The sequence below is a fragment of the Macaca mulatta genome, chromosome 5 (genome assembly GCF_049350105.2).
Source record: "Macaca mulatta isolate MMU2019108-1 chromosome 5, T2T-MMU8v2.0, whole genome shotgun sequence".
Taxonomy (NCBI): Eukaryota; Metazoa; Chordata; class Mammalia; order Primates; family Cercopithecidae; genus Macaca; species Macaca mulatta.
The window spans coordinates 14,256,617-14,514,953 of record NC_133410.1 but is presented as its reverse complement, the minus strand read 5'-3'; the positions used below and the strand labels follow the sequence as shown (position 1 = coordinate 14,514,953).

The 258,337-nt window shown below is 40.1% G+C and overlaps 1 protein-coding gene and 1 long non-coding RNA gene across 4 annotated transcripts; one reads left to right on the top strand and one right to left on the bottom strand.

The window, feature by feature from the left end:
* Window positions 1-22,676: 22,676 nt before the first annotated feature.
* Window positions 22,677-130,518, bottom strand: C1QTNF7 (C1q and TNF related 7). Of its 3 annotated transcripts, none has more exons than XM_028848359.2 (3): window positions 130,009-130,518; window positions 31,702-31,947; window positions 22,677-26,078 (listed from the first exon to the last, which is right to left on the bottom strand). In XM_028848359.2, the coding sequence occupies exons 1-3, from the start codon at window positions 130,019-130,021 to the stop codon at window positions 25,447-25,449; spliced, it is 891 nt and encodes a 296-aa protein (XP_028704192.1). In that variant the 5' UTR covers window positions 130,022-130,518; the 3' UTR covers window positions 22,677-25,446. The 3 variants fall into 3 exon arrangements, with proteins under 3 accessions (XP_028704192.1, XP_001099341.2, XP_001099442.2); XM_001099341.4 differs by lacking the exon at window positions 130,009-130,518 and adding an exon at window positions 94,289-94,754; XM_001099442.5 differs by lacking the exon at window positions 130,009-130,518 and adding an exon at window positions 39,852-40,421.
* On the top strand, window positions 40,013-231,022 carry LOC144341127 (uncharacterized). The gene is made up of 6 exons (XR_013417780.1): window positions 40,013-40,129; window positions 52,522-52,647; window positions 133,231-133,336; window positions 226,380-226,446; window positions 227,328-227,455; window positions 228,556-231,022. It is a non-coding gene; the product is annotated as an uncharacterized LOC144341127 (long non-coding RNA).
* Window positions 231,023-258,337: the final 27,315 nt, after the last annotated feature.

Genomic DNA, 258,337 nt, shown 5'->3' with positions numbered 1-258,337 from the left:
TGAATCGTGTTCTCTCTCACCCCCAAAGATGCTGAGGTCCTAACCTCAGTATTTCAGAATGGAACCTTATTTGGAGACAGGGTATTTACAGAGGTAATCACATTAAAATGAAGTAATTAGAGTGAGATCTAATCCAAGATGATTGTGTCCTTACAAAAGGGGAAATTTGGATTCAGAGATAGACACAATAGAAGAAAGGCAACGCGAAGACATGGGGAGAGCACCATCTCCAAGCCAGGGAACACTCAAGGCTATCAGCAGCCAGGAGAGAGGCCTGGAACAGACTGTCTCTTGAAGCTTCACAAAGAATCAACCCTGCAACACCCTGATTTCAAATTTCTAGTCTCCTGAATTGTGAGAAAATTTCTGCTGTTTAAGCCACTCAGTGTGTGCTACTTTGTTACAACAGCCCCAGGAAACTAATACAACCATAGACTAAGGAAGGTGGGGAGAGATATGGGGCTGAAAATGCAGGAAGATTTGAAAGTCTGTATATTAAAGGATTGATCCTCAGGATCCTTTTTCTTGGCAGCCTGAAAAATGCCCATTCCTCAGGCATAATTTCTGTCCTCCACATCTGCCTCATCTTCTGCTGCCCATAGGAGATTTTTTTTTCCCTCCTAGGGAAGTTAAACCAGAGACTCTCTGGTCTCAAGTTCACAGTTACTGCAGAAAGTGAGTGTGTCTCAGGACTGAAAACTGATATGAAATGGAGATGTTGCAGGGCCCTTTCTGAACTTTTCTCAAGAACTTAGACAACCAAGAACATACCATTGGCTCCCCCATCCTACCTCTACCTATACAGAACTGGAGAAAGTAGAAAATTATTTTCTGGAAAATCTGAATGATTATAAAGCACAGACCCTACATACCAACATTTCTGGATCCTCCAATAAAAAAGCTAGCATATTGCCCTTACAGAAAGGCATTACAAAAAACATTAAAGGATCTCAGGCTATGAAATTTAATGCTCATAGTTATAAAAAGAGAGAACCATGAAAATGGAAAAGTATAATTTACCAAAGGAGTAATACAAGAACAACAGTATGAAAGAATATATTTTCCAATTGAAGGGGACGATCTACTATCTAGTGCTGGTACAAGAAGACAATAAGAAAACTTGTCTGTATTGGCTTGTATTCTGCATGTGGTGAGAAAAACGTGAAGAATTTACAACCATTGGTTTGCACCATGCAGTTTGCTTTATTTATGCTCCTTATATCTTTTAGGAGGCCCCTAAGTGACAACTTTTGAAAAGTGGCCTTTGGCTACTGTATCCCTGTGGAGTGCCAGGCACAAGTTATTACAAAACTTTTCTGGAGGAACACACCTTCAAGTCCACAAATAAGTGTAGAGGAAGATGAGCTCACAACCCAAAATTAGAAAACACAAGAGAAACACTCAAGAGTCCACAGACAAACCAGAGGACACTATTAGATGCTCAAGAGTTTCTTGCAATACAATAATCAGATGAAGAATGGAAAAATAACAATGACCAGCTATTCAAGAAGATAAAAGGATGATTTGAAAATATGAAAGAAGAGTGAGACACTATCAAAAAGATCAGACAAACTAAAAAAGGAACCAGATAGAACTTTTAGAAATAAATAATACAGTCATGAATTTAGATAAAAGTCAAAGAATGTGCTAAACTGTAGATGAGAGAGCTGAAGAGATGCAAAAGATAGGTTTAAAAAATTGAAATGTGGCACAGAGAGATGGAAAACAGGAAGGAGTAGGTAAAAGATACAGGGAGAAATTGATGAGATCCATCATATCCAGTACAGTACCAGAAGGAGAGGAGAGAGAAAGAAGTTGAATGCTCTATCTTACAACTGAGGGATCTTGGTCAACTTCCTTAACCTTTCTAGGTTTCAGTTTCCTTCTCTGTAGGAAACTGAGGTTCAATAATAGTAACTATTCCAGAGGGTTGTTAGGAGATTTGTTAAGTTAATAATTGTAAAGTGCTTAGGACAGTCCTGGCACATAGTAAATGTTGTAAGGCTTATTAAGTGAAGAAAAATATGAATGTTTACTGTAAGAGATTATCTACTTGAAATGGTCAACTGCTATGAGAGGGAGGACTTATTCACCACTCTTATGCTAATTAACCGTATGATTATTACCTCTCTGATCGTTTTAAAAGTTTCATGCTCTGCCAGCTGAGCTAACTGGGCATGTCCTCTTTGATCTTTAATACTGAACTAATTCATAAGAATTATACAACTTCTTGTTAAGTTCCAAAAATATTAAAAAGTATCATTCCAAAACACCATTACTTGCAAAAGTTCTTATGTAAGCAAAATAAATGAATCTAGCAAATTTATTTTAAATCATAACGCAAAAATCTCATTCTTTTGGTTAAGTGTTCCTAGTTGGCTAAAGAGTTTTTAATCAAGGATAAATGTTAATCACATTATCACAAGCTTTTTTCTACATCTTTTGAGATAATTAAATATTATTTTTATTCTTTCATCTGTTAGTATAGAGAATTGCATTCTCAGGTTTTTTAATGTCAAATTCTGCTTGCATTCCTGGGATATACTCAATTTTGTCAAGATACTTCAAAAATTAATATTGGATTTAGTTACCACTTTCTAGAAATTTTTGATTTATGTTCTTAGCTGAGATCAGCCTTGTATTGTTCTTGTCTCATTTTAGGATAAAGGATAGTCTAACCTCAAAAAAAAAGCAGACTAATGTTTCTCTCTCGCTCATCTCTGTAACAGTTCAGCTAAAATTAGCTTTATCATTTCTGTGAACTCTATACAATTGTCTGGGTCTAATAACTTTTTAAAAATTATGGTAAAATGTATATAACATAAAATTTGCCAGTTTACCCATTTTAAAGTGTATAATTTAATAGTTTTTTTAGCACAGTTGCAATGTTGTGCAACTGTCACCACTATGCTTCCAAAACTTTTTCATCACTCCAAACAGAAACTCTACACCCATTAAATAATAACTCCCCATTCTCCCTTCCCTCATTACCCCTTGGTAACCTTTAAATGACTTTCTAGCTCTATACATTTGCCTATTCTAGATATTTCATATAAGTGGATTATTACAATATTGTCCTTTTGCGTCTTGTTTAGTTTACTTAGTATAATGTTTCCAAGGGTCATCTATGTTGTAGCATATATCAGTATGTCATTCCTTTTTAAGGCTGAACAATATTCCGTTGTATATATAGACCACATTTTGTTTATCCATTCATCTGCTGATGGACATTTGGGTTGTTTCCACCTTTTAGCTATTTTGAATAATACTGCAGTGAACATTTGTTTCAAAGTATTGGTTTGAGTATCTGTTTTCAATTCTTTTGGGTAAATACCTAGAAGTGGAATTGCTGGATTGTATGGCAATTCTGTTTAACTTTTGAGGAGCTGCTGAATTATTTTCCACAGTGGCTGCACCTTTTTACATTCCCAGTAGCCCTGTACAAGAGTTCCAATTTCTGCACATCCTTGCCAACACTTGTTGTTTTTATTTTTTTTTTATTATTTTATTTGAGACTGAGCCTCTCTCTGTTGTCTGGGCTGGAGTGCAGTGGCACGATCTTGGCTCACTGCAACTTCTGCCTCCCGGATTCAAGCTATTCCCCTGCCTCAACCTTCTGAGTAGCTGGGATTACAGGCACCTGCCACCATGCCTGGTTAATTTTTTTTTTTTTGTATTCTTAGTAGAGACGGAGTTTTGCCATCTTGGCCAGGCTGGTCTTGAACTCCTGACCTCAGGTGATCCACTCACCTTGGCCTCCCAAAGTACTGACATTACATGTGTGAGCCACTGCACCTGGCCATTTTTAGTTTTTTAAATTATGGCCATCATAGAAGGTATGAAGTGGTATCTCACTGTAGTTTTAATTTGCATTTACCTGATGAGTAGTGATGTAGACCATCATGCTCCATCGTATGGATTGGCCATTTGTATATCTTTCTTTGAGAATTGTTGTATGTGTGTGGGTGGTTGTAACTAGCATTCTGACCACAGACTCAATTTCTTTAGTCCCTACAAATGTATTCACGTTTTACATTTCTTCTTATTTCAGTTTTAGTATATTATATGTTTTTAGGAAATTGTCCTTTTTCTTTTTAAATTGATTAACATATGGTGTTTCAAAATATTCTTTATTATTTTAAAACTCTGATAGACTTTCAGTCATATTCCTTTTATTATTCCTAATAATAAACATCCTGTGCTCTATCTTGGTGTGCCTCTATGGTGGCTTTATAAACAAAACCCCAAATTCTTTGACACCCCTTTAATCAAGAAGTGGGGTCTATCTTTTCTCTATTTGTAACTGAGTGGATTAGTAACTGTATTGACCAAGAGAGTATAGCAGAAGTGATGCTGGCTTTCTGGCTGAATCGTGAGGCTAAGCCATAAAAGATGATGTGGTTTCTATGTTATTTGCCCAAACTTTTATACTTAGAACCCTGACCCACCATGTGACAAGTCTGACTACTTTGAGACCACCATGCTATGAGGGAGCCAGGCCACATGCGAAGGCCACACATACACACTCTGTTGGCAGTCCTAGCCTGAATCGTCCTAGCCAGGGCTCTAAACATGAGAGTGAACAAACATTCAGATGATTCGAGCCCCAAGTTGTTTAGTTGCCTCCTCAGGTTCAAGTTCTCTCAGCGAAGACTCCAGACATTGTGAAGCAGAGATTGGTGAACTAGGTGTGCTCTGTTCAAATTCCTGTCTCCCAGAATCCATGTGCGTTCTAAAATAATTATTTTAAACCACTACATTTTTGGGTCATTTGTTATGCAACAATGACAACTATAGGAGTTACATCTTTAAATAAATGAAACATATGAATGAATGAATGAATGAAATACATTCATGATTTTTTTACATGGAATTCTGAGGTACATACTTTTTACATGTTGCTATAGTTTAAATGTTTTTTTCCACAATTCATGTTGAAGTTTAATTGCTATCATAACAGTGTTGAGAGGTGGGACCTTTGAAAGGTGATTAGGTCATGGAGGCACCACCCTTATGAATGCATTAATGCTATCATTGAGGGAGTGAGTTAATGATCACAGGAGTAGTTTTCTGGTAAAAAGGATGAGTTCTGCCCCCATCCTCTCTCTGTCTCACAGTTTGCTCACCATGTGATCCTTTCAGTATGTTATGATGCAGCAAGAAGACCCTCACCAGATGCCACTCCTCAATCTTGGACTTCCCAGCCTCCAGCACTGTGAGCCAAATAAATCTGTTTTCTTTATAAATTACACAGTCTGTGGTATTATTTTATAGCAGCAGAAAATGGATTAAAGGACATGTTGTCTTAGTTGGCTTGGACTGCCATAACAAAATACCATAGACTGAGTAGCTAAAACAACAGACATTTATTTCCTGCAGTCCTAGATGATGGAAGTTTGAGAACAGAGAGCAACGTGGTCAGGTTCTGGTGAGGGTTCCCTTCCTGGCTTGTAGATGGTCACCTTCTATCTATGTCCTCACAGGCTAGAGATCAAGTGAGCCCTGCTCTCTCTTCTTATAAGGACACCAATCCTATCATGGAAGCCCCACCCTCAGGATCTCGTCTGAACCTAATCACCTTCCCAAGACCCCAATTTCAAATACCATCACATTTTGGGGTAGGTCTTCGACATATGAATTTTGCAGGGAACACAAACATTCAGTATGTGACACACGTATACCTAAAAAAATAAGCAAATGCATTCAATGCCTTCGAGGATAATGCCACTAAAGCATGATGCATTTGAAGCCTCTTTGGGAGACTAGGATACTGTACAACATTAAAAATTATAGAGCCCAATATGAGACTACTATGCTACATTCTCTTTGGGGTAAAGCTGCAATGGTGCATTATTTAGGTCAATAAATGGCTAAAGTATGCCTTTCACACCTGTACATGTGAAACACAATCGTAGCTTTGGATGAATGTGTCATTCTTACTGGTTCTTTGAATTTTATACTACTTTTGATTATAGTTGATTTATTCTCTCTGAAAGAAAAATTTATCACAAGGGAAAATCTTACTAAAATAAGGTTTAGGTTGGATGCTGAATAATGACTTTTGAATCATAAATTTTGTAAAACCATGCCTTTTGATTTTGGATTTATCTTTTCCAGTTTACTAAATTATATACCTCTCTCCCTCAAACATAACTTGAACTCCAGCAAATTGGAACCTCTTGTTTTATAGTAAATAGAGAGAAATACTTATTGACTCAGATACATTGACTGTGTAGCCCATTTTTATTTTATCGATACTAAAGCATTTAATTTTCTTCCTCTAGTGCTATGATTTTCAAACTGTTTTGAATTGCGCACTTTCTTCTTATTTGCTGCATTTCACAACATTCTCACTTTCTAAGAGAGCTGTTGGAGCTATGGAGAATAAAATGCTGTAAGACTCATTTTATTTAGAGAGTCATGCCATAATTTGAATTAACTAGAGATGCTCTTACATATCAGAGAAAACTGCTGTTCCAATATAAGTAGTGAATTTTTATTATTTTTGTTGAAAAGGATATATTTTTTACAATTTTTATATTCTCTTCTCTCCAGCTACTTCCCTTAAATGCATCTCACTGGCAGGACCTGCTTCACCAGCTTAGTGTACAAATATCATCACAACTCTTTCATTTTCTGTGTGGTTGCTTGAAAATGTTCTTTCCTTTTTTAGCAGGACATGTAATGTCTCCATCTTGAAGCTTCATTGCTATCTAGAATTGCTCATAAATATTGAGGGGCTCACTTGATTCAAAGGGTAACCCTTTGTACAAATGCCAATGGAGAGAGAAGTAGCTAGTCAATTACTGCTGGAAATGTTTCCCAGGAAGTCTAAGCAATTTTGCTGTCAGCTACACGTATACACCTGCTAGTCCATATACTCATACCAGCTGCCTCACATTTGAGATTCCAGGTTTACCCTCTTTCAGGTTATACTAGTGCTTTTCAACCAGTGTTGACCCTCTTGGACATTTGGCAAAGTTTGGGGATATTTTTGGTTGTCACAGCTTAGTAGGGGGAAAGGAGTGCTACTGACATCTCGTGGGTAGAAGCCAGGAATACTGCTAAACATCTTACAATGCATAGAACTGTCCCTGCACTGCCATTCCAACATAAAAAAAATTATCTGTCCATGTATGTCAAGGGTGCTGAGGTTGAGAAACCCTGTTTCTCCAATATAGTTTACACCCATATGATCGGCTTCTGCTTCCAGAATTTGGCAGGTTTTAAGACCTCAATCCCAGGTTACATTTAAACCAGGAATGGACCCTCCCGGAGCCCAACATTCTCTGAGTTCTAGTTTGAAACATGGTCACCAATCCACAGCCCACAAACCCCCTTTTCTCATGTTGCATTCCCCTCCATAGAGGCAAGTATCCTTTTTGGCTGATCGATTTCAGTTTTAACCAACCAAGTTTATCACTGAGTTTTTAATGCTATTGACATTCAGCAGAAAAGAAATTAGTATCAAAATTTACTTTTCCCCTACGAGGTTTCTTGGCTCCCTTTGCAGTTGTATTCAATGTATGTCAAAGAGCACAAGGGGCATTTGGAAAATTGGGGAGCATCAGTCATGCCACAGAAAATGATGTTATATTCCCATTTTCCAGGGCAGTGGGTGTCCACTTGCCTTACATCTGCATAATCAAGATGAGTTGCTCACAGGACTCTCCATTGAAACAAGATCTTGTCCAAGGAGACTTACTGAGCTTACTAGACAGAGGATTAGCTGATCATACCCTCCTGATTAAAAAGTAGATTTTGCTTTCCTGCACAGCCTGATCCATCTTTCATGTTCTTGTGCCCTGTGATGCCACAAATTGTACTGTATTTCCTTCCAATGCAGCAATTGCTAAAGATACTTGGGAAAAAGGCAGTGTGCTAGATTCAATATAAGAATGACCTCTCTGCTCTTCCAGCTCAAGAATTTTCAAGTCTTTGCTGTTTGTAGCCACAGCTCCTGGTTGAGACAACTTTGCTTTACCCTCTGATGCAGAAGCTTGGGGACCTGTGAGAGTTTGGGGGCTTATATTGGTACAGAGGATAGGTTGGTTTTAAAAAAGTACCCAGGAGCATCTATACTTGTTTCCTGAGTTCTGCTAAATTGAGAAGCTATGTTTCCAGCATCCTTAGATGGACTAGGGTATAAATAGAATTTTCGTGGACTTGCCTCTGATCTCAGTCACTGTTGATGTTTTTGGAAATGCATGGCAGATTCCAAAGAACTGACTAGCAAATAGATTTCTGGAGTAAACTCTATCCATAAATTGTTATCTGCTTGTGTTCTCACTATTTGAGAGATGGAATTTGGAGCAGAGGACAAAGGGTTGCCTGCCACTATGCACCATTCTGCTCTCTGGGGCTTGGACTCTGAGGGGATTTGCCATAGTAGAGGATTTTCCTGGCAGGAAAAGATGGACACTGCCATGTACTGTCCAACAGTAAGCAGTACAGGGACCCAGCCAGCTTCATGAGGGTGGACTAGATTTTGTGGATCACAAGTGCCGTCATATCTAGTTGCCAGCTTTTAGTAATTCTCTGTGTTATAATTTTTCCCTCTTATCTCTGACACATCTGTAAAATCTTATAATTGTTCCCTTAGAGACTCATCTATGCTGTGGGGGAATTACAGAAAGAATTTATATCCATGCTCAAAATGAGAGGGTAAAGTAAAGAAGAATAATTTCAGGAGCAAGAATGATGGGATCAGTGGAGATTGCTAAAATTCTCAAAAGGCAAGTAAATTTTAGGAATAATGATTGGGGATCAGTGTTGAGCGTAAGTTTGCACCTTCCTATATGGAGATTTTCTTTCTTCACTGCCAGCCTGGGATATTTTTCCAAGGGATCCTGAGAATCGCTCACATTTTCTCCATGATACTAATGTATGCTTGAGACCTTCAAGACACCCTCCTAATTCAAGTCTCTGCTAACACCGGAGAAGGATCCATCATCATTAACAAGGCTTTCTTCTTTTTTTATCCTTCCAGTGCTTACCACAAGCATAGCTGTTGACACATCATTTTGTCTTTCCTGCTGAGTTTCCATTGCTCAGGGAAGCTCCTGGTGCATAGTAGACACTCAGTAAATATCTTGTGTGAGTGAAGGAACAAACCAATACACAAAGCAAAGCCTTCACTGAGTCCTTATTTAAGGACAAAAACTTATGACTGAGAATCTAAAAAACATATGACTGAGAGTCTAAAAAACACAAACTTATGACTGAGAGTCTATAAAACACAACCTACTTTCGAATCAGCTGTGTGGATTCAAAGAGCCAGAAAGGCCGCATCTGTTAAATCTGGGAAAGTCATCACTAGTAGGAGGGGGTTCCTAGGGCCAGTGAGGGGGTCCTTTAGGAGTGGTAGCATTTAGTGTGAAACTGAACTGCTGGCCTCAAATCTTAAATCTGCCGTTTGCTAATTGAGTAGCAAGGCAGGTAGCTTTTGGTTTTAGTTGATGTTTAATTTCAAATTAAAATGTATCTTTCCATCAATTGATTCATCCATCTGACATTTATTTAGTGCCTGCCACATGGTAGATGTGGTGCAAAGTACTAGAGATTCAAAGACGATTAAGAAAAAAATCCTCACCCTCTAGCTGTTTACCATCCAGTGAGGTTGAAACCTCTTGATATGGTTTGGCTATGTCCCCACCCAAATTTAATCTTGAATTGTAGCTTCTATAATTCCCGTGTGTTGTGGGAGGGACCCAGTGGGAGATAATTGAATTATGGGAGTAGTTTCCCCCATACTGTTCTTATGATAGTGAGTAAGTCTCACGAGAGCTGATGGTTTTATAAGGGGAGATCCCTTCGCTTGGATCTCATTCTCTCTCTTGTCTACTGCCATGTAAGATGTGCCTTTTGCCTTCTGCCATGATTGTGAGGCATCCCCAGTCACATAGAACTGTGAGTCCGTTAAATCTTTTTTTCTTTATAAATTACCTAGTCTTGGGTATGTTTTTATCAGCAGCGTGAAAACGGACGAATATACGTCTATTCACACTTATCCAATCAAGCTTTGCAGGAAACCACAGAGGGATTATCAGATACCAAAATGTCATTTTTACTCTAATTGTTTATTAATTACAGTGTATATGGATAAGTAGCTTTAATAAATGTATACTAGGCAATGAGAGGGGATCCAAATGGAAGACAGAAGACCTTGACTCCAGTCCCATCTTAGTGACCACTGACAAGGCCCTCATCCTTTATGGATCTCTGTTTCCTCTTCTGGAATATGAGGTGGGCAGAGAAAGTTGATTTCTAAAGTTTCTCCTAGCCCACTCTTGGATTTTACATAATCTCTGGAAATTGTCTCTAATAGAGTAGTTGTTGTTGCTGGCCACTAGAGGTCAGTACCTTAAAAAGTAAACGGAATTCTCCTGTCATCAAAGTATGCCTTAAAGCAAAAGCAAAATTACTGTTTTCTTATCTTGGTTAGGAAGAAACATTCCCAAAGAAACAGTTTTCTCCTTGACATGTTAGAGCTTGTAAGATGACATTTCCAAACTCTGGCTGAGCATTCACTGCAGAGTTCACTAACAATTGTAGCATGAGAGATGGAAGGAGCAGAAGGTCCAGCCCTAGTTAGTGAAGAACGTATGGTTTCTGCACAGACCTGAATGCATGGATAGCTGTGTAATAGGAGGAAAGTGGAACTGAAAATGACTCTTCTTTAGAGCAAGCGCCTCGCTGTATCCAGTGGTGCTCTTGCCCCTATCTGGTCACTGAGAATTAAAAGGTAAACATGTTTTCAGATCAGCTCTTTTCTCATAGATGTGGTAGGGAAGGCACAATGTTTTTCCTTTCCCTGAGTTCCTGCCGCTCTGAAAGATAGGAACTTCCACTGCCTTAATAATGAGTGGCTTACCTCTCAATGACTCCTTCTGGTGGAGGGAGGAGGAGGGATTTCTCTGATTGGTGAGATGGCAAGAGTCTGGCACCCCCTGGGCTCTGTGTCACTGTTGGGAGTGGGCTGTGTGTAAAAAGTCACTTGCACATGTGGCCTCTCTTGGGTTCTATGAGCTTGATTTGCGGGGAGGCAGACCTCTGTTCTCTCTGAGGCTGAATGGAAAAGTTTCCGTTCTGGGATGCTCATCAGGTCTAGACCTGGAGGCAACTACTGGGAAGTTTGTTTCAGCCTCATATCCAAGTTGCTTTCTCTAATTTGGTGCTGCCAGTAGGAAGACCAGTATTTTGGTACATATGTGGCTTCTGTGTGCATTTCTCAATTGGCTTGGCACTCTCAGGACTGAGGAGTAGGATTAGATGGAAGCCCTTCTCAAATCCTATCAGTGGAGGTGGATTAATATTGTCCCCTCACAACTCTAATGACTGCAGCCTTGTTTGTGGTGTTGTTGGTGTAGGGTTTAGGTAAGAGTGGGGCTCAGGGTTGTCCTTGGGGACACAGGTCCAGGGAAAGGAGACAGATATAGCCCTTCTTCATTTATCAACACCTTATGCAGCTGAAACCAAACTGAAATGAATGTAAGGGGCAAATAGTAGGAAAAAAATCATTAAAATTCAACTTGAAGAGTGTGTAGGAGAGAGATGTTTTGTTCTGCTTTACCTGAGTCATGGTAGTTGTGCAAAAAGAGTTGGTCTTAAAACTCAGGCCTCTTTTGGTATGTGGTGGTTCTGTGTCCCCCTAGCTGCTCCCCTTTACCCTCTCCCATCCTGTTACCTCTTCATTCACAAGAGAAGCAAAACGAATTGAAAAGATCTCCAACAATTGTCCCAATAATTCATTCATTTATATAGACATTTCTTCATTCATTCATTCATGCATTCATTCATTCATCCTACCAATATTTACTGAGCTTTGATTATGCACCAGGCAGTTTCAGGTACAGGGAATTAAGCATACAATACCCCCTTCCCTTGTGGGGCCAACATTTATTTGAGGGTTGACCAAGTACTGTGGCAGGTGAAGCTGTTGCCTCTTCCATATCTCTTGCATTAACCAATTCAGGGTGCTTTGGTAGATTTTTAACTGTCTTATCTCCATTTCTGTGTCTGAAGCCCTTTTTCAGAACCCTGAAAAGCCACTTTACCTGAGCACCAAAGGCACCCCCAAAGTGCAGGAAAAATATTGTTCCTGAGAGTGGTCCTCAGCCAGTGACTCTTGGGAGCTGGTCTTTAAACACTCCAGCTTCCTCTCTTTTTGGATGAGTGTTATCCCGTTCTCCCGGCAGCTCCTTGGGATGAGCTTCAGTCAGCCACCGTGGCAGTTAGCTTAGAGACACACACTTATCGTTGCTCTGTTGCTTCCTCACTATTGGTGTTTCCTGCAACTCCCAGATAACCACTGATACTCAATTCCTTGTCTCAGAGTCTGCTTTTGGGGGAAACCTGCTAAAATTGTCATTTTTTACATGTATTACCACATTTGTTCTTGCAAAGACCCTATGATATTATGAACTGAACATCGCAATGCCTACCTGATGACACACTTTTGGAAAAAACAAAACAAAACTGCCTACATCTCCTGCCGATGGGCTTTGAGCAGGCAACTGTGCTTTAACCAGTATTCACTGTCCTAGCTGATGGGACCAAAGGAGGGTGTGGATAAGCTGCAGCCAGTCCCCAGGCTGGCTCTTTGGTAAACAGGGGCCTGCCAAGCATGAGATCCTCACTCTGGGGATTTGAACTGAGACATGAAGAAAGAGTCAGCAGGGATTGAGCAATTGGAGCTAAAGCAAAGAACATGTCATGAACTAGAGCTGGGCTGGGAGATGCCAGCAGAGATTGAAATGATGAGAAATCAGAACCCATGTACTAGAAAAGACAGAGACAGGGTGAGGAAACCTGTGAGTGGTATGAGAAGCCCATGGATGCAAAAGAAGCAGAGACGTGAAGCAGAGTGGAGTCAAGTTCTTCACTGGGGGACAGTGTCAGGATCTACCCTGGCCTCCACCAAGGTCCTGGAGGGCTGTTGAAGCCACTCAGCTTGAAGTAATGCCCTATTAGGCCTGGTGCAAGCAGAACTCCAGCACCCATTACTCCTGTTCTGATTTTGTAAAATATCGATCTCAGAAGGCAGTTGCCAAGTTTTGCTTTTAATTGGGAGTGCAAAACTAGGTATAGCCTTGCCTATTGAATTAGAATACAAGAAATTCCAAACTTTTGTTAGAACTGGAAGGGAAACCAAAGGCTCCTTTAATTCAGGGGAGGCAAGTCGATTTCATCTCAAGGGTGCATGCTTATTGATGGATGGACCTTTCTTGAGAATTCTGAGGCTGCCCTGGGGCACAGTGGGAAGAAATGCTGCTATCTATTAGCAAAGTCTGTCACGAGTTTGGAGAAAGACAGCAACTTACTTTCTACCACCCATCCAGTGTGGAATCAGAGGCTTAAAGATTTAGGTGATTTGTCTAAAAGTCACACAAAGCTGATTATTGGAATTCCTGGGGCTAGATCTTGTCTTCTGACTTCCTACCCAAAAGATTCTCTTATGGCTTTCTCATACAGCTAACTTTGGCTCTTTAAAACTGTTTTAGGAAGCTAAGAATCCTTTCTCATAAGATCAATTTCTTCTTGTTATATGAGAAATTATATGCACGGCCCTCCAAAAAGTTAGTTGGACTCACATTTATGTTTTTGTAGGCGAGTTTTAGTTCATAATTTAGAGTTGCCAAATTTAGCAAATAGGAACACAGGACACCCAGTTAAATATTTGAGACAGATTTCTGCTAAATGATTATGATGTGAAATTTATATTTGAATCTTCTGAATTTTATCTGGCAACCCTAAAGGGAAATCAGGTGGGCAACTCCTTGTGTGGACACACCTTGATATATTGATGGATATATGGCTTCTGGGCCCCGACTTTCTAGTTATTGTTTGTCAATATTCTGACCAACTGGGACATCTCAGAAGGCTGTGTTTTAATTTTAGTTCTGCATGTAGTAAGACCTGGATGTTTTCTGAAGAAAATCCTTGCAACTCTCTGTATTGTTTTGGAGTAAAAACAATAGTAGGACCTGAGTGTTTTCTGTTTCAGTAACAATGGGGATGCTCAGTGGTGCCAAATTTGTTATCTGAAATTGTGGTTGGAATAGATCACTGAGACTTTGTTTTTTCTTGTTTATTTCCGCCAAGGCAGCATCTCACAATCTTGTGAAAAATAGCACTTTTGTAATGAAAGAGCATCTATGCAACCCCTTAGAGTTCATGATTTTTCTCCTTCTAGTGCTAGCAGATCATTTTTTGGAACCCTGACTAGATTGGGCAAGTCTTTACCTCAATAAGTTCTGCCAGCTCCGTGATGGCACTGGAGTAAAGCCATGAATTCAGTCTTCTTCATATAGCTGCTTATAAATGCCTTTGCCATCTGACAAATGCATTGGCTCTGAATGACTTCATACTGTAGTAACCCATTGGGTTTATAGTTCTGGACTAAGAGAAACTCAATAAAATGATGTCAACTCAAGACTCATTTCCCTCCCTGTTCAAGTTAGGAAGAAACAATTTAAAAACATATAAAGTAGTATTATTTGGTTATATTCTTGCTTTAAAAAATCCTCTGGAATAGACATTCAGGTATGCCACCAGGAAACTTTAAGAATGATATTGTGTTTTACAATTCAACTCCTAAGAGTTTTATTTCTCTGTCCTTAGATATTTTCTCTGCAATTTTTGGAAACAAAATAATATGCAACTAGCCTGAGAGCTTACATAAAAATATTTTATGTAAAATGAGTAAAATGTTTATTCTAAAAATTAAAAATAAAGATTAAAAGAGTAGAGATTTAAAATACCCCATTAATATTTTAATTTAGACTTTTTCTATGCATATGGGCAAACAAACTCTAAAAATGAAATGAGTACTGAAAGTATTCTTTAGTCATCTACTTTGTTTAGTTAATATTTTGTGAATATCTTATGGTGTTAATACATTTCCATCCTCATTTTTTTAAAGATAGGATTTCCCTATGTTGCCCAGACTGGCCTCAACTCCTGAGCTCAAGCAGTCCTCCCCAGCAGCTGGAACTACAGGTGCAAGCTCTTGTGCCTGGTGGTGCATCCTTATCATTTTTTATGACTCTATTTCATTGGATGAGTGTATCCAGCTCATTTTACCCATATTCAGGCTATTTCTCAATTTTCCATATCGCACGCTTTGCTGCAGGGCTCTTCCTGCAATTAAACCTTTGCACACATTATTATTTTCTTGGAGTAAATTCTTAGAAATGGAAGACTTGGTGATTTTTGTGTCTTAGACAACATTTTAAAAAATCCTGGCTATAGTAAAAGAGAATTTGGATGAGGGAACAGTTTCTTGCTCTTCCTGTACACTTTCCAGGTTGGAGTCTCTTTAACTTGGGACTCTCACAAGGGAACAGATATCATACCTGAAATGAGGAGCAGCTATGGGGTCATTTCTGTAAATAAAGGTCAGTTTATTTACAGGTCAGTTGGAAAAAGTAGATTCTGGGGGCTGAGTAGACTCTCTCACCATGACAAGACTGTACAGATATGGTTCACAAGTGGTTCTCAATTTTGGCCCCCAGGAGACATTTGGCAATGATGGGAGATATTGTTGCTTGTGATGACTCACGTGGTTGGGTGGAGATGCTACTAGCATCTAGTGGGTAGAGGCCAGGGATGCTGCTAATGTCCTGTGATGCACAGGACAGCCCTTAAAGAAAGAAGGATCTGGCTCAAAGTTCAAGATTCCTACTGAATTTAGGAAACAGTGATGAGGAGCAGAAATAAAAAGTGATCAATGAGTCTCTTGAAAACCATGGAACAGCACTGCAAATTTTATGTTTTTTTTTTTTTTTTTAATTTTCTCTTTCAAAAGACTCTTCAGTTACCCAATGTATTTGGCATGTCTCAGGCTGATCTACAAACCACATTAGGGGACACACAAGGCTTGTGGAATGTGTGGTCCTACTTGCTCCTGGCTTCTGTTAGGATTAATCTTGATAAGAATGTGTAGTATGTATAGAGGAATTTAGACTGCCTGGATTTTTCTAAGCATAATAGTACAACGATGATGCTAAAAGATTGCCTGAGTTCCTTTTGTGGAACTAAACCAGATGCAAAGGGTCAGCATCCGTCCTTTGAGGCCAGTCTCTGTTCCTTGGGCAGAGCAAAGTAGGTTGTTATATTTGGGACTCCTTAGAGTTTGCTGAGCTGCATGTTCTGGCCGCACTGAATATTTTGATCATGAGTAAGCCAGTCATGATTGTGACAGGCTTAGCTCCCAGCTAAGGTCACAGGAAAAAGATGTTTACTAGGATCAAAGGAAGATAATTGAGGATATTGCATTTCCTCCATAATGCAATGATTTTACTGTGAAAACATGTCTTAAAGAAGAGGCCTTGAGAGACACGGGAGTGCAGGTGTGTGTGTGCTCATGACAGGGCATGGGCATTGGAGGGGGATGGGCAGAGCTAGAATATCCCATATTTATTAAGGCTTGTCATGGGCAAATTGCTCAATTGCTCTGAGCCTCAGTATTCTCACCTCTAAAGGGGTAAGAAGAGCATTTAACTCATGATGAGCTGGGAAGTTACTAGGTTAGAATCTTGAACTCCTAAATCTCCACCAGCTGCTTGTTGCTGTTGCAAGTTTAGGAGAGGGATTTAGAGAGGGACACTCTGGCAAAAACCCTCTGTTCATCAGTCCAAGGACTTCACTCCAAAATCCCATGCAATTTTTTTGTAAGTGGAGCTGGACCACTTCTGAGACTCAAGGGTTCCTTGTGCATAAATTACACACAGCTCTGGAAAAATGTCCCTTCTGCTGTATGCATTCAAGGAACCAGTAAAAACAGAGAGCCAGTTTTATTGCATAAGCTGTGTGGAGTTTTAGAGAGACCCTGGAGAAGGAGAGATCTGGGAGGGGAGCCCTGTGCTGGTTGATTGCCGTTGCTCCCACCGTCTCTCCTGGCTCCCATCCATTTTGTATCCCTGTCTGTTCTGCATTTTGCCCAAGAAGCTCATCTCTGTGCACTGCATCAGCAAGACTCTCTGGGCACCTGGAGTCATGGGGTTTGACCAGTGAGGGGTATAAACAGGGGACTGAAAGGTAGAAGAGGGTGGTCAGGGGATTCGCAGTCCTGGCTTCTTCCCTACTTCTGGCAGTGGCTGAGCTCTTCTGCAGATGTAGCTCCTGTAGGCTGGTCCCTCTCCCAAGTCTCTAGCTCTTCACTGCACTTTGTAACCACCACTGCCTCTCCTCCTTATGGAGTCTCACTCTGTCGCCCAGGCTGGAGTGCAGTGGCGCGATCTCAGCTCACACCATTCTCCTGCCTCAGCCTCCTGAGTAGCTGGAACTACAGGTGCCTGCCACCACACCTGGCTAATTGTTTTGTTTTGGGTTTTTTTTTTTGTATTTTTGGTAGAGACAGGGTTTCACCGTGTTAGCCAGGATAGTCTCGATCTGACCTCGTGATCTGCCCGCGTCGGCCTCCCAAAGTGCTGGTATCACAGGCTTTGGGATGGTGAAACATTCCTGCTGTTGCTAGCCCTGGGATACTTCAACATCCCTGCGTGGTTTTTTTCACCCCACCGACACCTTTAATACAGTTGTTTCATTCGACCTTCCATAGTGAAATCGTTTTGAAAGTGTTCTGCTGCCTTCTGCCTGAACACTGATAGGCACATCCTGGAGACAGAAGAACCCCTAGAGAACTTGATATGTAGCCTTGAGAGTCTTTGAACTTCTCCATTCTGATGCTGAAGCAGCATCCCAGAACTTGGGAAGCTTCCATCCCAATGTCCACATTCTTTTCAGTTTTTTTTTTTTTTTTTTAAGAAAGGAAGAAGGTGAGAGTGGTGCTGAATTCTCTCTAGAGGTTAGAATGCGCCACTGACAGGGGCTCTTCCTGAGGATAAAATAAAGTACCATGCTGAAAGGATCCAGTATGGTGCCATTTACTAGGCACACAGTAAATGGTAATTGCTGGTATCATGAGGCACTGACTAGTGGTCTCTCAAGGAAACAAGAAGGAAAACATGAAGTCAGCAATGCAGTTAACAACTGAGGGTAACTTTTCAATCTCGCCTTTCAGGGCTGTCATTATGTGTTGGCCGAGGAATGAATTGGATTTACAGGCTCCTTTTTTTTTTTTTTAAAACAACAACAACAACAACAACAACAACAACAACAAACTTTTATTTTAGGTTGGAGGGTCCATGTAAAGGTTCGTTACTCAGATAACCTCATGTCACGAGGGTCTGTTGTACAGATTATTTTATCACCTAGGTATTAAGCCCAGTACCCAATAATTATCTTTTCTGATCCTCTCCCTCCTCTCATCTTCCACCCTCGAGTAGACCCCAGTGTCTCTGTTGTTCCCTTCTTTGTGTTCATGAGTCCTCATCAATTAGCTCCCACTTATAAGTGACAACGTGTGGTATTTGGTTTTCTGTTCCATGTTAGTTTGCTGAGGATAATAGCCTCTGGCTCCATCCATGTTCCTGCAAAATACATGATCTCATTCTTTTTTATAACTGCATAGTATTCCACAGTGTATATGTACCATGGATTCTGTCATTGATGGGCAATGACAGGGTCATTGATTTAGATTGATTCCATTTCTTTGGTATTGTGAATAGTGCTGCAATGAACATTTGCATGCATGTGTCTTTATGGTAGAATAATTTATATTCCTCTGGGTATATACCCAGTAATGGGATTGCTGGGTGGAATGGTAGTTCTGTGTTTAGCTCTTTGGGGAATTACTGTACTGCTTTCCATAGTGGTTGAACTAATTTACACTCCCATCAAAGTGTATAAGTGTTCTCTTTTCTCTGCAATCTCAAACTGGCTCTTTTTGATACCATAGAGACTCATCTCCAAGGATGTTCTTCCTCTTCTTTTTATAATTATCTAAAATAGCTGCATATGTTATTGCCTATTCTAGGGTATTGATGTCAAAAATCAGAGAGTTTGAGGGGAAGAAGAAGTATTTCAGTTGAAAATAATTTATTCTTTCATTAAAAGTAGCCATTGGAGATCAGCATTATGACAGCCTGTAGAATGAGATCATCACAGATGCCAGGCTTTTATAGTATGAAATATTTAGTCAATTCTGGCCAAATGTTATCAAAAATTAGATTATTTCAGGGACAAACCATTCTAGCAAAACGTTTATTTTGCATCATGCAGACACAATAAATGTGGTTTTGATTTTATATGAAAACAGCTTAGGAAATCTCTAGTTAATTTTGTCTGCCAATTAATTAATCTCTCTTTTTCTTGACCTGGAATCTTCATTTTCCTTTGGAAAATAATCTCTTCCTCCTCCTACCACCTCTGTCCATGTGATTTAGATGAGATGGATTTTTCTTTGAGCTTTAGGGCTGGGTTGTGATGTAAACCTGGCCAATGGCAACATCACATTTCCTCGGCCAATTGTTGGTTGAGGGATAGGCTCATGATTCAAGCAGAACCAATCAGAATCAAAAGACTGTCATTTCCAGGTTATTTCACTGGAACTGTTGGGAGAGAGAATTTTTTTCCCCCGCTAGGACTGCAAAATACAAACCTGAGTTGCTGGAGGCCATCTTTGCAATAAATAAACGTAAGACCCTTCCTGAAAGTGAAGCCAGCAATGTGGGGAGCTGCTCTGTAGGAGGGACAGAGATAAGACCCTGGTGACATTGTTTGGGTACCTAGATCTGGCTCTGGGAATTTTTGTTATTTCAGTGAGTTTCCTTTTACTTGAACCATGTTGAATTGGAGCCTGGCAGTTATAATCTAAATAATATTAACATACCAGATGATTAGAGGATTTTCCTGTTGTGACAACTCCCCCGTTTTGACTCTGACCATATGTGTAGATTGTGACTGAAAAGAACTTGTCACTAATTAATCCATCGTAATTTTATTAAGCACATACTATAGCAGTCATCATGTAGAGTCCTGGGATATAAAAATCAATAGGGCAAACAAGCTCTCCATCAGATAGACAAATACAAAAAATACATGAGCAAGGTGCCAGCATGGTGGTTAAGAGAGTGGGCTTTGGAGCGTCACTGCCTAGGGCTACTGTGCCACTTACTATTTACTCCACATATTTTGTAACCTCTCTGCCTCTCAGTTTACCCATCTGCAAAATGAGGAGAATAATTGTTGTGAGGACTGTCTTAATCCATTTGAGCTACTATAACAAAATACCAAAAATTGCATAGATTATGACAGAAATTTATTTTACAGTTTTGGAGGCTGGAAAGTAAGATCGAGGTGCCAGCAGATTTGATGCCTGGTGAGGGCCTGCTTCCCCATTCATAGATGGCCATCTTCTCACTGTGTCTTCGTATGTTGAAAGGAGGTCTTTGGGTCCTTTTTTAAAAAAAATAAGGGCAGGAGTCCCATTTATGAGGGTAGGTCCTTCATGACTTAATTGCTTCCCAAAGGTCCCACCTTCTGACACCATCCCACTGGCGATTAGGTTTCAACATATGACTTTTGAGGCTACACAAACATGCAGACCATAGCAAGGACCAAGTGAGCTGATATATGTAAACCACTCAAAAAGTGCCCAGTGAAAAAGTGATTGCTATTGCTACCATGACTATGCACTGGTTCCCAGATGGCAAGGAAAACACACGTGGTCATCTGTAATTCTCCTTAGGCACAGGGGAAGGGAAAGATTAGAGAAAAGAAAGTAACTTTTGAGCTGAACCTGAAAAGGTGAGGCACCCTAGGGCAAAGTACCCTAGAATTGTAGTTATCTGCATATTCTTGGATAATAATTGCATGTGGGTGACTTTTGAAGATGTGACTGTAAAAGTTTGCAGAAGCTACATCCTCAAGAGCTCAATGCACCATGCTAAATGATGCTTTTATGAATGTTGGGTAGGATAATATCTTTTCCAAGAGATCAAATAATCAAAGGGCTTAAGTAAAAACAGCATTTAACAGTTACCGTAATTCAAAAGTCCAAGGGAAGAGCTGGCTATAGATATGTCTGGATCGGGGTTCAGATGATGATTCCAAGAGCCATTTTCTCTCTTTGTCTCTCTGCTTCATCTGTGCATGGGTCTATTCTTGCATGGTATTATGCTCTGTGTTGGTAATGTGGCTGGTGGAGATTCACAGGCTCAAGTCCAATGGAAAAGAAGGAGATTCTTTTCTATAGTTGTCCCAGCAAAGTTTCATTGACTCTCACAGAGTCATCTGAATCAATTATTTTGGTGAGTGGGATGCTATACTCTGATTAATTAGGCTAGAGATTTACATACTGGAAGTGTCAATTCCACTGAGAAGCTCATAGACTTAGCATGTTAAGGAAGGTCCTTCAGAAGGAATTTAGGTATGGATACCAGAAAACAATGTGAAATACACACCTGATGGCAAACCTATAGAAGTTCAAAACACCTTTTATAGTGGAGGGGTTGGGAGGGTCATTGCTGTTTTTTAAGCTGGGAAATGGCATGCACATTTTCATTTTAAAAGGATATACTCAGTCTAGTGTGGAGGATGGATTGGAGGGTTGTGGTTGGAGGCAAAGGGCCAGTTACAACGTTTTTCACTGATTGAGGGAAGTGATGATGAATGTATAAATGACACCTTTCGCACCGGGAATGGAAAGGTGCAGTGAATCAGATATGTGCATTTAGTGGCTGGAACCATAAGAATTTTATGCTGGGCAAAATTCAGTAGGGAAGGGAGGGAAGACATTTAGCTTGCACCTTAGGGTTTTGGCTTTGGTGCAAGGTGGGTAATGATGCTATTTACTTACTTAAAGTGGAGCTACACAGAGAGAGAGACAAAGAGAGAAACCTAATGATGTGGTTTGGATGTTTTTGTCCCTTCCAAATTTCATGTTGATATATGACTCCCAATGTTGGAGGTGGGCCTAGTGGGAGGAATTTGGGTCATGGGGGTGGATCCCTCATGAATGGCTTGGTGCTGTCCTCATGCTAATGAGTTTATGTGAGATCAGGTTGCTTAAAAGTGTGACACCTCCCCACTCCGCTCTCTTGATCCCTCTCTCACCATGTGATAGGATGGTGGCACCCTCTTCATCTTCCACCATGATTGGAAGCTTCCTGAGGCCGCACCAGAAGCAGATGCTGGCACCATGCTGCTTGTATGGCCTGCAGAACTGTGAGCCAAAATAAACCTCTTTTCTTTATAAATTACCCAGCCTCAGGTATTCCTTTATAGCAATGCAAATGGACTTACCCAGCTCATAACTAAAATTTATTTACCTTCATGATCTTTTACACAGAGTGGTAGAAAAAAAAGATATTTAGAGTTTATGGAATCTATTTTTTATCATAAGCAACATTATTCACAATGATAAATGACCTGGAAATACCTTTGTGCATTCAGGGGCACAAAGAAACATTTGTGACCTGAAAATATGTAACACAGGCACATGCATTTTCATGTACACACAGTATTATATTAGCCTCATTATTTTCTTTTTTCTTTGTTTTTCCTATTTCTTCTCATCTGCTTTTTACTGCTGTTTTCTTTTTATATCTTAATTTATCTTCATAAGTGACTTTAAACTCTTCTAGAACAAGGTAGTATAGAGTCAATAAATATTGCTTAATACGTACTCATTACAAGTCAGCCTTTACAAAGAACGATCAGAATGAGACTTGGAATTTTTTAAACCAAAATTGTTCTGCTACTTTCTTTATACAAATATTTACAAATGTGGATAAACTGTATCTTCTATTTTTAAATAAAAGACACCTACATTTGTTTAAGATTTGATTTATTTAATACCAAAACAACTCCTCCTTTCTCATGTCAGTTCTCTTTACCATCCCACCAGATATTTCAAAACGAAATTCATCTCAAGGCTTCGAACCAATTAAAGAAAATTCAGTTTTAAAAGCTACTCAAAATAGGCTTTGTAATAAAAGAAACATTTAAAAGATAAGCAAGCAATGTCCAAAAAATGAATGCATTTGTGGATTACGATCAGAAGAAAATTTTAATCACAGTAATCTGTGGTTCATGACTGTCTGCCATAACTTCTCCATTTCCACTTTATCCAGCAAATCCTGTAGTCTTCAAAGGGCCCATATGTTCATTTTTCCCAAATTAGTTACTTCTGTTGGCTATTTTTTATGCTTTACAACTTGGAATTCTATCTTTGGCTATTATTTGTAAGCAGGTGACTACCTCAAACCACCTTTGCTCTCTCCTTTTTTTCTAATATTCATTGTTCTTGGTCTCCTGTACACATGTCCTGACTCAGAAGGAGAGCAATAAGTGCACAAATATGGCAGGCAGATGAAGACAGTGAAAGCAAGATAGGGTTGAAAGACAGGAAAAGTTAGCCTTGCCCTTACACACAACTGCTAGATGATTGCAACTTTCATCTGTGTTAATGGCAGTATCCAGTTCTGAAATACACAGGGTCTCCACACTTTCTTATGAATAAACTCTCCAGTTCTCAGGCTGGCTTTCAAAGCTCTTACAAATATGGTCCATTGATTCTGCTTCTGGGTCTCTGTTCTCACTTCATCCCCATCATTACCTCTGTCTCAAGTGTGCTTTTTCCCAACTTGTGCCACTCCAAGTGTCACCCATCACATAAGGTCCAGTGAACAGAGAGGATTTCCCTATCCCTTCTCTGTCACATCCTAATTTGGAAGTAAACATTTCCTCTTCTTTCACAGTATTTCGCCCTTATTTCCAGCCTAGAACTTAGCATATTTTATCATTTTCTCTTCCAAAATTATAGGTATTTTGTGTGTGTGCATGCCATTTCCTTTCTTGTATCCTTGGCAATTTACTAGTCAGAGCTGGCTCCTGCACCATCTGGGAAGTGAGGAGCACCTCTGCCCAGCCGTCCCTCTGTCTGTGAAGTGAGAAGCACCTTTGCCTGGCTGCCATGCAACCCTCCAGGTGTGAAGTGGCAGCCTTGTGTGTGATGCTTCTGCCCTCCCGAAGTTTGCATTTTTGACAGTAAAATTTACTTTTAAATTACAAAATTTAAATTGGGGAAGATTAAAAAAAAGAAATTTACCAGTCAGGGCTATACTATTAATATATTAATCTTAATACTCTTCTGTCTTCACAGAATCTAGCATGGTGATTCAAACATAAGAGGTATGAAAACTATTTATAAGTCAATGAGCAGAGAAAGGAATACATAGAAGGAGGATTGGAAGTTACCAAAAGGGAGGGATGAAGGAAATACTATTACCATAAACCATGGGAACAGTAGATCAGACAGAAACATGGAAGAGAATAATTGAAGAATTGCAGTTCAGTGAAGAACAAGGTGCTGACATAAGCAAGAGTGGGACTAAGGGAGGTGTGAGACTTGGAAGGTATGTCTGTTTACTCAGACGTTTGGTCTCTCTCCCTCCTTCTCCTGTTCATTACTCTCATCAGCTTACTCATAAATCAGTGAACACATGCCTTGCTTTATTTGAGCTAAATACCTAGCAGATCCATGAGAAGCAATGTCTTACCACAATGTAAAGTGGTGCCCATATTTATGAGAAAGCTATTAGGACAAATATTTGTCTTGGGAAACCATCACACTAAAGGATTTACAAGAATCACCTACTGGCTATTTCTCTTCATTTCAATCTTCATTTTTATCACCTCTGCCAGGCCTCCTCTGTCTCTAGATTTTTCACCCCTTCGCTGTTGAGAATACCAATAAGCATTGAGGGTGCAAAGAGAATGCAATGCTGAATTCCTCATTCTCTTTGCATCCATCACACCCACTTAAACACATACACCTTGGCATGATTAGTGTTTTTCCATGTGTAAAAGCTTCTCTGGACCCCAGTCTCAGGAATAGCAGACACTGTGTGCTTTTAGCATCAAATCCATCTGTTTGCTATGCTGCTCATCACACTGAATTGTGATCGTTTGATCACCACACACTAGCCCGTAGGCAGGGGCTTTGTCTTAACTCATTATTAAATCTGATTCAGTGCCACAGTGTCTGGTCCTTACAGGCTCATTAAAGGGTTGTTGAGTGAATATATACAAACATGAAGGAATAAATAATAAAACAAAGACATTTCTCATTTCTCTGTAGCTTGCTTGAAAAATAGTTAGCATCTCTTACCTTTGGTTTTTGACTTACTATATAGCCTTTCGAGAATTGTCAAAGATTTTGGGATGTTATGTTATGTTTCTCTTAAATAATAGACTAAAATATATTTTTGAAGATTTAATGAGGCAATATTATTGCCAACTGGTTTTGTCACTCAGGGCATTTAATAGAAAATTTGTTAATATTGTCTTTAATTTGCTTAAATATTTATGAACATTGCTTTCAAAAGAATTTATATCTGGGGCTATTCTTTAATAGAATTCATTTTGTTGTGGTTTCAATTTTTCTGTGTTTCATCTTGTTTTGATAAATTCTGCTGGAATTGTCTTTAAAGGCTTTAGAATCTGAGTGGGAGTCTCTTTGGATCCCATTCCTACTTGTTCCACCTTCTGGAACCCCAGATTCAATCAGAGTGTCTACCACAGGGATCTTGGTCCTGATCACAATTCGTCATCTTCTGATATGGAATCTAGATAATCCGTGTCAACGTATAAGAGGAACCCGGAGAATAAGCTGTCCGCCCAACCTGGGTCTGAGAAGAGGCCATTCTGGTCTGTGAAGAAGATCTCCAGCCAGACTTCATCTTCTGGCTGCAGATAGATGACTGTAGACCCCGAAGCCACATCATGGTTTCCTGTGTTGGCATCGAAGGTCTTTATCCGGTACTGCCCATTGTGTACCAGTCCAATTGCCAGATGCTTATTAGCCAATGTGATATCATAAGAAAAGTAATAGATCCCTGGGAAAGCACAGATGAACTTCCCTGTGGCAGGGTTGTAGTGCTCTCCCTCATTGAAGAGGACCTTGTTAAATACAATAGGTAGTCTTTCTTCTGGGTAGCTTGTTGTGATGCCAACAGAAAAGGCGGATTTGAGCACAATGCTTCCACATCTGCAAACTCCAGGCAGCCCTGGGTCCCCTTGTTCTCCTCTGTCTCCCTTTGGTCCAGGAGGACCAACTGGACCTACTTCTCCTTTCTCTCCCTCTGGTCCCATGGGTCCTTTCTTCCCAGTCTCTCCTTGGTCCCCTTTCTCACCGGCAAGACCTAGTGGTCCAGTCTTACCTCTCAAACCTTCAAAAAGAGTATATAGTTTGATTAATAGTTCCTTGAAAGATATAATCACAAACAGTATACCTACGTGGTCCCAGCACATCCCAACTTTGTCTTTTCAGGCTACCTTTAACAGTGTATTACTAAATAATAATTTTTTTTTTTTTTTTTTTTGGATATGGAGTCTCACTGTCACCAGGGCTGGAGTGCAGTGGCGTGATCTCAGATCACTGCAACCTCCACCTCCCGGGTTCAAGCGATTCTCCTGCCTCAGCTTCCCAAGTAGCTGGGATTATAGGCACCTGCCACTACGCTCATCTAATTTTTTGTATTTTTAGTAGAGACTGGGTTTCACCATGTTGGCCAGGCTGGTCTCGAACTCCTGACCTCAGGTGATCCGCCTGCCTTGGTCTCCCAAAGTGCTGAGATTTGGGAGGCCTGGGCCACCATGCCCGGCCAGCAGGAGCCTAGCATTTGAAAGCGCATCTGGCACATAGTGAGGGCTCAACATGCTACAATAACCAAAAAACAATGACTGCCACCACCATGCAGTAGCTTCTTTTGTGAGGAGAAAACTGAGTCCCAGACAGGTAAAAAAAACTTGCTTCGGGGGTGGGTGCAGTGGCTCACGCCTGTAATCCCAGCACTTTGGGAGGCCAAGGCGGGCGGATGCCGAGGTCGGGAGATCAAGACCATCCTGGCTAACACGATGAAACTCCGTCTCTACTAAAAATACAAAAATTAGCCAGACGTGGTCGTGCACGCCTGTACTCCCAGATACTTAGGAGGCTGAGGGAGCAGAATCGCTTGAACCCGGGAAGTGGAGGTTGCAGCGAGCAGAGATTGCGCCACTGTACATCAGCTCGGGTGACAGTGCGAGTCTCAGTCTCAAAAAGAAAAAAAAAAAATTCCTCTGTATCTGGACTAGAATCCAAGCCTTCTTAGTTGAATGATGTTTCCTGTTCATCAAAATGCCTTTTACCTTTGGGGCTGGAGTCAAGAATCTTAAATAGTGTTTGGCTCTGTCACTAAACGGTTGTATCATTTTAGTTAAGTCCCTTAATTTTTCTGAGTCTTTTTATATACAGAAAAAACATAATTGCTATGAAAGAATTTTCACAAATTCCAAATCACCATACAGGAATATTTTCTGTGTGTCTAAATCTTTATATGTGCAGACCAACTATAGGCTAAATACAGAAAAATGGTGATCCTGGTTGAAGGAAATAAGCAAAATCAATTTAATTTATATAAATGGTTTAAAATTTAAATAGATTATGTATATAACACATTATATATACAATATTTTATATATATAAAATCTATATAAGACATTGATTTTGTATATGACATTGATGTTTTATATATAAAATAGATTATATATGAGACATTGATTCATATATGACATTGACATTTTACATATAAGGCATTGTATAGATATAAAAAAGCAATGATTTTATATATATAACATATTATATATAATATATTGAATATATTTTATATTTCATATTTCATATCTACCATAACCCTTTTAGCAATAATGATAATCAGCAATAAAATTAATGTTACAAATAAAAAAAATAAGATTCAAGACCAAAATGAGTTTCCTAACCTGAGATTATTTAAATACAATATACGCACATAAGGATACGTAACAGCTCAGAAAGAAAAGTGTAATAAATGTAATATTATATATAACATATATATTATATATAACATATATAATATATATAATATATAAGCCAATGTGATATCATAAGAAAAGTAATAGATCCCTGGGAAAGCACAGATAAACCTCCCTGTGGCAGGGTTGTAGTGCTCTCCCTCATTGAAGAGGACCTTGTTAAATATAATAGGTAGTCTTTCTTCTGGGTAGCTGGTTGTGATGCCATTATATAATACAATATAATATAATATAATATATATAATATGTGTTATATATAATATAACATATTGCTGATGAATTGTGTAGTTTTACTTTACCTATGTATTCATTCTTGAGAACTTTTATTAAGCCAAACCTAAATTTAAATTTTTGGCAAGTCATTTCTTCTCTGGGTTTTAAATGCTCCATTTGTAATAAGGGGAGATTGGATCTAAGTCCAATCCAAACTTACTGGGCAAAGCAGCAAACAGACCTGGGATAAAACCCCAGTTCAGCCATAGATCAGTTAGGTGAATTTTAAGAAAGGGCTTGATCTCTCTGGCTTTAGTTTCCCAGTCCTTGAAATGAAGGTGTTGGGCTAGATCGTTTGAGGTCTCACCCTCTTGAAAATTCCTTGATACCAAATCATACACTTTGGGATGCAGTTTTACAATGCTGTCCACAAAAACGCCTTCACAGCCTGAAAGTTTGGATTTTCTAGAATAACGTTTGTTTGAGATGCTGAATTGGGTGATACATAATCATGGACTAGCTGTAATAATGTATAGTTATTCTTCCTGTTTGTATGAAGAATTTGCTTGCGTGCTTAGGTTCCACACATTAAGAATGGAAAGAAAGGATGAGTCATTGTCCTTCTCCCTATTTAGTCAGATGTATGCTTGGGTAGAGTGGAGGATTATGGGGGTAAGGGTTAGTCTATGTTTAGGTATTGAAACTAGATCAGAAAGGGTTTCTTTATAGTTCTCCATGAAATGGGTCTACCTAGATTTCTTCTTCCTTACCATTTCTTCCTTCCATCCATCCATTCATTCATTCTATCCTTCCATCCATCTATCCATGGATCTATGCATATGTGCATGCATCCAAGTAAACCATCTAACATTAATTGACCATGTACTACATACCAGTCATGGACTAGGGGCTAAGTGAAACATGGGCATGAAAGACATCTGCCCGACCCTCAAATTAGCTGTTATTACTTATGACCTTGGATCTGCAAATATGGGCCATAGTTAAATTCACAAATACCTAAATCCATATGATAAACTGGAATGAATGATCTTTTTCATGAGGTTATTCTAGTGTTATCTGAAGATTTTTATATGGATAGGTACCCAGATTAAATTAAATGCTAATATTATGCTACAGTAATCATTGCAACAGACCAGTGAGGGAGACAGATACTTTAATAGAAAATTTATAACTGAGTGTAATAAACTCTGCATTTCTCATTTAGGATAGGGAAGTTGGACCAAAATTATGCCTGATTGGACATGGTTCGGTTGGATGTGGTGAGGGTATTCACCAAGAGTACGTGAATGAGAAGGCACTTGTAGTGTCATTAAAGGGGAAACAGGGAGCAGGCACTCCCAGCCAGGTTGTGGCCAGTTACAGCCATATTAAAAACACATCCCCAAATCTCCCAGTCTCTTCCTGTAGTTTATAAGTGAGGTACACCTCTCTTCATCAATCACATAGTCATTCTTACCTTTTCTTTCTGAGCTGTTATGTATCCTTATGTGTGTATATTGTATTTAAATAATCTCAGGTTAGGAAAGTCATTTTGTTTTTGAATCTTATTTTTTTCATTTGTAACATTAATTTTATTGCTGATTATCATTATTGCTAATAGGGTTATAGTAGATATTAAATATGAAATGTAAAGGTCCTAGTAAGTTCTTAGTAAATGGTTATTATGATGATGTATTTTAATTATGTCTGTATATATTGGCCTCCCCCACATGAATGTCTGCTTATCAACATAAGAACAATGTCTTATGCTTGCGTTCCCAGTGTCTAGAACAGTGTTCTCAACCAGGTGCAATTTTGCACTGTCCACCTTTCTACCCAGTGGATAGCTGGCTACATATAGACAAATTTTGATTGTCAGTTTGGAGAGGAGTGCCACTAGCATCTAGTGGAATGCTATTGAACATCCTACAATGCACAGAACAGTGACTCCACGGTAAATAATTATTCTACCCCAGTTCTCATTAGTGTAGAGGTTGAGAAATACTGGGAGAATAATATTGGATAGTAATAGGTGCACAGAAATATTATTGAATGAATAATGCCTGGATACATGGATGAATGAATGGATCTATGAATCTGGTGGTATCGCTGGCCTCATATATGGTTAAAACGGTAGCAGTTCTGAACATTTAATTTAATCTGAATGCATATCCACATATACGTCTTTAACATTAGAACTACCTCATGCAATGAATTACCAATGTCTAGTTAATTATATGGCTTTGGCTAGTCACAAATTTAGCTGTGACTCATATTTGCAGATCAAAATTTAATAAGTTATAACATTTCCTGAGTTTTTATCACATGGCAGTTATCCTGTGGAGGGTTTTGCATGTACTCTTGCCATTAAACTTAACAATCACCCTTATTACCACCAACTTACAAATGAGGAAACTGAGCCTCAAGGAGGATATGTGGCCAAGGATACTAGATTAGTCATTGAAAGAGCTAAGATCTGAGCCAAAGTCTTTCTGACTCCAATGTTTGTTTGCATAGCCACTACGTTATTGCTTCCAGACCCAAACAAAAAGCAATATATAACTATAATCCTGGTGTTATTATAGGATTTCAAGAATATTCATAATTATGACTCAATGTAACTTATATTCACAGGTGTTACCTTACACATGTCTTTGAAAACTTACATTTTAGCTCCAAATTAAAGCTTCTTATCTGATGTTGAAGTTTTCCCTAAAGGTTCTTTATCTATTATTGTGTAATGTTCATAGATTTGATAATTGATTTGCCAAATATTATCCACATGGCAAATTCACAAATGAATTATTATCCAATAATCTGAATATATATTACGATTTTGTTTTACAGAACTCAGTAAATCAAGAGTGGTGATTGGAGATACATAGAATTTTTTCCTTCCTATCTTTTGTCCCAACTTTTATGCTCAGCAACTTGTCTTGAAAGATTGATTCCAAATCCCTTCCTCTTTTAGAATTAACACAGCCTGTCTAGAATTTCAATTCTGTTTACTCTGAAGGACTGAAAAATCTGGCAAGCTTCCTGGACCTACTTATTTTGGGGGGAAACAAAGTAAAAATTACTGAAGGACTATTGGGCAATTATGTTGCTGTAAAGAGCTGTAAAAATCTACTTTTTAGCTGCTATGTGTCAGGTGGGAAAGTGATGAGCTAGGAAAGGTAGGCTTTACAGTGCTATTGTCACTTCATCTGTGAAAAATAAAATTTAGAAGCCCTTTATGTATCTTTGTTCAGGATATTCATGCTGAGCAGGATGGCATCCGTGCATCTGCCTCCTGGTTTTTGCCTCTGCTTAGTCTGTCCATTTCCCCTTCTGTCCATCTGTCTGTCCATCCATGTGCTTGCACATCCAGCCATTGCCTGCTGGCTGCAATAGCCCAGTACTTCTGGGCATCAGATGTTTGAGTCCAGCTCTGGCAGCTACTGGTAGTGCATGTCCACTCCGGTCCATTCTCAGTAATTCATTTAATCATGCTGTGGCTCAATTTTCTCATCTATAAGGTGGGATAGTGTTCAGCTGAAAGAGTTGACATTACAGTGAAATAAGAATGCAGGTACAGAGTTTAGGGAAGCATCTGAAGCCTAGTAAGGGCTCAGTAAATTGTTATGATTAATGAAAGTAGAGAAGGGGTTTCAGGAGCAATTCCCATTAGAAAAAGTAACAAAGAAAGGGGAACAGTTTTAAGGTGGGGGTGAAGGAGGGTGTTTTATGCAACCTCTCATTCATTACCTGCAGTTCCCTTTTCACCTTTCTCTCCTTTCCTGCCGTCTCTACCATCTCTTCCTGGAAGGCCGATGCGACCATGGGGACCAGGGGAACCATTTGCTCCAGGGGGCCCTGGAGGTCCAGGCAAGCCAGGAATGCTGCAGATATACCTGGGGGAGTAGTTCTCTCCTTTCAACTGATTACCCCGGGGTTGTCCACTGGCACAAATGGCAAAACTTGTGACATAGAGCAAGACAAACATCTTTGGCTCTGGAAGAGAAACATATGGACATAAATGAACTTTCTGTATGGGGAGGGGGGTGGTTTGGCATGATTAAATCAGTGTGAACTGATGTGCATTTGCAACAATTCACTCCAGTGTTCATCTTTCCACACATGTAAAATCCCGTTTACCTTCATAATTCCATTGAAAATTATTAACACATAATTGATATAGAATCCTCAGTGCCCTACACAGGAGTCGGTGCAGATGAAGAATTGGTTAAACACATTTCAAAAGAAATCACTGCATTTATTCTTCGGAAATCAATGATGGACTTAAAAATGGCATTTTCTTTTCGGAAAAGTAGTGCATTTTTTAAAGAATAAAATTTAGATCTGGAAATGAAACAGATAAACATCACCATTATTTTTACCACCTTGAGATTTGCATTTTAGTGTATATATCCTTCCAGTCTCTTTTGTCTATACTGTGGAGAAAGTGATACCATACCGTTTCTATACTTCTTTCACTTCTTTCACTTGACAGTGTATCACGAACGCCTTCTCATGTCAAAATTATGTGTAACATTAAAAAATAATTGCTTTTGTCTCTACTATCTTTTATGTACAGAACCCCCATTATAGATATTTAGGTTGTTTCCAAAGTTCTCCCAATATAAACATCATGCTAGATATCATTCTAGCTAATCTTTGCATGCACCCATGATTGTTTTCTTAGAATTTATGGACTATTGAAAGCTGGAGAAAAGAGGAGGCATTTTCAGGAAAACCATGTTTTTCACTTGGTAATCATGTGCAATGCCAATTAGTGTTAATTGGAGTACTGTGCATGTCCTGAGGGGGGTCTCAAACTTTAATTTAAAATCTGCAGGATGTAATGCCATGGTGTCCCATTAAGCTGTTAGCATTGGGGCTCAATTAAAGAGCTGTGTGAAATTAAGCCGCGCATGGCTCACATGCCCCAAGTGAAGCAGGCAGCAGGTCTCTTCAATTCTGATCTAATAGGACTTGGGCCCCAACCCTACTCCCCGACAAAGCCTAGAAGCTGAGAACGATGGGCCATTTATTAGTAGGCACTTTGGCATATAGGCTGAAGGTGAGATGGAGAGTGGTATAGATTGGGGATACCTGATTTTTTAGGCTAAATGCTCCTTAGGATTAACAGTGTTTTAAAGGGAAGAATATATACAGGTGGTTCTGGGGTCATGTAAATGAGTTGTGTTTGGATGATTGGACCTGTGCTTTAACAAGAAATCTATATAGTGCTTGACCTGGTGGATACTCTCCCAAAGGAAATAATCACAAAATGTGGGGAAAGCAATCAGATGAAATTTCTTTTGTTTTTTGACAGCCATGTAAGAAAATTGACCAGGCACACATCACCATTTTTGTGGTACCCAGGGGGAAATTGCAACATCTTGGAATTAGACCCAGAAATTTGCCAGAGCATAGGAATGACAAACTAAGAAAAACACAGTGTGCACATGTGATTTTGAAGTAAGCCTGATTCCTAGAAATCTTATTAGTGAAAAACCAAAGCAACTGATCCGAATTCAGGCTCTGTAACTTTGACTAAATCTCAGTGTTACTAGTTAAAAAAAAAGCAAGGAGAACATTTTTGCCATGCCCTGTGTGGTAGACTTGTCATACAGCACAAATCCAAAATTATTGATTCTATTGCTCAACTGGGATTAAGGCACTTTCTGACAAGCCCAGTGCATTCAATACAGGCCTTCCAAAGGAGCTGCAGATAAAAAAAATATATATATATGGAAAGAACATTCTGTTCACACCCTCTGCCATGGTCAGAACAATAGAACAAGATGCATCGATTAAATTAGCAGTTCCCTCTCCCTTGCGAAAGGCTGATTAGAGGAGGCTTTCAGAAGGAATGAGAAAGTGGCCCTGTCTGGGGCTTCATTTTTAAAATGTGGGGGAAGCAAGGCTAATCTCAGGAGCTCTAAAGCGCTTCCTCAGGGGGCCACCTTTCTGGAACTTGCCAAGCTCTTTGGGGCCTGGAATCACAGTGGGCTACCTGCCGAGGAGGCCTCCTGGAGATGCAGGCTGTCCTGTGATTACTGGTGATACATGTTCTCGCATATTTGTCTGCTACTTGTGTCTTGAAATTTAGAATCATTTCCCATAGAATTGTTGCAATTTGACAGGAAGAGACGATGGGCTAGAGTAAGCCCAATCTTAAGTTCTTGTCTTGTTACCATTTAAAATGGACATTTAATTTTTCAAATTGCTGTTGGTGCCTAATCACTTAAGTTATTACTTTATTCTGTTTTCTTTAAAGAATTTTAATATATATCCTGGGAGGGAACATGTTCAAGTACATCACGTTTTTGCTGTGGTGATACATGATGCAGGCCTGGAGCATGCAGGGCCCATTATGCTGTAGTGATGGAGCAGGACAGCAATAATATCACCTCCCTTCCCAGAAAAATAAATGCACTCCCCTCCCCAGAAAAAAAAAGCTGGGTATGGTGGCTCACATCTGTAATCCCAGTATTTTGGGAGGCTGAGGTGGAAGGATTACTTGAGCTCGGGAATTTGAGAGGAGCCTGGGCCACATAGCAAGACCCCATCTCTACCAAAAAAATAAAGGTTTATGGAAGATAGTCATAATGAGGCTTTTAACTAGACATGGGGTGCAAGGGTATAGGCTGAGGCCAGAGTTGCTTTCAGGAAGGACCTGAAAGCATCTGCAGAGAAGTTGATTTGGACAGTGACTTCTCAGACACGGTGATGCAGGTGTGAAAGCACAACTATGCAAATAGTCATAGGAACAGTCTGTGAAGAAGAGTGTGGTAAGGGTCTAGTTGATGGTGGACAAAGGAAGCAGAAATTTTAAAGATGTGATTGGAAAAAAGGATATTCAGTATTGCCAATAGCCAGGCAAAAAGTCACTCAAAGAAGGAATACATTAAAACAATGGAAACAGATTTATTCATTGAATAAATGGATCGCTTTCATGACAAATGCACTACAATACTACTGCCTGTACAGGAGTCTAAATGCTTCAAGCATTCCCAATTAAAACTTTTAAAAAGGCACTCAAAGTGATTATTACATAAAAATCCTTATCAGAATTGAGGAACAGACTGGGCGTGGTTGCTTACGCCTGTAATCCCAGCGCTTTGGGTGACCGAGGTGGGAGGATCACTCGAAGTCAAGAGTTCAAGATCAGCCTGGCCAATATGGTGAAACCTGTCTCTACTAAAAATACAAAAAGTAGCCCTGCATGGTGGTGTGCACTTGTAATTTCAGCTCCTCGAGAGGCTGAAGCAGGAGAATCACTTGAACTCTGGAGGTGGAAGTTGCAGTGAGCCGAGATTGTGCTGCTGCACTCCAGCCTGAGCAACAGAGCCAGACCCTGTCTCAAAAAACAAAGATAATTGAGGAACAATGTGTTTTGGTGCCTGATGCATGCTAGTGGCACGATGGTGACTGGTCAGTCAAATATTGGGATTCAGTTGATGCAAGGGGTGTGGATTATAAAGGAAAAATCACAGTGGCATCATGCTGTTTGGTTCTTCATTGCACTTAAGGGCCCAAAGCTTCATGTTACATGGTGCGATGGTCTACAAGGCCCTCCTTATTTCCCTGACTTCATCTTCATCTTCTATTCTCCTCACTTTGTCACCTCCAGTCACACTGGATTCCTTGGTGCTCCTCAAAGACACCAGTTATGCCCCGCCTTAGGGTCTCACGTGTCTCTTCACATTGTCTAAATCCCCCTTCACCAAGATGTCCATATAGCTTACTTCTTCATCTCCCTCTTCACGTTTTTACTTAAATGTTATCTTGTCATTAAGTTCAACCCTTATCACTGCAATCTGCCTTCTTCTGCCCATGACCTTCCTTTTATTTGCTCTACATTTTTCTATTCTCCATTGTACTTTTCACCTCTAACTCAGTAGCTAATTCCTATCTTTATTTTATATCTACATTTTCCCTGATAGAATGTAAGCTACATGAGGGCAGGGATCTTTGTTGAAATCATGGATGCGTCCAACCACCTACAGCAGGGCTTAACCCAAAAAACATGGCTGGAGAAAGAGGATAATTTTGTGGGGAGGTTTGAGCTTTGTGGGGGAAAAAAACTGGTGAGAAATTATGAAATATGAGAACATTACACAAGAAAGAGGGAAATGGGGTTTGAAGAAATCTCCCTGGAGTCTGTGTGTCCTTTTTGCAGTGTTTGAGAAATACAAATAAAAAACTTGAGTTGTTTTAACGTGACATAGTCTAGGGTGTTTAAAAATATTTTAATATTAATTTTTCTTGTATAGGGAATTCAAAAGAAAAAAGAGTATGCAATGAAAAGTCAATTTCTTCTCCTCCCTTTGAGTCTTCTGGATACCCAGGTTCCCTCCCTAAAGGTGATCACCTTTGCCAGTTTCTTGTGTGTCCTCCTTCCCCATGTTGGCATCCCATATGCAATGTTCTGTGCATTGCCTTTTCACTTAGTTTCCATATGAGTATTTATAGCTTCTGTATTGACACCTGTATGTGTAGAGCTGTCTTGTCCTTTTTAATTTAATGGCTAAAAATCCATCATATAGATGTGTTTGTAATATTTAACCAGTTTCCTACTGATGGGTATTTGGACTATTTTCTTTCTTTTGCTATTATAAGCAATGGTGCAATGAATCTATCTATCTATCTATCTATCTATCTATCTATCTATCTATCTATCTACAAATGGCTTATGACATGAGCAGCAAATAATTTCCCCCAGTTTGTCCTTTGTCTTTCCTCATGTATTTTAAAATATTTTTACCATGAAACTATTTTTTGAGATTCAATTTATTGTGTTTAGAAGGCCTTCACCACTTTAAGGTCCTGAAAAGAATCCTTGTGCTTTTCTTTCAATTTTTGTTTCATTTTTTTCACATTTAAAAATTTGTTCCATCAGAATTTTTCTGATAAAAAGTGTGAGGTAGGGATATAACTTTATATTTTCAACTCCTTGTATTGAATAATCCACTCTTTACCCACTCCCCCACTGCCTTGCAGTGAACTTGGTTATTTTGACTGGGAATAAACCATGTGGGTCACAATTTCATAAACATTATAATAATTTTTAACAGCTTTATAAAGATATAATTTGCACACCATAAAATTTACCAAAGTGTACAACTCAATGTACATCACAATCCAATTAAAGACTATTTTAAAACTCCAAAAAGAAACCTGTACCCCTTAGCTGTCACTCCACATACAACATGCTTTAAAACATTTAATTGAATTCATGAGTAGCTGGGACTACAGATGTGTGCCACCACACCTGGCTAACTTTTGTATTTTTTGGAGAGATGAGGTTTCGCCAAGTTACCCAGGCTGGTCTTGAACTCCTAAACTCAAGCGATCTGCCCACCTCAGTCTCCCAAAGTGCTGGGGTTTCAAGAGTGAACTGCCGTGCCCAGCCTGGAAATACTGTTAATCTTGAACACGTCTGTCCTGGATGCTAATTATAAATAATCCTCAGTCCTATTTTTCTGTAGGGATTACAAAGCAACAGGTTTTTGTTTTTAAAACACATTTAAAAAATTTAATTTGTGTTACTTTAGATTCGTGAGCCTCCATGTTAATGTGTTTATATTTGAGGCAGAAATGTTGTATATAGTATTTTGTGAATTTATTTAATCATGGAACCCTTTGTTCTTGCTAAACTAGCCACGGAAAATACTTGGAGAAATACTGATTAACTCAGTACAAAGACTGAACTCCCGGAAAACATGTTCATAGACTGAGATCCCTTTGTAAATAGCATATTATTTTTTCCCCAGTGTAAGTAGACTCCACGTATATTTTTTTCTTGTAAAAATAAAATATGTTGGTGGTGGGAATGTAAAATGGTGCAGCGCCTGTGGAAAACAATATAATGACTCCTCAAAAAAATTAAAGAGAATTACCATATGATATAGCAATTCCACTTTGGGGCATATGTCCAAAAGAAGTAAAATCAGGGACTCAAATATTTGCACATGCATGTTCATAGCAGCAGGGACTCAAACCAATATTTGCACAGCCATGTCTGCAATGTTATTCACAATAGCCAAAAGGTGGAAGCAACACAAGTGTCCATGGAAAGGTGAAGGAGTAAACAAAACCTGGTCTACACATACAATGGAATCTCCTTCAGCCTTAAAAAGAAAGGAGATGGGCCGGGCGCGGTGGCTCAAGCCTGTAATCCTAGCACTTTGGGAGGCCGAGACGGGCGGATCACGAGGTCAGGAGATCGAGACCATCCTGGCTAACACAGTGAAACCCCGTCTCTACTAAAAATACAAGAAAATTAGCCGGGCGAGGTAGCGGGCGCCTGTAGTCCCAGCTACTCGGGAGGCTGAGGCAGGAGAATGGCGTGAACCCGTGGGGGCGGAGCTTGCAGTGAGCCGAGATCGTGCCACTGCACTCCAGCCTGGGGCACAGAGCAAGACTCCGTCTCAAAAAAAAAAAAAAGAAAGGAGATACCGACACATGCTACAACATGGAGGAACCCTGAAGACATTATATTATGTGAAATAAGTCAGTCACAAAAGGTCAAATATTGTGTGATTCCTCTTAGACAAAGTTCCTAGAGTAGTCACATTCATTGAGACAGAAAGTAGAATACTTGTTGTTGGAAGAAGGGGAGAGGGGAATGGGAATTTATAATTTCTTGAGTACAGAGTTTCAGTTTGGGAAGATGAAGAAGTCCTGGAGAGATGGTGATGATATTGCACAACAATAAAGTATTTAATGCTGCAGAACCGTATACATAAGAATGGTTGAAGTGGTAAATTTTATGGTATGTGTATTTTACCATAATAAAAAAAAAACTGAATAAAAAAATGAATTGGAATGTAGGGACAGACCAGTATTCTTATTTCTGTGCCAGGTGTTTTAAGGACATCCTTTACTTTATCCTCACACCACTTGTTATGAAGTAAGTGCTATTATCTTCACTTTACAAGTAAGAACATTGATACTTGGTGGGCTCAAGTCCACACAGGCATGAAATGGTGCAGCCAGAATTTGAACTGAGTTCTTTTGTCTTCAAACACTTGAGTTTGTCCCTACATCATGTGAGGGAAACTATAACGTATTACTTCATGACAACGGGCTGGACTTGATAATTAATTCAAGTTGAAATGTGCTTTGCCTGGAAATCATTAAGAAGAGAATAGGTAACCAGGGAAAGCCAAAATGAGACATTTCCTTGGCCTGCAGAGGTGAAGATTTCACAACAGCAGGCTCTGTGCTTCTCTTGTTGCACCGGGAGTGGCACTGTGATTGGGATAGGATGGAGACCTGAGCTGCTCATGCCTCAGTTCCTTTTATGTTGTTGTTCACCAGCTCCTTGCCTTTGGGGGCTCCAATTTTCCTCTGCAAAACTGCTTTTCCTGTTTGCCATGAATTAACCTCCTTCTCCTCCTGGCACTACTCAAGTCCCTGCAAGGCCACACAATTGCACTGTGTTATGGCTATCTATTGACTTGCTTGTTTCCTCACTAAAATGTGAACTCTAGGACAGAGACTAGTCTACAGTAGAGACTCAATGAAGAAAAAACATTCATCAATATTTATTATTTTCAACAGTTCATTATTGATAAAGTTTTGGCTGCTTTATGGCACAATGATTTAAAAAACCCTGACATTTGCAAAACATTTTTTATCCTAGAGAGCAATGCTAAGCCCATATCATCCTCCCCAAAACCATCTTGTGGTAGGTTAGATGGGGATCCAAGGTCCAGAGAAGTCCCACAACTTGTCTATGGTTAGAAAGCTAGTGTCAGTCCAGAGATCTGAAGCTAGGTCTTTAGTTTTATGGAATCTTCCTACAGAATCATCTGTTTAACAAGCTAAAAAGCTCCCATCACGAGAACAGGCCATTCCATCTACATTTGCCAAAATTCTAAAAAAAAGAGTAAACACCATACCTTGCTCTTAGATGGTGGGCTGCTGCAGGATTCTAAATCCACAAGAGACTGAGGATCTTTCATGAGAGCTCAGTGAAAAACTTGCTTTGGTACCAGACAGAATAACAGATCCAAGTTCTCAAAGATTTCCAAATAGTTGTGCTAAAAATAATTTTCTCGTTTAGTCCCAAAGAGCCAAAGGCCCTGGAAGTCATTCATCGAGTGAGGCTCAACTCGGGGACCAGTTAAAATTACAGTTTTGTTTGGGATAAACTTTAAGTGCCTGCTTTCCTTCAGTGGTAAGTTTAGAGCTTCTCCATCTCTGTGTGTTGTGGCCTCTTTTTCAGATTTGTTTACTTAATTTTTTCCCTCTTCGTTTGTTTTCCACTGAGTGAATGTTTCAGGAAAAAAAATTACTCACTGACTGGAAATTAGTTGTTAACTTAGAGAAAAAAGCCATTTTGTATTTGAGAGTTTTGGAGGTAGAGCCTTTTAGATTCTGGACCTAGGATGGTGTCTTGTGGAATAATGAGCACTGTCCCTATTCTTGGTAAATATGGCAGGAAAACAGCCCCTCATTCTATGTGCTGTGAAAAGAAAGAGGGTTATGAGAATTGTACTGATTTTTTCTTTGTTCTTTGCTGAATGGATAAATGATTGGGTATTTTTAGAAAACTAATATGTCTTTGTGCCTCTAAAGAACTGATCATAACATCTCAAAAGGCAGAATGATTCTCCAAAGCATATGACTAGTCGTCTATGGTGCAATCAATTTCTTTGTTTCCCTCTGCTGTGTATTTCTTATATTTCCTTGGCAACAGCAATATATAATTTATGATGTCATTTATGGAAATTAGACAGCTGAAAAAAATCTTGTTTTTATCTTTATTTTCCTCTCATTCTTCTCAAGCAATGAGAACTCTTATTGAAAGGAATGTTTCCAGAGTTAGTGAAGTGGACGTTGACCACACACTTGACCAAGGAGACTGCTGGGCTCCCGATTCTGATCAACTTAATTTTGCCTTTGGGATCCACTCTCCACACTGGAGGAAATGGTCCTTTGAATTTGTTGGCTGTCCAAAATCTTAATGCCATCATAGTATGGTCAAAACAATATCTTGAGCATAGAAGCTAGTCATAACTTACTGCTGAATTAGAGTCAAATTTTAATCAGATAAAGTCTCTGGGTCTGTTTTCTCATTTTCAAAATAAAATGGTTGTCCTTGATCATTTCCAGGGTTTCTCATAGTTCTTAATATTCTCGAACCAAATGATGATGTCCAATGTCACCCATTTACAAGCTTAATTTCAGATGATACAGCCTTTTAATATGTTCATTTATTTGTTTATAAGCGATAACTTCTTAAGTGGGCTTTTTCCATTATCTCTTCTTTGGAGTAGCCCAGTCTCTGCCAGGGGGCTCAGAAGTGGGTGAATTTGTAGACCAATAAAAGAATAGATGCATTCTTATTTTTCTGCCTTACAGTGTTCATACAATTTGTGGATATTCATATTTTCTTTTCTGTGTCATTCATAACTTCTCTAACTTCTCTTTAATGTTGCTTACCACACAAAACAAGATTTTCTTTTTCTTTTTTCTATTATTATACTTTAAGTTCTAGGGTACATGTGCACAATGTGCAGCTTTGTTACATATGTATACATGTGCCATGTTGGTGTGCTGCACCCATTAACTCATCGTTTATATTAGGTATATCTCCTAATGCTATCCCTTCCCCCTCCTCCCACCCTACAACAGGCCCTGGTGTGTGATGTCCCCTTCCTGTGTCCAAGTGTTCTCATTGTTCAATTCCCACCTATGAGTGAGAACATGCAGTGTTTGGTTTTTTTGTCCTTGCGATAGTTTGCTGAGAATGGTGGTTTCCAGCTTCATCCATGTCCCTACAAAGGACGCAAACTCATCCTTTTTGATGGCTGCATAGTATTCCATGGTGTATATGTGCCACATTTTCTTAATCCAGTCTATCATTGATGGACATTTGGGTTGGTTCCAAGTCTTTGCTATTGTAAATAGTGCTGCAATAAACATATGTGTGCATGTGTCTTTATAGCAGCATGATTTATAATCCTTTGGGTATATACCCAGTAATGGGATGGCTGGGTCAAATGGTATTTCTAGTTCTAGATCCTTGAGGAATCACCACACTGTCTTCCACAATGGTTGAACTAGTTTACAGTCCCACCAACAGTGTAAAAGTGTTCATATTTCTCCACATCCTCTCCAGCACCTGTTGTTTCCTGACTTTTTAATGATCGCCATTTTAACTGGTGTGAGATGGTATCTCATTGTGGTTTTGATTTGCATTTCTCTGATGGCCAGTGATGATGAGCATTTTTTCATGTGTCTGTTGGCTGCATAAACGTCTTCTTTTGAGAAGTGTCTGTTCATATCCTTTGTCCACTTTTAGATGGGGTTGTTTGTTTTTTCCTTGTAAATTTGTTAGAGTTCTTTGTAGATTCTGCATATTAGCCCTTTGTCAGATGAGTAGATTGCAAAAATTTTCTCCCATTCTGTAGGTTGCCTTTTCACTCTGATGGTAGTTTCTTTTGCTGTGCAGAAGCTCTTTAGTTTAATTAGATCCCATTTGTCAATTTTGGATTTTGTTGCCATTGCTTTTGGTGTTTTAGACATGAAGTCCTTGCCCATGCCTATGTCCTGGATGGTACTGCCTAGGTTTTCTTCTAGGATTTTTATGGTTTTAGGTCTAACATTTAAGTCTTTAATCCATCTTGAATTAATTTTTGTATAAGGTGTAAGGAAGGGATCCAGTTTCAGCTTTCTACATATGGCTAGCCGGTTTTCCCAGCACCAACAAAATAAAGTTTTTTGTATCATTAAAGTATTACAGTATTTTCTCTGTTCTTCAACACAAGTTGGATTTTTTCTTTTTCTTTTTTATTATTTTTCATCTCAGATAATTTATTGTAATCTATGTCTTTCTGAACTCATTCTTTTTCCCAGAGAGAATGAACCTTCGAAAATGTCTCTGAGAGTTTTCAGAACCTCAGATGTTGATAAAGCTTGTCAGTGTCTATTTCACTCAGTTATTTTCACACTTATTTTAGAAGCAGTGGTGAAGTGATGGGTAGAAAAATATGCTGAAGGAAGTATTTACTCAGAATAAAAGTCAGATTCCATTTTTACCTGCCACTCACCCCAGTGATGGGGTCTTATTTTATCTTTCCTAGGCAGATAATCTTCCTTTCTCAACTTGTGTGCCTTTTTATCCCTATATCATTTATTTACTTTTCAACTGAATTCGGTCCATTCCATTCCAATCCCATCAATGTTCCCAGAGCAACTAACAGTTTGCCACTAACCTAGCTCTCAAAAAGAAGGTTCAGATTTGTAGCTTTTGTTAATTTTCTTTGAGTGAATACCCCCGACATGGTCAATTTCAAGCTAACAATCTGACCTTCACTGAATGCAGAGTTGGGAAGTTATAGAATGTAGAATTGTAGAATTGGCCTTTGCTGGCGGGTGTAAACTAGCTCTGTACACCACTACACACATACATACACACACACTCACACACCATTTTTCTAGGTAGTAGAATTATTTTAAAAAGAAGTTTCTAGCTGATGTGTAATGAACATGTACAATGTGCTAAGACATGACAAGCATCACTTTCTTTAATCCTCATCATAACCTCTTGAGGTGATGATAATCGCATTATCCTCCTTCTATAGCTGAGTAATTTAGACAGTCTGATCCACAATTGACACACCTAACTACTTAACATATTTACTTCCTAGGTTGTTGCTAACTTTAAAAGACCACATTTTTTGCATCCAAACAACTTGCAGTTGCATACCCCTTGTTTCTTCCTTCTCCTCTCCATGGGTGCCCTGGGTTTTGTTAAGAATCGAATCTTCTCTTTCTAACCTCAGTGCCTTGCTTATATCATTTGCAGTAGCTGCAAGCCATTACCAACCATGTCTCCCCTATGCCTCTTTCTCCATCTGTTCACATTTATCTTCTGTATGCATCACTTTCTACAGAAAGTCTCCCTGATATTCTCAACCAGGTACAACCCTGTCTTCTCCTGAACCCTTCTAGCACATAATTTGGATCTCTCATGCACTTTAGCTCACTGGTTCTTAACTAGATCTACTGAATGAGCACATCAGCAGATTAAGTTAGGCATTGATATTTTTTAAAAGCTCTATGGGTGATTCCGATGGGCAGCCAGGCTCTAGGAATCTTTGCCTTCTCTACTGTTGCTCAAATGATGCCTTATCTGCTTGTCCTTACAAACCAGGGAGTTGTAGTGATACAAATATGTTCTTCTTTGTGTCTCATCCTGTTCTTTTATTTATTACTTCATCACATATTTATTTAGCTGCTACTATATGTCAGATGCTGAATGCTTGGTCTGAGTGTTCAGTAAAGAGCAAACAAAGAGTCCTTGTAGAGACAAAATCTAGTGGGGAAGAGAGGTATTTATGAAATAATCACAGAACTATGCTTAACAGGATATGAATTGGGAATTCCCATCCACTTGGAATTTCAGCTGAAAACACAAAGCAGAGAATGATAGGCAACCAGTGCTCATACATGGACTTAGAACTTGTTAAAATCCAGCTGGATCTGGCAGTCACCATCAGCCATTTTCAGTCCACATAAGAGAAAACTAGAAACTCAGAAAGGATTAGTGTTTGAAGACAGGCATCAAGATAGAGTTGTGGAGAAGGGAAAGCAGTGCAGGGGCAGCTGTCAGAGAGGCAAGAATATATGCCCTCCCTAAGAGAGAGATGGTACTGAGGAAGGCAGCTGAGTTGGGCCATCTTGATGGGACTTCCTGGGCCAATGAGTCCTCCTAGTTGGGGGAGGCCACTGAGAAGTCACTGGGTGTATCACTGCGTACAGAAGCTGAGGCTGGCATGGAAGCACTGCAAGCTATCAACCAAGGAACACCTTCACCCCGAAACAGCCAGCATTTGGCTACCTGGAGTGCACAGCAGCAGACATTGGAGCCAGTAGAGGATCATACAAATAGCACTTATTAAATACAAATAATTCAGTCGCTTTTTTCCTGATTCTTCTACTCTCTGACCTGACTCAAGAGGAGCTGAAAGTGAAAGGAGGTGGCAGGAGATGGGGGAAGAGTGAAAGGGTATAGCATATCCTGAACTACAGTCATGGAGATGGACAAGTATTGGATATAAAATAGAAAATTTGATTTAGATTTGTCTTTTTAATATCTGAAAATGAGTCACAATTGACTAATAAAATTGTTGATGTAACTGGAAGTTACCAGAAAGCCAAGAAATTTGCCTGAGATGTCATGAAAGGGCAAGGAAGAAAGATCCAACAGAATTTGGCAAGAACAAATGATGGAAGAAAAATGAGATTATTTGTTATTCATATCATATGAAGGACAGTTAATACTATTTGATAAATTCAATAAGTTTTGGAGAATGCTCTGAAGGAAAAAATAACGGATATTGTGGAGTGTTTAGCTGGACAACCCAGTTGAATCTTGCCTAAAGAGAGAATTTGCCTAAAGGAATGACATCTGACCTAAAAGGGGGAAAAACAGTAGGCATGAACCTGGCAGAAGCGCAGAAAAATACATCCAGGCTGAGAGAATGCCATATACAAAGGCCCTGAGGTGGAAGAGGATGATGCTGAGTGGAGGCCAGTGGGAAAGAGCAACGGCAGGCATGAGCCTGCAGGGAGGATGTGCCTGGGCCAGGCGGGGCTCTGTTGGCTACGGGAGGTTCTGATCCTTATCCAGGGGTCAGTAGGTTCCCCAGAAGGGCTGTGAGTGGGATTTCATGAACGAGGCTGTTGACCAGGTAGAGGTGGTACCTGCTGCCGCTTTCCTGGCTTTTCAAGCTGACTTCAACCAGCTGAAATGACTCAGTTTGGTTTCTAAACTGAATCTGCTGTCATTGCAGGAAAAGAGGTGGGTTCTTATGAGAAAAGGAGTTTGCATATTTAAAAAAGGCAATTCACTGACTCATGGAATGAACAAATGTCATTGACCCCTGTGTGTGCCAGGCACTGTGCTGGGCCCTGAACATACAGCTTTGAAAGCAGAAGACAGGATCTCAACTCACAGTTCTTACATTGCACTGGGAATTTCACACTGTTAGAGAAGAAGGGATCTCAGAGGTTTTATCTGCTTGAGTTCCCATTTCACAGATAAAAAGCCAGATTCAGTAAGAAGTGAATTGCCCAAATAACCTATTTATGCTAAACCAGAACTGGAACTCAGGTCCCTGCAGGATGGCCAAAAGAGTCTTTGCTCTACAACCTTCACTGATACCTGGTTCCTAACTTCACATGTAGAAGACAATCCAGTGTTTTAATCTACATAAATATCCATGATTGTCGATAAATGTGAATGAACAATATAGCATTATCCTGGATCATAATACTTTACCTTGCCCAAAATATCACTTCTCGTATTTTAAAACATAAAAAACTTAAAAACTTATAGAAAGTTGGCCAGATGTGGTGGCTCATGACTATAATCCCAGCATTTTGGGGGGCTATGGTGGGAAGATCGCTTGAGACCAGCCTGGGCAATATGGCAAAACCCCACCTCTCAAAAAAAAAAAAAAAAAAAAAAAAAAGCCAGCCATTGCTGGAGTGCATATATAGGCCCATCTACTCAGAAGGCTGAGGTGGGAGGATGGCTTGAGCCCAGGATGTTGAAGCTGCAGTGAGCCATGTTTGCACCACTGCACTCCAGCCTAGGTGACAAAGCATGACCTTTTCTAAAAAAAAAAAAATTATCAAAAGTTTTAAACATATTAAAAAAATAGAGATCAAGTAGATAATGAATTTCCATGTACCCACCGAGCTATTTGGAAATTTAGCATTGAATAGACAGGAAATAATATTAGATGAAATAATATTCGGTTAGGGTAGATATTAGATGAGAATGCATTTTCCCTGATCCTTTGGTCTTCAGGAGGAAGGATTTTTCCAAGTACGCTCTTTTCCTCCCTCACCTCTTGATTTATTCTGCCCCGGGGAAGGTAGGATGAATTATCGGATAGGCAAATATGAAAAGAACAACTAGGCATGTTCAGGTCAATGAACTGGAGATAAAAAAATCTGTCAAATCCCAAGGAATCTGGATTAAGAAGCTCCTTTGCTGTCATATCTGAGCAATATCCTTTTTTTTTTTTAAAGCAGGTTTATTAGAGTATAATTATTAAAATATAAAATTTACCCTTTTGGTAAATTTTTGATTTTGGTAAAATTTGGTAAATATGATGATTTTTGGCCAATGTATGCAATTGTGTAGCCACCACTAAAAAAGAGATACAGAGCATTTCCATTCCCTCCAAAGTGTTCCCTTTTGTCCCTTTGTTGTCAATCTCCTCCACCCCAGCTGCCTGAAACCTCTGATCATATATCTGTCCTGTAATTTTGCCTTTTCCAGAGTGTCATATAAATAGAATCTTACAATATGTGGGTTTTTGAGGCTCTCTTCTTTCACTTAACATAATGTTTTTGAGAGTCATTTGTGTTGCATGTTTCTTTCATTGCTGAGTAGTATTCCATTGTATTGCTGTACCACAAATTTTAAATATCTATATTATATATTTATTAACCATCTACTATGTGCTACCTACAGTGAGTCCTGACCACTTAGTGAAGTAGGTATTGTTATCTCCTTATTACAGATGTGGGAACTGAAGTTTCTAAATGAGAGATCTGGCCCAAGGTCACACAGCTACTGAGTGATAGATTTGGCATTCAAACCCAGATTTGTCTGACCTTCAAACCAAGCTCTTGGTTTAAGATGAGGAGAGTGATAGTACTTGGCTCCTTGGATTGTTGTAAAGATTAATTGAAATAATCCACAGAAAATGAGTTCCTGTTGCCTAGCACTTCGTGGGTGCTGCATAAATATGAAGTGGGTGAATAGTGCTGACATAGCTGCCACTGCTCTTACCACTGAGCTTTGGCTACTGTTCTTTGACAAGTGCCATTGACTGTCCTGAGTTCTCTACACGCCCCTTGTTTGCACCTGAAAACCATCCGAAGGTCAGAGGCCTGGAAGCAAAGCCTCCACTCAATGATGCAAACCATTCCAGCCACAGAATTTTGAGAGTGTCTTTGTGACATTATGTAGGCATAAAAATAGTGGTGATCATAACAATACTGTGCTAATACCTTACATTTATTATTTAGTAGATAAAGCTCTTCAACTCTCTTTTTCTTTCAGGCATCTCAGGTCTATTTGAACATTTTGGTGTTTCTAAACGTTTATCTGGATAATGGGGGGTCCATGTTCTCTGCTTTGTTTATTGCTAAAAACATGTGAGGCATTCTGTGGGGAGGGTGCCTGAGGACGTGAGCCAAGTTCAGGGTCAAGAGCTACATTAGACCCAACAAAGGCAAAGATTTAGCGGCAGGTGGTGCCTCTTGCATACACATTCACTTCCAGCCAAAACGATGTCCTCAGCAGACTCCATCACATTGGAGAGAGAGCTGGGAAATCCAACAATGACTCATAGTGTGCTGGGGAGGAAAACTGAGCACTGAGGTTTGGGAAAAAAAAGACAAAGCAATGGAATGTTACCCTAGAGTCTAAACTAGCAGGAATCTTCATGTCTTCCCCCTTCCCACTGACATTTCTTTGTGGATTAAGACTGCTGGCTTTGAAGGACAAAGTCATCATTGTCCAGCCATGTGACCTTGAATAAATTGCCTTGGGCAAAAGACTCTGAGGATTACCCCTCTGAAACCTTAGTGTTCTCTTCTATAAATTGAAATTTTAAAAATGTCCAAAGTAAGGTTGTTATAAAGTTTGATGAAGTAATGAACCTTGTTGACTGACACATTTGTGCTACTCAAAAAATGTTGATTTCTGTTGGTGCAGGGAGGAGCATATTTAAGTTACAGGCATTCCTTTTTCTTTTGATAGTGTTTACAGTTTACGTTCTTGTTGGGACTAGGAAATGCATGTCTTTGGAGGCACTTTAGATCTGTGTTTTCAGGATAATCTCATCTATGTGATCAGAAACACTGTCCTTAGGGATAGAACTTCTAAGCAATTTCTTGAAAACTGAAGGATGACTGAAAGGTGTCTGAGAAAATAAGTGCCAGAATGGAATAAGTAGTTTCTTCAGGGAGAGCTAATGGTTCAGTAAAAGCCTGGCATTGAGAGAGAACAAGGCACCTTGGAGAGGGTGAGAAAGCTGGGGAGGCTGAAGAAGAGTGAGGAGGAAGAAGGGCGGGGGGTGGAGCCCGTTGCGGAGGCTGTGGATGTTGAGGCTAAGCTTTCTTGGGGGACTTAGACTTTATCTTCAGGGCATTAAGAAGCCAGTGAAGAGTTTGCGAGTGATGAGAACCATATATAATTCCTATTAATAGATAGATTTCTTGGACTGCTATCTGGAGAAAGGATGGGAGGCAGCAAAAATGAAGTAGACTTTGGCAAAGATAGGTAAGAAAACCACCCCACAACTGGCGAGGATTCTAATACAATGGGATTCTAGAAGATTAGGCAGAGGTTTGGTTTGTTTGGTTTTTGTTTGGCTGTGTGTGTGTATGTTTGTGCGTGTGTGTGTAGATGTATGTGATTTCCTTTTAGTATTTTTTCCTATTCATATACACTTTTTGATCAAAATACATATACTTTTTTTTAAAACCTCATGTATTTTCTATAATTGTCCTATGGAACTATTTGTATTTTGTTTTAAATATACAAACGAAATATCAGGAGGAAAAGGTAGAAAAACAAGAGTAAATAATTATTTATATAGTTCTATTTCTCAGAACTATACCACTGTTACCACTTTGGTTTCTTTCTTTCTGTTATTTTTGTTCTCTCTGTGTATTCATAGGTCTTCTGTTCAAAGATTTGTAATAGTACCTATGCACTGTTGCTGTGTGCTTTTTCTTTAACCTAATATTATATCATAAGTGTTTCCCCTGTTATGTTTTAGAGCAAATAATGGCCAAACAATATCCATTAAGCAATTGTACAATAATTTATTTAACCCCCTCCTCTCCTATTATGGTATAATTAAGCTGTTTCTATTTTTTCCTAGTATAAATGAGATTACATTGAAAGTTTTGTGCATAAGCCTTTATCCCTATTTAGGATTATTTCCTTAGGATAGATTCCCAGAAATGGAATTATTGGATCAAAAGGTCTGTATGTTTTATGTCTTTCTTGGCACATGCTGCCAAACTGCTTTCCAAAAGGTTGTGTGAATTTACACTGCCCCGTCCCTGTATAAAAACAAAATCCTGGGGAATGTAAGTTCCCCCACAGTCAGGCACCTTTTGTGCCTGGAACACAGAGCCACAGAATCTCAGATTTGGAAGTAGCTTTAAAGGTTAGCGAAGCTAACCTCTGCTGTGAAGAGAGCGTCAAAACTTGTTCCACAATGGTATTGGCAATTGTACCATTTTTGAGTTGGGTGGCATCTCAGAGGTCATTTTGCATAAATGCCCCAAATTGCCTACACAATCTCAGCCAGGGGTTCTGGGTAGTCTCTGTGCTGAGGGCTCTGCATACACCAACTCAGTCTTTCTATAACCGCAGGAGAAGGATACTGTTATTGTTCTTTTCATTCTTCAGATGGAAAAACTGAAGCACAAGAGGTAAATAACTTGTCTCAGGCCATGTGGTCTTAGGACTCTTAACTACTATGTTTTGCTACCTCTTTTCAGTAAATACCTATATAAACTAAAGAGAGACAAGCACTACAAAAGAAAAGAAGAGGGGTTGGTGAAAGAGATTAAAAAGAGTGCCTACTGTGGTTTGGGAGATCAGGGAAAGTCACTCTAAGGATGAGATGATACCTGGGGATACCTGAGGATGTCTTAGCCAGGTGAAGATGGGATAAAAGCCTCACAAGAAGGGAGAACAGCATGTGAGAGGGCCCTGGGGCAGGAGAGGACTTCAGGAATTGTAGTAACTGAAAGGACAATGGGTTGGAGCTTATAAGACAAAATAGCCTGTAAGAAAGGAGGTCAGAAAAATAGTAGGGGTCAAGTCATTTCAGGGCCTGAAGAGGTTGGCTTTTATCTTAACAGCAATGGGGTTCCATGAGAGGGTTAGAGGAGACCATGATCTTTGTTGTGCATAAAACGATGATGGAGAAGGCATTAGAGAGGGCTTGGCCGGGGCGGGGAGGTGGGAGCAAGTTGGGAGGCTGATGCAGCTGAATGGGCAAAGATGATCATATCTGGTCACTGTGGCTGCAAAGGATAAAGAGAGAAGCAGAGAGATTTTCAACAGGCTTTTGTTTAAGTGCTGATGGGTGAGATGTAGCCTCTTGCCGGAAGCCTTTTGGGCGCTTGTCCATGCAGGCTCACCCTGACGAACCTTCTCTCTGCTCCCATGGTAATCCCCAGTGTTGGAGATGGGGCCTGGTGGGAGGTGTTTGGGTCATGGGGATGGATCCTTCATTAATGGCTTAATGTTGTCCTTGCAAGAGTGACTGAGTTCTTGAGAGATCTGGTTGTTTAAAAGTATATGGCACTTCTTCCCTTCCCTCTCCCACTCAATCCATGTGAGAGGCCTGTTTCCTCCTTTACTTCCTGAGGCTCTCACCAGAAGCAGAGGCCAGCACCATGCTTCTTGTATAGCTTGCAGAACTGTGAGCCAATTAAACCTCTTTTCTTTCTTTTTTTTTTTTTTTTTTTTTGAGACAGAGCCTTTCTTGATCATGGCTCACTACAGCCTTCAACTGTTGGGCTAAATCAATCCTCCTACCTCAGGAGGTAGCCTCTCAAGTATCTGCAATCACAGGTGTGTGCCACCATATTTGTAGAGACAGCTTCTCACTATGCTGCTCAGACTGTTCTCGAACCTTGGACTCAAGTGATCCTCTTGCCTTGGCCTTTCAAAGGGATAGAATTACAGGCATGAGCCATGGTGCCTGGTCTCAACCTCTTTTCTGTATAAATTATACAGCCTTGGGATCTCTTTATAGCAATGCAAGAATAGACTAACATAGTCACATGTTTCATGAGTCATTTTATATTAAATGCTCAGAATAGATAAATCCATAAAGACAGAAAGCAGATTGATAGTTGTCAAGGGCTCAGGGTAGTGAGAAATGGGGAATAACTGCTTAGTAGTATGGGGTTCTCTACTGAAGTGATGAAAATGTTTTGGAACTTGATATGGTTGGTGGCTGCACAAGATTGTTAACGTTCTAAATGCTGCTGAATTGCATATTTTAAGGTGGTTCGTTCTACATTATGAGAGGTCATTTCAATGAAAAAATTTACAAAGAATACATGGGAATGAAATGCACTAGTTTCAGGTCCTCAGTGGTTAACTGAAGGACAGAGAAAGAATAAAAGGTGGATCTTTAGCTAAATTTATAATTTTTTAATTTCTTTATAACATAAAAGACCTGGAGGAAAACAAAAACTGTCACTACTTGGGCTATCCCTGAAAAATCTTTTGTATAGGGAAATGCAGCTAAGACTAGGGAGAATGCAGTAGACAAGCAAGAAAGCAGTGTTGGCTGCATTTCGGCTGATTTTTCTTTCCACTGAAGATTTTTCTTTCCTCTGACTTTTAACACAAGAGGAAGGACTTCGAGGTCATGAGACTCAATTTGGTGTGCTGCGGCCACAGTTCCTATATTAGAATCAATGCAATAATGCAATGCTAATCTGAGATATAACAAACTGCAGAAATTGGCTTCTTACAATTAGTCTGTCTTTCCTCAGATGGAAAAGGAGCTGTGTGAGACAGCAGAGCACTTCAGGGTCAAGAACTCAGTCCCTACAATCAAGGCAGGATCGAGTATCGTGGAGAGAACTGGTGCCTCTAGTGAGTGGCTGCCCAGGTTACAGGTAAGGGGAGCTAAGGAACTCACCTACTGAGAGGCCCCTGTACCCTGCCTGGTCCAGGCACTGTGTACATGTCAGCATGGTCAACTTTCAGGATCACCTCTAAGTGGGGGTTGGTTTGCCGGCACTTTGTACTGGAGGAAATGGAATCTCAGGTGAGGAACATGCCTAAGGTCACAGAGGGAGTTGAACAGAGCTGGTATTCCGATCCTGTCTGCCCAGTGCCAGAGCCTATGTTCACAGTAGTGCCTCTAGTTCTAAAACAGAGCCTGGCATGTAGAAAGTGCTGGATATATATTTGTTCAATGAATTAATTAATAATAGCAAAATGAAATAATTTCTAATGGTGTTATTAGTTTGGTAAAGATGCAAAAAATTAAAACTAATTAAAGAGCAGGCACATTTACAGATTGTTCATGCAAATATAAAGTGGTATAAACTTTTAGGAGTGCAAAATTTATATTGGCAAATATATATAAAGAGTCTGAAAATTGTGCAAACCCTTTTTCCCAACACTTCCACCCTTAGGATGTAATTTAAAGACAACAATTTTTAAAAAGTACTCAAAGCTCTACAGCAGTGGTAATCACAGTGTAACATTTTTTGATGTTATAAATGATTTGTTCTATAATTAAAGATTACTTAAATCAATGGCCCATCAGCAAAAGGACTCTTTTGCAGTTCTTAAAAATCTATGTACTAAAAGAACATTTAATGACAAAGGCAAATCTTTTTTAACATATTGCTTAATGGAAAAAGGAGGCTACCAAATAGTGTCTCTAGTTTGTAACATTTATTCCAGTTTAAAAATAATATATGCAGGCCGGGTGCTCATGCCTGTATTCCCAGAAATTTGGGAGGCTGAAGTGGGAAGATTGCTTGAGCTCGGAGTTTGAGACCAGCCTGGGCAACAAAGTGAGACCCCATCTCTGATCTCTCTCTCTCTCTCTCTCTCTCTCTCTATATATATATATATATATATACACACACACACACACACACACACACACACATATATATATATATATATATATATGCATCAAATAAAAAGATGAGAAGGCCCAACACCAAAATATTAATGTAGCCACATTACTATACAGAGAGGTTATGGGCAATTTGTATTTTCTAATTTTATTTCTATTGTACTTTCCAACTATTTTTCAAGGGGAAATAAGCATATTCTTTTGGTCTTAGAAACAAGTCAATAAATGCTACACAAAAACAAAACAAACTTGCTCTACTCATCTAACGAACAATATCTTGTGTGGATGAAAAGAAATGTCCTTTTTCTTAAAGAAATAAATAATTGATAATGTAAAAGAGTGTCATTGAATATTTCTCTTAGTGTATTTTCTCTTCTTCCTCCTCCTCTTTTCTTTCTTATTTTTTTTGGTTCCTCAATGTACAACTCTAGCTCCTTCTCTTCCTGGTGCCAATCTTAAACATCTGGTTAATGATCTGAATTCTCTCCTTCTCCTGTGCTTTCTCATTGAGGAATTTGAAAGCAAAGAGTCTTGGATTTTAGACATTTGGGAATGGCCAAGATTTTGGACTTGTTTTGTGAAAAGATGTATTTGTTCAGTTGAGCAAGTGTGAAGCAAATGCTTTCAGCATGTCTATTAATCTTAGCAGTCTGAGTGATGTAAGGGTATGCACACTCATGTTTTATGATGTTTGGTTTCATAAAAATATGTTTGGTTTCAAGGCATTGGCCTCTATTCTCTGTTGACTAAGAACAAATTTGGAGTAAGGAAGGCATCTTGAATTGTATCCCAAACCTAGTTTGTTTTTTAATCATCAACTGGAACTCTATGATGGCTATGACTAACACATTTTGTGAGTTCATGAAAACATTTACTTTAATAGAAAAAAAAAATAGAACAACTCTAGAATCAGAGTGACTGACGCTATGTTTTGCCAAAGGATTCTTGCTGGAAGGTTCTACTGAGAGTTTTGAGGGCTGTTACTGCTTATCACACTGAGGAGAAATGGAGAGATTCTAAATTTAGGTCACAGATTCTAAATAGAAAAGGAAGCAAAACAAAGGGATATTCTAGTCAGGTTGGGGAACTCAAGCCTGATTTATAACCACCAAGATGCAGGCAGAATTCTCTTTTCATCACACCAGAGTTAATAATGTGTTGAATGGAAGAAAATGTGTTTGTACCCCCAAAGCCCTATTACTGTGTTCTTTAACTTTAATCAAGCTGCAGAACTATGAGATGTCATTGGGCAATGCTTAGGTTATAATGTGTAGTGCAAAAGTCCTGATAGAAAATGTGTGCGTATGATTTTGTAAGGAGAAAAATAAAAAGAAAGCCTCTACATTTAAAAAGACCAGAAAGAAATATCATGAAATGTTACTTGTTTTATGTTATGATCACGGATTTGTTTGTTGTTCTCTCCCTTTCTGTATTTTCTGAAATTCTTAATGATCATGAATTTTTAAAATAATAAATGGTTTATTCATTCAGCACATAGCTTCCAATCATTAAGTTTAGAGCTTCAAGGATGATTAAACTATTTATCTGCCCTGAAGAAGCATACAGAACTCTAGGAGAGACACCAAGTGACACAGAGTGAATAGCTGTCATGAGAGAGGAATGCTTGAGGTCCAAGTGTGTATCAAAAAGGTAGTGCCCATTATACCTGTGTGCAGAGTCAAAATTTAAAAACAATTAAATACACATTGCAATGACAATGTTCAATATGCATGAAAGAAAACATACTGTCTCCTTGACTCTAGGTTGCTCTCTTCAGTTACATTTGTGTTTGAGAAGACTGGAACTAAAAACTGAGATGACCCACTTTGTAGGGGCTGAGTAAAGATCACACAGTATTGTGGTTGTCAATTTGAGAAATCAGTCAGTCTCTCTGAATCCTTGTCTCCATCCACAGAGGCTGCAACTTTGCTGATGCATCTTTTGAATGCAGTTACCTTGTTTCTCTGTCTCATGTGTTTTAGAAAGTTAACCTTCCTTTTTTATTTTAACTACCATTGAAGCATATTCCTTTTAGCAAAAAGTACAGCAGTAAAGAGCTCAACAAATTGGTTAGAAATCAGTTTTTAAAGAGAGAATATGAGCTCTCAATTGGGTCTCACAGGATTTTCCAAAGAGATTGTGCATTAACTTGGACTCATTACTGTTTATTTTGGCTGTTGAGAAATCTTTTTGGAGTGTTTGCCAATTTTTAGCATACCATCCATGTTGCAAGTGATTGGGTTTATTCATATCGATTATCTCCGGGTCAAAGGAGTGTTATCCATTTGTTACACAAACATTTATTTAGTGCCTACTATGTGCCTGGCCTCTACTCAGAGCTAGTGCAATAGCAGTCAGCAACAGACAAGGTCCTTACCTTCTGGGGAGATGACAATAAAAACATAGACAGATAAGTAACCATGGAAATAGGTGGTAGAAGCACATGATATGAACACAGAGGATGGCTATGGAGGTTGTATGCAGGAGACTGCGTCTGTTATTATTGATCCCTGATGCTTGATGTCTTTAAAATGTGCTGTTCGTTTTGCTCAAATTTAGTGTTGGTCATCTTGCTACAGTGGACAGTACCTGGGCTTTGAAGTCAGAGCCACCTGGGTGGTGCAACTCCCAGGAGAGTTCTATAACGGATCTGAACATCAGTTTTCTCATCTCTGTTTTGCAGAGAAGACTGCACGCTGCCAGTGTTGGTGTGACAGAGAAATGGGTTAGGCGAACAGTCTGTAGAACATATTAGGGGCTCAAAAACTGAGAGGGATTGATTCATGTTCTTTTTATGTGATCTGTGTCTCCTATTGCTCACTCGTTGAGATTGCTGGAATTCTAACAGTTTTGCCTTCTATAAAAATCTCCAGAAAAGTAGTTACACAGGTGCACTTGTGTCTTTTCAAGTTGTCTTTTAGTGTAATTTACTTGCCAGGTGTGGTGAGCTGCACAATAGCCTCCCAGAGATGTCTAGTTCTCATCCCAAGCACCTGTGAGTGTGTTTGCCATACGTGGCGAAACGGGATTTGCAGATGTGATTAAATGAAGAGTCTTCAGATGGGCCGGTTATCCTGGATCATCTAAGTGGGCCCTGTGCTGTAATCACAAAAATCCTTTTAAGAGGGAGGCAGAAGTTCAGAATTATAGAAGGAAGGTGATGGTGTGGATGGAAGGAGAGGGAAACAATGAGAGAAGATGCTACCCTGAGGACTTTGAAGATGGAGGAAGAAGCCCTGTGCCAGAAAATGTGGGAAGTCTAGAACAGTGCTCCCCAAACGTTTTGGCACCAGGAACTGGTTTCATGGAAGAAATTTTCCCACAGACTGGTGGGAGTGGGAGTGGGAGATGGTTTAGGATGATTCAAGTGCATTATGTTTTTATTGTGCACTTTATTCTATTATTATTATACTGTAATGTATAATGAAATAATTATACAGTTCCTGATAAGGTAGAATCAATGGGAGCCCTGAACTTATTTTCCTGCAACTAGACCATCCCCTCTGGGGTGATCAGAGCCAGGACAGATCATCAGGCATTAGATGCTCATCAGGAGTGTGTAACCTAGATCCCTTGCATACATAGTTCACAATGGGGTTCGCACTCCTGTGAGAATCTAATGTTCCTGATCTGACAGGAGGTGAAGCTCATGTGGTAATGTGAGCAATGGGGAGCAGCTGTAAATACAGATGAAGCTTCACTGACTCACCTGCCACTCACCTCCTGCTGTGCTACCCCGTTCCTAATGGGCCTTGCACCAGTACTGGTCTGTGGTTCAGGGATTGGGGACTCCTGCTCTAGAAGATAGAAAAGGCAAGGAAACGGCATTTCCCCCAGAGCATCCAAGAGGAATGTAGCCCTAGAAGCCCATCTGAGACTTCTGACTTTCAGAACCATAAGATGGTAACTGCTCCACCAGATTTGTGATCATTTGTTACAGCAGTTATAGAAAATTAATATACCAGGGGAAGCCAGGAGACCCTGCCAGGGCTGTAGGCAACGAAAAGAATAAGGGGTGTCTGGGTTGGTTTGGACAGTGATTTCTGAAGCCAGCATACCTGGGTTTAAAGCCCAGCTCCACCTCCTACTAACCACTTTCACACTGGGTGGGCAGAGCACGTTCAGACCCTGGGCTGTCGGACTCCACAACTCACTGTCTCCTCTAGGAATGCAGGCTGACTAGGCTGCCGGAGACCCTCCTGGTGATTCGGCACAATGGTCTGTTTTTAAGAGATCCAACAGCATCTCTCTAGGTTCATAGTTTCTGCCATGTCTGTGCATGGGCACCGTGGTTTTTTAAAAAAACATTTCATAATGAAAAGCATGAATAGCGAAAATAAATCTTTCTTCCACATTCATCTTTCATCTCGTTTGTCTTTCCTGTGAAAATCATGGTCATCTTCAGAAAACGATATTCTCTCTATGCCTCAGTGTGCCTTCGGGGACAAAGTTAGTATATGTCCCATGTACTAAATGGGACAAATGTTAGTATATGTTTAGGATATTTAAGAACACTGGCACATTGTAAGTGCTCAATAAATGTAAATGGTTATTAAAATAATGAGTTCTTATTGGAATGAATTTGCTGACTCCCTGGAATAATGGAAGTTAATATACAAGTACATTTCCACAGTGAAAGTCTCTTTCAATAGGGGGCCAGTAGGAGTTTCTTTTGCTTCCTGTTCCCCTGTGGAAGGGAGATGCAATTGGGATGACAGGCACTGCTGCTTTTCAAAACTCTTGTTTTGTTTCTGGGTTGTAACTCAAAGTCGATGCTGACATTGTAGCAGCCAAATAAAGTGGTGCCCTTTGACCTTGTTGCAATTCTGTATGTCTCTGGTAGATTACAGGCTGCCTTCTTGCTGCTTTGCAAAAGATTTATTCCCCTAATAGTTCCGAAAACCAGAGAGAAAGCATATTCACGTGAAATCCTGGTGATTTTTCTAAGTTTACCTAGTTAGTTTAATACCATAATCTAGTGTAATTTATATCTCTAAAGCTGAAGGCTAGCCAATTGTGTGAATCTAGCCTAAGAAAAATAATTATGAATTCAGTAAAAATGTTCACATACAAAGACGTTTATATTGCAGCACTATGAAAAACAGAAAAAACCGGAATAAACCAAAATGTCATGTAATAGTAGAGTTATTAAATATATTTTGGGTTAGTCACTCAGTGGAATATTATGCAGTTAGTTGAAAAGCTGATTATAATGCCTTTTCCATAATAAGGAAAATATTCGCAATATACTGTTAAGAGAAACATTGAGAGTCAAAATTGTGTTCAGTACAATTATAATGCTTGTAATGATACAGCTCACACATTAACAGCCTGGCAGAAAATATACCAAAATGCTGGTATCCATTGTGAAGGTGGTGGAATTATGAACTGTTTTTTTCCTACTTTCTATTTCCCATATATTTAGTAATATAATTATTTACATCTCTACGAAAAAAAATAAATGAAAACATAAAGCAATAAGCCAAAGCTCCAAAATAGTGTGGAAGATGTCCAAGAAAATTATGACTGCACACATTTATAATTCTAAATTAAAATGCCTCAGGAGTTCTAGTTTCCTGGATTAGTGCTGATGGCAGGAAGGCTGGGGTGAGAAATTTTGGCCATTAGCACTTCACGGGGTATATAGAAACTGTTTTAGCACATACACTTTCTGGCTTTAAGTCAACTGATTTGGTTTTATGAGACAAAGAAGAGTTTTGCTTCCCCAGATAATTTAATTGTGATCATTTCAATAACATTCATTCCAGCACAAGGACAATGGAGAAAAAAAGGAGTCATCATATGTATGATTTACTGAGGGCTCGCTATGTGCCAAACTGTGTGTGGAATGCTTTATATGTATTGTCCTATTTCAGCCTAACAACTCTGGTAAGTCGGTCCTGTTATACAGATTTCATAGACGAGCTGCTCAGAAAAGTGAGCACACCAAGCCCAGGGTGTCTCACTGGGTGGGCAGAGCACGTTCAGACCCTGGGCTGTCGGACTCCACAGTTCACTGTCTCCTCCAGGAGCTCAGGCTGACTAGGCTGCCTGAGACCCTCCCAGCAATTCTGCACAATGCTCTGTTTTTAAGAGATCCAACAGCATCTCACTAGATTCATAGGTTCTGACCATGGCTGTGCATATACACAATGGTTTTTAAAAATTTCATAATGAAAAGCATGAATAGTGAAAATAAGTCTTTCTTCCACATTCATCTTTCATCCCCAGTTTGTCTTTCCTGAGAAAACCATTGTGAATAAGGAGCACTAAATAAATATAGATAGATACAGAGGCCCATTTCCAAGTTGCAGTCACTTAGAGTCTTGTAGGCCTTGAAAACCTCTGGATTTTTAACAAGCTTCCCAGATAATTTGGATGAAAGGCCTGAGGCTGAGGACCATCACTACCATGATACAGTGATGTCCAGTTGAATACAAATAATAGCAATTTCACCCTTTTTATGTCAATAATATATCAGCTGCAGGCAGCCTTTTATGAAGATAGACATTTGATAAAGCAAGTTAATTTTTCTTAGTTTTACAAAAATATAAAAATTTTAGAGAGTGGTTATTTTAGTTGGAGATGTTTCTGAGCAGAAGTGGAATTGAAAATTGATCTGAAAATCCCATCTGTCCTTGGGTGTCAACTGGGGTGCTGGAAGGAACATTGGATTTGGTGAGACTGGGGATCTTGGTCAGCTCAGGATGCCCTACCAAGATACTATTAACTGGTGGCTTAAATAACAGACATTTATTTCCCACAGTTCTGGAAGCTGGGAATTCTAAGATCAAGGTACTGGCTGGGGTTAGGGCTTCAACACATGAATTTTGGTGGTGGAAGGTGGACACACACATTCAGTTCATAACACAGGGAGTCCATAACACAGGGCTTCTAATCCTCTCCACCAATGAGCAGCTGAGTGCTCTTGGGAAAGTTACTCCTGTTTTCAGACTGTAAGATTGATTGGACCAGTTCAGGGATATCCAAAGTGCTCCCCAGAGGAGCTTAGAGCCTTCTTCAGGGCTGAGATGGAGGGTGTTACCACCGCAGCTTCCAGCTTTCTAAGTCAATAGGTTAGCCCCTTTCCATCCTCATCATTCCACCAGAGCAGCTTCTTCTTATCTGTACATACATACTTATCCATATGTACATACATACATTCTTATCTGTATATATACACACATATATACTTATCTGTATCTGGATATACGTACATACTTATCTGCATATACATACATACGTTCTTATCTGTATATACATATATCCTTATCTGTATCTGTATATACATACATACTTATCTGTATATACATGCATGCATTCTTATTTGTATATACACACATACATACATTCTTTTTTTTTTTTTTTTTTTTGAGACAGAGTTTTGCTCTTGTCACCCAGGCTGGAGTGCAATGGCACAACCGCGGATCACTGCAACCTCCGCCTTCTGGGTTCAAGTGATTCTCTTGCCTTAGCCTCCTGAATAGCTGGGATTACAGGCGCCCACCACCACGCCCGGCTAACATGTATATATATAACATGAAGGAGCTGCTCTTCTGGAATGATTGTATAAAATATTAGTTAAGTCCAGGCTGTGCAAATTTCACCAGTTTTTGTGTTTGCTTTTTGCTTTTTTTTTTTAAACTAATGCTCTTTGTCTTTCCCAGGATCCAATTCAGTAGACCACATTGCATTTTGTGACTTATTTGATTTTGCCACTGATTAAGATTTTAGCCAGAGCCATGGTTCAGGAACAACAATGAAAGGAAATGTGTGATATCCACTGGATGAGCCTCTGGCCAGGTGTTCTCCACTTGATTAGGCTCGTGGCTGATGTCAGTGCATGTAAACAAGCCAGGTCTTTGGAGTTGGGCAGAGCTGATCTAAATTTTACTCTCTGGAGGATATTGGACAAGTCTCTGAGCCTCCCTAAATTTTAGGACTCTCATCTCTAAAGTGGGAGAATAATAACTACTTTGCAAGTTCTGTGGATAAAGTGAGTTTGGCACAGAATACAACTTAATGTGACATTTTTGCTATGGTGGCTATTTCCTAGGTCCATAGGGTGCTATTGACCTCAAGTTAAGGGCTGTCTGGGCTGTGCCACCAATGGGGCTGTACCGTTGGTGTTACCATCCTGACACTCTTGTTCCATGCCCAGCAGAACCTCTTAAACATTTACATGTACTTGAAATAATTAAAGACGCTTTGTCTCCTGCTCCAAGGAATGACACTCTGCTATCTAGTGTTTTAATCATACTGTTGAGATGGGATTTAAAACATGCACTTGAATCAGTTGTTCCAAAATGGAAAAATATTACACAATTAATACATGTTAATCATAGAAAAATTAGAGTGTATGAATAAACAAAAGGAAGAAAATAGAAATCAGCTGTAATCAGACCACCCAGCAATAACCCTGTTATCATTTTGGGATCTACATCTGGAAAGATATGTATTCTCTCCCTGTCTCTTTCCCCTTTAAAGATTTAACAAAATTGAACTATTCTATGCATTTCATTTTGTGTATCCTATTACCTCTTTCTATATATGATCAATTTTTAAATAGTAAAATATAATTCTACAGAGTAATTTTTAAATTATAGTATATGGATGTGTTAAAATTGTCTTCGCTAATTCACTATTGTTGGATGGTACGGTTGTTTTTAATTTTTGTTTTTGCCAGTAACATTGTAATAGGCATCCCTCTAGTGAAATCTTCGTGCATCATTTTCCAATTAGGAAGTTTGAAGCTGGCAGCATACTCAGCCCCCACCCTGTTTTCCTCTTACTTCCCTTTACAGAGTCCTCTGTGTTGTTTGTGTATGTGTGTCTTCCTAGGTAGACTATAAGCTCCTTTGAGAGCAGCGAGCACACATAGTTCATCTTCATTTTTTCTCTCTAATACTTAGCACTATGGGGTGTCCTCAGTGTGCTTCTACCCTTAGCCTGTTATCCCGAATTTGCATCCCTATTGCTGGTTCTGCTTGGATATTTGATGTCTGGCTTCTTAGCTCTGGTCTATACTCTCACTCATCCAACAGAGAGCTATTGAACATGTATTATGTGCAAAGGGTGGATCCTGGTGAGGAAACTGTGGCAAATAAGACAGAAAAAGTCCTGCCTTTAGGGAGTGGTGTTGTAGAGTAGAAGGCAGACATCGAGCCAGCAAGCAAACGCAGTGATTATTCAAACAGTGTAAGTGCTACAAAGACCAGAAAGCATTTAAGAGAATGGTAAATCTTGGAGAAGGGGTGGGTAGCTAGTTTAGGTTTAAGGAGCAGGTCAGAGGTTTCTTTGAGGAAGCAGCCTTTGAGTAGAGATCTAAATGATGCCAAGTTGTAACCCCTGAGTCTGGGGGGACGAGCTCTTCCTACAGAGACTAACAGCTGAAGGGCACTGCAGCAGGGCAATTGCCACAGGAAGGAGAGTGAGATGGCAGAGGACAGAGCAAGCGGGGGTACCAGAGGTGAAGCCAGAGGGGTTGGACAAAGGCTGGGTTATGCAGGGTCTTGAAGGCCCTGTGGAGGAGTTTAACTTTTATTTGAAGGTCAATAGGAAGGTCTTGAAGGAAGCAGCAGAGGGACATGACCTCGTTTCCATTTTTAAGAGATCACTTTGCTCAAATTCGATCTTCAACTAAATTATCCAGGTTATAAATACTCAGCAGGGAGAATGATAACTCTTTAGCTGGTATTGGCCAGGAGGAAGCAACAGGTTTTGTGAACTTGAGTTCTCCGAGCCTTTCAGGTCTCTTTCTGTGGCAGGTACTGTTAATAAATTGATACCCATTTCCACCTCTGCTTCTGCTACCAGAGTCCTGATTCTACTGGGTGGCAATGTATGCTCACCTGTATCCTCACTTCCCAGTCGCCTCTGTGGGAGGGCTTGGGAGGTATCTGACAGGAATCTTGCTGTTAAGGCATGAGCAGGCACCTTATGGGAAATTCTGTAAAGGCTTTTGCTTTCCTGATGAAAGGACACAGATCCAATCAGCACATCCCTGTGTTCTACTCTGCTTGCCTCTGACACAGACACAATGTCAAGTGCAGAGCCCGCCTGCTGTCATTTGACACAAGCATGAGGATGAAAGACAACATATTCAGGATGAAACAGTGGAATGAGGGAAGCAGCTTCATTCCCTAATGGCTTTAATGAGCACTTGAACCACTGCCAGGGACCCCCTGACTTCTTGTTATAGGAAGAAATAAAAATTTTTACTTGTTTAAGCCATGGTTGTGTGTATTTTCTGTTGCTTGCAGCTAAAGCATTCCTAACTGTTACACTTATGATTGAGAAAAAGTGAGAACTGACTCTGTTATTAATTCCATAGAATGTTATGCAAATCATTGAAGTTCTGAATATCTCAATGTACATTAAAATTGAAGCAATTACTGAACCCAACTTATGAATTGTTTGTTCTGGAATAAGGGCTTGTGATCACAGATGCTTTGGGGATGCGCTATTAAATTGCCACTTAATATAAGAATGAGTTCTATTGTGCTGTGCAGACATCCCTTACTCGAGAAGCGATTGGTCTTGCTTTCTCTCTCAGACTGTTTGGTTCCCATGAGCTTGGTTCCCATTAAGAATAAAATGACAACCCAACCCCAGTCAACCTGCTCTGACTATGCTGCTGTAAAGTCACAAATGCTTAGCCAAGATCAGAGAACATACTAAGTGATCCTAGTCATTGACTCATGCAAATACCTTTGGGTTTGACCCTTTCCCTGTTCCACAGTGAAATTACTGAGGTGGATCTTCCTGGAATAGTCTCTCTGAAGTATAAGTTATAATACTAGCATAAAAAACACTTGCTGTATTCTAGATGCTTTGTAAGTGTTAACTCTAATCATCATTTAACTTTCACCATGATTTACAGACAAGAGATTATTTTCCTGGTGAAAATCAGGATTCAGAAAGATTAAGTGATTTGCCTAAAGACATACAGCTAAATAAGAACTAGTACTCAGATATATCTGGTTCCAAAACTTCTTGTGCCTTCAGGGATCCTTAGGTCCCATGTATTGTGAGAAACTCTCTTCTAGCAAGCTGCTTGCTGCTTCCATGAACTGCATAGAAGCAGCAGCTCATGGTTTTGGTCTTTTAAAAAATATATCTAAAAACATCTATATCTATATGGATATTTATTGTAGCCAGCTTGTGGTATAACAAACAATGGGAAAAATTTAATTGTCAAGTTAAAAAAACTACTTAAATAAACTAAGGTGAATCCATTTGACTAAATACCTAAAATAGATTCATTGTAAAGATTTGTAAAACAGTAAGTACATTATTAGTACACGATATGTTTGTATTTGCATAGAAAAGTACTCTAGGAGGATAATGAACTAATATATTGATAGTAGTACTTTTATGAATGTTAAAAATAGAGGACATTTTTGTTTTTAAAATTTAGGTATTTTATATCATTTCATAATACAGAAAAAAACCTGTTTGAACAAAACATTAAGAATACAACTATTTTATGGGAGTTGGGCAATTCTTGGAGCACAGCTATCTTGTAAGCAGTTTTAGTTGTGACACCATTCAGAAATCACACCATTTATAGTGGGCTGAATAGTAGCCCCCTCGAAGATGTGTCTACTCCAAAACTGTGAATGCAACCTTAATTTGAAATAGGGTTTATGCAGATGTAATTAAGGATCTTGAGATGAGATCATCCTGGATTAGGGTGCACCCTAAATCCAATGTATCCTGATAAGAGAAGGGAAAAAGAGAGAAGAAGGTGAGGTGATGACAGAGGCAGAGATGGGAGCGTTGTGCCTATGATACCAGAAACCCCAAGGATTGCCTGCAGCCACCAGAAGCCAGGAGAGAGGCAGGGGATGAATGACTTTGCAGAGCCTCCAGAGGGAACAAACCCTGTCAAAACCTTGATTTTGGATTTCTGATCTCTGGACCTGCAAGAGAATAAATTTTGATGTAAACCACCCAGGTTGTGATAATCTGCTAAAGCAGTCCTGGGAAACTAATACAGCATTACTAGAGTGAGAGGATGAGACAGAATGAGACCAACATTGAACATCCAAAATGAATAACACAGAGCGAAATTGATTGCTGATTCCAAGAGGGAAGGGCTGCGCTGCCTGGGCACATTCTTCTGAGCAGAGTCGACTGCTGGGCTTGCAGTATTTTGGGGAATAGTATTTTGGGGAAGCATGGAACTCAGAGACAGGCAGATTTTCAGGCACCTAAGTAGCTGACATGATTTGTAGAAGAGTGATTATTTGTGGGAGATTGTGGTGATTTTGTGAAAATGTATCTGCTTATTACAAAAATGTCAAGGAATTTTATTTAAAAAAAAAACAGGAAAAAGCAAAGCAAAACAAACTTTTACCTCTCAGAAATCATTTTGCCAACATTTGATGATGAACATCATTCCAGATTCTCTGAGGCACAGGTTTAGCCAGAAGCCTTGCTGGATATAATTTTACGAAAATAAAAGTTCATACTATGCATGTTATTTTTATAAAAAATGATTGAATGTAAGGTTACTTGAAGGTATCAGAATAAAAATAAACTAGAATCCAACTGAAGGAATTGCTGAACTTCAGATATTTCTAAGGTTAGATGACAATGATGAAAAAAATTCCAGAATTTGGTGTCATTTTGCTTTTTAAAACTTTGTATGTTTTAACTTTATACAATATTTATTTACCTTCTGCCGTGAAAGAGGAGGGTTTTGTTTATTTCATTTTCTCTTCCACCCCTAGCCTCCTGATTTTTGCCAGTTACATTATTATTTTTGGTTTGCCTGGAATTATAACATTTACATTCTTTTCTGTCAAATAATTCCCACTGTTGCTTAGTCTTGATTCGGTTTGTAAAAGATCTAACACTTGCTCATGTCCTTATTTGGTGGATTCTCCATTGCTGGGTGTTTAATTTTGATGTCTTGCTATGCTAGATTTCATCATCAAATACTTTTCAAGAAGGGCTTTATTAGTACAGTCCTTGTATTCTTACATGTTTAGTAATGCCTGCCTGTTTCTTTTATAGTTATAGCATAGCTTGGCTGAGTGAAAAAAAAATTATCTTGGGTCACCTTTTCCCCTTAGAACTTGGTAGAGATTGCTCTGCTATTTTCTGGTGTTGAGGATTGTGGTGGAGACTAAAGGAACCTGCCAGGCTCCGCTTGTGATGTCTGTTCTCTAAACAACACATACAAGACATTTTTCTTGAATTTTCACAGTCCATATCTTGATGTTACCAGTCTTGCTTATTTTTCCTGGGATATAGTGTGCCCTTTAAACTTAGAGATAACTAATTTCTTTTTTAAATTCAAAAAGCTTTTTTGAATTGGCTTTTAAGTTTTTTCCTGTTCCTTTCTGTTCAAAATACCAATTTGGGTATGTCAGCCTCCCTTTTGCTTCAGTTTGTGTTGTCTTGTCTGTAATCATTTTTTATCACATTGTTTCTTTCTCATTTCGTGCAATATCTGGAGCTTTCCTGTGCTTTCAATAGCATTTATCTATTTTCTGTTGCTTTGAAGTTGACTTTCACGTCTACAATTGTTTTATTTTTATCTTCCATTGATTTCCTGAGCTCTGCTACTTTTCAGCTTGTCTTCATCTTATTTATTTTCTGATCATTTCTATTTCATTTTTAAACTTTCTTTTCTGAGAAACGACGATGTTGATTCATTTAAGGCTGAAGAGAACTGATCTCTGTGTTCTCTGGTGGTGGATCATTTATGATGTATGTAATTTTGTGTCTGCCTTTTGTTTTTGATTTTTCTTCCTGTCACCCCACTCTTACAATACCCATGCTGGGGCCCTTGCCTGGCTTTGGTATTGGTGTTATTCAAATGTGATTAGATGCATCCAGCTATTTGGCCAACAACAGTGCAGAGGGGGCTTGAAGCATTCAGTTAACCAGGCCCCAGCAGGTTTGTGGTTTCTGTTCTTCCTACTCAGCTGGCCTTGATGAAACATCCCCCTCAGGTTTTGGTGTCCAGGAGGCCAGTGTGGCTCAGGTTGAAGCACTTAAAGATGCAGATTGTGTTGTGGCTGCAATGTCGCTCCTCCCCACACGCTCCTCATTCCTTTCCACCCCAGACCTGGTCTCCTCATCAGAGACTATTCCTGCACAACAAAAATGATCTGTTTTCCCAGTCCTCCTCATTTATTTGCCACTCCCTTCCCCTGGCTATTGTGCAACATGGAAATAGCTCTCTAAAGGGACTATTCTGACTTCTTCTCTGTGTGGTATGCAGCACTGGGGCGCGCCCACTAGGATTTCCGGTTCTGTCCTCTTCTAAGACACTTGGCAGGATCACCCTTCCTCATCTCTAAAATTAGGCCTGGCTAGATGAATTGTGTGAGCAGTAAACATGAGTTACCTGCATGTCCTCTTTCCCCTCCGTGGTGAAATCTGAAGCCTCATGCTGTGATGGGGGTATCAGGAAATGGTGATGGTGGCTGGTTCCTGAGTGCCCACAGTGAACAGAGACCCCGATTGCTCCATAGTGAGCATGGAACATAAAGGCTTATGTATTTACGCATCAGTACATAAACCTTTTTGCTGTTTGAAGCCGCTGAGATTTGGGATTTGTTGGTTAGTGCCACCTAACTTAGCCTCTTTGATTAATACAGGCAGGAAAAACCAATGATTTCTATAACAAACATTAGGAAGCCGGGGAATTCAGAAGGTCATGAGGTCTGGCTGGAAGGTGTGGATCAGAGCAGACCATTCTTCATCCAGCCAGAACACTGACCAGCTTCAATGGTCTCCTTGAATGTTGGAGGGAAAATATTGTAGAATTTCCAAAGTTAGGGTTTCTTGTTGCAGAAGGTTTCAGATTTCTTGTGTTCACCAGAAAACAAAACAATGGAACTTAATCCTTTTCAGTTTCTCTCCACTCCCTTTCATATAAATATGTCTTCTCGTGCATCAAATTTAATGCTGTTGACAGCATTATTTACTGCTGCTTAACATACTTGGCTGATTCATGATAGATTACACCGATCATCTATATCCCTCAAAGAGCTATGGGAGCTGCTGCCTTTAGATCTTTTTGAAATATACAGACTGTAAATGTTATCTTTTTTATTTTTTCAGTCTAGTTATTTATTCTCTCAACAATTAAAAAAAAATGTGTGTACAATCCAAGACATTTTTGAAGAATAAAACCTTGCATCTCTGAATTCCTCTTGGGCCTAGCAACAATGGACAATGTCTTAGTTGCAGTCTTATTTCCCTAAAATCTAGCTTGTGTGTTACAATCACATTGATGTATCTTCCCCAGAACCAGAGAAGCCAGGCTTAAATCTCTGTCCTGCCATTCACTAATGTCATGGTCTCAGAAAAATTGGACAGACTTTCTGAACTTGTTTTCTGACCCATAAAAATGTGATAATGGCAGTAGTCTTTTTAATCCCACGGGAATATGGGGAAGAACAGATGATCTCATATATGGGAAAGGCCCTGGAGCAATGCCTGGCTTCAAGTGGGCACTCACTATATACTACTTGAAAGCACCTTCCAAATTTTGCAAGTGGCATCTCAGTTCATTCATTCACTTACTTAATACCTATATACCAGGCATGCTGTGGGACAGTTGGACTTATAGTTATACAAGACATAGGTAAGGAGGTGATAGTCAAATTAAGCTAACAGTTAAAATGAAGTGTACATATCATAGTAGCTAATGTTTGAGGGCTTTCTACGTGTTCAAACATTGGGCTAAGTCTTTAAATGGGTCATCACATTTATTCCATATAACAATGCTACGTACATGATTATTATTATCCCCATTCTAAAGGGAGGAAATCAAGGCTTAGAGATATGAAGAACCTAGTGAAGTCACAGATCATCGATTGAAATGGGTCCTGTAGTCAGTATGACTTGGGTGCATGTCCTTAACTACTATCTGCGGAGCCTACAGAGATATTCAGAGCTGCTGGAAGTGTTACAGTAGGTGGCTCATCAGGCACTGGCAGAGCAGGAGAGGGCTTCCTTCCCAACACACCCACCCACAAGGAATGTCAGGTGACCATCAGCTGATGGTCAGGAAGTTAACTGTCTCTCTAAAATAATAATTGGTCGCAGTCGGCACCAGGAAAGGGCAGTTTCCCAATAGATAGAAAACACCTGAAACTGATGATCAGCAGCTTCCTGATAAGATCTCAGGAGCTGGGAGAGTGGTCTCAAGCATGCGCATTAAGAGGCAAAATGGCAGCGTTTAACTGGTACATGACCTTCCTCTAGGAGTGCTAGACCCGGTGGGGGAAGAACACCTCAGGTGAGCATTCGTACGACTCCAGTAAACACACTGCACATGCTCACCTCCCAACCACCAGCAGGTCACTGTGCATATGGACAGCCCATCCGGAGGGAAGAATCAGTGGGGAGGCAATGCGAGACCCCAGAAGCACACCAGCTTATAAAGCCCCAAGTCAAAAGGTGGAGTTATGCACTTGATTTCTCACATTGCCTGCTTGGCCCTCTTCCAAGCATACTTTACTTCCTTTCATTTCTGCTCTAATGCTTTTTAATAAACTTTCACTCCGGCTCTAAAACTTGCCTCAGTCTCTCCTTCTGCTTTATGCCCCTCGGTTGAATTCTTTCTTCTGAGCAGGCAAGAATTGAGGTTGCTGCAGACCCTACGGATTTGCCACAGGTAACAGAAGCAGACTGCTGCCTCAGGGAAATGTTCACAAAAGGCACTTCTGCAAAAGCGATGCCTGAGCGCAGCTTTGAGATTTGAGTAGGGCTTGTCTACTCAGACAGAGGAGTCCTGAGCCTGGACCCAGGTGGTCCCACAAGAGATATGCTGAAGTGTTCATTGTGGAACAGAGAGTTTGTGAAGGTAGATATTGGAGGACAAGGCTTAAATAGTAGCTGGGAATCCGGTCAAGATGCTTAACTGTCAATAAAGGGACTTGGACATCAATGCGGGGGGCAATGATAGATATTAAGCATAAGTCTGATATAATTAGCTTTGCCTTTAGTGTTTGGGAAATGGTTTTTAGCTATGATTCATTAGATCTCTTGGTAACTCCAGGTGCTTTTAAAATTACCAGCTGGGTGTGGAAGAATAAAATTGCTGTCATCGCTGTGGCCTATAAGCTTCTTTTGACCTAGGGCCATATCTCACTCATGATTACATTGCTGGAGCCAAACACAGCAACTGATTCATGAGTAGCACTGAAGAAATTGTTGGCTGAGTGAATGAAAAAAAATGAATGAAAAACTAGATTAATGGTAGTAAAGTTGAGAAAAGAAACAAGAAAGACTGAAATTGTGTCTGCGTCCCTTTGTGGGTCTAGTTTAGGAAGGACTCTGCAGGGGGAGGTGAGGTGAGGGTGGTGGGCCTTAATTCCACTGGGTCTCTTGCAGCTTCAAAATCAGTTGGGATGATTTGGGAATTCTTGGAAGTAGAACTGCGTAGTTGCCAGCATCTGCTGAGAGATTTCAATTTGATTTGTTAATGAAACTCCCTGGGTGCGGCTTTGGTAGGTGGGCTGTTGGGGGTCCTATGACTAATTTAGGATCTACAGTGGAGCTGAGTGCATAGAAATGTTGCTCTTTTTTATTTCTCAGACAGCATATTTCTAAATGAAGCCTTAAAAACTCTTGGGAATGCTCACAGCCTAGAGAGAGTTGTGATCTTCTTGTTTCTGAGACTCTAAGTCCCTTGAAGATAAGGGCCATGACTTACTATCTTCAAGCCCAGTGTGACACGGAGCACCTGGAAGCTCAGGCCTGTAACCACTATCCAGGTGCCTCTAGAGATAACCAGAGGTGCGGGAGGCACACTCCTGCCTCAGGTTGCATGGTCACGAAGGGTATTTTGGAGAAAGGGTTGCCTGTGCTCACTCCTGAATTTGAGTAGGGGGTGACACTCAGATAGAGGAGCCCTGAGCTTAGGCCCAGGAGGTTGCAGAGCAGGTGAGTAGCTATAGAGTCCACTGTGGGAGAACAGTCTCTGAGGGGTCTTAGGGGATCAGAAACTGCTGTTGCCCTGCTCCATGGCCCTCCGCCTCTGAGCTCACTTAAAGCTGCAGTGAGAAGTTTCCATCTGATATGGTTTGGCTGTGTCCCCACTCAGATCTCATCTTGAATTGTACTCCCATAATTCCCACGTGTTGTGAGAGGGACCTGGTGGGAGATAATTGAATCACGGGGGTGGTTTCCCTCATATTGTTCTCGTGGTAGTGAATAAGTCTTACAAGATCTGATGGTTTATCAGAGGTTTCTGCTTTTGCATCTTCCTCATTCTCTCTTTGCCTGCTGCCATCCATGTAAGACGGGACTTGCTCCTCCTCGCCTTCTGCCATGATTGTGAAGCTTCCCCAGGCACGAGGAACAGTATTAAACCTTTTTCTTTTGTAAATTGCCAGGTCTCAGGTATGTGTTTATTAGCAGCATGAAAACAGACTAATACACCATCACACTGACAGCTGCCCCCTGAGTTGCCTATGTCCCTTTGCTGTGTCCCTTTCTCTGGAACTATAGGAAAGTTTATTCAGTGTGTGGGCTGCCAAGAAGGGCTGGTGATGGAAAGCCACCCAGGCAACGCTCAGTCAATGAAGACACAGCCTCTCCTCTGCTGATGGGACAACTCTGAGGGGTGCTCTGAGGAACTCTCAGGGTCCCCAGGGGGACCGAGCCTCAGTTGCCCGCAGTGCCAATCACTCAATAACGCACCCTTTTTTAGCTTTATTACCCTTTTTCTGTCCCTACTTCCTTCTTTATGTATATAAATAATGTGCCCCCTAAGTCTTTGTCTTAGGGTTTTGGGAAACTAAAATATGATGAGCTGCTTAGTGCTCAATAAATACTTGCTGAATACATGAGATCTGCTCAGCTGCCCCCAGATCATGATTAACTCTGGAAGCACCCAGAAAAGGTAGTGCACAACTGCACTACTTCGCCTGACCTCCAGATGGGGCTCTCCTGCTCTGCTAGATACATTTCAGGGTCCTCTGTGTCAGTGCTGTCTGCCCCCTGCCCCTCCCATTTGAAGGCACAGCCAGACCCTCTCAATCTCAATCATCTCCAACCTGTTGGAGGTTGGCTCAGGCCCACCTTGGTGGGAATTTGGAGCAGTGACGCCCAGGATGCAGTACAAGTGGCTGAATCTTCACATTTGGGTGCTGTCAGGCTGCAGCCCTCATCCATTGCTGGTGCCCTGGCCAAGTTGGAATGACATCCGCCCTGAGGTCCTTGTGAAGGTCTCAGCCACACCCACTTGCTTGTTTGGAAGCTCTACTTGGAATTGTGCAGCTTTGCTCTGACCTGGAACTCCCACTGCTTAGAGCCCTCTTCATTGCCCCCCACTTACTAAAACTGATTTCTTTGGAGATGAGCATCTGCCCAGGTTCAAGTCCAGATTTCAGAGAAATTAGACTCTAAAGTTAAAACAGTGTCTTTGGAGTCAAAAAGACAGGTCTACTTCCACCACTGAGTGGCCAGATGACCACAGGGGCAGGATACTTACCCTCCCGGCCTCATTTATCTCATCTGTAAAATGGTGATACTAATATGTGTTTGAAAGGGTTTGGTTGTTAGAGACAATATATGTAAGGTGCACTGTATTTTCTCAGCACAGAGTAGGTCTTACAATTTTCTGCTTGTTTTTTTTTTGGTGTCATTTGAACAATGGACCCTCCCTCGGCCCTGACTTTCTCTATTTTCTCACCATCCCCCAGCTCCCAGCCCATCATGCCTCCTGGCAGAGAATGTCTGAGTTACATGTCTGAGTATACTGGCCTCTTTTAACTGGGTTGTTGTTGTAACAACTTTGTTTTCTTAGAGTCTGTGTCTATTTGGCATCCATTCATCACAGGGCCAGTTGTATTTACTATCTTTTCTTGTTTTCTGTGTTCCTGATGCTCTGGCATCTGACTGGGGAGAAACTGCACCTCCCAGGCCTAGCCAGTTCTTACAGAAAGCAAGAGGGTTTGCCCAAGAGCACTCTTTTTTTAAAGGCAAAAACACCAATCCAGAGTCCACACCCCCAACCATCTCTTTTATGGAATTCTTACCCATGGAGCCAGTATTCTCTCTTCCCTAAATCACCCCAGGGCCAGGCACCAGACAACTAGGGACAGTCCCTATGCTCCAAAGCCATCAGACTGATTCCAACTAGCCAGTCCTAAACTGTTTATGCCACCTTGTCTTGCTTTTCCCATGGAAAACACAATGAAGGCTCTGGCCCAGGCTCTCTCCTCTCCCTCTTCTGCCCTGTGACCGGCCAGGCTCTTTCCCATGTGGCCCTATGTGGCATGGTGTGCCCCTTCCTCTTGGGAAATATAAGTTATAAAACTTTTCTTTCAATGGCATTAGTCTGTTTGTGTTGTCACGGAGTCACCTCCATAAATTAAAATCCCACAGGTACATTTTAAGACAGTCCTACTCAAGTTCTTTTGGGAAACAGGTGAGGTGTTCAAATTGTTTTTAATAGTGAGAATCCTCTTGGCCACCAATTTCTATCCTAAGGCAGTTTTGGATGCTTTAGATAAAAAAGTACCAGGGCCAGGCCTTATGGTTCGAGACCTTCTGAGACCCATCGTCATCTCTCCCGTGATCCCCAAAATGTGAAGAGTAGAGAGTCTAGTTCCATCGGAATCCAACACATATTTGTAATTTTTGAAAATTATAAAAATTATATTTGTCATAAAAACAAAAACGATATAGAATTACACAAAGTAAAACGTGGGAGTCCCCACACACAGATCCCTTCCTTTGAACCCAATTCCTCAAGGATTCCCACTGTTCATACTTTTGTGTGTGCATTCTTCCACCTTGTAAGACTCTGCACAAATATGTACACATATGAAGATGAATTTCTTTTTGAAATGGAATCCAAACATACCTATTTTCTGCAACATGCTCTTTTCACTAAACAATATATGGTGACTATCCTTCTCTGCCTAGCATTCTCCAGTATGAGCTGACTGTAACTTATTTGGGCATTCCCCTACTGGGCACATTTTGGCTGTCTTAGATTTAGCCACTGTTTCTTGAGAGCCCACTCTCCATGTAGAAGGCTGGAAAAGCCTATACAATCTGGCCTTGGGCTTCACCCCAACTTCAGCTCCTGTTATCATCCCTTGCACCTCTCTGCCCCAGCCACATTTACCTTATGTGCTTTCCTCAAGTGTTCCAAATATCCTCCCATCCCAGGGCCTTTGCACGGGACTTTCCTTCTGCCTGGAATGTTTATACTTTAGACCTTCACAGGCTCATTCTCTCACTCACCTCCTTCAGGCGAAGGTGTTCTGCTCAAATATCATGTACCTGTGAGCCTTTCCCCTCCCTCCTATATGAAATAGAGCCCTCCTGCCTTGGCCCTACCCACCTCCTCTCCCCTCACTTTTCCCCTTAATGCAGTCACTATCTGATGTAGGAAATGGTTACTGGTTTCTTATCTGTCTATCCTCATTAGAAAGGAAGGCTTGTGTGGGAACAGAGTTTCTGTCTGGTTCACTGCTGTGTCTCTTCTATCCAGAAAGGGCCCAGCACATAGTAGGCCTCAACAAACATATGAATGAGTGAGTAGCCCTGTCTTGGCGCTAGTGCTCTCATGGTGTCTAGTAGTCACAACTACCCTGTGGAAGAGGTAGGTTTGCCTCATTTTAAAGTTGAGGAAACAGGCTCAGAGAGGTGAACTCCCTTGCCCCAGTCATACAGCAAGGAAGTTCCCTGGAGTGGTGGTTATCAAATCCTTTGGTCCTCAGAATTTCCAGGGAAGCCTGTTAAAGGCAAAGATGCCCAAGCCCTACCTCACATTTCCAGAATAAAGATCTTTGGGTGTGGGGCTCAAGAGTCTGCATTTCAACTTGATCCCAGATGATTCTGAGAAAGGGCAGGGTTGAGAACCTCTGACTTCTAGTGTGATTAAGCTTTCCTGGACGGCCTCCTTCTAAGATTTAGCAGCCTGGGGCCTGTAGGTACTTACCACAGTGGAAGAGTCCTGCAGAATGGCCTGCAGAGGACTGTGGGACCCACGTTGTTTCCAGCTAGAGGGATTGTATACTAGTCTGTTTTCATGCTGCTGATAAAGACATACCTAAGACTGGGTAATTTATAAAGAAAAAGAGGCTTAATGGACTCACATTTTCACATGGCTAGGGAGGCCTTACAATCATGGTAGAAGGCAAAAGGCATGTCTTACATGGCGGCAGACAAGAGAGAAAAGAGGGCCAAGCCAAAGAGGTTTCCCCTTATAAAACCATCAGATCTCATGAGATTTATTCACTACCATAAGAATAGTATGGGGGAAACCACCCCCATGATTCATTTATGACCCACCAGGTCCCTCCCACAACACATGGGAATTATGGGAGCTACAATTCAAGATGAGATTTGGGTGGGGACACAGCAAAACCATATCAGAGTATGTCTCCCAGGCCAGCTCAGGGTCTCTGTTCATGGGCTTTTATTGCAGTCATGATGTTGACTTCCTTGTTGGAGGATAGCAAACTCTCAGGGTTTGGCATTCACCTGTTTTCCAGGTTACTCTCATCTGTACATTTTCATTTCATTCAAATTCCCCTTGAAAATCCCATGTTGCTCCTTTCTATATCATAATTATTGGTGCTTATTGCTAGGCGAGGGAGAAAGGAAATAGGCCCAGAGGGAGGCAAAACAGACTCACACAGAATGCCTGGCCCAAATGTCACCCACATCACACCCTCTGCTTCTTCTGCCAGTGCCTGAGAGATGCTTGGCATCATTCCACGCTCAGAGAAGTGAGGAAGTTGGGCTGTACCAGTGCCTCCCTGGAGAGGCTGAGCTGGGGCCCAGGTGGATGTGGATGTGCCTCAGGGCTTTTTGGAATGTGGAAGGCAGGGCTAGCATCATTGGGTGAGGGCTGCTTCCCTGCCCAGGCACCTGTGATGGGGCTGAAAGGGCACCGGGCTTGGGGTGAGAAGTCTGGTTCACATACTGGCAGTTCACACTCCATTGTGTGTGTACCTTGGGTCTGAGAGGATGCTGTATCCACTGAGAGGGCAGTGGTGGAAAATGAATGAGATGATTTAAGTAAGCAACCCCTAGATATACACAGGTGTGGACCATGGATCTGATGAATGTGGAAGCCCAGTCTCCTGGCAAGAAATGGAATCTTTCTCAATATCTCGATGAATGGAGGGTTTAGGGACTCAGACAGAAGAGCATTTAAATTCAGCTTGGTGTCTATGACATATTCCTAAAATGTTCAGTTCTTTTTGTCCTGGCTAAAACATTATCTAACAAATTCATTCTAATTAATATCACTCAGTCCACAGCTTAAGTTAAACTTTCAGCTGGCTAACTGTTGCTGAAACTAAATCCGGGTTGAGGACCTGGGCACTCACGAACGCTTTCCCCACTCCCTTCCTCTCTCTCCCTGCCTGTCTGTTTTCATAAGACCCACGTTGCAATGCCAATGGAAAGAACCTGGGTTTTGGACCTGTGTTCAAATCTCACCTTCTTAACTGCCCAAATAGCGGTACTTCTTCCTGCTTGTTTTTCTTCCTCCTTTTCCTTCTCACCACAAACTGAAGTCCCACCCCATCGATAAGGCCTTCATCATATCTTATTTGTATGCAATGTTTATTATGTATAAGGCATAATTGCATATGTTATTTCCTTTGATTTTTAATAATGCATGTTGTTGCTGGGAGACACAAACACACATTAATAACAAGTGTTGTTATTACTCCCCCTTTGGAGATGGGGCAACTGGGCTTTACATTAGGGCAGGATGCTCAGTGGAATTCTCAGGTCTGTGCTGGTTTGCATTGGTCTCTGGGGCTTGAGGTATGATGTCCCCAGGAAAAGGCACTGACTTTTGTTGTTTATCCAACACCCAATTCCCTCTTTGGAAATAGCCTCTTAATTTTCCTTTTGGGACCTTTTTTTCTCCTTCTCTCAAAATATACAGTTCAGGTGGGGTCTCCCCACCCATGCTCCAGCATCTCCAGGATATTCCATGGCTCCAGAGTGATTAATTCATGGGAGGGCAGGTGACTTAAGTGAGTCCACTGAGACTGGACTCTAGGAGTCTACCCAACCCTGGGAGTCCAGGAATCTTCTCAACAGGGATTGCTTAGTTACTAGGGTGTAGACCTGGAGTTGCTGGTGATGCTCTCTCTCGTTACAAGGAGAGACCTGACCAACAGCTATAGCATCTCAGAGATAAGCAGAACTAAGAGATGTGGAGAGACAGAGTTCAGACCGTATGCTTAGAGCACCTGCATTCAACACAACATGAAATCAGAAGATCTACCCCCAGACTTTAGTTATATGCATTCAAAAACACCCTTCCCCATTTTCTTGCTTTGAGGCATTTTGAGTTGTGTGTTCCATCACTTTCAATTGAAAGAGTGCAAACCGATGGAGTCCCCAAATAGACTGTCTCTTTGGGAGGGTGGGAGGTGGCAGAAACTATGGCTAATTATTTCTTTTTCTATTTTCATGAGCAAGCTGGTGCTGATTAGGTGCCCATAAATGCTTGTCAATTCATTAATCATGAATCAATGGAAGATTAGATAGTTATTGGGAGTTTTGATCTATTACTTTAAAAGTCCTTGCACATTGGACTAATAGTTCCTTTCCTGAGTGTTCAGGGAAGTCTGGAATAACTTTTCTTTGGGGTTCTTCCCAGCTTGCTTTATTTTCCACTGAGACCAGCTATAATTCACATGGATTTGCACTGGAGAAAGTTATATTTTATTTTTAGTACTGTTTGTTCAGATTCTTTACTAAGATTTCTTACCACTTAATCATGAGAATCTGATCTTTCTGAAATGCAAAGTGGACCATTTCATTTTTCTTCCTGTAATGTTTCGTGGGCTCCTTCCCTGCCCACAAAAGGAACTCCCAGCCATGGATCTGTAGGTTTCAGGAAATACACTGATTTCATGGTCAGTTTTTTGCATTAACTTGGCTAGGCTTGGGTCCCTAGTTATTCATCAAACACTCTGGGTTTTGCTGTAAAGGTATTTTGTAGATATGATTACATTCAATAATCTGTTGATGGTAAGTAAAGTTTTCCTAGATAATCTGGGTGCCTCAGTTCAATCTGTTGAAAGGATTGAAGAGCAGAGCTTCAATCCTTTGATTGATGCTTGCCTGTGGACCGCAGCATCAGCTCCTTCCTTAGTGTTCCAGCCTGCCCTTCCTGGAGGGCTCCCCTACAGATTTTAGACTTCCAGCCAACACCCACATCTGCATAATCTGAATCCCTGCAATATGCCTCTTAATATATATTTCCTACTCATCTGTTTCTCTGTTTGAATAGTCTTGTATACAGCTGACAAATTCCTCCTCTCCCTGAAATTGTAGGCATAATGGCTGTGTAGGATTATGTGGGAGTAGAAGAGAGTCCATAATCTTCATAGTTCCAAAGTACCTCTCTCACACCACAGACTAATGACTCTCATTTGTAGGATTAATGAAGAAGTCTTTAACACGATGCACAGTTCTCCATAACCTGCCCTGTTGACTGTGTGCGCCTCATTTCCTGCCCCCTGACCTACTCACATTTTATAATCCAGTGTTACCAATACACCTGTGCCTCTCAAGATAGTTTATAAAAAGCTCTAGGGGATCAAGGAAGGCACCCTAGAGATTTCTGGGTGCTCCACACAAGACTCCTCAGTTTGGGCCGGGTGTGGTGGCTCACACCTGTAATCCGAGCACTTTGGGAGGCCGAGGCAGGTGGATCACTTGAGGTCAGGAGTTCGAGACCAGCCTGACCAACATGGTGAAATCCTGTCTCTACTAAAAATACAAAATTAGCTGGGCGTGATGGTGTGCACCTGTAATCCCAGCTACTTGGGAAGCTGAGGCAGGAGAATCGCTTGAACCTGGGAGATGGAGGTTGAAGTGAGACGAGGTTGCACCATTGTACTCTAGCCTGGGCAACAAGAGCAAAATTCCATCTAAAAAAGAAAAAGACGCCTCATTTTTCCACCTCCAATCATCATGGACAGGAGTGAAGAGAAGCCACAGACCTGTCATGGTTTGTGTAGACCCCACCTCACTCCCACCAACCACTTACAGCCTCACCAGCATGCCCTGCCTTTAGGCCATTGGAGGCTCTCATCACACCCTTCTCCCCAGTTCATGCTCTTCCAGACTCCCCTGGTCACTGCTCATCCTGTGAACTTTCATCTCGTATGACTACTTCCTGGCTCATCTCCCATCCCTTCTTGATTTCAGAAGCCCTTCCCCACTGCCCCTTAAAACTCAAGGCCACTCATCAGCAAAGTCCCCTGTATCCTCACCATCCCTCTGAATGTCCTTTACCTTCTTGTTTGGACTGAAGCTTTGCTCTCCCCTGAGGACACCTCGTCTCCTGCACCCCACCAGGTGGAGGCTGTTTTCAACCCTTCATTCCTCATTCCACTGAGCCTGGATGTGAAATGGGTGACCTCCCTGCTCCTCCTTGCTCTTTCTAGACCATCCATCCTCCAGAGGTGAATCTCATGTCCTCTGTCTACACCACTTACTAGTCCTCCTGGATGATGCCATCTACTAATTATACCACCCTCCTCATTTCTTGGAAATTTCAGCTCCTGGTCCCCTGTCACTTTCTCCAACATTACTGTCATAACTCTCAGTGATTTCAGTGTCTGCTTGGAAAACTCATCACATATCTTGGTCTCACAGTTCCTGGACCTTTTTTCTTCCAATGGTTTTGTCTTCCTCTCACCACAGCCTCTTACCTACATGATCATATCATTGACCTTGTCATTACCAGTAACTACAGCACCTTCACAAATTCAAATTCAAGCTCCCCACTGTCCTGCCACCATTTCTATCCTTTCTGTTCATGTGTATCCCAAATTCCATGACTCCTTGACTTCACTTGCACACTTTACCTTTAATTTGTACCTTATTCATGTTCACCTCCATCCTTACTCTGCTTAGAGTCTAATTGCTCTCTGAACACATACTTGACTCCTTGGCCCCTCTTTATATTGTAACTTATTTGGCTAATCCACCACTCTGCCTGGATGTTTTCCCGCACTGGAGGAAAATACAGAACCATGTCGACTGCTCTCCATCTCAACATATGATGGTTCACCTCAAAATAGTCCTTCATTAATGTTGCATGTCAATGATACTACATTCTCATATTTCTTTACATACAACTCTCCTTTATAACCATTTCATATCTTCTCTATCTTTAAACCTCTGGCACCTCTTCTCCCCTGTTTACTTTCAATGAATGGCTTTATTTCCCATTTTTATTGAGAAAAGAGAAGTAATCAGAAGATATACAATCTCCCACCACCACATAGATACCCCTTTTTCACTGCATCATGCTGGTGTGCTTGGCCTTTCCTCTTCCATAAGAATGAATGGTTAGTGCCTCCATCCAAGGTCAACCTTGCACCTGTGCCCTGGATACCATCTTCTCTCCTCTTCTCCCTTACTTCCTGACATCACTACAGTGGTTCTCCTCTCTGTCCTGCATACATTTCCTTCTCTTTGAAGAATAATGTATATATCTGTATGACTATATATATGTAATATATACAGATATAAAAATCTAGTCATGTATGTAAAATTAGATATGCAAAGTAAATTAAATATATGCAGTGATATATATTACTGTTTATAGCATATATATTACTGTATATACTACCACTTCTCTTTTCAGACACTACCTTATTTCACTGTTCCCTTCCATCTCAGAGTCCTTGAATAAAGGATTTCTATTCACTTTCTACAGTTGCATTCCTCCCATTCTTTCTGAAACCCACCCCATCAGGCTTCTGTCCCACTAGTCACTGGAATCCCCCTTGCTTCTCCCTCTTTCTTCTCTTGTCCTTGAGAAACCATTGTCTCTTGGTTTTCCTCTTGCCCCTTAGACTCCTCATTGCCCCCTTTCCCAGATCCCCTTTCTCTTCTGAATCTGGAAAATGTTGGAAGCCCAGGTTCAGTCCTGGGATACCTTTACTTTCCACCTGCACTCTCCCTTGGTGATCTTGTCTAGCCACATGGCTTGTAATGTCTATTTCTAGCCCAGACTTTCCTCCTGAATGCCACACTCACATTCAGCTACCTGCTAGACACCTCCACATGCATGTCTGATTGGCTTCATGAACCTAACTCATCCAGCACCTTCTCCTTCTGTCTCTCAACCTGCACCCCCACACACTTCCTCGTCTTGATAATTGGTAGCAAATCTTTCGGATGCTCAGGCCAAACACCTTGGAGTCCCCCTTGATTCTCCTTTTCCTGCAAATTGTACATTGACAAATCCTTTTGGTTCCCCATAAACATCACCTCAAGTGTCTCAGCATTTCTCCCCATCCCTACTGCTGTCACCTTCCTCCCTTTCAACGCTGTCTTCTGCCTGAATGATTGCAACAGTCTCTATCTGGTTTTCCTGCTCCTGCCCTTGCAGAAGCCACTCAGCAGACAGAGCCCTCTTGGTAGGACTCTCTAATGGCTTCCCTTCTTACTCTGAGTAAAAGCTAAAGGCCTAGAGTGAGCCAGGCGGCCTTCCGTGGCCTGTCTCTCCCAACCAGCCTACGTCATATTCTACTTCTTTCTCCTTTGCTCCTTCAACTCTGGTCACCCTGTCTCTGTGCTGCTCCTCAAGCCTGCTGTGCATGCTCCTGCCATGGAACATTTGCACACACTGTTCTTCCTGCCTAGAAAGCCTTTCCCTCAGATGTGTGTGGCTATGACTCCACCTATACCTATCTATAGCATCATCTTGCTCTGCCACCTCTTCCAGATTTATACTCCAATTTCACTTTGCCCGTGAAGCCTCTTGTGACTACTCTCCTTAAAATTACAGACCAAACCATTCCACACCCCTTTTCTTTGTTTTCTCCATTGTGTGTATGGTCATCTAAGGTACCACGTATTTTACGTATTTCTGTTTTTGATCATCTGTCTTCTCCATAAAATGGAAGCTCCACGAGGGCAGGTATTTTTGTCTGGACTTTTTGTTACTGAGTCCTGAACATCCAGAACAGTGTCTGGTGCATATTAGGGACCTGCATTTGTTGGATGAAAAAATGAAATAAAAGCTATAAATGTTGACAAATAATATTTGACTGGGACCTATGACCTCTCATATCTAAGACTTCAGTGAGCTAGTTTCTGTACTAGCCTCCTCCATGGTCTCCTCAAAAGCTCCATGCATGAGAGACAAGGCCAGGGAAAGGAACAGTGTGTGCCATCTGGAGCTTTGGCCTCAAACTCCTGAGGAGGAGCCCAGAACCCTGCAGAGCCGGGCTGGGATGCGGACATCCTCCCTGCTCTCTGAGGGACAGCACTCTGCCAGGAGAGGCAGATCCAAGGAAAAGGAAGGAGAATAGACGGCTTTTGGTTTTGGCTTCCAGGTCTGGTTTTTGAGCATAACAGTCTGGTATTTGAGTTTTTCTGGCTGTTGAAACAAAATGCTACAAATAGAACTGTCCTTAGTAAAATTAATTTCATTTTATTATCGTGTTATGATGTGATATGTCTCTCTTCAAACAGAGTAATCTAATGTAATATATACGCCGTAAGGAAGGTGGTTGTTAAATTTTCGGTGTGTGTCTGTTTTGTTTTGACCTGTGAATTCTTCACCAAGCGAGCCCGCCCTTGTTGAAATTGCCCAGCTGGGGTACTGAGAACTGGAGCGGGGATAGTATAATCCACCTTGCCTTGCCTGCTGACAGTGCATTTTCCAAATAGCAGTTTAGTGGACTTTCAGATCTGTCAGTCACTCTTCTGCTGAAAACCCTGCAGTAGTTTCCCACCTGTCCCGGGATAGAGCTCAGTCTTTTCAAGACCTTAGGTGATCTCCCTCCCACTGCCTTCTGACCTCAAGTCTCTGCCTCATGGGATCCTTTCCAGCCATCCTGGCATCTTTGTTGTTCCTGAAAGAAACCAAGCACAGTCCATCCTGCCTTCTGTCCTGCTTGTCACTCCTCAGCTGCGAACGTTGTTCTCCTAGAGGCTGATGTGGCTCGTGTCTCTGCTCTAACATTGGCTATCCATGGCTCCCAGCCTTATCTGACTCACCTGTCTACGCTTTTCTGTCACTACGCCACTTTCTTTTCTGTGGTCCTTCTGACATGTACGTCTTCGTGTTTTCTTTGTCTGTCACCCCTCAAGTGGACTCTAAGGGCCTAAAGGGAGGGACTTTGCCTGTTTTGATCACAGCTCTGTCCCAGGCACCCACAATAGTGCCAGGTACTGGATGAGCCCTTAGTCCTGCCTCTCTGTTATTGTGCTGGTCTTGCGGGTAACTAGAATTCCTAAAAAAACAAGTCAAAGAGACCAGTACTTATTTACAAGAGATTGGGAAGACAGAAAAAGAGAGAAAGAGAGGGAGAGAACCAGTGTTCAAGAAATCGCAAGCTCCTAACCCTTGTTCTGGCAAGAGAATGCTCCTCTTGGGAGCCCTGAAGCACTGGCTGAACCTGGGGCCATCCACCCCAGTTCTTGCTTCTCCCTGCTGTGGTGCTGGTGAGGGCTGGTAGGGCAAGGTAGAAGAGAATCCTGCAACCCCACTCCCCAGAGGCCACTACTTGCTCTGGTCTGCCTGCCAGCTGCCTCCCCAAACCAGCCCTTATGATTTCAAATAATTAAAGGAAGACAGTCAAAATCAGAAACATTTGGAGGTAAGAACCTGATCTGGCCCAGGGAAGTTTACGCTTACGAAAATTTTCAAAGGCCAAGTATAAAAACAGTCTATGGTTTAGATTAACTCCCTTTCATTTGTCATGTCTGGAACCGTTTCTATAACACTGAACACAAAAGCTCCAGAATTCAGTTTTCTTCCTGCACACACCTCTTTGCTGGCGAAGCTCCAGAACATTCTCTAGGCTCAGGGGTCATAGAAAGAGAGTATGTGTGGTCAGAGGTCTTCTCGAATAGTATACACCTGGGCCAAGTTATTTTCAAAGCTGAGATGAACTTAGAGAAGTCACTATAGTTTAGGGTTTAAAATTTTTTTAAAAAGTTGTATTTGTGTTTCACTTGAAAGGCAAAATATATGCATGGTGTCATGGGCTATTGTTAGATGAGATCTTTTGTAAATAAACAATTGCTATCATTTCAATCTGTCAAGGAAGACAGAAGTGAATATATATTTTCGTTCTAGCGCTTACTCTATGACAAGCACTGGCCTGGGAGCTCTCAGCACACATTTAATCAGCTCACTGTCTTTAACTTAAGCAATGATCCCAGGTTCAACCTCCTAGAGAAAAACATTATCATAGTCACCTCAATTTCCCTACTATCCCCAGTTTATTCAAATTCCTCCCCATCTTCACTTGCTTCTCACCTGCCTCAGTGGACACAGCTGTGAGTCAGGAGCCACGCTTGTTCAAGCCCAAGTCCTCCACGTAGGTGGTTGTTTTGATCCACCTCTTGCCTCTCTAAGATTACCTGGTCTAACTACCTTCTCTCATTCTCTGATAGCCTCCATTTCTACCACTGGCTGGTTGCTTTTAACCTACACAAATGTTCAATTTTTGTCCATTCTGAAATAACCTTGACTTGGCTCCCATAGCCACCTCAAACACCATGCATCTCTGTCCTTCCAAGGAAGGTGGACCTGGAAGGTTAAAGGCATCTTTTGGGACTAGCAAGGCGCGAAGAACGCAAATCAGCTCTTTCCAAAGATACTACAGACGTTGCTGCCTGAAAGCATTCAGCTGTGCCTAGTATTCTGTGGTTGGGAGCAGGTGTGAATGACTATTTCTGAACAATAACAATTTGAAGGTACAAAGCCTTAGATAAATTTCCTAAATTTCATTGGTTTCTACAGTGTTCTGGCTAAGGCCAGCTAGGAGTTGGAGATTGGCCATTAAGAGTGAAAGGCGTGCGGGGTGAGTATGCACAAATAACCTAAATGGAAAGGGGATATGTTAGGACAATGGAGGACACATTGTTTTTGTTGTCTGCCCAGTGACTAGTTTTAAGCCTTTATGGAGAGAGTGAAGTGGCTTTCTGTCTCTCTACCTCTGCCCTGAACCTAGCAACACTCTGGCTGCATGAAGATTATCATTTGGGGGGATTGGGGGAGGATTAGAGATTGCATTTGTCACATAAATATTATCATTGTCAAGAAGGACAATATTAGAGTCCTTGGTTTGCATGGTGACTGCTGCCTTGGAGTTCCTGAGTACACGTGGGCACAGCACACAGACATCAAGAAACACTTAGGTGAAGTTGCTCAGTGAGAGGAGAGGGCATGACATTGGATTGTTGACATTTGAGTGTCCTTATCAGTATGCTCAGGCTCCTGAGTCCAGAGAAATAAAATGTTTTCTGTATAAGGGCAGGGATTTTTGTCTGTTTTGATCACCCCTGATTTGGTAAGCCCTAATAAAGTATTTGTTCAATGAACATGTAATGACTTTGGCAGCATCTGGGCCAGGAAAGGGTGGTGAACCTGCCGAGAGCTGGATACTTAGTCCGAACAGCTTGAATCAAGTAGGATCCAGGAAGAATCAACTAAGGCTAGATTAAGAGTATGCAAGGGGGATGGTGAAGCAAGAGCAATGGCTTTTTTTAAGAAAGCCTGGCTGCAAAAATAAGGAGACAAAGCAGATGGGAGTTTGAGAAGGGTATGGGATTCATCATGTGTAACAATGTGATGCAAACTGTACTACAATAGATAGGAAATACCAATATAGGCCTGAGTATATCATGCATTGTTTTGAATGTGACTTCTAATGCATTATCTCAACAATCTACATATTGACCAGGTGAGATGTTTGGGACAGGTATGTTAATTCTTTTTTCCAGGTAAGGAAAGAGAGAGAATAAGGTTAAATGGTAGCTTGCTGAAGGTCACAGCATTCATTCATGAACAAGAACCTGTGGCTTTGAATTGTGTTCTAGAATTTTTTTTTGCTTTATCATCTTGCAGAAATGAGTTTTTGACTAGTGAATAGATTTCGGTATGCAAATCTGTATGCTCTTTTTTTTTTGGTGGTGTTTTTCCTCTTTTTAATTTTGTAGTGGTGACTATGAGGTGACAAGCTTTAAATCTTTGACTGGAAAGGTCACAGTGACATGGGGAGATAATTAAAATGGAAAGAAAACCTAATTTGAAACCTGGCTTCACCGGTTAAGATGAGGATAATGTATAGAAACAGCTGAGAGCCTCTGTGAAGGCTTTATTTCACATCACAGCAACACAGAACAAATTGCACAAATTCTAGGAATTATATCCCTTGGAAACAAACACTGAAGTCACTTTTTAAAATGTCACCAAATGGCTCTGTTGACTCTGTTTTGTAACAAGTTACAAACAGATGGCACTTTGAAACATACGATGCAGCTTGGAAAACGAAATCGCTTAGACATTTTTGTCTGGTTTGCTAAGATAATGTGATGAAGCCCCAAATGAAAGAATCTTGGAGTGCACTGATAGAGAAAGGCTACACATCATTCAGCAGATTTGTTTTAATTTCTCACAATCAAAGAGTTGATTCTTCAACTGTCAATCCTGTCTGAGTTGGGTTCCATGAAGTTGCGTTCCATTATGCACTTCCTGAATAAAAGGTGCAAAGCAAAGGAGAAGAGAATTGCCATTTCCTGAATGTCTATTTCATGGTAGCCTCTTTTTATGGCATATAAACATTTTATATATCTTATTTATTTATAAAGAAATTCTATGGGTAGCTACTATTGCTCTTTTTTAAATGTGAAGAAACTAGTCCAGAGACATCCCATACCTAATTAAGTGCACAGCTGGAATTCAGACTTTGATGTGCACCCAAATTCATGTTTTTCCCATTTTATCTACTTCAGGCCTATCTGCCCCTTTTCACTTTTTAAGACAATATTTTCATGTTCACTATATATATATATATATATATATATATATTTTTTTTTTTTTTTTTTTTTTGAGACAGTCTCGCACTGTTGCCCAGGCTGGAGTGCAGTAGCGCCATCTCTGCTCTGCAAGCTCTGCCTCCCAGGTTCCTGCCATTCTCCTGCCTCAGCCTCCTGAGTAGTTGGGACTACAGGCGCCCGCCACCATGGCCAGCTAATTTTTTGTATTTTTGGTAGACAGGGTTTCACCGTGTTAGCCAGGATAGTCTTGATCTCCTGACCTTGTGATCCACCCACCTCGGCCTCCCAAAGTGCTGGGATTACAGGTGTGAGCCACCATGCACGGCCACTAATTTTTAAATATTAAAAAAGATACAGCTAGTAAATGTTTATGTAATATAGTCCAATTTATATATTAAATTCTATATTTATTGTTTTCAGAAATAGGAATTTATGGCATATTTTGACAAGTATGGTTTGTTGATTCACTCAAGACCCAACCTAATTCACATCTCCCCCTACCTTTTTTTCTTTTTCTTTCTTTTTTTTGAGACAGAGTCTCACTCTGTTGTCTAGGCTGGAGTGTAGTGGTGTGATCTTGGCTCATTGCAACCTCCACCCCCCAGGTTCAAGCGATTCTCCTGCCTCAGCCTCCCCAGTAGCTGGGATTAGAAGTGTCCACCACCATGCCCAGTTAATTTTTGTATTTTCAGTAGAGATGGGGTTTCACCATGTTGGCCAGGCTGGTCTCAAACTCCTGGCCACAAATGATCCACCTGTCTTGGCCACCTGTCTTGGCCTCCCAAAGTGCTGGGATTACACATGTGAGCCACTGTGCCTGGCCTCCCCCTACCTTTTTTACACGAAAGGCTGGAAAGCAGAATACACAGACTTCCAGATTCCCTTGCAGCTAGGGGTAACCCTATTACTTACACAGTTTCACCAATACAATGCACATGCAAAGTCTTGGAAGAAGGCTTCCCTTCTGAAATAAAAAGGCAAAGTTTGACAAGGAAAAGGCTTTTGTTTTCCTGCACGGAATATAAACTCAATACCTGGAGGTGCAGCAGCTATATTGCCACCATAAAAATAAAAGCCCATGCGAGCATTAGTGAGCAGGAATAGAGAAGGACACTGGTTTCCTGGTGGCATCCTTGGACAGCTACAGCATCCCTAGACCTACCTCTGGGCTTCTTGTTGTGTGAGAAAAATAAACCCCGTACATAATAAAGGAACTGTGTTTTCTGATACTTACAAATATAATCCTAGGTGATGCACTTAATAGCCAGAATTTTAAAAGGTATTCCTATTTTCTAACACAGTTCAATTTTCATGCCAGCTTTTGTCACAATTTGTAGTTCCCAAATACTGAAAGTATAGCCCTTGAATTAGACAACAGATTCATTGGAAAGATATTCATTTTGTTGGGCATTAATGGCAAAAGAGTTGGGTCCACTCCCTGGTTATGGGAAAATGGCCCACATGGTATGATCCAAGCAACTGTGGCCCTTCCAGACAATATGGGAAAATGGCCCACATGGTATGATCCAAGCAACTGTGGCCCTTCCAGACAATTTGGACATCACTTCAACCAAAGTGATTGGCCTGGGTTAGGGAAAAAAGAATAGGACAGCTGAACTCAACATGTCCCCACCATTTTGCCTTCATGGATGTAGACTTGGCCTTTGATTGGAAAGTTTAGAAAGGAACTTGAGGAATCATTTTGTCTCTTTTCACCTTGGGGAAGGACCACACTGAAGTCATACCAGACATATATGATAACTGATCTGGTTTTAATAGACCTCCAAAGAAGACAATTCCACAGCCTCTTCCCTAAGGAGACCATGTCAACATTTAAAAACTCGCAGTAAATTCTTCCTTTGCTGAAATAGAATTTGCATTGCATGTGGGTAAAAAAAAGCCCCTTATTTTTCTAAAGCAGAGTGACCAAGTGGAAAGTTAGCAGGTTGTGGAGTCCAGCAGTCCTGGGTTGACTTGTGGTTTTGCTGCTTGCTAGTTGATGAACTTTCTTGTTATTTAACATCACTAAGCTTCATTTCCTTATCTGGAAAATAAGCAAAGTAATAGCTACACTATAATCCCTAAAGTTATGGTTCAGAGCTAATATATGTAAAATGTTGGGAATATTATTTGTCATAAAAGTAAGTGTTTGAAAGCAGTTCTTTTTTCCCCTTCTCTGTTGACTGGACAACTACTTACCACTATTCTTTGGTTGAAATTGTGTCGGAGCCCAAGAAACACCATGAATTGCTCCACAACTTTCTTCACTACAGGCTAATTAACTCCAATTTCCTAATCCCATCCTGTTTACTCTTATTTTTCAGTCCTTGAATCTTAACTCAGGAACTTGTTTCCAAAAAAATTATTTTAAAAAATGTGCTTTGCATTCTGGGGAATTGCAGTTTTATAAAGTAAGCAAAAAATAACAGTACTTGAAAATTGAAAACATTGACCCATATATTCTATTTTGCTATACACATCAAATTCTCATTCTAGGTTGCAGATTCATAATTGAGGTCACTATGGTGACAAAGAAAAAATGGAGTAATGAGACAATCATTTGGATTGTTACAGCCAAGGATTTGGCCACAATTATTAGGCTAATTGACAGACAAAGTTTACTTCTCTGGTGCAAATTCTCTGCATGATGATCTTCAATTTCAGTAGGCCACTAACTTAGACCCAAGTGATCTGCTGCGCCATTTTAAGAAAAGGAACATTGCAGACCCTGGATTGTTTTTAAAAGCTGTACACTCTATTAGTTCTTGGCTAATAGAGTGTTGGATCGACTGACTTCTGGCAGCCTTGCACGTTGACTCCACTGACATATGTACAATTTCAGACTTGAAGCCACACATGAAGTAATTGTGAAGCCTCACAATTCATCCCTAAAAATCTGCCATTCGGTGGTTCTTGTCTTCTCCAACAATGTAATCCCTAGGAATTGTGATGATATGAGCTTTTAAAAAAATTGTTAATTAATCTTCATCCACTTAGGACATATTAATTTATCTGTGATGAGGAAGAACATGTTGAAAAATCCCAGAATATTGAACGAAAGAATGAAACGGCTACTGTAATATAGTTTGGATCAGAGATTTTTTTCTCTCTTCTTTTCATATAATTACTTATGGCATGTGATATTAAGAAAGAGAAAGAAAATTCCAAAGCAGAGTTTCCAGAGCAGGGTCTAGAGAAGCCCCATAGATTTACTCCAGCTGTGCAGTTAATAGGTGATGAAACAGGCCTAAAAAGAGCTTCAGTGACTTGTCTAGTGTCCCATGGTTAGTCAGTGTCTTACTTAATCATGGCTTTGTCTCATTTTGTCTTTCTGATGATTCAGCTTTGAGTTAAATGCCCCTACCTTAATGAGGTGGTCCTTGACCATGTTAAAGAATTAGCTCCTTCCTGGTACCTAGTCACTCTGTCTTGTTATTCTGTTTTATTTTATTCATACCACTTTTCAATTTCTGAACTTACATTCTGGTTTATGATTCTGTGGTTTGTCTCCTGTAAAGTGCAAGCTCCACGAAGGCAGGGACTTTGGCTTTTGTTCACTATTATATCTAAAATAATGTTTAGGACATGTAAGTCCTCAGTGCAAATTTGTGGATTGAATGGACCAGAGCTAAAGAGGAAAGGAACTCTTGTTTCTTAGGCATCTATTATGCTAGTTGCTGTGCTAAGTTGTTTGTGTGTGTTACATAAACTAAGAGGTAAGTGATGTGCTTGGAGCCTTGCAGTTAGAAAGTCAGATAGAAAGTGGATAAGCCAGAATTGAAAGCCAGGGATATTTTGCTTCAAGTCCTGACATCACAAGAAATTATTTCCAGTGTTCAATGGTTCCTGCTCCACTACTCCCTCCATGACCTCTTCCCGGGCATCTAAAGTTCCTAGTACACCAAGTTTGTGTTTGGCATCCCTTGTTGGCTCATATCTATCTGGGCACTATAGTTTTCAGAGAAACCAACTTGAATATACTATATTCAACATTGAATATATTATATTGAATGTATTATATTCAACACAGTAAATACTCTTTGTTGCTGGCTTCTCTGTATAAAGTTTACTGAGTAAATTTCTCATAGATATTATAGCTTTATTTCTTTTTTAATATTTTTTATAGCTTTATTTCAATTTGATGATGAATCCCATTGAGTTGCACAAATTTGCCATGAAAAGCCTACAAGAGAAAGAAATCCACCCATCTGCTGATGATTGAAACCTGATGCAATCAAAGATGATAAAAAGTTCAGATGATATGGGCCAAAAGATGAAGAAAGCATGGAGGTATCAACAAGACAGGAAATAACCCTGAAATAGTGTTGATTCTGACCCCAGGGTAATCAACAAATTTGAGTTGGGGAAAATGTCAAATTTCTCGTCCCTATCAGGACTTTTCACCTTCTTCAGGTTAGGTCATACTGGATATAACAATTTCCATTTTGTCCCAGATTATAGAACTGTCAAACTTTAGTGCATACCAGAATCATCTAGAGAATTTATTACCAAAGGGGCACAGGGACCTACTTTAATTAAAGAGATTCTGTGCCAAGCACAGAGTGAGAGCTTAATTGATGGTGACCATTAGCATTGTTATTTATTTCACTCTTTCCCAAAGGGCAGTTGTGGGCCTGACCCATTCATTCACAGATTGGCAAGAGAAAAAAAAAAAAATGCACCAAACTTGGAATTTGAAAACCTGTGTTCAGACATCAGTGATGCTAATTTCTAGGTATGTGACTTTGGATGAGTCACTTCCTGTCTTTGAGCTTCAGTTTACTTGTCTGAAATCATCATAGTCAATAATGTTTATTTAGAATGCTATTGTAAGAACTGGATAAAGGAATGCAGAAGAAAGAATCCAACAACAAAAGGGCAGGAGGTTGTGGTTTAAAATGTGGACTTTCTCTATTATGATTAAAACAGGTCATTTACTTCCAAATCCCAGCCCTGCCAGCTATCATTACCTGTGTAATTGTAGGCAAGTAAACTTCATTAGCCTTGGTTTTCTCATATATGAAAGAGACAAAAACAATACTTTGTCTATATCAACTCTCAAACTTTACATGAACCCTGCTGTTATGAGCTCTATTTTATTGTAAGGGAACTGAGGCACAGAGGAGTTAAATAACCCAACTCAGATTCACATAGACGTGAATCTGGTTTGTGTCTTCAGGAACTCTGGTTCAGAGTCTCTACGCCTTACCAGTGAGCCTGCTGCTCCCACGAGCACACAAGACATGATGAGGAAGGGCCCAGCACATGACAAATGCTCAGTCAATATTTCCCCAAATTTGAATAACTTACTTCACATTACAAACTTCATCCTCCTATTTCGTTACGCAGTCCACGGCACAGCTCAGACAGTCAGTGTTCAACCCTATGTAGCTATTGCCCGTGAACACAAAAGTGCACTTGGGCTGCATAAAAACTACAGACACGTTTATACAAGAAGGGGAACATTGTGTCACATTTGGTTTTTATTGCTTTCAGCATGTTAGGCACATACTATCTGTTTATTAGGTAAAGGTGAAAGGTTACAGATCACCTTAAATTAAAGTATAGATAAGTTGCTTGAGAAAGGGCTACATAGAAAATTGCTGTTGTAAATGTACAGTAACCTAGAGCTTTTCGACTCTTGGAAGTAGCTTATGTGTGTGCTGACAATGACTGACATATTGGGAATGAAACCTGTCTTAATAGTACAGGATGTGGAAGTGTACACCAAACTTACTCAAAGAGAAGAAAGGAAGTCAGATGTCAACTAGAGTTAAGGGCAATTATTCTTTATTTTGGAGGAGCTTTCCAGTGAGTTGGGAGAACACAACCCAGGCTGAGGGTGTGGAGTCTTACTGAAATCATGAATCAGAACAAATTGGGAGATACATAGTCTGATGATAAGATAGAGTGTGAGGACTCGGGACATATGTTCCGTGTAGCCATAGAATTCATGATGAGGGATCTGCAAAATGGACATTCAAGTTCCTGGGAACAAAGGCTGATCCAAACAAAACGATTCCGTTCAAGTTTGTTGTATTTCTTTTAACTACTTCCCAGTCATTACCCACAATTTGATTTGAAATACTTATAAAAGAAATGTACCCCAGTACAATGCATCATTTATGAAATTATGCATTTCATTTATAGAATTACTGGTAATGCAAACTCATAGTTTTACCAACACAATTTAGATATTTCTGCTTCCATATTGCAATGATTGCATTATCCCCCCATGGCCAAGTGGAGTGGTGAGCACATTTGTTTCAAAATAAAATAGACAGTAAATAAATCAACACCCTTAACGAAAGCTAAATTGAACACAAGATTTATGCCACTGTAAGGAAATCTCCACAGAACAATATTCGCTTTAATGCTTTCTTTTTCCTCTACTAAAATCTTACAGTGTATCAAAATGAAGAAAGCACTTTCAATGTGAATTATGTAGGAACAGACACGATGACAATTCTGTTTTTCAGAGTAGGGTTACAGAGCCACTTCTGCTTGCCCCCGCGAGTGTCAGTGTCGGCCTCACACTCCTCTTGAGTACGGATCTATAACTATGAAGGAGCGTAATTGGCAAGGAAGGGCTTTTCAAAACTAACCCTTCCCAAGCAAAGCCGATTCTGACGACTTTCGCTTTCCCTCTCTTGTTCAGCAAAAGGAACCCCCAGAGGAGTCGTGTTATTGACTAAGCCCCAGTCGGTAAACACCCCTGAACATCAATAAAAAAAACGAACAAAAAACCCACAAAAAACCAAAAACCAGAGAGGGAGAGAGAGAGAGAGAAACACCAACATGAGCCAAAGGATGCCTTTCTAAGGAAAAAAAGCCTGAAGACGTTTACTTCAATGGAGAGAGGGCTGTTTACTTACATTGCTCGCAAGACCTTCCAACAGCTGGAGTCTTTGAACTCTAGTGTGCGCAGATGTGGAGCTTTTGCTCGAAATCCCCTTTCCTTTGGCAGCAAGGATTATTCATAACTCTTTAGGGCTTCAGATTGATAAGTAATTTCCTGATTCGCTTTCAAAAGCATTCTCCCAGGCTTTGAGTGGTGGCAGAGAGAGGGAGCGGGCAAGGACCCCGGCGTGCAATGACGCTGTGGCCTACACAGATCTCCTGATTGTTCGATCGAACCCGAAAGAAGACGTCGACATTACAAACAAAAATAAATATCCTTCTTTATCTGTTGGCTCGTTCCCCAAATCATATTTGGGAAATAGCACAGTGAGTCTGGACAATATTTTTTCTAAAAGTATAACATTAGCTGAACACCTTATCATTTTTGTGCTGGGAGAAATCAGGGCACCTCTGACTGGTCTTCAAAGACCAGCTGTTGCAATTTCTTTCTTATCAGCTGCTTTACAGGATGTTCTTAGAGACCAAGCAGCCCAGCCCTTTCGGTTGACAGTCAAAAGAAATGATGCCCAGGGCTTACAAGACTTGACCAGGATCACACAGCTAGTTAGCAGAAGGACAGGAACCTAAGAGCCGACTGTCAAGCCAGTGCTGTGTCCACTGTAGGGAGGTGGAGGCAGATGCAAGGACTGGAGATCTGACTCTCAATCTTAAAATACCTATCACTGGACATGGCCCTTGATGTTTCTGAGTCTTGGTTTTCACAGCTGCAGAATAAAATCGTAATAGTAACCCTTGCTTGGTCATACAAAGTGGTAATCTCTCTGAAAGCATTTTGTCCAGGATGAAAGCAATTGTATCCTAAGATGAAATTTTGTCGACCCAGCCCCATTTACATGCTTCTCTTCTCCTTTCCATTCTCATTTTCATTCAATATTATTTTCTTACTGAAAGAAACCATTGAGTGACTTTTGGATGGAGAAGGAGGAGTATAGTGGCCAGGAAATGAGATAGAACATGGAGAAAATTTTACGTTGGAAATCCAGGTAAAAATTAGATGAAAGGGTATACAGCATATGTTAACATTTGCCTCAGAAAGAACACTAGATCTAGAAATAGAAAATCAAAGCTTGACCACTGCCTGGAACACTTAACAGCCAAGGGAGCCCTGTGGAATCATTTAAACATTCCAAAACACAGTTGACTCACTGGGTATGTGATCCCTGTCCCATTGCACTTACCTCATTTTGTTGTGGTTAGAATCAAATGAGGTGTTTATCAAGATAGTGCTTTGCAATGTTTCAGGCTTTGAAACTAAAATGTAGTTGCTATGGTTTGAATGTATGTGTCTCCCCACAAATTCATACATTGGAACCTAAGATCCAATGTGATAATATTAGGAGGTGGAGCCTTTAGGAGGTTATTAGGTCACAATGGCAGGGCTCTCATGAATGGGATTCATGACTTTGTACAAAGGCTGGAAGGAACTAGCTAAGCCCTTTTTGCCCTCTACCCTTCTGTCATGTGTGGACATAGCATTTGTCCCTCTGGAGGATGTAGCAACAAGGTGCCCTCTTGGAAGTGGAGACAGAGACCTCACCAGGCCCTAAACCTGTTGGCACCTTGATCTTGGATATCCCAGCCTCCAGAACTGTCAGAAATAAATTTCTGTTGTTTATGAATTACTCATCTGTGGTATTCTGTTGTAGCAGTACTAATGGGCTGAGACAGTGGTATTTTCCAGTGGGATGTGCAACTACCATTGCCCATTTCATCTGTGTAATTGGCTGACACCACTAGGTGCCAGGGCTCCCGGGTTCTGCCTTGACCTTTTCCCCCCTTTTCCTTTTAGGAGTGTATTTCGTCTTTCTTCCCTTGTTACCCACCTCTTGGTACTTGTCTCCCATGCTTGCTGCTATTGGTTTTCTTTCTTAGCGCTCAAATTGTCCTTCCATTTTTTGTGTAATGGTAAGAATGAAGAACAAAGAGAAAACATTTTGTTCGGTCACACAGAAAGGCATCCATGTTGTCTTGACACAAGTGTGAATGTCTTTATTTTTGAAGTAGCCATGAACAAAGATCAAATGAATCAAGATCAGTGCCCCCTTGAAAATGATCAAGTCATAAGTCCAACTCATATTTTATGGTTCCATTCACTTCTTTTACCCTTTTATAAATTTATTATTTAAATGTTATTTCAGTTAAGATTTGCACTCTATCATCTGTAAGAAGAATTTTCTAGTAGAGTCTTGCTTGGTCTGCTATAACAAAATACCATAGACTGGGTGGCATAAACAACAGAAATGTATTTTCTCATAGTTCTGGAGTCTGGAAGTCTGAGATCTGGGTGCCAGCGTGGTTGGATTCTGGTGAGGCTTCTCTTCTTGACTTGCAGATGGCTGCCTCCCTTCTGTATCCTCATATGTTGGGCAGAGGGAGATCTTTCTCTTCCTTTTCTTAAGAGACCATAGTCCTATTGGATTATGGACCCATCCTGTGACCTCTTTTAACTTGAATTAGCTATGAATGCCTCTGTCTCCTGAAAAAGTCGTACTAGGGGTTAAAGCTTCAACACATGAATTTTGGGGTGACACAATTCAGTCCATAGCAAGCCTGCAGGAAGTAAAAGAAGGGAACGAATACCTATTGAGTCTTTCTTTCTCCTCACTGAATTGTCAAAACAACATTGATAGGTTGGCTGTGACTTTTCTACGGTCACAAAGCTAGTAAGCGGCAGTGACCAAATGTAAACCATGACGACCAGAACCCTGCTCCCCTCATGACACATTCTGCCTCCACCTCTTCTTTTCTCCTAGATTCTGAGCCGTGACCCTTTATTTTCCCTTCCCACTCTCTCCTATTTAGTTGCCTGGAGGCAAGACATTGTTACCCAGAGCACCATGAGAAGGAAGCCATGGGGATTCCCTCATGTGCCCACTGAGCTTAGACTGACAGCTGTAGAGTTTGCCTGGAATGTTCTCTCCTTGCATCTCTCCCAGCCTCCTTCACGTTAATAAGTCCCTTCATTAGTTCAAACGGAACGCACATGCTTCTTCCCCGGGATGTTTTCTTTGATCTGACCCTCCCGACCCTTACTCTTCCCACTATATTCTCTTATACTGTCCTACACTTCCCCTTTATAATTTTTTCTCCTTTCATAAAATTTCATAAATGTTGTTTTATTATTGTAATGGTTATAGCAATAGGTCTATATTTCTAAGATAATTCGCATAATGGTTGTCCCCCTCACTGGTCTGTAAGCTCCCTGATGCCAGGGATGCTTTGCTTACTAAGAGCTGTCCAGCCATTAGAACACTAACATGAGATGCTACAGAGGAGCAAGGGAGGATTAGACAGGGGCAAACCGGGAAAAGTAAATAGTAGAAGAAAGGCCCTTCAAAATTCACCTGCAGCAGTATGACTAGCAAGCGTATGTCTGAGAACAGTCTAATGAGGCCCCTTTATTAAGCCCTCTGTGTACCACCAAATGCTTTCTTCCCCTGTCTGTTTTGCTAGGTTTGGCTAATCAAGAATGAGGTGGTTAATGTGAAGAGAGGCAGCTTGAGGAGCAAATCCTGGGTCACATCTGCTGCCTGCTGGTCAATGCCTGGGTCCCTGCAAGGGCAGCAGAGCCTAACCCTCTGCAGGATGGGGCTGCCTGTTCATACCCCATCAGCCTCAGTCTCTTCCTAGAAAGAGCTGATGGGACAGGGTGTGAAGATGTGTAGGAACAAGGAGGAATTCCTACCAGAGAAAGACATTTTCAGTTGAAGGAACCACATGTGCAAAGAAATGGAATGACAGCATGTTGTGTTTAGGGAACCTCAAGAAGCCTAGTTTTGTTGGTGAGTTACAAGGAAATGTGATAGTAGAAATGAAAGTATCAGATAAATCTTAAGTGTTTCCATTAATATCTATTTCTCAAAATTGTTTGGAGGGCCAGTGAGAGAGTACATATGGAATTGCTTTAAAAACTGGAAAAAAAATCCTATGAAAATATTTTTATTACAAATTCTTTGGATGAAGATAACTAGAATATTAGGCTAAGAAACCATGCTGGGAAATGGAATTATTTATAAATTTCTTTTATTTATAAACCAGAAGTTTTGATTAATTTCCTTCTTCTAATCTCCTTTCAAAGGCTAGAATGTAAGTTTATAGTATCTGTTGAATATGAGTGAGTTGGGGGATGTATGTTTTCAACTCAGCACTATCCCTGGCCCTTTCTACTCTCTCTCTGAGGCAACAGGGACTGGAAGCCTGGAACTACATTTCCCAGAATCACTTGTAGGCACAGTTCCTAATTACAGTCAGCCAAGGAGGGCACACACAGGGTTGTGAAAGATAGAAAATAATTAGAGGACATTATTCTTCGGTGTCAGTTACAGAGTGGAAACAGCCAGCTGATGTATGGTTTGTAGCAACTTCTGGGTGAGATCCTAGAATCTCACACTTTCCTATGGCTTCCCAGCAAGCTTGTTCTTCTTGGTTTACAGCCAGACAGAATGCTTTTTTCCTGCAATTGTTGGTCTCATGAACCCCTTTTAAACAATTATTTTTTATTTAGAAATACTTATAGACTCATAAGAAGTTGCAAAACAATTTACAAAAATACCCTAGCTTCTTCAAATGGTGACATCTTATATTGCTATAATAATCATAGAATAAAAAAATTGACATGAGTACAATAGGATTAGGCAGACTACAGATCTTCTTCAGTTTTTACCAGTTTTTATGTAGATTCACTTGTGTGTTGCATAGTTCAGTATAGTTGAATACAATTTGATCTCATATATAGATTATTTACAGTTCTTTCAATGGCTCTTTAAGACTTTAATTTCTTGCCTTAAATCTCTACCTGATGCTATTTTCTTAACTGAATGCTGAGTGAGGTGGTTAATAATTTATTGGTGTTATCTCACATTTGAAGCCTTGCAGTCAAGTTTTGGTGCTTACCTTCCATTATGTTCATTCATGTGTTCAATTAAAATATCACTCACTGATATAACTTCACAGGCCTTCTTTCCCATTGTTTTCATCACAGGATTACAAAGGCATTCCCAGTGTATCATTATATTATATGTAAGTTACCGCGAAAGATTTTTAGCTATTCGTTGGGCTGTTAATTGCTCAGTTTTCAAAGTCATTCTTACTGTAGTAGATTAAAAATGGAAAACTTGTAAAATCATTCTTAAATAATGGTAAAATAATTTATATATGATAAGGCAGGAAACAAACAATAAAAGGTATAGTTAATGGATAGGAGGAGGCTAAGTTATCATTGTTGAAGATAATAAAACTATAAACCTAAACAATGCAGCAAATTTAACAAGGGCCATTAGAAATAATATATGTTTAACAGAATTTACAGATACAAAAATACATGCATGAAAGTAGCCTTCCTATATATCAAAATAATCAGAAAATAGAATGTTTAAAAACCCCCTAAAATCTAAAATGATGCTGGTTTCCCTGCAGAGGAAGGAGAGACTCGCCTCTCCCTAATTCTGGGCTGTTTTCTCACTTGAGCCTTAATCAGCACAACTTGTGTACAGAGACTCTCAAAATTTTGCTAAAATATTTTTTTTTCCTTTCCCTTCTCATCCTTACCTCTGACTCACTAACCGCAAGAGATCAAAATCTGGTCTGAAGAAGCCGAGGGAAGTGAACACTATGACATGTTCTTTGTCCCTTCCTAATTAAGACATATTTCCTCTCAAAATATCCTAGCCTGCAGAGATGGTCCCTGGCTGTAACTTAATTTTTTTTTTTTTTACATCATTTTCTCCAAGGCAGTGTAACAACTTGAAACCACATATTTCAGAAAATGATCTTCTCTTTACATTCACCATTTGGTTGGCTTTCCCAGAATAAATGAACCATCTGCCCTAAAGAACTATGCAAGTCTTTGCCACTTGCAACCAGTGAGACTAACAAGTTTCCTGGCTAACATTTGTTAGCTGCTAGCAAAGTTCATTGATTCTTCTGGGCATTATCTTAATTAATCTTTACCACTGTGTGGGTAGAAAATTAAAGTCAGTTAAACCAAATCTCAAGGCTACCAAAAGGTAGAACCAAGGTAAGGGCCAGATGGTGAGGCTCCAAGTCCTTTCTCTGCTTTTTTTGTAGGTGACAATAATTTTCTTTCCCACAGGATTTCAAAAACAAGATCTGGGAATCAGCCTGGTCCCTCTGACATTGATACACATACATCCTAGTGAGCCGCATTGGCTGCATCAACTCAGTGTGCTAATTTAAAAAGTCAACTTGTAGAAAAATGCCAGATAAATAAATGGTGCTGGTAATACTAGGTAATCATGAAAATTGTATAAGTGACATATGAATGCTGAAAATGTAGTGGAAGTCCCAAGTATATGACCGCCACTTGGTGGAAACCTTGTCAGGAGAGAGTATTTGGATTTGCTTCCTAAGTGGAGTTAATTCTTTAGAACTTTAGCACTTAATAAAAGCAACAAAATTCATATCACTCTCAAAAGTATAATTTAGAAGACTCTATTTTCCCGAATAAGAGTTCTCCTTTGAAGACTACTGGAAATTGCCTTCTTTCTAATTTTAATATTTGGATTGAAAACATTCAAATGCACGCCTAACTTCAAAGTGTAGTTTGAGACCAAGAAGCACTTCCTGATTTATATTACTTGAAGCATCTTTTGAGCCCCTGGATTCCACCATACATGAAGCTAACACTATTCCTAGATTGCCCAGTTTCATTCATTAATTGATTCAAAAGAAGAAGGAGGTTCCAAATCTCAGCAATTTTCATTATGGATAAATAGATGCATCCCCTATGTAAATAGTTGAACCAAAATGTCCCTTAAAAGAACCTAGTATCAAGCCCTTCGAATTTCCAATCTCTTAGTTTCACAATCATCACTATCTTTTCCCCCCAATTTTTCCATTCCTCATATGCATCAGCATGACCATGCTGTCTCAACCAGTCCACAGGAATCACACATGTACTTCCTGTCTTAATCAACAATGAAGCTCTCACTTAGTTGGTAGATCATGGAGGATAAGGACATTTACTGAGGCTGGCTTGTTTTAGTCCAGGAACATATAGCAGCTCCTTTGGAGATTGCAAACAACATCTAAGTCACATGTTATTTGAAAGGTAAATATGTAGCCACAAAAGAACATTTAAAAAAGAGAAGAAAATAAGAGAAGAGAGAAAGATTGGAAGGAAGGAAAAAAGAAGGAAGGAGAGGAAGGGGAAAAAGTGAGGAAAAAGAAAAAGGGAGAAAGACACAGTGAAAGAAAAAGAAAAGGCAGAGGAGGGAGGCAAAGCAAAGGCTTAGATGCTGTAACTGCAAGTAACACAGACTCGGGCTGTGCATTTTTTTCCAGGGGACTATCTGCGGTTTTTCATGTGCCATACTATGCCATGATGCAGCAACAGTAAACTGACTTAACATGCCCTCAACTGTAGCTAAGGTTTACAGTCACAAGTGCCATTTTTGGATACGGTGACCAGCTATCCTAATTTTCCTGGGACTGAAGGGGTTCCTAAGATGTGAGGCTTTCAGTTTTAAAACTGGGATAGTTCAGTCTAAAACCGAGGAGCTCTCCACAGCGTGGGATTTTCAGTGCTAAAACCAGAGAAGTCCCAGGCAAATCAGGAAAAGCTGTTCATCTTACCTTTGAGTAAGACAGTAAATTGTGTCTCTTGCATCCTTTGAGGATTGCACAGGAAACTCTCCAGCTGTTAACCCATCTTCCATGTGCTGGGATCTGTGTTATGTTGTGTACACTGTAGTGGACATCTTTTTATTCTGCTTGCTCAGCACCCCAGTAATCTTTGGGTAATGCTTTTCCTATTTTTTGCGGTTCTAGTTGGGCTGTCATGCATAGTGTCCTTCACTCCTGCTGCCTTCCCTGGGGTGAGTGGGTCAGCCAGGGTAGACTAAGCAAAACAGGCCATCTCTTGCACTTCTGGCAACAGTGGTTAGTTGAGGGATGAGTATGGAACACAAGGAAGACAGCCCTTGGGAGGGAGGAATCCCTTTTGCTCTTAGTGAAGCCTGTCATTGATCATCTTCTCCACCATGTATGACAGTCAACAGATACAGAAGGAAGTCAGAGGGAGAAAGAGAAAAAAATACTTGAAGCATCTTTTGAGCCCCTGGATCCCACCATACATGAAGCTAACACTATTCCTAGATTGCCCAGTTTCATGAGCTCATGCATTCCCTCTTTTCTTAAGCTGGTTTGAGATGGGTGCTTCTCATCTGCAACCAAAAGAGTTGTGACTAATAGACATACATGAGCTCTGTTATTCTGGAGTCAGTCCCGAGAGACGGGTCTAAGTTGAACCACATGAAATCACTGATATTCAACTTCTTTTGACTGCAAATGTGGAAATGCCATTTGAAGCATTTTAAATATTATTATCTCCTTTGCACAGATGAGGAAAACACTTAGTGGTGAGAGATAATATGCTCAAGGCTGCACATTTGTTAAACAGCAGACCTGGAATCAAACCCAGGTCTTCATGATTCTAAGGTACACAAGTATATTTCCAGTAGTTTATGCTGCCTGAAAAAAGAGATCTCTTAAGAGCTTTCCCTTGCTATTTGACAAAGGCCTGGAAATATACTAGATTTTAATTCATACCTTTATGTATGAACTTATATATGGTGCCAAACATCTGCTCGTTTGCTTGTAAAATCCCCATTTCACTGGATGTTTCATGAAAAGAAGTCAGACACATGAGTGTGCAAAGCAAGAGGAAAAACTCTGTTCAACTCTGGTGTGTATTTTCATTCCACTTGGGATGAAGCTCCAGGTGATGATACGTCAGCTTTTCAAAAGTACTCCAGCTTTGGTTTTCACTGACAATCAAAAGGTGCTATTCTTGCCTCACAAAAAAGATATTATTTACCCATTCTACTCACTGTTCAGAGAGACCATTCCCATACCTCAAACCCAACATATTTGTAAAGCAGCTGTGACAGTGAGAGAAGTATTCTGGATATTTTGAATTGTCATGATCATCCCATGTACTTGACCGCTGATGCAACGGGATGATGCTTGCCCAAGAAATATATTTTTTTCCTCCATGGTCGTGTTCCATACCTATTTTAAAAATCGCAGAGCATGTATACAATATGGAAAATTTATGTGTAATTTCTTTAGTATTTATTATATGTGAAGTTATTACAATCCAGGATTGTCTGTTCATTTTAACTAATGCTAGAGAAACAATGTGTCTTATTAGAGCATGGATAATATTCTATGGCAAATGTTTTTGGCATTATCTGCTGAGCATCTCTTCCATAAATTTCCTTCCCCCATCTACATGGTGGCAGGCTGTAGTCATCAGCTAATGCTGCTATTAATGCTGCTGCATAATAAACACCTCCCAGGTCTCAGTTGCTTATAACAACAAACATTTATTTTTTTTCCTCACTCATTAAAGCTATGAAACGTGCCCAAGATCACACAGCTGGTAAATGATGAAGCTGAGATTCATTCATTCAACAGACATCATTGAGCTCCTCCTAATTGCCAAGTACAATGAAGAGGCTGATAAATCACCAAGCCAAAGACTGTGTCTTAGCTGATGATGTTAAAAGTGAAAACAATGTCATTACAGCTCTAGAGAGTCAACCAAAAAGACAGAACATGACACAGAAAAGGGTTGACAGGATCTGACAAGTCAGGGGTGTGATGGGTTAGAGAATACAGATAACACTGGCCAGAATGGTAGCCATAGTGGGATGATAACAAGATTAATTAGACAATGCAAATATAAAGGCATTCCAAGTGGAAGCTGACATTGCATTTCTAATTTCGAGAGAGGAGAGAAAGGGAAGGAAACATTTGAAGCCATTTTTTGAGTGTCTGCTCTGAACTGGGTATCATCACATGATAAAAACCCATATAGCAATGTTCAGAGACAAGGGCATCTCACTTCACGTTTTACATCTTCCTGAATATCACTTTCTATATGTCTAATGCAAAGATAGTGACATTTCTTCCTTCGTATTGTCTTAGTTTGTGCCTAACACATTTCAGGCTCTCAAAAAATGGTAATTTTATTAGAAGATTCTGTTAGTTGCTTTCCAGTGTTCATTTTGCCATTATTTCTTGTTAACAGAAGCCTCATTTGTCTGGGGAGACAATGTGGCCAGGTAAATGCCCACCTTCCCAGGAGTCTTTGTGGCTAGCGAAGGCTGTGACCCACTGAGTTGGGACAATAATAAGTAAGCAGAGGTTGATGGAAGAGGTTGCTGGGAAAGCTTCCCAGAAGAGAAAGGCTCAGGTGGTCTCACATGTTCAGATTTTGTTCTGTGTAGTTTGCCATTGATCCAGAATGCAGGCATGGCATTGAGGTAGAGTAGATGTCTTGTGATTACAATAGGGAGAACTGCATACCATACATACCAGGATGGAGGAACAGAAAGGTAGAATGAACCTAGGTCTCTTATGACCATGAAATTTTTGTTCTACTTGAACAAAAAGAACAATTAAACGTGTCTTAAAAAAAAAAAAGACCAACCATCCAACACACATCACTGTAACCTACAAAAACAGCTCCACTTGGCTGAAAGACTAAGCTCAGCTTGATCTTCCCAACCATGGTAACAACAGACAAAGCAGAAAAATCAAAGCTTAAAATAAAAAAAAAACCATCAAGGGAAGATATGTAACCAAATAATTAATGAGGTATATTTTAAGGTTTTCATTACTTAATCCTATCATGTTAGCAATGAAATTTGGGAGAAAAAAACTACAAAATTTCAAGGCAGGTAACCCAGGTTCAAATCCTCACTGAACCTTTTATCTGCAGAGTGAATTTGGGCCAGTCTTTTTACCTTTCCAGGTTTGTGTTTTCCATGCTGCAAAATCATAATGATAATGATGATGATACTTACTTATAGTATTGATATAGAGTGTACTGAAGGGAATGTATGTGAAAGCACTTTGTAAACAATAAGTTATTAGGCAAGTTTTTGTTACTACTAAAAAGTGAAAAGATAGTCAAGCGTGAAATAGCCAAGCTTGCCCAGTTACCATCTGGCACTGTCGTGTGGTCTAGAGGCATGAAACTGAGATGCTAAAGGATATATGGGCTGTAAATGCTCTGTCAAATGTTAGCAATGAATCTTTCATGTCATAATCACATGTTTCTTACAAACAGAGGTGCCAGCCATTAATGGGGGAAGAGAAAGAAGGAAGAAAACTATAATTTTTTTTAATCACTTATTGTAAGTCCTTTGGTGTTTTACATATATGATCTTCTTTAATTAATTGCAGACTTGAAGCTATGTTCACAAATGTTCTGAAGACAGAACTTTTATATTTTGAAAGTGGAGTTATGCTGCCGATCAAGTTGCCTATGACTAACGCACAAGGATCAAGAATGCTGACTTAGGTAGGAAAAGTAGGGGATGGGCCAGATTTAGGGGAGGGGTCTGAGATCTGAAGTTAGTGGATTAGTCCCCCACAGAAGGATGAATCTTACTAATCAAAGGTTGAAGACTTAGACTTGTCTATATAGAGGGAAAGAGGGAAGGGAATTTCTCAGCCATTGAGGACCTCCCAGGTCAGCTCTTTATACATCACCTCTTAGGAAATAAGAGTAGACATTTTACTGTGCAGCTGGCACTGTGCTAAACACTTTGAATTATTAACTCATTAATTTTTGCAACAGCCTTTTGAGGTGTAGGTACTATGTTTACCCCCATTTTACAGAAAGCTGAGGAATAGTGAGCTTAATTGACTTGTCCAAAGCCACCAGTTGGATTGGAACCCAGTCAGCCTGGCTTCTGTGCCCTGCAGTTCACCACGATGCTCTTTTGCCCCTTGAGGGGAGGAATGCAGCACAACATATGTCAGACAGCTAGACTATGGATCTTGAGAACTCAGCTTCTTAAGAAACTCAGGAGAGTTAGTGTGTTTTCTTGGTGGAAGAAGGCTGAAGAGTCTCCCAAAGATCCTTTTGGTTTTTCAGGGAATTAAATGTAACCATCTACTCATATATAGCAATGCCTCTCCTTAGTCTAATATGAGATTTAGGGATTTGGGAGGACATCTGGAATTTATTTATGCCATTTGGGTTTTGAAATTCAATATTAAATTCTTAGAATGAAAAAAACAAAGAAACCAGAGTAGACCATATTAATGAAATCTGACTACACAGGGCATGTGTTTGCAAACTGGGCTTGAATGTCTGGCTGAAATATTGCTCTGAATACACTGGATCATTCCTCTCAAAAGGCAAAAACACCTTTCTGGCATCATTTTGACCTTCTGTATATATGGTAATGGCAGAGAGTATATTTTAGGGTTTTTCTTCTCCCAGATAACGTTGAAAGCAGTATAAGCAATTAATGTGGCTATGCTGAGATTATGGCACAAAGATAATTAGAAAAATATCACCTTGACAGTTTCAGTTTTTCATTCTGAGTCTGGGGAGATAGTATGGGCTTCAGAGCAACTGTGTTTTTTGTTTTGTTTTGTTTTGTTTTTTTATCATTCCATTAGTTGTATAATTTTGAATAATCTCCCCAAGCCAGTTTCTTAACCTATAGGATGTTCCAAGCAGAAGGTGGAAAACAGGGGTATACATTTGGGAAGTTGTAGGTGGTTCATGATGGTCGAAGTGAAAAGTGCTTCTGAAGAATATTAGAAGATGAAACCCAAGACGTAAACGTTGTGAAGTCTGGTGTCCCAAGCAGGGGCGTGGACTTTATCTTGAAATTACCAAAAAGTTGTTTTAATTTTAATCCTTTTAAATACTAAATAGAATTGCTTTTCCTTATTACAAATATAGTAGCTTATCATAAAAAACAATAGATAAGGAAGAGAAAATCCTTAAATTCCGTCAATCATACAGAGATTACTATGGTGTCTTCTTAGCCACTTAGAGGTCTTAGATATAAACCTACCTAACATGACTTGACTGGAGACCAGCTAAGCCAAGTTTAAGTACAGATGCTATTTCTGGTAGGTAAATGTGTGAATGACTTTTAGAAAAAGTCCTCATTGTTTGAAGATTCTATAATTGCAAATTCATCTACTTGCTAAAATTTATTTGCAAGCCCCCAGTCAAAACTCATGGTGCTTTCTTGGTCCTTTGTGGATGGATAAGCACAACTCTCAGGTCAAAGAGGACAATGTTCTGCTTTCTCCTTTCAGCTCTCCGTCTGTAAACAAGTGTCCTTTTTGGCAGCATATTTAGTGCTGTTTCTTGCATTTTTGTACTTTTTGTTTGTAATTTTGCTATTTAAAATGTCCTCCAAGCATAGAAATGCTGACTAGTGTTTCTAAGTGCAAGAAAATTATGATGTGCCTTATGAAGAAAATACATGTGTTAGATAAGCTTCGTTCAGGCATGAGTTATAGCAGTGTTGACCATGAATTCAATGTTAATGAATCAGCAATATATATGTAAAATAAGATGTTCTTAAATGTAAGCATATGTAAAACAAGGTTATGTAATGATCAGTTGCCAAAAATATGACCAGGGGCTCTCATGAACCTAACTCTTTATTTCCCTGGGAGCAATGGTTCAAATTCACAATGACTTTATAGAACATAACAACTGTGAATAGTGAGAATTAGCTGTATGTATTTTTAAAAGATTGATGGGTTAGTTCTACCCATAGAACCTAATTCTTAAACACCTGGTCTCCCAACCCAATCCCAAAGCCATGGCTGTCCAAGTGGTAGCCTTTGAAGGCCTTTTATGTGGATAGAACATTGCTGTTACACCTGCCAGACCCCTGATGGATGAAGCCAAATCCAAGAATATCTCTAGCCATAGACAGCAGGGATGATGCCACCACTCAGGTCTAACTCTGCCTGGACAGGGTAAGGGGCTGTAACCATGCCCCTCCTTTCTGTCTAGAAAGTCTCCTCTTTTCCTTACCATGTCTAGGAAGGCTGGGAGTATGTACTGGGGCTTGCTTGTGTTCATCACACACTGTGAAGATGTGTCTCTGGGCAAAGGGCCATGCTTCAGAAGGGAAAGGAGCCTGCTTGAGCTGTATTCCTGGAACTGGAAATCAGACTCACTCTTGACAATCTGCGGGTAGACTGGTCATCGAGGGTTCTCAAGGAGTTGAAAACTCCAGGGATTTTGATCGACAGCTTCTAAGGTCCCTTCAATGCTGAAATTTTAAAGATCTCATAGTCCATTTCTTATATTAACATTTCCTTTGAGCACCCTGGTTTTTGGGAGAAAACCTCCATGGGTTTTAATTCAATTGTGGGGATGTGGCATCACAATCCCTTGGAAGTATTTGGGATTGACACTTTTATTTAGGGGGAAAGGGGTCTGGGATGCTAAGTGTCCTACAATGCCCTAGAGAGTTCTACATAAGGTAGATTTGTGGCACTCAAAATTCAAGTAGCGTAAATCAACTTCTCTTTTATTTGTACCCATTGGGTTCCCAGAGATTCTTTCCACCTCATTTTACCCTGAGGGCCAGCAACATAATTTATGGGACCAGAACAAAATGAAAATGTGAGATACCTTGTTTGAAAAGCCAGATGCCTTTCGCTTTTCCTGTGGTCTCTTTTGTGACTTGTCATAGTGTTTTCTATTTGCTATTTCATGTAACTCCCATGGGCACAAGGATACTGGTTGGTGAGAGCAGATGCTCATAGGCATTGGACCCTGCCCTGCGATTTGGCTTACGGAATGTGCACACCTGACCTTCCTCATGCCTGTGCCTAGCTAGCTGCCCATTGGGAATAGAAGGTGGCAGTGGTTGCCGGGCAGGAACAAGGGAGCTGTCTGAAAGAGGAAAGGAGAGTCCAAGCCCCTGGTACGTGCCCAGTTATCCCACTTTACTTGCAAAACACAAGTGCAAAAATGCAACTATTGGAAATTTCAAGACAGTGACCATAGAGCATCAACTGCCATGCCTGGGACTGCTTGTGAGTGTTATAAGCCCCTTCATCCTACTCTGTCCACTCCTAGCTCTAGGGTCAGACCTAGCCTAGATGCTGTAGCTTACCTTGCACTCCTCCTCCACACTCCTTGGTCCTATTTGTCTCCTCTGCACCTTTTAGGAGGCACTTACACATTGCCATGTCTGTGATGAGTCATTAAAATGTGGTATGTCCTCTAATAGTCAGAGCCTGGCTTCTTTTCTTTTAACCTCCTTAGTATAGAACATAATTTCAAGTTGCATAAAAACCATTCTGTATGGTGAAGGGCAGGCACAAGAGGCAAACTTTAATTAAGCCTTAAAAATAACCACTGCTTCATGAGGCCAGCATCATCCTGATACCAAAACCTGGCAGAGACACAATGACAACAAAAAATTTCAGGCCAATATCCCTGATGAACATTGATGCGAAAATCCTCAATAAAATACTGTCAAACCAAATCCAGCAGCACATCAAAAAGCTTATCCACCATGATCAAGTCAGCTTCATCCTTGGGATACAAGGCTGATTCAACATATGCAAATCAATAAATGTAATCCATCACATAAACAGAACCAATGACAAAACCACATGATTATCTCAACAGATGCAGAAAAGCCTTCAATAAAATTCAACACCTCTTCATGCTAAAAACTCTCAATAAATGAGGTATTGATGGAACGTATCTCAAAATAATAAGAGTTATTTATGACAAACCCAGAGCCAATATCATACTGAACGGGCAAAAGCTGGAAGCATTCCCTTTGAAAGCAAGTGCAAGACAAGAATGCCTTCTCACCATTCCTATTCAACATGGTATTGGAAGTTCTGGCCAGGGCAATCAGGCAACAGAAAGAAATAAAAGGTATTCAAATAGGAAGAGAGGAAGTCAAATTGTCTCTATTTGCAGATGACATGATTGCATATTTATAAAACCCCATTGTCTCAGCTCAAAATCTCCTTCAGCTGATAAACAACTTCAGCAAAGTCTCAGGATACAAAATCAATGTGCAAAAATTACAAGCATTCCTATATACCAATAATAGACAAACAGATCTTTCGCAATTGCTGCAAAGAGAATAAAATACCTAGGAATACAACTTAAAGGGATGTGAAGGACCTCTTCAAGGAGAACTACAAACCACTGCTCAAGGAAATAAGAGGGGACACAAACAAATGGAAAAACATTCCATGCTCATGGATAGGAAGAATCAATATTGTGAAAATGACCATATTGCCCAAAGTAATTTATAGATTCAATGATATTCCCATCAAGCTACCATTGACTTTCTTCACAGAATTAGAAAAACTACTTTAAATTTCATATAGAACCAAAAAACAGCCCGTATAGCCAAGACAATCTTAAGCAAAAAGAACAAAGCTGGAGGCATCATGCTACCTGACTTCAAACTATACTACAAGACTACAGTAACAAAACAGCATGGTAACAGATATATAGACCAATCAAACAAAACAGAGGCCTCAGAAATAATGCCACACATCTACAACCATCTGATCTTTGACAAACCTGATAAAAACAAGCAATGGGGAAAGGATTCCCTATTTAAAAAAATGGTGTTGGGAAAACTGGGTAGCCATATGCAGAAAACTGAAACTGGACCCCTTCCTTACATCTTACACAGAAATTAACTCAAGGTGGGTTAAAGACTTAAATGTAAGACCTAACAACATAAAAATCCTAGAAGAAAGCCTAGGCAATACCATTCAGGACATAGGCATGGGCAAAGACTTCATGACTAAAACACCAAAAAAAATGGTAACAAAAGCCAAAATTGACAAATGTGATCTAATTAAACTAAAGAGCTTCTGCACAGCAAAAGAAACTATCATCAGAGTGAACAGGCAACCCACAGAATGGGAGAAATTTTTGCAATCTATCCATCTGACAAAGGGCTAATATCCAGAATATACAAGGAACTTAAATTTACAAAAACAAACAAACAAACAAAAAAACCAAACAAACAACCTTATCAAAAAGTGGGTGAAGGATATGAACAGACAATTCTCAAAGGAGACATTTATGCAGCCAACAAACATATGAAAAAAAGCTCCTTGTCACTGGTTATTAGAGAAATGCAACTCAAAACCGCAATGAGATACCATCTCATGCCAGTTAGAATGGCAATTGTTAAAAAGAAAGGAAACAACAGATGCTGGAAAGGATGTAGAGAAATAGGAATGTTTTTACACTGTTGGTAGGAGTGTAAATTAGTTCAACCATTGTGAAATACAGTGTAGTGATTCCTCAAGGATCTAGAACCAGAAATACCATTTGACCCAGCAATCTCATTACTGGGTATAGACCCAAATGATTGTAAAACATTCTACTATAAAGACACATGCACACATATGTTTATTACAGCACTATTCACAATAGCAAAGACTTGGAACCAACCCAAATGCCCATCAATGATTGACTGCATAAAGAAAATGTGGCATACATATACCATGGAATACTAGGCAGCCATAAAAAAGGATGAGTTCATGTCCTTTGCAGGGACATGGATGAAGCTGGAAACCATCATTCTCAGCAAACTAACACAGGAACAGAAAGCCAAACACTGCATGTTCTCACTCGTAAGAGGGTGTTGAACAATGAGAACACAGGGACACAGGGAGGGGAATATCACACACTGTGGCCCATCATGGGGTTAGGGGCTAGGGGAGGGATAGCATTAGGAGAAATACCTAATGTAGATGGCGGGTTGATGGGTACAGCAAACCACCATGGCACATGTCTACCTATGTAACAAACCTGCATGTTCTGTACATGTATCCTAGAACTTAAAGTATAATATTTAAAAAAAGAAACTGAAAACAAACAAACAAAAACCATTCCAAGCCTGGACAACTTGGTGAGACCCTGTCTCTACAAAAGAATAAAAATATTAGCCAGGCATGGTGGCATGGGCCTGTAGTCCTAGTTACTCGGGAAGCTGAGGATTGTTTGAGCCCAGGAGTTAGAAGCTGCAGTGAGCTATGACTGGGCCACTGCACTCCAGCTTGGACAACGTAGTGATACCCTGTCTTTTAAAAACAAATCAACAAACAAAATATTGTTGCTATTTTTTGAGCATTACAGAGGGCTTGGAACTGGGCAAAGGGCTTTTAGGGCTTTTGTTAAAGCTGCTGCTCCAGCTTTCTACCCATCAGTCCAACCCACCAGACCTCTCCAAAGACCAGCAACCACACGGTTAATGCCTTGCATGGCAGGGGACTTTCCTCACCAGCTCCAGCCTCTTTCTGATTGATGGACTCCTGTGCACGTGATCTCAGTTAATTCCTACCATCCCTTTAAGAGTTGTCTTTATAATCCACATTTTTTTTTTGATGAGAAAAGTAAGCTTTGGAGAACATGCACAACTAGCAAGTGCCTGAATGGTGGTCTGAGCCACCTCTCCAGTGGTTTCACCGTGCACGATCTCAGTATCTGTGACAACTTGCAAATTGCTAGTCCTTGTTAGCAGACTTGCAGCAAAATTGATCCGCTGCTTAGTTTGAGATTTAACACATGATCCATATTAGTTGCTATTATTTAAAAATTGGGCAATTTCACATAGAAATCTCTATTTCTGACTTCTCCTATGGCAGCAGATGAGGGGGCAGTAGCTGGTGCCCTCTTCATGTGAGTCACATGAGGTTTACTTCCTCAGGTCTTCACCCAGCCCACAGCATTCATTTGCATCTGCCGCCTGGCTCTGCCTGCATTGATTTATGGTCCTGCTCACTGCTGTATCAACTCCTTACTTTGAGTAAGATGTTGTCATGTACTATTTCCTCAGATCCTCATGTTTCTATTACTGTTCTGCAACTGAGCAAACTTGTCCAAGGTCACATGGCTAATGAGTGCCCTCAGGTTGAATCCTAGTTCCGTGGCACAGCCTTCTTGAATTTTTACAACTGGTAAACAGCCTGGACCCATTAATCCCCCAAAGCGCACCCTGGCTAGGATATTCCCAATGCAAGAATCCTGTGGTGAAACATGCATATATGAGCAGGAATGGGGTGAGGCAACATGTCTAAAGAAAATTGTCCTTAAAGTATTGGCCAAGGTCAAGTGAACCCTTCCCATTCTGTTGTTTTTGTCTGGGAGCCCATAATGTAAATTTATGTCTTGTAGCATTAGGAAAAAAAAATCTTACTTTTTCCCTCTGATCACTGTGTCTTTGCTTCCTGAGGTCAACATGTGTGTAGTGTGGGGCCTCTTTTATCGTGTGTTCTTCCCTGGAAGATTTCCTGGAATTCACTCAATGTTCTCATGACATTTCCACATCAAAGGCCAGGGATTTAGACCATCCAATGTGAACCACATTGGGCAGAGCACAGGCAGCCTGGAGATGCTGCTTCCTCTAAATGGCTTTCCGGAACCCAGAACAGAGCACAGCCGAGCTCAAATGACACGCAGAGCCTCAGAACAGCCATGACCCTCAGATGTCATGGGATACTTCTGAGGAGAGTTCCCCATCTGGCCTCCCCACGTCCAGTCCCTCCCCTACACATGGTCAGCTTCGTCTTCCTAAAACTCTGCTTTCCACATGTCTGTCTCAATCAAAAACCTTTGATGGAATCCCATTTCCTTCAGAGTAAGGTCAAAATTGCTTCTCCTGTATTCTTTTATCCAACCCTTTACCTAACTACTTTCTTTCCAGAACATTCTTCACTGACCAAACAGGGCTACTTGGCATTCACCAAAGACTCTGTGTGAGTCTTTCCTTTCCTGTTCCCAAATTTACGCAAGTCCTCCCGTTCCTTCAGACCCTGTTCATCCTTCTGTCCCATGAGGTGTGAGACCTCTGAGCCTCATGTACCCTAGTTGGAGAACAGGTTTCGGTGAGGACTAAGTGCGCACAGCCAGCCTTCCACACAGCAGCCTTGGGGGAGAAGGTGGCGCCTCTTCCCTGAGATCCATGAATATTGCAGTGCACCTTGACTGAAACTTTAGATTACCACAACACATTTGCTTCCAATTTTCAAGGATTAGAATAGATCAGGGCCTCTAGAGTCATTATATGATAAATTTCTTTTTTAAAAGTCTTCAAAGATTCATAAGTTCATTAATTTAAACACATTTTAGGCCGGGCGCGGTGGCTCAAGCCTGTAATCCCAGCACTTTGGGAGGCCGAGGCGGGCGGATCACAAGGTCAGGAGATCGAGACCACAGTGAAACTCCGTCTCTACTAAAAATACAAAAAATTAGCCGGGCGCGGTGGCGGGCGCCTGTAGTCCCAGCTACTCAGGAGGCTGAGGCAGGAGAATGGCGGGAACCCGGGAGGCGGAGCTTGCAGTGAGCCGAGATCGCGCCACTGCACTCCAGCCTGGGCAACAGTGTGAGACTCCGTCTCAAAAAAAAAAAAAAAAAAAAAAAAAAAATTTAAACACATTTTAAACAAGGAGTTTCAGCCTCATTTTCCACCTCATATCTTGCCCTACATGCTTGCCGTATTGTCCAGATTTTTTTTTTTAATCTTCCTCAGCCTCTCTTTCTTTCTGGGTGAAATGGAAATAATACCAACATTGAGGGGTAATTGGAAGAATGACCAAACGAGTTAGTTGTCTCACTCCCAGTTAGGACCCAGGGCACAAGCCAGACACACAGTGCACACTAAGAAAACGCCTCTCTTGACACAAACAAATGGAAGAACATACCATGCTAATGGATAGGAAGAATCAAAATTGTGAAAAAGGCCATACTGCCCAAGGTAATTTAGAGATTCAGTGCCATCCCCATTAAGCTACCAATGACTTTCTTCACAGAATTGGAAAAAAGTGCTTTAAAGTTCATATGGAACCAAAAAAGAGCCCACATTGCCAAGACAATCCTAAGCCAAAAGAACAAAGCTGGAGGCATCATGCTACCTGACTTCAAACTATACTACAAGGTTACAGTAATCAAAACAGCATGGTACTGGTACCAAAACAGAGATATAGACCAATGGAACAGAACAGATCCCTCAGAAATAATACCACATATCTACAGCCATCTGATCTTTGACAAATCTGACAAAAACAAGAAATGGGGAAAGGATTCCCTATTTAATAAATGGTGCTGGGGAAATTGGCTAGCCATAAGTAGAAAGCTGAAACTGGATCCTTTCCTTACTCTTTATATGAAAATTAATTCAATATGGATTAGAGACTTAAATGTTAGACCTAAAACCATAAAAACCCTAGAAGAAAACCTAGGTAATACCATTCAGGACATAGGCATGGGCAAGGACTTCATGTGTAAAACAGCAAAAGCAACGGCAACAAAAACCAAAATTGACAAATGGGATCTAATTAAACTAAAGAGCTTCTGCACAGCAAAAGAAGCTACCATCAGAGTGAACAGGCAACTTGCAGAATGGGAGAAAATTTTTGTAATGTACTCATCTGACAAAGGGCTAATATCCAGAACCTACAAAGAACTCAAACAAATTTACAAGAAAAAAACAACCCCATCAAAAAGTGGGCAAAGGATATGAACAGACACTTCTCAAAAGAAGACATTCATACAGCCAACAGACACATGAAAAAATGCTTATCATCACTCGCCATCAGAGAAATGCAAATCGAAACCACAATGAGATACCATCTCACACCAGTTAGAATGGCGATCATTAAAAAATCAGGAAACAACAGGTGCTGGAGAGGATGTGGAGAAATAGGAACACTTTTACACTGTTGGTGAGACTGTAAACTAGTTCAACCACTATGGAAAACAGTATGACGATTCCTCAAGGATCTAGAACTAGAAATACCATTCGACCCAGCCATCCCATTACTGGGTATATACCCAAAGGATTATAAATCATGCTGCTATAAAGACACATGCACACATATGTTTATTGCAGCACTATTCACAATAGCAAAGACTTGGAATCAACCCAAATGTCCATCAGTGACAAACTGGATTAAGAGAATGTGGCACATATACACCACGGAATACTATGCAGCCATAAGAAAGGATGAGTTCGTGTCCTTTGTAGGGACATGGATGCAGCTGGAAACCATCATTCTCAGCAAACTATCGCAAGAACAGAAAACCAAACACCGCATGGTCACACTCATAGGTGGGAATTGAACAATGAGATCACTTGGACACAGGGTGGGGAACATCACACACCGGGGCCTATTGTGGGGAGGGGTGAGTGGGGAGAGATAGCATTAGGAGATATACGTAATATAAATGATGAGTTAATGGGTGCAGCACACCAACATGGCACAAGTATACATATGTAACAAACCTGCACGTTGTGCACATGTACCCTAGAACTTAAAGTATAATATTAAAATAATAATAATAATAAAAGAAAATGGCCCTCTTTCCTTTCTTCTGATGACTTTTATAACCAATTAGGGACATCAGAGATGGTAGCCTTGCCCACATCTTCACAGGCTCCCTGGACCGATTTGGTCTGAGACACAAGTTCTATTTGAGGTATTTGTGTTTTATGGGTGTGTCACATGGCTCCTCTGAAATTTTTGTTAGACTAGCTTTTGAAGAAAATCTGAAAATACGAGCTGAAAGAAAAATGCTCAGACAATCCTCCCTTTTATGGGCATGTTGGCAATTTGTCTGTCCAAACTAAACAGTCTCTGTTATGGTCTTACCGAACTTGATTCCTAAAGAATCTGAAACTTGTCCTGGAATGAACTTGAGGGCCAGTTTCTTTTAAAATACAATACTATTTTTTTAAAAAAGGCAACACAAAATGTCACTGGCTTTTTAAAGTGGGGATTGCACCAGCAATTTCCAAGATTTGAGACCTTTTTATTGGGAGAGAAAATTTTGCTCACTCCCCCATCTCGGTACAAAGGATAACTAATTCTAATAACTACAGTCTGCACACCAAATGGAAATCATCTCATTGACACAGATTATGCAGCTATTTGGAGCTAATATGATATTTTTATTAGATTTCATTCTTTTCTAAGCTAATATTCCAGAAATCAAAGCAGCCGTCTGGATCATGCATACCTGGATATATTAGGAGGAAAATATTGCTTGCAAATGGACACTAATCAGTTTTTAGGAGTAATCAAGGATATGGAGATTTGATTTCAGCAAAGAAGATGGCCAAATGGGCTGGCGTGTGTGAGATGATTTGGCAGGCAACAGTCGCCAAGGACTACGTGTCCAGGGAAGGAGGAAGGAGTTAGGCAGATGGTGGAGATGAACAGTGCTGAGAATGGCCATTTCTGCCCAAACCCCAATTGCCCTTAGTGCAAGATGCTGCATTCTCTGATTCATGTCAGTTATGAGCAATCCTGATTCTGGCTGTTCCTCCACTACCTTACTGAGCATTTGTGTCAATGATGGCAAATGTCTTGTTTTGCCCACCCAGCACTCTGTGAAACAATCTGAAACTTGCTCAAGCCCTTCTGCAACCTGAGGTTTTAGCTGCAGCCTCTGATACATTTTCACTTTTCATTCATTTTATTCAGAGGCCATGGTGTTGGGACATTATCTTTCAGCGCACAGCTTTTGTCATTTTACAGGTTTTGGAGGGGGCATGCAGCTCTGCAAGGATTAAATTTTTGTGTTGCATCCATGGTGGCAGACTGAAAAGACTGTGGGTCTTGGGGTCATACAGATCCAGGCTTGAATCCTGGTTTTGCCACTTAATGACTTTGGACAAACTGCCAAACCTCTCTGAATCTCATTTCCTCATCTGAAAAATTTCCTTGTTCTAAAATGGGAAGCAGTCATTTTATAGGATTTTTGTGAGGATGAAGAGACGTATTTAAATGACATTTGACACACAGTGGGAAATTTAATCAATGGCAGTTAAAATGAAATAAATAGTGAGGTGTAGAGCTGCAGCTTGGGCATATTTGGTCAAGATTCTCTGATGAATCTGAACTCATCAGATGAAATCTACTGGGTAGAGGCAAAATTTTCTCATCATTTTCCAAAATTTAAATTGCAAACTTTCAAGATACAGTAGATGCACCTTTGGTTCAAATACGCTTAGGCCTCCCATACTCTAAAAACAAATTATGTTGCCTTGCTAACTCCTCAAGCTATCTTCCTCTCTCTTTCCTTCCAGATTGTTCTATGTTTGTTGAAGGACTAAGTAACATTTAGTGTAGACTTTCCCTAGCCACTAACTCCTTCCTTTCACAGCCTGACTTCTATTTATTCAACTCTCCTGAAAAGCCTCTGCAAAGTCTAGAAAGTTACAGACATCCTCACGCTGTTCACACAGTATGCAGCCTTATCAGCTCTGCAGCTTTCCACACCATTGGCCACTGTTTCCCCTAAAACTGTGGTTCTCAACATCGGCTGCATATTAGAATCCTCTGAGGAGCTTTAAAAAAATTATTCACACCTGAGTTCTACCCCACAGAGATTCTGATGTAATAGTGTGGGCGCCGCTTGGGCTTTGGGACTTTTCCCTGGTTGATCATTAAGGTGCAGCCATGGTTGAGAAACAGCTAAAATTCCCACTCTCCTTTATTTATGTAATATTGCAATGCTCTGTTTCTCCTACTTGCCAAATGGCTTCTTTCGAATCTTTTTCAGGATCTCAGTCAAAACTCGTTTAGGATGTTCTTTCGAGTAGTAAAAGATGCAAATCTTATAATTAAGGCAACTTTTAGTTTTAGTTGTTACTATGGTGTTGTTAAAGAAAAGCTAAAATGTGTGTTTCATTAGAAAGCTTACCTAATGTATGCTCATGCTAGATGGCTACGGAGGAGAAGAAAAGGGAGGAAGGAAGGAAGGATGAAAGGGAGGGAAGAAGACAGAAAAGAAAATCTTATATTTTATAATTTTAACAATACTCTGCATATCTAATGCTTTCTTTTCTGTTTCACTTCCATAAAAGAAACAGCAATTTTAATATTAGCTATGATTTGTAGAACACCATATTATCTCACTTAATCCTCACAAAAACTCTAATGAGATGGATACTATTATCTTCATTTTTTATAGCAAGGAAATGGAGTTGAGAAGTTGCCCAAGGGCGTGAGCCTGGAAACTGAAGGCTGGGATTTTAATCCAGGTTGACCGGGACTTCAGAGTCAGCCTACATTTTGCTACCCCTTTGGATTAGAATCCTAAGTAATTAACATCAAATCTTGGGAAATTACTTCAAACATCTTACCCAAAGGAGATATTCAAATACCTGAAATCAGTCTCCTATTTCCCATTAGTTTTTCTTTCTCCGGGACAGCTATCCTGAGGTCCTGCAACTGTTCTTCATGTGCTTTGGTTTTAATAGATTTCTTATGCTTGGACACCCACACTCTCTCTGGTTCAGCTTGATAATGGCCCTATTAACATGTGGTGTCCCTAGTCCAATATAGCAATGACAGTCTTAGTCATTAACCAACTAAGGAAAAGGGCTGGGTCAAAACGAAATAGAGAATTTGTGGTGGTGGTTAAATTTCTATGTTCAGGAGAAAGTGTTAGAAGAAAAGGACTAGATTTCCACTGAGAGGGAGTGGCCAGAGATGGAGAGAGGAATTCATCTGCAGATCTCAGAGGTCAGGCAATGGTGACGGGGGGAAGAAAATGAGTAACTTTACAGGGGAAAGAAAATGAGTAACTTTAGGAAAAAGTGAAGAAAGATTCAGAATTCTTTTTTCCTTCCTTCGTTCCTTCCTTCCTTCCTTCCTTCTTTCCTTCCTTCCTTCCTTCCTCCCTCCCTCTCTTCCTTCCTTCCTTCCTTCCTTCCTTCTCCCTTCCCTCCTTCCTTCCCTCCCTCCCTCCGTTCTTTCCTCCTTCCCTCACTTCCTTCCTTCCACCCTCCTTCCCTCCCTCCCTCCCTTCTTTCCTCCTTCCTTCCCTCCCTCCCTTCCTTCCTTCCTCCCTCCCTCCCTTCTTTCCTCCTTCCCTCCCTTCCTTCTTTCCTGCTTGCCTGCCTTCCTTCCTTCCTCTCTCCCTCCTTCCCTCATTTCCTCTCTCCCTCCCTCCCTCCCTCCCTTGCTCTCTCCCTTCCTTCCTCCCTTCCTCCCTTCTTTCCTCCCTCCCTCCCTTCCTTCCTTTTAGCTAACATTTTTCTCCTACAAACCATCCAGCTGTAGCTTGATCTTGATTCTGTCTGTATTCAGTGAGCTTTCTGATTAACTAAGAGTTACAGATTTCCTTTAGCAACACCCTAGCAACAGCTTCAACTATAAATTGCCTTCCTTATGAGACTTGTATTCTTTACTACACAAAACATCTTTCTAAATAGGATTTCAGTGAAGTCTGAGCACAATACAGCAGTGGATGTTCAGTGAGAGATTAATGGATGCTGAAAATCAAATAGATATGGGGAAAAACATTTGTTCCAAGGCAAGACCCGGGTCAAAGAAAAGAAAAGGAATTCATTTTCTCTCCTTTGGTCCTTTACCCAGAGCTCAAGAGAGAATACACGGGTCACTTTAAGTCTGCAAAGGCTCTGAGTCTGGCTGCCAGGAAGTGAAATTTCACACTCAATCATTATAACCAGATTGGTCCTTGTGGTTCACATATTTAGTTCCTCCTCCTCCTCATGTCATGGCTTTGCTTTTCTGTTTCCATTTAAACTGCTTTATTTTGCATATTTCTTTTATTTTGCCTCAAATCCTGTGTAGAAAGAGCCAACTGAAATGTATGCAGTTTCTACTATATCCCCGGCACTGTGCTAGGCCCTTCGGTTATCTGGGGTCATATATAATGCAGAAAATAAAGCATAAATGTAAAGAAAAAAAGAATTTAGAATGAGTGGGAGGTGAGTGTACAAAAAAGATGAAGAGAGAGGAAAGGGGTGTGGATTCTCCGTAGAAGGGGCCAACGGGGAATGAAGATTTAAATTTTCCAAGAAGAGCCTGGAGAATCATTGTCACCCCAATTTGCTTCACTCTGGGGAAATGTGCAGAAATTTACATTTTACATTTCCTCCTCCAGTCCTGTGTGGCAAGAGACTCAAGGAGACTGGCTCTGTTGGCAAGGAGATTACATATTCTTTTAAGTATGTGTCACTTCTAACTGATGGCAGACTTTGGGTCTCATGTGTAAAATAGGAATAAACCTAGTACCACCTTCTAGGGGTTTTGGGAGGATGGAATGAGGGTTTACCTGCAACTATGCCTTCTGTGTAGTGAGTGTGCTCTGCTGTCTAGTTTTACTGTAGAGCACTGTGCATGCCTGTGCATGTTGATTTAGGACATAGGTGTTGAATGACAAAGGCTCTTGAGGTTTCCCACACAGCAAGAAAATGGTAATTCCTTTTATGTCTCTAGATTATATTAGTTTGAACCATATGACATTGGCATTTCTATAGGTCAAAAACAGCAAGGCTTTTAAGAATAGAAGCATTTCACATAAAAATGTCCAGATGTATGAGTTTTCCTGAAAAATCTGAAGACCTGGCCCCAGTGGGCCATTTTGCCCCAAGGACACCATGCATTGCAGTGACTGCCCACTTTAGGTAAGGCATGCAACCTAAGTCTCCAGGGTCTCTGCCCTGCCTATTTACTGATGGGCATTTCCTGCTTGGTCTTGCAGATTTAGATGAGAGCCCCTGACTTAGTGTATTGCCTGGAGCTACACTAATGTCTTGCTGATAACATATCCCTGAGGAATGTTGGCAAAGGCATGAAGGCAGCAATAAAGAATTGTGTGAGCAAATGGCAAGTACAAATCATTCCAAACCAAACATCCCAGGCCTTGAATAATCAAAGCAAGCCAGGGAGAGGCAGTTTGGACTTTGCTTGTCACTCTGCTTTGACAGCATTGTGGAAATACTTTCATCTCCACTGAAATTTTCTCCTTTGACATGTTTACACCCACATGCAAATCCATTCACTAAGTACTTAGTGTGTTTTTATTCCTTTTGCTTGTACTTTTCTTTTTAATCCCCCACTGGATATCAATTTCTCCATGGAGAGGAAATCCCCCATAGCAAAGAGGCAAAGAGAAAGATTAGCTGGCCCACCAAATATATTGGGCTCCTAAAGTAACTATCTTCTAGCTTGCAAATATAATATCTCATTTAATACTTCTAATGAGTCCAGTGGAACAGATATATATTAATACCATTATCAATGATGAGCAAAGAGAACTAGAGTAACTTAACCGTGATCACACAACCAGAAAGGGCTAGGGCTGGAACTGGCACTTTTTAGTTAACTATGAACTAAAAGAGGCTTTACTGAAAGTTTAAGAAATACTCTCAATGTTTTACTTGGTCTTTTTATGAGATGGGCTTACTAGCAAAACTGATGCAAATTTAGCATTAAGGAAAATAGTGTGTTTAGATCAGAGAGGGTAATAGTTCCATACTCTGGGCTGTCAGGCAATATCCAGGGTACAGAGGCCCTGGAAAACATCTGATTCTCCTTTAGACATCACTAATTGAACTCTGTACACCTTCTTGCTAACTCCAGATTGGGTTCAGATTCTTTTCAGTACAGGGCTTCAGGCAGCCACTATCCATCCCAGAACGTCCATATGGAGTTGGCACAAGTTGTGAAAATCATCTGAAATTTGGTGAGCAAGTCTGGATGTCTGTTTCAAGAGGGGCACGTATATCCTAGGTGAACCACAGGGTTTCTGGGGAAAGTCCTCCCTATAAGCACAGGAAGACCCTGGGAGAAGGCCAGGAAGGCAGATGATGAGAGTCTTCAAGTATTTAAAATGCCAGAGGAAAGATGACTTTTTCTTGCTACTTCTAAAAGCAGAGCAAAGATCAGAATGTGAGACATTAAGAAGGATCAGATTCTGGCATAATAAAGAACTTTCTGGTGACCAGTGGTGTATTAATGGAAGGAACGGCCTTATGAAGTATGAATGTTTTGCTGCTGCTGGCATTGAAGCTGAAGGTGAGATCGGTAGCTTGGATAAACTCTAAAAGTCTATCTGGACACCATTCCATCTCAGTCCCAAGGACAAACAGGAGGACAATGAACACATTTTTATTATATTTAAGAGCCTGGCACATAAATTGTCTTCAAGAAATGGGAGTCTTTCTTTACATCTCTAGATTATATTGGAATCATATAAAGTTGCCATTGTTTTGCAGGTAATAAAGTGGTTGAAGGTTCGAAACTTTATACATTCACATAAAGTCAAGAGAATGAACTCAGATTCCTGTTGCATAAGGAAGAAGGATGCCCAAGAGACAGTGAAGAGTTTACTACGAGTTGGTACTGGGAATATAGAGGAGAGTGGTAGGAACAGAGATGGACAAGGAAGACAGTCAAGAAGCAGCTCCTTCAAAGGCTCCTGGGGCCATGTCAAGGAATATGGTCTTTATTATGAAGGAAAGGAGGGAATGCTAATAATGATCTGGGAAATTGATAGATACAGCTGTGATGAAATGGATTGGTAATTCTGATACATTCAAAGAATCCCTTAATAAGATTCCACTGTGGTCAAATTAGATTTTTAGAAAGGAATGGGATTAAAATGACTTCATAAAAAGTCTTTCTACATAATTTAATGGTGCAAGAAAGAAACCAGAAAAAATTACCAATTTAAGAGAGTAAGCTGTTTGGGGCATGTTAGCTGTTGGAAAGGCCACCAATGAATGTTTTTATGACAGCTCTCAAAATACTGTCATAGTATGTATGGTAGGATGTGTTTTGAGGCAACGACATGAGCCATGGCTTTATGTCACTGGTAGCACATGAAGGCCCTAAAACTGCCAATATTTAATACTAATCTATAATTAGTCTTAATTAATTAGAACCAATTAATAATTCATTAATTAGAACCAGTTTTCTCTCCTCTACTTGGAGACGGAAGACATACAAACATGTATTGAAGTTTGAGCTGTCTTCTAACCCTCTAGCCTTAGACAAAGTACTTTATTTCTCACCCCACAACCTTGCGGATGAGCAGTGAGATGGGGTAATAAACCATTCTTTGGGTTCATTACTATATCTAACAAAGCCATACTAAGTTTTCAGCAAAATAAATTTCATGAAGAAATTCTCTATTTAAAATACATTTTAGTTGGAAATAATGACTGAAGGATTAGTCAAAAGTAGAACTCCAGATCGCTAAATAGAAAATAAAAAAATCCTTTCTGAGAGTCCTGGTGGCAGTGTGGAAAGGGTGCAGGTTTTAAAGACCGGCATTATATAAGTTTAAACATCTGCTCCCTCTCTTAGCATGTATAGGATGTTAGGTGAGCTACTTACCTCTCCTCATCTAAACAATAGGGACAAAGAGACAGTATATATAAAGTCACGGCACACAGTAGGCACTTAATAAGAAGACACTATTAATCTGATTATAATATATGCCTTCTCTGGTGGCAAACTGAGTAACTTTGAAGAAGCCGTTTTATCATCTGTTGGCCACCTATTTTGCTGATGATTATTAAACACCTGTTTGCTGGGTGGCAGAATACCTTATTTAAATATTAATTTATGTGTTGTTTTTCACCTCTGCCTTATCATTTCACAAGTGTTGCCCAGCCTTCTGTATTTCCTTGCTTCAAGGATTTTGCAGAACAGGAAGAGGCTTATTGAAAATAACACTTGCTTTCTTTTCAGAAATTCCAAGCCCAAGAGTATATGCTGGGGAGAGGGGAATGAGACACTCTTGATGGGAGGTTTTCTCACACCTGGAAAGACTGGGGGTCGGTGAATCTGTGAGAAGTAGAAATGGTCACCCTGCCTGGCTAGACCTCAGAAGGGAGGGCTGCCTGGTCCTGCTCAGACACCAGGTTCTTGGCCTTGACAGTGACTTCTAGTCCCCAAGCAGGGCTTGAAAGCAGAATCCACAGATTCCAAAGGGAGAGGTCATTTATGAGATAAGACTGGGCATAATTGGTGTGAAGAAATACCTCCCAGGATTTTTGCCTGACCTTAGTGTTAAAGGTGGTGGAGGTAGGAGCCTAAATAATGTAAGAAACTAAAGTTCCTGCTGGCATAGACTCTATGCCAGATTTATGTTGATTTCAAGAAAATAAAGAAATAGAACATTTCTTGCAGACTTGTATTTATAAGATTCAGACCTGCTATAGTTGCAAGGCATTGGAAAATCTAAAGATATATTTATGTCTGCTCTCTAAAAGCTTACCACCTATTTGGGAGCTGCAGAAGATCATAAGACACCTACAGGAATAACTACCATTCACAGCACTGTGAGATCCTGATATGTCAAAAACTGCAGAAAAAGTTCTCGGTCATGAGAGGTAGACAGTTGAATTTTACAAAAGGCAGATAGCCAGGAGGATGGAAAAAGTTTCTCCCAAAGGAATATATAAAAATGCACCCTCCCCAATCATTGTGTGCCAATACTATTATTATGTAATTGCTATAGCAGTTAATGCATAAAATTTTGTAGACCCTAACATTCTTTTGGAAATGTGCCTGCTTGATATGAAAGAGAAGTTTGGAACCTGCTGATTGAATAGGGAACTGTATAGTTTATGATTTCCATAAAAGTGCTTAGAGTGTTATCTTCACAGAGTGTGAGAAGTCAGAGAGACCTCAGAGGTCAACTAGCCCCTCCTACCCTTCCCATTTTACAGGGTTTAAACTGAGGCCCACGTAGAATCTGGATTTACTGAGGTCTGAGGGTTGTCATTTTGAAAGACCATTGAGATGGTCAAAGTCTTGGTGTTAATTGGGCCAGATGTGCACCTCCACTCCTTAACAGCTGTGTGAGCAACCACTGCTGCTGTCTCTTGCCTGGACATATCTAGATTCCTAATTGGAAGTTTAGTCTCTGCCACAGCTGTGCACTGGTTACTCATTCAATTCATTGTTTTCATCACGTTACTTTCTTGTTTACAAACCAAAATGATTACTTCATTAAAAGAAAATCTAAACTTTGTGGTTTGCCATTCAAGGCTTTCTGTGATCTGATTCCAACCAAGTATTCTAAGCTTATCTCCTTCTGCACTATATGCATGCACTTTGTCTGCAGGGAAACCTTCCTGCTACTTTCCATGCTGTTCTCTCAGTCTCCTGTGCTTTTGCTCCTATTCTCCTCTCTGCCTGGAAGGCCCTTCTCACCAATCCTTATCTATTCTTCAAGGCCAGATTGCATGTTACCTCCTCTGAGGAGTCTTCCCTGGGTGAGAGATACAGAGAATCACATGGACCTGAGTTTGAAACCTTACTCTGCCACTTAGGTCCTGAAAGACTGCAGGCAGGTTACTTAATTTCTCTGGGGCTTAGTTTTCTCATCTGCTAAATGGGTAAGTCTACACCCACCTTGTGACCTGGTTGTAAGATATAAGTGGGTTAATTCTATTGTACTCAGCAGAATTCCTTGTATCTGGTAAGTGTCCAAGAATGTGACTAATTATTGGTATTACTCCAGGGACCTGTGATCTTCTTTGAACTTGCATTCACTGTGAGTTCTCTGACATTCTAAATTGCAATATCTAATTTTGCATTTTAGATGTTGGAATGCACATTTTATTTCCGCATTCAATCGGTAGCTCCTTGAAGGTAGGATGCTGTTTTCTTCTAGACTGTCCCTATTGCATTGTCCTTCACCACAGTAGATTGTCAAACTTAGGCAAAGGCTGACTTTCCAAGTGCAAAAATCCTGAAAACAATTTGCTTTGCTGACACTTTTCCTCCCAAAAGTTGAACATAGTTAAAAAAAAAAAAAAAGTTAATTTCCTTAGAGATGAGAATCCCAATTGTTGGGCTTCTGTTTCATAGAGATACAGAAGAGAATTTTTTTTTTTTTTTTTTTTTTTTTTTTTGTGAAGTGACTGGTGGAGATTAGTACATTTCAGTTAAATCTTGGGAAACTTTGATTTAATCCTCCAAGGACATGTGACCTCAACTCACCAGGACAGCTCAACCTCACCATCTTCCAGCATGTATTGGTCTATTTGATACTTCAGAAAAAATGGTTTCGTGGTCAAATGACTTTGGAAAACATTAGATTTTAAGTAATAACCCAATCATGGGAGTCAGTGCACACATTAGCCAACTAAAACATGTGACACTTACTGAGGTAAAGAAATGGGCATTTAGTAACTAATAAGAATAGCTAACATTCTCTAAGCTCTCACTATATGTCAGGCATTTTGACAGTAGACTCTTACACAGACTCTCTAATTTAATCCTCACAATGCCCATAGAAGATAGATATGATTACTATCTTCATTTAACAGATAAAGAAACTGATTGTTTGGATGGGTCCAAGTTCACACGTCATTGAAGGAGCAGAGCTGGCATTTGAAGCCAGATGTTTGTGACCCCTGAGCCAGAGTGCTGATGTACCACGGTGCACAGTTTTCAACATTCCCAAACTTGCCTGACCAGGATATACTTTTGGTTATCCTCCTATTATGATAATAACCCATGAAAGTGCTGTTCATTGCAAGACACTTGGGGGAGTAGAGCCCTGCCACGCCCAAGCTACTTGGCTTATGGGTGCATCCATGGTCTTTGCACTTCTGTGCCTTTGCCCGCCGGGCTCTGCCTGGGAACCCCTGGCCCTCTTGGCTCTCTCATGATATTTTACTCATCTTTCAAGGTCTAGTTCAAGTACAGCTTTGTGGGACGCTTCCTTTGATTTCAGCAGGCTGATTTGCAAAGCCCCTCTGTGTTCCTGCCATCTTTCCTATGCTGTTTTTAATGTTTGGTCTGTCTTTGTCAAGGACACGTTCAAACAGCCTTGGTAAAGTATCTGGCACAGAGTGGACACTTGGTTAAGGTTTATTGATTTACCATCGTCTCTTTTTCTAGCCCATCAGCCATTGATCCCTAACCTTGGGGCATTTCAGGTCCAGGTTCACAAACTTGTGGCCCGAAACGTGGACTAAGCCTGGCTCACACCCAAAGCTAACACAGCGTGGCTGCCACACTCCCGGCAGTTCTTTGGTTAACGCTCTTGTCCCTTGCAGACGCTGCCTTTCTCTCCCAGCCTCTCGGAGGCGAGGAGGTACGATTAGGTCACTGTGGGCCTCTCTCATCAGCGCCCTTTATGGGACAACCCTGACCTGTCCTTTCCAGGGCTCTGTCCAGGTTTCATTACAAAGCCCCCCAGTGACTGCGCCTTAGATGAGTCACCTGGCTTGGGCTTCATTAGCAACCCTAATAGCCTTTTTGTTTTTGTCCTCTTTGGGGCCTTCTGGGGCTCAGGGGTGGGGCCTGGCGGGCCTGGCTTCCAGGGATGCCGCCAGCCTCCATTGGAGCCGGTGAGGAAGTTCGCGCTCCGGCTTCTCAGCAGTCACGTCATGCCACACTGTGCATTTCTCTGCCGCACCCGTCCCCAGGGTGCACTCAAGCGCCATGCAAACGCTGGCCATCCCAGCTTTCAAGCTGCCTGCGATGAGGTCATGGGTGGGGCCCCGGAGACCCCACTCCAAATAGGGTGGGGGCTTCCCCGACTGGCCTGGGGATGGGCCGAGAGGACCGGCAAGGAGACAGTAATATTGTGTGTCCAACCTGCTACTCCCTCTCTTAATGTTCTGTGGGCTGGTGTAGATAGAAGTGGAGGGGAAAAGGAGAACAGAAGATTTGGGAAAGAGAAAGATAAGGAATTGGCATTGCGGGTCACTCGCCGCCCTAACTATGGCTGGAGAGAGGGAACTGATGGTATCTCCTGATCACTTTGCAAGGAGCCGATCAAGCTGACGTCTTGGTTTTTTATAGTGTCCTTCTTACCTAAATCGCTTTCTTATCATTGAGACCATGAGGCAGAGGAAGCCACAACAGTTCACTTTATGTAACTAGAATTTGACACAGAAGGGAAAAAATATTCCAGAAACAGAGAAAGGACTGGTGTAGCAAGAAGACAGAGCCCTCTCAGCCCAAGAGCAGGGTCCCAGGCAGTGCTCACATTGCTCACCCAGGCCTAATGGGTGAGAAATTAACCTTGCTAATGTTTCTGTACCAGTGGATTTTGCAGCCTGAGGTCACCTAAATGTCCCAAACCACTCAAGCTCTGTCAAATCCACAGGGTTTTATAACCTTTGCCTGTGAGCACGCATGTGTGTGTGAAGGAATGAATGTGGAGCTGTGATAAAATCTCTGCCTGCTGGAAGAATGTGCAGATTTCTGTGACAATCTAGTTTTTTGCACCTGGAATTGTGCCTCAGAAAGATGGGAACACTGATAACAGAGACATTCTCAGGGAAAATGGAACAACACATCACATATTTATATGCCCCTCCACCTCAACCCACAAGATACTTCTCATGTGACCAATGCACAGAAAAATAAGAAAACATCTTATCCTCGCTGCTCCCTACCTGTGTATGAGGCACAATCGAGAAGGCAAAGTCACCCTATTTAGATAACATTGTCAGCCGACTGTGACTTGAATTAATCAATGTTGGGTTGAACTGTTTCATTCTCCCAGGATATATAATATCTGTAACATCCTCCCATGTCAGTTACAAAGGAAAAGACAAATGATTTATTTAACTTTTAAAAACATATTCTGCAAAACAAGTTAATAAGCCATAGTAACTGCACTTAGGAGAATTTTTGGAATGATATTAAAATCTTCCTTGGGAAACATTTCCAAGTTAATAGGAGAGTCACAGCTCCGGAAGTTGAGTTGCACATAACGGGATAAGAAAACATAGATAAACTGACTTTGGCAATAAGTTAGCTTGTCACCACACACTGACAAATGCTACGTTCATCAGATTGGAGATTTTGAAGACTCCGCTTACATTTTCTGAAACCAATGGCATTTTTTATATAGTGAAAGATAGTTAAAGAGGTTCATGCGTCAAGCAGAATAGAAAGTAGGAGAACGCTCTCCTGCGGAGGTTTTCTAACCTCTGATTTATCATTTGTTGACATACTTTTTACAAGTTCCCCCATTTCTTTACAAGGAGCTTTCTTAAGTTCTCCCAGTAAATGTTTTGATGAAGGCCGAACAGGAGGTGAAAAGAGAAAAACTGCAGTGAAAATGGTAGCTTACCTTGTCTGGACATTGCTGGTATCAGACTTTCCCCCAAAACATGAGGCTTTCTTGCTTTGGTTGTCCCATGAATGTAGTCACCATTAAAAATTTAAAGCAGAAATATGTGTTTATTATTCAAAGCTGCTCCAAAACAATGCAAAAAATAAGTTGATGAAAAATAAAGTGCTCGTCTGAGCATGAGAATGCATTTGAAGCTTGGAGCTCATGCTGTTGTACGAAGTTTTGCAACTGTCTTTCTCAGTTTAAACAACCTCCCACTCCTTCTCCCAGGCACTTGCCAACTTCTATAATTTAAAGCAACTGCGATCCTTCCCATAATACTCACATTTCAAAGAGCTTAATATATACACTAGTTAAGAACAAGTAGGAGTGGGTAGTGTTCTTCTGCAATCCCCAGACTGAGGCGAATGAAAAGCAGGGGTCTCAGGTATCTAAACAGTTCTCTTTCTCTCTTTTATCCATTGCTCTTGTTACCATGTTACTTCTAGTTGCTCTGCCTTTTAAAGTGATGCCTAAAGACCAAATAGTATCATGTCACTGGAAGCAAAAAGAGTACACAGGAAAGTTTATGCCCCAACTTATGGAAAAATGATGCTGGTGAAATTATGTTTAAACATCACTTTTGCTAACAGAATTATTTACATGCAATTTGTGCCTAATTTATCTGCATGAAAAATCTAAATTATTATATGCGATTTTTTTTCACAAAAGGGAAAACTGCCTAAAACGATGTTTGCATTGGTCTTATTTTAAACTTTATCTTACATACGAATCATGAACTAGAGAAGACGCTTACTTTGCAGTGTCTGTCTGTGGCTGAATAAATCTTCTGACATTTGATCTGTAACCAATGTTACAAATGTTATTATTTTTACTGCTTTCCATCAACTGCCACTAAAACACACACACACACACACACACGAGCATTTGTGAATTCAAATTATAGCCAACTTACAGTGTGATCAACTGAAAATGGTGATATGAAAAATATTTGATAGTATATCTCAAAACAGATCTTGCTTAGTACCTAATAGATAACAGGTGCTCAAAAAATACTGAATAAATAAAGTATTGCATATGTTCACACCAACCAACAGTTTTGACAATTTTGGTTTGCGTACATGTTCCCATTAGAGATGGTTAATATGTCAAAGCTTGTATAGAAGTAAACATAAGACAATACATACCTTTGCCAGGCATACATTAATGAATAGTTATGATGTATTAAAGTTTCCTAAATGAATTGAAAACGTCAGTTAAATAAACAGACCAATTAGTAGATAATAGAAATATTGACATGGGCATAATCTATTAAATATGTTCACCATGCAAAGTTATGCAAACAAGTTTCAGGAAACAAACCTCATTCATTATTTCAAAAACTACAGCTTCTTTTCCGCTATGTTTTCTGAGTCACCTAAAATAACTATTATGCAATGGGCAGAGGATAATACCTCTGATTTTAATAGTGCAAAGAAAGAAAGGATTGAAAACTACAAGGAAACGTTCAAGTTTTAGGTGTTATTTGCTTTGAATGCAGAGAAAAGATGGAGTCTATTTTCACTCTAACTTCCACTGAGGAGATATTTGCAGGCACTAGCACGTGTAGTGTCATAGACCTGAACTCAGATCCTGGATTTACCACATTCCAGTTATATGACCTTGGATGTATTACTTTCTTTGAACTTTGGTTTCCTTAGTTGAGATAGATTAAATGCCAATAAGTAAAAGCAACCTATTCACATAATTGTATACAACAAATATGAATTAAGCACTTTGCTGCGCATCAGGTACTTAGCAAGACCTATTGAGGAGTCACTGAGATTTAAGGATGTTCATGACAGCAACTAGCCTAGCTTTTCCTGACCCATTTCAAAACTGATAATAGGCATGGGATGCTGCTCTGACAAAAACCTAAACATGGCGGCATTGGCCTCATTGTGAGTGTCAAGGGAACTGATATCAAAGGTTGGAAAGATGAAGTTCCATGTTTTGCAGTAGCTAAACATTTGGTGAAACTGACACCTATGACAGTTTGTAAGGCAATATATGCTAAGTAACCGTGTAGCTCTAAAGGAAAAGGATGGGGAGAGAATGTTAGTTGTGTGGGTTGGGTACTTTTGAGTGCATTTGGCAAAGTGTTTCAAGAATGAAATGAACTCAGGAAAGAAATAGCTAATTTATAAACAGAAATAAGAGGGAATCGGGAAAGAGTACCTACATTTGATGACTTGTAGTAGCCTACCAATTTTTTGAGGGACGTATATTGCTAAAAACAAAAAAGCCTGTAATCCTGTACTACAAATGTCTCTAAAGGTTGGGAACAACTTCTCCCAGTGGCAGGCAAGGCTGGCTATAGGCCTGCATGGAGGGAAAGCTCTCCGAAACCCACCTCTGAGGTGGCCAAGGAGAATGGGTAAGGGGAGCCTCTCAGAAGGAAGAACTAGTGGCCACAGAGAAATACTCCTTTGGTGGACAAAGTAATATTCCCTGGAGAGCAGAACCAGGGCCAAGAACCAACACCACCCACAAGGCAGTGAGCCTTTACTATGTTGGCCTGGCCAGCCTGGGCATCAGTGGCTGCTATGTGTTTCCCATTCTTCCCTTTTCCAAATTAGATTTTATGTTATGGTTCTCTTATTGCTATTACATTTTGTGTGTGTGTGTGTGTGTGTGTGTGTGTGTGTGTGTGTGTCTGTGTGTGTGTGTGAGGGAGAGAGAGATATGGTTTGTAACCAAATCTCATCTTGAATTGTAGTTCCCATAAACCCCACATGTTGTGGAAGGGACCAGGTGGGAGATAATTGAATCATGGGAGTGGTTCTCCCATACTGTTCTCATGGTAGTGAATAAGTCGCATGAGATCTGATGGTTTTGTAAGGGGAAACCCCTTTTGCTTGATTCTCTTTTTATTTTTGTTTCTGTTTTTTTTCTTCTTTTTTTTTTTTCCTCTCTTTCACTTGATTCTCATTCTGTCTTGTCTGCTGCCATGTAAGACATGCCTTTTGCCTTCCACCATGATTGTGAAGCCTCCCCAGTCATGTGGAACCGTGGATCCATGAAACTTCTTTTTCCTTAAAAATCACCCAGCCTTGGGTATGTCTTTATCAGCAGCATGAAAACGGATTAACACAGTGTGTACATGTGTGTGTGTGTGTGTGAGAGAGAGAGAGAGAGAGAGAACTTGTATATTTCATCCATAGATCACTTCCTTTCTAGTTCACAGGTCACTGGATCAAGAGATGGCCACACCCAGAGTTATGCAGATAACTCCACATGCCCCAGAAGTCCAGATCACCTCGGAGGTGCTGAATGCAGTGAGCAGGTGGGATTAGAGGTTGCTTACTCTCGGGGGGGTGGTGGAGTGGGGGCAGTGGCAGGGGCAGTAGGGATGTTCTGTGTTTGGAAAGAGGAGAGAACATTGATTCTTGGTAACCAGGGAGTAAACTATGGCAGATACTTTTGGTGCTTACCGATGCTTACGTATTCCTCTACATTTCCCAGCCTCCTTTGCATTGTGGTTGACTGTATGATCGATTTTTGGTCAATGGGATGTGAGCAGACATCATGGGGTGGGTACTTCTGGGCTGAGGTAATCAAGAGCTGATGTGTCTACTCCACATTCTTTCTCCCTCTTCTCTCCATATGGCTGGAAGCAAATGACTCAGAAGAGGCGGAGCCCAGTAATAGAAGGAAGGCTGAACCCTGGGGGATCCCTCAGTGGTCTGCTGCCTAGGACAGTTGCTTGGCTTGCATTGAATCTTCCTAAATAGTATACACACTTACATTGTGTCTCTCCATGGAGTTTTGGGATATATTTGTCAGAGTTAGCTAGTGTCAGTCGCTCTAATACAAGCACTTTGAAAGCTTCTTGGACTATTAAGTAAAATATTATATTTAAAGAATGGAGAAAAGGTCCCAACCCAATAATAAATGCTCAACAAATGATAGCTGTTTTATAGAACACCACATTGAGGTATAACGGCATACAATATGCTGTACGTATTTAATGTATACAACTCGATGAGTTTGGAGATACATATACACCAGTGAAACCACAATCAATGCCACCTATATATCCATCTGCCCCCCAAAATTTTTCTCCCTCCTTATTTATTATTATTATTTTGTCATAAGAACACTTAATATAGTATCTATTCTCTTAGTAAATGTTTAAGCATACAATAAGTATAGTTAACTATAGATACTATGCTGTATGATAAATATCTAGGACTTATTCGTAATATATAACTGAAACTTTTTGCCCTTTGATAGCTATTTTTATCTTAACCACAAATCCCTACTTTCTTGCCCTTGCAAAGATGATCCAGCTAAATGCCAGTTGTGAGTACTTGTACAAATTTGAGCTTTATAAATTGTGTGCTAATAGGCTAAGTAAACTGAAAATCATGGAAAGATTAGTGAGAGAAATAGATATTGAAAACAAAAACAAAATTTACCCTCCATCTTTTAAAAATGTATGCATTTATTAAGAAAATTATCCAATGAGTTACAATTAGATTTTCATGAACAAGCTTCAAAGCAGACCGTAAAGGAAATTATAAACTCCAAGTTATTAATACAAGTTAAATACTCTCCATAGCATTTACTACTATAAACTCCACTTGCCTAAACGTTTGCTTTATTGTGTGTTCTGACATTGACTGTTCCAGGCTGCTTCTCAGTGGAAATAGAGTAAATGTCTTGTTAATGCTGACCAGGAGCTAATTTTCCTACTAACTACCATTCACTGAGGCCACATGCTTTTTTCCTACTGGCTTTGAACTGCTCAGAACAGAGGTACAGAAGGTCCTAGTTCACACACTTTGTTTCCTCTTCAGGTATTTGGAGCATTTCCACTAGAAATGCAGCTTCCTTCGTTCCACAAACCTTTTAAAAATGAGTCAAACCCTTTTATCCTTCTGTGATTTCAAAGCAACAGTAACAATAATTACAAATATTCATTGAGCATTAACTATGTACTAGGCACTATTTTAGTGCTCTATAAATGTACAAACCCATCATATGCTGTCAGCAAGCCTATGAAGTAGATACAACATTATCCTTATTTTACCAATGGAGAATGTGAAATACAGAGAGGTTAAGGGACCAGCTCAACCTCACACAGAAGGTAAGAAACAAATCTGGGATTTGAACCTAGGCTGTTTGGTTCCAGCAATCCAAGCTCTCAAGTGTTGGTGAAAACACATTCATGTCAAATGAAGAAAATATGCTTAAACCATGTATTTTCCTTAGTATTCATTGCTAAGATGGGTATTTGAGATGAGTACAGATTACTTTTGAAAGATGTTCTAAACGGCTAGAGGCAGCAAACACTTTCCTATCTGAATGCGATTATAAGGCTTGAACATTTTTCATGTTTTTCATGTAGTAGGCTTTGTGTGTTAACTTTATTTCTATTCCTTTGCCTGCATGCAGTATCCAGGTTTCAAATTATATCCTGAAACCCAGGTGGCTTCACCTGGATTTTATAATACAGTGTTTGCTGAGTTCTATCAGACATGTGAAGACATTGAGGAAGAGATCAAGGAGAAATGAACCTTGCTTGAAAACCCCATCCCTTTGTATACATTTCTAATGTTTGGAGATTGGAGCTCAACTAAAATGCTTTTATTCAGGGTGGTAGAAAATGATCCAACCCAACTTCAAAGGGAAGCCACTCAGGAGGTGCTGAGCTTTTTCCCAATTGTCAGATGGCACACAGATGCCCACCATGTGCTTGTCACTGTGGAGTACTGGAGACACGGAAGTCATGTCTTTGAGTTTGTAGTCTCTGAGTCACTTTTCATAGGTTTTGACCATGGTGAGCAAATCTGAAGGCTTCTTTATACTTCCTTGGTGATTTAGGGTAGCAGGTCAACTTATTGCAGATAGTCAAAACTAGAAAAGGAGACTAGAAAGGATCTGTTTGTAGACTGTAGGATCAGAGATTTGGAATAAGACTTGAGAGTATTTTAATTCACTCTCTCACTCTATTCCTGATCCATCTGCATGTCCTTGGCAGATGACCACACCACTTCTGCTGGACTGCTCCTAGGGAAGGGGGCCATGGCTTCACATGGCATCAGAATAATTCTCTGAGCAACAGTGACTGTTTCTGCTCTGTTTTCCACACGCAAGAGCCTTTCAGATATCCAAAGGCAATTTTCAGCCTCCCCCATACCCACCAACTTTACCTCCCTTTCTTCAAGTTCAATGATTTTAAATGTTCTTCATGCAATATGATTTCAATTAGGTTACTATCTTGGTTGGCTGCCCTCCAGTGAGCCAATATCTAATTAGTGGTTAAATGACTCATGAGCAGTGTGGTAAGGTGACCAAGAAATCAAAAGTCTGAGTTATAGACTCAACTCTGCTATTGGACTTGAGAAGTCATTTTCCCACTTTTGGCCTCTGCATATTGTGGCCACCTGTATTACACCTATGTGAGGTGCCTTAATTAGCCCTTGACTCTCATCCTCTGCATGGTCTCCTTTCATGGGTCAGGTGTTCACCATTTAGAATCTACAGGACAATCCAACCTCTCCTTTGCAATCATTTGTGCTTTTCTAAGGCTTGCAGGATCTCACTTCCTGGAGGTAGTGCATTTCCTTCAGGTTTGATATCTCAAACTGTATCACAACTTTTTTCCCTTAAACCCACTCTTCCTGAGTTGCCTAATTCTGTCATTAATACCACAGTCCTCTCAAGTGGTTAGGATTTTAAACACATGTTATTGGTTTTACTTCCTCTTCTTCCCCAAAACATTCAGTCATCAAATCCACATTGTCTTTTCTTTATTATATCTCTAAAATTGGCACCGTGGAGCATTTCTATTATTACATTTTTAAAAAATCTAGTGTTTCCCTGGAGTATTGTCTGTGGAATCATACTCTTAAAATGCTCCATGGTAAAAGAAGTTTGGAAGATCGTAGTTATATATGGGAATCTCCAAGAGGGGTATGTCAATTAACTATTTCCATATTAAAGAACCCCCCAAACGTAGTGACTTAAAATAGTAACCTTTTATTATTCCTCATAAATCTGTGGGTTGCCTGGGGAGTTTTGCTGATCTTGGCTGTGCTTGGGTGGGCAGTTATGGTCTTGGCTAAGGCTATCACATGTCTAGTGGTCTTCTGGCTGTTGGTTGGTCTAGGATGGCCTTGGCTGGGTAACTGGCTCTGCTCTGTGTGTCTCATCCTCCAGCAGGATAGTCTGGACATGTTCTCAGGCAATTGAGGAGCCCAAGGGAAAATCTGGAAATATTCAAGTACTTTTTCAAGTCTTTGTTTGCATCAAGTTTGCTATTGACCCATTGGCTAACACAAATGTCATGCTCAAGACCAAAAGTCAGTGATAAGAGTCCACCAAATGACATGGATACAGGAAGATGGAAAATAGTGGTACCATTGGTGCATTCAGTCTTCTGCTGATGGGTAAAATATTCTATGTTTTACAAGAAAACACTTGATTCAAAGAATGCTAACTTGAGGAGCACGTTATGGTACAAATATTGTGCAAAGCACATTCATATAATGATACTTGCCTTCCCTTTCCATAATCTTCTTTCCCTTGTCTAGTTTCCCTCTAACAGAAAAGGCATTATCATCTGCTTGGTAAATTCACTGGCCATGATTCACTATTTGTGGGGATGCAACCTTGAACATTTAGGGCGTCTTTGGCTGAATTCTCTTCCTATTCTGTGGTGGAACAAGGAATTATTTATCTTCTTAGGGTGGGCAATCCTCTTGTCTACATTTTTTTCCCTGTCCTCAGGTGAGGTGGATGATTTTCAATTTTCTGTTTTCATTTAGTTACAGGCAAGTCATCTCCCTACAGAGTGAATCCACCATTATTTAAGTGTGTTTTAGATCTCGGGTCTGTACAGTTGATTAAAAAGAAAACAAAACCTGGATTTAGCACTGGCTTTGCAGATTAAGGGGTTAGAGGCTGAGAGTAGCAAGGTTTGCTTCAACTTCGAAGCATAAGCCTTGTGCTTTTCAACACCACTCCCAGAGATCAGTTTTTCTTCTCCCCGACCAGAGGGTGGTATTAACGGGCACTGGCTCAGCTGTTAATAAAAGCATGACTTTATCCCTCACTTGGCTATTAATTCTTGCATGCATAGTTCTCTTGGCAGAGTAAAGCCCTGCTTACAAGGACTCTCAATGCTGTCAAGCTGCAGTAGTTTATCTCACTCACGGGGTACTTACCACTTTCTGCTTCAGGTCATAGCTCTTCATGTATGTGCCTTTGTGTGTGTGTGTGGTTTTTATTTTCCTGTACTAAAGTCTAAGTTTCTCAAGGGCTGGGATTATGTCTTGAACTTTTGTAACTTTCTATTATCCATGGTGCTTCACACAATATCTTGTGTTTATGTACATATTTTTAAAATGCCAAAGGAAGCCACACAAGACTGAAACCATTCAAAAGGTTAGGTAGTGAAAAGGTGGTCAGACTTAGGAAGTAAATTTCAGGTGTGCATGCATTCTTTCACCCATTTTCAAACTATCATTAAGTGGTATCAGATACAATGCTTGGGGCTGGGCATTATCTTGTGAACCTCATTATAATGAGAAAGAGATAATATGAAATTGAAATGATTACATTCTGATGATAGATTATTACCAGAATGAACGAGGAATGGGAAGAAAGTCAAAAAAACATGTTTGCTTGGATTTGGTCTCAGGAATGGACAGAATCCTTGGTTCAACTTTTATTTTGCTTTCATGAATAAACTCATACCTGATTATGGAGTATGATTCTTTCAATTTGCAAAGGGCCAAAAGAAAATGTTATAGAAACCTATGAGAGGATAAATGTTCAAATTTATTTTCAAATTAGCCCAGACTTGATATTATGTATTTTCATTTATAATATTATTTTTTGAAATTTGCATCACAATTTATGCTGTAAGCTTCATTCTTCAAACCAAAATACCAGACTGTATCTAGAAGAAAGCTAATGGTTCAATAATATGAAGCATAGAGTAGTGCATACTTTTTATTTCAATAATTTTTTGGGTACATGTAGTTTTCGGTTACAGGGATAAATTCTTTAGTGGTGATTTCTGAGATTTTAGTACATTGCCACCCAAGCAGTATACACTGTACCCAATTTGTAATCTTTTATCCTTCACCCACTCCCAACCTTCCCCCTCTTAGTCTCCAAAGTTCATTATATCATTCTTATTAGTAGGGCATACTTTTTAATATAATTGAAGCCTACATTAATTGTAGCATGAATGTGAAAGGGTCTTGTTGGGCAAGCTGCTCTTGGGACCAGACTTATAAACACAAATCCAACCTTAAAAGTTGATGAGAGATGTACATTTACTAAAGGCTTTGGGAAGAGATGGATTACATCACACATTGAGCAGCAAAACTTAATTCAAAGCCTTGCCATTACAAGACTATGAGGTGAGCTGTGTCCTCCCAATTCACATGTTGAAGCCCTATCTTCCAATGTGATGATATTTGGAGGTGGGACCTTTGTGAGGTAATTTAGTTAGGATGAGGTCATAAGGGTGGCCCTCATGAAGGGATTATTGCCCTCATAAGAAGAAACATGAGAGAACTTGCTTCTTCACTTTCTGACACGTGAGGACACAGAGAGGAGGCAGCTGTCTCCAAACAAGAAAGAAAACTTTTATTGGGGAACTGAATGACGGGCACCTTGATCTTGAACTTGGCCAATTCCAGAGCCATGAGAAATAAATTTCTGTTGTTTAAGCCACCTAGACTATGGTGTTGTGTTATGACAGCCTGAGCTGACTAATGCAGTATTACACCAGAGTACTAAGTGTAAACTAAGACTGTCCTTCACACACCAGAATATATGGTAACTCTACCCATTAACCTTCCTTCTTTGCTCCTCAGTCCAGTTGTCATTTCTTCTGATCTTAAAACACATCTTAAATGTCCATCTCATTAGGGAAATGCAAGTTTAAAATATAGTAATGCAACACTACATACCTGGCTAAATATCATGGCTAAAATGTAAGATTAACAGTGCCAAAAGCTGACAAGTGTATGGAACAACTAGAACTCTGATGCAGTGCTGATGAGAGTATAAAATGGGACAACCACTGTTTGGCACTTTCATAAAAACTTAAATATACCCTTATCATGAAATCGAGCAATTCCATTCTTAGGTTATTTAACCAAGATAAATGAAATAATAACATGTCTACAATAGTTTTTTTTTTTTTTAAGACAGGGTCTCGCTGTGTCACCCAGGCTGGAGTGCAGTGGTACAAACATGGCTCACTGTAGGCTCGACCTCCTGGGCCCAAGCTATCCTCCTGCTTCAGCCTCCTATGTAGCTAGGACCAGAGGTACATGCCACTACACCTGGCTAATTTAAACAATTTTTTTTTTTTTGATAGAGACAGGGTCTCACTTTGTTGCCCAGGCTAATCTCAAATTTGTGAGCTCAAGTAATCCTCCCACCTTGGCCTCCAAAAGTGTTCAGATTACAGATGTAAGCCACCACCCAGTCAACAGGAAGTTAATAAAAAATATTCATAGCAGCCTAGTTTATGATAGCAAAACAATGGAAATACAATATCCATCTATAAGCAAATAAATGAACAATTTGTGGTATATCTATGTTACATCCATATGATATGACACTACTCAGCAATTGTATTAGTCTGTTCTCATACTGCTAATAAAGACATATCTGAGACTGGGTAATTTGTAAAGGAAAGAGGTTAACTCACAGTTCCACATGGCTGGGGAAGCCCCGCAATCATGGCGGAAGGTGAATGAGGAGCAAAGTTGCATCTCACATGGCAACAGGCAAAGAGAGCTTGTGCAGGAGAACCTCATTTGTAAAACCATCAGATCTCGTGAAACTTATTCACTGCCATGAGAACCGTATGGGGGAACCTACCCCCATGATTCAATTATGTTCACCTTGTCCCGCCCTTGACATGGTGGGATTATTACAAGTCAAGGTGAGATTTGGGTGGGAACACAGTCAAATCATATCAGCAATAAAACTGGAAACAACTGAAATGTCCATCAATAGGTGAATAAATAAATAAATTGTGTAAATCCTATCTGATATATGTAACATGGGCAAATCTCATAAACACTATGCTGAGCCAGAGAAACCAGCTACAAAAGAGAAGATACTGTGTGATTTCATGAAATTCTAGAACAGGCAAAACCAATCAATAGTGACAAAGTCGATCACTAGTTGCCTGGACTGGGGGTAGGAGTAGAACTGAAAGCAAAGGGGCTCCAGCAAAGCATTAGAGGGTGACAGGAATTTCCTATGTCTTGATTGTAGTGTTGGTTACAATGGTAGACAGTGGTCACAACTCATTGAACTGTACATGTAAAAAAGTTGCATTTTATTACAAAATTGATTTAGAAAAAAAATCCGGAAAATAATTTCCGCAGTTATCTTGAGAATTCTCTCTTCCCCTTCAGCTTGCGTGCTCTGTTCAGAAAAGCAAATGCTATAGTATTTGGCAAAAATTATGATGATTTATTGATCTTCAGACATGCTGTGAGTTGTCCTCATATTATCGTATCACAGATATATGTCTGATAAATGTTAGAAAATATTGAAATGTACTGCGATTTGGTAGCTGTTTTGAATTATTATCTATAAACTGGTCTTATTTTTATATATTAATTTTAATTTATTTACTTATCTAGGCACAAGGTTCTAAACTAAAATTCAAAAACTTTTATTGGCTACAGCCACTCTGTCCTTAGGACAATACTTCTGGCTCATCTTTACCTTCTTTTTATTAAGCCTTCCATTGTCCTGGATTTAAATGCCACGTAACAACAAAAGTCCAGCCTAGAGGTAACTAGGCACCAACTTGAGTAAGGATTGGTCAAGTTATCCCAACTATAAGCCACCAACACAACTTAAGAAGTGGAGACTGGCATTGGCATCTGGTAGCCAGCTGTTTCAACTCCTTAAAAAATACTTTAAAAGCCTTCCAGATGAAACAAAGTATGCAGGTGGTATCATTTAACTTGATGACATGACTCACTAGGCTTCAGGAATTGGGTTCCCAACAGTTTTCCATTTGAGTTGTTAAAACGTCAAAAGAGAAAGTGGCTGATGGTGGACGCTGAGGGATATTGTTTGGTGTTTTCAACAAGAATCTAGTCCCATAGCTGGAAGGGATCCATGACATTACTGAACCCAGTTGTTTGCTTCAGGCATGAGGAAGCACTGTGCAGAAAGTTGTCAACAGCAGAGTTCTTCCAGGGCACCTCTTTTTGGCCCACTCTGATGCCACCAGCTTTTCTGGGTTTTGCTTAGTGACTAGATCCAGGTCTCCACCCAGCTCTGTGGACTGACAGCAGAGCCTGAGGCCACCAGGGCTGGGGTGGTTTCTAAGAGATGGTTTCCAGGTGTCTGGCCCTCTCGTTCTATGAGCTCCTCCTTACATCTCACTGCTGTCTCCAGGGCAGCATCCTTGAACAGAAAGATCACTGAGTTATTTTTCTCCAAACAAGGTTTTTCAAAAGCAGAGGCTCAGAGCTAGGACATGATGTTCCCAATGACAGCTGCTGATGCCAGGTCTAGACACCATGTTTCCTGCCTTCAAATATGCCTACATTACCCTCAGGGTATGGTGTGGTTTGAGGCATTTTGGAGAAAAGACACTAATCCAAAAATATATCCTCAAAAATGCTACTTAAATGTTCTCTCTTTGGATTTACTCTCATAAATTGCAAGGCACAATGATGGGTTTTCCTGAGCCTCCTAGACCAGGTTTGAACTCCTAATAGTCACCCTGTGCCATTAGCTCCTGGAATGCTCAGCTGTCTAGCTGCTGGCATGCCACTCCAGTGAAGATAAGGATTTGAGTTGGTCTTGGTCACCAATGAACAAGTCTGTCACATAGCAGCCAGTCACTCACTATATAATTACTGAACCAATTAATGAGTCAATCTATCAGTCTTTTGTGCTTTGGTAAAAATGTGCTTAATACCAGAGTTGCTTTTATAATAATCTACTAACACCAGCATATGTATGGGGGTAAGTGTACAGGGATGTTATTTGGAGGAAGGAGAGGAGGAGAAAGCCTGGTTGACTTTTAAGTGGGAGTTTGGGTTCAAACACTAGCTATTCTGTGCACATAGGGCAGGTCACTGAGGACACTGAGTTACCTGCCTTAGGTATCATAGCAAGTCCACAGCAGGACACTGAGGCTCCCTCAGAAGGGAAGTGTCTTCTTGATACTCATGCTGTTTGGAGAATGAAATGAGATAATGCACATGCAAGCACAATCTCAAATGAGCTATATTTGTTAACCACATTGTGAGAGTTTCCTGTGACATACATTTCTAGAATGAAGCATGTGGATGAATCCATAATTCTAAATGTTTTAAAATAGTGATTTTCAAGGTCTAATATTGTACATGGAACTCACTGGTGTGATAGGCAGAATTCAAAGATGAGCTCCTGGTCTCTCAAAGATGTCCCACCCTAATCCTGAAAATGTGTGAATGTGATGAAATATCGCTTCACTGATGAAATGTCATTATATGATATAGTTGACCTTAAGATCTGGGGTGGGCCCGATCTGATCCCATGTGCCCTAAAAGGCAGAAAGCCTCCTCCCATTGATTGCAACATAGGATTTCGGAGAGATGTGAAGTGTGAGAAAATTTGAGGCAAACACACCCAGTATGCATTGCTTTTTGGAACCTGGAGGAGACCACGTGAGAAGGAGTGCAGGCAGCCTCTAGGAGCCAAGAGTGACAGCTCATAGCCTGTGAGGAAGCATGGATCTCAGTCCTACAGTTGTAAAGAAAAGGAATTCTGCCAACGACCTCAATGAATTTGAAGCAGATTCTTCCTCGGTGCCTTCAGATAAGAGCCCAGCCCTGCCAACTCCCTGATTTCAGGGATGTTAAGACTCTGAGTAGAGAATCCAGCCAACCTTGTCCCACACTCTACCCCCACTTCTGACCCAGAGAACTTTGAGCTAATAAATGGGTGCTGTTTTCAGTCACTAAGTTTATGGCTATTTGTTAGTCAGAAAAGAAAATGAATCTACCTGCAGCTCTGGCTATAATGATGACTCATTCTGATTCAGTGGGTATGGGATGGAGCCTGAGAGTCTGTGTTTCTAAGATGTTCCCAGGTGATATCAATGCTGCTGGTCTAGGGATTAAATTTTAGGAAGCAAAACTCTAAAGAACACAGCATTACAACACAGTCAGTCAAATCTTTTTTTCACCAATAATATCCCATTTAGGAAAGAATGGGATTCTTATTATTTGGAAAATAGGGAATCATGGAATAATGTGAATTCTTATTGTTAGTTATCTTTCCTGCCTATTTCCTGATAGCCTTTTCCTAGAACCACTTTTTGTGTTTTTCTTATTTTTTCTATTTTTCTATTAACTCTGGAATTGTCTCTCCAGAGCATAATGTGGTTCAGTGGAGAGAGAAGGGCTTTGCTGTCCTTCATTAGGGAGCAAATTTCATCTCCCCTGGGGTACATTATCAAAAGTCAAGGGGCTTCAGTTCTCCCTATAAAAGGGGCCTATAAAAAACCTTCGTCACAGGATGTGATGGTCAATTTTATATGTCAGCTTGGCTAGGCAATGAGTGCCCAGTTGTTTGGTCAAACATCAGTCTAGATGTTGCTGGGAAGGTATTTTATGGAGAGGATTAATATCTATAATGGTTTGACTTCAAGTAAAGCAGATTAGCCTTGATAATGTTGGTGGTCTTGATCCAATCAGTTGAAGGTCTTAAAGGCAAAACTAAGATTTCCTGGGAAATAAGTAATTCTGCCTGAGGACTGACATGAAAATCCTGCCTGAGATTCTAGCCTGCTGGCCTGCCCTACAAATTTCAAACTTGCCAGCACCACAACCATATGAACCACTTCCTTAAATCAATCAATCAATCAATCAATCTATCAATCAATCTGTCTAATCGATACAACAGTGAACAGTGTTGCAAACCAAAGAAACCAAGGGTTTTGCCAGCTCTGGACATGGATAGAAGAATTACTTTAGGTTAAGAGGAAACCAGGAGTGCAGATTGAAAAATAGCAGCAGTAACTATCTATCTATCTATCTATCTATCTATCTATCTATCTATCTATCTATCTAATATCTATCTATTTCTATATCTATCTAATCTATCTTCATCTATACCTTTGGTTTCGTTTCTGTAGAGAACCCTGACTGATACATAGAAGTTAAAAGGCATAATGGCATACTGGAGATATTAATGAATGCTCATTATTACTTGTAGTTAGTATCATTCCATGTTTCAGTAAAATAGATGAAGGAATGTATGACAGGAAGTGTCTATTGTGGATTCCTGTATTTCATGCCCCTTATTTGGTCACATCTGCTGGTGACGTGCTTAATTCATTTCCCAATTTAAAGGGCTATTTGGTGATGGAGATTTAACAGTTTTCAAGAATTACAGACTATGGAGATGATTATCTATGCCATAAGCAGCCAAATTAGGGATCATGTTATAATATCCCTGTGAAGGGAACCTGAAAGTAGTTGTAGGGGGAGGATGGGCAGGAAGGAAGTACTTCTGAAATAATACCTGATGTTACAATGGGAATGATACTAGTGCCTCCCCTTCAAGTCATCGTTTCTGATTGTCCACATTTGTCTTCCAATGGGCTTGTGAACAGTGTTGCAATCCAAAGAAACCAAGGGTTGTTGGCAGTTCTGGACATGGATAGAAGAATTACATTAGGTGAGAGGAAACCGAGAGTGCACAGATTGAAAAATAGCAGCAATCTCGTGTACTTGTATAGTGTTTGCAGAGTAAGGGGTGATTTTACTTTCATTATCTCGTCTAACTTTGACAAGCAGAGTGTTGCCATCTTTGTTTATACATGAAGGCATTGAGGCACCAAGACTTTGGGCTTTTCCGTGCAAGTTTACTCAGCAAGCCAAACACAGACCTGAGATTGAGCCCAGGACTGTCTGGTTTTAGGGACAGTCCTTTTTCGTCTGCAACAGGCATCTTGCTGTGTTATCATTGCATTCCAGGAGGCTACCAAAATCACCAGCATTCAGAGATAGCAGAAATTCTTCTTCAATCTTCCATCCTGGGTTGAGTGGAGAAACTTAGTGATTATGGGGAAATTCTTAGGACATAGAGCTCTTCGATGATAGAGGCATTATATATGACTCAGTGCAGGAAGGAGGGGTGAGAGTTGTCAAGGAGGTTATTAGTGCTCAAGAATTGAGGTCAGTTATGTTAAGAGGAGGGTTATGAATTTTTAATGTAGATAGAACAGACAAAAATTTTCAGGAAGAAATTAATTCTCTTGGTGGTAAGGCATATTAACACTTCCTGAAGATGCTCAAACACTGATGTTTTGGGGGGTCAGGAAAGAAAGATAGTTGAGTGAGTTGGCTGTGTAGAGGATAGTGGAGAGTCAAGTCCACTTTGTAGAACTGGGAAGTCTGTCCCAACAAGACATCTATATGCCAAGTTTTTGAGGACACTAGCTTCCTATCTTTACCTCTAGGACCAAACAGTTCCATCCTCCCCAGTCAGAAGACAAGAGTTCGTGTTCCCTTTCCCTGGGGAAATTGGGAGAGAATGCACTGAGCCCAGTTCTGCCCTCTAAGTGGGAAGGAGACAAGCCTATGACATTGAGGAGATACTCGTTGCTATAATGGTACCAAAGGGTGAAGTGGCTTAACCAAGCCAAAGGCTCGACTCTTGAATCTTCCTCCTCCATTTCCACTCATCACCTCACTACCTTTGATCTCCAGCTTTGCACAGCTTTGAAACAATTTTTCAAACTATTTTGGAGTTTAAATCTTTCTTGGCTCCAGTGTTGTCTTTGGGCTGCTATAGCAAAGTATCATACATTGGGTGGATTATAAATAATATGAGTTTATTTCTTACAGTTCTGGAAGCTGTAAGTTGGAGATCAGGGTGCTAGCATAGTTGAGTTCTGGTGAGGGGCTCTCTTCTGAGCTGCAGACTGCTGACTGCCTGTTGCATTCTCATATGGTGGAAAGAGGGTGAGAGAGTTCTCTGGGGTCCTTTTCTAAGGGCACTAATTCCATTTACAAGGGCTTTAACCTCATGACCTAATGACCTCCCAAAGGCGCCATTTCCTAGTAATGTTATATTGTGGATTAGGATTTCAACATTAATTTTGGGGGGACACAAACATTCAACCCATTGCAAGTGTGTATTCAGTTATGGGAAAGGCAGTAGAGGCAGTGTCCTAGGTAGGTCTCACAGTCCCCCCTATACTGGGTTGAATAGCGTCAGTTGAAATTCTGTGTTTGCTGAGAACCTCAGAATGTGACCTGTGCAAATGTTATTATGTAATGGGTCTTGAGATGAGGAGATCATCCTGGATTATCCAGGTGGGTCCTAAATTCAACAGGTGTTCTTATAAAAGACACACAGAGGTAGCTGGGTGTGCTGGCTCATGCCTGTAATCCCAGCATTTTGGGAGGCCAAGGAGGCGGGTGGATCCCTTAAGTCCAGGAGTTTAAGACCAGCCTGGAAAACATGGTGAAACCCTGTTTCTACAGAAAATAAAAATATTAGCCAGGCGTGTTGGTGCATGCCTGTAGTCCCAGCTACTCAGGAGGCTGAGGTGGGAAGATTGCTGGAGCCCAGGAGGTCAGCCTTCAGTGAGCTGTGAGCATGCCACTGCACTGCTCTGTTTGGGTGACAGAGCATGACCATGTCTCAAAAAAAAAAAAAAAAAAAAGATACATTAAAAAAAAGAAAGACACACAGAAGGAGGCATAGAGAAGAGGAGATGGTCATGTGATGATGGAAACAGAGATTGGAGTAACGTAGCCATGAGCCAAGGAATGCCTGGAGGCCCCAGAAGCTAAAAAAAGACAAGGAATGGATTGTGCTCTGGAGACTTCAGAGTTAGCACTGGCCCCAACAACACACTGATTTTGGACTTTTAGCCTCCAGAACGATGAGAGAATACATTTTTGTTGTTTTAAGCCACCAAGTTTGTGGTGATTTGTTGTGGCAGCCCTGAGAAGTTAATCTACCTCCTCCATAGTCATCTCAGGCTTCAGCACCTCTCTCCCAGGCAGTGGGGAGCATCATCTACTGGGTGACAAGCAAGTTGAAATAAGATAAGATTAGGGTTAATTCCCTGCTAAGCTCTCTGGGTTCAAATTCTGGCTCCAGTGCTTACTAGTTGTGTGACCTTGGGCAAGTTATTTAATATCACTGTGCCCCAGTTTCCTCATCTACAAAAGGGAGATGAGTAGGACATGCCTCATAGAATGGTCAGGAGAGGGAAAGTTATGCTGCTGTAACAAATACCCCCGAATCTCAGTGGTTTCCAACAGCAGAGGGTTATATCTGTCTGATACTCTGTCTTTATTGTGGATTGGTTGGGAGTTCTACTCTATATTGTCAGAAGCTCATTATTACAATTGTCTACCTTGTTTATACAGAGGTAAAGTTTCCTTTAAACTTAGAAGCAAAACTGGATTAGAGCCCACCCTCTACCTATTATCATCCAAATGACCTGAGAGACACACTTGGTCTCTCCGAGCCAGTTTCCTCATCATGAAAAAGAAAATTATATTGTATGATTGAGGCCAAGAAAGAACATGTGAGAGACGGCTTAATGGAGCATCTGAGCATTGCTGGCACCCATGGTAGAGGGAAAAGAGAGCTTAGAAGGGCCGGCAATCAACAGCTCAGCTTGGAAGCCACCTGCATCACTTTTGAGTGAAGCTCGTTGTCAGCACTAGTCACATGACTGCTCAGCCCCAAGGTTCAGAAAGTGCCTGGAAGGTGGAGACTTGACAATATTAGTTGAGAATAATTAATGACTGGTTTATAGGACTGTTGTAAGGATGAAATGAGGCAATACCTGTAACACCTTAGAATAGTGCCTGACACACAGAGTAAGTGCTCAATAGTATTTATTAAATAAACTCCTTCCCAGAAGACATCCCTGTAGGCCACAAAAGACAGGCGCTGGGCTGGTTGTGCTAAGGCATGGCAGAAGAGTCGAGCCTAGTGTTGCTTCTTTGGGGCCTGTGGTCCTGATATGGGGCTCTGGAGCTAACAGGCATGAAACCTTCACTTTACTAAGCCCCAAAGTCCTCTCCCAGTGCAATGAGAGCATGAGGGAGCATGATATCTGGGGGCATCTCTCAAAAAGGAAGCAGTTCAGGATCCAAGTAGTTAGGTTCCTAGGGGAGGATATGAATGTTTGGAGAATTTGCAAAAGAAGCAGCAGAGCAAATCAGAGGTCAGAGCTCTCCTCAGACAGAGGGAGCCCAAATGAATGACTAGCTATTCACATTTCTACAGGTGTGTAGTGAAACTCTTGTCCAGAGAAGGCTAAATTCTGTATTCAGATTTTGGATTATGTAAGCAGATTATGGATCATAGCATTACAGGGTGGGCACCCTGTGTCACTTGACCTGGCTGTCTCTCCAAGGGAACTTATCCTTTGGCCAATTTTTTTCTTTCAATGAATAATCTATTTGATTTCAAGAGTGTTATTAACTGGGTTTGTGTATTTAGGTTATCAACATTTTTCCCCTTGAGAATAACTTCTCTGCATTGTATGAAGTCACGTGAATGTTGATTAAGGGAGGCTGCCTGTGCATGTAAATGCTGATGGAGGGAATGGGGTGTTGATCCCAAAGGGAAAGGCCCCATGAAATTCCATTTTCATTAACTGAGAAACTACTGTATGCCAGGCACTGTTCTAGGAGCTGGGGATCTGGCAGGGATCAAAACAGCTCTTGTGTGTTCTTCCTGGAAGTAATGAAAGGGGAGACTGGGAGACCCAATCTGTGTGTTGAAGCCCATGAATGCATGTGGCATTCTATTTACATGCCGAAGACAGCAGTCTGTTAAATTCAAATTTGGCTAGAAGTTTGAGATTCTGACATAACTAGGATAAATCAGGAACCCCTCTGAGCTTTTAAATGAGAATGATTCATCATTTGTTTATATTTTTGCTACTGGGCAAATAGTTACCAACCACCCACCTTGTAGCAAAGTCTCTTCTGGGCTTGGGATATAGTGATGCACAAAGTAAACAAGGTTCTCTTCTCCTGGAGTGAGTGTTCCAGAGGACAGAGGCAGAACATAAAGGAGAAGTGAACAAAGATCATATTCCACTAATTCTTGGATGTGCATCTTGAAAACTTCTAATTTGGAAATAATTTTAAACTTATAGAAAAGTTGCAATAATAATAGAACTAGAAAATGTATGCATGGATATTTACACAGAATGTATCCTGGTATGTGCTTAACAACCAGATCTTCAAAACAAAAATGATCTTACTTTACAGCATTTATTAATTTCCAGAATATGAACCCAGATGACTTGGGAGGGAATTAACTTCAATCTTCTTTCAAATGATGCTTCCCACTGCCCAGGAGACAGGTGCTGCTATATTGCATCTGTAGAATAATAATGGTAAAATGTAGTAAACTAATTAGGAAGTTATGAGTTTTGAGTATTTGTTACTTTATTTTTAATAACATTTATTTAATTTTACATTTATATAATTTAATTTTAATAATGCTGATGTTGAACAACTGGTGCACAAAATGCTGGGAAAGTAAAAAATCTACTCTCTTGAACCAGAATGGCTGTTTCTAGCACACCATGGGCACACATACATATATATGCAAGTGCACATATATACATGCATGGACACACATGTACACATGATGGAAATTATGAGCTTACACTGATTGCAACCTCCGATTTTAATCTAGACAGTTGTTTCTTTCCTTCCCTCACTCCATATTTGAGCATTCCTTCTTCCTTAGTGAGAACCCTGGATTTCAGCAAAATTAATGACACATTGCTCACTTGCTCAGTTCCATCAAACATCTGAAACACTTCCCCCATACCACTGGGAGAAACAAACCTACTAAATGGAATGCACTTTTCCCCTAATCGTCAACCTCACTCAAGACTGAGGGTCCACAGTGGAATACTGTGCCAGTTACTCGAATGAGTGACCAACCCCCCCCCCCATTTGTATGGTTTTTACTTTCATTTTAAATATAACTAGGTTTATTTATTTTAGTTTGTTTTTTATTTTAGGTTTCCTTTCCTCCTTCTCATCCTTTGTTTATTTTGTTTTATTTTAAACAAGTAGAACATAAACATGCTTCTGAAAATCAGATCCATACAAAAATATGTACTCAGAATAATGCCGCTCACTTCTGCATTCCTTCCATTCTATTGTCCTCCCCCAACTTCAGTGTTCTATGCCTTATCCTTCCTCTACTTCTTTTTGTAAAGATAGTAGTTATGTGCGCCAGGTGTGGTGGCTCACGCCTGTAATCCTAGCACTTTGGGAGGCCAAGGTGGGTGGATCACTTGAGGCCAGGAGTTCAAGATCAACCTGGCCAACATGGTGAAACCCCGTCTCTACTAAAAAAAAATACAAAATAATTAGCTGGGTGTGGTGCCGGGCATGGTGGCAAGTGTCTGTAATCCCACCTACTCAGGAGGCTGAGGCAGAAGACTCACCTGAACCCAGGAGGCAGAGGTTGTAGTGAGCTGAGATGATGCCATTGCACTCCAGCCTGGGCCACACAGCGAGACTCCATCTAAAAAAAATAAAAATAAAAATAAAAGATGTATGTTTGGTATGTTTGTTTTCTTACTTTCTTTTCTTTTTTTACACAGAACAATGCACTCTATAGACTTTTTTTTTCTCTGTTTTTATCACTAAATATCTTCTGGAAATCACTCCATATCACTTCATAGAGCTCTTTCTTATTCTTTTTCCAGCTACACAATACTCCACTGGGTGTGTGCACTATAAAAATTTATTTAACTAATGTCTGATATTTGAAGAGTAAAGTCATTTCTAATATTTTCAGTTATCAATAAAGCAATAAATAACGATATACATGTGTATTTTCATATCATTGAAAGTGTATGTTTAGGGTAAGTTCTTAGATGTGAGATTGCCAAGCCAATGGATAAATGCTTTATTTGTTAGAGATTGCCAAATTCCCCACTGTAGGGATTGTGTCATTTTACATTCCCACTGGCAATGGCTAAGAGTATCTGCTTCACCTCACACTCATATCGCCAAGCTTTGGAATGCCTGTCCATATCATGGTGGAGAAATGCTATCTCAGTGTGGCTTTAATTTGCATTTTTTTTAATGAATGAAATTGGACATCATTTTACACATTTGGGGCCATTTTTATATCTCTTTGTGTTAGTTGTTAGATGAACTTTTTAAACATTTTTAACATCTTGAAAATGGAATGCAATATTGATGGTATCATAATTTAATTGGTGGCATTTTATCGTTATAGAACATAATGATGTCTCTTACAAGCTACAGAATCTTGGACTTGATAAAATACTGCACATAAGTAAGAAAAAAATGCTAGTTTGTAATAAGGCTTGAGGAAGTAAACAAGATGGCACAAGTGAAAGGAGTCAGTACTCAGTTGTGTGGATGCCTTATTCATCCTTCAGTAGGTTGTCTTAACAGTCAGAGTGAAGTGGAGAAGCAAAGCCAATTGTTTGACTCAGGCACCAAATTGCCCAATAATCCAAATGTCTTTTCTTGATTCAGTTAGGTGCATTGAGCAGTTGGGGCAACTATTCTGTGCATAATGTCAGAGACTCATTTGTTTGCTTAATGAAAATAATTTATTGCATTTGAATTACTTTGATAATTATAATTCTCTGTATCATTTTAGTATACTTTAAGCAGTTAAAAAAATTGGCTTTGAAATCTGGAAGTTTTGAATTTGAGCCAAACCCCTGCTTTCTTCCAGCTCTATGAGCTTGGGAAATCCACGTGGTCCTTGTGAGCCTCAGTTTCCTTATCTGGAAAACAGAGCTGGCAATTGTAGGATTCAGGAGAGAATGCAATGTGTCAGACAAACCTTTTAAATAAAAAAGAAATGTATAAATGCTGCCTGCTTTTCCTATACTTTTGGTTGCTTTATATTCATCTTGATCAAGATATGGTCAACTCAAGGTTCCAAGAAGGCAGGAATCTCCTTATTTGTGGTCTTAATGTGAGCTATAAGGCCTTCAGAAAAAATACAGGAAACCTGGTTAAATTTGAATTTCAGATAAATAATGATTTTTAGTATAATTATGTGTCAAATATTGCATAGGGCAAATTTGGGCAAATTTATACTAAAAATGTTTTTTTTTTTAAACCTGAAATTCAACTGGACATTCTGTAATTAAGACTTACTGCTAAATCTGGTAAACATATAATGGGAATAGGAGAACAAATATTTCCAAGTGAAATGTCATGCCCTTGGTTCAAGATGGTTAAAAATCAAAATTCAATGTCTATAGATGGATGAGTGGCTAAAGAAAATGTGATATATAATACAATAAAATATTATTGAGCCCTCAAAAGGAATAAAATGTTGATATATGCTACAAAGTGGATAAACCCTGAAGATATCACGCTAAGTTGAAAATGCCAGACACAAAAGGATAAATACTGTATGATTCCACTCATATGTGATACTTAGAATAGCCAAATTCATAGAGACAGAAAGTATTCTACTTCAGGGTTTATCTACTTTGTAGCAGCCAGGAGCTGAGGGGAAGGTGAAATGGGGAATTATTGTTGAATGAGTGTGGAGTTTCATCTAGGGGTGATGAAAAAATTCTGGAGATGAATGGTAACGATGGTTGCACAGCAATATGAATGTGCTTAATGTCACTGAATGGTGCACTTAGACATGATTAAATTAGTACATTTTATGTTGGGTGTATTTTACCACAATAAAAACAATCAAAATTCACTGCTGAATTATTTCCCTTCTCTAATTTTCAGTTATCCCACAAAAATAGGGGAGGAGAGTACAGCTGGGCTCTAAGATTAGCAAGGAAAGATTAGGAGAGTGTGGCCAGCTTCTGAGTTGCTCATTGTCTTATTGGAAATATGAGCTTCCCCCCATCCCACCTGCACCCGGGCTTCTAATTCAATAGGATTCAGATATGGTCAGGAGCCTCCAGGTTTAATAAGCTTCTCAGGTACATTCTTAGCAGCAGGAGATGCTAATTCGTTAGAAGAATGAGACACTTTAACGAGGACTTCAGGAGCTGAAATAATTAATGGAGCTCACTAAATTCCTGTATTCACACCAAGCCTCCTCCTTCTGGAAGAAATATCTTTAGATGTCATAAAAAAAAAAAGAAAAAGTTCAAAGCTGTTGAAATTCAACCCAAATAGAAAGTCAAAGGGCTTAAATAAAATATGTCTAGGCTGATTTCCTGCCCTGACATAGATTTTCTTAATCTATTTTTTCTTCTTTATCTTTCAACGTTCCTCTCATATACTTTGCACGTTTTCCTCCTGAAGTTTTCAGCTTTAACTTCAAATTTAGCTTTTTGAGAAACACCGCCATGTACAATATTAATCTTTGTCTTATTAGCCCCTTTTATCAAAGAAAGAATATAATTTTTGACTAGGTGTTAATCTGCAGATCAAAAAAGATTTCAAATTGTCTTTAGAGAAAAGGTCCAGAATATTCATTACTGGAAGAAAGAACGAACACCAAATTTACAGACTTCCAAAAGTTACTTAAAAAAATATCTGCCTACACTTCAGAACTCCAAAGTTGTCTCGCTGGTTTGTATTAAAACACTTAATAAAAATCACTACCATAAGTGTTTCCATGGTCCAAAATGGGCAATCAAAGCAAGCTGCCCATCCTATAAGAACTTCCTTCTTTGTTTTACGTAATGTAACATGGTCTGGCCCTTCCTTGTCTATAAACAAGGCTAATGAGGTCAGCCTGGGAGTCAAAATTCCAAAGGTACTGCGAATTCACTCATTCATCACTGCGAAATCAGGAGAACTCATTTATTAAGAGTGTAAATGACTCTTGGAGAGGTAGCCTATGATATAATTGTTTATAATAGTCAGTGTATATAAAATAAATTTTTCTCAAGGGCAGTTGAAGAGGGAGCTTGGAAATGTTTGTAGAGGGTTAAGAGTGTCAATTTTGGACACAAATTTTGCTTCAATTCTGGCTCTGCCTTTACAAAGGATGTGATGTAAATAAAACTACTCAGCCTTTTTGTAAAAGATAGATAATAATCCTTATTATTAGCTCTGCGGCTGGTGCCCGAGGTACAAAAGGTAGATAATATTCTCTGTATCAATAATAATACAAATAATTTTTTTTTTTTTTTTTTTTTTTTTTTTTTTTTTTTTAGACGGAGTCTCGCTCTGTCGCCCAGGCTGGAGTGCAGTGGCCGGATCTCAGCTCACTGCAAGCTCCGCCTCCCGGGTTCCCGCCATTCTCCTGCCTCAGCCTCCCGAGTAGCTGGGGGTTTACAGGCGCCGCCACCTCGCCCGGCTAATTTTTTGTGTTTTTAGTAGAGACGGGGTTTCGCCGTGTTAGCCAGGATGGTCTCGATTTCCTGACCTTGTGATCCGCCCGTCTCGGCCTCCCAAAGTGCTGGGATTACAGGCTTGAGCCACCGCGCCCGGTAACAACTAGTATTTTAACAGCAAATCTTTATATAAGCCCTACTCGATGCCACGTGCTGTTTGAAGTGCTTCGTATTTAATAATCAAATTCCCTCTGCAGCCCTCTGAGGGCTGTTCAGCTCTGTCACTATCTCACAGATAGAGAAACTGAGGCACAGTATGGAAATTAAATAGTGTCACTAGAATGGAAGCTCTCTGAGGGTAAGGACTTTTGTTCATTTTCTGTTTTCTTCACTATGGTGTCCCCAATCCCTAGAACAGTGCCTAGTACCTAGTAGAGGTTTAATAAAGCTCATTGAATAAATGCATGCTTACACATGTAGTAGAGTGTGTGTCTCAAATAAGGTGGCAAATAATTGGCTAGCCTCATCCACCCTAATATCTATTATGCTTTAATTATTTGCTTATTGGGTGGTTCACCCTGTACCATGCATAAAACCAAGTGTTTTACATTTATTAACTCATTTAATTCCCACTGGAATTCTGTACAAGCATACAATTATTTCTTCCATTTCATAGATGTGAAGACTGAGACCAAGAAAGATTCTTACTTACCCAAGATCACACTCTTAATAACAGGCATAGTCAGGACTCAAAATCAGGTCTGTTTGACATCAAAGTTTATGTTTTCCATCACTGTATAGTAATGCTATATAACGTTCATATATTTGAAATCTGAAATCAAAAGAGAGGTTAACAGAAACAAATATAGCCAAGCATTTATGACAGAAAATACTTAGCTATTTTTTAATTTAATAGCAGTTTATTCTCTTTTTTAAAAATTTTTGTAGCTCAGTTCTGATTTTAGTGCCCTGTGAAAAGCCCTTCGATGACTACACGGGACCCCTGGCAAAATGTCTAGAATCCTAATCATGGTGTTCAAGGCTCTTCACAAAGTAGCCACAGCTCACTGGCATGTTGTCAGTGGTCAATGGGTATTTGTTGAGTAAATAGACCTATTTTACCAACTAATATCTCTGTTTCTCCACATGCAGACAAGGTGAAGTTAGGCAAACCTTGGAAGTGTTTCTTACACCTTGCTTCCCTTATGGTGACTAGGAATGACCTTGGGAACAGGAGGCTTTTAATTGGCTTTAGCTGAAAAAAATGACAAATGGAAAAACTCTCAATATTCAAATGTATTCTGATAGTAATCAAGTTCATTCATTTATTAATTTATTCAGCATTTACTGAAACACTACTATACTTCACAAGTCTATGTTTCATGGTGGAAATAAAGAGATGAATAAAATATTAGCCTTATAATCTACTGGCTTAGAGTCATTGTGGGGAAATATTAGCTAAATATCATTTAAAAAAATAGAAAAAAGTTAAATATGGATAAATTCATTTTTAAAATCCTGGAAGAAACACTGTATATATTGTTACATATATCAGTAATTAGAGTCTTTATTCATAAAATATCCTCCTAACACTGTACTTTTAAAGTACTTTATAGGTAAGACCTCATTAATTATCTGAATTGTTGGATCAAGGCTGTTCCAAGAGCATTTCCAGTTCAGAAAACTGCTGATTGTACTTGCAACTACACAAAAGAGAGGAATTACAACAAGACTCAATATGTTGGTGAAATATCTTCCAGAGAGTAAGATATATTCTTCCCTGTCTGAACATCTAACCATCCAATCAAACATCTATCCATCCATCCATCCATCCATCCATCCATCCATCCATCCACCCATCTGTCCATACATCTATTCATCCATCCATTATTTTATAAAGCAGAAGACTGATGCCAGGAAAAGTGAAATGAACAATGTTTGGCATATAGTGAAGATGGAATAAACATTGGCTATTACAATTATTATTCACTTATTTGTTGTCTTAGTCTATTTGGTCTGCTATAACACAATGCCTTAGACTGAGTAATTTATGAATAATAGAAATTTATTTTTCACAGTTCTGGAGGCTGAGAAGTCCAAGAGCAAGTCATCAGCAGATTCCATGTCTGGTGAAGGCTCTCTCTGCGTTCCACAGATGGTACTCTTTGATGCATTCTCATCCTTCCATCCTGGTGGAAATGAGGAACATTGTGCCCTCACATGGGGAAAGAGGCAAACACTTTTCCTTCTATCTTTTTTGTAAGGACACTAATCCCATTCATGAGGGTGAAATACTCACGACTTAATCACTTCCCTAAAGGCTCCAGCTCTTAATACTATCACCTTGGGGATTAACATTCAACACATTAATTTTGGGGAAATACCAACATTTACATCATAGCATTTAGTGAACATTTACTGAGCACTGCTGATTACTGTGCTAGGCCCTGGGAAATCAGAAATTCTCCCAGAGCTGGGGAGGCAGACATACAAACAACTTATTGCTAGTAGAATGATAAATAAAACAAAAGAGGCACTTGCATTAAATAAAGAGCATCTGGAAGACTTAAGGCCTTTTACTTCTAGGAAACGGTAGACTCATTTGTTTTCTAATAAGTCTACCAGAGATACATAATTTAATAGAAAGAATGCAGGCTTTGGATCAAGAAAGGTTTATGCTTGTCCTTTATTGCTCATATGATCTTTGGCCTCATTTCTTCATCTCAGATATGGGAACTATCATCACTATAGTTATGGCAACAGACCGTCCATCATTGGGTTACTGTCAAGATCAAATGGAACAAAGTAGGCAAACATATCCTTGGGAAATGTGGCCTACAGTAGGTGCTCAATAAAAGTTGCCTCCCTCCTGTCAGTGTACTCATCACAAATCAGTTAGTCTCAGGAGACTTTGGTCATACACAATGTCTAAAAGAATAGAGTGTATGTTCCCTAATAATCTTGTGTATTAGTCTGTTTTCATGCTGCTGATAAAGACATACCTGAGACTGGGAAGAAAATGAAGTCTAATTGGACTTATAGTTCCACATGGCATGGGAGGCCTCAGAATCATGGTGGGAGGCAAAAGGCGCTTCTTACATGGTGGCAGCAAGAGAAAATGAGAAGCAGCAGCAAAAGCAGAAATCCTTGATAAACCCATCAGACCTCATGAGGCTTATTCACTATCATGAGAATAGCACAGGAAAGACCAGTCCCCATGATTTAATTACCTCCCTGTGGGTCCCTCCCACAACACATGGGAATTCTGGGAGATAAAATTCAAGTTGAGATTTGGGTAGGGACACAGCCAAACCATATCATTCTGCCCCTGGCCTCTCCAAATCTCATGTCCTCACATTTCAAAACCATTCATGCCTTCCCAACAGTCCCTCAAAGTCTTAACTCACTTGAGCATTAACCCAAAAGTCCACAGTGAAAAGTCTCATCTGAGACAAAGCAAGTTCCTTCCACCTAAGAGCCTGTAAAATCAAAAACAAGCTAGTTACTTCCTAGATACAATGGGGATGCAGGTATTAGGTAAATACAGCCATTCCAAATGGGAGAAATTGACCAAAACAAAGGGGTTACAGGGCCCATGCAAGTACGAAATCCAGTGGGGCAGTCAAATTTCAAAACTCCAAAATGATCTCCTTTGACACCAGGTCTCACATCCAGGCCACACTGATGCAAGAGGTGGGTTCCCATGGTCTTGGGCAGCTCCACCTTCTGCCTTTGTAGGGTACAGCCTCCTTCCTGGCTGCTTTCATAGGCTGGTGTGAAATGTCTGTGGCATTTCCATGTGCACGGTGCAAGCTGTTGGTGGATCTATTGTTCTGGGGTCTGGAGTACAGTGGCCTTCTTCTCACAACTCCACTAAACAGTGCCCCATTAGGAACTCAGTGTGGGGTCACCAATCCCACATTTCCCTTCTGCACTGCCCTAGCAGAGGTTTTCCCTGAGGGCCCCACCCCTGCAGCAAACTTTTGCCTGGATAGCCAGGCATTTCCACACATCTTCTGAGATCTAGATGGAAGTTCCCAAACCTCAGCTCTTGACTTCTGGGCACCTGAAGGCTCAACACCACGTAGAAGCTGCCAAGGCTTGGGGCTTCCACCCTCTGAAGACACAGCCTGAATTCCATGGCCCCTTTGAGCCATGACTGGAGCAGCTGGGACACAGGGCACCAAGTCCCTAGGCTGCACACAGCATGGGGACCTTGGGTCTGGCCCACAAAACCACTTTTTCCCCCCGGGCCTCTGGGCCTGTGATGGGAGGGTCTGCCATGAAGACCTCTGACATGGCCTGGAGACATTTTCCTCATGGTCTTGGGGATTAACATTAGGCTCCTTGCTACTTATGCAAATTTCTGCTGCTGACTTAAATTTCTCCTCAAGAAAATGGATTTTTCTTTTCTGCTGCAATATCAGGCCATAAATTTTCTGAACCTTTATGCTGTTTTCCTTTTAAAAGGGAATACTTTTTAACAGCACCCAAGTCACCTTTTGAATGCTTTGCTGCTTAGAAATTTCTTCCACCAGACATCCTAAATCATCTTTCTCTAGTTTAAAGTTTCACAAATCTCTAGGGCAGGGGAAAAATGCTGCCAGTCTCTTTGCTAAAACATAACAAGAGTTGTCTTTGCTCCAGTTCGCAATAAGTTCATTATCACCTTCTGAGACCATCTCGTCCTGGATTATATTGTCCATATTGCTATGAGCATTATGGGCAAAGCCATTCAACAAACCTCTAGGGAGTTCCAAACTTTCCCACATTTTCCTGTCTTCTTCTGAGCCCTTCAAAGTGTTCCAATCTCTGTCTGTTACTCAATTCCAAAGTTGCTTCCACATTTTTGGGTATCTTTCCAGCAACGCCCCACTCTACTGGTACTGATTTATTGTATTAGTCTGTTTTCACTCTGTTGATGAAGACGTACCTGAGACGGGGAAGGAAAAGAGGTTTAATTGGACTTACAGTTTCACATGGCTGGTAAAGCCTCAGAATCATGGTGGGAGGTGAAAGGCACTTCTTAGATGGCAGCAGTGAGAGAAAATGAGAAGAAGAAGCAAAAGCAGAAACACCTGAAAAACCGATCAGAACTCATGAGACTTATTCACTATTACAAGAATAGCACAGGAAAGAATGGCCTCCATGATTCAATTACCTGGGTCCCTCCCACAACTCGTGGGAATTCTGGGAAATACAATTTAAGTTGAAGTTTGGTGGGAACATAGCCAAACCATATCATCTCATGAATTCACCAGATTTATCTGTGACTGATATGGTTTTGCTCTGTGCCTTCACCCAAATCTCATCTCAAATTGTAATCCCCACATATTGAGGGAGGGGCCCAATGGGAGGTGACTGGATCATGGGAGTAGTTTCCCCCACACTGTTCTCCCTCCTGATAGTGTGGAAGTTCTCATGAGATCTGATGCTGATGGTTTTAAAAATGGCAGTTTCCCCTGTGTGTTCTCTTTCTCCTGATACCATGTGAAGAAAGTGCCTGCTTCCCTTCACCTTCTGCCTGATTATAAGTTTTCTGAGGCCTCCCCAGCCATTCAAAACTGTGAGTCAATTAAGCCTCCTTTGTTTATAAATTACACAGTCTCAGGTAGTATCTTTACAGCAGTGTGAATATAGACTAATACACAGAACTGGTACCAGAAGTGGGGCACTGCTTTAAAGATAACCTGAAAACGTAGACGTAACTTTGGAACTTGGTAACAGGCAGAGGCTGGTACAGTTTGGAGGGCTCAGAAGAAGGAAGGAAAATGTGGGAACGTTTGGAACTTCCTAGAGACTTGTTGAAAGGTTTTGACCAAAATGCTGATAGTGATATGGACAATGAATTCCAGGCTGAGGTAGTCTCAGATGGAGAAGAGGAACTTATTGGGAACCTGAGTAAAGGTCACTTATCTATAGTTTAACATAGGGACTGGCAGCATTTTGCCCCTGCCCTAGAGATCTGTAGAATTTGAACTTGAGAGAGATGATTTAGGGTATCTGGCAGAGGAAATTTCTAAGCAGCAAAGCACTCAAGATGTGATCTTGCTTACTGTGAAAGTGTTCAGTTGTATGCATTCATGAAGAGATGCTTTGAAATTGGAACTTATGAGTAAAAGGGACACAGAGCATAAAGGTTTGAAAAATTTGCAGCCTGACCATGAAGGAGAAAAGAAAACCTCATTTTCTGGGGAGAAATTCAAGCCAGCTGAAGAAATTTGCATAAGTAATGAGAAGCTGAATGTTAGTCTCCAAGACAATGGGGAAAATATCTCCAGGGCATGTCAGAGATCTTCACAGCAGCCCCTGTCATCACAGGCACAGAGGCTTAGAAGGGAAAATGTTTTCCTGGGCCAGGCCCAGGGCCCCCCTGTTCTCTGCAGCCTCGGGACTTGGTACCCTGCATCCCAGCCACTTCAACTCCAGCCATGGCTAAAAGGGGACAGGGTACAGCTCAGGCCATTCCTTCAGAGGGTGCAAACCCAAAACCTTGGCGACTGCTATGTGGTGTTGAGCCTGCAAGCGCACAGAAGACAAGAGTTGAGGGTTGGCAGCCTCTGCCTGGATTTCAGAGTGTGTGTGGAAACGCCTGAATGTCTAGGCAGAAGTCTGCTGCAGGAGTGGAGAACTCAGGGAGAACCTCTACTCGGGCAGTGCAGTGGGGAAATGTGGAGTGGAAGCCCCCACACAGAGTCCCCACAGGGACACTGCCTAGTGGAGCTGAGAAGAGGGCCACTGTCCTCCAGACCCCAGAATGGTAAATCCACCAACAGCTTGCACTGTGTACTTGGAAAAGCTGCAGGCACTCAACATGAGTGCATTAAAGCAGCCACAGGAGCTGTACCCTGCTGAGCCACAGAGGTGGAGCTGCCCAACTTCTTGGGATCCTACTCCTTGCATCGGCGTGTCCTGAATGTACAACATAGAGTCAAAAGAGATCATTTTGGAACTTTAAGATTTAATGACTTTTCTGCCGGTTTCAGACTTGCATGGGGCCTGTGGCTCCTTTGTTTTGGCTAATTTCTCCCATTTGGAATTGGAACATTCTCTCAATGCCTATACCCCCATTCTATCTTGGAAGTAACTAACTTGCTTTTGATTCTATGGGATCATAGGTGAAAGGGACTTGCCTTGTCTCAGATGAGACTTTGGGCTTAGACTTTTGGGTTAATGCTACAATGAGGTAAGATTTTGGAGGACTGTTGGAAAGACTTGATTGATTTTGAATGTGAATAGGACTTGAGATTTGGGAGGAGTTGGGGCAGAATGATATGGTTTGGCTCTGTGTCCCCACCCAAATCTCATCTCAAATTGTAATCCCCACATATAGAGGGAGAGACCTGGTATGATTAGATCATGAGGCAGTTTCCTTCATGCTGTTCTCATGATAGTGAGGAAGTTCTTATGAGATCTGATGGTTTTAAAAATGGCAGTTTCCTCTGCACTCTCTCTCTCTCCTGCCATCATGTAAGGAAGGTACCTGCTTCCCATTCACCTTCCACCATGATTGTATGTTTCCTGAGGCCTCCCCCATCTTGTGAAACTGTCTTGTGAAACTGTGAGTCAATTAAACCTTTTCTGCTTGTAAATTACCCAGTCTCAGCTTATATCTTTATAGAAGTGTGAAAACAGACTAACACAGTGACTCATTTTCATTGTTTCCAAAGACAAAAGTGCTCCCCTTTCCTACCAAGTTCCAATCCCCTCTGTTAATATGCAGACTAGGCAGAAGTGGTGGAACTTGGGGAAAGTAGCCACAGAAGATTTCTAATAAAGCTTTGAGGGATGGCAGAATCATTCTTTAGTAGGGATGTTCAGCCTTCTAGAGAGACTATTTTGAAAGAGAAAACACTTATGGTTGTGCAAAAGCTGGTGAGCTTACTAACAAATCTATCATGTTGAGAAGGTTTCACTTTGCCAACTTTGTAATTGTATCTATGAACATGGGCATGTTCCTTATCCTTTCCAAGTCTTAGTTTTCCCACACTTGTTGAGAGGGATTTAGCTTAAAATCTGTGATTTTCAAACTGTGTAAGGCAAACTCTTTCAGGTTTCAAAGAGATGCCTCAGAATTAACTCTAGAACTGATGGTAGAGGGATGAGGCAAGGTAGGACTCTGGAGTCTCACATCATTTTCCTAATTGAGAAGCTCCACTTTCATGTTTTTGTTATATACTGTACTTCTGAGATGATTAAAAAAATAAATTTCTGGCAAATATGTTTGAATGCCATTGGATGAGATAATCTTCAAGTTGTTGTCTAGCTCTTGGCTTGAGAAATTCTGCTACTAGTGTAACAGATACTAACTGCAGGAAAGTAATCAGCCAGTGCAACTACTTTTGGTATCATTTTTAGATGTGGAGCACTGTACATCTCAAACTTGAATCTGCTTCCGAATTGGAGCACTGTACATCTCAAACTTGAATGTGCTTCTGAATCATCTGCAGCTCTGCTTAACAGGCAGGTTCTAAGTCCGCAGCCTTCTTGTCATTTCTTGTTTCCTAATGAACTACTGGATGCTGCTATGGCTGCTTGGTCCATGGACCATCCTGGGTAGCAAGAAGGTAGAGAGCACTCAGCTTGCTGAGATGAAGAAACAGTGGTTCCAGGAAAGTTTCCAGAAAGAATTCCAGCAAAAAGCATTCTCTGGTCAACTTTCAGTGAATCAAACAAGACTTCCAATTCCCATATCTGGCGTAAGTTCAGTTAATCTGAGCTCCATTTTAATCTCTGAGAGGACTCACTGAGGGAATGTATTGATTTTCTATAGCTGCTTCAACAAATTCTCAGAAACTTAGTGGCTTAAACAACATAAATTTGTTATTCTATAGTTTTATAGTTTAACGGTTCAGCACAAGTCTCACTTGGCTAAAATCAAGGTGTTGGCAGAGCTGCATTTCATTCTGGAAGCTTGGGGCTGGATGTTCATTTTCTTGCCTATCTAGGTTTTTGAGGTCATCTCCCTTCCTTAGCTAACAGTTTCTTTTCTCCATCTTCAAAGCCAGTTGTGACTGTTTGAGTTTTTGCATTGCATCACTCCCAAGGACCCTTGTGATTACACTGGGCCAACCCAGAAAATCCAGGATCATCCATCTTCCCATCTCAAGGTCCTTAATTTAATCACATCTGCAAAGTCTCTTTTACCATGTAAAGTTCCATATTCATAAGTATTGGGGATTAGAGTGTGGACACGTTGGGGGCCTTATTTTGCCTAACTCCTTGAGTGATACCATATGAAGTGTTGATGAGTTGCCAGGAGAAATTGAGAAGAAATGATAAAGATCCAGGTGTGAGAGGAAATAGTGACAGCTGGACTTGAAAGAAGTGGAGGGTTTGGACATTCATGGCCATAAAGTGATTGACAGATCTGGGTCAGTAGAGCAAAGTAGGAGAGCTGTTTAGAGTGGGGTGGGGAAATCCAAGCTGGAGGCCAAAACTCTGGACTGCTTTGAGATGGATGGGGGAGAAGACAGAGGACTCCTGAAGGACAAATCTTATCAGATGGAATGGGAAAGTGGTTGCAGGTGTGAGGGAGAGAGAGTATCAGGGAAGGGACATAACTGCATTTGGCTCAATAGCTGGGTTTTAATGGACTCCTTCAAGAAAAGAGGGTTGTCTGTCCATTTGCCTTCATCAGGGAGGCCCCAACCAGTAAATCATAATAACCAAAGTGCAAAAGGGGAGAGAAGGCTTTGGCCAAGGAGGTCTCTGTGCTCACTTTAAAACTGAAAACTGATGATAGAAATAGAGATTGGAATTTAAAAGAAGAGTGTACAGGAATAAAATTCATTTTGACATGAAATTGCAAATGGGAGGCTAACCAAGTACAGATTTCTATCTTAACAGATACGGGAGGAAGAGCTTGACTAAATTAGGGCTTTATGGAGCCCCTTAAAGGGCCAGGTTGTCATTTTAAGGTTTTCCCATTACTATTACTGTTACTGTGTGGGTGTTGAGTATGAACAAAAACCATACAGTAATTGCGCAGCCAAGTGTTGTAGACTGGGGATGGACCTGGTTGTCAGTTTCATCACTCACCAGCTGTGTGAACTTCCTGAAGGCATTAAATCTCTCATTCTTGACTGAACAGTGGGGAAAATAATTTCTAACTGACATGGCTATTGTGGGGATTAATTAGGTTAAATGAGAGAACATACATAAAAGCCTTCACATTATTTTACATAGAACACAGGATAGTTGACACATAATCAGAGCATGACTACTCTTTCTTATATAATCACACTTTCTCTTTTTAAAATTTTTTTTGAAGAGATAGGGTCTCTGTTGCCGAGGCTGGGATGCAGTGGTGCAATAAGAGCTCACTGTAACCTTGAACTCTTGGGCTCAGCGATCCTCCTGCCTCACCCTCTCGATTAACTATGGCTACAGGTGCCTGCTGTCACCACTGGATAATTATTTTTATTTTTGTAGAGACAGTCTTGCTGTGTTGCCCGTGCTGGTCTCAAACTCCTGTCCTCAAGTGAACTTCCCACCTAGGCCTCCCAAAGCACTGGCATGTTCTTTCTGGATCCTTTCATCCTGTGCTTGTTCTGGTAACAAGGTCCTGGTAACAGATTCTGTATCCTGGGGTAATGCAGTTTATGTTAGTGCGATGTATGGCCCATCTCCGGGTTGCTCAGTATAACACAGAATCATCTGTGAAAAGTCTGCAGGGGCTCCCTCTTGCTTTCAGGTTGGAAATATAAACTCCTCAGCCTGTTATACAAGACCCACCATGCCTACCTGCAGCCTCCTTTTCCTACTCACGACTAGTCAAACACCCACTACTCCCTGGATATAAACCTTTGACTCAAGCCCAGAGAATAAATTCCGATTGGGATCACCTCTGGCTCCAACCTCCTTCTTGCCCTTGTCAGTGGATTTTGCCTTCGGTCACATGTTGGCCTCTGCCTGGAATGTCTTCTCTCCTCTGAAAGTCATTCAATGTGTGATATGGGCTGCAATAAAGGGAGAAGAGGAAAAGGAGAGTCAGTGATGAAATTAGTAATGGAAGAGAAAACATTGTGTCTACGTGGGATATGCGGGTGGGCGGGGGGGGGGTGGGGTGGGGGGGGGTGGTGGGGTGGGGCGGGTGGGTAGGATAGGGAAGGTAGCTGGTGGAGTTGAGCAGAAAAAGAACAGCTTCAGGAAGTTGGAAATCGTTATCCTAAAGCCAGCCTGGAAAACCTTCATGAAGCTGGAGAGGTTGAGTGGAGATGGGTGAGATACTGATGACCCACCATTTTAAGGCCGGTAAAAAGAGATGGAAAAGGATATGAGAAGCATCTGGGTTCCCTAAGATGGCTGCACTGTCTGCTATCCCCTGGCCCCCTGCCTCCTCAGCCTGTCTCATTCCTCACCACTCCCTATTCCATGTTCCCTGCCAGTAACACACAACTGCCTGTGGTCTACCCTTGACCTTGTTACCCATTCCCTGTGTTCTTTGCTTCTTTGATTTACTCATGCTTTTTTCCTCAGCCTGGAATGCCCTCTCCCTGCTTTGTGAATCCCTCATCCTTTAAAATGCAGCTCTGTCCTTCCCCTGGGAAGCCTTGTTCAATGAATCCTGCTTTGCTTTCCCCTTTCCTCACCCGAGTCTCTCCCATCTCTCTCCTAGGTCACTGTTCCTCATGCTTCTGCTGTTATAAGCATCCTGTTTTCTGCATTCCACTTACTCAATTGTTTGCTCTATGACTGTAGACTGTCAAGTATAGGAACTGTGGTTTACTCATCTGTAAATGCTCAGTGCCTAGCCTGTCATGTGATAGATACTCAGTAACTTTTATTAAATCAAATTGAACATCTTAGGAAGATTTGTTGACATGGCAAAATGTAAAGCTATAATGTAAAAATCTAGGAATGACAGTGAATTTATTACATAAAAGGAATGGAGGTAAACAGTACAATGGTTATAATAGATATTGTCACACAGACCAATGTGAAGGGTTTAATGAACACCATGTGAGAGCTCCAACATATTAGAAGCTATAAGCCAAGTATAATTGCTGAGGATTTTGTGAAAAGCAAGCTCTCATGAGAAGGGTCTAAAAATATTGACATTTCACCCAAAGCCTGAAGGATAAAAAGGAAGACAATGGGGTAAAGAGCTAAGAGAAGAGAAACGTCTCAACAGAACCATTATTATGCAATTGGTTAGCTTTTGCTGCGTAACAAAACACCTATAAATGACAAACATAGATTATTCCTCACAATTCTTAGGGTTAGCTGAATGGTTTTCTGCTCAAGGATATCTTGGCCAATCTCTATGGCCAGCTGGCATTTTGCTGGCGCTGGAGGGTGTAGGGTGGCTCCATTTATGCCTAGTCATTGACAGGACACTTAGTATAAAGGTCCCCAAATGGGATGCCTTATCTCTGCTTGCATTGTTTCATCCTCTACTATGCTTGTTCACATGGTTGTCTCCGGGTTCCGAAGAGCAGCAAGAGCCAGTAAGCCCCAGTGAGCAGGTATCTGCTTGTATCCCATTTTCTATTGTTCTACAGCCAAAGCAAATCATGTGACAAAGCTCAAAGTCAATGTAACAAGGGACCGAGGGAGGGAGAATGGGGACTTTTGAATCACTGAGGTCAATTACAGCAATAGTCATCACAGCTTTGGGACATCCCCAGGGTGGGAAGGGACCCTTTTGGAGGGGTCAGAAAGAGATAAGTGATGTGAGGATGGGAAGGTAGGCCCTGTGATCTGATTTGGCCAGTCACATGTGATTGGAAGTGATGCATGTCGCTTCCAGGCAAATCAATTAATTCCCCATGTGAGATTCAACCAGCCAGTTTTCTCCTATCACAGTAATCATGGAAGCTCATTCTGACACGGAAGAGAAATGTTGAACCATCCCGTAGAGGATAACTGACTCAGAGAGCCATTCAGACACCCAGCACAATTTGTGTGAAAGATAAGCCTTTGTTGCCATAAGCCCCTGTGATTTGGGGGGATTGTTATTGCAGTGTATCCTAACCCTCAGTGACTAATATGGAAACGAAATGCAGATAGCTTTTGAAGGCATGGAGATGGATAATTTTACCTGGAGAAAGAAGGTAAAGAAAGTAGAAAAGAGCACCCAGGACTGAGTGTAGGGTCATCCCAACATTTACAAATTAGGTGGTGGATGAGAAACTAGCAAAGTCTGCCATGATAGAGACTAGCCTTTGGGTAAACACTGTACACATCCTAAAGTTTTCTTTAAAATTCATATGCGATAGGGACTGATGGTTTTCATCTGTACAGAGCTACCTCTAATGGATGCAGTTGCTACCTTTCCATTTTCTTGGGTTACCTCACACTCTGCAGCTGAATTTACCAAAGAAGCAGGGAGATGTACGGATCCATGCTCAGACAAACTAAACAAAATTATTGTGTAGATGCAAAATCATAGTATCTTTTTATGTAAATGGGGCATAATTAAAGCTGAGAAAAAGAGTAGCAGCAGGGCTGCTTGGTCCTTTTTCATCTTCCTCTTCATGTTTTTTTGAATTTATCCTGTAAGCCTGTGGAGGACACAGGCTTGCACCCTCACTGGCATCCCTGATTGCCTTGCCCAAAGTGGGGAGTTGTAAAATATTTCCAGATACACATAACTTCTAGTTTAGAGGTGCAGAGGCTAGGAGTCTGGGCATTGTCTTGTTTCCTGGGGTAATCTGTGGCAGAAAATGTTTGCTTTCTCTTTTCAAAGATATCCTAAGCTTTGTTGAACAGCCGACTTTAAACCAACAGTGGATGTCTGCAAAATGTAATTGCTTTCAGTGTTGTAGTCTATCCTTATGATTCTCCTGGGCTTGGAGAGAAGCTGCCAGAAATTTAAAATCTGCTGAGTTCTTAGGTGGAGAATGTGCTGACCTTCCTCATACTGTGTGTCCTAGCTGTGCTAATTTTGTTCTTCTGTGAAGCAGAATGGAGGGTATGGTCTAGCTCAACTTTGGACCACTCGAGACTAGCTCTGCCAAGATAGCTCTCTATTTCATGTCAAATTTCACATCAAATGCAGGTGGCAAGGGATGATGACACTCTAGGGACAAACCTTCCATCCTCACCTCTATGTTTTAGTGTCATTAACAAATCTAGGGGATTTGGCTCTGACTTTGGAGCTGCATTGATCTCTTGTGGGCAATTAACTCCACATCCAGATTTGAAACTTTAAGATTCAACTTCCTTTGACCTGAACTAGACAGGAGAGCTGGGTTTTTTTTTTTTTTTTTTTTTTTTTTTTTTTTGTGTGTGTGAGACAGAGTCTCGTTCTGTCACCCAGGCTGGAGTGCAGTGGCCAATCTCGGCTCACTGCAAGCTCCGCCTCCCGGGTTCACACCATTCTCCTGCCTCAGCCTCCCAAGTAGCTGGGACTTCAGGCGCCCACCACCACGCCTGGCTAATTTTTTTTTATTTTTATTTTTAGTAGAGACGTGGTTTCACCGTGTTAGCCAGGATGGTCTCAATCTCCTGACCTCGTGATCCACCCGCCTGGGCCTCCCAAAGTGCTGGGATTACAGGCATGAGCCACCATGCCCGGCCAAGGAGAGCTGTTTTATCTTGCAGGTACGCCTATGGTAAGAAAACTCTGCAGAGAACTGCATCTGCACTACTTTCCGAGTCTCATGTTTTCTTCTACCAGAATAGTCTCCAGTGCTGTAACTAGTCAGCATTGCTTGTTCTTTAACAGTCACTCCATGGATCCATTTCCCCAGAAAGCATCCTTGATGCCTCTTCTCACTCCTATCTGAGTTGGTTGCCTCTCCTTATGTGCTTCAATGGCACCTTGGGTCTATTCTCTGATAGCATTTGCCACCCTTTGCAGTAAGAACTCAGCAGGAGCTGCCAGCCTGTCTACTTGTGTTGTGTCCCGTGCCAGGTCTTCATGCATAGTATCTCATCCAAGGCTCACAACAACTGACTAAGGTTAGTGCCATTGGTCTAAGGTTAGTGCTATTTGCAGATGAGAACATGGAAGGGTACAGAGAGTAATTTACTCAAGGTACACTATTAACGACTGGCACTTTAGATTCAATCAAGACAGCCTAACTCCAGATGGCTCTCCCCAGGACTCCCCTGACTCCATATAGTCAGGACCATGATGTTTCTGTCTCTGTGTCCTGAGCACCAAGCAGAGTGCTTGACCATGTTGAGAACTTTGGAACTGACGGGCAGACTGATAACGAACTGAAGTGAGCCACATGCAGGTCTGTCATGTGAAGCTGCAAGTTCTTTGGGAGCAGGGGCTGTAACCTTTATAGTTGATGCCTAATCCACAGCAAAGCCTCTGGCACAGAACAATTAAAAAACAACAAAAAGTATAGTGAACACAGTGAGAACATTTGTTATGTGCCAGCAGCTACTGGAAGCACTTTACATTTATTAAAGTTTATAATATTTATAACAACCCTATGAGGCAAGCTCTCTTATGATACCTGTTTTACAGACTAGTACACTGAGGCACAGAGAGGTTAAGCAAACTGCTTGAGGTTGCACAGGTAGAAAGTTGCAGATCTGATCTGTGGTCCCAGACAGTCTGCAGATAATAAAAGCTTATCATGATTGTCATAGTAAATGAAATGGTGGGTGTGTGGCCTTCTGCATTTTGTTTGCTAGTAATATAATTTCCTTCTTATCCCCCAGTGCACCCTATGACTAAAGATTGACTGAAATGAGAGCTGGAGTCCAGGCACCTCTCCCACAATTTCAGCTGAATTCCTGCGTGGTCGTATGGTGAAGAGGAGATGACAGTACGGTCCCTTCTTATGCCTATTAGACAAAAGAGGCAGCATCATGGCCACAGGCAGTAGAAAACCACTGCTATACCTCACATGTGGAGAGACAAGAATAAAAATAAGAAAAAATAGAAACTGCTTAGGATCTTACCATGGGAAATATTACCTTTTTGGGGAGAATCAAAACATAGCACGACCTAGAGAAATCCCAGAGATTGCCCAGATCTGTGACCGCATTATGGAGAAGGAAAATGAGGTTCAGAGAGGTTGCTGATTTTGTTAACATCACACAGTACATTGAGAAGTGTTATCAGGAGCACATCTTTCCTCATACCATTCAGAAGAGAAAGAATTCAGTTGCACAGGGAACTGAAATGGGAGTAGCTTCTCTTGTGAACTTTATATGTGCCAAACACTGCATTAGGCTCCATATATATCTTATTTCATTTAATCTTTAGGCATAGAAGATCTAAAAGATCACATTTCAGACGAAGAGATTCAGACTTTGAGGTTCATTTGCCTAAGTTTGTGCAGCTAACATGTATTTGAGCCAAGAGATTTTGAAAATGTCTATTTTGTCTAGCATCTCATAAGTTTCCAAGGTGGAATAATTTTTTGGCACAAGACCAACTGCTTAACCATTGCCTTAGCCAATTTACAAAATGACTCAAAATGCAATGAAATTAGTGCTGCTGTGACCACAAGAAGACACCTTTACCTCCCAAATCCCTTTTCCTTTCAAGAGCTAAATGCATTGCTTCCATTTTAAATCATAAATTGTCATTCTTTACTTAATTTGGATGATGAGTCCATCTCAAATACAGATGAGAGGAAGTGACTTGTTTAATATCACAAAGCATGTGGCCCAGGAAACCTGATTCCATGATGTAATGACCAGCTCCTCCCTAGAAGTGTTCTCTCTGCAAATCGGAGATGCTCAGGGTCCTTGTGGAGCCTGAACTTCAGGGGGTGATTTCAGCCATGGTGCAGGCTTGGATCGCATCTCCTTTTGGCAGACCCTTTTTGCTCATCTGCAGAAGGTGAGGTCGGACAGGTGAATTCTGAGGTCATAGCTATTGCCATTCTTCTTGGAGCCTATAGCTTGTTTCTTTGGGTTGTTTTGATTTGTCCCCGATCTCCACGTTTTGGTGTGGAGGGAGAGGTCTGGGCTGGGCTGATGAGCTCTGGCATTTGCCCAAAGGACCAGAAATTGACAGAACCAAGAATCCATTATAAGTTGCCAATTTAGCAGGATCTTTTATTAGGAGTATGAGTGTCTGTAAAGAAGGCATGGGGGGAAATTTAACTTCATGAGAAAGGAGAAAAGAAATGTATCTTGGCACTATTATCTCTAATAAATGGACCAAGAGAGAGGTCTGCTCTGGATCACTGCTTGAAAAGTCCAGGTTCTTACTGGCATTGTTATACCATAGAGTGTTTTCAAGCAGCAAGTCGACGGAAACAGTGAGAGTTGGAATGCTCCCTGGAGGGGAAGCAGGAAGTTTGAGATATGTTTTTCTCTTGACGTTGCCCACGATTTATTGAATATTATCTTTCTAAATCACTTAACTTCTTCATATCCCAGAATCCTCAGCGATCAAGAGGAAAGGATTTCATAGGCCCCTTTCAACACCCCTCAGGATGTTGTTAAAGCCCAATTAGTTTACGCTTGAAAATCTTTTGTGATTTGGGGGACACTATATGATAGAAAAGAGATCAATACTCCCTCGTTTATATAACAAATACTCACCAAGTGCCTACCGATATAAGGCCTTGTTTTAGACACTGAATCATCACTATTATATTATTTTATGTTTTTAAATTATCTTGAGATTTTTAAACATGTCTAACTCAATCTGTTGTTTGGCGCTCACTTGCCAAAGGGAATTCAGGGCCCCGAATGACGCCATCTCCGCCTCTCACTTTTATTCAATTACAACAGTAACCTGAATAATACAAAATCCCTTCTAAGCCATCAATTATAGATGACAGCCTGGGCTGGTTTCCTGATCCTTGATTTTCCATTTTAGTGACATTAATGCTGCCAGGGCACAAAAGCATCATGAGAAAATTAATCTGTGACTTGTCATTGATGACAAAACCACAGACAACACCTCACACACACGCTCCTTCCCTGCTCCCTGTTCTAACCTTTCATTTTGGGGGCTTGGTCTCAGGGCTCCAACTGCACATGCATCCCAGGTAATGGGAGGTGTGATCTCTCATATGGACTTGGTGCTCCCTCTAACACAGAGCATATGTGTGGGCTCCTGGGTGATGGCGCTCCAGCAGCTCAAAGAGGGTGTGGAGCAATCTTCATTTTCATCGCAGACCTGCTGTACAAAGTTGAGGGCTAACCAAATCTTTTGGAACACCATTTGCTATTGGGATGGGTGCTTTTTCCCATTAACATCATAAGCCATTGTCTGCCAGAGAAGACCCAGTCACTCATCCTGTAGCTCTGAGAGTCATATTGCTTTTCTGGTAGGTTACATAACTTCTTTAAGTTTAGTCATAATACACTGGATAACCCCATGTTCACCCAGCTACAATTATGCTTTGACCCATGGCCTGAATAGTAGATTAAGGAGCCTTACATTTTTTGCAAATGTTTGCATCAGAGACTGAATTTAAGTCTTCACAGTTGATCTACGCAGACGACATTCTAAGATCATGGTATTGGTTCTAAGACAGTTTTCACTAAGACCCTCAAGAAGACAGCAGGACTGCAATCACTCATCCACTTAAGCCTGTCAGGAAGGAAGTAGCTTATGAGAGGAAGAGGACTGTTATGTGAATTTCCATAAGATTTTGGGCCAAGACTATTACCTTTCACTACTTTTCAAAAGTAGTGAGAGAAAAAAACCTCAACACTCTCTATTATTCCCCTGTCTAAATGCAACCTGCTCTTCTATTTATCCAGTTCACTGAAGAAATTGTGTTTCACTGCTTAGAAAATTGCAAGACCATCTACCAGCAAATCTTGTATTAGGTGTAGTGTTTAGTCTGTGACAATGTGGCTCATGCTGCATGCATTTTGCTATAAGTCACGATGCAGTTGGCATTTCAAATGTCTAGGGAGCAGGAATTGTGGAGCTACAACTAAATTAATTAGTGACCTCATTGACCTATTGAGGAAAGGGCTGACTTTATAGGGCGTGTCCTGTAGTTTTGTCTTCTGTGCATCCATCACCCTTTCAGGTAACAGTGCCCCTTCTTTTTGGAAATTACTCTTTCCTACTACATGGCCTGGGTATCCTGCCTTCCGCTCAGTGATGCTAATGTGCTTTATGCTGGCCAGAGTGCCATATTACCCTGGCCACAGTGATTGGTTTAGAGGTGGATAACATGAACCAAGCAGGGCCAATCAGAATCGTCCCTGGGATTCATATGTGGAAGTTAGAAAAGAGAAGTCCTTCTCTCTCTAGCATTAGTAATTTGGGAGACTATGAGTACAAGGCTCTGTGTAGCCATCTTATTGGCCATGTGAAGATAATTCATCTGGGAATGGAGCCAAGTAGAGCAAGTGGAGCTGGGGGATGGAGACAAGGCATAGCCCTGGCCACCTCCCTTGAGCACTGATTTTATCAGCCAAGCCTGGCTTGAAGCCATCCAGAGAACCCATCCTTAAACTGATGCCTGATTATGAAAGCCAAACACAATCAACTCAACTTTTTATTAACACGATTTCAATCAGATTTCTGTCACTTGCAATTGAAAAAGAACATCTATTATGTGCCAGGCTACCGGCTAGGCACCATTTTCTCTATATTTCTCTTAATCTTCACAGTGTCCATAGGCATGAGAGAATACCATTCCCATTTTACAGATCTGAATACAGAGGTTGAGAGAAGAGTGAGAACTCACCCATGTTCCCATGACTGGTGAGTAATGAATTTGGCTTCACACCCAGGCTGTCTGAGATCTGTCATCCCACCAGAGGGGCTCTCTGAGTAATTTTTCCTCCCTATCTTTCAGTTTTATCTCAGGAAACCCAACTAAATTGGTGCATGTTGTAACTATGTAAACAGAAAGGCTAAAAGGAAATGGAAATGAAACTGTCAAAGTGGAAGCACGCTTTGGAGTATGTGCCACTCTGAAAAGAAGTCAGTTTCATTTCTGGACATTGACATTAAGTTCTTCCTGGGACTTCTGACTGCATTTTACATAAAATTAATAAAATGTGCAACATTATCTTTTTAAATTAGATCGAAGCAGTTCACAAAATGTGCCCCACAGAGTTGTTATCAAATGGGAAGGAGAAGAAATCACTTGGAAAGATCATTCCTAATTTTCTTCCATAACTGGATTAGGACAGATTAGGATTAGATTAGATTAGAAAAGACCATTTTCGGGGTTCCTTTCCCATCAGGAACATAAATCACACTCACATTAAGCTCTTAAAGGGCTTATCTGTGGCTTTGTACCTACCTCATGCCAGTTTTCTAGCATTTGGCCAGAAGATGTTGATCTGGAAATAGGAAATGCTGAATTGGACATGTGGATACACAAGCATCTGTTTGCTCTTAAGACTCATGCTCAACAAAGGACGGAGGAAAAGGACAACAGAAGCTTCTAGGTTCTGAAATTGCTTTATATGTTAATGAGCAGGCTACATTAAAATTAACCCATTTCAGGAACATAGAAATAAAAAATAATGATAATTACATCAATGAGCACCTACTATGTACTAGGTACTTGACATCCATTTTCCTGAAATGCTTATGAAGACCTTTCAAAGTAGGGATTATTAGGACATTAAGACAAAGAGGGTAAATAACTTTCCTGAACCCCCTCAAATCAGTAAGGTAGGGTTCATTCCAAGATCTCTCTGGTTCCAGTGTCTAACGTCTTTCTACTTTGCCATGTGACCACTCTGTCCAAGCTCTGGACCCTACTCTGCCATGCTTGTAACTGGAAACCATGATTGCTACAGTCATATATACTAATAAATACATAAATTGTCTAAGCAGAAGGTGCCTCACTGTGAATTTTATCAGTCCACTGGTTGTCAGACTGGATTAGACTGTCCTAGCTGTCTGGTTAAAATCACATCAAAGCACATGCTTTGTCATTAGACAGACATAGGTCAAAGTCCTAGCTCTGGACTAACTAGCTGTTTGACTTTGTGAAGTCTCTGTCCCTCTCTGGGCATCAACTTTCTCAACTGTGAAATGGGGCTAATTAGCAGCTTCAGAGGGGTTGAGGAGAGACTACAATGAGATAACACATGTGAAGTCCTTGGCATAGGACTTGCCACAGCGCAATAGAAAGTTGAAATCTATTTTTAATATTTGACTGATGACAGCTTTTAAGCAAGCTTCATCCTTCTCTTTTATTTCCCCTTTTGCCCCCATCTGAGCAAGCTGATAAGAAAGCCTGGGTGGTCTGTCATTTAGAGCTAGTGGGAGATTCGAAATACTTGAGCCTCTGAAACTCTTATCTGGCCCTACCCCTTAGCCACAATAAAAGCCTCAAGCCAGTTTCCTTTCCTTAATCTCTAACCATTTTCAGACCAACTTGGGACGTTTGCTCTGCTCTTTGCAGAAAGCCTCATTGTGTAAGTATTCAACCTTTTTGTACTCTTGGTGTGTGTGTGGCATCATCAGTCTGGACATATGGAACAAGTGTTGGGTAGATGGGGGCCCTCCTGTTTCTGTAGAATGTCAACACTAGTATGTTAGGGATAATTATTATTAAAAAGTTAAATTTTGGTTTTAAAATTACATGTAAGAGCTCATAGCTAATAATATTTGACTCAAACTTATACACTCATTTGACCATATCTACTCTGGAAAGAATGGACAGTCAAGTAGGTGGTAGGGTTTTCAGTAAGACTGGGGGGAAGGGTTGTTTATTGCAGTAGAGTATTTGCTCTCTCCAATTCATTTCTCCTAGAGTGTGAATCAAATCAACCTAAATCTTTGGAGGCCTCAGAGAAATGCACTGGATAGATAATTTGCATTGTATTTTCCTCAGGAAATCAATAAATCACCAGGTATATATTGAAAACTTACAAGATCAGTCTCCTGAAGGGAGTATGACCTGAAAACACTAGTTCTTATAAATTCATGGCACAATAATTCTGTGTTATTTTTCTTCTCCAGAACTTAGACAGTGAAATATCCTAAGATTATTTTAATTTGCTCCAAATCATCTAGCCAAACAATGAATACAGCTGTGCCTACTGAACAATTTTTTCCTGATGTAAGTAAGTGTTGTTAAAACAAAAGGAATATAATTTATGATTGATATAGTTTGGATCTGTGTCCCCACCCAAATCTCATGTCCATACGTAATCCCCTGGAGGTGAGGCACAGTGGGAGGTAATTGGATCATGGGGGCAGTTTCTAATGGTTTAGTACTATCTTCCTAGCTCTGTTCTCATGATAGAGTTGTCATGAGATCTGGTCATTTAAAAATGTGTGGCACCTCCCCCTACTTCTTCCTTCTGCTTGGACCATACAAAAGTACTAGCTCCCCCTTCATCTTCCACTATGATTACAAGTTTCCTGAGGCCTCCCCAGAAGAAGTCACTATGTTTCATGTACAGCCTTCAGAACTGTGAGCCAATTAAACCTCAGGTCTTCCTTTACAGTAATGCAAGAATGGACGAATACAATGATTTTAGTTAAATCAACAGAGTAATGTCAGGAGATTTTGGGAACTCTGCGTAAACATAGTATGATGATTGGGCTCAGAGTAACAGAGCCAAAAGTATAAAATTTGGCTGCTTTATGCTCTTGTTTGTGTGTAAAGATGCATATTTTTCAAAACAATGAAATAAAGGATGCAAGTTTTCAGTATCAGGGAAGCACATTCAAGCAAGCTCTTTCAGAGTTAGTTAACTTTCCCCATACACAGATAATGATCTGTTACTAAAATGGGATCTGGAAACAAATGCACAGGGGGAAAACCTCAGGGAGCAGAGAAGAGTCATTAAGTACAGAAATCAAGCCCCCCAGGGCCCTAATGACAGCGCTGTATCTTGGTAACAGACATCAATTGCCATGTTCATAGACACCTAGCTCTTTTACAAGAATTTGACTTCAATACAAAAATTCTTTTTTACTGTCATAAGTAATTTTTTTAACATGCTGGTTCCCTTTAAATTGGTTTTGCAGGACTCAGTGTATCCTGTACTACCATAAAAATAATTATTCATAAAAATTAATTTGCTTTTCCTCCAAAACGTATATTTTTTTCTCACTAGGGAGAGAAAACTATAGTGAAGAAAGTGCAAATTAGACATTTTTTTGCAGTTAGTTGACTAGATGTTTCTTTTTGACGTTTGACTAGCTAACCTTTTCCCTATCCTTCAGAACAGTTTCATGTACATAGCTCTTATATCTCTTCTCCTTCCTTCCCTCCCTCCCTCCCTCCCCTTCTTCCCTTCCCTCCCTTCCTCTCTCCCTCCCTCCCTCCCTCCCTTCCTTCCTTCCTTTTTTTCTTCTTTTTCTTTCTTTTCTCTTTTTTCCCTTCCATCTGTCCATAATTAATGCTCTACTACATGTCAGGCTATGGTTTATATATAATGTGTTGGTTACTTAAAGACCACAAATGAATGAATGAATGGATGAGCTGGAAGAGGAAGAAAAGACAACCAATAAAGAGTAGCTTCATTGCTTTAGAAGGGGAGGTGAAATTGTGAAGCGATCAGGATTATGGCCATTACTGTTGGATATCCTCTCCAGTTACAGCCTGTTGCTATCTTTTCTTCTCAGGCACACTGCTAAAAAATCCATAATCACCATTTCCATTTCCTGGTAAGACTGTTTAGTCTGTCTTGGACCATCATTATCCACCAGAAGGGTCTTGCTAAAGGTCACTGATAGTGTCTAAACTACTAAATTAAAGGATATTTTTCAACTATAACTTTGCTTGAAATTAGAAGAATTCTATATTCTTGAATAATCTCTTTCTTTGTTTTTAATAATAGAAAACACTTCTTGCTTTCAATCTTCTTTGCAGACTTATTCTCCTTTTCCTGTTCATGACAAATTGGAGTTCATTAAACTCCATTATCGATCATTTTCTTGCTTCTTGCTGTCTTCTTAAGCAACTGCCTCGTGGCTTCAATTTCATCATCTGTATGTTGATGACTTACACATTTATATCGGTCAAGGCCTCCTTTGAAATTCACCACTCAACTTCTCCATTAGTGATTCAGCAGCATCTTACAATCCCTGTATCCAAAGCCAAACTCATGATTTCTTTCTGCCTTCCAAACTAAGCCACTCCCACTGTCTTGCTCTCAATAAATGACAGCAGTCTAATTAGATCAGCCAGAAATCTAGGGTCATCCTCCACAGCTCCCTTTCCTATATTCACTCACCGTAAAATTATACGATGTTGCCTCCTAAAGATCTCTCAAAACTGTCCACTTTTATTGTTACTTCCAACCCCTGTTTTCTTTTCCTGGGTTAGTCCCAGCTCATTGTTCATTGCAGCAGAAGAAACTCATCCCTGGGCAATGAGCCTTTTCTGACCTTCCAGGCTAGCTGAGGTGGAGGAGTTGTACATTTCATAGTACCACTCCCTGCTTCTTCACTTATCACAGTTTATAACCCTATACTGTAACATACATTAACTGAAATACTAAAAGGAGAAGAAAGAGAGAGAGGAACAGAGTGCAAGACTTCAATTTTTATTTTTACGTTTATCTTGCTTGGTGTTCTGTGAACTTTCTGGGTCTGTGGTTTGGTGTCTGACATAATTATTAGGAAATTTTCACTCATTATTGTTTTTAATATTTCTCTGTTCCTCTCTCTCTTTCTTCTCCTTTTATTATTTCAGTTAAATGTATGTTACAACTTTTATAGTAGTCTCACAGTCCTTTGACATGCCTTTCTAGTTTTTAAGTCTCTGTTCTCGTTGCTTTTATTTTTGAAGTTTTCTATTGATAAATCTCAAGCTCAGAGATTTTTCCCTCAGCCATGTTCAGTCTACTAATAAGACAATCAAGGCTGTTCTTCATTTCTACTACAGTGTTTTTGTTTTTTTATCTCTAGCATTTTTTTAGTTCTTTCTTAGGATTTCCATCTTTCTGCTTATATTTCTGATCTGTTCTTGCATGTTGTATACTTTATCCATTAGATCCCTTAGCATACTAATCACTGTTGTTTTAAATTTCCAGTATGATAATTCAAACATTTTTGTCATGTCTTGTTCTAATACTTGTATCTTCAAATTATCTTTTTTTTTTTTTTTCGTTTTAGTAAGCCTTGCACATTTTTTTTGGATAGTTAGACATCATGTACTGGGTACTATGCCTTTAGTAATGTGGTAGTAAAGTATTGAGGTGAGGAAAGTGTCTCATAGTTCTATTATCAGATCTCAGTCTTTTAACTTTTGTACTCTAAACTTTACTAGCGCTTCTCAGTTTCTCTCTCTGGTTTCCTTAAGTGGGACAGAATTACTAAAACTGGCTAGAGTCAGGTATTTCTCTTTAGCTAGATGAGCTAGGCACTGAAAAAACCCCAGTAGGTTAGGGTTTTGTTAAATAATTTCTCCTGAGGGCAAACCTTGGTAAAAAGAATAGAGTGCTGTGGTATAGTCCAAAAGGGTTCTTTTTCTTCCCCTGGCAGAAGCAAAAGGAGATTTTCTCTGATATATACTGTGAGAACCTGGTTTAGTTCCTGGAGATAAAACACACAAAATTGTGGGGATCCCCATATGACTGACCACCCCCAGCTGCCTCCAGAGTTTTCAACTCTCAGATTTGTCCACACTGTGCTTCTAGCAATTCATCAGTTTCAGGTAAGGTTTTATTACTCCAGCTCCTTAGGTGGTTCCCACTCCTGATTATTTTCTCTAGTAAACTAACTGTATTCACCTGTCTGTCTCTTCACTCTTGGGGGCAGTGGTTTGCCCTGTGTCCTCACCTCTTTTGCAGATTAAATAAGAGTTGTTAATTATTCCAGCGTGCTGAGTTTTTTACTTCTTGTTATACTAGAGTGGTAATTTTCATGTTCCTTACATAAATTTTCATGTTCCTTACAAAAATTTATGTTTTATGTGAAAACATAAACTGGAAGTCTCTCTGCCTGTCTTTTTAATTATTTGGTTTTTTGTCATTGAGTTATATGAGTGATATGGTTTGGCTGTGTCCCCACCCAAATCTCAACTTGAATTGTATCTCCCAGAATTTCACTTGTTGTGGGTGGGACCCAGGGGGAGGTAATTGAATCATGGGGTAGGTCTTTTCCATGCTATTCTCATGATAGTGAATAAGTCTCATGAAATCTGATGGGTTTATCAGGGGTTTCCACTTTTGCGTCTTCCTCGTTTTCTTTTGCCAACACCATGTAAGAAGTGCCTTTCACCTTCCACCATGATTCTGAGGCCTCCCCAGCCATGTGGAGCTGTAAGTCCAATTAAACCTCTTTTCCTTCTCAGTCTTGGGCATGACTTCATCAGCAGTGTGAAAACAGACTAATACAATGAGCTACTTACGTATTTTGGATACTTACTCTTTATCAGACATCTAGTTTGAAAATATTTACCCCCATTCTGCAGGTTACATTTCTAATCTTTTAATTGTTTCTTTTGTTGTGCAGAGCTTGGGGTGGTTTGATGAAATCCTACATGTCCATTTTTGTATTCATCACCTTTGCTTTTGATATAATATAAAAATATTATTGTCCAGATCAATGCCAAGAAGATTTTGTCTATGTTTTCTTGCAGCTGTTTTATGGTTTCACGTCTTAGGTTTAAATCTTTAATCCATTTTTAGTTGATTTTTGTATATGGTATGGGATGAGTCCAGTTGTATTTTTCTGCATATGGACCTCCAGTTTTCCAAACAACATTTATTGAAGAGAACATTCTTTCTTCATTGTGTGTTCTCAACAGTCTTGAAGATCAGTTGGCTGCAGATGCAAGGATGGATGTATTTCTGCATTCTCCATTCTGTTCCATTGAGCCATATGTCTGTTTTTATGCCAGTAGCATATTGTTTTGATTACTGTAGCTTTGCCATATACATTTTGAAGTAAGGTAGAGTGATGCCTCCAGCTTTGATCTTTTTGCTCAAGATTACTTTGGCTATTGGGGTCTTTTGTGATTTCATATGAATTTTAGGATTTTTTTCTTTTTCTATAAAGATTGCCATTGGCATATTGTTTTTGTTTTTGTGGGTACATAGTAGATGTATGTATTTATGGGTTACATGAGATATTTTGATACAGGCCTGAAATGCATAATAATCACATTATGGGAAATGGGGTATACATCACCTCAAGCATTTACCCTTTGTGTTACAAACAATCCAATTATACTCTTTAATTATTTTTAAGTGTACAGTTAAATTATTTTTTAATATAGTCACCTGGTTGTTCTAGCAAATAGTAGGTCTTGTTCATTCTAACTACTTTTTGGGAACCATTAACCATCCTCATTTCCTCCCTACTTTCCATGCTACCCTTCCCAGCCTCTGGCAACTGTCCTTCTACTCTCTATCTTCATGAATTTAATTATTTTAATCTTTAGCTCCACAAATAAGTAAGAAAATGTGAAGTTTGTCTTTCTGTGCCTCGCTTATTTTACTAAACCTATGACCTCCAGTGACAGGATCTCATTCATTTTAATGGCTGAATAGTATTCCATTGTGTATAAATACCACATTTTAAAACCTCCATTCTTCTGTTGATGGATGCAGGTTGCTTCCAAATGTTGGCTATTGTGAATAGTGCTGCAAATAAACATGGGAGTGAAGATATTACTTCAAAATTCTGACTTCCTTTCTTTTGGATATATATCCAGTAGTGGGATTGCTGGATTATATGATAACTCTAGTTTTAGTTTTTTGAGGAACCTTTAAACTGTTCTTCATAGTGGTTGTATTAATTTACATTCCCACCAACACTGTATGAGGGTTCTTTTTTCTCCACATTTCTTGCCAGCATTTGTTATTGCCTGACATTTGGATAAAAGCCATTTTAACTGGGGTGAGGGATGATCAGTAATGTTGAGTACCTTTTCATATACCTATATGCTAATTGTATGTCTTCTTTTGAGAAATGTTTATTCAGATCTTATGCCTAGTTTTAATTGGATTATTAGATTTTTTTCCTGTAGAGTTGTTTGAACTTCTTATATGTTCTGCTTATTAATTCCTTGTCAGATGGGTAGTTTGCAAGTATTTTCACCCAATCCGTGGGTTGTCTCTTCAGTTTGTTGTTTCCTTTACTGCACAGGAGCTTTTTTATTTGATGTGATCCTATTTGTCTGTTTTGCTTTGGTTGCCTGTCCTTGTGGGATGTTTCTTAAGAATCTTTTCCAGTCCAATGTCCTGGAGCATTTCCCAATGTTTTCCTGCAGTAGTCCCATTGATTGAGGTCTTAGATTTAAGTATTCAATCCACTTTAATTTGATTTTTGTATATGGTGAGATATAGTGTTCTACTTTTTTTGCATATGAATATCCAGTTTTCCCAGCACCATTTATTGAAGAGATTGTCCTTTCCTCAATATATATTCTTGGCACTTTTGTCAAAAATGAGTTAAATGTAGATGTATGAATTTATCTTTGGATTCTCTGTTCTCTTCCAATAATTTATGTGTTTATTTTTATGTCAGTACTATGCCATTTTAGTTAATATAGCTCTGTATTATAATTTAAAGTTGGATAGTGTGATACCTCTGGTTTTGTTCTTTTCTCTTAGGATGGTTTCAAGTATTTTGGGTCTTTTGTGGTGCTATATACATTTTAGGAGTGTTTTTTTCTGTTTTTGTGAAGAATGTTACTGGTATTTTGATAGGGATTGCATTAAATCTGTAGATTCCTTTGAGTAGCATGGATGTTTTAACAATATTGATTCATTCAACTCATGAACATGGAATATCATTTCTTTTTTAATGTCTTCTTCAAATTTTTGCATCACTGTTGCATAGTTTTCATTGGAGAGATCTTTCAATTTCTTTAGTTATGTTAATTTTTAGATATTTTATTTTATTTGTACTTATTGTAAATGGGGTTACTTTCTTGATTTCTTTTTCAGATTGCTCACTGTTGGCATATAGAAATGCTACTGATTTTTGCATGTTAATTTTATATCCTGCAGCTTTACTGAACTTATTTATTAGTTCTAATTGTTTTTTGATGGAGTCTTTAGGTTTCTCTAAATGTAAGATCATGTCATCTGCACACAAGGATAATTTGACCTCTTCCTTTCCAATTTAGATGCCCTTTCTTTCTTTTGTCTGATTGCTCTAGCTAGGACTCACAGTATTATGTTGAATAACAGTGATGAAAGTGGCAATCCTTGTTGCTCCCGATCTTTGAGGAAAGGCTTTTAGTATTTCTCCATTCAGTATGGTACTAGCTGTGGGTCTGACATATATGACTATTATTATGTTGAGGTATATTCTTTCTATACCCAGTTTTTTCAGGTTTTTTTTTTATCATAAAGTGAGGTTGAATTTTCTCTAATGCTTTTTCAGCATCAGTTGAAAGGGTCATTTTGTTTTTGTCCTTCGTTTTATTGATATGGCATATCACATTGATTGATTTGCATATGTTGACCATCCTTGCGTTCCTGGGATAACTCACACTTGGTGATGATGAATAATCTTCTTAATGTATTGTTGAATTCAGTTTGCTAGTATTTTGTTGAGGATTCCTGCATCAATAGTAATCACAGACACTGACCTGCAGTTTTCTTTTTTTGATGCGTCTTTGCCTGGTTTTGGTATCACAGTAATACTGGCCTCATAATAAAACTTTAGAAGTATTCCTTCCTTTTTAGGAAGATAGAAAGAAATGAAAGAAGGAAAGGAAGACCACAAAACAATCAGCAAACAAATAGTCAGGAGTGAGTTCTCACTAAATAAATGTAATCATTACATTATCTTGCTGAATTGACCCCTTTATCATTATGTAGTGACCTTCTTTCTCTCTCCTTGTAGTTTCTGTCTTGAAATCTATGTTGTCCAATATAAATATGGCTACTCCTGCTTTTTTTTTTGGTTTGCATTGGCATGAAATGTCTTTTTCTATTTCTTTATTTTCAATCTATATATATCTTTATAGGTGAAGTGTGTTTCTTGTAGCAGCAGATTATCAGGTCTCTCTTTTTTTTAATCCATTCATCTACTCTATTTCTTTTGATTGGGGAGTTTAGTCCATTTCCATTCAATGTTATTATTGATAAGTAAAGACTTACTTCTGCCATTGTTTTTTATTTGTTTGCTTGTTGTCTTGTGGTCTTCCCTTCTTTCTTTCATTTCTTTCTTTGTTTTAATGCAGGTGATTTTCTCTGGTGATATGCTTTAATTTCTTGCTTTTTATTTTTTGTTTATCTGTTGTATGCCATTGAGATTTTGGTAGTAATTGCATGGAATATGTAGATCACTTTGGGAAGTACGAACACTTTAACAATATTAATTATTCTAATCCATGAACACAGAATGTCTTTCTATTCATCTGTGTCTTTTAAAATTTACTTAATCAATGTTTTATAATTTTAAATGTACAAGGCTTTCAACTATCTGATTAAGCATATTCCAATTTTATTCTTTCTGTTGCTATTGTACACAAGTTTGTTTTCTTAATTGTTTTAGTTTATTGTTTGTATAGAGAAATATTACTGATTTTTGTATGAAAATTTTGTATTCTGTAATTTTATTGAATATATTTATTAGCCATAATAGTTTTTTGTTGTTGTTATTGAGTCTTTATAATTTCCCATATATATGATTGTGTTTTCTGCCAACATAGATAATGATATGTCTTCTTTTCAGATCTGAATGCTCTTTATTTGTTTATTTGTCTAATTGCTTGGGCCTTCTGGTACTAAGTTGAGTAGTTGTGGTGACAGTGAGCATCCCTGCCTTGTACTGGAGCTTAGTTTAGAGAAAGAACTTTTAGTTATTTCCCATTAATTGTGTTGTTAGTTATGGGCTTTTTATATATTGCCTTTATTATGTTGATGTAGATTACTTTTATACCGCTTTTGCTGAGGTTTTTTATCACAAATGAACATTGAATGTTGTCAAAATCATTTTCTGCATCAATTGAGATGATAATGTGATTTTAGTCTTCATTCTTTTAATGTGTTGTACAACATTGATTGATTTATGTATGCTTAGCTATCCTTACCTTTCAAGGATAAATACCACATGGCCATGTTATGCAATCATTTTAATGTGCTGTTGAATTTAGTTTGTTAGTATTTTACTAAGAATTTTTACATCTTTGTTTATTAGGGACATTTTGCCTATCATTTTCTTTTCTTGTGATGTATTTGTTTGCCTTGGTATCAGGATAATGCTAGCTCATTAAATAAGTTTGAAAGTGTTTCTTATTCTTTTATTTTTTTAAACAGGATTCATGACAAATTGGTACTAATTCTTCTTTAAATGTTTAGTAGAATGCACCTATGAAGCCTCCTGGTCTTTGGCTTTTTAGAGGGTGAGAGGTTTCTGATTACTGTTTTGATCTCCTTATATATTACTTGTTTGTTCAGACTTTCTATTTCTTCTTCATTCAGTTTTGTAGATCATACATTCTTAGGGGTTTGTCTATTTCTTCTAGGTTATCCAATATACTGGCATATAATTGTACATAATAATTTCTTATTTTTTTATTTATTTTCATTTATTTGAGTCTTTCTCTATTTTCTTAGTTTGCCTAGATAAGGGCTTGTCACCTTTGTCTATCTTTTTGAAAAAAATCTTAGTTGCATATACTTTTTCATTGTTTTTCTATTCTCTATTTGATTTATTTATGCTCTAACATATATTATGTCCTTGCTTCTGCTAACTTTGGACATTGTTCCTGTTTTCCTTGTTCCTCAAGATATAAAGTTAAGATGTTTATTTGAGTTAATTTTTTTCTTGTTTAATGTAGGCATTGATCAGAATAAAGTTTTCTATTAGTATTACTTTAGCTGCATTTCATGCATTTTGGTATATTTTGTTTTTATTTCCATTTGTCTTGAGATATTTTAAAAATTCTCTTTTGAGTTCCTCTTTGACCCAGTGGTTGCTTACGGGAGAGTTGTTTAGTTTCCATGTATTTGTGAATTTCCCATTTTCTTTTTCTTTTTTTCTTTTTTTTTGCTATAGTGTACTAAAAGTCTTTATTGATAAACTGCATATGTTTTGAAAGTATAATACAATAAATTTATAGCAAATAAAATGTAAATTTTTCACTTATAAGATTGTATTAGTTCATTTTCACACTGCTGATAAAGATATACCTGAGACTGGGCAATTTACAAAAGAAAGAGGTTTAATGGACTTACAGTTCTATGTGGCTGGGAAGGCCCCACAAATATGGTGGAAGGGGAAAGGCAAGTCACATGGCAGCAGAAAAGAGAAGAAAGCTTGTGCAAAAAAATTCCCCTTGTTAAAATCATCAGATCTGTCAAGACTTATTCACTATCACAAGAATAGCACAAAAAAGTCCTGCCCCCATGATTCAATTATCTCCCATCAGGTTCCTCCCACATGTGGGAATTATGAGAGCTATAACTCAAAATGAGATTTGGGCAGGAACACAGCCAAACCATATCATTCCACTCTTGACCCCTCCAAATCTCATGTTCTCACATTTCAGAACCAATCTTGCCTTCCCGACAGTCCCCCAAAGCCTTGACTCATTTCAGCATTAGCTCAACAGTCCACAGTCAAACATCTCATAAGTCCCCTCCACCTATGAGCCTGTAAAATCAGAAGCAAGTTAGTTACTTCCTAGATACGATGCAGGTACAGCCACTGGGTAAATACACCCATTCCAAATGAGAGAAATTGGCCAAAACAAAGGGGCTATGGGCCCCATGCAAGTCCAAAATCCAGCAGGGCAGTGAAATCTTAAAAGTTCCAAAATGATCTCCTTTGACTCCATGTCTCACATCCAGGTCACACTGGTGCGAGAGGTGAATTCCCATGGTCTTAGGCAGCTCTGCAACCTGTGGCTTTGCAGAGTACAGTCTCCCTTCCAGCTGCTTTCATGGGCTGGCATTGAGTGCCTGTGTCTTTTCCAGGTGCACAGTGCAAACTGTCCATTGCTCTACAATTCTGGGGTCTGGAAGACAGTGGCCCTCTTCTCACTGCTCCACTAGCTAGCCCCCAAGTGGGGACTCTATGTGGGGGGTCTACATTTCCCTTCTGCACTGCCCTAACAGAGGTTCTCCATGAGCACCCTGCCCCTGCAGCAAACTTCTGCCTGGACATCCAAATGTTTCCATACGTCCTCTAAAATCTAGTTAGAGGTTCCTAAACCTCAATTCTTGACTTCTGTGCACCTGCAGGCTCAGTATCATGTGGAAGCTGCCAAGGTTTTGGGCTTACACCCTCTGAAGCCATGGCCCAAGCTGGACCTTGGAACCTTTTAGTTACAGCTGGAGCAGCTGGAATGCAGGACATCAAGTCCCTAGACTGCACACAGCAGAGGGACCCTGGGCTTGGCCCATGAAACCATTTTTTTCCTCCTAGGCCTCATGGTCTGTGATGGGAGGGGCAGCCACAGAGACCTCTGACATGTCCTGGAGACATTTTACCCATTGTCTTGGTGATTAATATGTGGCTTCTCATTACTTATGTAAATTTCTGCAGCTGACTTGAATTTCTCCTCAGAAAGTGGGATTTTCTTTTCTATCACATTGTCAGGCTGAAAATTTTCTGAACTTTCATGCTCTGCTTCCCTTTTAAAACTGAATTCCTTTAGCAGCACCCAATTCATCTCTTGAATGCTTTGCTGCTTAGAAATTTATTCCACCAGATACCCTAAATCATCTCTCTCAAGTTCAAAGTTCCACAAATCTCTAGGGCAGGGGCAAATTGCTACCAGCGTTTGCTAAAACATAACAAGAGTCACCTTTGCTCCAGTTCCCAACAAGTTTCTCATCTGTATCTGAGACCACCTCAGCCTGGATTTCATTGTCCATGTCATTATCAGCATTTTGGTCAAAACCATTCAACAAGTCTCTAGGGAGTTCCAGACTTTTCCGCATTTTTCTGTCTTCTGAGCACTGCAAACTGTTCCAAGGTCTGGCTGTTACCCAGTACCAAAGTTGCTTCCACATTTTCAGGTATCTTTATAGCAGTACCCCACTCTACTGGTACCCATTTACCATATTAGTTCATTTTCACACTGCTGATAAAGACATACCTGAGACTGGGCAATTTACAAAAAAAAAAAAGAGTTTGAATGGACTCACAGTTCCACATGACTGGGGAGGCCTCACTTTCATGGCAGAAGGTAAAAAGCACATCTCACATGGCAGAAGACAAGACAAGAGAGCTTGTGCAGAGAAACTCCCATTTTTAAAACTATCGTATCTCTTGAGACTTATTCACTATCATGAGAATAGCATGGGAAAACCCATGATTCAATTATCTCCCACGATGTCCCTCTCACAACATGTGGAAATTATGGGAGCTGCAATTCAAGATGAGATTTGGGTGGAGACACAGACAAACCATACCAAAGATTAACATATAAATGATATTTAAAAGCATTGTCTTGAGAAATGTTGTTTGATAGTGTTTCAACTTGAGGAAGATATGAAGCTTTTAAGTACAGCATTTCTTTCACCACTAATGAGAGATAATCCAAACTTTCTGTGAAGAGAAGGTAAATCTCACATTTCTTGTTGTGTTCCAGGATCTCCAATATTCATTAAATATGAAAGAATCAACCATGAAAGAGGTAACTGCTGTGTCTAGCATGTGAAAGTAAAGGAACTGCAGCTCAGGGAGCAGCTCCCTTGGATCCACTGACCTCAAAGATCACCAGATAGAGTTGAGAGCAGTGGGTGGGTAAACACAGCCTGGCAGCTCAAGAGGCCTGAATGGATGGGAGGAAACAGTGCTACTTTAAGACCCAGGTTCATTCTCAGGGGAGGGACCAGCAAGCCTTGACTCTTGGCCTCTTGAAAAGTTTGGAAAAGCTCCTTGTAATGGGATGATTTTCATGAAAGAATCATTATCTTTAAAATGGCATTACTGCTCAAAGCTATTTACACATTAAATACAATTTCTATCAAACTACCAAAGTCATTTCTCATATAATGGAACAAAAAATGAGCCCAAGGAGCCCAAAAAATCCTAATCAAAAAGAAGAAAACCAGACGTATCACACCACCTGACTTCAAACTATACTATAAGGCTACAATAATCAAAACAGCATGGTACTGGTATAAGAACAGACACATAGACCAATGGAACAGAACAGTGAACCCAGAAATAAAGTCACACACCTACAACCATTTGATCTTCAACAAAGCCAACCAAAAAAGCAATAAGGAAAGGACTTCCTATTCAATAAATGATTCTGGGATAACTGACTAATCATATGCAGAAGAGTGAAACTGTACCCCTACCTTTTACCATATACAAAAATTAACTTAGAATGGATTAAAGATTTAAATGTAAGACCTCAAACTATAAAAATATTTGAAGAAAACCTAGGAAATACTCTTATTGACATTGGCCTTGGTGAAGAATTTTTGGCCACCTACCCAAAAGTGATTGCAATAAAAATAAAAATTGACAGGTGGGATCAAATTAAACTAAAAAGGTTCTTCATAGGGAAAGAAACTACCAACAGAGTAAAAGGAAAGAAAATGTTTGCAAACTATGCACCTGACAAAGTTCTAATACCCAGAATCTAGAAGAAACTTAAATCAACAAACTACATAATGAATAACCCTTTTAAAAAGTGGGCAAAGAACTTGAACAGACACTGCTCAAAAGAAAGTATACAAGGCAGCCAACAAACATATGAAAAAATGCTCATCACCACTAATCATCAGAGAAATGCATATAACAACTACTATGAGATACCATCTCACATCATTCAAAATGGCTACTAAATAAAAAACAAGAAATGAAAGAGATGATACCAGCAAGGCTGTGGAGAAAGGAGAATGCTTATTTACAGTTGGTGGAAATAAAAATTAGTTCAACTACTGTGGAGCGCAGTCTGGAGATTCCTCAAAGAACATAAACAGAGCTATCATTTGACTCAGCAATCACATTACTGGGTATATACCCAAAGGAAAAGAAATATTTCTACCAAAAAGACACATGCACTCGTATGCTCACTACAGCACTATTCAAAACAGCAAAGACATGGAATCAACCTAGGTATCCAACAACTGGATAAGGAAAATGTGGAACATATACACCATGGAATACTGTGCACCCTTAAAAAGGAATGAAATCATGTTCTTTGCAGCAACATGGATGCAACTGGAGGCCATTATCCTAAGGGAAATAATGCAGAAACAGAAAACCAAGTACTGCATATTCTCACTTATAAGTGGGAGCTAAACATTGAGTACACCTCTAGTTTTCTGTTATTGATTTCTGTTATTTATTGTTATTGATTTCTGGTTTCATTTGACTGTGGTCAGTAAAGATACTTGGAATAATTTCAATCTTTTTACATTTGTTAAAACTTGTTTCGTGATCTAATATATGATCTAGTCTAGTGAATGTTCCAAGTCCACTTGAGAAGAATGTGTATCTTCTAGTGTAGGGTGGGAAGTTCTATATATATGTCTGCTAAGTTCGTATGGTCTATAATGTTGTTCAGGTCAGCCAATTCTTTATTGATATTATGATTGGATGTTCTATCTGTTATTTAAAGTGGGCTTTTGAAGTCCCCTGCTATTATTTTATTTATGTCAATTTCTCCTTTATATCTGTTAATATTTGCTTTACTTATTTAGATCCTCTGTTATTGGTTGCATATCTATTTATAATTGTTATATCTTCCTTTTAAATTGACCCGTTTATTATCATATAATGTCCTTCTTTGTCTCTAGAGACAGTTTTGTCTATGTATAGCCACCCCTACTTTCTTATGGTTACCATTTGCATGGAATATGTTTTTCTATCCCTTCACTTTCAACCTATGCATATCCTTTAATCTAAAGTGAGCCTCTTGTAGACATCATATTACTGGATCTTTTCTTATCCATTTAGCCACTCTATGCCTTTTGATTGATGAGTTTAATGCATTTACTTTTAAAGTAATTGTTAAGTGAGTTCTTACTATTATCATTTTACTGATTTGTTTTGTCTGTTTCACAGTTGTTTTGTTCTTCTTTTTCTATCCTTGTACTCTTCCTTTGTGATATGGTGTATTAAGCTTGAATTGCTGTAAATACCAAAGACTGGGTAATTTGTAAAGAAAAGAGGTGTAACTGCCTCATGATTCTGCAATCTTTATAGGAAGCATGGTGCTGGCATGCTTGTACAGCTTGGCTTCTACAGAGGCTTCAGGAAGTGTCTAATCATGGCGGAAGGTGAAGTGGGAGCAGGCACATCACATGGTTAAAGCAGGAGAGAGAGAGAGAGAAAGAGAGAGAGAGGAGATGCCACACACTTTTAAACAACCAGATCTTTTGAGAACTTACTGTCATGAAGGCAACACCAAGCCATAATGGATTCATCCCCCTGATCCAAACACCTCCCACAAGGCACCACCTTCAGCCACTGGGGATTACAATTCAACATGAGATTTGGGTGGGGACAAATATATAAACTATATCATATGGTAATGTTTGTAGTGATTTGCTTTGATTTTTTTCCCTTTATATTTATATAAAGAGATAAACTGATATAAGCTGATAAGCAACTTCAGCAAAGTCTCAGGATACAAAATCAATGTGCAAAAATCACAAGCATTCCTATACACCAATAATAGACAAACAGAGAACCAAACCATGAGTGAAATTCCATTCACAATTGCTTCAAAGAGAATAAAATACCTAGGAATCCAACTTAAAAGGGATGTGAAGGACCTCTTCAAGGAGAACTACAAAACACTGCTCAACAAAATAAAAGAGGACACAAACAAATGGAAGAACATTCCATGCTCATGGATAGGAAGAATCAATATTGTGAAAATGGCCATACTGCCCAAGGTAATTTATAGATTCAGTGCCATCCCCATCAAGCTAACAATGACTTTCTTCACAGAATTGGAAAAAACTACTTTAAAGTTCATATGGAACCAAAAAAGAGGCTGCCTTGCCAAGACAATCCTAAGCCAAAAGATCAAAGCTGGAGGCATCATGCTACCTGACTTCAAACTACACTACTAGGCTACGGTAAACAAAACAGCAATGGTACTGGTACCAAAACAGAGATATAGACCATGGAACAGAACAGAGCCCTCGGAAATAATGCCACACATCTACAACCATCTGATCTTTGACAAACCTGAAAAAAACAAGAAATGGGGAAAGGATTCCCTATTTAATAAATGGTGCTGGGAAAACTGGCTAGCCATATGTAGAAAGCTGAAACTGGATCCCTTCCTTACACCTTTTACAGAAATTAATTCAAGATGGATTAAAGACTTAAATATTAGACCTAAAACCATAAAAATCCTAGAAGAAAACCTAGGCAATGCCATTCAGGCCATAGGAATGAGCAAGGACTTCATGACTAAAACACCAAAAGCAATGGCAACAAAAGCCAAAATTGACAAATGAGATCTAATTAAACTAAAGAGCTTCTGCACAGCAACAGAAACTACCATCAGAGTGAACAGGCAACCTACAGAAGGGGAGAAGATTTTTACAATCTACCCATCTGACGAAGGGCTAATATCCAGAATCTACAAAGAACTTAAACAAATTTACAAGAAAAAATCAAACAATCCCATCAAGAAGTGGGCAAAGGATATGAACAGACACTTCTCAAAAGAAGACATTTATGCAGCCAACAGACACATGAAAAAATGCTCATCATCACTGGCCATCAGAGAAATGCAAATCAAAACCACAATGAGATACCATCTCACACCAGTTAGAATGGCAATCATTAAAAAGTCAGGAAACAACAGGTGCTGGAGAGGATGGAGAAATAGGAACACTTTTACTCTGTTGGTGGGACTGTAAACTAGTTCAACCATTGTGGAAGACAGTGTGGTGATTCCTCAAGGATCTAGAACTAGAAATACCATTTGACCCAGCCATCCCATTCCTGGGCATATAACCCAAAGGATTATAAATTATGCTGCTATAAAGACACATGCAAATGTATGTTTATTGCAGCACTATTCACAATAGCAAACAGTTGGAACCAACCCAAATGTCCATCAATGATAGACTAGATTAAGAAAATGTGGCACATATACACCACGGAATACTATGCAGCCATAAAAAGAATGAGTTCATGTACTTTGTAGGCACATGGATGAAACTGGAAACCATCATTCTGAGCAAACTGTCGCAAGGACAGAAAATCAAACACTGCATGTTCTCACTCATAGGTGGGAATTGAACAATGAGAACACTTGGACACAGGGTGGGGAACATCACACACCAGGGCCTGTCGTGGAGTAGGGAGATGGGGGAGGGATAGCATTAGGAGATATATCTAATGTAAATTACGAGTTAATGGGTGCAGCACACCAACATGGCACATGTATACATATGTAACAAACCTGCGCATTGTGCACATGTACCCTAGAATTTAAAGTATAATTTAAAAAAAGAAAAAATAAAAAGGGAAAAATAATAAAAAATTATTTTTATGAATTGTCAGGCAATTCACAGATCTCCATATTGTGGGGTTGTTTACTGGAATTTTTTTGACTTTTGTTGGTGATGTCATGTTTCCTTCTTGTGTATATCTCTTGCATGGGTGTCTACCTATTTGGAGGAGCAGTCACTTGTTCCAGTCTTTGGGGACTGAGTTTGATAGGAAAAATTTTTTACCTATAGCTGGTCACAAGGGCACTGGCTAGTTGGTCTGCAAAGTGGTGTTGGATCTGGCATCAGATCCAGGGATGTATAGGGATGCAGGTTCCAAGAGTGCATTGAGGCACTGGTTCTGAGGATGTATAGGGGTTCCAGTTTTGGGGCATGTAGCAGTGCTGGGTCTAGTGGGGATGTGGTAGCATTGCACCTGGAATGTATGCAGTGGGGCTGGGATCTGGTGTGCATGTGGAGGCACTGGATCCAGGGGCTGCTTGGTGGTGGTGCCAAGTCCAGAAGACAGGGGCAAGTATAGCTGCTCTGGATCCAGGATAGTATAGAAACAGGATTTCTGGGCCATTCCATCAGCTGGGGTCTGTGTTGGTGAAGACTGTGGGAGTCTTTGGCAGTGAGAACTGATGGGGGTTTTCTATTTTTATTTTCCCCCATAAAGAAAGGTCACATTCAAGGGGATTTCTTTTGTTGCTGAATTGTACCAGCTAGGGGAAAAGGTGACACAGGTTAGGTACTTCCTACACTTTTATATGTGGCCATCTCAGTTTTAGTGCTTGACTGGGTTGCTGCAGCTTCTTAATTTTACTTTACAACTCTCCCAGAGCTATTTTTATCCATGAATGTTGTTATTGTTTATGTGGAGTATCTGTTTGGGCTGCTATAACAAAATACAGACACACCTCAGAGATATTGCAGGTTGTATTCCAGATCACTGCATTAAAGTGAATATTGCAAGAAAGTGAGTCACACAATGGTTATGGTTTTTTGGTGCATATGAAAGTTATGTTTGTGCCATACTGCAGTAAATTAAGCACAAAATAGCATTTTGCCTAAATAACAATATACATACCATCATTAAAAGATACTTTACTGACTGGGCACAGTAAAGTACTTTGGCTCATGCTTATAATCCCAGCACTTTGGAAGGCTGAGGTGGGAAGACTACTTGAGCCCAGGAGTTTGATTGCAGGCTGAAAAACACAGCAAAACCCCATCTCTACAAAAAAAAAAAAAAAGAAAGAAAGAAAAAAAAAAGAAAATTACAAAAAATTAGCCAGGTGAGGTGGCACATGCCTGTAGTCCCAGCTGTTCAGGAGGCTGAGGTGGGAGGATCACCTGAGTCTGGGAGGTTGAGGCTGCAGTGAGCCATGATTATGCCCCTGCATTCCAGCTTGGGTGACAGAGACACTGTTTCAAAAATAAAAAATATAAAATAAAAAAAACTCAAACAAACAAAAAATACTGTGTTGATAAAAATTGCTAACAGTCATCTATGCCTTCAGTGAGTCATAATCTTTTTGCTGGTAGAGGGCCTTGCCTCTGTGTTGATGGCTGCTGACTCATCAGGGTGGTGATTGCTGAAGGTTGGGGTGACACTGGAAACTTCTTAAAATAAGACAACAATAAAGTTTGTCCCATTAATTGACTTATTTCCACACAAGATTTCTCTGTAGCATACAATGCTGTTTGATAGCATTTTGCCCACAGTAAAACTTTTTCCAAAATTGGAGTCAGTCCTCTCAAACTCTGCTGCTGCTTTATCAACTAAACGTATATATAATATTTTACATTTTTGTTGTCATTTAAACAATATTTACAGAATCTTCACCAAAAGCAGATTCCATCTCAAGAAGCACTTTCTTTGTTCATTCATAAATGTACCTTCATTGAGATTGGGCACGTTCATGGTGGTATGACCATAGACTATAAGTGCAACTTCATATCCTTTTAAGTTTTATTATGAGATTGCAGCAATTCAGTCACATATTGAGGCTTCATTTTAAATTCTAGTTCTCCTGTTATTTCTGCCACATTTGCATATGCTTCTTCTGTCAAAGTCCTAAACCCCTCAAAGTCATCCATGAGAGTTGAAATAAACTTCTTCCAAATTTCTGCTAATGCTAATATTTAGACATCCTCCCATAAATCATGAATTTAAGGGCAGCTAGAATGGTGAATCCTTTCCAAGTTTTCAATTTACTTTGCCCAGATTCATCAGAGGAATCACAGTCTGTGGCAGCCATACCCTTACAAATGTACTTTTTAAACAATATTTGGGAGCCAAAATTGCTCCTTGATCCATGGGTAGCAGAATGGATTCTGTGTGAGCAGGTATAAAAACAACATTGCTATCTGGTGATATCAATGTTGTTTTTATACCTGCTCACACAGAATCCATTCAACAGAGTGAGACTCCTTCTCAAAAAAACAAACAAACAAAAAAACAAAAAACATTAATCTTCTTGTACATCTCCATCAGAGCCCTTAGGTGATCAGGTACATTGTCAATGTGTAGTAATATTTTGAAAAAAAAATTTTTCTTTTTCTAAGTAGTAGGTCTCAACAGTGGTTCTAAAATATTCAGTAAACTGTGATATAAATAGATGTGCTGAAATCCAAGCTTTGTTGTTTTATTTATAGAGCACATGCAGAGTAGATTTGGCATAATTCTTACTGGCCCTAGGACTTTCAGAATGGTAAATGAGCATTGGCTTCAACTTAAAGTCACTAGCTGCATTAGCCTCTAACAAGAGAGTCAGATTGTCCTTTAATTAAAGCTTTGAAATCAGGCATGACTTCTCCTGTCTAGCTATCAAAGTCTTAGATAGCATCTTCTTCTAATATAAGGCTGTTTTGTTAATATTAAATGTCTGTTGTTTAGTGTAGCCACCTTTGTAAATGTTCTTAGCTAGATTTTCTGGATAACTTGCTGCAATTTCTCCATCAGCAATTGCCATTTCACATTCCAATTTTGTTATGAAAATAACTTCTTTCCTTAAACCTCATGAACCAACCCTGCTACCTTACAATGTTTCTTCTACAGTTACTTCAGTCTTCAGAGAACTGAAGAGAGTTAGGACTTTGCTTTGGATTAGCCTTTGGCTTAAGGGAATGTTTTGGCTGGTTTGATCTTCTATTAAGATAACCAAAACTTTCTCCATATCAACAATAAGGCTGTCTCACTTTCTTATCTTTTGTGTTCATTGGAGTGCACTTTGAATTTCCTTCAAGAATTTTTCCTTTGTGTTTACAACTTGAGGCTGTTTGGCATGGGCTTTTGGCTTATCCTGGCTTTTGACATGCCTTCTTCACTAAGCTTAATTATTTCGATGTGTGACTCTTCCTTTCACTTGGACACTTGAGGCTATGCTGGGTTATTAATTGGCCTAATTTCAGTATCATTGTGACTCAGGGAATAGAGACACTCAAGAGCGGAAAGATAAATGAGGGAACTACTGGTCAGTGGAGCAGTCAGTGCACACGTACCATTTATCGATTAAGTTTACCATCGTATATGAGTATGATTTGTGCTGCTCTCAATCAATTGTAATGCTAACATCAAAGATCACTAATCACATATCACCATACAAATATAATAATAATGAAAAAGTTTGAAATATTGCCAGTATTACCAAAATGCAACATAGTGACATGAAGTAAGCATGTGCTGTTGGAAAAATGACATAAACTTGTTCGATGCAGGGTTGTTACAAACCTTCAATTTGTGGAAAAGGTAATATCTGCCAGGCTCAATAAAGCAAAGTGCAGTAAAACAGGTATACCTGTACTATAAGCTGGGTGGCTTATAAACAACAGAAATTTAATTCCCACAGTTTTGGAGACTAGAAGTCTGATATCAGGTCTCAGCATGGCCCAGCCCCTGGTGAGGGTTGTCTTCTGGATGGCAGACTGCCTACTTTTTGTTGTGTCATCACACGGTAAATGAGATGAACTATCCATCTGGAATCTCTTTTATAAGGGCTCTAATACCAATATTGAGGCTCTGCCCTCATGACCTATTCTCTTCCTAAAGGCTCCGCTTTCTAATACTATCACCTTGGGGGACACGATTTCAATGTATGAATTTGGTCTTGGGGGAGGTGGGCACGACACAAACATTCAGCTCAAAGAATGGTGGGATGAGGGCTGGAATTTCCTACTGTGCCATTTTGTTGTTGTCACTCCCTGAAATATTTATTAACAAATTGCTCTTAAACATTCAGGAAATGGCTACTCTCCCTATATATAAAATATAAAAATATTATCAAGCAGAACAACTTTGGGGCTCAGATGAGGGAAGGAGCAGTTTATGACTAGGAGTCTTTGGGAAAGAAGGTTCTGTGAAAGATCACGTGGATTCAAGACTATCTTTGAAATATGCTGTTGGGACCTGAATATGAACTCTTTGACCTTCAAACAAATTCAGGATTCCTAGAGAGAAGGGATCTGTACTATAAAATAAGAAAAGGAAAGATTTAGGGAAAGAGTGGATACATTCAGCTTTGAATTTGTTGAGCTTGTGTTGTCTCTATGAAGACTGAGTGCACATTTTTAGTAAGCATATAGGAACATGCATCTAGTATTTAAGAGTGAGTTGGGGGTCAAACTACATATATAAAAATTTCTTCAAAAGAATCATATTTGATATTTTATGCATTTTACCTAGTTTGGGTCACTTAATTTATAACAGAAATCATTGATATTTTTTTCTTTCATGCCAGGTGTTTTAAGAGTTGTATATGCACCTTATCTCATTTAATCCTCAAATCAGTTACTTGAGGTTGCATTTTTTTACTAAACACATGTAAAAATTGAGACATAAAAGATTAAGTGTATTTATATCACAAACCACTTTACAGTGCTTATGGCATGACAGATACCCTATTAATCCCTCTACAAATATTAAGCTATTTAATCTTCATAAAATCTCTATGAGGTAGGTACCGCTAATTGTCTTTGAGTTATGGGTGAAGAAACTGTGTCCAGCATCCCACCGTTAAGTGGCTGAGCTGAGATTTGATCCCATACAGACCGAACCTTGAGTCCATGCTCTTAACCTCTGTTATGCAGTCTCTCTGAAGAACTTGCCTGAGTCCCAAAACTTTAAGTGGATGATGCAGGAGTCCATGTTGAGTCTGCCTCATTGTAAGACCATTGCATATACTCATTTTCTCCCCCAAATTAGTCCCCACTCTGGCCAAAAGGGACAGGGGCTGAATAAAAACAATTTCTTATGGAATGAGCTAGCATTTTTAGGTTTACATCCTCAACTCCTTGGTTCTAGCTACTTCACATCTCATTCTGTTACCTCTCAAATTCTTCCAAGGGAAACCACTAGCTCTATTTTCTGTTTATGTTTTTGTCAATTTCCTTCATTTTTGTCATGTAAATTTGGTTTCTCATAACCTTCATTGTCAGAACTACATTGAACTATAGCTTTCCTCCTCCATTTTTGAGAGAGCCTATGAATGACTTCTGGGTGACATGCCTCACAGCTTGACCTGGCTGCAAGAATCTCTATTTCATGAGGACAGTCTCCCTCCAAGATAATTTAACCTGTCAGGCAGATCTAGGCAGCAGGAGCTGATAAGATTCCCGAGAGAGGATAATGCCCTTAAAGTGGAAGAGAGGTCAGTGAAAGAACTGTATTTTATTGGCCATTTAATTTGAGCATACACTATGCTACCTTATTCACATATATTTCATTATTTATAGCATCCTTATATAGTAGGTATTATTGAGATTCATAGAAACAAATTCCCAATGTTACTGTGGCTAGAACTGTGGGGAGTTAAGAGTCAAGCCCAGGTCTGTTCACTCAAAAGCCCATGCTTTCAATTGCACCAAAACGTCTATTGCAAAATGGGGTAAAATAAGACAAGACCGGGTATTTTAACTTAGGGAAACAATGAAAGGAGGCAAAGAGAACAATTAGAGATAAAAAAGAAAAACTTGCAAGTCTGTGTGGAAGTCAAAGGGGAGAGTTTCAAGAGAGAGAATTGTCAATAGTGCCAAATGTTACAAGTCTGAGTAGCTATGGACTGAGAAAAGGCCAGTGGGTTTGGTGACTGTGAAGATACCAGTTTCAGTGAAGGTTGGAGGTAGAAGCCAGGAGCTGCGGAGTAGAGTGATGGGAGAGAATGCAAACTACTTTTCAAAAGTTGCTGTGGGTAAAGGAAGGAAAGGAAAGACATTTTAAAGGAGAGATTTGAGGGAATTGCAGGTCAAGGAGAAGGAATGAGGACAGAAGTAGACAGACAAAGCTAGAAGAAAAAGGGAGGGATGGATGCAAGGACATGAGAAATGTGGGAAAATGTCAAGAGCTGAAAAAATGATTGTTTTAAGGAAAAGATGAAGAGGAGAAGATAATAAAAATGACAAGACATTTTGAAGTGAAAATAGACAAATGCTAAGACTATACATTGGATGACCTTGATTTCAAAAATGTTGGAAGCATCTGAAGAGAATAGTGTTGATAGTGGATTGAGGTTTAGAGAGCAGAGCAATTGGAAGATCTTCAAAAGGGGATAAGGAAGTGTTAGCCAGAGGTAAGTGAAAATATGTTGTGGCAGCAGTGATTTCCAGCTAAATTTGGCTAGGGTGGCATTTTCTATTGAGATTTTGTCTTAAAATATGCCTTAAAGATTGTTGTTGTCCCTAAACCCAAGAACCAGGTCACTATAGGCATGAGGGATAGAATCAGTCTGCAAGAGACAAAGAAATGTCCTAAGTTAAAAAAATTTAAAACAAGATGAAAGGACCTTTCACTGCTCTCAAGGAATTTGGCTTAGAATGGAGCATAGTCATCTAAATCAATAGTACAATGCCGTTTAGTAAGCTCTAGAGTAGAGAGATACAGTTGATCCTAAGTATTGTGGAATCTGTATTTCTGATTTCATCTACCTGCTAAAATTTATTTGTAATTACAAAAATCAATACTCATGGCACTTTTATGGTCATTCATGAATATGCACAGAGCAATAACAAAATTTGAGTCACACAACATGCTTGTTCCCAGCAAAGGTAGAAAAAATTCCTGCTCTGTCTTCTTGTTTCAGCTCTTATAATGTGTCCTTATTGAGTTCTGCTTAATGATACGTGGGTGGGTTTTTTTTTTTTTTTTTTAATTTTTGTACTTTTTGTGGTATGGCCCTCAAGCACAGTGCTAAAGTGTGCCAGTATTTCTTAGTACCAAAAGGCTGTGATGCATCTCACAGAGAAAATATGTGTGTTAGAGAAGTTTCAGTCAAGCATGAGTTATAGTGCTATTGGCCATGAGTATAGTGTTAATGAAGAAACAAGTATTAGATTTTTTAAACAGAAACACACGTAAAACAAGGTTATGTTAACAGTCAGTTGACAAAAACGTAGCCAGAGATTTGCAGGTACATAACCCTTTCTTTCCTGCAAAAGCTATGCTAATTCAGCATTCACAGTGACTGTATAGAAAATAACAACTGCAAATGAGAATCAACTGTAAATACAAGAACACAAATTGCAATGAAAATAAAGATAAGAAATTGATCAATTCTTTTTGGAAAGGTTAAATGTCATAAAGGAGATACATTTTCTAAAAGGTATCAAAAGTTTATGAGAGGCCAGGCACAGTGGCTCACCCTTGTAATCCCAGCACTTTGGGAGGCCGAAGCAGGCGAATCACTTGAGGTCAGGAGTTCAAGACCAGCCTGGACAACATGCTGAAACCTGGTCTCTACTAAAAGTCCAAAAATTAGCCAGGCATGGTGGTGCATGCCTGTAGTCTCAGCTACTTGGGAAGCTGGGGCAGGAGAATGACTTGAACCTGGGAGACAGAGGTTGCAGTGTGCTGAGATCGTGCCATTGCACTTCAGCCTGGGTGACAGAGTGAGACTCTGTTTCAAAAAAAAAAAAGAGTTTATGAGAAAAACTATGTTCAATCTGCTAAAGGCAGTAGAAGAAAGAGAAGTGACTAATATTTTAATATTCCATCTTTAAATCAAGCTGTTTGTCACACGAAATTTTTAAATTATAGCACAAAGTTGCATGATATTGAAAACATATGCGTTACTCAATTGCATGCAGGGTGTTAGCATTTTAGAGAGTTGTTGAGGTGCTATGGACTTGGAATAGCTATTCCTGCCCTGCTGACAGCTCAATGCCTGAGGGAGACTCTCATCTCAACCTCAGCAATCAGCCTTTCCAACACCACTTGCCTTTAACCCTGTTGGATCTGAACCATTGAGCCTCCACACAGTTTCTCTGAATTACTAATACACCATCTGTAATGTGGCATTCCCCAGTAATTTTCACCTAGATTTCATAGGAAGCTATGGTCTTATGAATGAGAAAAGAATACCACCGTTATTAATACTAATGACTTTGTGTAGTGTTTGATGCTTTCCAAAACAGTTCACATCATAACTACCATGAAGACAGTATGAATACTAATGCTTACACATGACTATCTGAGGCACAGTATGTTAAATGGCTTTCCCAGTGCACACAGATCATAGATAGGGTGGCTGAGACTCAAATTCAGGCCTTGTGACTCCAACGCTTATGTTATTCCTGATACTGCAGTGATTTTCTAGGTGGGTTCCAGGATACTCCTGATTTGCGCCGAGATGTCTCAACGTCTGTGTAGATAGTTGCGGTAGTCAGAAGTATTTGCTTGTACATTCTCAATGGCCACTTTAACCAAATCAGCTGTTTTTATTTAGTTTTAATTTGTTAATGTATATGTTTACAAGATTATTTACTTCCATTGAATGAAATGTATAACACTTCATTTTAGGAAATGATTTTCTCTGCTTTCTGGAGTTTAAAACTCAGGAACTCACAGCACTGAAAACATAGAGGGAGAATTAATATGAACTAAAAAATAAATAAATTATAGAATCACAAGACCTTTCATCTGGGAGAGCTTTCTTGGTGTTTTAGTTCAACCTCTTGATTTTGCTGATAAGAAAACTGAAAGCAGTAGAGGGGAGTTTCCCAAACTGGGCTATGAAAAGAAAAATTGTAATTCAAATAACTGGAGGAAGGGCTATTTGCTCTTTAAGGCAGTGGTCTAGCGTAGAGGATAGGCCACAGTCTTGGAAGCCAAAAGATCCTGGGTTCAATTCCACCTTTGTTACCCACTATCTCTGTAGCCCTGGGCAAGTTACTCAACTTCACTGAGCTTCAGATTCTTTGTATATTAAAATGGGAACGGAAATATTAGTGGTTCTGGCTTAAGAGGGCCATTAAATCATGCATTTGTCATCCCAAATATGTCTGGAACTCCTTGAAAGATAGCTACAAAAATCACACAGATGGAGATCAAAACTTTAGCTTTATTATTCTTAAGGCTGAATTGAAGAAACGTGGTGTGAAAGTTTAACCACCTGGGTCCCTAAAATATTCTCACTGAATTCAATTTCTTTGCTAGTCCCAGGTGAAGCCTAAGAACAACTTGCTTCCCAGGAAGTGGCAAAGGGTTTTCCTGTAAACTTACCCAATTGAGGATCAGAGAGATAAGAGCTATTGCAAGAGGCTATTGCTGAGGGCAAGAAGCTACTGCTAAATTATTCCTCTCAATACCAGCCATTAGTGAAATCTGTCTTGCCTCCTTGGGAAAGAGGAAAGATCCATAAAGATCCTTTATGGATCTTTACATGAGGTGCTATATGTGAAGTCCTTGGTTGATACCCACTGCATTGTATGTTCTCGATATGAAGATAATACACAGAAGCAAGACTGTGAACTCAGACTCTTAGTCCATTACTCTTTCCTTTATGACGAAACAAATGGATATATTACACAGGGTTGGTCAGTTTTCAGTAGAGCTACATTTCCAGCCACACCATATTTTGTGTAGCATAAAACCTGGCAGCAACTCAAGGGCTGAGGTAGCTAACACGTACACAGTTCTTCCTTAACTAGTCTGCCAGATATGACCTGGAAATTCAGCGATAGTGTATGTGTGTGTGTGTGCAGCGGTAGTGTATGTGTGTGTGTGCACGCATATATGGCTGTGTGTGTGTGAGAGAGAGAGAGAGAGAATCTATTGAGAAAACAGTATAGCCCAGTAAAATAAGCATAAAAATATGTGGGAGCAATTTTTTAAGCCTCTGTTTCATACAGGGCACTGTGCTCAGAATATTATATACATTATCTTTAGTCTTCATAATAATACTGCAGTATGAGTATTATCCTTATTTTGCCAATAAGGAAACATTCAGAAATGAGATTTTAAAATTAGGTCTCACTTATTTCAAGGGCTTGCCCCTTTTACCATTGCATGTAATGTCTGTAATATCTGCTGCTATAATATCTCATCTTTTTCTTCTTTGAAGGGGAGTGTGTGGAGAGGGAACGACTGTTCTTTAGGATTAATAGAAAAACAGCAGCAAACTTAATAGAATGCTCAGGAGGGCAGAGATAGACCCTGGCTGCCAAAAACAACTTTCAGAAAGAGTGGATTCTGGAAAGAATAACAGGCAACCCAGAGTTCCCACTGTAGGATGATTTATGTCATTTAGATAAAGAGAATTTAGTGCCCTAGACCACAAAGCATCTTCCTACTTAATGACTTAGTGAGGAAAAATAGGGCCAATTAGGAAATTACTTAGAACAAGTTTTCGAAGGAAAAGACACCAAAACTGCCATTACTGTCAGATTGGCGTGGCTCTGCCTTGATGGCTCTGCCTAGCAGCAACCAGAGCCCTTCTCTGTCTCCATGCTGTCTGATATGGTTTGGCTGTGTCTTCACCCAAATCTCATTTTGAATTGTAATCTCCATAATCCCCAAGTGTCTAGGGAGAGACCTGGTGGGAGGGGATTGGATCATGGGGGCGATATCCTCCATGCTATTCTCATGATAGCGAGTGAGTTGTCAGGAGATCTGATGATTTTATAAGGTGTTCTTTCCACTTTGCTCCTTCCTCTCTTTCTTGCCACCATGTGAGAAGGTCCAAGCTTTCTTCCTCTTCACCTTCGGCCATGATGGTAAGTTTCCTGAGGCCTCCCCAGCCATGAGGAACTGTGAGTCAATTAAACTTCTTTTGTTTATAGATAACCCAGTTTCTGGGTAAGCCATCCACTAAGCCATCAAGGCAGAACTGTGCCAATCTGGCAGGAGTGGCAATTTTAATACCTTTTCTTTTGAAGACTTAGTTCTAGTAATTTCCTAATTGGCCCTATTTTTCCTCACTAAGTCGTTAAATAGGGAGATGCTTTGTGGTCTAGGGCACTACATTCCCTTTATCTAAATGACAGAAGTCATCCTACAGTGGGAACTCTGTATTTCTTTATAGCAGTGTGAAAATGGACTAATACACTATCACCGTTTGGCTTTGATGTGGGATTCTTTCTATTGTCAGTCCATTTTCATCTAAGATTTGTAGTGACTTGCTTTCAAACTAAGCCATCTTAAATAGGGTGCAGACCTTCTTTTCTCCCTTCCAAGCCCCTTTTCCATTCATCCTGGTATAGGCTAGAATTAGATTGTCAGAGCCCTCAGACAGAGAGAGCATGTCATGGCAGACATAGAGAAAGGGTTTAAATCTGGGTCCAAACTGAGGTCACCAAACATCAAGCAACATTCTCCTCTTGGCAAGACACATTTCAAACTTCTTTCTTTTAAAAGCAGACTTTTAATAAGCCCTATTAAGAAAGTAACATGTCAGTGGGGTGCGGTGGCTCACGCCTGTAATTGCATCACTTTGGGAGGTCAAGGCAGGCAGATCACAAGGTCAGGAGATCGAGGCCATCCTGGCCAATTTGGTGAAACCCTGTCTCTACTAAAAATACAAAAAAAAAAAAAAAGAAAAAAAAAGAAAAATTAGCTGGGCGTGGTGGCATGTGCCTGTAATCCCAGCTACTCAGGAGGCTGAGGCAGGAGAATCGCTTGAACCCGGGAAGCATTTGCAGTTGCAATGAGCTTAGATGGCGCCACTGCACTCCAGCCTGGTGACCTAGTGAGACTCCATCTAAAAAAAGAAAAGAAAAGAAAAGAAAAAAGTAACATCTCCATGCCATGTTGATAAATAGAAGCACTGATACAGCCCAGTTCCTGGGTACCCATAAGGTATGAGTGGTCAGTAGGTGTATATGCTTTTAAATATATTTCCTAAGAGCCATTAAATGTAAAACTCAAATGATGGCTGCAGCCTCTTTACTCATGAATAATGCCAAACCACATTCCACAGTCTCTCAGCACCCCTTAAGAGAATGGTATGAACTCTAGACATCTGGCCAGATGGCACTCTGTCTTCCATTCCAACTGCCAGTTATTTCTTTTCTTGCCCCAAGACTGCTATGCCCCTGACACACGAGAAAAATAGTTTTATTTAGAACTAGGAGGAGGGATTCCTCTCCCTGTTGCTAATTAGGGGCCTACTGGGAACAAATTCAAGTTTAGGGGGAGGAAAGAGGTTTGAGAAGAAACCACTTTTCCAGCTGTTGTGTGAGACAGGCCAGGCCATGATATCATCGATAGCGTTCTGCTTTTCTGTCTTGTTCTTCCCTGCACTCCCTCCTCCTCGTCATCATCTCTCTCTTCAGATAATGAGTTACAGTGATGAACAATAACCTTTCAGATATTATACAAAACAAAAAAGTCCTTGCTTTATTTTCTTTTAGAGAGATGATATTTCTACTATTATTTTTTGTTTCTTATGGCCCTCTTCTTCCTCTTAGCTTCCAACTTCTTCTTATTGAATATGGCTTATTGAATGTGGTTTATTAAATGTCAGCTCACCCAAGCTCCATATCCAAATTCAATTCCATTTTCTTGCTTCCATGATAGAAGCTGTCAGAGTGAAATAATTGATTTCTCAGCCTTCCTAGTACTAGAAAAATAATTTGACACAGTTCTGGCCAATGATAAATGAGTTGAAATTTGCTGAATCCACCCTGTCCTTGAATAAAGTTCTGATGTATAGGCCTGAAGTCACCATCTTGTCACCATGAGGTGACAGGCATAAGGGTAAGACCAAGAAAACCTCAGAAAGTCTAGTTCTAATATCATATCAGATTTGACATTTCTGTTCCTTTTTTATTTACCTAGCTGTTCATTTACGCACCAAGATTCTTGTCCCCAAGCTTGTGACTTAGCAGATGGAGATAGACATTAAGCAACAGACATGATAAACAACGTAATCATACAGAAAAAAATAGATGCAGTACAAAAAGAAAAAGGTAAAACATGGTAAAGGGCATGGGAGTGTAAAGGTAGGGGTTAGTTGCAATTGTAAAAAGCATGATCAGGATAGAATATAAGCTATACGTGGTAGGTACATAGGAGACAGACAGTGGGTGCTCAATAAATACTTGTTGGGTGAATGAATGAATGAATGAATAAGTGAATCAACAGCTCAGTCAACATATAGACTTCTTGTTAGAGAAGAAAAATAGCCCACCTGTGTAATTTACTGTTGGTTAGATTTTCCAAAATTGTAGCAAAAGTACTCCTAACTGATGCACTGAATTGCATCCTTTTATACGTTTTTCAGCAAGTGTCTCGATCTGAGAGTATCTTAGTGTCACTCTTACTCCTGAATAAAAACTAGATTGGTGGAGTTTTTCTTACTCTTCAGCACTTTGGAAAAGGTTGGATCTTTTCTATTATCTGTCGTTTCTGAGGAGATGCCCATTTCTCCATGTGATGCTTGAAGGTCATTTGACTTTCCTGTCTCGTGATTCCAGGATTTTCCTTTTATCCTCAAACTATGTAATTTCAATATTGTATGATTAGTTGCAAGTTATTTACATTCATCCTACTTAAGAGTATGCTTTTCCGTTTAAATATGAAGATTCATTTTTTTTTAATTTTGGGAAATATCCTAATATTTCTTCCACTGTTACTCTCCTTAATGTGTCACTTCTTAACATCAGTTACTCGTATTACATATCTGTTCATCCTGTCCTTCTCGCCTTTATATCTCTTAACTTCACATTTCTATTTTCCATCTCCTTATATCTTTTGTGCTACTGGATATAACTTTCCCATACTTATTCCACAGCTTTAAAATTTTCTTTTTAATTATCTAATCTATTGTCTAATGGGTTTTTAATTCACATACTATAATTCTTCAGTTCTAGATTTTTTTTTTTTGGTTCATTGTCAAATCTATTTGCTTTTTTAATTAAAAAAGCAATGTCTTTATCTTGTTCTCTTCTCTATCCATTTGGATATTTTCAACATGCTTTACTTATACTAATGTTTTTTTTAGATTACCCTATGACCATGAGTAGTTTAGATATAAATTATCCTATCTGCTGAATATAATGCCTCCTTCAACAGTTGCTATCTTTGTGTGCTTTGTAAATTTTTAAGACATGAATTCATTGTTAATGGGAGTTGTCTTCCATAGGAGTCTTGCTTGTACCCTGGAGTGGAGGAATCTTTAATGGGATGTTTTGATTTGTTCCTCTTCATGGGCATATAAGAAGATACAAATACATAAATCAATTTTTATAATGAAATCTGAATGAAATGCCGCTCTAGTGTAAATGTATATTAACACACTTGGAAGAATACAGTGTGTTCTTTTAGGAGTAACTGAAGCAATTATTAGTAGCAACTGCCTTGAGGAATCTGGACCAGAGCGCTGATGAGGAATTGTGCTCTGTAGACTAGACATTCTGCCATCAGTGCATCCTGAGAGTAGAATTTTTGTTATTACTGTTTATGGACAAACATTTTTTAAGAATGTTTGTGAAGATGTCAAAGAATCTTGTGGATTTGGTAGAAGAACTATAGCAAATGTGGGAACCGAGGCTTATGAAAATATAATCATTAATCATGTCAGCATGTGGGATCATTGTAATATAGAAAACTTTGAGAAACTGGGAAACGAGGGGACTCTAATGAGATTTCCAAGGTTGGCCTTTAAAAACTATTTTGTAACCCAATGAATGTGACATATTGACTAATACCCTTATTGCTATTAACAGCCTATATCTGATTAATCAAAAAAAATTAAAAAAATACATTAATGTCAATATTCCTGCCCTTAATACTAATTCTATGACATATAAATAAATAATTTATGTATTTATATAGCACTTGTTTTCAATTCTGCTACACTAAGATTTACATGTCAGCTACATTACATACTTCATTCATTACATTAATACTAGCTATATTTCCTTTGCCAAATTACTCATCTGAGCTGTAACTGGGTTCTCTCATTTGTAAAGCAAGGATATTAATTGTAGCTCTCATTAGGGCCGTTGGAAGATTAAATGAGATAATGTTTATGGAGGCCTAGCACAGCAACCAGACCCCAGAGAGAATAGCTACTATTATTGTCATTTTCAACATTCCAAGCTGGCTCAGTTGTCCAAGGTTTTGCTTCTATGTAAATTTCACATCAAACACACAGTCCAAACTTTCAGCCAGCGACAAGAAAGGAATCTATTTTCTGCAAGAGCCACACCAAAACAAAAAACACAAAACACACCTTGTTCACTAAGTTGTCTCTTGTACCTTCATAAACAGAGATCTAGGGTTTTAATTCTGTTATGGCATGGTGAATGTTCCTAAGTATAGAGAAAACTTCATAAAAAGAGAACCAAAGAGGGAGTTGAAGTTTCCTTGCTCCAGGCCTATACCTGAGAGCACATAGCCTCTAATCATTTAAAAACCTTCTGAAGAATGTGGAAATAGGCAGAGGGGAGATTATTTTTAAGCTTGCTAGTATCTGGGAATGGAGAGGAGCTGTTGCTAATGGCCAACGGGGAGAAATGATGAAAAGACAGAAATGCTGGAACCTTGTATTGCCTGCAGTTAGACACTGCATAGATATAGTGGGGGATTTTGAAGAAGGCTTTAGAACACACAGTCTCTACAGAGTACAGTACAAAGGGCTCTAAGTTTGGACTCAGATGTCCTGGATCTGAAGCTCAGTATCCACTCTGGGTAATCTCTTGTCATGACCAGTTAATAGAAGCTCTGAGAATATCAAGTTGTGATCAGTAGAACGGAAACAATAGTATCTGTCTAAAAGAAGCATTCTGAGAATGGATTCACGGGGCTTAACTTCATTCATTCACTAATTTGTTTATATATTAACATTACTAACTGCCTGTGTATGTAAGGCACTGTGGTAAGTTCTAGGAAAATAGAAAGGAGTCATTTGACTCCATTGCAAATTGGACTTTAAAATTCAAAAGTGTTATGCTCTTTTAAACAAATAGTTTCTATTTGTGATTGTAGGAAATGAAATACTAAATGGACAGTTATTCTGATTAATGTGATGTTGATAGATCTGGAGTCCAACCCAATTGGCTTCCTCTTGATTCCAAGGGATGTTCCTGAGTCACTTCCCAGGGATCTTGTGAGTGACATGGAATTGCTCTGAAACCACTGCATCCCAATGCAAGCCACCTTGCTGTATCACTCTATCAAATAGCCCACGTTCTGTACTCCTAAGGAGGATTGTCTTTCACAGAGGTTAAAGAAAGAGAGGGCAAATCCTAGTGGCTTTGGAGTAATGCACATTTTTTTCAGGAGGTTGATGAGAGTATCAGTGAGAAGCTACCCCAGAAAAAAATCTATTTTGTAGCCTGGCATAGAAAACTGGCCTTGATTTTTAATCTTAGAATAGCACCTGGCACATAGATGCTCCATACATGATTTGCTGAATAAATGAATAGACTCCACCATGAAAACCTTTACATCTGGCATGAAGTGACCTGCCATGGTGGCCATGAGTATTGCCTCCAGACCCCTGACCACAGAGAGCAGAGTCAGGTGCTGGGCTTTGAAATCCACTGTGGTGTTTGCACCAAGGCTGTGTCTCCCATGGGTAGCTCCTGGCAAGGATGAGCCTGGTGCAGACACTAAGTAGACTAAAGGATCCCTCTGGGTGAGCAGCTTTTTCTCAAGGACTCGGCAATGGCTTTGCTGAACCCTCTTTTGACTGCATGACAGGCAGTCTGTGATGCTTCCCCCGCCCCCAACCTCCTCTGCCTCTCTCCTTCACTCGGGTCAGATTCTTATGTTCTGATGACAGCCTAACCTTCCCAGCTCCCATGATGTTCTCTCTTATACAGGCATTTCTCTAAAACAGTCCTTATATGTTTAACCCTGTCTTGTTACCTGTCCCTGGGAGGACCTGGACTATCACATTTGCCAATCGCCTTGTAGGATTAAATTGTCTGGCAGTTGTTTATGGATTTTAAGAACCAGTTCAGGGAGATAAGCATCTGTGAGGGTGGCCTGGAGTGGGAGGACCTTGGGGATGAGTCAACAAGGGAGGGGGTTTCGCCCAGGACACTTGGAGGGAAGTCAGAGTTGAACCTGGGAGAGTAGAAGAAGCACCACATCTCTAAAGATAAAGAAGCATAAGAACTGATGAATGGCCCGGCCAGGCTAGTAGCAAGGTGGGAAGCAGAGTAGAATTAGATGGGATAAATGAACTGGGGAGGGCAGTTCAGCATGAAGCAGATCAACACGTGCATAGAAAGGCTTACTTTTTAAGGTTTATAATCAGCGGGCTTTAAGACCTATTTGGTACATAGATTTGGGTACATGGTGGTGGTTGAGATAAGGGAAACCAAGGGAGCTGGTGGGAATTTAAAACAAAGAACCAGAGTAGGGGTCGGCAGCACATGACTCCCTGCCAACCTTGACCTTACCCCTTGACCAGATGCATTCATCGAAAGGTGGCAAGGACCCAATAGGCTTTTGGACAAGATGATTACCTGGGGATTCTGGCAGATGAGAGGCAACATGCCAAACAAAAACTCAAGACTGGCCACATTTGCTGATATAGTTTGCATGTTTGTCCCTTCCAAATCTCATGATGAAATTTGATCCCCAGTGTTGGAGGTGGACCCTTAGTGGGAGGTGTTTGTGTCATGGGGCAGATCACTCTTGAATGGCTTAGTGCCTTTCTCACAGTAATGAGGGAGTTCTTACTCTATTAGTTCACTGATTGTTAAAAACAAGCCTGGCAACCCCTCCCTTCTCTCTGGCTCCCTCTCTTGCCACGTGACAGACCTGCTCTCCTTGCCTTCTGCTCTAAGTAAAAGCTTCTTGAGGCTCTCATTGGAAACCAAGCAAGTTCTGGAGGCTCTCACTGGAAACCAAGCAAGTTCTGGAGCCATGCTTCTTGTACAGCCTGCAGAAACATGAGGCAAGTAAACTTCTTTTTAAAATAAATTACCCAGTATCAGGTATTTGTTTACTTATTTTCATTTATTTATTTATTTTTGAGACAGAGTCTTGCTCTGTCACACAGGCTGTGGAATATAGTGGCGTGATCTCGACTCACTGCAACCTCCGCCTCCCAGGTTCAAATGATTCTCCTGCCTCAGCCTCCTGAGTAGCTGGGATTACAGGTGCCTGCCACCACGCCCGGCTAGTTTTTGTGTTTTTAGTAGAGAAGGGGTTTCAGCATGTTGTCCAGGCTGGTCTTGAACTCCTGACCTTAAGTGATCCACCCACCTTGGCCTCCCAAAGTGCTGGGACTACAGGCAAGAGCCACCGCGGCCAGCCCAGGTATTTCTTTATAGCAACACAAAACAGATTATAGCAACACAAAACAGATCAGCACACCTGCATTCACATGCCAGCCTTGACAGTTACTAGCTGGAATGTTTTGGGCTTATTTCTTAATCCTGCTTTATTTTAGTTTCCCCATTAACAAAATGAGGATAGGAATCCCAGCCTTGGAGGTCGTGGTGAAGTTACAGAGAAGGTAAACATAGTGCTTGCCACAATGCCTGATGCCTAATGGGTGCTCGAATTATGGCCCCTGCTGTTAAAGCCAGAAACCAGGTGATGTGTGGGAGCAGAGACATGTCAAACCAGGGAGCAAATGTGTAGCCCCAGAATTTTGATCATGGGAAGAATGTGTTATTTTGAGTCTCAAGACGTTTTTTTATCCTTTATGTTCATGTGGAATCCATTCCTAGAATAAGACTGACTCTATTATTCAAGAGTATTTTATTTGCAAGCTTTTTATTTCACCTTGTTAAGTCAACTCACATGACGTTCATCAAAAAGAGTGAATTTATTGTGTCTGACAACTGGGACACTCATGGGCGCCTGGCCTGGTGGGTGGCTGGATTGAAATGATGGACTCACATGCTCAAGTGATGTCGTGAGGCCTGTCTCTCTTTTCTTTAATGTTGCTTCACTCTGGGTAGTTTCTCTTCATGAGGTGCAAGATAGTTCAGGGCAGCTCTGGGCCTGTCGCATCTTTCCAGACCATGCTGTCAGAGAAAACGGTGGATCTCTTTTTATGTAATTTCAGCAAAAGACCTGAGAAACCATAAATTGGCCTAATCTGGTTCCAATGTCTATCCCTAAGTCTGTCACTGTGGCCAGAAAGCTGAAGCGTTTGGGATTGGCAGGCCTGACCAGCTGCTCATCTCTAGAGCTAGGGATAAGAGTGGGTGAGGAAGGCGTCTAGAAATTGTTGTGTGGCCAAAGTCATGTGCCCAATACATCTGCCCATAAGAGGGATTCTTTTCCTTCAACCTTTCTTCTTCATTACTGAGAAGTCCCTAGAGGGCCACACCCCTCTCTAGAGCTAGAAATGTTCTTACAATGAACAATTGGTCCTACTTGGTCTCACAGATTGGGGGACCACCTGGAGATATCTGAGGAAAATTTAGACAGAAAGAGAATTCAGACCCTAAACTTAGAATGAGACATTGGTGTGCAAGCTTTAGTCATGGTTTTATCTCAGGCAAAGAAGTTGGAAAGGAAATCTCTCTTCTAGTTGAAGGAACAGAAATGTATTCTCAAACATTCTGGGACTTAAGTGGATAAAGCAACTGTACACTCATGCTAGTTCATAGCTCCTATGACTCTGAAACAACCCAGATATGTTGAGGGCGGTTATTTTTTTTCTCCCATGACCTCACCCCTTCTTGTTCTCCTTTCAGTGATATACATAACATATAATATGTGTCCTTGGGAGTCGACTGCTCCTGGTGGTAATGAGATTCCTTCCAACAAGAAGGAAACCAGGGCACATCCATGCTGTGTCAGGGCCACCACACATTGGCATGAAAGAAATGTTCTCGATGCAGCAGGTGCTTCTGGCTTTAGAGCTCTACTAATTCTGGCATAATTCCTTTTTTTAAAAAATGGATTATGCAATATTCATTTATTTATAGTCATTAATATGAATTTTTAAAAGCAAGAAAAAATATAAATATAAGTAAAAAAATACAAGCCAATTATTATCTTACTCCCCCAAAAAGAATCTTATAAATTTTATAATTTTGGTATGTATCATCCCAAATTTTAACTGTGTAATTCTGTTTGATTTGAGGAATGGACTCCCCAAATTAGCTCATCTAATTTTAAAAACAGCAAACTCTAAAGCAGATTCTTTCATAGGAATTAAATATAAAGTAGCCAGGAATGTATTTTTGGAGCACATGCAGTGCCAATCCTTAAGTCAAAAGACTCCTTTGCAACATGTGTCTTGTAGCCGACTCACCAGAATTTTTTCCTTGAGTTTTTAAAAATTATCTTTTCCTGATTCTATAATGACTCCAGCAAGCCATTGTTTCATTTCATCTATTTCTCACTCCAAAATTCACAGCTCAGCCTATCACTTCAGGTAATTTAACGATCTTCTTTATAATATTCAATTGCATCTAACGTTTAATTCCAATGTTGGTGATTTTGAGAAAGGTTTTTCTGCTGTAGTACCACTGCCCAGCGAAAGTTTGGTTGACATTGTTTTAGGATACAAAAACGATTTAAAAATATGAAAGTGAATCTTAAACTAACAGTATAATCACTCCTGAAATTCTGCACACAAGGCCCAGTGTACACAGCCATGAAGATCCCAAGATGGTGAGCATTTCTGATTAGGAGCCAAGGCGGCCTCAGCAACGGCATCAACATAGATGAACATTGACTTAGACCTCTAGATTTAAGGTTCTTTGACTCCTGTCAGTTTTTTTAGAAGTGCAGATGGATAGATATTATCTTGATTTTATGACGAGATTTTAAATGTTTCTATATTCCACTACTATATATCCCTCCACACTGTGACCTTCCTTCCTCTCTGTTGTACGTTGTTGTGTCGATAGTCCTTTCCTCCCAGAAATAGGGTTGCATGGTGTAACTTGCTCTTTTGGCTTATCAGTATATCATGGTTTACAATGTTTGAGACACAGAAAATAACTCTGACTCAACCAGAACAGAGACTGCTTTTCATCACACTGTGTAAACTGTACCAACCAACTGGAGACAGACACCTGAAGTGTGTCCCCCACCCACACACTCCAGTCTTCTTCATGCTGCCCTGGACCTGGGAAGCTGACCTTCGTTGACCACATCCATAGATTCCCATGACCTCTGGCTTCCGGTTAGGTTCTGCCAACAACCTATGTCTCTGATAGATTATGTCTATACATCTCTATAGTTAGTTGTTACTAATTTATTCCTCTAGTTTGTGAATTCTGAAAGTATTAGCAAAACCCCGGTCTCAAAATCCTTTATTCGGGATGAAATTATCCAAACACTCATCACTGCTCCAGGTGCTGGGAATAGTGAGGCAGGCACAGGGGTTGATCTCCGTGAGCAGTAAGTCTTGTTGGGGAAACAGGACATAAAGCCAAAAGTGACAGCTGTGGAGTCTGAGGGACAAGAAGGAATCCGTCTTAACATAGAAAGTGAGGGGCGGCTGCTCCACAGAAGAGCCATTTCAGTGAGACCGGAACCATCACTCTGAGAGAAAGAGAAGAGTCTTCCAGGATGACGGAATGGAACGTCCAACAATTGGGAGAGAAGAGGGAACATGGCGATTAGTTTCTGAGGGGCTTTGAGTTCTATAGGACTCCAAGCAGAATGATGGGGAAACTGAGAGAACATCTTGGAGACAGATTTCAAATTGATAGGTGGGAACATTCAATGAAGACAATGACCAGTGACATCATGGGCCTGCTCAGTGTTTGTCCCTGGGAGTGTTTAAGCAGGCTATGGAGGCTGTAAAGGGAATTCAGCTTTGGTAGGGTGCCAGAGAGATGACTCAGATAGTCTCCATTCCTATGAAACTCCCCATTCCTAAAATCCAAAGCCAATCACCAGAGCCTCTTTCCTTAATTTTATGACTTTGTGTTTTTCCTTTGGCCATATGCCAGAGAATATTATCTAATCCCTGTAGAGTTGTGCATGGAGTTCAGCCTGGGCTCACTGCAGATCTCATTCAACTGCCATTCATGTGAAGACTTGAAGAAAATGTAACTGGCTCTTGGGCATTCACTTAGCAGAAATAGACCTTTGGGAAGTGTCAAAAAGTATCTTTAAAAAGATAAATAAAGTCTGTGACCAACACTAGATTTCAGATCTGAAAGCAACTTCAGAAGCTAACAAGGCAACATCTTCATTTTATAGATAAAGCATGAGAGGAGAGACCCAGGGACCTGGGCAACGCCTCCCGCCAGTGAGGGCCAGAGGCAGGGCTGGTGGATCAGGTCTCCTGACTCTGATCTTGCCATTCAATCTGGGCCCTTTCGGGGGCAACCCATAGGAAATAACCTGTGTATATTTCAGAGACATTCAAATCAAGTTCAAACAATCAAATATCTGAAGAGCTGCCCTGTCTCGAGGGTCTTTGACCACACTCTTCCTCTGTCTGGGATGCTCCTTTTCCCCAGGTTCACCTGGCTGGCTCCTTCTTGTCCTTCAGATCTCAGCATAAATGCTGCATCCACAGAAAGACCTTTGAACATCCAATCTAAAATCTAAAATTGATCCCCTATTATTACTTCTCATAGAGTCCAGTCTTTCCTTCATACACTTAGCAGAGTTTATCAGTACATGTATTTGTCTATTTCCTCTCTCAACCAATGCCCTTTACAGTCTATGCAGTCAAGGACTGGGGCTGTTTTCTTAACTCCTCTGTTAAGTGCCTGGCATGTGTGAGGGCTGGGTGTTCTCCACTTTGTCCCCCAACCCACACACTCCAGTCTTCATCCTGCCCTGGACCTGGGAAGCTGACCTGCATTGACTGCATCCATAGATTCCCACGACCTCTGGCTTCCGGTTAGGTTCTGCCAACAAGAGGTGCAGGTGGGAGATGAAAGGGCAGAAGAGGGAGGTCTGTTTTCACCCTTTTGCTCCATCCCATGCAGGTTAGCAGCCTGCAGTGTGTAAGGTGGAATCCTTCTATCCCAAGCCACAGATTCTGTCTGGTCTCTCTCCTAAAGTTAACCTCTCCTTCCTGCCCCTTTGGAGTGGTAGAGGTGGTAATGGCTCCCCTCTGTGGCTAGCTCTAGTTAATGCACCAAATCATTGTTTTATTTTAACCTCACCCAAACCTTTGGAAATATGTATATCATTTATTAAATGTTTCTCAGGGACTTCATCCTAATGTGCTTTCTTTGTCTTGCTGAGTCTCTAACAGATGCAATAGTTGTTTAATAAGTTTTAATTACACGTATTAAAATGGAAGAAGGATCAGATAAATTCCATAAGAGCTCCAAGGAGGAGAACCGAGATCACCGGGTGGAATCAGTGAAACAGGCTAGTGGCATGTTTGAAGGAGAAGGCATCAGAGAAATGTGAAGGCAATTGTCAAGGAAGGTGAATGGCTCTTGTATTGAGATTGCAAAAAATGCTTGCTGAATGAAACAGTTTTCGCCATTACCATGCTGCATACATCTCACATTGAGGGGAACAGGACAGCCTGCCTGATCTTGGTGTCCAAGTGAGTCTTTGGGGCTCATCTACATACAAGACAGGTCAGTTTTTCCTGCTCCCCTGATGAAAAACAAAAAGGCTGGACTAACTAATTTGTACAACCTTTCAATTCTAAAATTCCCCGGTTCACTGTTTCCATGATGTGACCTGGATATGGTGTGACTTGGGAATTCTTACAAAGGAAGACAACAGTATCAGGAGTATATTTTGCCATGAGTGGGTGGAGGCATCTTAGTGGCTGCTAAAGCTTATTTGTCAGAACTCTGCTTCACCCTTTAACTGTAGACTCTTAGGTCACTCAAGCCTACCCACATACCACGTGGCCAGCGTCCATCCACGAGCATTTCCAACTTGCAGGCAGGGATGGAGTTTCCCTCATCATTGTACCCTCCAACATAGAAACTGGCATGCTGGAGGTGCTCAATGAAATGAACATTCAGAGAATAGAGGAAATTAATGTCCATGGCAGAATTCCCTGGCTTCTCCTGGTCATTGCCTTTAAGCCTATTTTGATTCTGAATTTTCCTGGCTCCTAACCCCTTTTGACTAAATGTTCTGTTCCTGGCCCCATATTTTCTGCTTGGAGCCAATGGCAGCTCTGGCTTCTCCAGAACTGGCCTTGATAGTGCTCTCCGTGGAGTTTGAATCCAAACACCACTTCTACGTGCTTCAGGAAACTATATCCCCAAACACACCCTTTTAGATGCCACCTAAAAAGCAAACTTTAACGAAATCTTCAAGTAATGTGCAAAATGGGTCTCCCTCTTTTCATCTCACCTAATTCCTGATCTTCGCTTGATCACTAACTTACATTTTCTTAACCCCTACATGAAAGAACAATGGTTTTCTGAGTAAACTGCTTAGAATATCAACACATTCTCAGTAATAACAAATCCATAATTAACTTGTTCTAAGAAAATGTCACAGACCCTTCCTGTGGCAGTAATTGTTCAATACATTTAGTAGTAAAAATATGCCATGTGTCCATCAGTTTCAATTTCCTTTCGTCTTTTGGGCACTGAGCTATTTTTATCACAACACTTTCATTCTAAATATATATTTTCCCCCTTATTCTCCAATTCTCCAGACACCAAATGGGTCCCCTACATTTAAATTCAATTATGTTGCCAACTACCAAGAGTTAGCATATACTTCTTAGGATAGGAGCTCAGTCCCACAAGATAGCTCTCACTTCAGACACTAGTCACAAGTCCTGAGCTGCGTATACTTTTTTTTTGAGACAGAGTCACGCTCTGTTGCCCAGGCTGGAGTGCAGTGGCGTGATCTCGGCTCACCGCAAGTTCTACCTCCTGGGTTCACTCCATTCTCCTGCCTCAGCCTCCCCAGTAGCTGGAACTACAGGCGCCCGCCACCATGCCCAGCTAATTTCTTTTTTTGTATTTTTAGTAGAGACAGGGTTTCATTGTGTTAGCCAGGATGGTCTCAATCTCCTGACCTCGTGATCCGCCAGCTTCAGCCTCCCAAAGTGCTGGGATTACAGGCGTGAGCCACCACGCCAGGCCTGAGCCGCCTATAGTTCTAATAGGCTATACACTGGGGGTTCCCATGACCCCATTCTCAGGTTTAATAATTTGCAGAACAGCTCATAAAACCCAGAGAAACATTTCATTTATGTTTTCTAGATTTTTTTCTATCTTTTTTTTTTTTTTTGAGACGGAGTCTCGCTCTGTCGCCCAGGCTGGAGTGCAGTGGCACAATCTCTGCTCACTGCAACCTCCACCTCCTGGGTTCAAGTGGTTCTTCTGCCTCACCCTCCTGAGTAGCTGGGATTACAGGTGCATGCCATGATGCCCAGCTAATTTTTGTATTTTTAGTAGAGACAGGGTTTCACCATATTGGCCAGGCTGGTCTTGAACTCCTGATCTCGTGATCTGCCCACCTCGGCCTCCCAAAGTGCTGGGATTACAGGCATGAGTCACCTCATCTGACCTCTGGCTCATTATAAACTCAGAAACAGCCAATAAAAGAGGTGCATGGGGCAAAGTATGGGGAGGAACACAGAGCATCCCTGCCTTCTCTGAATGTACCACCCTCCCAGTACCTCTATGCATTCGCCAACCTGGAAGCTCTCTGAGTCCCACCATTTAGCAGTTTTTATGAAAGTTCCATTTCATGGGCATGATTGATTCAATCATTGGCCATTGGCGATTGAATTTATTCTCCAACCTCTTTCCCCTTCTCGCAGGTCTGAGGGTGGGACTGGAAGTCCCAGCTTTCTACTTACGCCTTGGTCTTTCCTGAGGCTATGCAGGGGCCTCCAGCCTCCAGCCACCAGCCATCTCATTAGCACACAAAAAGACACCTTATCACTCTGGACATTGCAAGAGTTTTAGGAGCTACGTGCCAGGAACTGGGGGCAAAGACCAAATATATATATTTCTTACTATGGCACAGGCGCACCGCCAGACTGCATTTCTCAGCCTCACTGGCAGCTAGGTAGCCATGTGAATGAGTTCTGGCTGATGGAATGTGTACACAAAAGATGTCTGTCGCCAACATGTCTGCTCCCTAAAATTCTCCATAGCTAACCCCAGTGCCTTCTCTTCCTTTGTTTGCTGTTTGGAGGCAGAGTGTCCAGTGATGGACTCAGAGGCCCTTGAGAATATCAGAGCTAGTGGATGAAGGATCCTGAAGCCCTAAATGATAGCAGAATCAGCAGATGAAAGAGCCTGTGTCCTTGAATAAAACCAAGCACCCCCACCTGCCTACCTTTGTTGCAACGTACCATTAACAAGAAATAGGCCTTTATTGTGTCAAGCCACAGAGGGGCTGTTTGTTACAGCAGTAGACCTCCACTGGCTGGTACAATATACCCGCATGCCCCAGACTTTGAGGCTCCAAACCAATTTCCTTGACTCTCTAGGCTGGTGCTTCTTCTGGAAAAAATCTGACCGATTTTAAAACAGAATTCTGCTAAGAAGTATGTATTTAGACAGAAGCATTCCCCTTAAGTCTCTTTTCAATGGTGTGTGTGTGTGTGTGTGTGTGTGTGTGTGTGTGTGTGTGTGTGTGTTTAGGGTCGAAGGAGTTGCTTTCCGATTGGCTTTGATGTCTAATAATCCTGTTCATGCTGTTACAAGTAAAATGACCCAAATAGAAATATAGCTTCTTACGGAGGGGAAAAAGGAAGCTGTCTCCATCATTTCTGGTGGCCAAGGATTACTGTGGCAGAACTATTGTCTTTTCTCCTAGCCTGTGCTGTCTTTGGCAGAGGCTCCAACTTATGACCTATCTAAATTAAAGTTTTCCCCTGGAGATGGATTTTATGAGGGGAACTTAGCAATTAGGAAAGAATGGCTAGGTTTCTGCCCTGTAGAGTGGGCCAGAAATGTCACATCCAAACCCTGAGATACAAAACACTTTCCCTGATTATCCAACCAAGTCCATTTTAGTAATTTGGTTCTCTTCAACCCATCAGTGGCTGCCCAGGGAATGTGAAATGAGGGAAATATCAAGCTGTTTCCTAGTTGTTTTTGGTCATTTCCCTAACAGACATTATCGAAAATATAACAGGAGAAAAGCCAAGGCAAGAAGGATTTAATTTTGTCCTCAGTGATTTTTTCGCTCTGATTGATGACTGTGTTTTCTTCTGCACTATGCGATGAGCTGGCCGATGTGGCTACAGCTGGGCTAATCAGCTGCAACATGGAAAACCCAAAACCACGGCATCTGGGGAGCTTTCCAAAGGCTCGTTGGAATTGTTTACCATGGGGTTTCTTCTTAAATGATTCATTACTCTACAAAACCAATATGACTAAGTTAAATTGTAAATTTGTCCATCACAAAAGGCTAGGAAATACCTCTTATTTGCTTCCCACTTCAGCATAACAATGGAGTTGGAAAAGTGCTTTGCTGTTATCAGCAGCAATATTTGCTGTGAGTTTTTCATAGACCAGGGGTGCCTGACCTGTCGATAGAGAGATAAATTTCATTTTCCTGAAGTCTTGAGATCATCTGGTGCGGGAGTGGCTGGGAGATAGGCAGACGGGCGTGAGGATGAATTTTGCCTCTCAGTTACTGTGACTTTGGAAGGGTCATGGAAACCTCTCTAAGTTCTATTTCCTCTTTTGTAAACTACAGATGACAGTATCCACATTATCCACATCACGGGTTACTGAGGGGTTTAAGTGGGAGGATAAATGATCAGCACCTGGCACTTAGTAGCTGCTCAGTAAATCCTGTCTTTCTCCCAGAGATTGGCAGCAAAGAGCCTGGGATCCCTGTGTTATCCTCCTCCCTCATGAACTCTAGAAGACAGTGAGAGAGAGGGACAGAGAGAGAGAGAGAGAGAGAGAGAAAGAGAGAATGTGAGTGAGCGTGTGTATGGGAGGAAGTGGTCATCTAGTGGGAGAGTCACTGCAGAGTGGTCAGAGACCTTAAAGATGGAAATGTTTCAATCTCCTTGCTTCCCGTCAGAGGTCAAATTCAAGGTTGCAGGAAGGGAGGTGACATGTCAGAAGCCCCCTAGCTAGCAGAAGACGGAGCCAGGACTCAGACCTGCTCCTTTGCCACAGTTTAGGCCATGAAAGTTTTCTCCCTAATGATAATAGGCATTGTTTATTGAGCACATACTAGGTGCCAGACATTTAAAACAACCTTGTGAGAAAAGCTTTATAACTCTCATTTCATTGATGAGGACACTGAGGCTCAGAGAGGCAAAGTTACTTGTCCAGAGTCCTATAGTCACCCAGGGTGTGTGGTGAAGCACCCCCTGGTATACCAGACTGCAAAGCCTTTGTTCATCACAGTTTGACACTGCTGGAAAGAGGCTCTGAGATTTACCAGCATGCTTCAGTTTCAGAAGTCAGAACATGTGCAGATGAACTAACGGCAGAGAATTCGTAAGCCGAGCCTTTTCTGTTCATTTGTTCCATACCACATGTAAAAGTTCAATCAGTAAAATCACCTCCGGCCAGCAAAAGAACCACTTCCTGCCCATCTTTTTAGATTGTGTTCTCCTGATGATTTTCAAGGGGGCTCAGAGCCCAGATTAATTCAATAGAATAACAGAGCAAACCAGCTTCATTCCCAGAAATATCACGTCCAAGTCACTGTGAGGTGACTTCAGTTCACTATCCGGTTGAGCCTGGAATGGCCAAGCTTCAGGGTGTCCCCACACGCACGGTAGACCCAGCCTCTTGGTGCCCAGATGGAAGGGTAGAAACAGAAGGTCCAGCCCATCCGTCTAATGGTTGTCCCTTGGCCAGCTAGTGGGATCTCTTCAAGAGCTTTGTGTGGCAGCTGCCTCGGCTTGGAAAGAGCTTGGCAAATTAGAAAGGAAAACAAACCCAAAGAGGAAATGCTGCTTGCAGCCCAGGCAGTTTTTGCATTATCACTCTCTCCTCTTTTGTGCTGAGTTTCAGATCTGTGACTTTCTAACAAAAGGATTTTCTGGCCCAAACCTCCAGCTTGTTGTGAAAAGCCATGCACAAAAGTGGAGTCAGCTGGCACAGCCCGTGTGACCTTGTGCCAGTGACTCCACAGCTCCTCTATGTTCAGTGGGGAGGCAGAGCACAGTAATGAAATACAGGGTGGCTTTGCCATTTCCCAGCGATTTGGCCTTGGACAAACATCTTGCCTTCTTTTGACTTCAATATCCACATCTACAATAGAAAACAATAACAGAACTCACTTCAAAGGCTGTCGGGGAATGAAATGAGCTCACAAGTATGGAATCCTTAGAACAATCCTGAGTTCATGCTACATGCCCTGTGGGTTCAACGTACACTGTTATTATATTTTCTCATCAGTAAAACGGGAATAGTAATAGCACTCGCATAGGATTGTTGTGAGGTTCAAATGACCAGGTGTTTCTGAAGGACTTAGTACACAGTAGGTGCTAGGAACTAAATACCGGATCTCATGCAGAGAGGCTGAGCAGAGATGCCTTTAAGAGGGTTGGAGTTCTTGAATGCAGACAGTCAAATCTGGTGTCTGCCAATTACCAAATAAGAATTAGACAGATCAGGTCATTAACTTATGCAGTTTATTGTTCCAGAAGGTGATATCTGAGGAAAATGAAAAAGTCAGGCAGGCAGCAGGGTGTGTGGTGAAAACACAGTGGGCTGGGGTCAGAAGTCCCGGCTTGGAATCCTGACGCAACCATCCAGATGTAGGTAGCCATGGGCAAATCTCTTCTTCACTTTGACTTCAATTTCTTCTTCTGTAAAAGGAGAATTTGATGATGTCCCAAATTCCTTCTAATGCTAATACCAGATAATGTAATGTTATTTTCAGGCATCACTCCCATTCACTGCTAGTGGGAATGGTAAAACAATAAATTTATTCAAGTGAATAATTTAGCATAATCTAGTTCATATGAAGATGTGCACATTCACCTCCATTATGTCATGTCTCAATAATTTTATACCTGTTCATTCAAAAAATATTTATTGAACCCTAATTATATCCCAGATACTATTCTAGCAGCTGGGGATATACCAGTGAACAAAACAGATAAAAATTCCCAGCTGTCAAGGAGTGTATGTTCCAACAAGGTAGACAAATCACTCACAAGAAAAAAAGTTAAAAAATAAGTGGTTAAGGGAAACTGAAAAAGGAGGGAAGGTTGTGGTTTTGGATGGGGTGTGTTTGTTTCCCCACTGGATGGGAGCGTGGCCTCATCCAGGGCGGTGCCTGGCATGCAGTAGGTTCTGAGTAAAGGTTAGGTGAACAAATGCCCGAATGAGCAGACCCTGAATCCCAAAAAGACTGATTTGATGCACATGTGTGTAGTCTCTGTATTTTCATCTGAAATGAATTAGCGCCAGCAGTTTCCAGAGCAGAGCTGAAATGATTACATTACCATTATTTTAAATCTGAGAAGCACTAGGGAATGAGAGCCACATCCTCCTCCCAAACCAGGCCAAGCAGAGGAGGCCACAGAACAGCGTTATTTGCACATTGCTGCCCCCTGGTGCTGGTATAAAAATATGGCCACATTTGCTTACCTCTAGGGTAAAATGAATTAGGCTGGTGCAAAAGTAATTGCGGGCTTGGCCATTAAAAGTAATGACAAAAACTGCAAATACTTTTGCACCAACCTAATATCAGTGAGCCCACAGCACCATCACTGAAGTATTGGGATTAAATTGTCAGTGTGGCGATGACCACATTTGTCAAATCCAAAAGTCTGGACAGTATGGCCTTAAGGGAGCAGTGGCTAGAATATGAGGACTATTTCAGACGTGTCAGTGCCATGATTTTATTTTTATGATGACAACATGATGTCTGCTCAAATATCACTTTTCGAGAGTTTATAATTATCCAAATGGATCAGAGCTCATAGAAACCTAAGCTCACGCCTGTAATCCCAGCACTTTGGGAGATTGAGGCTGGTGGATCACCTGAGTTCGGGAGTTCGAGACGAGCCTGACCAACATGGAGAAATCCCATCTCTATTAAAAATAGAAAAAATTAGCTGGGCGTGGTGGCACATGCCTGTAATCCCAGCTGCTTGAGAGGCTGAGGAAAGAGAATTGCTTGAACCTGGGAGGCGGAGGTTGCAGTGAGCTGAGATCACGCCACTGCACTCCAGCCTGGGCGACAAGAGCAAAACTCCATCTCAAAAGAAAAAAAAAAAAAAAGAAAGAAAAAGAAAAAAAAAGAAACCTAAGCTATTTCCCAGTCCTAGGACTCCGGGAATGTGTCCTAAGGAGTTCATGTGTAGACTTCAGGGACTCCCTGACCTTCTGTTTGGGAACAATGTTCCCAAAATGTGTAAGGAAGTGTTAGATCCAAATAGCCAGGGAGTGCTGGGCCACTTGCCCAAGGTGAGTCCTCCACAAAATGAGACACTTGTGTTCACTTAGCACAGTGGTTCCAGCTTGAATCTATTTCGTTTATACACACATTCCCCATTTTACCTCATATCAAAGTGGCTGGTAATCAGGTAGTTTACTAACCACTCTAAGCCCATGTTTTCTCATCTAAAAACAGGAGAAAAATAATACTTACTAAATTACGTTTAATAAAAAAGATAAGAATAGTCATGTGAAAGAAAGTAGTAAAATATCAGGCACCCATTAGATGCTTAATAAATGTTTTTAAAAGCAAACTTGTGAAACACTGACATTGATGGAAACTTACAAAGCATTTCGAGATTCGTCAGTGACAGGATGACTTCTCTGATGAATTATTCCTGGCACTAAGGTCATTGTAAGCTAATGAACACTACCAAATAGTGAAAAATTCTAATAAACTTTGTCTGTTTTATTCCAGGTGTGTTTCTGTCAGAGTACTTGGAAAACCATTACATTGAAAATGTTGCTATCTTTTGTGTTTGAAGGTAACACTATTTACCCAATTTCTTTTTTTCTTTGGTTCTGATTGAAAATAGTATTATATTATAAAAACTAATGTTTCCTACATTGGGGACCCAGGAAATCTGCCTTGGGGCCTGCATCTTAGGGTTCTGCTATGGGCTAAATGTTTGTATCTTCCTAAAATTCATGTGTTTAAACCTAACCACCAATGTGATGGTATTAGGAGGTGGAAACATTGGAAGGTGATACGGTTTAGTGCCTTATAAAACAGGCTATAGAGAACTGCCTTGCCCCTTCCACCACGTGTGGACGCAGCAAGAAGGCACCATCTATGAATCAGAAAACAGTCTCCCACCAGAGAGTGAATCTGCAGTGCCTTGATCTTAGACTTCCCAGCCTTCAGAACCGTGAGAAATAAATTTCTGCTGTTTATAAGCTACCTAGTTTCTGTTATATTTTATGGAAGCCCAAGTGAACTAAGATGGGTTTCTGTTTGTAGAATCAGCTGCTTTTCCTTTTAAAAAAATTGTAGGTTTTTTTTTATTACTTACAACAGTAATATGTGATTATTGTAAAAAAAACAAAATTGAAACATTACAGAAACACATGGCCTGTAAAGGAAACATTTTCCATAATCCCAACTTTCTTTCAAAGGTTTGGCATATGATTGTGTTCATTCTGTTTAATGAATATACCAACTTACATGCGAGCGCTTTAACAAGAATGGGATCATACTAACATGTTCTGCAATTTGAGTTTTTTTAACATCAGGCATCTTGGATAAGTTCCACATCTTTCTGCCACGTCTGTCTCTCTCTTGCTGTCTCTCTTTTTCTCTCTGTAATTGGTGTGTAGTGTTCTATGGTGAGGTGTACCTATTGTAACCCTGCAGTTTCCTTTCTAGGTGGTTTGCTGCCTTTAGTCAACAGAAGACCAGAGATCCCACCCATGCATGGTATCTCAAGGGCTGGAGGAGAAAAAAAAGACAGCCAAGTGGGAGTGCCCTCATTTGAGACTGTATTTGAATGAGCAGTAAGTAGTGGGTAGTTGAACCTGTAGAGGCTGAAGGGCCTAGAGGCATTGTGGACAAGGCTCCTTGGCAGCTGAAAGATGAGTGGTGTGCTATGAATCCCATCTTACCTATAAGAATGGTACACTTTAATGGGAGGGTTTTTATGGTTTTTATTTTAAGCTTCCTTCAGATATTATTTATTCAGTCAACAAACATTTTTGAGTGTCTACTCTGAGGCAACCAGGAATGCAGAAATAGATTTTCTTAATTGATAAAAATTGATCAGTATCCATAGAGCAATAATCAATTGCATTCTATGGGACACAATTCATTTGCATTGATCTGGACACAAAGATTTGCATGACTCAGCTATCTACAACTTACAGGGTAGTAGAAGGATTCAAAGACAATGAGGCTGGGCATGGTGGCTCATGTGGTGGCTCAATCCCAGCACTTTGGGAGGCCAAGGCAGGCAGATCACTTGAGGTCAGGAGTTCGTGACCAGCCTGGCCAATATTGTGAAACCCTATTTCCACTAAACATACAAAAATTAGCTGAGTGTGGTGGCGCATGCCTGTAATCCCAGCTACTCCAGAGGCGGAGGCAGGAGAATCACTTGAACCTGGGAGGAGGAGGTTGCAGTGAACCGAGATGGCACCACTACATTCCAGCCTGGGTGACAGAGCAAGACTCTGTCTCAAAAAAAAAAAAAAAAAAAAAAAAAATTAAAAGACAATGAAAGGCAGAGATCACCCAGAAAGGTATATTAGGCTGAACATCCAGGAATTTTGTTCTTCCTCTCGTTTTAAAGACTTTCAGTATTTTAATGGACAAATATCACATTAACATACAACTGAAAAAATGTGGCATGTAAACACCAAGATCATGGAGATAAAGGCGGTTTAAAAACAGCAGAATTAATTTATCTGTAAGATGACTTTGGTAGGAGGAAAGTAGGCCACTCTTTCTATAAAACAGCAAGGAAGTGCGGGGGCTGATGTAGGTAGCACACATTGCTACTTGATGTTGGAGGGCCCGCATAGGGACACTCGATGTTTATTAGTGGGTGATGGGGATTTCACCATAGATCGCAACTATTTCCTTCAACCTGAACTTCCAGGTCAGCTGGAACCTCCCAGACATCAGCAGATGTAAGCCTGAGCCTCTTCCTCTCCAGATGCTCTGATTACCCACGTCCTTCTTGCTCAGTTCCAGCTCTGCGGCTTCGTTTCTTGCCTGAGGGTTGTACCTCTTCTTTGATCCCAGCTTCCCTGGCTTTGACCCAAAGTTTTTCCAAGAAAATAGGACTTTACTTTCTTCCTTTCATCCCTGTGATATTGTTCTGATTATAAGATTGCGATGGTTAATATTAAGTGTCAACTTGATTGGATTGAAGGATGCAAAGTATTGTTTCTGGATGTACCTGGCTGTTTCTGACTGTGGCCAGAAGAGATTAACATTGAAATCCGCTGACTGGGAGATGAACACCCACGCACAATGTGGGTGGACACCATCCCATCGGCTGCCTCCCGTGTAGCTAGAAAAAGCAGGCAGAAGAAGGTGGAAGAAGCCGATTTGCTGAGTCTTCCGGCCTCCATCTTTCTCCGGTGCTGGATGCTTCCTGCACTGGAACATCAGACTCCAAGTTCTTTGGCTTTTGAACTCTTGGACTTACACCAGGGGTTTGCCAGGGGCTCTTGGACCTTCGGCCACAGACTGAAGGCTGCACTGTCGGCTTGTCCACTTTTGAGGTTTGGGAACTCGGATTGATCCACCACTGGCTTCCTTGCTCCTCAGCTTGCAGACGGCCTATTGTGGGACTTCACCTTGTGATCATGTGAGTCAATTCTCTTTCATAAACTCCCTTTCATATATACAAATCCTATTAGTTCTGTCCCTCTAGAGAACCCTGACTAACACAAGGGTCATATACAATCATTGGGACTTTTGGAGTACCCTGGATAGAGGCCATCCTGTGTCTCCCACCAGCTGAGCTCAGAAAATAGAGAAAAACTGCAAGCTTTTGGAGAACCTTCAAACATCATGTTTAAAGAAAATTTAATTCGCTTCCTTTTGGCTGAGGTCTTGTTTTGAACCCATACATCAGCTGAAGTGGGTTGTCTTGAAATTCAAGTGAAAAGACTTAAATCTGATTCTGTATACAGCGAGAGTTATTTATCTTTTTCCGTCTCTGAAGGGATTTGAAGGGTGGGGCAGGATGGGATAGTTTAAGCCTTTTCCAATCATCTCTAAATCTCCCGCTGCCCATATATTCATTGGGTAATTGGTTGTGACAGTTTTGTCACAATGCTCAGCAAAGTGTATCCTTGTTCTGTTTCAAATTGAACCACTTCCTTGATTGATTTCCACCAAAAATATCTACCCACAGAAGACCCACATGAGTGGTTGTTTGGCCTAATGGGGATGAGGGTTACATCATAGCAATGCACAAATCCCTCCTAACTGCATGCTAGCAACCAAATTCCTTTTCTTCTGTGTTCCTTTAGCCATCCTTTCATGCTCCTTGGCTATTTTCTCTTTTTTCTCATTCCTATTTCTTCTCCTCTTCTTTGTCTCCTCTTCCTCAGGAGGAAAAAGGCGAAGTTTTTGTCTCTTTGTGCAGAGTAATCCAACTTAACTCTCAGCCTATGTTGTCTCTCCCAAGTTCAAATCCAGACCATCTTTTGTATGGACCCATGTATCCAAGACTGTTCTTAGTTGCAAGCAACAAAAATGAATTCTAGATGAATTAAGCAGAATAATTTATCGAAGGAAAATTAGAATAGTTCAAGAATTGACAGAGTTGCTGGAGAATCAGGCACAGGAAATGAACAGGCAAAAATGGGAGTGTGGGTTCCAAGACCAGTGTGAAATCGTGCAGAGACACATGGTGGAGCCACTGCTAGGTTGCTACATGTCCTAGCTGGCACCACCACCAACACTGTGGTCTGCTGTAGCCCTCCTCCCCCTGCAGACTGGTCTTGCCTCCAACCAAGCCCCATAGAAATAAGAAGAGCCTCAAGATCCTGGAGACTTCAGTAAAATGACAACTGTCCACCACAGCTCAGGCTTTGGTGAACGAAGCACTATCTGTTTTGCATTTCTCTTTACTCTTCCATCTCTCTTTCTACTTCCCTATATAGAGACATTTCCCACTGATGACCTAAATTGTGTCCTCTGATTCCCCAGTCCTTGGCCTCAGTGCCTGCTCCTTAGATACAGAATTGGCTACGATCATTTTTTTTTTTTTTTTTTGCTACAATCATTCTTGTTTTTAATCATTTTGCTCCCTGTGACTATACTTTTGCCCACATCAATCTCCATGACAATTCTATAAAACAGATATGATTATTCCTCATTTTACAGATGAAAAATCTAAGTCATGGAAATGTTACGTGTCTCAGTCACGCCACACAGCTAGAAAATAGTGGAAACAGATTTCAAACTCAGGACTGTCTGATTCCAAAATTCATGTTCTCATTCTAAAGTTTTTTTAATTTTTATTTTTATCAAAACTGTGGATGCTAAATTACTATTGATATTTTGTATTTACCTCTATGGCTGTAAATAAATGGCTTATGTTGTCATTTCTTGATCTGCTTTGATTATCGTTCTTTTACTTCCAAGTACTGAATGTAGGTATTAATATTTAACTCTCTTTACATTCCCCTACTCTGCTATCATCACATTTTCCCCAACCCACCATTACAATTCTGTCATAATTTGGCTTAGAACTACTATCAATATTCAATGGATATATTACTATGACTAGGTAAACTCTATTGACAGCTGTGCCGTGGCATACACTATGATGCTATTGTAAATAGTATCTTCACTTGGATTTCATTTTCTGTTTGTTGTTGGTAATTAAAAATGTCATTATTTTCTTTTGTATTGACCATGTAACCAGCCGTCTTGCTATATTAGCTTATTAATTCCAACAGCTTATCTGTAGCTTTTTTGGCCTCTACATTCATAATCATATCTTTGTATAATTGCAGTTTTCCCCTTCCTTTCTAATTTTCATTCCTTTTTTCGTTGAAGTAATCTTGATTGAGGTATATAATTCATACACAATTAAATGAATACATTTAAATGTACAATCTAATGACTTTGGACACGTGTGTACCCAGGTCTGTATCACTACAAACAAAATAAAGAACCTTTGCCTAGTGTCCCTGGCCAGGCAATAGCACCCCACATTCTCAACTCCAGGCAACTGCTGATCTTATTACATATTGTTTCTTTCCTAGAGCTTTTTTTTTTTTTTTTTTTCTTGAGGCAGAGTCTCGCTCTGTCGCCCAGGCTGGAGTGCAATGGCACGATCTCAGCTCACTGCAATCTCCACCTCCTGGGTTCAAGCGATTCTCCTGGCTCAGCCTTCCGAGTAGCTGGGATTACAGGCACCTGTCACCACGCCCGGCTAATATTTGTAATGTTTAGTAGAGACAGGGTTTCTCCATGTTGGTCAGGCTGGTCTCGAACTCCTCACCTCAGGTTATCCACCCTCCTCAGCCTCCCAAAGTGCTGGGATTACCGGGAAGCAGAGTTTTATTTATTTATTTATTTTTAACTTGCGTCTTTTGTCGTTTCTGATGTTGCTTATTTGACCTTTTCTCTTTTTGTCATAGTCTTACCATTTATTATTATTATTATTTTTTTGGCCAGGGGTTTATCAGTTGTGTTAATCATTTTAAATAACAAACTTGACTTTGTTGATTCTGTTATGTGCTTATTTCCTATTTTATTGAGTTTTGCTCATCTCTGTGTTATTTCCTTCTTGGGGCTTAATTTGCTATTTTTTATAAAAAGCTTTTTGAAATTGATGCTTAGATTATTGATTTTCTTTTTTAAAATAATTCCAAATTTTAGCTTAGATTCAGGGGGTACACATGCAGGTTTGTTACATGAGTGTATTTCATGATGCTGAGGTTAGGGGTATGAATGTCCCAATATCCAGGTAGTGAGCATAATACTCAACACATAGTTTTTCAGCCCCTGCCCCCTTCTCTTTCTCCCTGCTCTAGTAGTTCCCAGTGTCTGTTGTTCCCATCTTTATGTCCATGTGTACCCAGTGTTTAGCTCCCACTTACAAGTGAGAACATGTGGTATTTGGTTTTCTGTTTCTGTGTTAGTTTGCTTAGGATAATGGCCTTCAGCTATGTCCATTTTGCTGCAAAGGACATAATTTCATTCTTTTTTATGGCTGTGTAGTATTCCATGGTATATATGTATCGTATTTCCTTTATCCAGTCCACCATTTATGGGCACCTAGGTTGAGTCCATGTCTTTACTATTGTGAATAGTGCTGGGATAAGCATGTGAGTTCATGTCTCTCTCTCTCTCTTTTTTTTTTTTTTTCCGAGATGGAGTCTTGCTCTGTTGCCCAAGCTGTGGTGTAGTGGCATGATCTTGGCCACCCCCACCTCTTGGGTTCAAGCAGTTCTCCTGCCTCAGCCTCCCGAGTAGCTGGGATTACAGGTGTGTACCACTACACTCTGCTAATTTTTGTATTTTTGTAGTAGAGATGGGGTTTCACCATGTTGGCCAGATTGGTCTCCAACTTCTGACCTTGTGCTTTGCCTTCCTTGGCCTCCCAAAGTGCTGGGACTACAGGTGTGAGCCACTGCACCCGGTTGCATGTGTCTTTTTGGTAGAACAATTTATTTTCCTTTGGATATATACCTGTTAATGGGATTGCTGGATTGAATGGTAGTTCTACGTTTTTTGAGAAATCTCCAAACTGCTTTCCGCAGTGGCTGAACTAATTTACATTCCCAGTAACAGTGTATAATAAGCATTCCATTTTCTCAGTAGCCTCACCAGCATCTGTCAATTTTTGACTTTTTTGTAATAGCTATTCTAACTAGTGTGAAATGGTATCTCATTGTGGCTTTGATTTGCATTTCTCTGTTGATTAGCAATGTTGAGCATTTTTCGATGTTTGTTGACCTCTTGTATGTCTTCTTTAGAGCAGTGTCTGTTCATGCTGTTTGCCCACTTTTTAATGGGATTATTTGTTTTTTGCTTGTTGAATTATTTAAGTTCCTTATAGATTCTGTATATTAGGCCTTTGTTAGATGCATAGTTTGTAAATATTTTCTCTCATTCTGTAGGTCATCTGTTTACTCTGTTGATAATTTCTTTTGCTGTGAAAAAGCTCTTTAGTAGTTTAATTAGGTCTTATGTATCAATTTTTGTTTTTGTTGCAATTGTTTTTGAGGACTTAGTCATAAATTCTGGACAAAGCCAATGTCCAGAATGATGTTTTCTAGGTTTTCTTCTAGGATTCATATCGTTTGAGGCCTTACATTTAATTCTTTAATCCATCTTGGGTAGATTTTTTCATATGGTGAAAGATAGGGGTCTAATTTCATTCTTCTGCATATTGCTAGCTATCCCAGCACCATTATAGAATCAGGAACCCTTTCTCCACTACTTATCTTTGTTGACTTTGTTAAAGATCAGATGGCTGTAGGTGTGCAGCTTTATTTATAGGTTCTCTATTCTGTTCCTTTGGTCTATGTGTCTGTTTTTGTACCAGTACCATGCTGTTTTGATTACTGTGGCCATACAGCATAGTTTGAAGTCAGGTAATGTGATGAGTCTGGCTTTGCTCTTTCCGCTTAGGATTGTTTAGGCTAGTTCAGCTTTTTATTTTTTTTCAGTTCCACATGAATTTTAGAATAGTTTTTTTTTCCTCCTAAGATTATTGATTTTCAATATCTTATCTTTTTCTAATAGGCTCAAAATTTCCCTGTAAACACAGATATCTATATTCTAAAAATTTTGGCATATTGCATTTTTCTTACCACTTACTTCAAAATATTTTAAAATTTCCAGTGATTTATTCTTTGACTCATGAGTTTTTTGAAATTATGTTTATTTATTTTCAAATATGAGTGTTTTCTAGTTTTCTTTTTGTTATCAGTTTCAAGTTTAATTCTACACCGGTCAGAATACATTCTGTATGATTTTAATCTTTGCAAATTACTTAGACTTACTTTTCAAAAAATATTGTTAAGAGTCCCACATGTACACATGATAGTTTATAAATTATGTGCTTGTTGTATGCAGAGTTCAAAATAAGTAAATTAAATAATCTTAACTGTGTTATCAAATCTTTTATATCTGTACTATTTTTTACTTGTTCTATTGCTTACTGAGAGAGCTGTATTAATCTCCACCATTATGTTTATAAATTTGCATATTTTTCTATTTAGCTCCATTAATCATTATTGCTTTAGATGTCTTGAGGCCATATTATTAGGTACATACACATTTATAAATATGATATCTGCATTATGAAGTAAACATTTTATCTCATTACAAAATGACCCTCTGGTAATGCTTCTTGCCTTCAAGTCTGCTGGATCATACCAAAGATTTTTTAAATCCAATTTATTGATACACAATTTCATATAATATAATTCACCCTTGGTATGTGTACCCCTTTAACAAGTTTTGACAATGTGTGTAACTATGGAAGGACCACTATGAGCAAGATAAATACTATTTCCATCACTTTATAATATTCCTTCTTGCCTCTCGGAGGTAATACCATCTTACTACTTGTCTCAGCATGTTACTTTTTTACTTATTTGTCACTTTAAAAAAAATTATTTCAATCTTCCCCTTTACTAGCTTGTTATAAACTACTTACTGTGTTGTAGTTTATGGTGTTATTCATATTATAATTGGTATGCAAAACATACATAATACGTTTTACAAAAAAATATAAATTAATGACATTTTACTGGTTACCCTAGAGTTTATAATATGCTTTCCTGACTTATTAAATGTTTTTAAATGTCCCAGTACATGCAAAGATAATAGAATGCCTTAACTCCATTTATCTACTCCGGACATATCTGTTATTGTTATTGGTTATTTCAATCATCTTTATATTTCAAATCTTATAAGAATTTTTATTTAACATTGGCAATATTCATTTAGATTTACACATGTTAATTATTTTTCCTTTCATATATCTTTGAGCTTCCATTTGGGGCCATTTTCCTTCTCTCATGTATTCCCATTTGTCTGTTGGTGATAAATTAGCTCCATTTTTGTCTCTAAGTGTCCATATTTTGCCTTTGTTTTTGAAGAATATTTTCCCTGGGCATAGGAGTCTAAGTTAGCAGTAATTTTCTCTAGCATTTTAAAGATATCACACTCTGGGCTGGGCGCAGTGGCTCACGCCTGTAATCTCAGCACTTTGGGAGGCTGAGGTGGATGGATCACGAGGTCATGAGTTCAAGACCAGCCTGGCCAGGATGGTGAAACCCCATCTTTACTAAAAATACAAAAATTAGCCAGGCACGGTGGTAGGCACCTGTAATCCCAGCTACTCGGGAGGCTGAGGTAGGAGAATTGCTTGAACCTGGGAAGTGGAGGTTGCAGTGAGCCAAGACTGCGCCGTTGCACTCTAGCCTGGGCGACGGAACGAGACTCCATCTCAAAAAACAATAAAAGATATCACACTCTGAATTTTTGGCTTCCATCATTTCTGGCGAGAGTCAGCTAACAGTAATATGTATTTTTTAATCAATTCTCTTTTGATCGTTTTCTCTTTTTACTTCTTTTTCATCCATTTTATTATGATGTTATGATTGAGATTTGTAGTGCTTCTTGAATCTGTGGTAGAGTATCTTTCCATAGTTTCAAAAATGTATTTTCAGTCATTAGGTTTTCAAATATTACCTGTACCTCTTTTAAAAATAATTTCTATATCTAGGACTTCAATTACTGGTGTATGGACCTTTCCGTTACATTCATATGCCTCATATATGATTTTCTCTACTTTTCCACCCATTTGTGTCTCAGTCCGTATTTCCTTCTGGCCTATCTTCTGGTTCACCAATTTTCTTTTTAGTTATGTACCATCTGTAGTAAGTTTATTCACCAATTTCTTCGTTTTAGTTACCATATTTATTTAGTTCTAGAATTTTTAGTTGTTTTCTACAGATTATAGTTTGCCCAAAATTTTAATCTTGTCTTTTAATTCCCTGAAGATACTAAACATACTTATTTTTAAATTTGCATCTGCTAATTCCATTATTTCTATCCCCTATTGGTCTTTGATTGTTTTTCTCTTTCTCTTTTTATTTTTTGTTATGTATTATCTTCTCATATGGTGCACTCTTTTCAAAGAATCTAAATACTTTGAATTTTTATTTTGAAGTAATTTTAGATTTGCAGATGAGTTGTAAAATAGCATAAAGAGTTCCCATATACCCTACCCCTACTGTTAACATCTTACACTATCATGCTGCACTTACCAAAACTAAACATTTAACAATGATCAATACTATTGGCTAAAACTACAACACTGTATTCAGGTTTCACCAGTTTTTCCACTAGTGCTTTTCTCCTTCAGAATTTAATTCAGGATACCACGTTGCCTCCTCCAATCTGTGACAGATTCTCAGTCTTTTCTAGTTTTTTATTACTTTGATATTCTGAAGCATACTGGTTATATATTACAGAATTCCCTTCTATTTGGATTTATCTGATGTTTTCTCATGATTACATGGGGTTTTGGGATTTTAGCAAGAATATTACAGAATTGACATGCCCATCTTACATCCTCTTATCAGGGGGTATCAACATGACTTCTTACTGATGATATTAACTTCAGTAGAAGTTATGGTTATGGTAGTATGTTCCAGGTATCTCTACTCAAAAGCTGTGATTTGTTTCCTTTCTTACTGGATTCATTAGAAGTGGATCTCTAAGTCTAGTCTATACTTAAGGGTTGGGGAATGTGTAGGTACCTGTTAAAACCATCACAGTACTTAAATCTTACAAATAAAAAATCTTGAGGCTATTTAAATATCTTATTGCTCTTTGAAGTTTCTCCCACTATTTTAGCATTTATCAGTAGATCGTGACAGTAGCAATTATTCCTGTGGCATGCTCATGATGATTTTTTATTTACCACATTCCTTCATATTTATAATTTGAAATTTTTCTGTTTTAAAGATTTGTCCATTCCTCCTCATTTATTTGTTTATTTGATTATTTAATTATATTAGCATGGACTCATGGATCTTTATATTATTCTTTGGGTTACAATCCAAGACTATTGTTGCCTATTTTGTGCTCAAATTATTACAGCTTTGGCTGTTAAAAGCTTCTTTAGGTTGTTTTTCTTTTTGACATGTTCTCATTATAATTTAAAAAAAATAGTGATTCTAATTGATACACAGATATAGTGGTATCTCATTGTGGTCTTAATTCGTGTTTTTCTGATGACAAATAATCTAGTGCATTTCTTACATGCTTGTTTGCCTTCTGAATACTTTTTCTTGGCAAAGCATCTTTTCATATCTTATTTGGTCTACTTTTAAAATTGAGTTGTTTTATTCTTATTGAGGTGTAAGTTTTCTGGATACAAATCCATGATCAGATATGTGATTAGTATGATTAGCAAATATTTTCTCTCAGTTAGTGATTTGTCTTTTCTTTCACTTTATAGTGTCTGTTGAAGAGCAAATATTTTTAATTTTGATAATGTCAACTTATCATTTTTTAATTTTATGGATTATGTTTTTTGGTATTATATTTAAAAACTTATCAAAACCAAATCAAGCAAATTTTCTTCTATATAGTCTTTCAGAAGTTTCAACATTTTACATTTTACCTTTAGGTCTATGATTCATTTTGTGTTTAATTGTTGTTTAAGGGATAAGGTGTGTGTTGAGATTTATTACTTTATATGAATATTCAGTTGTTCCAGCACTATTTGTTGAAAAGACTATCCTTTCTTCATTGATTTGTTTTTGTCACTTTGCCAGAATTGAGTTCACTGCGTTTGAGTGGGTTTATTTTTGGGCTCTCTAGTCTGCTTTGTTGATCTATGTGGTTGTGTTTTCACTAACACCTTACTGTCTTTATTATGATAGCTTTATAGTGAGTATTAAAACCAAGTAATATGAGTCCTCCAACTCAGTTCTTTTTGCAAATTGTTTTGGCTAATCTATTTCTTTGTCTTTCTGTATAAATTTTGGAACTAGCTAAATTTTTTAGACTCATCTTTTTAAAAAAATCTCTTGGGATTTTTATTGTGACTGCATTCAATTTACAGACCAGATTTGGAAGAATTGACCTCTTAACAATATTGAGTCTCCAAATCTATGAAAACCAGGTAGCTTTTCATTTATTTATATCTTCTTTGATTTCTTTTATTAGTGCTTTGTAGTTTTCAGCATGCAAATCCTGCACACATTTGGTTAGATTTATACCTAAGTACTTTATATTTTTGGTGCTGTTTTATATGGTATTTATTATTTTATTTCAAATTCCAATTGCCAATTACTGGTAGACAGGAATAGATTTGATTTTGCACATTGGCCTTATTTCGTGCAACCTTCCTAAACGAGGACGTTTTTTGTAAGTTTAGGGAGAATTTTCTACAAAGCCAGTTATTCAACTGCAAATAGATATTGTTTTATTTCTTCTTTTTGATATGGATTAAATATTTTGTTCTTTGACATGCCTGATTGCACTGATCGGTCCTTCAATATAATATTGAACTGTGAGCAGAGAGAAAGAATATCCATTTTTTGTTTCTGATGTTATAGGCAAAGTATTTGGTTTCTCACTATTCCACAGTCTCTCTCTCTTTCTCTCTCTCCATATATGTTCCTTATAGGAACATACTTTATTAGGTGTGCTTTATTAGGTTAAGAAAATTACCTTCTATTTCTACTTTGCCGGATTTGAATTTTGTCAAATGATTATTCTGCATTGAGATGATTGTATAACTTTTCTCATTTAGTCTGTTAATGTGGCATGTAACAGAATAATTTTCAAATGTTAAAACACCATTGCATTTTTGGAATGCACTCCAGTTGGTCATAAGGTATTATCCATTCTATTTGCTGCTGAATTCAATTTGTTAATATTTTGCCGAAATTTTTTGTGTCTGTGTGTCTGAGGATATTAATGTGTAGTTTCCTTTCCTTTTAATGTTTTTATTGATATTATTTTTTCTTCTTCTTGTATAATCTCTGTTTCCTCCAAGTTCTTTCCTCCCTGATTGTTTGCTTGGGTGTACCATTCATATTGGGTGATTTTCTAAGTATTTGATGATTCTTAGTTGTCGGCACACATTTAGGATTTGGGGACTAAAAATCTCTGTGCTTGTAGGGCTTGTTTCCTGTGGACTTCACTATCTGGCTAAGCATTTTCCCTGAAGAATTTCAAATTATGGCTCTTTTTGTCTGTCTCTTTCTCCCTCTCTTTATTTTGAGCTGGTCAAATTCCTTTGAAAAAATATTTCAATCTTTTAGTCTGGAAAGTACAAGCTTGGCCAAGGATCTCAATATTTGGTGAAAACACTTTTATTTAATGCCCCAGCTTTTAATATGGTATTGTGTTTTTCTGGTATCATAGCTTCTCCATTTTACATCCTTGAGACACTCTTCCACCAGTTGTACGCCCGTGAGATGACAAAGAAAGGGATGTGGGAGTTCTTTAAACAGATCTTCAATTAGTCCTGTTTTCAGCCCACCTTTCCCTCGCTTTAAGAAGCACATGGCAATGTAAATTCCTGAGGCTTTTTGGCAATTCACATTTTCCATAATGTAACCTGGTGGACTCGCCTTTTCTTTCTTTGCCTTCTTAGGACTCCATATTAGAGTTTTTTAAGCCAGTCACCCAATATTTCTTCTTTCTATCTCCTGAAATATTATTGAGATGCCTCCTCTTTCCTCTTTCATTCTCTTTGTCCTTGTGGGCTTATGTGCTCCAAAAATGCAGTTATTTTCATTTTATTAGAGCTTCAAAGGGGAAGACAGGCTAACACAGGTTTGAGTGCATTATGCCAACCATTTTTTAACGAGAGAATTCTATTACACTATACTGTTTCCCTCTAGTCATACTTGGGTAAGGGTTTTTAGTCTCCACATTTAAGTCAGGCATAAATATCATGAGAACACCGGCAAGTAGAAAAAATAACGTTATTCCTTTCAAAAGAAAGGGAAAATGTATCGTTTTCTTTTAACATTTTTGTTGATACATGTTTTTTCTTCTCCTGTATAATCTCTATTTCCTCCAAGTTTTTCCCTCCCTGTTTGCTTGGGTATGTCTTTCATATTGGATGAAATGAAATGGTTCTTATATGTGCCCTAAGAGAGGACTGAAAGCCTTTAATAGAGATACATTTGCTTGTTTCTTTATTGACAGTCTAATTCTACATCTTTCAGCCCTCATTTAAAGTTTTCTTGACATGAAGATCCTAGAGGCATTTTCTTCAGAACGGAACCTGGGTAATCAGTCTCTGTAGGGGATCACAGCAAACTGCTTCAAGAAAAGCTTCAGGAGTTGCCTGTGTCTTCCCACAACACCTACTGTCACAGGAATGATATTTCTTAACAAGCTCTGCCTCTCCACCCCTGCCTCCAAGACCAGGACTCCTCTCCATCTGCTGGCCCCTGTGACACGCTCCCCCAACCCCAATTAATTCTTCCTACCTCATTCAAAAAGACAGTGCCACAAGGAAAGGAGACAAAAATAATTACATAAATAATTATTTTTCCTGTACTGTTGGTGTAAAGCCAATTACCAGGCACTGTGCAGTTAACCCATGAATATCTCTTGAATTCTCTGAACCATAAAGTGTCATCAAAGAGACACAAACCAACTTAGCTCAGCCCACTGATGGTCTCGATTGAGTGATCCTATAAAAATGCCATTATTTCCTCACTTTTGAGTTGTCCACATGAGAAAATGTGGTTAGAGGAGTCTTTTTATTCAACATGATCAGGATGGATAGCTGGTTGTTTAAGCAAATAAAATCTGTTAATGTAAGGACTCACATATACAAAAATGTATTTCTCCCTTACTCATTTAATTTAACCTAACGTATATAAACATATGTCCATGTACCAATCTTTTTAGGTAGGGCTAACATCTTTTCTTCGAATATGGCAAAGTCTACTCCTTTGTAGACTTTGTAGACAAAGGGGTAGACTTTGCCTTTCTTTTATCAATGTGATGGTTAATTGCATGTGTCAACTTGCCTGCAACACATGGTGCCCAGATTAAATATTATTTCAGGGTGTATCTATAATTTCTGGGTGTTTCCAGATGAGATTAGCATTTGAATCAGTAGATTCAGTAAAGTAGATCACCCTTCGCAGTGTAGGTGGACATCATCCAGTGCTTTGAGGTCCTAAATAGAACAAAAAGTGAAGAAAGGGGGAATTTGCCCTTTTTGCTTCCTCCCTGCCTGCTTGAGTTGGACATTTCATCTCTTCTTCTCTGGCCCTCCAATGGGAATTTACACCACTGGCTTCCCTGGTTCACAGGCTTTCAGACTCTGACTGAATTATACCACCAGTTTTCCGGTTTTCCTTGGTTTTTACCTTGTAGACTAGCAGGTTGCAGGATTTCTCAGCTTCCCTAATTTTGTGAGCCAGTTTCTTGTAACCTTGTCACAAACTGTATTCATACACCTATACATAAACACACACACATATATATACACATAATACATCTATATACTAATACATATGTATATACATATGTGTGTGTGTGTATTACATATATGTATTATTCAGTTCTTGCACTGCTATAAGGAAATAACTGAGACTGGTAATTTTTGAAGAGAAAAGGTTTAATTGGCTCTCAGTTCCACAGACTGTGCAGGAAGTGTGGTGTTGGCATCTGCTCAGCTTCTGGGAAGGTGTCAGGAAACTTACAAGCATGACAGAAGATGAAGGGAAAGCAGGCACATCTTACATGGCCAGACCAGGAGCAAGAGAGGGAGCAGGGAGGTGCTACACAGTTTTAAACACCAGATCTCGCGATAACTCGCTCATTCACTGTCACAAGAACAGCACCAAGGAGATGGCAGTAAACCATTCATGAAGAACCACCTCCACGATCCAATCACCTCCCACCAGGCCCCACCTCCAACATTTGGGATTACAATTTGACATGAGATTTGGGCAGGGACACAAATCCAAACCATATCAATGTGTGTGTGTGTGTGTGTGTGTGTGTGTGTGTCCCCTCCTATTGGAATATATGGATCGATCGATCGATCTATCTATCTATCTATCTATCTATCTATCTATCTATCTCCTATTGGTTCAACTTCTCTTAAGAACTCTGGAAAATACAATAAAGCATATCCATAATGCATCATGAATGACATTCAGTTTGTTTCTTTAGACTCTGATGCTGGTAAAATAATTTTAGTTAAGACATGTTAGTTTTTATATTTCTTTCCACCATTAATTTAAAATGAATCTTGCCATGCCTAACATAGCAGCAAATATTTAGCTTAATTTCACTTGTTATCCAGTATTTCCAAACATTCCACTTAGTTCTTATGAAAAAAAAATCCTATTTGAGTTCTCTATTGTTGCAGTAACAAATTACCACGAATTTAGTGGCTTGAAACAACACACAGTTATTATGTTACAAATCTGTGGGTTAAGAGTCCAACACAATTCTCACTGGGCTCAAATGAAGGTTGGACTAGGTTACTTTCTGGAAGCTCTAGGGGAAAATACATTTCCTTGCTGTCAGCTTTCTTTGGCTCAAGTCTCGCTTCCTCCATCTTTAAAGCCGACAAAGTCAGGGCTCATTCTTTCTCATGCTGCCATCACTCTAGTTCTTTAGTTCTTCAGCTACCTTCTTCCAGCCTCTTCTACTTTTAAGGGTGCTTGCGATTGCATTGGTTCACCTAAATAATTCAGGATAATCTTCCTATCCTAAAAGCAAAGAATTAGCAACCTTAATTCTATCTGCAAACTTAGTTTTCCTTTACCTTGTAATCTAACATATTCACTGTTACCAAGGATGAAGTTGCGGGCATCTTTGGGAGACTATTACTCTGCCTACCAGGGAGCCCATACTTGTTTTACCTTGATGCACATTCTCTTGAGCAAATTGCATAATTCCCAGTGTAAATCAGGTTCGGAAGCTGCTGTAAGTGACTGTTTGTGTTCCACTCAAAATTCATCTGTTGGAATCCTAATTCCCAGAGTGGCTGCATTTGGAGATGGAGCCTCCAGTGAATTAATCAATGTTAAATTAAAGGTGGGACACTAATCCAATAGGGGTTAGTGTCCTTATAAGAAGAGATACCAGAGTCTGCTCTCTTTCTCTCTCTCTGTGCTTACACACACACCAAGGAAAAGCCATGTGAGGACATAGTGAAAGGGCAGCTATCTACAGTCCAGGAAGAGGGCCCACACCAGAAACCAAATTGACCAGAACCTTGATCTTACCATTCTTGCCTCCAGAACTGAGAGAAAATAACTTTCTGTTGTTTAAGCCAGACAGCTTATGGTATTTTGTGTGGAAGCCCAAGCAGACTAAGACAGGAGCAAACACCACTGACCACTGGTCAGTGTAAACCTCAAATGATAGGAGTAGAAGTATATATAGAGAGAGCTTATGAAGAGGGAATAGTCAGTATACCTTGGCATCTGTTGGTATTTTCTTTTTTTAAAGAAGTGAAGAATGCTAGTTAAGCCATTGAGTTGGTAAAGAAGAGGTTGGTTAAGAAAGCCTCTTTTGTGAATTCATTCTTTACTCTTCCATGGAATTTTCATTGAACTCTTAATTTAAATGTTTGAAACCCAGAGTGCACTTGTAGAACTAAATTGTTAGCAAATGCATTGGCGGTGGAGTGTTTATGTAAATATGCTTTTTTTCTGGTGAAAAGTCTATAACCTTCATCTCATCTAAAAAAGTTTTACCTAGAAAAGTTGAATTCTTACCATGACTTGCCCTCTGTGTTGTTTTTTTTTACTTGGGTACAATCCATTTCCACAATTAAATTGTACATCCGTGAGACTTTCATAGCAGGAACTATACCTGATATATTTTTCAGCCAACCCATAGAGCTTACCACTATGCCTGGCACATAGTTTATACTCAGTAAATGTTAACTTATTTTGAAGTTGGACCATTGCATTTGTGAGTTGCACAGTTGTAGAGTTAATGACCTAACCAGATTGTTTCAGTTTCAGTCACTTTACTCCAAAAAAGCGAAATATGTTTATAATTATATATGGCTCATAGAGCTTCTTGTGAAGTGATGACATTTCATGTTTTAAGAGGAAAAAACTCTGATTCATTTTTTAAAACTTGTTTTGGAATTTTTAAGAGATGTTCCAATGCTCTGTGGTCAGATTTTACTCATGTCTCCAGTTTTATTGCTGTACTCCAGACCCAAAGTTGGCACCAATGCCTTGTTGAAAATATTATCAGTGGTAAGAGACCTACTACTGAGGATTTTATTAGCACAAATGAGGCAAATGAGAGTTCCTAAGAGGAACTGAGGGTAAGAAATGTACTGATTACAAGGCTGCTCTGTCCAGAAATTTAAATATACTGGGCATTTACGTTCATTAGATTTGTGATTTAAACCACTGGAATGCTTCTCTGTTAACAGCAATGGAAGAGTTTTTGGATTTTATTTCTCCATTGACTTCTCACTGGAGCTGTTGAACACTGTTCATCAGCTTGAAATGTGTTTACAATTACTGAATGGCTGGGGGACTTGTGTCTTCGACGTGCGTTTCAGCAGTTCTGAGCAACATACCATCTCCCTGGTCTTGGAAGAGGCTACCACTTTTTCTTCCTCATAGTGCTAAGAATTCCAGCATCCTCAACCAAGAATTGGGTGGAAACTTAGGGGTTATTACAGCCAACTTTCCCACCCACTGAATGCAGAAATTTGTTCTACCACAGTGTGCTTCAATGATTCCTAAACTGCAAATCATGGTAAAAAATACATTTTACACCACAACCAAGCACATGCCTTGCATGTGCAGTCTCACACATAAACATATTTGTGAAAAAAGTTTAAAATGCCCTTACTATATACAATGTGTACCAATAGCTTTACTTTTATTCTGTCCACTGATAACTGATTATTATTTTATTATAATTTCTTCCATTTTATTGTATTCTGATCGTATAGGTATGTGTGATACATATATATATAAATATGTGTTAATGCCATTAGGTACTCACTAAATTGATTTCATGTCTCACTAATGTATTGCAAGCTGCAGTTTAAAAACACTGGACTACAGAATTGCTGTCAGATATTTGGTCATTGTTTAGTTTTCATTTGCACAATGACAGCATGGAGGAGTTTTATACTTTACGATCAGTATTCATATATGTAACACTTAAAAATTTTTAAGTATTCAGTTAACAAATAAAGGTTGACTATATTCAAGGTATACAACTAATTTGTTAGGTACACATATAGATTGAATAATGATTTCCACAATCAAATTAGGGTTAACACATCGATAACCACTCATGATATACATTAGCTTTCCAGAACTTGTTCATCTTATAAATGAAAGTTTGTCCTCTTTGATCAGTACCTCTCCATTTCCTTCACCCTTAACCCCTGGTAACCACAGTCCTACTCTCTGCTTCTGTGAGTTTGAATTTTTTGGATCCTATACTTAAATGAGACCATGCAGTATTTTATCTTTATGTGTATGGCTATTTCACTTAGCATAATGTCCTCTATGTTGTCGCAAGTTTTCAAGAAGGAAAACCGGCCATTTGTGTAATAGGTTTTGAAGAACTGTGTTTTAATAGTACCTATTTATGTCATGCACTGCTCTACACACTGGAATGAAGAAATGTTCTCTCTAGCTCAGGCTTGAACCTGGGCGTGGCCCAAATCTCAAGATGTAGAGAACAGTATGGCCGATAGGACTAGCAAGCGTCTAGAGGACGAGGGCTCCCCGTTGTTCTACATAACTTCAGGATTTTAAGGTGTTACTTCTCTCAGCTGAAACTCCTTTTATCTAGTATGAAAATCTTCTAAAAATTTGTGGTCAGTCTGATTAAATACACTTTTGGGGGTATTGAAGACATGGCCTGAAGTCTACTTATAGCATTCACATTATTAATTTAGTTACATATTTTAAATATTATATTAATATATGTAGTAGAGTATAATATGAATAATATTATATAAAATGGTATGTTAATTTAAAAATATTTTTTCCTACATCATATTTCATGAAAAAAACTGTATTCAATTCCACAAAGGAACTCTTTGCTGTTACTTTTTTGCTCATTGCTAGATCTGCTTTGTGAGTCATCTAAGTAGGATGCCTGGAGCAATTCAGCTTTATTCCCATTGAAGTTATTTGGAATTCAAAGTCTTTTGGATCCATGATGCTGTCACTGTACATTTTATTCCAAGCTGTAGATACCTGTTCTCATAGTTTTCTTTCATTCTTTCTGTGTAATATTTACACAGCAACTAGTTATTAAACTGGTTTTTGTAGTAACTTGATTGAGATATAATTCACATGCCATACAATTTCTCCATTCAGTGTGTACAAGTCAGGGGTTTTAGTATATTCACAGAGCTGTGCAGCCATGATCACGCTCAACTTTAGCACATTGTTGTCACCCTCCAAAGAAACTCCACATCTATTAGTGGCGCTCTGTAATTACTCCCAATCCCTCAGCCCTAGGCAAGCACTGATCTACTTTCTATCTCCATGAATTTGCCTGTTCTGACATTTGATATAAACGTAATTGTACAATATGTTTCCTTGTGACTGGCTCTTTCACTTAGCGTTATGTTTTCAAGGTTCATCTATGTTATAGCGTGCATCAGTATTTCGTTTATTTTTATTTAAATTGGTATTTAAAATTATTTTTGAAAGGCTTGTTTAAAACAATAAGCAGTGCTTCTGTCTGGAAATCATACTCTTTAACCCCAGAAATAATTACTAAATCTGTGTTAAATTCCTTTTCTTCCTTTTAAAAACCCAGTGCTGTCAAGTGGCCTCTATCACTTTGAAAATCAACATTGAGTACATTTCAGGCAAATATATCTTGACAAATAGTTCATTGTTCCAAATAATTAGAAGAACTCTTTTTATATGAGATACCTTGTAAACTCATAAAAATAAGGCAGCTTCCTTTGTTCTGAAAAGTAATTTTAGGGGAAACCCTCATATCTTTAGGAATATGTATTTAGTGGAGATCAAAGGGCTTGTGATGTGATTTTTTAGTCAAGAAGGGGACAGGAAGTAATATTTCTGGAAAACTTACCAAAAGCCAGATACTGTGCTTGACAGTCTATATATTTTTATCTTATTCAATCTTCACAATACCTCATGGAGAAGGAAACATTATCTTGATTTTATAAATAAGGAAACTGAGTGTTGGGGTTGAGAAGTGGGTAGGGGATCCCTCCAATCCCTCTTGCTTGACCTTTTTCTGTACATGATGCCTGACTTCCCCCTTTCTATCTGTCTAATTTCACATAGTATGCATCTCATTCACTGCTGTGAGCTGAATGTGTCTCCCAAAATTCATATGTTGAAGCTTAGTGGTCAATGTTATAATATTAAGAGGTGGGGTCTTGTAGGAGGTGATTAAGTCATTAGGGTGCAGTCCTCATGGGTGGGATGAGGGCCCTTATAGAAGGGCTTGAGGGCTGGGCATGGTGGCTCACGCCTGTAATCCCAGCATTTTGGGAAGCCAAGGCAGGCAGATCACCTGAGGTCAGCAGTTCGAGACCAGCCTGCCCAGTGTGGCAAAATCCCATGTCTACTAAAAATACAAAAAATTAGACAGGCATGGTGGTGCGCACCTGTAATCCCAGCTACTCGGGAGGCTGAGGCAGGAGAATCACTTGAACCAGGAGGTGGAGGTTGCAGTGAGCCAAGATCTCACCACTGCACTCCAGCCTGGGCGACAAGAGTGAAACTCCATCTCAATAAATAAATAAATAAATAAAAAGGGCTTGAGGGAGTGGATTCACTCTCTTCTGTCTTCCACCAGAAGACACAGACTTTGTCCTCTTTTTTCCTTTTCACCTTTTGCCACGTGAAAATGCAGCAAGAGGGCCTTCACCTGACACAGCGAACTTATCAGCACCTTGGTCTTGGACTTCTCAACCTCCAGGACTGTGAGAAAATAAATTTCTGTTCTTTATAAATTACCCAGTCTCAGGTGTTTTGTGATAGCAGCATAGGAATGAAGTGAGGCATTCACCGTGAAGTTCAGTCAAGAGTTCCTTGTCTCCAGACATACTGTTGCATGGTGTTCAAGTGTTGTGGCAGAGACCCTAAGGCTTGCTGAATATCCCACATGCTCTCTTACGTTTCTCAGTTTTCCTTGTAGTTAGCACAGATCCATATAACTTGTTCTGGCAAAATGGCTGTAAATGGAAGTGCCACTTCCAGTTGGAAATAATAAAGGATATGTAAACTTACAAACGTTTCTCTCTTGCTGGGTCTACCTTGTAGTCATGTGCTGAAATGACATAATGACAAGATGGTGGTATATTCATATATTAGGTCTTTATTATGAGGATCATGTCTGGGACAAGTAGTATGAGCAATAAACAAATGTCTATAAGTCATGAAATATCAGTGTTAATATGTTCCACAGCATAAGGTATTCACTTTGATTCATAAATATATTAGACTTAATTTTCTTTTAGTTCAATTGACTTTTATTGAGAACTTACCATGTGGGATAATATTTCAGGCTTCATAAGGGCTGGGACCTTCAAGTGGGGAACCGATAAAAATCCTTTATCTTCCCACAACTGAACTTTGACCAAATGAAAAGTAAAAGAGTCAGTAGACAGGGCCAATATATCATTTTTAAAAACTCTGATAATATTGATATTGCAAAAACAGAAAAGTGGGATTTTTAATGCAATCCCCAGAATTAGAAAGACTGACATGCCCAGCCACAGGGGCATTTTTGGCATGAAGAAGCAAGTGCTCATTGCAGACAGCACTCTCCTATGAGAAATCTGAACTACATATGCTTAACTTTGTCTTCTGCATCTTCCAATCAGAAAAGTAATTCCGTTTGACCTTGGGAGGAGGAGAGAGGATAAAAGTGCTACACCAACAATTCCCTCTGCATAGACAGAAGCATGGAGAAAGAGAAAGTGCTTTCTGCCTAATGACAGGGTTTCTCTAAACACTTGGTACAATGCCTGGTACAGAGTAATCTCAATAAAACTTAAATGTTGATCCTGAAAATGCTGGTGTGGTCTGCAAGACACTATGGCAGGTGCTGGGACTATATGGCTGAATGACACAGACTGCACTCTTGAGATGCTCACATGCTGGCAAGGGAAAGAGATAGGTAATGATAAACCAAGATATAAGTAAGTGGCAAGTACTTGACAGGTTTCTAAGTCACCGGGGTGGTAGAAGAAGGGGCATTTAAGTCTGAGCAGATGATTAAATAGGGTCTGAGTAGTATACATAGGAATTTGTGGGACATTAACAAAGATAGAGAGAAAGCACATTCTATGAAAAGGGAAACACATGAGCATAATGTGTAGAGAAAACAACACTGGTCACATGGCATAGGGTGAGCATTAAGGATAAGCAGGGTCAAAATATATTGAGAGATGAGGCTTGAGGAGCGAGTCAGGGGCCAGATCCAAGACATTTGATGGATTTTAAATGAGGGTATGACGTGGTCAAACTTCTTCTTTGGTTTACTAAGAACGAGATAAATCTGAGAAGAAATGATGTATTCGTCTGTTCTCGTGCTGCTATGAAGAAATACCTGAGACTTGGTAATTTATTTTAAAAAGGGGATTTAATTGACTCACAGTTCTGCATGACTGGAGAGGCCTCAGGAAACTTACTATCATGGTGGAAGCACCTGCTCACAGGGCAGCAGGAGAGAGAATGAGTCCAAGCAGAGGAAAAGCCAGATGCTTATAAAACCATCAGATCTTTTAAGACACACTCAATGACATGAGAACAGCATAGGTAAATTGCCCCCCATGATTCAATTACCTCCACCTGGTCCTGCCCTTGATGTGTGGGGATTATGGGGATTACAAGTCAAGGTGACATTTGGTGGGGACACAGAGCCAAACCATATCATTCCATCCCTGGTCCCTCCCAAATCTTATGTCCTCACATTTCAAAACACAATCATGCCCTTCCAACAGTCCCCCAAAGTCTTAACTCATTCCAGCATTAATTCAAAAGTCCAAGTCCAAAGTCTCATCTGAGACAAGGCAAGTACCTTCCACCTATGAGCCTGTAAAATCAAAAGCAAATTACTTTTTAGATTCAATGGGGGTACAGGCATTGGGTAAATATACCCATTCCAAATGGGAGAAATTGGTCAAAACAAAGGGGCTATAGGCCGCATGCAAGTTTGAAATCCAATAGGGTGGTCATTAAACCTTAAAGTTCCAAAAGGATCTCCTTTGACTCCATATCTCGCATCCAGGTCACACTGATGCAAGAGGTAGGCTCCCATGGCCTTGGGAAGTTCTGCCCCTATGGCTTTTCAGGGTACAGCCCCCCTCCTGGCTGCTTTTATGGGGTAGCATTGAGTGCCTGTGGCTTTTCCAGGTGCACAATGCAAGCTGTCAGTGGATCTACCATTCTAGGGTATGCAGGATGGTGGCCCTCTTCTCACAGCTCTAGTAGGCAGCCCCACACTGGGGGCTCTGCATGGTAGTTTGCACCCTGCATTTCCCTTTGGCACTGCCCCAGCAGAGATTCTACATGAGGGTTCTGCCTCTGCAAGAAACTTCTGCCTGGACATCCAGGCATTTCTGTACATCCTCTGAAATCTAGGCAGAGGTTTCCAAACCTCAGTTCTTGACTTCTGTGCACTCGCAGGCTCAAAACCACATGGAAGCCACCAAGGCTTAGGGCTTGCACCCTATGAAGCAATGGCTTGAGCTGTACCTTGGCCCCTTTTAGTAATGGCTGGAGCTGAAGCAGCTGGGACACAGGGCACCATGTCCTGAGGCTGCATAGAGCAGGGAAGCCCTGGGCCTGGCCTACAAAACCATTTTTCCCTCCTAGGCCTCTGGACCTGTGATAGGAGGGGCTGCTGTGAAGGTCTCTGACGTGCCCTGGAGACATTTTCCCCATTGCCTTGGTGATTAACATTTCATTCCTTGTTACTTATGCAAATTTCTGCAGCAGGGTTGACTTTCTCCCCAGAAAATGGGTATTTCTTTTATATCACATAATCAGGCTGCAAACTTTCCACACTTTCATGCTCTGCCTTGCTACTTAGAAATTTCTTCTGCCAGATACCTTACATCATCTCTCTCAAGTTCAAAGTTCCATAGACCTCTAGGCAGGGGCAAAATGCCACCAGTCTCTTTGCTAGCACATAGCAAGAGTCACCTTTGCTTCATTCCTTGGGAAGTTCCTCATCTCCATCTGAGACAACCTGAGTCTGGACATCATTGTTCATATAATGATCAGCATTTTGGTCAAAACTATTCAACAAATGTCTAGGAAGTTCCAAACTTTCTTACATCATCCTGTCTTCTGAGCCCTCTAAGTCTCTAGGAAGTTTCAAACTTTCCCACATTTTCCTGTCTTCTTCTGAGCCCTCCAAACTGTTCCATCCTCTGCCTGTTATCCAGTTCCAAAGTCACTTCCACATTTTCAGGTACTCTTATAGCAGCACCCCACTCCTGGTACTAATTTACTGTATTTTTCTGTTCTCATGCTGCTATGAAGACATACCAGACACTGGGTAATTTGCAAATAAAAGTGGTTAAATTGACTCACCATTCTGCATGGCTAGGGAGTCCTCACGAAACTTACAATCATGATAGAAGACACCCTTTCACAGGGTGGCAGGAAAGAGAATGAGTGCAAGCAGGGGAAATGCCAGAAGTGTATAAAACCATCAGATCTTGTGAGACACACTCATTATCACAAGAATAGCATGGGGGAACTGCTCCCATGATTCAATTACCTCCACCTGGTCCTGTCCTTGACACATCAGGATTATGCGGATTACAATTCAAGGTAAGATTTGGGTGGAGACACAGAGCCGAACCAAACCATATCAGATGGCATTTAGTAGGAGTTCATATATAAGTCAGAAAAAGGTTAAAATCTTGAGATAAAATTTGGGCTTCAAAGTTGTATATATGACATTTAAAGCCATTAGACTGGATGAGATCACCTAAGGAGAGTAGAGGTTGAGAAGGGAAAGGGGGCCTGGGAAATGCTCTAGGGCATTTCAAGCCATTGGGAAGAAATTAACAACAACAACAACAAAACTGCAAAGGCACAGCTGGTTAGATGGAAGTCTGGAGAAAGTGAGGACATGGACACCAGAAGAAGCTGGTGAAACTATAGTATCTCTAAAGATGTTAGAGAATAACAACAATAGAACAAGGGAGGGTCTACTTGGCTGAATGCTGCTACGAAGTCAAGTGCCAGAAGGATAGAGAAATGGCCAGTGAATGTGGCAACTCAAGTCACTGCTGCCTTTGACAAGGGTGGTCTCAATAGTGTTGAGGAAGGAAGCTTGCATTGAAAGGAGAAGTTTGGGGGAGCAACAGGATATACGAATTGCACCTACTTCTTTGGGGAGTTTTGCTTGAAGAGGAGCAGATTAATGAGCAGTGCTTGAAAGGAGATAGGTAGTCATGAAGTGTTATTTTATCTTTAAAACTGGTAGATAGTTGAGATATTTGTGTGTTAATAGGGATGATTGATAGTAACTTTCCTAAAATATCTGTTACATGATTAGATTATAATAGAGTTTTCAAAATAAAATGGACAGGAGACATACACACACAGCAAAACTTCTTGAGATGAACTAGCAGAAGGGAAGAAGCTTATTAAAGTCCATTTGGTTTCTCTTTCTCAAATTCACCCTTTGCAGTGGCCCCAAAACATGATTGTGGAATCCCAAAACTCTGACCTTGAATTGGGAAAACATTCTGTTAAAAAACAAAACAAAACAAAACAAAACAAAAAACAAAGAAGTGACATCTCTAGAGATGGTAGAAAGTAATGACAACTATAAAGAAGAAAGAGGCCGGGCGTGGTGGCTCATGCCTGTAATCCAGGCACTTTGGGAGGCTGAAGTGGGTGGATCACCTGAGGTTAGGAGTTCGAGACCAGCCTGGCCAACAAGGCAAAATCCTGTCTCTATTAAAAATACAAACTTAGCCTGCGTTGTGGCATGCATCTGTAGTCTCAGCTACTTAGGAGGCTGAGACAGGAGAATTGCTTGAACTGAGGAGGTGGAGGTTGCAGTGAGCCAAGATTGTGCCACTACACTCCAGTCTGGGTGACAAAGCGAGAAACTATTGAAAAGGAAGAAGAAGAAAGAAGAAAGAAAGAAAGAGAGAGAGAGAGAGAGAGAGAAAGAGAAAGAAAGAAAGAAAGAAAGAAAGAAAGAAAGAAAGAAAGAAAGAAAGAAAGAAAGAAAGAAAAAGAAAGAAAGAAAGAAAGGAAGGAAGGAGGGAAGGAAGGAAGAGAAGGAGGAGGAGGAGAAGAGGAAGAAGAAGAAGAAGAAGAGGAGGAGGAGGAGAAGAAGAAGAGAATAAGAGAAGAAGAGGAAGAAGAAGAAGAAGAAGAAGAAGAAGAAGAAGAAGAAGAAGAAGAAGAAGACAACGATGACAATGATGGTGATGATAATAGCAACTAACATTTATTGAGCACTTACAAAATGCCACAATTGTAGTCTAAGCATGTAGCATGTCTTATTTCAGTCAGTCCTCATAATAAGACTTGGGAGAGATGTCCTATTATTACCCTTATTCACAATTTCCTTTATTTGGGCTTGGGTATGGAAACAACTTGCTCAAGAACTCATAGCTAATAACTGGCAGAGCTTGGGTTCATGCCCCAATTTATCTAATTCCAGATCCTCTTACTTCTTCTTCATGGGAAAGAAGTGGTGAGAAAGAATGGACCAAAGAGTGCCTTCCTAAAAGTATTCATTTTACACAAGAGTGATAAAAAGGAGACCCCCACAAAGAAAGCAAGCTAAGCCTTGAAAAGCAGCTTTGGAAAATTAACTTCCATCTTCCCAGGCAAGCAACCTCCTTCATCTATTTATTTTTTTCCCATAGAACAGAAGAATGTACACCACTCATCATTACTCTTCCTGACAGCAGAATATTACATGCTGGACTTGACTGAGTTTCTGTCAAGGAGAATTTATTGCAATTTCAAAGATGGTTCTTAAAAGGCATGACTATTTTGCATTTTATATGCAAGTCCTAAAAATATGTCAGGTTTGATCTTCTACAAAACCACCTCGTATAAACTTTCGCTTCTCTTTCTCTTCTCCCAACCCTCAAGTTCTCCTGTCCTTTGCATGTCACTGTTGTTGTCAAATCTCTCCCTGGGCAGCCCAGCTTGCAATGGCCTTGTCCCACATTTTGTCTTGCCCTGCTTTTTGTCTGCAAAGTCGAATCTTTATTGTATTTTAAACAGAACTTAGAACGCTTTGTTTCCACAAATCCTTGTCAAGTGCCTGGAGAACACCAAATAGCTCTAAACCAACAGTGACCTATCAGTCAGCCACTCTGGGGAAATGAAAGCCAAGATTCCCAGATCATGATAATATAACTACCGAAATAACAAAAGGTCCTGTATGTGGAGTAATTATTGCTTGTTAAAAGCTGACAAATGGGCTAAGTACTTTGTGTATGTTGCCTATGACTGCAAAACAATGCCTTATTTACCTTTATGCCCAAATTAGAACAGTTTGAGTCCCACTAACGTGATTTCTGGGAAGTAGCCCTTTGCAAGGCATCTGGCTGTATCTCAGAGGTCGGAGGTGCTCAGGGACATGGACTTTGAGTTCCTCCACCCATAGTTCTTATTATGCTCCCATGCTACTTCCTCTGCTGCTGATGGCTGGTGGGATGGCCACTCTTCTGTGAAGAGGGGTAACTAGTAGTTATTATTCTTTCTACCAATTTCGCATCCCGGGATTGTGGCATTGTTCTTCCTCTTGCTACTCCATCTGCAGCACAGGATAGGACCACATATAATACTTAAAAGAATAACTGGAATTAGGATGTGAAACAGGAGTGCATTGAAGCTTCAGGGATAATGGAAGAGCTATGCACTGTGGGTAATAATGTATCATTCCTCCCAGCTGGCTCAATCTCATCCTAGGGGCTCTTCTCACACCACCTTCCTTCCTATCTGATGGTGTGTTCTCCATGTGCCGGTCCTTTAAGCCAACTTCCCACCACCACGAACTCTCCAGGCATCTTCACACTTCAGGTACTGGGCTAAACTGATCCTCATCTAGTGTGGGACTCATGCGGGTCCTTGTTTCCCTTCTCAGCATCAGCATCTTCTGGGATGAGTGATAGCAAGGACCTTAGTTCTCTGTAAGGAAAACCACTATCCACAGAGCCATAGCCTGGCCCAGTGACCCAGAGGAGACAATTTCACAATTGTCTAACGTTAGTATATCACCAAAAGATAGAATTATTCGAGGGAAAATAAACGCACAGTGTTGAGGAGGGAGCTCCTTTCCTCACCTTCATGCCTTCATGCTTCCATGTGGAGAGAGCTCCACTGAGTGACACTCTTGGCTCTCAACTCGTTCCCTCTCCAGGGAGGGAGTAATGACATGTCTGATAAGTGTGTTTATCAGGCTCATTTGTCTCCTCTGTCACTGCGTATTTGCTGGAGTGAACACTCAGGAACAAGTGTCCACAGAGAGAACCTGAAGTCATTCAGCCCTGCTAATGTCTGTGGGGTGGTACATTTGTTTACTTCAGGGGTGAAGTTTTAATAAGAAATATTTTCATTTCTATTTACTTGATTCCTAGGGTTTTCTACTACTTGGTTTCTAAACTCAAAAAATGGGAAAGGGGAGTGTCACTTTAGCTCTCTAAACCTAAATCTCAGTGTTGGGGAACAAAGCCCAAGGTTGGTAGAGCTGTGCCTACCTCAGTTTACTTCCTGTTCCCTCTCCTGAGATCTGATTATATCCATGGACATGTACGTCATGTTTGTGGTTCCTCACAGGCATGGAGATAGACTCAGTACAGTCCTGGGCTCAGAAAACACAGTACTTGACTCAAGTAGGCTCCCATAATGCTTCTTTGTTACTTAAGCAAAATAAGCCATCTCCATTCCACAGAATGCACTGAGACTATGTTGGGCAACTTTACTCTCACATACACCTAGTCATCTCTACACTCTACTTAGAGCCCCTCCGTGGTTCATTATCAAGGGTATGTTAGGCTGTTTTCCTATTGCTATAAATAAATACCTGAGACTGGGTAACTTTTAAAGAAAAGAGTCTTAATCGACTCACAGTTCTGCAGGCTGTACAGGAAGCACGGTGATGGCATCTACTCTGCTTCTGCGAAGGCCCCAGGAAACTTAAAATCATGGCAGAAAGCGAAGGGGGAGCAGGCACCCCACATGACCAGATCAGGAGCAAGAGAAGAAGGGAGGAGATGCCACACACTTTTAAAAGATCAGGTCTCACAAGAACTCATTCACTATTGCACGGACAGTATCAAGGGGATGGTACTAAGCCATTCATGAAAAAGCTACCACCATGATCCAGTCACCTCCCACAAGGCCCCACCTCCAACACTGGGGATTACAATCCAACAGGAGATTTGGGTGGGGACACAGATTCAAACCATATCAAGGGGCTGTCAAGGCTTGGGCTACATGGTCTCAGGAGCAACTACTCAACTCTGCTGTTACTGTGCAACAGTCAAAAAATCCCTAAATTAATGGGTATGGCTGTGTTCCAATAAAACTTCATTTATGAAACAGGTCGCCAGATTTGGCTGCCATTCTAGTTTGCCTACCCCTGTTCTATATCATAAGACTCAAGCTCCTTAGCTTAGGATTCAGGGCTCCTCACTACCTGGCCCCCCATCTACTTCTATATCTGTACATACTGTCCTTGCCCACTTTATGCCTTCCCAGCCCCTCTATCTAGAAGCCAGAGATACCCAAGTGGTTATAATAACCCTGCCCTACACACATATGGATACAGACACACATACACTGGTGCACACAGACACTCTGCTGTTTCATGATTCTGTGATTTTACACTTGCTGTCTCATCCACCTGAAAAGATTTTCCACTCTCTTCACTTGGTCAAATTCTTTTTTTTTTTTTTTTTTTTTAAATATGGAGTTTTGCTCTTGTTGCCCAAGCTGGAGTGCAATGGTGTGATCTCGGCTCACTGCAACCTCCACCTCCTGGGTTAAAGTGATTCTCCTGCCTTAGCCCCCCAAGTAGCTGGGATTACAGGCATTCACCACAACACCAAGCTAATTTTTGTATTTTTATTGCAGATGGGGTTTCACCATGTTGGCCAGGCTGGTCTTGAACTCCTGACCTCAGGTGACCCACTCGCCTTGGCTCCCAAAGTGCTGGGATTACAGGCATGAGCCACTCTGCCCAGCCCTATTCGTCCTTTAGGCCCCAATTCTAAGGTGACTCCTTCATCTGGGAGCCTTCTCTGAGCCACCCATGACTGTGTTGGGTAATTGTTCTCTTTGTTTCTATCTACTTAATGCATTGATGAGACATTTTGCATTGAGGAGGCTGTCTTTCCCGGCCATCCAAGGAACTCCTGGGGTCAGGGACTTTCTGTTATTACCTATACCTCCCTGCAGCATATCACAGTATTCAGCTTGGTCAGCTGCTAAGTGTTTACAGAAGTAAACCATAAAGCTAGAGTTATCAAGAGAAAACAGGCAGGTTATTCTGCAGATGTTATAAATGGGAAGTGTAGAGGTAGGAAAAACTGACAGGTTTATAAATCCATGACACAAGTAGTATAGAAAAAGCCAGGACTGAGGACTGTAATATCACATGGAAATATGGGTGCACTAAATAATGGAAACCAGAGGGACAGATAGGAAGGTTTTACATTTTTTGTTTTCCCAAGTCCAGTAGTAAAGGGCATAGCTACCAGGCTCTAGAACTCACAATGCAGTTGACAGGGTGAGATTTTAGCAAAGGAAATAATCAACCATAAAAAGATAGCTGATTATCAAATTCTGGGTTATGTGATACAGAGCAAGCTTGGGAAAAAAAAAAAAAAAGATCAACAGACGTTAGAATGGTTTAAAAAAGTCTCTGGGGGGGGGCGTTAAGAAAACAAT

Bases quoted from the DNA above. Each gene is read 5' to 3' on its own strand.
- C1QTNF7 (XM_028848359.2), bottom strand. The intron at 26,079-31,701 runs GTAATGAATGAG...CTCTTTTTGAAG, and splicing joins AGGTGAAAAGGGAACTGCAG to GTTTGAGAGGTAAGACTGGA.